The 288,358-nt window shown below is 42.8% G+C and overlaps 2 protein-coding genes and 2 long non-coding RNA genes across 5 annotated transcripts in view; 2 read left to right on the top strand and 2 right to left on the bottom strand.

Moving 5' to 3' along the window:
* LOC116948136 (uncharacterized) overlaps positions 1-2,020 on the bottom strand; it is a 10,691-nt gene extending 8,671 nt beyond the window's left edge. Inside the window, exon 1 of the long non-coding RNA XR_004403755.2 lies at positions 1-2,020. This exon is cut by the window's left edge and continues 1,066 nt beyond it. This is a non-coding gene — a long non-coding RNA (uncharacterized LOC116948136).
* Positions 2,021-48,795: 46,775 nt separating this feature from the next.
* On the top strand, positions 48,796-224,147 carry LOC116948137 (cell adhesion molecule DSCAM-like). 2 transcript variants are annotated; one of them, XM_076071263.1, is made up of 34 exons: positions 48,797-49,297; positions 59,594-59,935; positions 64,870-65,016; positions 137,201-137,347; positions 139,934-140,215; positions 141,820-142,095; positions 145,254-145,664; positions 148,049-148,321; positions 149,029-149,307; positions 152,685-152,804; positions 154,758-154,934; positions 161,089-161,288; positions 163,868-163,964; positions 165,097-165,225; positions 166,130-166,297; positions 167,391-167,461; positions 171,241-171,487; positions 174,694-174,840; positions 183,289-183,444; positions 185,464-185,603; positions 189,286-189,439; positions 190,351-190,468; positions 191,641-191,804; positions 196,743-196,841; positions 199,473-199,661; positions 201,033-201,533; positions 204,141-204,320; positions 207,507-207,537; positions 209,823-209,941; positions 211,810-211,869; positions 212,477-212,701; positions 218,170-218,385; positions 220,388-220,714; positions 222,800-224,147. In XM_076071263.1, the coding sequence occupies exons 1-34, from the start codon at positions 48,838-48,840 to the stop codon at positions 223,183-223,185; spliced, it is 7,038 nt and encodes a 2,345-aa protein (XP_075927378.1). In that variant the 5' UTR covers positions 48,797-48,837; the 3' UTR covers positions 223,186-224,147. The 2 variants fall into 2 exon arrangements, with proteins under 2 accessions (XP_075927379.1, XP_075927378.1); XM_076071264.1 differs by lacking the exon at positions 211,810-211,869 and having other exon boundaries at positions 48,796-49,297.
* On the bottom strand, positions 145,225-161,809 carry LOC116948138 (uncharacterized). Its single transcript, XR_004403756.2, has 3 exons — positions 161,552-161,809; positions 160,004-160,067; positions 145,225-145,466 (listed from the first exon to the last, which is right to left on the bottom strand). It is a non-coding gene; the product is annotated as an uncharacterized LOC116948138 (long non-coding RNA).
* Positions 224,148-266,328: 42,181 nt separating the features above from the next.
* HTR3A (5-hydroxytryptamine receptor 3A) lies at positions 266,329-280,814 on the top strand. The gene is made up of 8 exons (XM_032964328.2): positions 266,329-266,463; positions 266,990-267,034; positions 268,365-268,474; positions 269,422-269,591; positions 270,189-270,346; positions 271,132-271,342; positions 275,716-275,937; positions 277,041-280,814. Exons 1-8 carry the CDS (start codon positions 266,440-266,442, stop codon positions 277,319-277,321), a joined length of 1,221 nt encoding a protein of 406 aa, XP_032820219.2. The 5' UTR covers positions 266,329-266,439; the 3' UTR covers positions 277,322-280,814.
* Positions 280,815-288,358: the final 7,544 nt, after the last annotated feature.

Below are 288,358 nucleotides of genomic sequence, written 5' to 3' on the forward strand. Positions count from 1 at the left end.
GTTTTACGCAAGCTCAAATATTTTTACCTAAAAATAACACTCATCACGAATTCAAAGTACCTGTAATAATCAACGCTTACATGGGTACAGAATTGTCATGCTGCGTGACTGGAGCAGAGATTGGATGGAGTGTCGCTTGACCCTTCACAATGCTGATTCTCTCCATCGCTGACACAAAATTATTTCAGATGGATGGATTATTTGGTTATTGACTGATATGCACTGGCTCTACATCTGACAGTTTGGGACAAGAGGAAAATATATCTTTAAGCTCATTGCTGGGCAACAATATTTCCCTCGGCCAAACTGAATAAACCTTTGCTCAACAACATTCGTGAATACTGTAAATACGTGCGTTAATGCAGCAAAAAAAACCACAACGATTTCAGTCGCTTGTCCAAACCTCAACCCGAGCCGCACCCATTTTCAATGTCCCATGCACCTTGTATTTCAACCTTCCTGCCCGTACCTTTCGCAGGGTATTTTGTCTCCCATCTTCCAGATGGCAAGTGGTAATGGCTGAATAACAAGATGCTGAAGGGGGGGGGGGGCGGTGTGGGGTGGGGTGGAGATCAGCCGGCAGAGATTCTCGGTGGATTTGTGGGGCCCCATCTGTATACATTTTATTAGCTCAGTTCAGCCTTTACAGTAGCTGTGTCTGTAAACACCTAGGGGATTGTAGCTAGGGCCTGAGGTGGAGGGGAAGGACGGCGACTGGGGTGTACACAAATGCACGCGTTTGTTCACATTTGACTCGTGTGCGCACACACACAGACGCTGTCCTTGTACAGTGAGGGAAAAAGTATTTGATCCCCTGCTGATTTTGTACGTTTGCCCACTGACAAAGAAATTATCAGTCTATAATTTAATGGTAGGTTTATTTGAACAGTGAGAGACAGAATAACAACAACAAAATCCATTTAAAACGCATGTCAAAATGTTTTAAATTGATTTGCATTTTAATGAGGGAAATAAGTATTTGACCCCCTCTCAATCAGAAAGATTTCTGGCTCCCAGGTGTCTTTTATACAGGTAACGGGCTGAGATTAGGAGCACACTCTTAAAGGGAGTGCTCCTAATCTCAGCTTGTTACCTGTATAAAAGACACCTGTCCACAGAAGCAATCAATCAATCAGATTCCAAACTCTCCGCCATGGCCAAGACCAAAGAGCTCTCCAAGGATGTCAGGGACAATATAGTAGACCTACACTAGGCTGGAATGGGCTACAAGACGATTGCCAAGCAGCTTGGTAAGAAGGTGACAACAGTTGGTGCGATTATTTGCAAATGGAAGAAACATAAAAAGAACTGTCAATCTCCCTCGGCCTGGGGCTCCATGCAAGATCTCACTTCGTGGAGTTGCAATGATCATGAGAACGGTGAGGAATCAGCCCAGAACTACACGGGAGGATCTTGTCAATAATCTCAAGGCAGCTGGGACCATAGTCACCAAGAAAACAATTGGTAACACACTACGCCGTGAAGGACTGAAATTCTGCAGCGCCCGCAAGGTCCCCCTGCTCAAGAAAGCACATATACATGCCCGTCTGAAGTTTGCCAATGAACATCTGAATGATTCAGAGGACAACTGGGTGAAAGTGTTGTGGTCAGATGAGACCAAAATGGAGCTCTTTGGCATAAACTCAACTCGCCGTGTTTGGATGAGGAGGAATGCTGCCTATGACCCCAAGAACACCATCCCCACCGTCAAACATGGAGGTGGAATCATTATGCTTTGGGGGTGTTTTTCTGCTAAGGGGACAGGACAACTTCACCGCATCAAAGGGACGATGGACGGGGCCATGTACCGTCAAATCTTGGGTGAGAACCTCCTTCCGTCAGCCAGGGCATTGAAAATGGGTCGTGGATGGATATTCCAGCATGACAATGACCCAAAACACACGGCCAAGGCAACAAAGGAGTGGCTCAAGAAGAAGCACATTAAGGTCCTGGAGTGGCCTAGCCAGTCTCCAGACCTTAATCCCATAGAAAATCTGTGGAGGGAGCTGAAGATTCGAGTTGCCAAAGGTCAGCCTCGAAACCTTTATGACTTGGAGAAGATCTGCAAAGAGGAGTGGGACAAAATCCCTCCTGAGATGTGTGCAAACCTGGTGGCCAACTATAAGAAACGTCTGACCTCTGTGATTGCCAACAAGGGTTTTGCCACCAAGTACTAAGTCATGTTTTGCAGAGGGGTCAAATACTTATTTCCCTCATTAAAATGCAAATAAATTTATAACACTTTTGACATGCGTTTTCTGGATTTTTGTTGTTGTTATTCTGTCTCTCACTGTTCAAATAAACCTAACATTAAAATTATAGCCTGATAATTTCTTTGTCAGTGGGCAAACGTACAAAACCAGCAGGGGATCAAATACTTTTTTTCCCTCACTGTATGTGTGCATGCATGCATGGAAGCGTGCCTGCGTGTGCGCAGCAGCTGTAATGGAAACGTTCGCAGCTTGCGTGCCATCGTGAGAGCTGCCTCTCGCATTGCCCCCATGTGTGGACCATGTCCTCTGTCAACTATGTACCCAGTGACACCGGTAGCTGTGCACTTTAAAATTGAAATCAAATACTCGTTTGTTTAGAATAGTTTTTTGTGTGTGTCTGTGTGTGTGTAGTTTGTTGTCCTTCCCCCGCACCTCCAATGAGCACGGTTGGCTACGTACGGTGCGAAAGAAGCTCTACGTACAAACGTAAATATTATAACGCAGTACGCTCGCACGCAATCCAGTGTGTATACGAGGGGTGGTTCAAGTCATTGCAGGACTTTTGCTGACAGAGAAGAAGTGGTTGTTACCCGCAGCAGCCTATCAAAAGGCTGCTTAACCCAGCCCTCCCACCCACCCACGGACCCTTACTGACTCCTCCCCCCTCCCTTAACCTGTATATAATCCCTGTTGTCTCTGAACTGTGCCCCTGACACAGATATTCTGCGTTGACTTTTCCACCTGAAGACGGAAGCTTGTGTTGCCTCTGAAACGTCGTGATTTAATTATTTTATTTTGTTTTATTTTATCTACGTGACTTTACCCAATAAAACCAAAGAGTATGAATCCTTGCAGTCACGAACGCTTCAAAATCTAGAATTAAGAGAAGAGAGTGTTCATTTCCAAGGTCACGGCAGCTCACCCACTCCCTTCCACATAGCCTCCATCCACAGTGCAACAACTTCTCCTAGCCACCACACTCACCACACCACGAGCACCTGAATGCTCACAGTACGGAAGGAAGTAGACCACACTGTGGATAAAAAGGAATTAAATGATCCAGCTTCAGAGGGCCAAAGAGATGGAGGTTGCTGGACTGCCTGGACCGCTCTTATTATTACAGTTTACCAGAATGTTGTTTTCGAGGACAAGAGGAGTCGCGTGGTAAATGCATCCTATTACCTGCCGGGTAACCGTGGGTCTGTGCACAGAAAAATTAATCATTACTCTGATTAGCTGCACATTTTTCATGGATAAGAGGAGTACATCCTAATATCCGCGATCATCCGTGATTTAATCCTACGGATAAGTGGGGCAAATTCGTGGAAATCACGTGGCATGATATGATACAGAATGTTCACCCCCCCCCCCCCCCCCATATGACTAGATAAAAGGAGTTCTACTGTGCACTGTTAATAATAATGATGGATTAAAGAACACGTTTACACATTGTTGAATTTGAAAACAGTGTTAGGTCTTGAGACCCTGCAGAGGGTAAATCAAAATTAGAACCACTTTCTTCTTGACCAGATGGTGGTATGTGGCAAGGCCACTATATTTTTTTTTAATAAATGTTTCACAGAATAGCGTTGACTTTGAAAAATAGCTGCTGCACTGCAGTTGTAACATGAAGCAAAGGGCTGATGTCCTTGAAATTCATATAGAGACATATAAATAGTTGTTATGTGTATGTCTCAATGTTTATTTACATTGCAAATAGCCACGCATGACCTGATAATTAATAATTCGGAATATTTGATTTGATTTTTTCCGGGCATGATGAGTATGTGCAGTATTGTCGCCTAGTATAGATTTATTAATTTTAAGTCAACATTTACATTTATTTCAACATGGAAATTTGGATAATGCACTGTACAGTATGCACCGGAAGGAACACAACAAAACTCAACACATTCGTCAATAACACTGCCTTGAAAGGAAATAATGTAAATAATAATCGACGTTCGGGTAATGGCCCTTCTTCATAGCACACAAATGGAACTACACAGGTTGGTCTGAAGAGACCTGATCATGTGGTTCAGATGAATATTCGAAATCAAATTCCAAACCAAATTGATCCAAGATTATGCAGATCTGATTCAGATCGGATGAGTCTATATAATTGATATTGGTTGGGATCAGATTTTACGTATTTCATAATCATGTTTTTATGCAGGCTTGCAGCAGTCAAATGGCAAAACAAGAGTGAGTTAGCGATTTAATGTTGTTATTTGAGAGAAAAAAAAAACACGTGATTGATTTATCCAGGAAGCCTCACAGACTCTCAAGACACCTTTTCAGGAGGACCATTCACTGACAGCTTTGCCTAATGCCATTAATGATTGTTTTGCATGTGGGAGTACCCAAGGAAAACCGATGCACATAAGGGAGTAACACTGAACGGCCAGGAAAGATATGATCACCTATCCGCGTGCTGCACTTCCATCTCCTCACCACCTTGCAGTCTGGCAGATTAAGGAGGTTCAAAGATCGCTGAGATCTATAAACCCTTTCTTGTGTGCACTGCTAGGTGATATCCATAAAATAACATGCAATCAAATCATGACCACTGCTATAATTCTAGATGCTATACGGTCCACAATGATAACACATACATAAAAATTGTAATATTATTGTGACTGCTACAGCCTCTATTGGTTCCATTGCTCGACAATGGTGACGTATAATAAATCAGGTAATCGAATAATGACATTGGAGCCTTCATATATCATGCACGGTCCACAATGATAAGCAAATTTATTTTTGAAACATATCATGACCTCTGCAGCCTTTATCAAATCTAATCCTCTGAAATGATATAAATAATCAATTCAGAATTAAATCATGAGTCTTGCAACCGTTGTCGATTCTACATGGATACAAGGGCAAAATAAAAATGTAAAAAAGTGTGATATTAATAATAATCATTTACACTTCCAAAGCGCCTTTCACCCGGAGGTCACAAGGCGCTGTAAAAAAAAAACACTCACACACGTGCAGCGAGGCTCACACCAATGAAATCAAACCTCCCAAAAAAGAGCGTTCAAGAAATATAAAACGCCCTTAAAAATAAGTGCGTTTTGAGGCGTGACTTGAATCAAACGAGTGGTGGAGTCAGCAGAGCAAACGTCCAGCGGCAGTGAATTCCAGAGCCTGGAGGCCCACACGATGAGAGGCCCGGTCACCCATCGTCGTCGTACAGAGACGTGACCTCGGCACACACAAACAACCTAGACTCGGAAGACCGAAGCACTCAGCTGCCAGCGGTGCACAAGAACTCATGAAATAATCTCAACACATGATTCAATTACATTGCCCTGGAAGTAAAAAAAAAGACCCACGTATATAATAGGGGACGTTTCAGGCAATGGCTCTTTTGCTGTGAAGAAAGGTTATTGTATCCTGTTATTGTACCACATTTCAGGAAATGGTCTTTATTCTGCTATGAAGAAGGACCATAGCTTGAAACGTCACCTATTATTTATTGTTCTTTCTAGGGCAGTGTTAGTGAATAATGTTTGGGGTACAAAAAAGATGTATAGAGTGATCTCATTTTGGCAGCAGTGAATGTCGGTTTACGTTTCAGAATAAATTACCTTGATCATATAACCACCACATCTATTGTCACCGTACAGTCCAGATACTATTATCCACTATCGTGGATATTATGCAATATTGCTGATACTATTATCCACTATGGTGGATACTATCATGCAATCTTGCTGATACTATTATCCAATATCGTGGATACTATTATATGAAGGGTTATCTGCCATTAGAATGTATTTAACCACGGGGAAATACTTGCAGATAATCATGGATAATTTTCAAAATAGGTGCTGCTGATAATATGATTTTATTTTGCACATCGATCGGCTGAGGCAAATCATAAGAATTGTGGGTAGTAGGGGGAAGGATAAGAGGAGTTATTCTGTGTACTCAGAATGTTGATGATCCAATGTGATTCATGAAAGAAGAATTCGACTTAATGTGCTGAGCACGCTATTACTGATACTCAGACACTTTATAAGCCATGGCCAGTGCTGACATTTTATTTATGGCAAATTGTAAAAAAAAAGTAAAGTTCTTCGCTGTCCCAATTACAGATTTTGAAAGCTACTTCTAGGTACTAAAATGTTAAGTTACCTGATCATAACTCACTTTAACCACTGTACACAAAAAAACTATTTGTGGGTTGACATGTCTTCCATAAGGGCAGCCATGGGTATTAATATAACAGTCATAAAAGTAAAACATCAGCCTTTGTCAATCCACTAGTGGATGAAGGCCTTCCCACATCACGTTGGTATTGAGGAGTTTGCTTGACCATACTTCACCATTATGGTCGGTGAGTAGGCGCTAATGAAGAGGGGGACGAGTACTGGGTTCAGATACATTGGGTCACTGATTTAAGCCGTGAGCAGCAATCAAACACAGGTCAACTGAGTTCACAGCATAGTGTGCCAACCACTGCACAATCATGTAAGTAGATAATTTAATATTCCCATCTAGCTATCCCGGTCAACGCCACTTCATACCAACGTACCAAGGGCAACAATGCTTCTCACTCTTTGGTTCTTTCGGTAAAGTCACGTAGGTAGAAAAATAAAATAAAAAATCAGTAGTATCCAATGCTCCTCACTCACCTTAAAAGTAGAACTGCCTCTGTAGATTTCCTCTTAAATTTAAATACCTCTTGTCACACACACCGCTATGCACATGAAATGATGAATGTGGGGTTGTATTTGTGTGGGAATGAGCTACGCTGAGACGAATCATTGGCACCCAAGACAACTTCCCTTTAAGTGACCACCGTATAAAATGGCATTGTTTACAAGGCACAGTTCCACCGTACAGGATACATGTGTAGCCTCAGTCCCTCCCCCAAATGCACACACGTGACAGAGTAGTGGCTTTGCAAAACTATTTCCGATATCGTCCATTATAGCACTTTCTTGGAACCAACAAGTCCATTAAAAGCAGCCGACAAAGGCCCATGCATATGTAGATATTCCGTTTCAGACAGACATCATTATTGGATTCCATTTAAATTCATGCTATGTCTGGTTTTCTCGAACAAAAAATGTTCACGCGCAATTTTAAAGCCACGATAAGTCTCACATATGATGTATAAGAGCACAACATAACATAATAAAGCCAGGCCTTTGCGAGACATGGCAAAATACTTATTATTTGTTCTCTATTTTTAAACTAAGATTTAAAAAGTAAGAAAAAAATTGGCTTTGCTATGCCCTCATACATATCGCATTGGATTTCATTCGAAGAAGTTGTGTGCGTATAAGGGTGTCTTAACAACATTCCTTATTTTCCAGAATGTGCACTATTTACTTGTACAGTTGCACACAAAAGCTAAGAGCATATGATTTAATTCACATAGCTTATTTCTGAGATATAATTCCATATATTGTGTTTGTATTTCAATTTTGTAGGAAAATATATATTTAGCCACCAATAAATTAATATATAAATGAATTTGCAATTAATCGTATTGCTTATGTCATCATCTCTGCATATTTCCTTGTGTTTGTGTAATAGTTATCACAGATGCTCATTTGCATTATTATATAAAACCCTAAACTTCCACTTCATGATAATTTAGGCCGTTTGAGTTCATTCTATTTAAATTGTATTGCAAAATAGTTGAGTTTTGTTCGGATACAAAATAGTGATGAGGGTTACAACAACCTCTGTATGTATGTGTAATGACAGTAGAATCAACTTACGGTGTGAGTGGACTAGTAGCCACGGGAGGTAATGACAGGGGAGTCAGCCTGCTGTACTAATGGACTAGTGGTCTTGGGAGGTAATGACAGGGGAGTCAGCCTGCAGTACGAATGGACTAGTGGCCACGGGAGGTAATGACAGGGGATTCAGCCTGCAGTACGAATGTACTGGTGGTCACGGGAGGTAATGACAGGGGAGTCAGCCTGCAGTACGAATGGACAAGTAGCCACGGGAGGTAATGACAGGGGAGTCAGCCTGCTGTACGAATGGAATGGGTGGTTACGGGAATGATCGAGAATAGGAGCGTGGCCAGGTGATGTAAGAGGACGGTGGAGTCTGCCGGGAGAGCGAGCGGTCTAGAACCAGCAAGAAGGTTCGGGAATGGGGGCGTGGCCTCGGACCATATATAATGGAGATGCGCGGGAGACTCGGGGCTGTTGCAGTGGGGTCTCTGCCTGTTCGGGTGTGAGCACGTGGCTCCTTAATAAAGAAACCATCTCAAGACAAGTGCATCGAAGTCGTTATTACATATGTATGTATAACTCTTACGCAATTACTATTTCCATTCTCTGTCTCAATTTTCAAATCCGGACTAAAACTCCCACTTTCTGATACTACATGAGTACAATGCTGCTGAAATATTACTTCTATTTGACGATGTCAGATTAGACTATTTTATTAATTATAGATCGTAAACATGGACATTTACACACAATTTGTTTTTTTTAATATAGACTGAAAAGTGTGCAAAGAAGCATGAAGAGATGCATGCTTGGAATTACAATAAGAGGCAGAAAGGGGAACGGGTGGATCATAATCAAGAAACAAACACGGATGAGAGACATCATATTGACTGTTAAGGAAAGTTCATGGGCTTTGGCAGATCACATATATCAAATGCTATATGTGTTTTTTTTTCTCATGAGCATCATGTTATTTTGTATTCTAGGTTTTCATTGTACATTGTCCTAGTTGTTTATTAGTCGTACCTATAACATTCCCCTGCTTTTCTTCTATGCAAGCCCTCCAGACTCTCTCTTCCCTTCGACATTGGAAAAATAACTTCTCAGCTCAATGGGTATTGCCTGCAATGGACCGACTGTCTGGCCTGACTAGCATCGTCGTCCACATACAGTGTGGAAGAAGTTCAATATACATACGTACATACAAGGGTTGATGGCCTAAGGATGCACCCCATAGAACAACCAAAGCTGAGATGCAACTGTGAGATCAGCTCATGCCCAGGAGTGAGACAAATTGCGACATTTGCGGGACAATGAGGGATCGTGTTGGCTTTGGGAGCTTTTCATTCAATAGCGGATAGACAATGGTTCAGGATAATGTTTTTAGATCTCAGTACAGTATATAAATAAATGACCTCATTTTCAAAATATATTTTTTATCATAACGACACAGCATCTGTAGACGTATAGCTCCATACAATGATGATATACAAAATCAAATTGTGCTGGAACATACACCATTTATTACGAAGCTTTATGGAATTAAACTGCGCCTAATTGTTTCTGAATTGTATATCCTTTACCAGTATCACTACGTAAAAATAAATGGGAAACGTTCTGGGAATGTTATCTCTAAATTAGAAAATCTGATCACTGGCACTAATGTGAGTAAGGAATTCAATGTCTGCACTCTCGGTCTGTTCACAATGATGCTTGGTTTTCCACGGCCCAACACTGCTATTGCTCCTGGAGCAATTGGCTCAGAAAATGCTAATCGGTACCACCAAGGGTGGCAAATGCTAATCATATATTTTTAAAGCACGTTATATATAGATCACACATATACATGATAGCAATGTTACCGTGGTAGCTTGTTGTGAGAATAATGGCATCAAATAAGGAGACCTGAGTACATTTGAAAGAAATGAATTTTTGATTTGAAGCTTTCGTGACTGCAGGAATCCATACTCTCTGGTTCTTTCGGTAAAGTCACGTAGATAGAAAAAAGAATAAATAAATAAAACATCAGGTCTTCACCTGAAGACGGACGCTTGTGTTGTGACCGAAACGTCGTGTTATTTTTTTTATTTTTCTATCTACGTGACTTTACCAAAATAACCAGAGAGTATAGAATGTATTTTTGTAAATAAAAAAGTGATATGGAACTTCTATCCAATATGAAAATAATTGTTACGGTTGCCTATAAAACAGATGGTTTATATGATCAACTTTCTGCTGATGGTGGACACTATTAGCATGTGCCACTCCAGGTGGTGCCAACCCTTGGTTCATGGGCACTTAATAATCTGAGACAGTTTAAGTTTGCAGCAACGAATCCTACTGCTGCCACACGCCTCACCAATTAACCATAACGCTCTTAGCATCGCATCCATCCACGACTCTTGCTGAAGTCTATATGGGGTTGTGGTATGGTTAGGGCTGGACAATCCTGGCACGGCTCCGACGAGCGACTGAGAGCTCACGTTCCACAGTTAATGACCTTCATGGGACCACGCAGTCTCAACAATCCCGCCAGCTCACGGCACCATACGTTGGTAACAGGCTCACAGAAGAGCTGTGTGAGCTGGGACCATGGCACCAGGAGCATTGGTAAATGGTTCTGTCGTCTGAGCCTCTGTGTGCGACTGTGAGCCCCGTTATATATACACACACACACCTCCGGTTAGCATAGTTGGCTACGTACAGTGCGAAAGAGGTTCAACATACGTACATGCGCAGCTTGGCTCACCGTGGCTCCATTATGGGTGATATACCTGCTGCACGTATGAAACGGTTGGGGTTATGGTTTTAGATGAGTTAGGGGAACATTAGAGGGTAGTGGCTTTATATAATGTCTTTGGTTGTTTGCTACTTCACGAGTAATAAGTCATTGCCCAGAAATTCTCTAAAAGATCACAATCCAGGGTCATAATTCGACTCGGTTTTATTTTTTATATCGAATGTGATGAATGTTGATGCCTCTATTGGTTGGAGGGGTCATGTAAAACCATTATGTACAACATTTATCAACTGAAAAGACACGTATTCTTACCCATTACATTTCGGGTATATATAAAGACGTAGAAATACATATATTATTCAATATATGTTTGTGCACATCTTATAAGTAAACAGGATATCAGTTTAGCGTTCACATTTCAACAAATGCCCCAAAAACGTTGTACCGACTCGGAAATTGTGATTTATTTTTAAAGAATGAATACTCGAAGTCCTGGCTTTAAAATAACAGCATCAGTTGACTCATGCTGCTTTTAAAAAAAAAAATTAAGCCCGAATTTGGTTCAACACACGGCAGCACTGACTCATTTGGCATTTGCCAGAGCAAAAAATGGCAATGTAAACGTACCAGATTATTGTCAAGATGCTTTGTCCATCCTGCGCCTGGAGCTTCCATTTGGTGAACAAATTGAGAAATGTGACACCTAGATTGGTTTGTTTGCCGTCGAAGATCAAATTACTGACCCTCACGCTATACATCCTGGCCACACAGGACCTGCGTTAGTCATTCGACATCAGCCATAGCCTTTTGCAGCTCTTCCACCCAGAGGGCGAGGTCGACGTGAGGATGTTAAAAATAAAAAATATAGAAGACGCTGGCAATGTGGTTTATTTTGTTGCACTGCTGATGAGTGTTTTGTCTCCATGGACACATTTACCGGATTCCCCCCCCCCCCCCCTATGCTCCACCTCGTCAGCAAGGCACAGCCAGCGATTCAGAGACAGTGGAAATAGGCTCAGTGATGGCGTGTCAGGTATTGTTCTTGAGTATTTAGGCCATTATTAATTAAGAAGTGCATTTGGTGGCAGACGCCCATTCTTTTCCTGCCTTTGGAAAATGTGGCCTCATCATGAAATATGAATGAGCTTGCTGGGTGTGCCAAACAGGTGGTGGGCATCACGATACACGGTCCATTGGGTAAAGGTAAAATAAGAAGTTATCTTGGCGGACGAGGCTAGAGCAGCACCCTAGTGCTCTATTGAAGGTGATATGATGGCCTCAATTATGCTTAAAGTTAAGAGTTCAGCAAATTCATGTCTCTGGAATTGCTTTGGGGCTGCATATTTCAGTGTATCAAGTATGCCATCCTCATGAAACAAATGGTAAGCTCCTTGTATTAATCCAGGGATAGGTGACCTCAGCATTATCTCACAGGTTAATAGTTGTTAAATATTATGATAGCTTCTAAAGTATCTCTGAATTGTACATTGTAGTATTATGATGTCAATCAGTGGTTCCTGTTAAGACCCCACAAAAGCAGGGTTTCCTTCCCCTGGTTTCACTCACCTAGGGTTACTTTAAAAGTGTCAAACCCGCTTATCAAGAGTTGGCACTCATGTGTGCTAATGCCATGGTCAAACGAGCCACTTAAAGTGCAATTGGTCGGCTCCCACATCATGGGACATCTGCTCTCGATTGAAAATTCCAAATGGAATAAATAACGCACGCGGGCCTGCTCTAAACAACGTGTGGGGGGCTTTAAAATAACCCAGATCTTCCCCTAAAAAAGAGGCAGTGTTTCCCTATTTCAATGGGCCTGTATTTATTATGGTTTAAAAAGGATACCACTACGACTCCTAAACAGAGACTCTCATGCTTTTTTTTCTGCAAGGGCAGCACGCCAATGCAAAACAGTACTCCATCCTTTCCGTTATTCTACCCCACCTCATCACCATAACACCCGATTTCTCAGTCTGCTATTAACATTGTAAACGTCTCTTTTTTTTTTTACAAATTGTCGCGGTGTGGGTTAAACGGCGGTGGGCTGTTCCCCCCTCTAGGACTCGCGCATATCCCTAAGTAAAAACCAATATGCAGTTAATAAATAAATCAATTAAATAAATAAGTGTTGGCTCCCCGTGACTCGATGTTCTTGTCGCAGGCCATCTGCTGTTTGACAGCTGCGCGCAGCCGTGCTGAGAGGGGGATTGCTGCATTACACGCAGACACACCCAGTGTCGGCCACGCTTCGATAAGAAATGAAAAGGTCCGCACGTGTGCTCTGGAAATGTTCAAAATGTGAACATTGTGCTTGACTTGATATAACACCGGTTAATAATGAACTAAATAAAAAAATATATAAAGTAGAACCCATCTTAACGACCACCCCTGTTAAGGACTAATCGCTTAACGACGGGCATCTATAGAGTCCAATGTGTAGTGTATAATGTAGTGTATAGTGTAATGTATAGTAGTGTATAGTATGTATAGTAGAACCCCTCTTAACGACCACCCCTGTTAATGACTAATCGCTTCACGACGGGCATCTATAGAGCCCAATGTGTAGTGTATAATGTAGTGTAATGTATGGTAGTGTAGTGTATAGTAGTGTAGTGCCTCCATAGAGCCCAATGTGTAGTGTATAATGTAGTGTAATGTATAATAGTGTAGTGTATAATGTAGTGTAGTGTAATATATAGTAGTGTAGTGCGCCTCCATAGAGCCCAACGTGTTTGCTTAACCACCATCCCCCTGTTAACGACGGCCTGTTCGAGGTACAGTAAATATGAATGCATTTATTAACCATGTTTCTTTTAATGGAATGTGTTTACACTGTCATTCGTCTCTGTATTTATTAATATACATTGTTTAAAAATTATAAAGAACGTTTCTTGGGTAAAAAGGGTCATTTTCGATGCTATCGGGACGAATGAAGGCTTTACCATGTATTTCCTATACTCGCTTAAACACCAAATCACTTTACGACCGGTTTCGTGGAACCAATTAACCGTCGTTAAGAGAGATTCTACCGTAAACAACATTGTTATTTCATAAACACAATGTACCGTGATACGACATACTGTTAAAGATAAAGGCGCAGCCCTGCAATTGCTTGCTCATATCATTACTGGCGGAAGGGCGTCCAGTTGTGGGAGTTCTAGGGAGCTCCTCCCCCCCCCCCTCTCGAGAGGGCATTTGGCCTACTCTTCCACGCTAAACCAGACGTATTGGAAGAGGTGGGCGTTCCCACACTGAATCCAACCACACGTGACCTCCCCATGTTATACGGTACTGCTGAGCGACCAGAAGCAGAGATGTTTAAGAAACTTGCCCGTTGTGTCTCCTGCCACGCTGGGACATCAAATTTAACCGGCGACCTTGGCATTGCAAGTCTAGTGTGCGAGCCATTATACTACGACAAGCTTCCCCTCTCCGTTTGGAATATCCCAAAATCGCTATAATTTAGGAATAGGTTTTACCCTTTTAACTGGCACAAAAACTGACACCTTTATTCAAGGCATCGTGTTTGCAATGACCACAACACAAGCAGTCAAAATGCAAACAAAAGAGACAACTCTGATAATATTGGCACTGTCCTTGAATTTGATTGGTCCACACCCGAGACAGCTTTTCTTAGAGCCTAGTCTCCATTGGTGTTGGACCAGAAGACGCCAAAAGGCGTACAACTCAAAAACAGCGCACTATCAGAGTATTAAGGGCTCGGGGTGAGCATGTGTGTCAGTTTTTGTGCCAGTTAAAAGGGTGTCAGTTTTTGTGCCAGTTAAAAGGGTAAAACCTATTCCTAAATCTTGTTTCTGGCAAAGGAGGTCTCATAATGTTAATGCTCACCCCGAGCCCTCAATACTCTGATACGCCTTTTGGCGTCTTCTGGTCCAACACCAATGGAGACTAGGCTCTAAGAAAAGCTGTCTCGGGTGTGGACCAATCAAATTCAAGGACAGTGCATATTATTATCAGAGTTGTCTTTTTTGTTTGCATTTTGACTGCTTGTGTTGTGGTCATTGCAAACATGATGCCTTGAATAAAGGTGTCAGTTTTTGTGCCAGTTAAAAGGGTAAAACCTATTCCTAAATCTTGTTTCTGGCAAAGGAGGTCTCATAAAATCGCTATAATTGACAAGTTGGGAATAAAACGTATGTAAGTTATGTGTATATATATAAGCCACTGTGTGTGGGGTTTTTTTAACACGCACTATAAGTTGATTCTGCCTCAACATCCAACTCTCAAGGTCACATTCTTCCTGCCCTCCCAACCGCCTTCTACCGAGTCCAGGGGATAATCCTATTATAAGTGGCAATCACACCAGCCAAACGGCAGTCATGTGATCATCGGGGTGTGATGAGGGAAAGAAGAAAAACGTCCTTCGGGGAAGAGCCAGGACATGATCTCTGCGGTATGAGTTGTGTGTCACAATCAAGTGAAATGTTATGATCGGACATTGCGACGGACCGCTGAAATCCTTCCTCCTTCATGACTTCGCCCAAGAGTATGATGGAATGGTGACGGCCACGTGATCGCATTAACGTTACATTCGATCACGTTCACAGAGCGTGGGATTATAATGTATCAGGAGTACTGTAACTAACAATATGTAACGTCTTCTCTCGCATGCGTACTTCTGCTGCGAATAACCTGGCGACGTGTATAGTTGCTGTGCAGTGACTAATTCGGAACATTGTGAAGCAAAATAGCCTCAAAAAAGTACGGAGATGGGCGCGTCTGGACATACTGCGTGTGTCTCATTAAGCCTTTTTCAATGTACGCTTCAGCCTGAAAAAGGGGAGTACGTACATGCATCGTAGTGCCATGCCCCTTGAAGGGAGCTTGCAAACCACCCGACCGATCACTGAGCGTGAGCAGACCTGCAGCGCAATGTGTTTGTGCTCTATGGGCAGCCTTTGCCGAGCACTCTGCACCGTCTCACCGCATTCGGGCGCCTGGTTGATGCATCTGTGGTCCTAGATACACGTCTGTGAGACATAGAGCCACAGAGAGAGAGTACCAGCAGCCGGGCCCAGGGCAGGATGCAGAAGGCTCTTTCCCCTTGTTGGTGTTTCAGCACCAATCACCCATCATCACCACCCAACCGCCTTTGTGTGTAAACCGTGCTTGTCAATGCAACCCCCCCCCCCCCCCCCCAGGGAAGCTGTTACGACAACCACTCTCCCCTCTCGATCTGCGGCACTCGGTAGTGGGATGGGAGGCTTGCTATCTTTCGAAAAGCACGACGCGAGGTCTCCACCGTCCTCATGTTAACAAGCCCCTCGGTGTACACAGGAAGCAGAGAGCATTGAACCCCCTTATCTCATTAAGGGCCTCTTAATTTACGACGCAGAGGGTTGCCTTTAATAAACCGCACCTGCGGTGACTTTGTTCACTGCGCATGGCATCCTGCCTGCTTATCTCCGCTCGCATATTTGCCATGAACGTGAACGCATTTTCTCTATTTGCACACTTTATTTTGACCATTGGCAAACAGAATTCCGCAATGCAAGTTGGGCATCTTCCCAGCTGCATGGGAAACATCAGTTGACCTTGTTTTGCATTTTCACTTTGAAAAATCCATTTGTCAATCTCAAGAAAAAGATACCTCGGCAGTATTTGGTAGATTGTATTTGGCAGATTGTTTTATTTCATCGCATGGGGCCTGACTACAGCTTTCGTGACTGCTAACATTTGGAACGTATTCATTCATGGCTTAAAGCCCAATAGTTGTTAGACTGACATTACTAATTCTCGTCATAATTGTGTATCTACTGTGATGGTCAATATATGGTAATTCTACTTTGAAAGGCATTGTCAATAATTTTATTGGCATCCAGTTTGCTATTAGTATAATTGCATAAAATGTATGCAGTATAAAATTACTTTTTCCATCATATGCCAATATTAATCGCAATACCATGATTTTAAGTGCTGTAGTTACAGTATCAATACCCACACACATGTTTATATGTAGATAACTACATGGCGATGTTAATTATCCATACCTGATATTACACACTGGATATCAAGAGTACCCATCGAAACTACCCCATCATCGCAGCAAATTGGTATATAACTGTGAGTAATTGGCATTTTTACGTTCATTTATCTGGCTTTATTTTATTTTTTATTTTAGATTTATTTTATTATGTTTTATTTTTATTAGTATTTTTATTTCCCTTCTACGTGACTTTACCGAAAGAACCAAGAAGATTAATCCCTGCAGTCACGAAAGCTTTAAATCGAAATTTATCTGGCGTTTTTACTTTTTTTGTGAATGTTGGCCTGAATAACATTGAAAATAACCTCAACACAATTGCAAAACGTCACCTGTTACGTATATTTAGTTTTTCTTGTAAGCTCGTGATATTGACGATTTATCATTGTTGTTGTTATTAATCCTGCTCGTGCACCACTGCCAATGCAGGGATCATCACCAAATCGTCTGTTAAATAACACTGGGCCAGTTGACATTTATAGAAGAAGCAAAAATTCTACATCATTATCTTTATATATAGCATGTGTGCATGAGACTTGTTAATAGAATTATGCGTCATTAACGTTACAGGGCTTTAGTACTGGATTTGCATTTTGGTAGACTGGAAAAGGATGCAAACATACTTTGTTCATTTGACATGACGGTGGGTTCAAGTTTGCAGAATCAATTTTGCTGAAACATTTCAGATAAAATTAAATGACAACGCTCATTCCGAATGTGAAGTGAATGTACAGTTGAATAAATGTCAAAGAGTTTGGAATTAATTGTTAAAGTTTTTGGTGTGTTGCACAAGTGAAACTACGGTAAAGCATTCGTAAACGAACCTCATCCTGTACGTTTAAAGCGCATTTGTTCACAGAGTCCACAATTAAAATGCAAACGCTTAACCATTTCTGGATCCACCACTCTGACATTAAAATACACCCACGTTGAAATTAGTGGGAAAAAATATTCTTTTTTTTAAATCCTAACAAAGCTCCAAATAGCCAAACAGATGGTAACCAATCACTTCAATTAAGCACCTGGGTTGGAAACATCACCTGAGGAGTTGAACTCTTGGCTTTCTCAGCCAGGCCTGAGGTGTAGGCTGTTGTACAAGAGGCTTCAGGTCAACCCTACCAAGAATGTCGTCATTACGCTATTGAGATGCCAATGTCAAGAACCGCAAGCTGCATATCTGTCAGAGCGTTGATTTTTATAATAAGAGCACTTCGTTTAACATGCATCGTTGTGCTCGCAGTGGTATGAGCACTGTTCGTCATTTGGATGTTCGTCATTATCAACTACGATCTATCGACTGCTGGATGAATGCCTCTTCAGAGCATTGCATTTATTAACGGTCTTGAAATAGTGTAATTCATCTACGTCCTGCACATGAGCTAATTTAATTGCTCCATCTCCATGATAATCGTACTCTAAGCTGATTTTGGCTGCTATCCTGTCACCAGTCCCATCATTCTCTCCCACACCTCCGATAAGCACTGTTGGCTACGTACGGTGCGTAAGAAGTTCAAATTACATACATAAAGCAACGTATCCTGCTCGAGCCCACCCAAATTCATTTACAATTTGCATTCGTTTCATGATCCGTGTTTTAATTGTCACTGGTCACCTACGTGATTCATATGCCATAGCAGACAATATGCACCGAATGGAAACTTTCCACAATGGGTGCATTGGTATTTTGCTTTGCATTGACTACTTTAATTTTCCAAAAGCACCAAAATCTTGCCTTCATTCCCTTCTCTTGCATCCTCTTGATCCCAGTCTGCCTACAATAATATGTGTACACATTTTTTTTGAGGTTGCATCCCTCCAACAACTAACTCTTGTTCAGCAATTTTGTTGCAAGTTACCTTTGCTCACATCTATATTTAGTCCAACTTTGCGACCTCCATTGTAACATTCTTAAATAATTCCACGTAGTCAATTTCCTTTGCTTCTCATAATGACTCTCTCTAGTCTGCAAATCTGTTTCAATATTATCAACTAGCCTTTTGCCCGTCCAAGGACGGGTGTATTGCAGTAAATCTGAAACTTGCAAGCGAAAAGCAGACTGCGACGTGATATATTCATTGCATCAATTCGTGTGGAATTTGTAAGGCTGCGGTGACACAGACTTATTTCATTTTAAATTTATAGTCCCTTGATCATCATGACGTCCTTTTTACTTCGATGTCTCAACAGCGTTACGGAGATCACGTGACGTGAGGGTTCTGCCTTTGTAGTGAGGGTTGTCAGTTGACGCCGCGGAGGAGGGAGGAGGCGCCTCACTCCCCCCCCATGTGGAGTGACGTCAGACGCTAATTATGATGATGGGGGGAGGGGGGTGCCCATTTGGAGGACGTCACCTTATAATGATTATTCATGAGGGGGATGGTCGACGTGGAATGACGTCATGAGCGTTGCATATAGACATTATTGGCTCATTATAGTAGGTAATAATAATGGGGAGGGTGGGGTCCATTTGGAGGACGACATCACCTGCTCATGATTATTAATGATGGGGACTGTTCGATGTGGAGTGACGTCACTTGCGCATGATTATTAGTGAGGGGTGGGGGGGTGTCAATTTGGAGGACGTCACCTGCTCATGAATATTAATGAGGGGGCTGGTCTATGTGGAGTGACATCACGAGCGTTAAGGACAGACATTCCTGGGTTATTATAGTACGTAAATCTTGATTTGAAGCTTTCGTGACTGCAGGAATCCAGACTCTTTGGTTATTTTGTGTGGTGATCAAAATGTCGTGATCTATTATTTTTTCTACCTACATGGCTTTACCGAAAGAACCAAATAGTATAGTAGGTAATTTAAACCTTTGGATGTACAGTGAGGGAACAAAGTATTTGATCCCCTGCTGATTTTGTACGTTTGCCCACTGACAAAGAAATTATCAGTCTTTAATTTTAATGGTAGGTTTATTTGAACAGTGAGAGACAGAATAACAACAACTAAATCCAGAAAAACGCATGTCAAAAATGTTATAAATTGATTTGCATTTTAATGAGGGAAATAAGTATTTGACCCCCTCTCAATCAGAAACATTTCTGGCTCCCAGGTGTCTTTTATACAAGTAACGAGCTGAGATTAGGAGCACACTCTTAAAGGGAGTGCTCCTAATCTCAGCTTGTTACCTGTATAAAAGACACCTGTCCACAGAAGCAATCAATCAATCAGATTCCAAACTCTCCACCATGGCCAAGACCAAAGAGCTCTCCAAGGATGTCAGGGACAAGATTGTAGACCTACACAAGGCTGGAATGGGCTACAAAACCATTGCCAAGCAGCTTGGTGAGAAGGTGACAACAGTTGGTGCGATTATTCGCGAATGGAAGAAACACAAAAGAACTGTCAATCTCCCTCGGCCTGGGGCTCCATGCAAGATCTCATCTCGTGGAGTTGCAATGGTCATGAGAACGGTGAGAAATCAGCCCAGAACTACACGGGAGGATCTTGTCAATGATCTCAAGGGAGCTGGGACCATAGTCACCAAGAAAACAATTGGTAACACACTACGCCGTGAAGGACTGAATTCTTGCAGCGCCCGCAAGGTCCCCCTGCTCAAGAAAGCACATATACATGCCCATCTGAAGTTTGCCAATGAACATCTGAATGATTCAGAGGACAACTCGGTGAAAGTGTTGTGGTCAGATGAGATCAAAATGGAGCTCTTTGGCATCAACTCAACTCGCCGTATTTGGAGGAGGAGGAATGCTGCCTATGACCCCAAGAACACCATCCCCACCGTCAAACTTGGAGGTGGAAACATTATGCTTTGGGGGTGTTTTATTGCTAAGAGGACAGGACAACTTCACAGCATCAAAGGGACGATGGACGTGGCCATGTACCATCAAATCTTGGGTGAGAACCTTCCCTCAGCCAGGGCATTGAAAATGGGTCGTGGATGGGTATTCCAGCATGACAATGACCCAAAACACACGGCCAAGGCACGTTAAGATCCTGGAGTGGCCTAGCCAGTCTCCAGACCTTAATCCCATAGAAAATCTGTGGAGGGAGCTGAAGATTCGAGTTGCCAAACGTCAGCCTCGAAACCTTAATGACTCAGAGAAGATCTGCAAAAAGGAGTGGGACAAAATCCCACCTGAGATGTGTGCAAACCTGGTGGCCAACTACAGGAAACGTCTGACCTCTGTGATTGCCAACAAGGGTTTGCCACCAAGTACTAAGTCATGTTTTGCAGAGGAGTCAAATACTTATTTCCCTCATTAAAATGCAAATCAATTTATAACATTTTTGACATGCGTTTTTCTGGATTTTTGTTGTTGTTATTCTGTCTCTCACTGTTCAAATAAACCTACCATTAAAATTATAGCCTGATAATTTCTTTGTCAGTGGGCAAACGTACAAAATCAGCAGGGGATCAAATACTTTTTTTCCCTCACTGTATCTTCAATCCAGCGTTCAGAGTATATATTCTAATAATTTCAGCAGCTTTGATTTTTAGAATAACTTCTTGTTTCACTCCTCTTCTGATTTGTATTTTGTTACTTTCTCCATATAATGTTAGCCGTTCCACATTTGTAGTTTTGATCATTGAAATAAAGTTGTTACTAAGAGCTTGGTATGCCAGTGCTTGGATAATAGACTTAATAAGTTTTACACAATACATTTGAATATATATTACACTGTGCTTATATGTAATTGGGTTGAGTGGTTCGTGTACTGCTCCTTGAGTCTGGCCATCTGAGTTAGATTTCCAACCATGGCTAACATGAGGGGCGAGGGATACCTTTCACCATCCCGAACCGACCAGAGTGTTGAAGTTTGGTTATATAGCCCATACCACAGACAGCTTGGGGAGAACGTCATCCAGCAGTGAATTGTCAAATAGCTGTGCTTCAGTGTGCTGTATATCATTCGTAGTGTTGCTTAAGCCTCAACATCCACAATATATCGATATGTAAAATATAAATTTGATCATGTTGAGATGCTACAGCGCTTAAGCAGTTAATGCATCATACACGGATCAAATACCATCGGTGTATAACGCACGTGCCAGATTAAGCAGTAACCTGTGTACCTCTGGCGTTTAAAATAATTATGGTGTAGGGAGCGCATATCAGCAAAGAGAGAGAGAGAGAACGAGAGTGAGACAAAGAGTTACTGCTAACGCGAGCGAGTTTCACGGCACTGCAGAGGGGCCAGGAGGATGACTAATTAATGGGGACACCGAGAGATATCGGGCGGCGGCTGAGACAGGCTGCCTGGGAAATGCCCTCCGCTGCAGGTCAGGGGTTTGCAGTAACTGAAGAAATAAAAACGCGACGCCATTCTGTAATTTGGTATCCGTAGCACATTTGGTGGCGATGGTGAGGCATCCAATGGCAAAGAACACAAAAATATGTGTCACGAACGAGGGTTTTCAAGGGTTGGGTTCCTTTTTGCCGACGATTCGCCGATGAGGCTGCCAGCGTAGATGTTCTCCGCCTGCGCTTATCCTGCAGCCGAAAGTCGAAGGACGGATTTGTACCAAAAAAAAAAACCCATAATAATAACTTATCAGTTTGCCACTGCGACCGGCAGAGGAGAAAAAAAACCCACAGCGTGTCCCACACGCCAGCCAGCGCCGCAGAGCGCAGTGGGTTGACGCGCGGCCGTTTGATCGATGAACAGACCCGACACTGCGTGCCACAACGCAGAGCCACAGCACGGGACACGCGCCAACAACGGAGCCGTACAATCACAGAGGCGAGCCCACTTTGCCGACGAAGGCGTCTGCAGCCAGCCGCACGAATTGTACGGGTGCAGAATGTAAAATGGCCAAGCTCACTCTGCTGGACTCGCTGGAGAACACTCGCCTCTCTCTTAATTATCGTTTGATATTGCATGGCGTGTTGGTTTTAGAACTGCTGTGATGGGGCAGCTATAGCATGTTGAGATTATCAATTGACTACACCGCATGCTATAACAAAGCTTGCTGTTTACAGATGTTTATTTTAAGTGGCGTACACACACACCGTGATTCTTTAAATCGTAATAGATGAAAAAATGAAAGCACTTTGTCAATCTACTGTTGGATGACGGCGTTTCTCATGCTGTGTGGGTCATGGGAGTTTTGTAGCCATACTTCACCACTCTGGTCAGTGTAGTTTGGTGAAGGTGGGAATGGGGAGCGTGACTGGGACGTTGGCCAGCTGCGATAACTACTGTGCACAGCTACTTTCCCCTCTCTCTTGTAGGCACACGTCAAACAAAAGTTGACTATAATAACATTAAAAAAAATGTTTTTGTTACAAATGTAACTGGAATCTTATGAAGGTTGTATTTCTTTTTTTTACCAAAAGCAACCCATCTTATACACAGTATCTGTGGTGAGCACATGTTAATCATATTCCTGTATACTGTATTTTACAACTTTGTTGTATCTAAAAAGTGCCCAATGGATAAGGACTGGAAGTCACCATTATGAGCACTTCAAGAAAAGCAATAGCAATGCCCATTGAGTATGTTATCTCAACAGCAGCTTACATAACATACACAATACTGAACAAAAATCTAATCTTTTTTTGTTGAAGAAGGGAGTGGAATAGTGCAATGATGTCATGGTTTTTATCTACATTGTTATTTGTGATATTTATGTCAGCATATTCTTTGGTGCCATTATGTTATTCGTAAAGCTTTTGTCAGGGGTATGTTTAATGAATAATAAATGCTTATGAGTTGGATTAGAAAGCGGCTACTTAAATGTCGGTGGGCCGTCATACAACACAAATAATTTGTTTATTTTATAAGTACGCTAAGAACTCGTAATTGTCACAGCCAAAATATCTTATTCAGGAATGTTAAACCGTGCAGCTTAGACTGTGCATGCTGTTCAATCATGCTACCTCGACAGATATCCCTGAGAGTGTTATTCGCAAAAGTCATCACACGTATTGGCTGGAGTGTATCTCAGTGCAATGCGTGTTGATTTGATAACTACTCTGATGGGGCTGCTTAATCCAAAGACTTCACTAGATGTAACCATTACATAGTTTTAGATGCTCAATTCACTCGACAATGGGTTTGCTATGTTCTTGGTTATTTCGGTAAAGTCACGTAGAAGGGAAACAATAAAATAATAAAAAATATAAAACAATAAAATTCTCACGACGTTTCGACTGCAACACAAGCAATCATCATCAGGTGTGAAAACCACAGCAAGAAAATGTTCTTGTGAAAACCACAGCAAGAAAATGTTCTTGCTGTGGTTTTCACACCACAGCAAGAAAATTTTCACACCACAGCAAGAAAATTTTCACACCACAGCAAGAAAAAACCACAGCAAGAAATTTTTCTTGCTGTGGTTTTCACAAGAACATTTTCTTGCTGTGGTTTTCACACCTGATGATGATTGCTTGTGTTGCAGTCGAAACTTCGTGAGAGTTTTATTGTTTTATATTTTTATTATTTTATTGTTTCCCTTCTACGTGACTTTACCGAAAGAACCAAGAATATGAATCCCTGCAGTCACGAAAGCTTTAAATCAAAATTTTATGGGTTTGCTGTTTACAACTGTTTATTTTCAAGTGACCTACACACACTGCGATGCTTTAAATAATAATCACAATGATTGTCGTAAAAAAATGAGAGCCCCCTTTTGTCAATCCACTGTTGGACGAAGGTCTCCCCCACGTTTGGGATTAGTTGGATTGGTGCAAGGGGTGGGGGAGGCCAAGCACAAGTTCAAATATCGCCGACCTGCTGATGCAAGCCCTGGCTAAGAATTGACCTCCGCTCGCCTGGTTCACGGCACAAGGCGCGAGGCCCATTTGCGCCACTGCTTCACCCCTTTACATGCAGGTTGTGAATCGTAAAATATAACTAATTTGTGCGGCAGGGCTTTGGCGATAGCACATTCCGACAGTGAATCACCCTTGCGGATGCAAGACCATTCACACGATGACTTCCGACATTGAGCGTTGCCTCACACAAGCGCTGCTCCCTGCATGTACGGTTGTGATCAATGTTTATTGAACAACCCGACTGTGGCAGGGGTTAGTCATCTACTTATCTTAAGGAGAGATGAGAATTATTGTCGTTGGTGCAGGGAAGGCCTTAAGTTAACAAAAAATCTAAAGATCTAATCGGTGTACCCTAGACATTGCTTTTAGACCATTTTTGATAAAAAAATCATGTAGTGCGGAATTTATTTTTCCTCCATTATGATAGTTGGTAGAACCCCCCCCACCACCACCACATTAATTAAAAAATAATGACTCCTTAATTACTCCATTACTGGATGCGTTTCTCGAGCACAAAATAAATAGCTAACAAAAAAAACTAAAAATAGGTTGCTGTTGTTGCATTTCAGTCACCAGCTGCAGTTTGAGGACCTGCTGCTGTGTAACGGTGAGCACACTGGCCTTGCAAGCCAGAGCAGCACACCGGTTCCATTTCATCTTTCGATGTGCCAGTTGAAAACAACGCGGCAAGTTTTTTTTTTTTAAAATCCGTCCCCCGCTGTTGTCTACCTCGCAGTATAAATTGGTACCCCGCACATATTGTCGATCGTCGGTGGAAAAGTGTGAGCACGCCCACCTCTTCTGTCACGTCTGGTCAACGTGGACGAGTAGGCCGAAAACTCTCTTAAGAGTTCGCTCTAGAGTGGAGGCGTTGCTGTCAGCAGCGGCGTGACCAAGCAATTGCAGGGATTTCCCCTGTTACCTCTCTGTCGTTGACAGTAACATGGGAGGTCAAAATTCTGCTGGTATCTGAGTAAAACAAAAAAACCGCACTCAAATGAAATGCGGTGCAATTAAGTATGCCAGGACAAACACTGCATTGGATGTACAGTATGTGGAGGAATTTCCAACATTACAAATGAAAGGGCAGGGCCTTTTTGAGAATCTTTTTTTAAAGTAGAAGATGATGCACTCCATTAGTAATTATTTTAATGTTTAGTGTACAGTAATGTATTCAAGAAACTTGGTAATTTTCTGCACGTCTGAACTTTTGCTGGGAAAAAAAACCCATGAGCTATCATTTGTGGCCAGGTCGTTTCTGAAAAGAGCTATATAGCTCAGTGTGCCTTAACTGATCAAATAAAAAAGAAAATTGCGCAATGGTTGGGTAGTTGTTCCATCATCTCATCCCCCAGTTCCGAAAAAAATAGAGACGAAAGGGTAAACACCCCCCGATCAGCACCGGTTGGCTACGTACGGCACGAACGAAGTTCAACATACGTGCAATAAAACAATTAAGTGTAATTAAACGAGTGTCTCCCCCTCACCACCACCACCAACACCTCACCGGTCAAACGGCCTTGTTCGCATCGAAGTCCCCCGCCACCCCCCCCCCCCCCCGTTGGATCCCTGACGGAAACAGCTGGCGCGCGTCATCCTCGGCCGCGACTTCTTTGATTTGTTGGCTCGGTGGGACAGACACCTGCGCGCGTGACAGCTCCCTTGTGTGCGGTGGGCCCGGAGCGCGCAGATGGAGGGAGTTGCATTTAGATGCAGTGTGCGCGCGCGCGCGCGTGCACGCGCGGGTAGGTGGAATTCGGTGCTCACACAACGCATCGCACAACTAACCAATAATAACACGCCGACGCGCCCGTTGAAATTCACAATGGGACTCGAGGGAAATGAGAGTTTTGTTGAGTTTGAAGCAGAGTCATTTATCTCCGTGGTTCGTGCGGGGCGATGCTGAGATGAACGCCGTCGTCGGCATCAAGAAGGTGATCTGACTGATTGCGTGTTGACAAAACGCAGCCCAATGACACAATACACTTACAAAGTGCCGTCCGCTGTCAAGTCCGCTGCTGCTTGGAGGTTGTCCGTGCAGCAGTGCAGGTCACGGGGAGTTCTTTGACCATACTGCACCACGCCAATCAGTGCTGGTTTGACGAAGGTAGAGGGATGCATGGAAAAAGGTGAATAGAGAGTGCAGTCTAACAGTAGATTGTTCTGCCCCGTTCTTCTGCGTGCATGGCGGTCACCCTTCCAAGCACTATCCAGGTTCAACTGATTTGCTTCCGCTGTCTGATGAGGTCGCGTGGTGTGCAGCAATGTTCCAGTATCAGGGACAATGCAACACACGAGATTGCGATGTCTCCCATATTACAGAAAAGGTGAAATGCTTCTCAAGTTATGTAATCCATACTGCTCGACCTAGTATGTACAATTGTGGATAGGGGCACGATGTATAGATAAGGGCACGAGTATATGAAATAATAAACATACACGGCAGTAGTGCATACACATTCTCTTAAATTGCACATGAGCAGGCATGGTTTCAAATAATAGTTCCTGATCACACTTTTAATGACAGTGGTACATTACTTTGTACAAATGTGTACTCGATGCTTAACCATGATGGCATTGAAGAAAATCCTTGGATAAATTATTGCACAAAGCAAGCTCACGATTTTCACATTGCTTCGTCGATAAATTGACCTAGAACGATGCTGAGCATGGATTATTTACATTCATAATTCAGCGCTCAAGGGATCAGCTTTAGAGTTTCAATAACGGAAATTATGTTAATAAAACATTACACAGTAGATGTGTATGTGTGTTTGTGCGCGCGGGGAGATCTGTGGTGTCGTCTTCCGTCCACTGCTTTATCACCCCAGCAACCGGCGTTGATTTTTCGGCCATGCAGACCACTGGAACGAATATTTTGCATCTGGTCTGGGCCTCTCCTAGTTCTGCTCAACATCTTTGCGAACAATACAAAGATAGAGAATAATACATGGTCAGATATCATCATCAGCCATGGTCAGTCCACTGCTGGATGAAGGCTTTCCTCCTAAAGCTGTCAACAGCTCTTATGTCGTTGTAATGGAAAAATCACACCTTGTACCAACACAAAAACTGATTTTCAGCTTCTTTGGTTCTTTCGGTAAAGTCACGTAGAATGAGAATAAAATAATAAAATAAAATAACACAATAAAATTCTCACGACGTTGATTTTCAGGTTTACCTATCACCTAAACTAATAACTAAACTCTTTTATTTTACCAGGTAAGGCCCGCACTGAGCTCTATAGCTCTTTTTTCAGAAGCAGCCTGGCCAAAAATGATAGCTCAACGAAGTGGCTTATCACGTGTAAATTTACAGTAGCCAAATGCTCTAAACGCATGTTCATTCTAATTATGGAGGGAAAAACTGGAGAACTTGGAGAAAAATACACGCGACCACGGGGAGAACATGACAACTCCAAATATACAGGTGTCAGGGTCGGGAATCTAATCAGCTGCGCCCTGTCTACCAGGCGAGGTAGTTAACGTCTCACCACAACGACACCCCAACTGCAACTTGAGCCACTGCAAAAACGTGGGACATTCTGTCAGTCGCAAGCAGAAGAGAAGGTGGGAGGGTCTTGAGTTTGGGCTTGAATAGGAGCAGGAAGTAGACGGCATCAATGGGTGGGGGGAAGGGAGTTCCAGTTGATGGGTGGCAGTAGAGGAGGAGGAGGAACCGTCCATTGAGCGAAGGTTCATAAGGACTCCCAACTAAAGGACTTGGTTGATGGAGAGTTTAGGAGCTACACGCACATTTTGTCAACAGTTAGCAGGGGAAGGTTCGAACGAAACCCATCATGAGACTGCATTAAGGCAGGATGTTGCAAGTGGTGAGTAAGGTTGAATTAGTTTAATCATTATAAATGTAGAACTTTGTGTCATCTGTATAGAAGTAACGGTCTACATCAGGGACGGATTAAAGTTACGAGGGGCCTAAGGGAATAAGAGGGATGAGCATTTATTTTATTGTCCTTCCCCCGCACCTCTGATGAGCACGGTTGACTACCTACGGTGTTAAGTAATTTCCACATGCTTACATATTGCAACTAAAATTAAGTAATCAAACATATGTATCTATTTACCTATGTAAAATTAACACATTTTTTTCGATTCAAGGGTAAATTAATCAAGCACAAAGTACTCACTACACCAATTTCTTCAAATAAACATGTTTTCCCGAGCTTTCGCTGTAGCAAAGTCACGAATGATGTCTGCCTAATTCAAAGACAAACAATTTCCGATGGCCGTGCTACCGTCGTTCAGCTTTTACTAAATAAATGTCGACAAAGCATGAGGTCCTACGGCCTGTGGGTTAATCTGGCCCTGGTCAACATAGAAGTGATGGGTCAGCATATCAAGTGGTACAAAATATATGAGAAGTACAAAGGACAGGGATATAGCCTCAAGGGACATCATGGCACACGTGTTTCAGAGAGTCCCTGTATGGTAGAATGAAAGGAGGAGTTTCAGTGGTAGGAGTAGAAACAGGCGATAGATGTTTTTAAGGCATCTGAGTAGTTATGGGAACGTTCAATGAGGATGGAGTGGTCAATGTTGGAGGTTGTCTAAACAAATAAGGGCAATAATTAAACGTAGAATAGGAGTCTCCATATAATCGTCTTGCTGGAATCGAGATTGTATAGGGTAGTGGAAACAATGTAGGCAGGGATGCATGTAGAGGTGGAAGTAGGTGACCCTCTTCAAGACTTTCTAAGGAAAGAATAGTCTGGGATAGGATGGACATTTTCAGAAATGTTTGGGTCCAGATGGCTGGAAGTTACACTTGCCCCAACATCTCCCCATGCTATCATCATCATAAAACTGTAACTAAACCATGTGACTAAAGTTAATTTGCAAGGGAGACCTGAATCACACATGCATTGAATATACATGTAAAATAACAGACGAAATTACAGTTAAATACATTACCCATCACAATACTCATAACAAAATAAAACAAATAAAAATGACGTGATTAACTGATCTTATAAGGCAATCACTGAGAGTATAGCACCAACATAACTTTCAAGGTCAAATATCAACTTTTTGTGCATGTATGTTTGTTGCATTTAAAACACGTCACACACAAACTTTATTCTGAAGTAAAATCATGATTTGCCAAAAATGTGTGGAGCGAGAATTGAAGCTATAAACCAACATGACTGCATGTGTCACCTTGGTATGTGACATTAAACTCATCGCGATTTGAAAAATACAAAATTAAGTTCATACTTCTGATATGTACCCCAAAAACTGAGGCTATAAATGCAATGGGTATGAGCAAGGCTTTTCACCTGAGCCTGAAATGCATTTGATATACATTGTACCTTAATGTAAAGCCTTTAAATTCTGGAAGTGAACAATATTTTTTATTCTTCTGGCAAATACTGATATTTCAAGGTGCCTCTTTTGTCCTTATTCTACCCCACTTTAAAGACTTTATGCAACGGTGTTGACTGTGGGCATTTCAAAGGTGAAATTAAATCAGCTGGGTTTTTATTAATCATCTGACTACAGTCAGCAGTATTCCTTGAAGGGCTGCTTTTTTACTTTGGTGCATGATCTGTAATCTCCCAAAATAGGTTAATGCAAATACATGGCAATTATATAATTATAAATGAAACACCACTTTACTGCTACTCATATTTCATATTGCCCTCAGTGCATTCTTGGTCATTACCCTGTTGTCTAGTTGTTAGATGCACACATTTTGTTACAATAATGCACAAGTATCCAATTAACCTTTTTTTTAAGGCACAGCACACATGTAGTATCAGTTCTACAAAAGACCTGTAATGCTCGTTGTAGCCTTGCGTGCATTCTACACAATACGCGTTGTTAGACAAATAAAAGTGGTAAAAACGCAGCCCTGAAATTGCATGCCCATGCCACTGGTGGTGGAAACTAAAACATTTTTTTTATTTTACCAGGTAACGGCCGCTGAGCTATATAGCGATTTTTTTTTTTCAGAAGCGACCTGGCCACAAATGATAGCTCAGCGAAGTGGCTTATCATGTGGAAATGTATAGCAGCCAGATAATCTAACATACATGTTTCTAAACATGGAGGGAAAAAGCTAAGGGACCCGGAGAAAAAAAATCCACGTAACCACGGGAGAGCATGCAAACTCTCGAATATACAGCAGAGTTGGGATCGGAACCCACGACTTAGGGGCCTCCATGAGAGGGAGTTCTGTAAAGCCCCTCAGAAGAGCTAATATTGCCCTGCTCTTCCACAGCGATACAAGTACATTGTATATATAAAAAAAATATATAGACATGCCCCACGTGTACCCTTAAAAATGTTCTGCGCATTTGTTGATGTGGACAATCACATGCATGTCAGCTTGACACGCACTCAAGTGACAAGTCACCCACGTTCGTGTGGTGAGGAGCAGCAGTGGCAGCAGTTGTTTGTTGTGCGGGGCAGTTTCCAGCCTGTGCTCCGTGATGGAGTGTTGTGTGCCTTCACGGAAGACGGAGTTTGATGCATTGCGCGGAATACGTCGACATATGTAACGCTGCTGCAGAAATTGAACATGCAATGTAATTGGTTTAATTGGAAGCACTGTTTCTAAATCTGATTGAAATCCTGTGAGCTGCGCAGCGTATTAATTCTGAAATTCAGTTGTGTCTTTTTTTTTTCAGCAAAAGTTATTTATTGTTTTTCATGAAATCCCATATGCTTTCGAATGCCTTTATAACAATGACATACAAAATTGATGCCGAAAGAGAACAGTACATGTCTATTCTCGTTTATGCTTTTGCCTTTCGGCTAAACTATTGATGGGCTCATAATTAATCAGATTACTAACTGGCATTTGTATTCCCATTATCATTTCCAATCCCATTATCTTTGCAAGCCACTAAAAATATAATCTCGGGCAATTATGGCCTGTAGTAACCGGATTGTGAGCTCAGCAGGGAGATGTCATCTGTATATTAAGCTGCATTTTCACAAACACCACTTGGTATTTCCACACTAAATCCCACACAATGCAAACACAAAGAAGTTCACTTTAGTTTTTTTTATATATAAGAAACAGCCCAATTGTAACAGTTTAATTTCACCACAGTGAAATCATAAATGGAAAGGGTAATAATAAAGTTTTCAATTTGAATGTCCAATTCGTGGTTGAACCGTTTTTTTGTTTTCAAATCAAATGCAACAATTCCGATTCCTTTGTTTTATTGCCGCAGCGAAATTATTCCATCATGATTAGAAACTCATCGTGTATTTCGATATTTCTTCGTGGCGTCTAAAACGACGCATTATTATGGTGTTGTGCATTACTACAGTCATTTGTTATCTGCTGCACATTTTAAGTGGAACTTATGTACCGCTACCATCTTGCCAGAAGTGCCCGGGAAATGGGTCGTGCATTTTAAGGGTCTATCTTGGTCAAATAAAGATGAATAATACAGGTGGGTTGAAGCGGCGCAAGCCTGTAATACAGCGCTGTGGATGCAAGGGTTGGTGGATCATACAAATTATTGTGAAACTCCCTTTACCATGTGCATCGAGGAAGAGAAAACCCTGGCTCACCAGGAGAAGGTAGTACAGCAAGTGAACTAACCGCCACCAGTTTTCCATTTGTTCGGGGATAAAGCGTCGCCCCCCTACCGCACGTGGTGCTCCGGTTTCCTCCAACTTGTATAATAATAAACACTGCTTTTTGTCTTTTGTTTTGCTGTCCTTCCCCACACCTCCTATTAGCACGCTTGGCTACGTACGGTGCGAAGGCAGTTCAACATGCAAATGTACTCATTAATTGGCCGAAAGCATTGTAACATAACATTCTGATGCTGAACCGTTCCGAAAAAGAGTCCGCTGATGCAGTGTGGCTTACCTGGACAAATAAGAGTACACATTTTTATTTTATTTCTGATGGCGTATATTTTGCGTATCAAATACTGAACGGAGCTGTGCACAACTACGAAACACGTTTTTTTTTTTCTGGGGGAAATGGCAAGATATTAGGCACTGTATGTGAATTGCACTTGCAGTCACAGTGTTGGGTAATCGTGATTCAGCTCTACAATTGACCTCTGCCTAGCATGGAAGTCACCAATTGAAATGCCCCTCATCTCCACAGTAACATTTTAAGACTGTCAAGCATTGCGATTTAGAGTGGACCATTTTTTCCCTCCATGTAGATAACGAATAAAGTGCGATGAATTCACATACATGGGCCTGTTACCTCCATTCCACTTTGGTTGGCACCAGCTGTAACTTGTAATAGCAAAAATAATATAACACCCGAAACCACATTATGCTGATGATGTTTTGGTAAGACCATTGTGTGTTTGTTTTTCAAGTCTTGTAGCTGTTTCCTAACATTTTGGCTGGCATTTACAGTTTAGTTATTGCTCCCACTACGTTCTCACTCACTATTTGCACACATTACTAAACTGGACCAAACCAGCGCGCAACCAGTTTCATTTTGCCTAAGTCGATGGCGCATAGCCATCGCTATTTGTGACCTTGTTAAGCACGGTTAAAGTGCTCATTATTCAATGATTACTCTCAATTAAAAAAAAGAAACGGTTAGAAACAAGTAATTTAGATGTGGAAAGTTACTGTTCTACTGCGAAAGCATTTGTGCATACAATCGTTATCAAAACTCAGAAAAGATCATTACGGACGGAGCCGTGGCACAATGGTAGGCGCACTGCACTCTGTACCGGTGACCTGAATGCATTCCCAGCCATGGCTATCATCAGTGGCGAGTGACATCTCGATCGGTTCTGAAACACCGATACCCTCTTTGCCAAGGCGTACTGACGAGGCGAGTGAAGTATAATTAAACAACCCCCATATCCGACGTCAGAATCAGAATCTTGAACTATACTGGAGAAAATCTGATGAGCTATAAAGCTCTTTTTTCACAGATGTCCATTTTGTAGACATACCCAAGGGAGGCCTTAATTTTGCAGTGGTTTGATTTAGGGCTCTGAATTATTATTATTTAATAGTTATAACATTAACGGTGGCGAGATGTTAACTCCATTGCTTGATTTGCAGGAGGTCGTGAGTTCGATCCCGACCCTGACGCCTGTATATTTGTAGTTTTCAAGCCTCTCTCCCCGTGGTCACGTGGATTTTTCTCCGGGTCCTCCTTTTCCCCCCCCCCTTCACATTTAGAAACACGCGTTTAGAGTATTTACATGTAATAAATGTCCACACGACGATAAGCCACTTCGTTGAGGTATCATTTGTGGCCAGGTCGCTTCTGATAAAAAAAAAATATTCAGGAAATTCACAAGAGTGAATTGAATGTGGTGGCAAATATGTATTGTACTTAGATATGGCAAGCTTTTCTGACGGGGTGGTGGGGGGGGCTGCTATTAAACTGCACTGTATAACTGTGATAGAACTGGCTGGTGTGGCCAGCTGTGGAATCAATCATGCTTAACAAACTATACAGGGGAGAGACGTACTCGTTGGTGAAAATGCGTGACTACTACAATGTGTCTCTAGGAAGTAGAATTTCACGGAAATCAATTGAGAAACTACAGACTGCGTTAACTGCAACCAGACGCAGCAAACACAAAAAAGGTACAATTCCGTAAAAAATGTAGTTTGCACAGCGAAGGAAAACGTAGGCACAATATGTGCACTCACCTTTCGTACTCGCGTCATTTGAATAATAGCTTTAAGACAAACAAGAGTAGGTCCTTCAATCATTCGTATCCCAGCATAAGTATATTTTACATGAAGTGACTTTGTACTTGAATTTGTTGACTGCGGTTTACCAGTTTGGTATATATTGTGTCTTAGTGGTAAGCAGCCATTGTATGAATTCATTTTTTGCAAAACACTGAATTTAAAAACCGGAAACCCGTTTATGAATTAATATTACAGACAAAAAGTATTGAAGCAAAGCACTTTTAAACACACGCACTTAGTTTATTGTTTTTTTTTTGCTGAAGAACTTAGATGAAATAAGGGCAAACATAAATGAAGACCTTCTTCACGTTGTCCTCTGCCCTGTAACTGTATCGCTCTCTATCAACTATTTTATTTACATTTCTGTCCATTAGCCTCAAAGCCCTCCCCCTCACCTCCCCCCATCTGACAATACCCTTTACTAATCCCTATCCTCTCTTGATCCCAAGATAAACATTCCCTCTCCTAGGTTTTACAGCAGCACCTTGAGGTACAATCACGCTCAGATACCATGATCAAAATGTATTGTATTGTGTACATTCAACCCAGTTCCTAAGCTTGCCTGTACCTATGTTTCATAACATTAAGCCCTCTTTACCTATGGCCAGAAGAGAGACCGTGAAGGTTCATGGAGGGCTGCAGGGCCAGATTTTGGGTAGGGTAGTGGCACAAATATATTTTTTTTCAGGGCCCAAAACTCCAGAGGGGCCCATGAAAAAAAAAACAGATTGTTTACATGTATAGTTAAGTCAAGTAAGACTAGTTTTTCAAATTGTTGTTTTAATGTCAACAAAATAACCACTACAATTAAGAAATACTACCTCTATTAATGGCTGTTTTAAAACCTAATTTTAAATTGATCTGCCAGATTTCTCCATCTGATGTAAAAAAAGCCTCGTAATATTGCACTCACGCTGTACAAGCTCACTTTCTAGATAGAGCTTGCAGGCTTAGTAACACAACCAAGACAGCAGGTCGAACAAAACTCTGGTAAATGTTTATCTGTGTTTTTATGTGTGTGTGTGTCTGTAGGGGTTGCATAACGCTGTGTGGAAGCTACTTGGCCTGTTAGTCCGTACAAAGCTCCATTCAAGTCTTCTCAGCCGCACTTATGCCCTGTCTTCTTTGTGCTTCAGAAAGCTGGACCCTCTGAAGGAACATTTTCATGGGTTTAACACATTCAGGCCGGCCTGCCTACGATCCATCCTGGGTTGAACCAGGTTGAATTGTCTGAGGAGCTGGCGGATCCTTAAAATGTCTGAACACAGTCCAATCGGTGAGCTCCTCCAGGAGGCAAGGTTGTATTGGCTGGGTCATGTTGCCCAAATGCCCAGCCACCGCATGCCAAAGCAGCTTCTATTCTGCTGGATAGTGGAGGCTAAATCGGTGCGGCACGGGCTAGAGAAAAGATGAGCTTATGTGACACTGGAGGGTCTGAAGCTGAGTGGACTTGCCGAGGACTGGTACCAGCGGTGTTAAGATCGGCTGCTGGCAATTTGGAGGCAGTCGCCCTCCAGGAACAACGGAGGGCATAGGAGCGATGCTCAAAACACCGAGCTAAGCTGGATGCCTAAAATGCAGGAAGTTGGCGCAGTAGGGGGGCACAGGTGGTGCGTCTGCCAGTAATATAAGTCAGTCAACCCATGGCACCGGGTCTATCCCATGACCTCCTGCCAGCGTCAAAGTGCACCTAGCCTGACACAAGCACTGTAGTGATGTCACCGCCACTTAGTGGGAAATGGCGGCTGTTGTTTGTATCTCTGTGTAAGGCGAGGGGAAGCGGTGGCATAGTGATCAGCGTGCTGTGCTACAAACCTGGCATCCCGAGTTCAATTCCCGCTCACGGTCAACACCAGTGACGATTATTTATTCCGGTCTTGGGCCTCCCCTAGGTCGACTCAGCCTCAAATGAGTACCTGTCGCCACTCGGGAGAAAAGTTGCTTGACATGGTGATGGTCACCCAATCGCCTCGTGTACCATGTTGGCCTTCATAGGTGCTTTCTTACAGCACTTGCCCAACAGTTTGTTAAGGCTACACTGGGGGTCTTTGTCTTTGTTTGCAGAGGGGAAGAGAAGATGGGGTGGGGTCTCTTCTGCGATGGCGTGCTGGGGACAATTATACCTAAATCCAGCCTGGGAAAACGTCTGGCATTGTTTCAGTATGCATACACTTTGTGAAGCAGACTATTCTCAAAGCTGCGTTACATATTATTTACTATTAATGTAGGGCTTTTGTTTTTTATTCGAGCTATTTTCTTCCAAATATGAAAACCGTTTTTTAGTGTTTTTTGTTGTATCAACAGCATTATAAAGGTCTCAAACACAGCGTTATAAAGGTCTCAAACACAGCGTTATAAACGTCTCAACACACAGCGTTATAAGGGTCTCAACACAATAAAGTGGGAAGCATGGCGGATGTGTACATGTTCATAAACCTAAAAAAGCATCAAACATAAGTGCAGTTTCATGTTTGCGGTGAAAAAATATATTAATAAAAAACACCCACACACAACTACTGTATTATGCCAACATTCATTCTTGAAAATCCATGCTATAACCTTCAATGTCCTTATCCAACTCTAGTTGTTATTTTCCAGTAGTCACCACACGGCTTGAAGTCCCGGCTTGTAGATGCCAGATTTAATCACACTCATCCGGTTGGTTCAAGTATTCTGGGATGGTTTTCAGTGAGGCCTAAGCCTGACTATTTTTTGTTGTGGTCTTTTGACCTAATTTTGCCAGGCCTACATTTTTATGGAGTCCAGTCAAACTCAAATGATGAATATGTCCAGATCGTCTCATACTATTTTTCATAGCGGATGAGATATTGGGTTTCTTGTCATTTTCTTTGCTGAATACTTGAATTACCTACTCTGTGTATTATTTATCATTATATACTGACCTGTCTATACGGCCTATCGTTAGTTGTGAGCGTTTGCAGGTGGGGGAACAGTGGGCACAATGGTTATCGCACTACGCCATGATCCCTGTGACCTGAATTAAATGTGATCACAGCAAACACTAATTGGTAGTGATATCTTAACTGGCAACCCCGCCCCTGCCTGCCTCAGCTAACCACATGGATCAATGTGGTGAAGTATGCTTTAAACAAATCCTTACTAACACGCTTTTGGGAGACCTTCATCCAGCAGCAGATTGAAGAAAAAGCATCTAAATACTCTATTATCATTGTTTCACTTGCTTGCAGCATCAACAATGCACGCGGTGACTACCGGCGAGATATTTCATCAATTCGCACACAAAGTGGTGGAATGATATCTATTTTTTGGAGGGCATGGCTAAGGATTTACGGAAGCCGACGTGCAAAACGAGTTTTCTCAATGAGTCACTCAAGGTTGTGGAGCTATAAACAGAGGTGGCCCTCTTTGATTTCTGACCATTGTGCCTGGTGCTGTCTTGGAGCTCAATCGTTCTACATGCAATTCCCATTTGCTCTCATTATGCAAGGTGAATAAACATTCACCTTCAAACCAGAATATAGGGGTGGAAAGAGCAGAGCCTGAAGGAAGCGTTTGGATGATAACCCCTTGGTTGTAAAGTATTCTTATAATGTTTTGGACTTTTACTTTAAAGCCATATTTATACTTTTATATGACAAGGTGTTGATTCATTTGTTGCCAAGCCAATGTGAAAGCAGCATCTTCAAAAAAGTGCATTCAGTTCAGTTTTTACTCTTTCTTAACGGATGCTATAAAATACCCATATGCACATTGTATGTGTCCATATGTTTGAATCATGCCATGTGTATGAGAACATTATTAATCTTTTTGTAAGAAAGCTTGGATATTTGCTTCCCATGATCATATCCCATGTTGATAACCTCTGTGCTGTTCTGTATATTTAATCTTCAGTATAGTCCCTCTGTGCCTAATTTGGCTGCAACTGGAGTCCTACTATATTAGCATAACTCTTCGTATATGTGCCCATCATATACTGTGCTTGTGGCATGCCCTTAATTATTTTCTATCTGGATTTGTACCACACAGTGTATTCTTGGGACGGGTATTCCCTTGGATTCAGCTATGTAATATTTTGTGGTTTCTTTAATTTTGGCAACAGCATTTCATTGATGCCCCATACTTACATACATACAAACACACAAACAAAATAAATAACTCCCGCTTACATCAATGTAGACCTCTGAGGCGAGTGTTGTTAGCGAACACCTATTAAGGCCGGAATAGTGCATGAGGGGGGTGATGTGGCGAGCACTCCACCCCAAATGCCTTTGCATCTCCAGTGTCGATGTTTGTGCACCACATCAGGTCCTCCTGTGAGCCTCTGTCGACAGTAGGATAATCACTGAATCAGAATCTTTATTTATCGTGGAGAAATCCGATGAGCTATGAAGCTCTTTTTCACGGATACCCACTGTCCCCCCCCTCCCCCACCCTCGGCACGCACATATTCCCCATTTAGTAGTAGAGACTGATGGGGCAAGTATGGTCAGCGAGTATCTAAGACCATACTTTTATTTCCACCACAATCCCAGGTGATGTGAGTTAAATTATTGGCTGTGCAATTATGTGCAATATAGTTATCTGAACTCACTCTGGGTCTCTTGTAGGTTGACCCAGCCTAAAATTAGGATCAGGTACCATGCGTGAACATCAAGGAAGACAAAGGTGGTTGGATGTATGAGTACCAATATGTTCTTTCAACCCATTATAATTTGAGATTTATAGTTGTGTATAAATTATTACGTAACTTTTTTAGTCAGCAGCTATCTCCATGCACGGACAATCTGAATATAGCAAGGTAGGTATTACCTTTGATAACACATACAATTGGAATCAGTGGATTGACTACTCATATTGAAATAATAATAAAAACATGTTTATGCATGAAGTACATTTCAGCATTAATATACAAGCTCCAGGTGTGTCGTGCATGGTTTGCCACACTTAAATCAAAGCAGCTCTTTAAAACTAAGAGAGTTAAAAATGTGATGAACATTTGAAAGCTCGTAGCAACAAACACAGGCTACTGCATTTTCAGAAGTACACGGTGAACTTTTAAATATTAATATTTGTCTGAGGACACTTTGTTTGAATACAGTATCAGCATTACACTGCACACTCTATACCTACTGCATAAGTAAATTCACTTTGGAAAATGTTTTTTTTTCTCTGAGTGGCATTCAAGTGTGTGCTTACAAAATCGTATCTTATACTTTTGCTCTTTTGATCTCGCATATTTTTTGGAACGAATGTGTTTCGGGCTGCGTCGGGTCCTTGGGCTTAGCTTTGGGTGGGCAACGCCATGGTGGAAACTGCTGGAGAGTGGTGAGAGTGGGGATAAGGGAGGCATAGTTGGGGGTGAGGTTTGTATACAGTGCAGTATATAAGGCACCTTACAGTTCGTTGGGTTTATCGTTAATGCCTGAGTTACACAGAGACAAACTAAAACACCTGTAGAATTCATATTATTTGGGTCTTTCGGGTAAAGTCACATAGATAGGTTCAAAGAAAAGAACAAAAAAATTACATACAAAAAACTACGACGTTTCGATCACAACACAAACGAACGTCATCAGGAGGATAAAAGAGGGGTAAAGCTGCTGTTGCTGCTTTAAGTCAAGCTTTAACCTGTAGAATTAATTCTTAGAGTCCCGTGTTAATTTCCAACACTGAGAGAACAAGACTAAAACACCTTTAGGATATTTTTTTAGGATTCCGTGGTAAAGTCCAAAGTCCGAGAGCCAGATCAATGCATAATTATAATATACTATCATTTTGCCCGTCCAAGGACGGGTGTGTTTAAGTAAATCTGAAACTTGCAAGCGAAAAGCAGACCGCGACGTGATATATTCATTGCATCAAACCGTGTGGAATTTGTAAGGGCGCGGTGACAGACTTATTTCATTCAAAGGTTATAATCCCTTGTTCATCATGACGTCCTTTTTACTTTGATGTCTCAGTAGCGTTACAGAGATCACGTGACGTGAGGGTTCTGCCTTTGTAGTGAGGGTTGTCAGTTGACACCGAGGAGGGGGGAGGAGGCGCCTCGCCCCCCCCCCGTGGAGTGACGTCACCCGCTGATTATTATTAATGGCCGGGGAGTGTCCATTTGGAGGACGTCACCTGCTCATGATTATTAATTAGGGGCGCTGGTCGACGTGGTGTGACGTCATGCGCGTTACACACTCACATTCTTGGGTATGGTTTTATTGTTAATGCCCAAACTACGATGAGCTGGACGCAGGACGTTTTACAAATCTTAGGATGTCTTTAAATAACTTATTTGATGATACTTCACTGGCAGTGTTGCACAGGCACAAATAGCAAAACAAACTCAACACAATCATCACTAACACTGCCTTAACAAACGAGTATATAACAGGTGACCTTTCTAGCAATGTCCCTTCTCATGGCACGTAGAAAGCGAGGCGAGAGAGGTCAAGACACCTTTAGATTCTTAGGGGTCAGTTTCAACGCCTGAGGCTCATAGGCAATTCCTAGAGTGCCATAGCCATGGATAAAGGCGTAATATAGCATATGCTCTGTTTACGTTTCAGTAATGATGTACAAATAAAGGCATAGGTACCTATATTGAACTTCACAGACATAGTATGGTCGTTTCATTAGAAGACATTGATTTGATATTTTCTAAAATAGGATTGAGTTTGTTTTTTTTAAATGCCACATTGGGTTTATTTTTTTTGTTGTTTAAAGAAGGGATGGTGGAATTTATTTAAAGTGTTGATTGAAGTTTAGTCCTATAAACCATATTGGAAAAATAAGATCAGAATGTAAGTTGTGGATGGTATGCCATTTTTGCGCTTGGCTGCTGATTCGAGGCAATATCCAGTTTTGAAGAAAGACACCCTCATCATTATCATCATTACTACGACCGCTGGTTTATTGAAAGATCGTATCCAGACATCTCACTTAAAAAGTCTAGACAGAAAAAAGCAACACAGACCATGCGTAATCCATCCCAAAGCAGAAAAAAACAAAATCTCGTCTCCAAAATGCAAGTTCGTTTTTGAGAGAGGACGTGGCGTGGCGTGACCTGGAAAGCATAACAAATTATTTAATGAAGAGAGAGCAAGTTGATGGCCAGCGCTTAACAACCATCCGCAAGTCACAGAGCAAAATACATTGAGCAAACACCGAAGAGTGCATAACTGTGCACGTTTGGTTCAAAGCGAACAGAGAGAGAGAGCGTGAGAGAGCGAGAGACTGGGGGGGTGGGGGTGGGGATTGTACGCCATTAATCAGCCATCGATTGTAGTGAATGCATGAGCCTGGGGATGCGGCCGAGGTATCGAGATGTGCCAAACGGCACCGCTAAACCTGATATTTATAGTAGATTCCCCTGAACAAGTGTTGTCGCCGAATGACTCATGAATTTCAACCAAAATTAATGGTATACTGTAATGTATTACACAATATTGGTCATTTTTATGCTTTCCAACTACAGCTGACAGTTTCTGAGACATCTGTAACATGGGGTCATGACAACTGTCATTAAGATGCTCCCATATAAATAACATTTTGATATAAAGTAGTGTTCTTATTATGGACCTACGTTAAACAAAACTTAGTTAATCGATCAAAACAAAACTTTTTTGGTAACAAAAAAAAAGTGTGCTAATTGTTTCGAGCCTTCACCTCCTGGTGGTGACATCAAAATCCACGTGGGGGCACAACCTTATGACATCATGACACGTGACGTTATCTTGCGACGTGTGACGTCTACCCGATATTCGACTCAACATTCAAGATTATTCGTCATTATCATGAATAATCGATCCACTGTAGGGTGAATACACACACACAAGCTGCCACCATCTCTCACGTCCCAGCTATGTAACAACAGCAGCCGCCATTCACCACTAAAGCGGCAGTGACATCACCACGGCGCTTGTGCCAGGCTAGGTGCATGTTGAGGCCACGTTAAGTGTGGAAGGCTCGTCGGCAGGTCACGGGACAGACAGACGCAGGTGCCATGAGATGACTGGCAGATGCAACGCCTGCACTCCTCACTGTGCCAACTGCTATGTAACAAGACAGATATCCCCCGTATGGCCTTAACAGACCATTGGGACAAATACTGTTAGCGAGCACCTATGGAGGCCGGCACGGCACACGAGGCAATGGGTGGCCATCACCACGCCCGACCGCCTTTGTATCCCGAGTGGCAATGTTAACACACCGCACCAGGTACTCATTCGAGGCTGTCTCAATTCAGGGGAGGTCCAGGACTGGTTCAGATAATCGTCACTGGCGTTGACCGTGAGCTGGAAGCGAACTCGAACCGCCAGGTTTGTAGCGCAGCGCGCTAACCACTATTCCACCGCTCCCCCTCTGTTTACACGGACAAAACAAAGACAAAGATCCCCCGTATAGCCTTAACATACTGTTGGGGCAAGTGCTGTTAACGAATAGCGCCTATGAAGGCCGGAACGGCACACGAGGGGGTGGGTGGGCAGCACCACGCCCGGCCGCCTTTGTCTCCCCAGTGGCAATTTTTACACATCGCACCAGGTACTCATTTGAGGCTGAGTCGACCAGACGCACACATATAGACAACAACAACAACAGCTGCCATTCGCCACTAAGTGGCGGTGACATCACAGTGCTTGTGCCAGGCTATGTGCACTTTGAGGCCATGTGAAGTGGCTCGCTCGCAGGAGGTTGAGTCTACCTAGGGCAGACTCAGGACCGGTTCAGACAATCGTCACTGGAGTTGTCTGTGAGTGGGAATCTGGGCAAGTGCTGTTAGCGAGCACCGATGAAACCCAGAACGGCACGCGAGTGGATGGGCAGTCAGCACCACGCCCGACTGCCTTTGTCTCGCCGAGTGGCGATGTTGACACACCGCACCAGGTACCCATTTGAGGCTGAGTCGACCTAGGGGAGGCCCAGGACCAGTTCAGATAATCGTCACTGGGTGTTGGCCGTGAGCAGAAATCGAACTCGGGTCGCCGGATTTGTAGCGCTAACCGCCCCCTAACACTCCCCACGTAGCACACCTGCAGAAGGAGTTTTCATTGTTTTGTTTCACCTCCGAGATCGACGTTCTCTCGAGGGGATTCCCTCCTTTGGCTTGACAGTCATTGTTCTTACCCACCGGCTGTCATCCCTGCGGGCAATGTGTCCTGCCAAAGACCCTAACTTTTCCTGATGTGTTCAAATATGCATTCTGTAATCTGTTTATTCGCATCTGTAAATGATGACAAACACCCCATCACGACGCACATAATCGTCTCGTTCGCTTAGTTTACCGATTGGGATTTAAGACAGGCTGACCACAATATAGTTCTTCAGGAATTGGTGGTTTTGCATAACGCCGAAGGCTGAGAGAGCTGTGCACATTCCTGTGGCTTGTTGAAACAATCAATTTGTTCCTCATATTACATCTCTCAATACAACTGCAAGTGTACACATCTTCAGAGGAGTGTTTTTGCACATTTCAGTTTTTGTTCTGTATTTTTCATTCATGTTCATGTTTCCGATTGATACATCACTGCGGGTAGTGCAAATACATGAAGAAGAAAATAATGATTCCAAGGACAAATCAATGTTGGATAAGTTGTTTAAGAATCCATGCATATGCATGCTTTTTCTTGTTTATTAAACACGCGCGGGAAACGTTTCTCTTTGTGTTGTTGTTTTTGCCAAGCATACCGTCTGCTTCAATGTGGATGCGATGGTTCACATCTCTCTTCAAAATCCTGTCTCTAAACCTGGCCAAGTGTTGTTGCTGGGTCGTGTGCTGGTGGTGGATGGAAGTGCCTTCTAGAAGTGGCGGCGGTGGTGGTGGTGTAGGCGGTTGTAACGGCGCCCCGTGTCGTGGGAGGAGGGGGGTTCGGGGTATGAGAGAGAGAGGTGTTGAAGAAAGGTTGGGGAGGGATGCTGCTGCGCTTGACACTTTTTAGCATCCAAAATCCCAGGCACGTGCCTCGGTGTGGGCGTGGGGACGCTGTGCCCGCGCATGAGGCCACGCGTGTTACCACCGCAGCACCCAAACACCCCCCACCACCACACTACCCCGACACGACCCCCACACTACCCCGACACGACCCCCACACTACCCCGACACGACCCCCACACTACCCCGACACGTCCCCCACACTACCCCGACACGCCTCCCACACTACCCCGACACGACCCCTACACTACCCCGACACGTCTCCCACACTACTCCGACACGTGCCCCACACTACTCCGACACGACCCACACACTACCCCGACACGACCCCCACACTACCCAGACACGACCCACACACTACCCCAACACGTGCCCCACACTACCCCGACACGTCTCCCACACTTCCCCGACACGTGCCCCACACTACCCCGACACGTCTCCCACACTACCCAGACACGTCTCCCACACTACCCAGACACGTCTCCCACACTACCCAGACACGTCCCCCACACTACCCAGACACGTCTCCACACTACCCAGACACGTCTCCACACTACCCAGACACGTCTCCCACACTAGCCAGACACGTCTCCCACACTACCCAGACACGACCCCCACACTACCCAGACACGACCCCCACACTACCCAGACACGACCCCCACACTACCCAGACACGTCTCCCACACTACCCCGACACGTGCCCCACAAAACCCCGACACGTCTCCCACACTACCCAGACACGACCCCCACACTACCCAGACACGTCTCCCACACTACCCAGACACATCCCCCACACTACCCCGACACGTCTCCCACACTACCCAGACACGTCTCCCACACTACCCAGACACGTCTCCCACACTACCCAGACACGACCCCTACACTACCCCGACACGTCTCCCACACTACCCAGACACATCTCCCACACTACCCAGACACGTCTCCCACACTACCCAGACACGTCCCCCACACTACCCCGACACGTCTCCCACACTACCCAGACACGTCCCCCACACTACCCCGACACGTCTCCCACACTACCCAGACACGTCCCCCACTCTACCCAGACACGACCCCCACACTACCCAGACACGTCTCCCACACTACCCAGACACGTCTCCCACACTACCCAGACACGACCCCTACACTACCCAGACACGTCTCCCACACTACCCAGACACGTCTCCCACTCTACCCAGACACGTCCCCCACACTACCCCGACACGACCCCCACACTACCCCGACACGACCCCCACACTACCCAGACACGTCTCCCACACTACCCAGACACGTCTCCCACTCTACCCAGACACGTCTCCCACACTACCCAGACACGTCTCCCACACTACCCAGACACGTCTTCCACACTACCCAGACACGTCCCCCACACTACCCAGACACGTCTCCCACACTACCCAGACACGTCTCCCACACTACCCAGACACGTCCCCCACACTACCCAGACACGTCTCCCAAACTACCCAGACACGTCTCCCACACTACACAGACACGACCCACACACTACCCCGACACGTGCCCCACACTACCCCGACACGTCTCCCACACTTCCCCGACACGTGCCCCACACTACCCGACACGTCTCCCACACTACCCAGACACGTCTCCCACACTACCCAGACACGTCTCCCACACTACCCAGACACGTCCCCCACACTACCCAGACACGTCTCCACACTACCCAGACACGTCTCCACACTACCCAGACACGTCTCCCACACTACCCAGACACGTCTCCCACACTACCCAGACACGACCCCCACACTACCCAGACACGACCCCCACACTACCCCGACACGTGCCTCACACTACCCCGACACGTCTCCCACACTACCCAGACACGACCCCCACACTACCCAGACACGTCTCCCACACTACCCAGACACGTCCCCCACACTACCCCGACACGTCTCCCACACTACCCAGACACGTCTCCCACACTACCCAGACACGTCTCCCACACTACCCAGACACGACCCCTACACTACCCCGACACGTCTCCCACACTAACCAGACACATCTCCCACACTACCCAGACACGTCCCCCACACTACCCCGACACGTCTCCCACACTACCCAGACACGTCCCCCACACTACCCCGACACGTCTCCCACACTACCCAGACACGTCTCCCACACTACCCAGACACGTCCCCCACACTACCCCGACACGACCCCGACACTACCCCGACACGACCCCCACACTACCCAGACACGTCTCCCACACTACCCAGACACGTCTCCCACTCTACCCAGACACGTCTCCCACACTACCCAGACACGTCTCCCACTCTACCCAGACACGACCCACACACTACCCCGACACGTCTCCCACACTACCCAGACACGTCTCCCACTCTACCCAGACACGTCTCCCACACTACCCAGACACGTCTCCCACACTACCCCGACACGACCCCCGCACTACCCCGACACGTATCCCACACTACCCAGACACGACCCCCACACTACCCAGACACGTCTCCCACTCTACCCAGACACGTCTCCCACACTACCCAGACACGTCTCCCACACTACCCAGACACGTCCCCCACACTACCCAGACACGTCTCCCACACTACCCAGACACGACCCCTACACTACCCCGACACGTCTCCCACACTACCCAGACACGTCTCCCACACTACCCAGACACGTCCCCCACTCTACCCAGACACGACCTCCACTCTACCCAGACACGTCTCCCACACTACCCAGACACGTCTCCCACACTACCCCGACACGACCCCCGCACTACCCCGACACGTATCCCACACTACCCAGACACGACCCCCACACTACCCAGACACGTCTCCCACTCTACCCAGACACGTCTCCCACACTACCCAGACACGTCTCCCACACTACCCAGACACGTCCCCCACACTACCCAGACACGTCTCCCACACTACCCAGACACGACCGCTACACTACCCCGACACGTCTCCCACACTACCCAGACACGTCTCCCACACTACCCAGACACGTCCCCCACTCTACCCAGACACGACCCCCACACTACCCAGACACGTCTCCCACACTACCCAGACACGTCTCCCACACTACCCAGACACGTCTTCCACACTACCCAGACACGTCCCCCACACTACCCCGACACGTCTCCCACACTACCCAGACACGTCCCCCACACTACCCCGACACGTCTCCCACACTACCCAGACACGTCTCCCACACTACCCAGACACGTCCCCCACACTACCCCGACACGTCCCCCACTCTACCCAGACACGACCCCCACACTACCCAGACACGTCTCCCACACTACCCAGACACGTCTCCCACACTACCCAGACACGACCCCTACACTACCCAGACACGTCTCCCACACTACCCAAACACGTCTCCCACACTACCCAGACACGACCCCCACACTACCCCGACACGACCCCCACACTACCCAGACACGTCTCCCACACTACCCAGACACGACCCACACACTACCCCGACACGTCTCCCACACTACCCAGACACGTCTCCCACTCTACCCAGACACGTCTCCCACACTACCCAGACACGTCTCCCACACTACCCCGACACGACTCCCGCACTACCCCGACACGTATCCCACACTACCCAGACACGACCCCCACACTACCCAGACACGTCTCCCACTCTACCCAGACACGTCTCCCACACTACCCAGACACGTCTCCCACACTACCCAGACACGTCCCCCACACTACCCAGACACGTCCCCCACACTACCCAGACACGTCTCCCACACTACCCCGACACGTCTCCCACACTACCCAGACACGTCTTCCACACTACCCAGACACGTCCCCCACACTACCCAGACACGTCTCCCACACTACCCCGACACGTCTCCCACACTACCCAGACACGTCTCCCACACTATCCCGACACGTCTCCCACACTACCCAGACACGACCCCTAAACTACCCAGACACGTCTCCCACTCTACCCCGACACGTCTCCCACACTACCCCGACACGACCCCCGCACTACCCCGACACGTCTCCCACACTACCCAGACACGACCCCCACACTACCCAGACACGTCTCCCACTCTACCCAGACACGACCCCTACACTACCCAGACACGTCTCCCACTCTACCCCGACACGTCTCCCACACTACCCAGACACGTCTCCCACACTACCCAGACACGTCCCCCACACTACCCAGACACGTCCCCCACACTACCCAGACACGTCTCCCACATTACCCCGACACGTCTCCCACACTACCCAGACACGTCTCCCACACTACCCCGACACGTCTCCCACACTACCCAGACACGACCCCTACACTACCCAGACACGTCTCCCACACTACCCCGACACGTCTCCCACACTACCCAGACACGTCTCCCACACTACCCCGACACGTCTCCCACACTACCCAGACACGACCCCTACACACTACCCCGACAATTCCCGACAAATTCACCACACTACCCAGACACGACCCCTACACTACCCAGACACGTCTCCCGCACACTACCCCGACAATTCCCGACAAATTCACCACACTACCCCAAGACACGACCCCTACACACTACCCCGACAATTCCCGACAAATTCACCACACTACCCAGACACGACCCCTACACTACCCAGACACGTCTCCCGCACACTACCCCGACAATTCCCGACAAATTCACCACACTACCCCAAGACATCCATCACCTCCCAACACGGCTCATCTCCATTTCTTATACTGTGCTTCTTCCTCTTATACTCCAACCCCCCTCTCTCCCCTGTCCCATAAACACGAATCCCCCCACCCCCTCCTCGCACCTCCCACCCAACTAATCCTCGTAGCCGGCACAGGTCACTCCCCGAATACATGCTGGTTGTCATCAGCAGCAGCAACAGCAGCAGCAGCATCATCATCTTGACGCAGCGCTCGAGCAGAGGTGTACATGGTAGCAGTATAGACGCAACTCAGCGCACTCACGCACTTCTAGCACGCACGCACGCGGTTACTCACGAGCGCGTGAGAGTGTACGTATGTAGCGCGCTCTCAAATGTGTTATTATTACTACTAAACACGAGTGACGTAGTTGCCATTACCGTCGCCCCGTGGGGTCCTGCCTTGGCACACACAGTTACACACACACACGGAGGCGCGCTCTCACACACACACACACGCGCAGGAGTTCGCGCGCGCGTTCAGGCAGCGTACGCGAGCGCACCGCACGGAGGAGACCAGGAGCGGAGAGAGACATCAACACGCGCGCTCCCAGCCCGAGCAGCGTATGGCATGTGGCTCGTCAGCGTCCTCCTTCTCTGCCCAGTCCTAACCGGTGGGTTCGCATGCAAGCCACCACCACTCGTTGTTACTTTTTGTTGTTGTTTGTAGCTGCTGCTAATCCAACTGATGTAACAAAACAAAACAAAAACCTCGTGCGTAAACGGCGAAGATGGATCCGTGGGTTTCCTTGCGTGCGCAGCGCGTGAAGGGCGCTGTTTGTGAAGCGCTCCAGTCGGTTGGCACCACAGCTGGTCCGCAGTTTTAACGCACATGAACCAGTTGATTTTTGTTGTATACGTGAAGCGAGTACTTTACACAAAGGAGGTCATTCGACGTGGCAATTGGCGATACGCGCGTATCGTTCCAGTGCTTGCCACCGTGAGTACTTTTCTCTTATCAGAGTCTCGCCGAGTCTAACGAACGCACTTAAAGGTTGCACATTGCGAGCGAGCGAACGCGGGCGTCGAGGCAGTGAAATGTGTTTCGGTGATACTTTTGGAAGAGGGGCGGACGCGGTGGAAATCCCCAGCTGTGAAGCATGCACGTGTGCTCGTCACGTTGAATTCGCTGCTAAAGTTGATAGAGCGTTTGATGGGATTTAATTGCCTCCCATTACATCGTCTTGAACCGACCTTTGGAGCGTCTGAGTTGCAGTTTGTTTTAAATGGGGGGGGGGGGGGGGTGGGGGGGGGTGTTGCGGGGGTGTTTTTCTCTCTCTCTCCCCCAGTTCCGTTGTAAATAAGCGCACAACATCGCTAGTATTATTATTATTTTTATTGTCGAATTATTATCGAATATAATAGCCACGCTCCCGTTGGGTGTCCGGCCGGGCGCTTGAAACCACTGCACTCTGCAACCGCTCGCACCGCTTAATTACGTAGTGGCTCGCTCGCCACGCTGCCTGCAATGCATTTATTTTTATGCGCTATTCACACCGCCGTTATAATTGAAGCTGAACGTGCGAAAATTCAAGACACGCAACTCGAGGGAGACGCCGGTGCACGCGTAGAGCGAAAGTTTTTTTTTCGTGTGTGTTGCCGTTGCTTATTATTGGATCATTACAAGTATAATCTATGTTTCAGAACACATGCGCCCTATGATGTTATTTTTTTTTTTTAACAGCCCATTGCGCATAGGCGAGAGAGCGCCCCCCCCCACCCCCAACTCCACCCCCCGTCAAATCCGATGCGAGCACCGCTTCGCACTGGAAATGCGTACAAAGTGCGCACCGCATCTCATTACGCATATCGCTAAAGTTTGAAGCAACGCGCCGCTATTTGCACGCGCGCCGCTCGCCGCTCGCCGCCTTGTCCGTCTTCACAGCTGACGCCGATCCATCGTTCCTCGCAGTTCGTTTCCAATTATCGTGATACATGCGACAACACGGCGCTTTGTGTGGCTGTGCGCGCGCGTGCGTCTGATGTTCCGCCACCGGAATCCATAACGTTTAGGTCAGTAGGGACGTGCCATCAATTTTGTTTCTTGCCGAACAAATCATTTCCAATGAGCCGTGGGAAGGCCCCGATGCGCGCTTTTTAATATCGATTTTAGCGCAGTTTTTTTTTTTACCTCTGCCAGCGAAAGCTCTCCTCACATCATCTCTAGAAAGCCGGGGCTAGGGTGGGTCGTTCTCCATGTAATGTATTTGATCCCAGCTGCGCCGCCCCGCAGATCCTCAAGGAATGGTTGTGTGTGTGTGTGTGGCGGAGGCGGCGGCGGGACACAGCTGCGGTTTGCGTGCGCGCATCTATCTCAGGAACCACGAAACGCACACAATCTTTTTGACGCACACTTTGAGAACGTACAGCAGCGCGGTGGCCCTTTTTGCGTCAGAGAACTTTAAAGGCGCCTCAAGCCCCCCGAAGACCTAATTAATTTTGTTCTGTTTGCGTCTGCCTCTGTACTTGAAACATGCAACGTTTCACGCGTAAAATGTGGATATGATCAAAATTAAAAGCGGCAACACATTGTATTGCTATTGGGCGGGGGGCTCTGGCGGATACTGTTGTTGCTGCTGCTGCTGCTAATTGCTAGTTCTATTTTCATGTGCAGTGTGTAGCGTATGTTTCACCAAATGAGTTTTGCAGGAAATGTCTGCCTGAGCCATATTTATTGAGCGCACATTGCCGTGACTGCTACTCCACATGGCTGCGAATAAAGTGGTTCATTTGGCACGGACTTTCCAGCAATCTGAGATCAATAAAATTTAATCACTGATCCAGTTAAGGGACTTTACGTGGCTTTATTTATGGAACCCCACTGTTAAAGCGGAGCTTTATTTTATTACAGCAGATGGTCCCTTGGCCAGCCACCTTATTTTGAAACTGGCAGCAGTATTAGATTAACTGTTGGAAAATCCAAAATTTATAATTTCAGACCTCACACATATTTAAATAAATTACTACTCTGCATGAACAGTCAGCACAAGGACATAGCGCGCGTTCACATATCAGTAAACAACAACAACAACAACCGCCATTCGCCACTAAGTGGCGGTGACGTCACCACGACGCTTGTGCCAGGCCATGTGCACCTTGAGGCCACGTGAAGTGTCGAACGCCCGCTGGCAGGAGGTCACGGGGCAGACCCAAGTGCCACGCGGGTCGACTAACTAAGATGTGTGCTGGATAGCCGAGTGGTCAGTATACCTTCTGCGATGTGGCATTTTGCATAGGACTTTTGCAGGCAAATTCCACTCCCACTGCTCTGGGGACTATTGGCTTCTAGCACGTAGACATTGAAGCTCCTGTGACCTCATTTGCAAGAGTAAGTCGCAGATTTTTGGAAACATCCCCAAATTGAAACAAAAATCACGCACATTACTTTCAGATAAAACACGGCTAATTGCATGATATTTGATCACATGCTTATTTTGGGCAAAGAGGTCGTGTTCATTCGCGAATTGCACTTTACAAACTAGAATCTAGGACATGTTCCTGGCCACGAATACCTACAGCAAATGGGTATTTGAGTCTGGCATGCATCCCCTCCTTAGGTTTACTCAGCCTAAAACGAGTACACGGAATGGTGTGTCGAAGCCAGCCCTCGGGAGGAAAAACTAACTAATGAGTGTGCCTGTGATTGGCCCTACCACTCCAGTGTGCGTGATTGACATTATTAAGTCCTCCACCAAAACCATCTTCCGCGACGCTGTAATAATAAACATGATATCTTTGTCTCTTTCTATAGCGTACATGGTAATTAAATAAGATTATGGTTTAAGGTTGATGCATTGTGAAGGCTGGCTCAAATGTGAAAAGACTGTTGACATTATCAAGTGCTATTGAGGAAAGCCATGGTCATTTTATAACTTGAATATTACTATTCTTGGTTCTTTCGGTAAAGTCAAGTAGAAGGGAAACAATCAAATAGGAAAAATATAAAAACAATAAAATGTATTGTTTTAAACAATAAAATAATAAAAATATAAACCAATATATATTTTTAAAATATTTTTCTTATTTTATTGTTTCCCTTCTACGTGACTTTACCGAAAGAACCAAGAATATGAATCCCTGCAGTCACGAAAGCTTTAAATCAAAATTTGAATATTACTTTCAAATTGTGTTGGGTTTATTTGGCAATAAATCCTAACACCTACCCAGAGTACCATTGAATTCTTTACTGTTGCTGTGAGGATACCAGAGATTTCAGAAGTGCTTAGAGAGCTGTATTGTGTATTAAAAATATAATTTACGGCCCTTTGTCAATCCACTGGATTCATCTTGGGGGTTTGTTTGACCATACTTCGTTGCTCTTGTCCAGTTGAGGAAGACTGGGGCCTGTGCAGGTATCACTGCTGTTGTTATCCTTGGCTAGGAATTAAACGTAACTGGCTAAATCAACCACTGCACCCACCACTCCACCCCATGTAGAATATAGGCGAGCTTATATGCTATATTTGGCTCATTACATGTTTCAACCCATTTTAATACATAAAGTAAGGTATCGTTTGAGTTAGAATTTGTACATTTCAATTCATCCTTGAATACAGGAGGAACACATTTAAATCAGAATGTGACCGTTTGTCCGAACTACATCTGTTGAATGCACACTGCAGCATCGTAGATGCAACACATATATAACGGATATAAAAATGCCACTCGGAAAATTTCAAAAGAGTGTTTTTTTCTCTCGCATTGCTTCTGTTAGAATTCCTTTATCGCACCATCTGTGCTCTGATAGCAGGATTTATTCATAATCTGTGCATTATGGCAAACAACTATCTTTGCAAATGGGATTCCGTGGAGACTGGGGTAGCTGTTCCCATCGGCTGTGACTTGTATTGCCAGGGGCAGTATGCACCACAAATGCTTTGACACAATGCGAAGCCGTGCGTCTGCTTGTGCCCCGACATGTTAAAATGAATGTTTCACAGTTTATCATTGACGAGTTGTGACTGTGAGCGCGTGTGCGGTTTCGCCCGAGCTGGTTTAAGCGAATGTATTCTAGGGCCCTTTTGGTCAGGGTCATGTTGTTTAGGTCCTCGACTAATTAACGAACTAATGTTTTCAAGCCCCGAGGGGACCTCTTAGTTTGAGGTTGTGTCCGCTTGCAGAAAATGTAAAATGAACATATGGATTGATGTGAACACTTTCAAGAGGTCATTTTCTGAAGGTGGATGTGTAATGCTTGTGTTGGGTGACGTGTGGGCCAAAATCAAGTAGGTGTTTACATAACACATGGTTTTCACGAAATAGATCTGCTTGCTTTGGGTTGTAAACGTCCGGCAAATTACTTAATCCAATGGACAGTAATTTAGGACACGCTTGTGCGTCCAGCGTATTCTTTAAACAAAGCGCATGTTCACATTGTGCAATCGCATTTTAAGCGTTTGAAGCGTTTGGACATAACTACAGTACATTAAATGGGCTCCCAATTAATAACACATTTTAAGTAGAATAATGTGGGTTGTTTTCTTCCTACACTCAGCTCGAACCTGTGATATGCAATCGGTGGAGAACATCAATTTTGTTTCAAGCACATGCACATGCCTTCAAACTGATTGCACTCGTGAATACCGGAGAGCCTGTTAGGGTAAAGGTCTTTTTGCGTCGGGTACCAAACTGATGCCAAACTGATGTTAAATGCTACAACAGTGTCCAGTAATTGGTGCATTATCTGCATCCAAACTGATTGCAAATTGTATGTCTTCTCTGAGATGGGCCAAAGCAGCCGTTCTGTGTTCTGCATAATGTTTGGTAGACTTCAAGAAGAGATGGACACATCTGCTTAAATATTTAAGGGTTAACGTCAGTTTACGTATCATTTTTTCAATTTAGTTTTTGAAAATCAGGTTTAAATACAATTTTTTTTAATCAGAATCAAAATAAGGGCGCAAGATAGATTTGCATTATGTTAATTGGCATGCGGTGTCTTTTCTATTAATGCTTTTGCAAGCTGAATGACCCAGGCAACACAGAGTAATACATTTCACACATATAAGTCGTGACTACTTTATTATAACTGTATACTTGTGTGTTCATATGAAGTAGAAATACTATAGACAACTGTGTGTGTATATATTTATGTGTGTTCATGTGCGTGGATGGGGTGTCGTATGAGTTCAAATCCTAGCCACGGCTAAGATCAACAGAACTTTTGTGTCACTATTTGGCTGGGGCCTGCGAAAGGTGGAGTCAAGTTGAGTGTAGCATGTAAGCATCAGCATTGGGGGAGATGGACATTGCCTGGGCGTGGCACTAGCCACACCATCTCTGACAGGTCCTAATGGTCGAAAAGGCAATATGGGAGGGGGATCTTCGTTTTTGTGGAAGACAAGGTGTTGCCAGGCATGCCCACACCACACCACCTTGTGCCGTGTCGGCCTTATTTACGTCCTCATTAACAGCACTCGTGTATATTCTTGGTTCTTTCGGTAAAGTCACGTAGAAGGGAAACAATAAAAAAATAAAAAAATAAACAATACAATTTATATTTTTATTATTTTATTGTTTCCCTTCTACGTGACTTTACCGAAAGAACCAAGAATATGAATCCCTGCAGTCACGAAAGCTTTAAATCAAAAGCACTTGTGTATGTATATATATTTGCCTATGCCGGGAATTTTAGTTTTTTGTGATTACATGTATGAGTGTGTGTGCACGTGTGAACACAAATATATAGTAAGTAACCTTTACTCTGTCAAGTGAAAGGAGACATTTTAGCACAATTATCCCAAAATGGAGACCAGGAATTTAAGAGGCTTAAAAAAATGTAGACATTTTGAAGCAGTTTTTGGATGTTACATGAAATGATTGCGGTGGACATGATATGTCTTAATAGCTATGTACTACCTACACGATTATTAACGCAGTCAATGATTCCGAGGCATGTAATTTATTCCAATTCCACTCTTTTTAGAGCAGAAATTATCATACCACACTTCATTGTTGTAGATCTATATGTCTGAAATCGGCTCAAACCTCCCGTGAATCAAAGTGGCTTCTGTGTGGCCACCCCCGCCCCCACTCTCAATCCCTCCCCTCTCCCCGCCCCCTGCAAAAACGCACACCGCTCCCTGCAGCATCAAGGTCCCTTGTTTAGCCTCTTCTCCGTCCATATCCTCATCTTTCCTGATCCATGGCCAAATGTTGTCCTAATTACTTTTCCATCCTTGACTCTGATCCTCTCGACGTGGTGTGCCACGGGGCAATTTAATGTGTTTTTTTTATGCATATACACATTTACACCTATACTTACGTAAATGTACGTAGATGCTGTCGTGGTGTGTAATAACACTCCAGCCTTGCAATCCAGGGGTCGGTTTTACCGGTTCATATAACCCCGTGAGACATCTGAAACTGCGGGTGAGTATCTCACACCGCGTCGCCTCCCCCTACTCAGCAACAGTGAGAGATATATATGTATGGGTGCACACAATTGATTGGCTGGCCGCTTGTGGTGGGGTAAAGTGTGAGTACCACCACCTCTTTCGAGGTATCCGGCCGGCGTGTAGGCTTTTCCATCATATCCTCTGTCGATTTGGAGGTCCTTTCCACCTGCAGTGGCGTGAGCGAGACGTTGCAGGGCTGCAACCTTTTGCAATTTGAACACGCGTACAAACGTGAGCTCTGGGACACAAGGTGGACCGCATGCGCCGTCGAAAATGTGTTCCTTGCATCAGCATTTATTTAACCTGCGCGGCAAACAAAACAGATCGCTCAACCTTTGAAGAGCTTAAACTTTGGTGCATTTATTTAATATTAAATATATATATAATTTGAAGCCTGTTGCCTCGGCTCGTAGCGGGACTCGGGTGCCTTGGTGGTGGGTAGGGGGGTGACATGAAATAATGTTGAGCTGTGACTTCGCCGGCAGGTTTTGTTGCTGGAGCTTGGTGGGCTAATAAAAAATTAAACACCGCTCCCCCCACCCCCCATCTGAATGCATAATGAATGTCATCAATAGCAAACCAACGCATGCATAGCCAGCACTTTTTTGTTAATGTTAACTGAGGGTTGTTTCTTTCTTGTTATTTTTATTTTATTTCCCGCAACCGTTGTTCGTCCCTCCAGTGCTCTGCGGCATTTTGGGTTTTACACCAATGAAGCATAAACCCACTGGTAAACTAAAACACACTCTGGTTTTGTTGTTGTTGTTGTCGTCTCCCCCAATCACGAGCCACAACAGCGCCATTCCTCTCTGGAGGATATCGTTTGGAAAGCACGGCCCTTTTTTTATTAGAGCTATGCAAAATGCTAATATTGATGTGGCGTGTACAGTCTCCATTGTCAAGCCGCTGATGGTTGAGGGCCTCACCACGCCGTGTGGGTTCGTTGGGGTTATTTTTTATCATACTAGTCATTGTGGGTTGTTGAATGAGATGAGCGTATATGTGGGAGCATAGAAGTACGGCACAATAATGTATTTGACCGCACTTCCTTCGGAAGCCCCTTTGACAACTGGCTCTTGCATAGTGGTCACCCAAATTGCTTAGCTTCCAAGATCTTATGCGATTGAGTGCATTCCGGGTGATTCGGTCATCGGATGAAAATAATAATATTTTGGCTCGCAAAGCTTAACAATGATCTTTAAGTGCGTGTTCTTTATGTGGCAACGCCTTTTTTGGTGTTTTTGTTATTGAAATATATGACATGAGAAACTTCATTATAACACGAGTTCAACTGTTCTCGTTGCTAACTCAGTCGTTGACATTGCATTTCTTGACAGTGACCTCAGGCCAATACAAACTTCGGTATTATTAAGCGTGACATTTATATTTGTATTCCATTTCTGGTACACTCACATGATGAATACTTAGCCACTGCTATGTGACACACATGCAGCAGGCTATATATTATTTAATTGATTTCACATGCCCGTTTTTTATTGTTGTTATACGACCGATTATATTCCTATGAGCCCTCTGTTATGACACGTATGGTTACAAAATATAACATTTAAAAGCTCACTCTCTATTGGACTCACTATTCAGCACTCACCCCTCTCTCTCTCATGTATAATAATTAATAATATTATTTTACAGCCCTTTGTGAATCCATGGATGGAAGCCACCCCTTGCCATATCAGTCACAGTAGTTGTTTTACCCTACGCTGGTGAATAGTTTTGTTGTACCGGCTCAAAGGTTCTCGCCGTTGATTGTGGCCACGGCTGGGAAACTCATTCAGGTCGTCCAGGGTACACAACGCACCACCACCACCACCACAGTTCCCCCATCCCCCTCACCCCCACCCCCCCGTTAAGAACTGCGAATCCAAAATAACTTAACATTCTGGTTTGGCCAAATAACCCAGCACTAATTGAGCCAAAAATTTCGATCATCTTAGTGATGCACGGCACGCCACTGATGTGTGACGGCTGCCCGTAAATTTAGCCACGGCGGCGGCGGCGGTGGTGGTGGTGGGCTCCACGTTCATAAAGTGCCTCTGCTGTTCGGTGCCGTACTTGTGCCGTTACGTCGACGGGACCATGGGTGAGAATGTGGGCTTAATCTATTTATAAGGAACAATTAATGATACTTGCTTTGTAAATGTAAATACTCAACGCCTTGCTGAGCTGCTTCTCATAATTTCATAAATTAATATTAAACATCATACGCGTCATTATGCGTGTCCTCAGCACATACTAATTATCACACATTTGATCTCTCTTGACGGGATTGCAAAGGGAATGCAATGCTATAGTAATGGCCTTGACAATGTGCATGTGGTGATGTTCTTGGTTCTTTATATTTATTCTACAATCTCAATGTATGGTTATTTGATTAAGCAATTATGCCCTTAATTAAAACAACATTGCAGTTGACTGGCTTACAATATGTTTACATGTGTGCATTTAACTTTCATGCTTTGGTTTAAGGATTATGTTTATGAAAGAGAAAAAGTAGGTGTCGTCAATGGAAAATACAATTTTTGTGGCCACAATTATGCCATTTAATGTCATAAATATCGTGAACTAGTTCATATGGCATCGTCTCTGTATACTTCACCACATTGGTACCGTGACATTTGTAAAAAAAACATTCAGGAAGATATATGAATTTTAAGAATTAACAAACATTCCTTTCTTATTGAGCGGTCTTCACCTTGGTTATTTTTTATGATACAGCTTCTCTCTATAATGCTACCGATAGAGCAGTGAGATTCTTTGTGCTCAAATCATAAAAAACGGCCTGAAGGAAGCTAAAATATATGACCCTATTCTCACATTAACATGCCATTGGTGCATGTTTATTTAAAAAAGAGTTACAACTAGGTCTTCTGTGAGGACATCAAGCCTGCAGTAGAATTATCGGTATTATAGATTCTAAGGATAGCACAAAAGGGGTTTCCTATACCAAGGCATCTGTAAAATGTTATCATGGTCAAAAACAGACATTGGATAGATTAATCCATTAATCATGATATTAATTTCTGAAAACACGCGTTGCTTTTATATATATTGCATCGCTGGGATATTAAAAACTATATATTCACACGCGTAGTAAATTAAGTTAAAAGATACAGGTGCAGCCCTGGAATATCCTGCTCATGCCATTGCTGGTGGAAGGGTCTCCACTTGAGAGCGCTCTAGATATTGCCTCCAGAGGCGAGTTTGGCCTACGCTTCCACGCTGGTCAGATGTTCTGGAACAGGTGGGGGGAGCACCGACATTTTACCCCTCCATATGCGACTTGACGATCGATTGTGTGGACAGAGCTGGTGGGGGATTTGTGAAACCTGCACCGTAGTTTAAACCGCCGCGTCGGGGAATCCAATCAAATCCAGGGTGCTAACCTAACACACACGGCAGCGGTTAATGCACTGCGTATTAAATGTAAAATTAACCGAGAGCTTCCTCTGAGAGGGCCCTCTCCATGGCATGCTGTGTCCGTTTGTGTCACAGCACGGAGCAATGAGGTGGGCCCCAGCCTGCACTACGCGGCCGGCTTCCCCCAGCAGGTGACCTTTCTGGCACCGGCGGGCACGCTCCTGCCCTGCCCGGTGTCCGGAACGCCCAGCGCTCGCATCTCGTGGTACCGCGAGCTGGGGAGCCCCGCGAGCGACGAGTCCGAGGAGGTGCACGACTCGCTGGGCGTGCGGCAGCTGCATCCCAACGGCTCCCTGCAGCTGCTGCCCATGACGGGAGAGAAGAGCGCCGGCCCCAGCCTCCACGACGGCACCTATTACTGCACGGCGGAGAACGCCGCGGGCAGACTCCGCAGCCTGCCCATTCGGCTGACCGCCGGTGAGCCGCGTTGCCTCTTTGGTCACTGCGTGCACAAGCTCGCTCGCTCGCTCGCTCGCTCGCTGCCGCTGCTGTGTTGTGGCAGGTTTCGCTCCCAGAGGGTAAGGAGACTTCCACCGGGGCCGTCAGGGCCAGGTTGAATCGGTGCTCGGTTGAAATCACCATAGAGAAAGTCAGGTTGATTGGTGATCCAGCACGCACTGATTCACTCCGGTCACTCGCTCACCGATGGCCGGTCGCCGCCGTATCGCAATTCGAGCGCGACTGTTATGGCTGCTCCTCGCCCCATGGATCGCATTGGCTCCTCCGCCCCATGTTGAAGCCTCAGTCTAACAGATCGACCATTTCGTCTCATCCATGCTGTGTTCAACGATCGAACAGCAAGGTAAGATCTCGCATCTCCGTCTTACCTCACATTCCTTCACTTTAGAATTCATTCTGAGGTAAGATCTGACATCTCATTCTACCCTCACACTCCTTCACTTTATAATTCATTCCTAGGTAAGTTCTCGCATCTCCGTCTTACCTCACATTCCTTCACTTTAGAATTCATTCTGAGGTAAGATCTGACATCTCATTCTACCCTCACACTCCTTCACTTTATAATTCATTCCTAGGTAAGTTCTCGCATCTCCGTCTTACCTCACATTCCTCCACTGTATAATTCATTCCTAGGTAAGTTCTCGCATCTCATTCTTCCCTCACACTCTTTCACTTTATAATTCATTCCTAGGTAAGATCTCGCATCTCATTCTTGCCTCACACTCCTTCACTTTATAATTCATTCCTAGGTAAGATCTCGCATCTCATTCTACCCTCACACTCCTTCACTTTAGAATTCATTCCTAGGTAAGATCTCGCATCTCATTCTTGCCTCACACTCCTCCACTTTATAATTCATTCCTAGGTAAGATCTCGCATCTCATTCTACCCTCACACTCCTTCACTTTAGAATTCATTCCTAGGTAAGATCTCGCATCTCATTCTTGCCTCACACTCCTCCACTTTATAATTCATTCCTAGGTAAGATCTCGCATCTCATTCTTGCCTCACACTCCTCCACTTTATAATTCATTCCTAGGTAAGATCTCGCATCTCATTCTACCCTCACACTCCTTCACTTTAGAATTCATTCCTAGGTAAGATCTCGCATCTCATTCTTGCCTCACACTCCTCCACTTTATAATTCATTCCTAGGTAAGATCTCGCATCTCATTCTACCTCACACTCCTTCACTTTATAATTCATTCCTAGGTAAGATCTCGCATCTCATTCTACCCTCACACTCCTTCACTTTAGAATTCATTCCTAGGTAAGATCTCGCATCTCATTCTTGCCTCACACTCCTTCACTTTAGAATTCATTCCTAGGTAAGATCTCGCATCTCATTCTACCTCACACTCCTTCACTTTAGAATTAATTCCTAGGTAAGATCTCGCATCTCATTCTTGCCTCACACTCCTCCACTTTATAATTCATTCCTAGGTAAGATCTCGCATCTCATTCTTGCCTCACACTCCTTCACTTTATAATTCATTCCGAGGTAAGATCTCGCATCTCATTCTACCTCACACTCCTTCACTTTAGAATTCATTCCAAGGTAAGATCTCGCATCTCATTCTACCTCACACTCCTTCACTTTAGAATTCATTCCAAGGTAAGATCTCGCATCTCATTCTACCTCACACTCCTTCACTTTAGAATTCATTCCTAGGTAAGATCTCGCATCTCATTCTTGCCTCACACTCATCCACTTTATAATTCATTCCTAGGTAAGATCTCGCATCTCATTCTTGCCTCACACTCCTTCACTTTATAATTCATTCCGAGGTAAGATCTCGCATCTCATTCTACCTCACACTCCTTCACTTTAGAATTAATTCCTAGGTAAGATCTCACATCTCATTCTACCCTCACTCTCCTTCACTTTAGAATTCATTCCTAGGTAAGATCTCGCATCTCATTCTACCTCACACTCCTTCACTTTAGAATTCATTCCTAGGTAAGATCTCGCATCTCATTCTACCCTCACACTCCTTCACTTTAGAATTCATTCCAAGGTAAGATCTCACATCTTTTTTTCCTTTACTCCTCCACTTTAGAATTAATTCCCATATTCTGTTTCACCCCCCAAGTTAGTATGACCTTGCTCAATTCAAGAAGTGTGACGACTCTCATCCATTGCAACATTAACAGTGCTGTTCGTTGCTGGTCACTTGGCACTTTGGAAACGCTGGACCTCTGCTCAACAACTGCGATAAATATAAAATATAAATAATAATAATAATTCACCCTGGCACACTCGCTCGTGAGATACCAGACATGTGAGAGGACTCAAAGTTAATAACGTTCGCGTGTGGATATTGCGGGTGACACTGGTAATTTGATAGCGCCTCAGTTCCCCGTACCTAAGTAACATAAGTAAACCGTATCTGGTTTCAGTTTGTACAGGTGCAGAGCATGGTCTCATTTCATTTTGAATTGTAAAGCGGACGCTTAAATGTTGTTTTCAAGAAAATGGTGGCCACGGTAAATCTTCTTGCACTGTCGCCAGTAAGTGCTGATGAGAGTGTTTTGCATGTGGAATAATAATGATGTGCCCTATTTAAATCTGCAATACGAAACATAGGTGTAATTTAATCTCGTTGTATTGGTTTTTTTTTTCCGCAGTGTTGATGTTGGTTAGGGATTTTTGTTGTGGCAATGCAAGATGGTTGGCTTTATTTACACATCATTCCTCAATGTTTCGTTGCTTACAAGAAGCGACTTTTCATGGCGTGTTTTTTTTTAACATGTTGTTTCACCCGCAAAGTTTACGTGAATGTTACTTAATGCTTTGCCCAGAAAAAAAAAACGCACACGTTCACGCAAAGCCTTACGTCGCACCATATTGGGAACGCTTTTTTTCCCGACCTGAATCCTGCTTGGATTCCTGTCCGCCTACCCGGCGCGTGCCCAGGTGCGCGGAAGTGACGTCACCGCAAACACCTGCGCGTTGACGTCACCCGCATCCCACAGCGTTGAGCAACCCCAACGTCACGCCTCCCCCTCCCCACCTTGGCTGTGGATCCCCGAACGCAGGCAAAAGAGGAGAAAGATAGAGCGGGGTAATAGAAGAGGGAGCCCGAGGGGGGAGGAAGAGAAGTAAAGGAACGCGGTGGAGAGAGAGTGAATGGGTGTAAAATTGAGATATGAGAAAGAGAGAGAGAGAGCAAAACAGAAAGAGGAGAGCAAGCGAAAGCGACAAGTGGTAGGGAGGGAGGATTTGGGAGTGGCGAAGAGAGATTTAGATGGGTGAGGGATGAGAGAGGAACAGGGAGAGAAGGGGGAGGAAATTGGGTGAGATACCGTGGAGAGAGGAGAGGAACATAGAGGAAGGGAGAGATGGAAACGGGGGCAGAGGAGTAAAGAAACAGATGGAAACTGAGACACAGCGAGAAATCGATATAATTTGGGATATACAGTACGGAGGAGGTAAGAGGATGGTGGAGTGAAACAGGGCACTAAGATTAAAAGATTTGCTGGCTGGCTGGCTGGGAGAGATGGATGGACAGTCACGTCCAAAGGATAAAAATAACTTCAATTGAAGGCAGTTGCTTATGAACACGTTTGCATATGAATAATCCCCTGCTTTTACAGGCAAAATTGGTCCACTCTAATATTCCATATATCTATGTCAGGGTGCGGCAAATACCCATATCATTAGCAGCACTTCTTTATTAATTTAATTCAAGGAGTATTTAGCAAATGAGTGTGGACAATTTTAAAGATACAATTTTAAAGTTAAACTTCAACATTGTAATAATTTTGTGTCATAGGATAACGCTCATTTTGATACAAAAAATGGAAACTGGAAAAGCACTCTCCAATGACCGTCACAGACCCGTTGGTGAAGAGAAAATTCATTTGGCCAATTGAACTAAGGCAGATTTTTTTTGGATGGTTATAGAATGTCTTAGGAATATCCAGATAGGTTTGTAGCTGAATCGCATACCGTACAAACAATAATGCTAAAGGTTTTGTTGGCACAGTCATTAAGTGACTTTAAATCCAGAAGAAGCAGAATCGCTTCTCATCGGGGTGATTTGTCCTCGTTTGCCCATCGAGGTTAAAACGAAAGGTCTTGAGAGGTGCTTGCTCAGTACCTTGACAATAACAGGCATCGACATCAAAGCCATCTTGCCTGAAGTCACCAACCCCACTGAATGTGAGACGTTTCTTTTTGTACCAAGTGGAAAACATTAGTTATTGAAAGCCCGACACAGGCTCAAACCCCAAGATGCCGAGCAAGCTAGCATGATATCGTGTGACCTGGTTCATTAGTGTCTCAGCTTCCTTTCCATCACTGGGGGTGCCAATGGGTGTATTGTGAATTTCGGGACACTCAGCTTTCCATGGGAAATTGATTTATGGTTGGTTTGGGTCAATGATTTTGCTCTGATGCGGATTTACCAGTTACGATTTAACATCCATCCACGGAGGCCTAAAACAAAACGCTTTAATGCATTCTCAATCGTTTGTTAAGGGGTCATTTGGGGCAATAAGCGTTGTGTGTGACAGTACAAATGGCCTCGGCAGCATTTAATTTCCATAAATATGAAAGGTATTAATTATACACAGTAAATATTTCATTGTTGCAATACCCAAAACTCTGTAGGGGTTTGTATGACCATACATTCACTATGAATGTATAATCTCTCCAACTTTCTGGGTCTTTGTTTTTATTTTTTGGCTTAGGATTGGCAGGTTGGTGACTCAACCAACCTGCTTGTCTTAAGAAAATTCAGTTTTATATGATGGTGGTTTTATATCACAAATTCATCTTCCTTGCAAACTGAATTTCCATTTTCCAAACTGTTCAACGGCGACGAGGACTAATCGGCGCCAACGTTCCCGTGCGTGTGCTTTGCGTCGTTGTTGTCGTTCCCAAACAGTGTTTCGTGAACCGTACACGGTGCACGTGGAGGACCAGAGAGCCATGTTGGGCCAGACGGCCGTCTTCCGCTGTCTCGTGCCGCCCTCTCTGAGCGAACACATCTCCATCGTCTCATGGGAGAAGGACACTGAGCCCATAAGCTCCGGTCAGTCTCCACCAAGCCCTGCTGCTTTCTGCAGCGTAAACACCGCCAAACCCAAAACTCTAGAGTGCACCTGAGCAATCGTCAAGGCACATGTTTTTTTCATTCATGTGAATATTTTTTTTATATTGCATGTTGCCATTCTGCTGTCAGTCTGCATATGCCTAAAGAGATGCTGTATGCTCCCTACAGCCTACTTTATTTGGGTAAGCTGAAAACAAATATTCATTTGTACTTCTCAACACGCCAAAATGCCCTTTCTTTGTCCTAAAAGCAGTGATAAATAGCTTATAAATTCTTTTTGATAGTCAATGGAGGTTTTTTTTGCACCAAATTTTGACAGGGTTAAATATGGGTAGGGAAACTTGTCAGTTCATGATGCATACAATATCTCTTTGGGATAGTTAGGCAAGTTAAACACTGCATTCTTGCTGTGTGTACAAGTTTATGTGATGATGCTACACGTTTTATGAGGTTATTTTTTTAAAGCATCCACTTGATAGCGTGGTATGCAACCTTGTATGCATCGCGAACTGACATTTCTTAAAGAGTATTGAAATAAAATGAATGCGTTACGTTTTGTAAAATACATTGCCAAGAATTGCGAGCTGTGTTTGCAATATAAAGGGCCTTGATGCCAAGAGTGTTATTTTATCGTAATACAATGGGAAATATTTTATATATTCACTGTAATTTCTTTTAATATCTTGTTCTGTAATATATTCAAATTTGCACAGTAATAAAATGTGCATAAACTAATAGGTATTACCATATATTGATATTTACATGAAATAACACATAGTATGTGAAATGTAAATACAAATATGTACTTTTATATGTGTAATGTCCTTTTATTTAGTTATGCATCTTGGCATCTGCAGCATTTACCAAACCAAGTGTTTGCTAAGTTCATATTTTAATGGTTTTAATATCTGTAGTGTTTAAAGTATTTACAGATCATGAATAAAAAGTAAAAAATTAGACCATATCCCAGTGTTCAGTTTTTCACTGCAGTGCATAACATTTTAATTTTAATTGCCTTCCTGTAACAACAAGGTTCATATTTTTTAAACTATATTCATAACTCAAAATAATTACCATAATTAACAGTGGCGTATTGTAAGTGCAAAGCCAGCAAATGCGTAACCACATACATATTCATTATGGACTTACATGATTAATAAAGGTTGACTTTTTCATTTCACTTTAATAAGTGTCCTATGTTTTTAGACAAAGAAAGGGAAATGTTGCGTGCATTTTTTGACCTTTAATCTGAGTGTTGGTTGGACAAAGCATACAGCATCTCCTTACAAACCACATGCAAAATGCGGAATGGTATCCAGGCACAATTGACACACTACCTCAACATGCACACTGAAATCCAGTTTTTATGAAAATGCATTTTCAAGAAAATATGACTTCGTACGACTTTGCTTTATTGCACCTGTTTTCAGGTGAAAAAGTACACGTGCTCTTTCTGTGGCTACACACGCGCACACTAACAAGGCTTTCTGAGGATGTTTGATTCACTGTGGCGAAGCAGCAGGAGACGCACGTACACGATGTTGGTCACGATAAACAATTATCAAATAGTTGCTGTCTAACTGTGAAAACACCACCATTGAAAGCCCTGTAATTTTCCTGCTACAGCAAGGCTTAAGGACATTAAGTGCTCAAAACATTGCCTACTGAGCAGAAGGGCTTAATGACGGTAAGTCTGGACTGTGTTCGTATGTGATATTTTCAAATGTTCTGTTATAACACAATGATTTCTCACATTTAATTTCATGCTCTGTTGACTGGCCAAAATTGATGTAAAAAAAAGAAGATAAAAAACCACCACAGCATTCTGCTGTCCCAAGGCTACACAGATGAAATGAATTCATAAAAAAAATTGAGCTGTGCATACCAATGAAAGCTCAAAATGCAGTCGACATTATCAGCCGATAAGGAAATCTTGTGATATTCTAAGTCCCATCTGAAAGGAATTAAGCTGTTTTGTTTTGACCCCTTATAGAAACAACGCTTTAAAGATGGCCACTAATATAATAGGATATTTAAAGATGACCTTGCCTTGCATAGTGTGCATTGCGGTCACATAAACTTCTGGTAAGTTAATTTCTATAGCCGCTTATCGCATGGCCTCCAGCGCCTCTGATGAATGTTTTCCTATTCCATTTTCTGTGAAAAGAAGATATTTGAAGGGGAATGATTGTGGTGTTGTCACGTTAGGGACAATCGCCTCCATTCTAGGGTGGTTCGGAATGGCAGCGTTGCTATAATATGACTGATTAATCTTTGATGAAGCATTTTACACGGGGTTTTCCAGATTCTACCTGCTATTGTTGTCACAGGCACATTGCCTGCATAACAAATGGATTTTACTTATTATTTAATCCCTGGCTAACAAACAAACACATGGTAGATGGACCTAATCTGATTAGGCATATGATTTCAAAATAGTTCTGGAAATTGATAATATTAAAATTGTCCTTATGCTCAGCCTTTGATGTAAACAGATGTGACAGAAGTGCTCTTTTGTAGGAAACAAAATGAAAGAGTTGTTTAGTCGATTGATGGGGATAAGTAGAACAACAACCGCCTTACAGCAGAGTCCACCATCTTTGCCTAATCGAAATTCAGAACTCATCTTGCGATAAAAAAAAAAGTAATAAATTTTCGTTCGTACAAGTTTTTACATATATATACGGAGAATGAAAACAAAAACAGATTTCAAATTAGTCGTACACGTTGATGTGCGTGCCCAAGTGCCGGATGCGCCGCTTGCCGATACCGGCGCGTGGAATGGGTAATTAAATCAAAATAAAAAAAAAAAGATGCACGGGACAAAGACTGTGAGCTGAATTTAGAAAACTTAAAGATGACCAAGTTTCTTTCATTGGCTTGACGGCTGCCCTCCTTTCGAGGGACATAACTGTTAAGCGAAAAACACGGCGTGTGATGGCCATGGGTTGGGGGTACATGCGGAATCGGTGAAATCGGCAGAAGGTTGACGAACGGCTCTCTGCTTGCAGCTCGGAGGAGAGAATACGATCCCAGAGGTTTGAGAGTGAAAAGCGGATGGGAGGCATCGTCACCGGCAGTGATTTCTTTTTTATTTCCACTCACATATGGTCGATGTCAAAAAAGTGTTTTTGTATTACCAAACGTGATTCAATGTCTCAGTCACATCATTAAATCACTTTTGGTAACTGGAAAGGCAAAGAAAGAAAGTTAGAACTGCAAATGATTATGCAGTAAAGGTGGCATTTATTTATTTTAAACTGCTATTTATTATATTATTGGTTCTTTCGGTAAAGTCACGTAGAAGGGAAACAATAAAATAATAAAAATATAAAAAATACAATTCTCACGACGTTTCGACTGCAACACATGCAATCATCATCAGGTGTGAAAACCACAGCAAGAACATTTATGAATTAGACATTTAACAAAATGTTTATAAACTCACCTTGTCATGGTCTCATATATGTATGTTTTCTTAATCATCCGAATTGTTTTTTTATGTTAGCGCAATCACAACTCAAAAAAATATGCTGAGGTTTGCAAAATTATTATAATGTATATTTTAGACCCTTAGATCTAATCAAAACCCAACATCAAACCAGCCTCTATATAATTATTTTATAATTGCCATTTTATAGAATATACATATTGTTGGTATTTCCCAAATAATTGGTACTTATAAGTGCTACTCAGCATTACTTGTGATGTTCCAAAATGTATATACTTTAATTGTAGATAACGATAATAGTAGTAATACGTGCACAACGATGCATTTTTTTACGATGAATGCTAATACGTTCATCACCGATCGCGGTACGAGAAGTAACGCTTACACAGAGGTAATAAATATTCATGTGCACCAGCTTTGTTAAAAACATGAACATCTGTGAGCCTTGGGGGGCCAAAACAGTTCCTTCAATCGTATTCAACGCTTCCCAAGCCGATGAACACACTTCTTCCATGACACATGCCTTTTTAGTAGCCTGATGCCACCGATTCCTGGGAGTAGACTCAGCATGATTTTCGTTATTTCTTGTGGCCACAAGCCAAACCTTGATGTGGTATTTTTTACAAGAATATATATGACATCACCTGTCAGTATTAACAGAGATAAAGCAAAACAAACCATTCCTTTAAGTGCATTCTACATTTGTCATATCTGGTCAGGCATGTGATCAAGGTCACATGTATTTAGGCCATATCCTAAGCCAAAGCCTTAATTGTGAGGATAAGGTTAAGGCATAACCCGAAGCTTTTTGTAGTAAATTTTTTTAAGTTATGGCCTTACACTTGAGAAGTTATAAATTGGAACTTTAAAAAGTCCTGCTCAATTAAACCCAAATTAAAAACCAATGTTAGAATTAGTACTCAATCAACGTCTGTATTTAATGCTGCAAAAAACTGGAACATGTTAAATAGAACAGATTATTGTTACTTATTGCTCATAACCCGGCATGTGAACAATGCGTTACAATTTCGATTTTAAGCTTTCGTGACTGCAGAGATTCATCTTCTTGGTTCTTTCGGTAAGGTCACATGACTTTACCAAAAGAACCAAGGAAATTCGTTACAAGCGTGTGCTTTAATCATGATAGTTTTACAGAGCTTTGCAAATCCACGGGTGGCTTAACGCCTCCCGCACAGTGTTAGTCGCAGGGGTTGTTTGTACTTTACCACAGTGGTTGGTGTGGGTTGATGAGAGGAAAGGGATGGCCCAGAACAAGTTCCGATATCATCACTAACTCCTGTTAGCCATGGCTAGGAATCGAAATCAAGAGTCCAGTTAACAATGTGGTGCGCTAACCACCGTGACACTCCTGCATGGCGTTCGTGTTGTAATGTGACAATGGGTATCAAGCTTTAGAGAGGACAGGTATAACGTAGCCGTTTAACTTGGAGAAAGTGCCTTTGTTAGGGTTAGCTTCCACCAGAGACTTGTGGACAAAAAAAACCCCAACGTTCTTGTTGTTGTGATGATTCATTTTGTGTTCGTGTTTAACAGGTAATTTGTGTGTCCATGGGGAAATAAGCTATTAACATAGGGAAATAAGCCATAACATTGCACTCCTAGGAAATGTTGACACAATTTTGAGAGGAATATACACGGAAGAGGCCAAGCTGCCGATTACAGAAATACTGGGACAAAATAAAAAAAAACAAGCACATAGCTCGCATCCAAATGTCACCATTGTGTCCATGCAGAGAGAGAGAAAGATTAATTCAAGTGTATGATTCATAAGTGAGATTCAGTTTCAGGGACAGATATTCAAATTATCTCTGCCATGTAAAGCCTGTGCTTAACATGATTTAAAATATCGCATTGGCTTTCATATATATAGACCTAAAATGTGATTGTTGTCGAAAATGGATGATTTTATGGATTAAATTATCCTTGTCCCGTGTTGTCAGATGAAACGGGAGTGAGTAGTTTTGGTTGGATGGTTTGGGTTGGTTGGGAGGCCAAGAATCTACGCTTTGCAGTCTAAAGTTCATTCGTTTGGAGATTGACCTCAGGTCATTGACAGATTTCAAAGGAAATGTTAGTGAAATCACATCCTTGTCTGCTCGTGTGCGCGTGTGTGTGTGCATAGACAAAAGATAGTTCAAGCGGACGCTGGCATTATTTTGCGTGCCGGTGTCCTGACCACAATATTTTTTTTTGTTCCTCGTTTGGTGCATGCCTCCAAATGCCGATGTTCCGGAACGCTCTCCAACATTGGGAGATTTTTCACACGAATCAACTGGGAAGACCCAGTAAGAAGGCACTCATAAGTACAACGTGAAATAAGGTCTGGAAATGAATGAAACCGGAAAGAAAGAACTATTTACATTGCCTTATTGACGCGGCTTTATCATTTTATTTGATGAAAGTATTATTATCCTTTGGAACGCATGCATATAAGTAGAACCACGTGTAAATATTAATGAGCAGAGTACGATAACACTTGACGAGTATCCTTTGCCCTACAGGGCAGACGCGGTTTGTATATTCAAATGTGTGCTCAAACTCCACTTTCTTCAGTCGCCAGTTGAGTGGCATGATTTTTAAAGGAGCCCGGGGGTATTTACTTAATTCTAATTTTGTGCTTAATATTTAACACATGTGATGTTCTTTTGACCGCGCATAACTTGGTATCTTTGGATCAAGTCTTATATATAAAAGCACATCAATATGGAAATATATTTACAAAAGTATAATATTTGTAACTGCACAATGACCATGAAATTTCATAATGAATACTGCCCCCCCCCCCCCCCCCGCATGACTACATGCTTGTCCCTCATCTCCCACCAGCCCCCACCAAACCAACTTTTTGCGACTCTAAAATAATCATGATCCTATCTTAATGTGTCTCAAGGTTTCATCTACTCTGCATTGAACTCTTTTCCCAGTTCGGATTGACCCGAGACCATTCAAAATGGCAAAGGTACTGTAATGACGTCATTACACGTGTGTAATGACGTCATCACACACGTGTAATGACGTCATCACACACGTGTAATGGCGAATAAGGAGCGGACAGATTTTTCATTTTTAATCCACAGATGTCATTTCGGGAACATTCGTGCCCTTGGCGATGTGTTCCTTACAGTATAATAAGAACCACATCATCATCATTATCAGCCATGCTCTATCCGCTTCTTGGATGAAGGCATCGCCAACTTGTAATTCCTCACGGTCTCTTGATGCAACAATCCACATAGACAACCGTTTGTGAAATTCATCGTTCTGAAAATTGCAATTGGAAGTGTGGTCACAGTGATCAGAAGCACATTATCATCAGCTATGGTCTGTCCTCTTCCCGCGGTCCTATAATATAACAATCCTATAATGCAACAATCCGATTCCTTCCCCCATACCTCTGATTCCTTCCCCCGCACCTCCGATTAGCACGGTTGGCTACGTACAGTGCAAAAGAAGTTACAGCTTCACGATGGCTGTACTTTCGGCATATATCCCCCCATGGGTAGAAATGTCATCATCAGGCTCAACCATTGGCCACCTTCCCTTCTGGGAATGTGTCCGGCCTAAGGTCACTTATTGCTCCTAACAGCATGATGGACTCTAATTGGTATTTGTTGTCTGAAATATGTTATTCTTTTTTGTATCTCAGTGTAATTCCAAGCATGCACTTCTCCAATGCCTCGAATCATTTTCCAGGTTTTTATTCCATTTTTTTGTTGTTCATGTCCACGTTTCCGATCCATATCTCATAGCAGGTAATATGTATCGATTGAAAACTTGCTTCTTTAGGTATATTGGTATGTTGCTTTTCATTATCAAGTTCAATTTTCCAAAGCACTCTAACCTGCTCTAGCTCACCTCTTTATTTAATCATATTGATCCCGCTCCACCTTCAGCAATTGAAATTGATGCAGTAATCCGAGCCATGTCAAGCCGAGGCCTCAATAACAAATATTTAAGAGAACAAAATGTATGTTGTTACGAGGACGGATCGGCTCAACTACAATTACGTGAAGAACGTAACAAAATTACGAATCGGAAGAGGAGTTCGGACGAGGAGATGCGCGCTCTCACCGAAAATTATTCCCAGTGACTTCAAACAATGTCTTCTCAAAATTGGATTGCAGAACTAGAAGCATAAATATGAACAGTATAACGCCTTGAACCAATTGGGATTTGCGGATGGCATCGTCATTCGAGGCAACCAATGCAAGTGGATTGCAGGAAATTACTAAATAAACTTTGGTAGAGCAGGCTGCAAAGTTGGGATCAAGATGCAAAAAAAAATGAGTGAAGCAGAAGTCACGCGCACCAAGGTTGCTAAAAATATAAAGATATTTGTTTGAGGATGTAACTGTAAAGCACCTCAGATGATTTATACCAGAACCTCGTAATTGAATGGATGAATGAGCAGATATGTTATATACGTTGCTGAGTTATTTTCTCCACTATGTGCATCACACATGAAAAGTTAAATGCAGCAATAATTAAAATGCTTGCATGTTGCTCGTCAGCATGGTTACATTCATCTCCGTTACTTTGCTCATGTGCTTTGGAAGTTATTAAATTTTCGATTACTAACATGTGCACGATCGCAAAAAGTATGTTCAGCCAAAATGACATTTATTATAGAGATTCGTGTCACAAAAAAAAAAACTTGGAATCGAAAAACAATTTACTTCGTAATTTTTTTTCTTACTTTCCTTTTACCATTCCGGAGCATTAATTCAAAACTGTTCACGTGAAAGGGAAACGCAGCAGTTCCCTCACGGTGTGTTGTATGTTTCGATTTAATGTGGATGTTGTATGCAGGAGCTTTTCATTTCATGGCACCGTTCGCATATAGGCAGCCATAGGACAAAACATTCACTCGATACATCCGCATTTCATTTGTTTACGCTCCTAGATGGGTGATAACACTTAGATCCAATGCATCGTCGTCTTTTTTTTTATGCAAACAGAGAGAACTTTCGATAATGATATGCAATTCGGGTGCTATTGTAACCGTTTCTGCCGCCATTGTCTCCATTGCCTGCCATTTCATTCTTGAATATTATTCTGAAATGACAAGCTGTTGGGTGTTATTAACTCCAGAATATTAGTGTCATATCAGATTTTTGCCTGATGAAACACACGCATGTGCGTGCACTAATACCCACAAACAACATTTTCTATTGTTAACATTTCCTCGTATAAATGTCATGTAATGCATTAAAAAAAAAGTAATTTCAACAGAGTGCCATTAGTATGGAATGACTACTCCATTAAGACTAGTCATCTCTCCAGCCAGAGATGTAGGGAAGCATATGGTGGGTGACAAAGCCAAGATTTAATCATGGAGCTTTAGCCAGGCACACATGTTCACTTATACATGTGCACACATTCACATTAGTGCACACATTCTGCAGACACTGGCTGTTTGTACACGTGTGTGTGTGTGCTTGCGTTTCAATGGCGTGTGGAGCGGTGGTGTAGCGGTTAGCGCGCTACGCTCACAGCCAATCACCAGTGACGAATATCTGAATCCGTCTTGGGCCTCCCCTAGGTCAACTCCGCCTTATATGAGTACTTGGTGTGGTGTGTGCACATCGCCACTAGGGAGACAAAGGCAGTCGGGCGTGGTGCAGGCCACCCACCCCCTCGTGTACCGTTAACCGGCCTTCATAGGCGCTCGCTAATGGCACTTGCCCCAACAGTCTGTTAAAGGCTATATGGGGGTCTTTGTCTTTGTTTTTTTGTTTTGATGGCGCACACTGGACATTATATTTCACACTGTTATGCATTGAGTAATGGTAGGAGATGCCGTAACTTACTTAACAGTCAGATCCCTTGCCTCGCTGTAATGAATGACCACACACTGATAGTTCCGGAACACAAAGCAGACACCGTTATTCAAGACGCAGCAAACAACGCGAAGATGGCAAGCAACGTGCCAAGCTTCTGTCGCCGATATTTCAAACCGCTATAAACGCACATGCTGGATATTCTATACAGACCTAGTTGACCTGGGAAACCTTCTCAGTGGGAGAAGCTAATTTTAACTGGAGCCAATTTGAAACACAGTTTGTTCGATTCACACGCAGATCATAAGTAAAATTTTATACGTTCTATGTACCACCCACTGACGATATATCTCAATCTTCTTCATTCCAATGTAGAGTTACAAAAAAAACTCAACACATTACTGAGTTAACTAAAAATGAATATAAAATTGTATAATACGTGACGTTTTGGGAAATGACCCTTCTACGTGGACGAATGTGTCCCTGAGTTTTGTTTGTTGTTGTTTTTGCTTGTACATCCCCTGCCAATGCAACATGACTATATATACAGTGAGGGAAAAAAAAGTATTTGATCCCCTGCTGATTTTGCCCACTGACAAAGAAATGATCAGTCTATAATTTTAATGGTAGGTTTATTTGAACAGTGAGAGACAGAATAACAACAACAAAATCCAGGAAAACGCATGTCAAAAATGTTATAAATTGATTTGCATTTTAATGAGGGAAATAAGTATTTGACCCCTCTGCAAAACATGACTTAGTACTTGGTGGCAAAACCCTTGTTGGCAATTACAGAGGTCAGACGTTTCTTGTAGTTGGCCAAAAGGTTTGCACACATCTCAGGAGGGATTTTGTCCCACTCCTCTGTGCAGATCTTCTCCAAGTCATTAAGGTTTTGAGGCTGACGTTTGGCAACTCGAACCTTCAGTTCCCTCCACAGATTTTCTATGGGATTAAGGTCTGGAGACTGGCTAGGCCACTCCAGGACCTTAATGTTCTTCTTCTTGAGCCACTCCTTTGTTGCCTTGGCCGTGTGTTTTGGGTCATTGTCATGCTGGAATACCCATCCACAACCCATTTTCAATGCCTTGGCTGAGGGAAGGAGGTTCTCACCCAAGATTTGACGGTACATGGCCCAGTCCATCTTCCCTTTGATGCGGTGAAGTTGTCCTGTCCCCTTAGCAGAAGAACACCCCCAAAGCATAATATTTCCACCTCCATGTTTGACGGTGGGGATGGTGTTCTTGGGGTCAGAGGCAGCATTCCTTTTCCTCCAAACACGGCGAGTTGAGTTGATGCCAAAGAGCTCCATTTTGGTCTCATCTGACCACAACACTTTCACCCAGTTGTCCTCTGAATCATTCAGATGTTCATTGGCAAACTTCAGATGGGCATGTATATATGCTTTCTTGAGCAGGGGGACCTTGCGGGTGCTGCAGGATTTCAGTCCTTCACAGCGTAGTGTGTTACCAATTGTTTTTTTGGTGACAGTTTCCTTGATATTATTGACAAGATCCTCCCGTGTAGTTCTGGGCTGATTCCTCACCGTTCTCATGATCATTGCAACTCCACGAGGTGAGACCTTCCATGGAGCCCCAGACCGAGAGAGATTGACAGTTCTTTTGTGTTTCTTCCATTTGTGAATAATTGCACCAAATTTTGTCACCTTCTCACCAAGCTGCTTGGCAATGGTTTTGTAGCCCATTCCAGCCTTGTGTAGGTCTACAATCTTGTCCCTGACATCCTTGGAGAGCTCTTTGGTCTTGGCATGATGGAGAGTTTGGAATATGATTGATTGCTTCTGTGGACAGGTGTCTTTTATACAGGTAACAAGCTCAGATTAGGAGCACTCCCTTTAATAATGTGCTCCTAATCTCAGCTCGTTACCTGTATAAAAGACACCTGGGAGCCAGAAATCTTTCTGATTGAGAGTGGGTCAAATACTTATTTCCCTCATTAAAATGCCAATCAATTTATAACATTTTTGACATGCGTTTTCTGGATTTTCTTGTTGTTATTCTGTCTCTCACTGCTCAAATAAACCTACCATTAAAATTATAGACTTATCATTTCTTTGTCAGTGGGCAAACGTACAAAATCAGCAGGGGATCAAATACTTTTTTCTCTCACTGTATCATTATTAAAGATTCAGCTCTGAGTGATTTAGCCATTCACTTCGTGAATTTCATAGAGACAGCCTTTAAATGTATACTCGGGGCAGTGCGAAAGTTATAATGGTTCATATCCCAATTATGTTGCTAGACACCACCAGCAAAGCGTCACGTGATGTCAGGGAACAGCCCCAAGAAGATGCTCTCAAATAACTATCTTGTGGAGTCACTTCAATAAGATGATGCTCCCTTGTGCCCTTTAGTAATATATATATAGCGCTATCCTGCAGGAGCCGCGATGGATTGTATTTAGTGAAAATACGAATTTAATTTAACGGGGGACTTTTTTTTTCTTCTTCATGTGCGCAGTCTAATCATGACCGAGGTGAAACCGTTGCATCTGCGAACTTCCGAAAAACCTGACTAAATCTCTCGTGTCGACTCATGCTGGAACCCTGCAACTCAATAGTCCCGGCTCAGTGCTCTGAAAGCCGTTACCGTTCCCCAGGTGCACCATGCAGAGAAGCATTGTGAAAATCCTAAAATCCACCGGACTGCAGGATAGTCATAAGCTCGGCAAGTGGATTTGTGAACTCACCTGTGTAAACATTTGAATGTTATTCCCTCGTGTGGGGGGAGTTTGCTTGCTGTGTGTACGTTGGTGAACTTCTCTCGCACCGCACGTAGGCAACCGCGCTGAACGCAGGTGCGTGGAGGAAGGACGTGCAAACTAAACGTACTGAAAGCATTGTGGCCAGCAGCACACCCAGCCACATTTGTCTCCCCAGTGATGATATTTACACGAAGGAACAGGTACTCATATAAGGCTGAGTTGATCGAAGGGGGGGGGGGGGGAATCAGTTTTTTTTATTCTTCTCACCACTGATGTTAGCCATTTCCAGATATCGAGGCCAGGTCACAGGATTCATAGTGCAGTGCAATAAGCAACATGCCGCTGTTCTGTACTGATTGTTTAGCACACACTCGATTGCACGCATGCGCGGTGTATCATATGTTTGCAATACAAGTGTGAGTTTGTATACGTCATCGTTATATTGCACAACCTCAAATTGATCCCCCCAAAAATGCCCCTTCTCCAAATAACGATGCTGGCACAAAGGGCCATGTTAACGTGGGCGTGTGGGACTCTTTTCTGGCGTCAACTCCGCGTGAACCTGAGGACCGCATTGTTCCAACAGCCGCACTAGCCCCACGACACGAATTAATCAACATCATAGTTACATGCGGCGTGTTGGCATGCCACTTTTGCCCTTCGGCCAACATAAAACATTCAAAAGGTTGAGGTTTTAAAGTGTTTTATGGTTCTGAAGTGGAAAGTGGCCATCCCGTTTCGCCAGCAGTCGTACCAAATGTGCCCAGGATAGGCAAGCGTGCACACCGGGTCTATGCGCATTCATTCCGCGTTGTTTCTTTTACTCACTTAAACACAACTGGCCATGACTTGTGGCAAGATGGGTGTGTGTTTTTTTTTGGGTGTTCAGGTTTCGCAGATACATTCACGAATGCGGCGTGTGTACAACACGGTCTGAGACAAGAGATTGGTTGGTGCGCCCCTGTATAATCCAGCACTTTGGACGCAAAGGTTGCTGGATCTCCACCTTGCCGGCGGAGATCCGCCTTGCCGGCGGAGATCCACCATGCTACAGTATGTTTAGTAAGGAAGTACAAGATTCACTATTTTCTCATGGCTTTTACTTAAACGTTATTTCATTATATTTGCATTTTATTTTATTGTACAGTGTTTTGAGTGGAGGTGAAATGACATTTAAAATAAATAGGGTTTATACGGTTACGGAAGACACACGTATATGTTTATAAAACTCCCTAATCTTCCGGGCTCTGAAGAGGTCAGGATATGGCAGTGCAGTGAACGGGTTTGTGAACACTTATGTACGTGTGGACCTTTGGACGTTATGCCCCTGTGTTTTGCATGGGGTTTCTCTGTTTATCTCCAAGTTTGTCCCTTAAGGAGTGAAACATATCTTCAAAATGAATTGTCCAAATATTCCAATGCAATGCAGAATCGTCCAGAAACAAAGTCCTGATACTCACTGAGGCTTTTTTAAAAGTAATATATGGCACTGTTATTAGTGACATTAACCGTTGCATGGATGGTATTCTGGCCTGCAATCCCACCTCCAAACTCATCATGAAAGGACTTTGCATTGTGCATTTCTTCACACTGCAACTCAGTAGGAAGATATGAAAGCGTGCGAGAATATAAAAGACCACACTGTTCCAGCAGTGACTCTCAAGGTGTGTTGTCCGCGCACTAACGCACATTTCCTTTGACCAGCAACCGTATTCATAAAACAAGCAAATTGTGTCCAAACTCCACAGAGTATTACGTGTTGCAGGGGACAGTACGCCATGTTTTTTTTTAATTGATATTACCCATGTCAGCATCTGAGGGTGCATCCGTCACTGAATGCTGGCTGCAGAGACAAATGTACCAGCTCAAGCTTCACCACACCAGAAGTTCCTATCCGCAGAGAGCGCATGGAGGCCCCGTCCATTATGAAAGAATTATAATTAGATGGCAGCTTGAATTGCACGGCTTTAAATCTTATCAAACATTCCTCATCTGCTTACGTGTTTAAACTGAAGAGCCTGCAGGATCTCCTAACGAAAATTAACAGAAGCATTCTAAACAACCACACTCAGATGTCGAAGAACACCTGGGACTCTGTTAAATCTCCTTCATATATGATGCCCCGTCACCACCACAATGGCAGACATGCAGAGGTTGACAGGGATGTGACTCGCACAGTAACATCTACATATTAACATACGCGTGTATCGTTTTATCTACCGAACTCTGTTGTCTTGTTATCCTCGAACAATGGGTGATAATTTACAGACAACCTTTTTTTATAACAATAGGTTTTACCCTTTCTGGCAATAAAACAGGTGTCAAGATGTTAAAACACCAAACAGAATCCTTATTCAAGGAATCCTGTCTGCATTAACCACACGTACTTGTGGTGAACATGCAAACTAAATACATGCTCTGATAATATATGCATTGTCTTTGAAACTGATTGGTCCACACCAATATTTTGCTGAGCACATCCCTCACTCCACCCGACTTACCCACTAGCCCACTGGGGTTTATTAGTAATAAATCGGCATTTTGCGACCCCCACTGCCACTGTGTAGCATATTATTACGTGCCAGGGACTCTATGCGATGATAGGACAATAGTCTGAGTCTATAATTCGCAATAAATAACGGCAAAGCAGTTATAAGTGACTCACATAATTGTGCGCGGTTGCGTATACAGCACACGACTTCCCTGAAGGCATCAACACCTTCAGCGAGCGCGATGCCGATCACACAACGCGGTTCCAATTCGACCCTCGATCGATGGCTGCGCCATCACCGCACACGCGTAGAATAAAAAGCAAGGGACAAGTCCTTACTTACTAACAACTCCTTTTCATTGCTGGAGGGGTTGCCCCTCCTACCTGAAAATCCTGGCTCTGCCATTGCCACTACTTCACCAGAAGGGAATTAAACATATCTTCAGATTAACTGAAATTCGTGTAAAGCTTCGGTCAGCCAAGTGAATGAAGCCTAACGAGACAGATTCATCCGATATTTGTCGGGTGCCACAGCACCAAACCAAAGCTGTTCAGATCGTTACACAAACAACTTGGGGATGTATTTATTCGTGTTAAGTTGGTTTTCAACACTCTGCCATTCGGTTGTAGTTTTCTGACGTTCACGCTTTCTGAAAACGTAAAACGACGAGCGTCCGACGCTGCCTTTACTCCGGTAACCCATTGGTCGCGGGAGGCATTGAGCGGTTTTGTGCGAAATGACATCGGGAGACCCTGCGGCCATGTCCACACGCAAGCCGGGGACACAAACGGAGGGCGGTTCGCGACGTTCTCCAGCGCAGTTCCACATGCCGTCGCGTTGAGAAGATACATCGGTCGGAGGGTTTCTTTTAAATCAGGCCAGCCAGTGCGTTACGAGGCTTGCACCTTCTGTGCTGGCCAAAGTGCGCTCACCGGCTCGTCGTGCTTACCCAACTCGGTTCATCATAATTAGCATGATTGTGGATCAGCCACGGACTCACACGAATTGTTCCCATCCCTCCTCGTGGTCGCGCGACGCAGCAATCCATCTAGCTCGTGCAAACGAGCCGACCCCATTGCTCCATCTCCGCAAAGGTCGACTCCCCTCCGCTGGCTGCGGGCATGCCGGTGGAACTGACGACAGTGCAGTGGTGCCCTTGGATACAGATGGTTCATAGTGAGCATGCGGCGCAGCATCGGGTTGAGCAAGTAACTCGAGTTATGAACTCCTGGCCGTGGCTAACGTCACTGGTGATTGATATCTGAAACGGGTCTAATATCCTCCTCTTCACGAACCTACACCCCACTGAAGGAGACATCACGGCGATGACACTCGCTGCTGCTCCTGACGCGGCTGTCCGGCCTCGACCACCTTGAATGTGAAATTGCAGTGATTGCTATGCATCGACATCGGCAGCCACACGAGAGAAGGAAGAAGACGAAGCCACGCTGACCGGCGCAATGAAGCATGATGAGTAGTGGGCTGATAAAGGGCTGTACATGATTAATTATTTACAATACAACACTCACTTCAAGAGCGCCCAAAAAAAGAATGTTTTATAGATTTTTTTTCCCCCAAATCATCATTTTCTGATGGCTCATTACATCGCACGCGAAGTGTTGGCGCCTTCCCCTCCCCTGAAATAATCCACCCGTTAAAAAGATCGCGAACATTTTCACGATTGCGGGGTTAGTTACTCGTACGTTCAAACGTGCAGGATTTCAAAATCGTAAGAGGCACAAGCGGGGAGTGTTTAAAGCGTCTATTTTTATTGCAAGTTTCACCCCCCACCCCCCCCCCCCCCCCCGGCCGACTTATGGTTGAAGTTGCGCGGCAGTGGCATCGCGGGCTTGCGAGGAGGAAGAGGAGGAGGGGGGCGATGTTCACGCAACAGTCCGCGACTTAAGAACACCGCGGTGTGTTGCAAAGACGGCGCCACACGGCGTCAGCGAAAGGTGGACGAGCGTGCTGAGCACACGCATCTTGTACACTCGTGAGTTGCCATCCCCCCCCCCCACATCCCCCCCCCCACATCCCCCCACCTCGCACATCCACATCCCTCCCACATCCCCCCCCCCACATCCCCCCCCACACCCTCCCCACATTCCCCCCACATTCCCCCCCCCACATCCCCCCTCCCCACATCCCCCCCCCAATCCCCCCCCCCACATCCCCGGGCACTGCAGGGCGTCCCCTTAATTTCCTCGGTCCGATTACTCGCGCTAATCACGTTACACCTGCTCCAGACAGCTGCCTCTCTTAAAGCGTTGGGGATGAAACGGAGGAGGGGGGGGGTGTGGTGAGGGGGGGGGGGGGATATATCTATATCATTGCAAAAACGTGGAAAAAATAATGCAGCTGATAAGGGATTGAGATGGCGTTTGCCCACCATTGGTGTGTCTGTTGTTTTTTTGAAGGCTACTTTAATGAAAAGTCAACTTGCTTGTCTGCGGGAGTCACATTGCGTTGAGACTTCGGTTCAAATCTACCGAGCCCCTCATGGTCAAATTTAGCTGGTGAATTGACAAAGCACACAACCGTTCTGCAATGGATTTCGGAGACCCTGGGAAACCATACTTCCAGATTACTACCGAATCGTTCTTTTTGTTGTTGTGGTCGTCTTACGTACTGCTGCGAAGATAATGATATATTTATTTCCAAATATATACAGCGCCCCTTATGTCGCAGAGGCTTCATGAGGGGTTGTCTGAACGTACTTCTCGACGCTGGTCTGTGCACATCGATGAAGGTCAGAGCGAGTGCGGTGCCCAAGAAACGGTTCAGATATTTAACAACGCCACTGATGTTAGGTGGCGGCCAGGGCTCACTCAAGTCTGCCGGATTCATAGCACAGTGGTGCAAACCGCTCGCCTCCAACCTACTCATTATAAAAAAACAGGTCCCTGCAGGGTGGGCTGGTAGGAACATTGGAATTGTGCGCAATTTTATTTTTACACCCCAACAGCACGAGATTTCACTTCGTTAAAGTATTGAAAGGAGACGGACGGACGGACACATTAATCTATTGCAGGCTGGTACACTCAGTCTACAACTTCGTTCCTACCAGTAAAATAACTCCTGTTGTATTTGTAACAATTAATTGTCCCTGTGTAATTCTCGTAATTCTTGATTCATAAATCTAATGTTGTACGGGTCTTCATCTCAAAATAATTCCAAATGGGCAATTCAATTACATTGCCATTAATGATGTATACTTGTATGTCGGTGTGTGTATGTGTTATGGGGAGGATCGGTAGTGTGGCGGTTAGCGCTACGCTGCGCTACCATCTCAACGACCCGAGTTCGATTTCTACTCACGGCCACCAACACCAGTGACGATTATCTGAACCGGTCCTCGGGCTCCCCTAGGTCGACTCAGCCTCAAATGAGTACCAGGCGCAGTGTGTAAACGTCGCCACTTGGGAGGCAAAGGCGGTCGGGCGTGGTATTGGCTACCCACCCCCTCGTGTGCCATTCTCGCTTTCATAGGTGCTCGCTAACAGCACTTGCTCCAACAGTCTGTTAAAGGCTATACGGGGGATTTCGTTTTTGTTATATATGTTATGGGACATATGATATCTGTTTAGGTGCCTACCACCAAATCAGCCACAATGTAGATCTCGGAAGCTGAGCAGAGTTGAACCTATATAGTGCGTGGATGGGCGCCCACCATGCATAACAGGTGTTATAGGCTGTATGGTCATCACCAAAATCAATTTCTGTACTGTACGTCTAAACTCCTATATCTTCACTCCCTACGGTCACCAACCCGCACTGACCAGCATGGTGAGATGTGGTCAAACAACGGTACACAATGGCACAAAGAGCAAGGAACTGAAATTGGGACTGCACATTCGCTTGTTTTTTTTGTACACGCACAAAGGTATACTGAACAACGAGCGTTAAAAACAAATAAACTATCAATAGCTATCAGTCATAACACTTCTCTGCATCGTTCGTTTACCTAAAAGTACGTAAACATGAGAGAATATACTTTAAATTAACTTTCTTATTATAATCGTAAGTCGTACATTAACCCTGCACTTAGCTTATTGCAAATATATTACAAATAAAACCAATTTTCTACGGTAATATTTTAATGCTATGCTATTAAAATTAACTGCGGGCCTCAAAAAAATATTAAATAGAGGAAATGATGACAAAAAAAAATCGTCTTTATTTTAATCGGTTTTACCTTGCTGAGCTGGGCAGGGCAAAATGAGATAAGGGCCACAGGGTTGAGTGAGGATACAAAGACAATGGCTTCATCCAGCATAGTTGGGGTGGGGGGGGGGTCTTTATTCTTGGCTTGAACTCTGCAGCTCCAGGTCCTTCTGTCAAGCGCAAGTTGTCTCCTTTCTCCTGAAAAAAAAACTCCCCCAAGGCAAGTGTGCCGTATGTCACGTTTGGCAGGAAGGGGCCTTTTTTGTCTGAACGTCGCCATGCTGCCATAAGGATTATGTAGGTTCACATGTCACACACAAAGCGTTAAAAATAATGGAAACAAGAATCCACGGCACCTTTGACCTGACCCCCATAAACTTGGCTTTAATAAGCAGATTAAATTACAATCTGTAAAGCCACAACATCTCGTTTGTCAAATATTCATTTAATTTTTTTCAAATATATTATTAGAGAGTGCAATAGACGAAGCACAAGTAAAACATGAAAAAACTATATAAATTGAAGACCCCTCCCCCAGCAGTCACCCAGTATGAATGCATATTTAACGTAATTATTCAACTTCAGTGTCTCGCAGCGTGAGGTTAAGATAATTCTAAACCAGTCCAAGAATGGAGTTTTGAAACAACTGCCACTTGCAAGCAATGACCTGGCACACCCCTAGGCCAGCAATTATTTTCAGAGATTTAAATTGCCCTTGTTACTTTTAAATTATGTAAATGCTGTGAACGCAATACAAATGTCAACATTACATTTACTTTTTCGATTTAAAGCTTTCGTGACTGCAGGGATTCATGTTCTTGGTTCTTTCGGTAAAGTCACGTAGAAGGGAAAAAAATAAATAATAAAAAATAAAACATAATAAAATAGAATGCTCGCGACGTTTCGGCCACAACACAAGTAGCCTTCCTCAGGTGAAGAAACAGAACTGTCAGGAAGACAGCGTCTTAATGAACACTGCTAAGCTTGGCAGCATATTTTAAGCTGGGTGGGGGGAGCAGAGCGCCTTGACAAAGGAGTTTACATATCAACAGAATAATTTAGCATTGAAGTAGCTGTGTTAATGTGATAGATTAGCAGGATGTTAAAGTCAGAAATTAGCATGTAACTGGGAGATTAGCATGATGTTAGTGTGAGGGATTAGCATGTAACTGGTCGCAGAAGTAGCTATGTTAAAGTCAGAGTTTACATATCAATAGAGGTATTATTATATTGACACTAAATACAATAAACCGATGTGAAAGAACTAAATATAAACTACATCAATATAATCAATGTACTCAATATATTCTCCAATCAGCTGAGCTATTAACATAAAGTAACTGGGTATACACAGCACTATATAATGAATACCATATAGTAAACTTATAAAAAACTAAAATATAAACGACATCAATATTATCAATAAACTCAATATACTCTCCAATCAGCTGAGCTACTAACAATAAGTCATTATACATTACAATTCTATTTCGAAAAAAGGGGCGGTTTCTTTTTTCCTCAACGTTAGCACCACGGAAAGCGACGAGCTTTGTTCAGACGGATGAGTCCATCTATGCTCGGAACGGAGGATGGGGGAGAGAGAGAAATAGCCACGATGCGCTGCTCTGTCCTGTGTTGCGTTACAACTATGCTATAAACTAGACTACTATACATTACAATGTTATACCTTCCAATCTAAACTACATTGTATAATATCGTTTAAACAGCCCAATGTAAGCTCTAACATTATGCATTATATTGATATGCCTCCAACTAAACTTATTTCTACATTACACGACTATACACCGCGATATACACTGCCATAGACAAACTCCACCATTGAATTATACAATACGTTACTATACACTACCCTATACTTTAGACTATAAAAATATTATACTTGTAATATTACACTATGTATTATTCTACCAACCCTACTGTATACCACACTGCTGTATTTTCACTATACAATTACGATACTATATATTACCTTGTGAATTATGTTAAACATTACACTGTTATACTATTTATTATTATACAATATGCTATAAACCATACCATTGACCGTCGTGTGAAAGGTACTAAGAGGCAGTGCCAGCGAATGGACTGCGGTCTGAAAGTCACCGTAAAATACAATCAATCAAGAACCGAAATGGTTTATCACGTCTTTCCAATTATTACTAAGCCACAATCCATCTTCTCGGTTGAAATTGTCTCTGTGTTTGTATATGTGGATGGCCTCATGAACGAATCTCTCATGGTAGCCGGATGGCTTGCAGAGAACCTCTGTCTTGGAGAAGTCAATGTCATGTGAGCCCACTGAACTATAACAGTGATCTGCCACAGCTGAGGTGTTCGTCCTACCGTGTATCAAGTCTGCTTTATGTTCACGGATGCGGTCCGAGACATGTCGTTTGGTTTCTCCAATGTAACTGCTACCACAGAGGCAACTTAATTTGTAGACGCCCGGGTACTGTATGTCTGGAACCACATCTTTTACAGACGGAACCAGATCACGGATTGTATGTGCTGTGTTGAATCGGACCTGGATCTTGTGTTTATTCAGGATTTTGGAGATCTTTTTTGTGACCCCCGCAATGTAGGGTAAGGTGATGGTTTTTAATGGCTCCTCAAGAGGATGCTTCTTCATGGTTGGAGTGATGGCTTTGCGGATTGTGTTGTCGGAGTAACCATTAGCCTTGAGAGCTTGGTGTACGTGCTTGAGTTCACTAGCAATGTGTTCCTGGTCGGAGATGCATTGGGCTCTATGGTATAGAGTCTTGATGAGGCTGACGCCAATGTTTTCATGGAGAAATTTGAGTCTGACGCCAACGTTTTCATGGAGAAATTTGAGACTGACGCCAACGTTTTCATGGAGAAATTTGAGACTGACGCCAACGTTTTCATGGAGAAATTTGAGACTGATGCCAACGTTTTCATGGAGAAATTTGAGACGGACGCCATCCAGACTGCCACTCTACGCCTGACCTTATGGAGGAGGTACGTGGATGACACTTTTGTCATCTGGCCACATGGCCGCCTGCTCTAGACCAATTCCTCGACCACATCAATTCCATACCCCCAGCCATCAGATGGCAAGCTACCCTTTTTGATGTCCTAATTAAAAGGAGACCTGATGGTTCAATGAGCCACTCTGTCTACAAGAAAGCTACCCATACGGATGCTTACTTAAAACCGGATTCCCACCACCATCCATCCCAGAAGAATTCCCTCATCAAGACACTATACCATATAGCCGAATGCATCTCTGACCAGGAACACTTTGCCAGTGAACTCAAGCAGGTACACCAAGCTCTCAAGGCTAATGGTTACTCCGACTACACAATACGCAAAGCCATCACTCCAACCATTAAGAAGGATCCTCTTGAGGAGCCATTCAAAACCATCACCTTACCCTACATTGTGGGGGTCACAAAAAAGATCTCCAAAATCCTGAATAAACACAAGATCCAGGTCCGATTCAACACAGTACATAAAATCCGTGATCTGGTTCCGTCTGTAAAAGATGTGGTTCCAGACATACAGTACCCGGGCGTCTACAAATTAAGTTGCCTCTGTGGTAGCAGTTACATTGGAGAAACCAAACGACATGTCTCGGACCACATCCATGAACATTAAGCATACTTGAAACACAGTAGGACGAACACCTCAGCCGTGGCAGATCACTATTATAATTCAGTGGGCTCACATGACATTGACTTCTCCAAGACAGAGGTTCTCTGCAAGCCATCCGGCTATCATGAGAGATTTGTTCATGAGGCCATCCACATATACAAACACGGAGACAATTTCAACCGAGAATATGGATTCTGGCTTAGTAATCATTGGAAAGACGTGATAAACCATTTCGGTTCTTGATTGATTGTATTTTACGGTGACTTTCAGACCGCAGTCCATTCGCTGGCACTGCCTCTTAGTACCTTTCACATGACGGTCAATGGTATGGTTTATAGCATATTATATAATAATAATAAATAGTATAACAGTGTAATGTTTAACATAATTCACAAGGCAAAATATAGTATCGTAATTGTATAGTGAATATACAGCAGTGTGGTATACAGTGGGGTTGGTAGAATAATACATAGTGTAATATTACAAGTCTAATATTCTTATAGTCTAAAGTATAGGGTAGTGTATAGTAACGCATTGTATAATTCAATGGTGGAGTTTGTCTATGGCAGTTTATATCGCGGTGTATAGTCGTGTAATGTAGAAAAAAGTTTAGTTGGAGGCATATCAATATAATGCATAATGTTAGAGCTTACATTGGGCTGTGTATACGATATTATACAATGTAGTTTAGATTGGAAGGTATAACATTGTAATGTATAGTAGTCTAGTTTATAGCATAGTTGTAACGCAACACAGGACAGAGCAGCGCATCGTGGCTATTTCTCTCTCTCCCCCTCCTCTGTTCCGAGCATAGATGGACTCCTCCGTCTGAACAAAGCTCGTCGCTTTCCGTGGTGCTAACGTTGAGGAAAAAAGAAAAAAGAAACCGCCACTTTTTTCGACATTGAATTGTAATGTATAACGACTTATTGTTAGTAGCTCAGCTGATTGGAGAGTATATTGAGTTTATTGATAATATTGATGTCGTTTATATTTTAGTTTTTTATCAGTTTACTATATGGTATTCATTATATAGTGTAGTGTATACCCAGTTACTTTATATTAATAGCTCAGCTGATTGGAGATTATATTGAGTACATTGATTATATTGATGTAGTTTATATTTAGTTCTTTCACATCGGTTTATATGATAGGTCGTTAGTTGCAGTTATTTAGTGTCAATATATTAAATACCTCTGTTGATATGTAAACTCTGACTTTAACATAGCTACTTCCGTGACAAGTTACATGCTAATCCCTCACACTAACATCATGCTAATCTCCCAGTTACATGCTAATTTCTGACTTTAACATCCTATCACATTAACACAGCTACTTCAATGCTAAATTATTCTGTTGATATGTAAACTCCTTTGTGAAGGCGCTCTGCTCCTCCCACCCAGCTTAAAATATGCTGCCAAGCTTAGCAGTGTTCATTAAGACGCTGTCTTCCCGACAGTTATGTTTCTTCACCTGAGGAAGGACACTTGTGTTGTGGCCAAAAAGTCGTGAGCATTTTATTTTATTATGTTTTATTTTTATTATTTTATTATTTCCCTTCTACGTGACTTTACCGAAAGAACCAAGAAGATTACATTTGCTGTAATGAAATGTTATCTTACCGATGTAACTTATTGACTATAAAGTAAACACTGGACAAAATAATTAACACCTACCTATCCTCACACACACGGATGCACCACACCGAAACTATGAACCCAGCCGCCCGAGTTCAATTTCTGGCCACAGCTAAGCTAACATCACTGACAAGTGATGTCTGAACTGGTCCTGGATGCCCCAACTTTACCATTCCACACTGAGCGAAATGGTGAAGTATGCTCAAACAACCCAATTGACTGACAAGGGCTTTCATTCACCATCGTATTCACAAAAGGCTGTAAATCATCATTATTATCTTCATACCTTAAGGCCAATCAGCATGGGATCGATGAAGTTGGATCATCTTAGGTTGTTTCCTTTCTTTGGTGTGGTGCTTATGCACTGAGGCCACGTTTTCTGCACAGCTGATTTACGCCCACACAGAGACACAGGCAGAAGATGGTTTGGGTGGGAGAGGGGGACATGGAGTGGGGAGCAAGGGGATGCTATATCAGCGTGAAGATGTGGCAGAGGAAACGTGTGTACATTTTTTTGGTGAGGCACACTCCCCTTGATGTCCATGCTCAAAATATTTCAACCAGGATGGTCAGTATGTGGGTCAGTGTGTGGGTCGGTAAGGGGAGACCCAGGGCCAGTTCAGATATCATTCACCACTGGTGTTAGCCATGGCTGGGAATCGTGCGCAGGTTGACAATTTCGTAGTGCAGTGTGCTAACCACGACATCAACAGAAGGCGTGTACCGGATTAATTGCTCTCGTGGCAAATGCTGTGTTCGGCAGACAGGACGAATGTTCAGCGCGAAACTAAAAGAACACCAAAGGAATATCAAATACTCCGAAATACGACTGTCGGCAGTGGCAGAACACGCGTGCCAACAAGGACACTCAATTGATTTTGATAATGTCGAAGTTTTGTGCAGAACTAGTTGCTACTGGCCAAGACTGATTAGAGAATCTATCGAAATTGAGGGAAATGAAAAAATAAGTGTAACCGTTCGGATAGCTACAGACTTAGTACTGCTTGGAAGCGAATCATTAAAAAATAATCCACTGTTTAAATGCATGCCTATATAGGTCACCATACGTGAATGGGGATAACCTGTGAGCAGACAATAACAGGTACTAATATTTTAGTGCACAAACGACAGGAGGTACAAAAACAACGGGCATGCATAATGTACGTTGATTACCATATGAACAACCTGACCGACAATGGATACCCAACCCCACCACCCCCTTTGCACGTGAAAGGCTCCTCTGTCATCACATCTATCCCTCTGTTTAAGGAACGAAACGGGAGGATTTCTCCAAAAATGTAGCTGCCTCTTGATGATGCCAGTTGTAATTACTGGCGAAACGTCGGACTCAGATTGTCAATGTTGTGGATTTGCTCTCCAACACACCAGTGTGCTGAACTAGTAACGAATTGACACGTTCTGTTTACGTGACAAACCTTACTAATTGGCTGTGTCGGGTGGTGGCGGGTTTAACGACACATTTTTATTTATGCCATCTAACCCAAAAAAAACCTGTATTATGGATATTTACGAAATATTTACAGGTCTATATACTCTGTCCCAAATTATCTTAGAAAATGTGTAATATAAGAATATATTTCACCCTACTCAGAGATTTTAAAGATTGTTGGCTTGTGCTACAACATTGTTTTCATCTTTTTTTTTCTCGGGGAGAAGCTTTGAGAAGATTGAAGTCGAAGGTGAGGTGTGAGCATTTTATTACGGCATACATTTTAATAGTTAGCACGCAATACGTTAAGTTGAAAAATGTATATATGTGCAAATGCGATCTAAGAGCGAGGATTACTGTAACCCAGGTGACGGAACAAAACTATCCCATCGTGGGGGTTTTCCAAATCTTCCCTTCACCCATCTGTGTCCAATTTAACTAACCGATGATGGAATGGAAATCACTGTCCTCTCACAACCAAATTGGGCACACCTGGCATATTCAGTTGCACAAACACTGAGGCTTTGAACATCTCAGCTCCAATTGCAAGATTTTGACACTGGTCCTGTACGCAAACCAACACTAACGGAGACAGTTGTTCCTATACACCAGTGGCTCTTAACCTGGGGGTGCGAGATGCCATTTCTGGGGGTACGAGACATGGCCAGATTTATTTAGAAGTTAAATAATCGAAAGACAAATTTAGCACGGGCAGGTGAGTACTACTTTATTTCATCAGACCAATTGATTTATTAACATTTTACATTGTATTCTTGGTTCTTTCGATAAAGTCACGTAGAAGGGAAACAATAAAATAATAAAAATATAAAAAATAAAATTCTCACGACGTTTTGACTGCAACACAAGCAATCATCATCAGGTGTGAAACCCACAGCAAGAAAGTTTTTTCATCATCAGGTGTGAAAACCACAGCAAAAAAAATGTTCTTGCTGTCGTTTTCACACCTGATGATGATTGCTTGTGTTGCAATCGAAACGTCGTGAGAATTGTATTGTTTAATATTTTTATTATTTTATTGTTTCCCTTCTACGTGACTTTACCGAAAGAACCAAGAATATGAATCCCCGCAGTCACGAAAGCTTTAAATCTAAATTTTACATTGTTTTACGATCGAGAACCAAAGGGGTGCAAGACTCAATCTAGATTTGAAGCTTTCGTGACTGCTGGAATCCCAACTCTTTGGTTCTTTCGGTAAAGTCGCGTAGGTATAAAAAATAAATCACGACGTTTCGATTGCCACACCAGCAATCATCATCAGGTGGGAAACCCCCAGCAAGGCTGCAGTAAAGGTTAAGAACCACTGCTCTTATAGTTGAAATCCTAGAGAGGGCTTCAATTTGAAGGTAAAATATTCCAACTTATTTACGCCTCGAAATGCTGCCGATATTGATTATATTCGTCACTGCATCACAGTTATATTTGTCATTGAGCTGCGAGCGATAAATGCGTGAAATCTAACAGGTGTTCATGAACATAGCACACAATTTTAAGGAGTTATAATTAGGCAGCAGTTTGAGGGAGATCATTGAAAACTATAGATGCGCACGCTTGGTAGGATGAAAATTAGGAAGGTCACATCGCACAAGCCTCGTCCGTCTGAACCTCCACGTGTCCACGAAGGCGATGGCGACACGCAACCTAGCGAGATGTGAGGGAGTCCCAGGTGTTTGGCAACAAACTCGCATGTGATTGATTAAAATGCTTCTGGTTATTTGCTGGTGAAGATCGCTTGAGATGTCTTTGCATTTTGGCAAATAAATTATGTTTCTTCACATAGCGTCAACATTCACCGCGCGGTTCAGACTGCTGTCTGATTACGAGTGTGTTGAGTGTTTTTTTTTTGTCGAATTAGAATGCTTTCATAATACGTGATACCTTTGTGGACACCATGTAGTTTTCAATATTGAGTGCCACGGCTGTCGTCAGTTGTACTAATGAGTATAAGAGTATTTGGATGAACTATTTCCGAAATGGAAAGGTCCCTTTTAACAGTTCCACAAACAGGATTTGAGCTTTAAAAAAAAATGCAATGTATTGCGATCATTTAAAGCCGTTCATAGTTTAGATTATAAAATGGCGCCTTGGGATTGATGAAAATGTAGAAAATTTGACAAACCCACTTCAATGCACAGGTTGCAGTGAAGGTGTTAAAATGATGAGCCATTTCATTAAATATCCTTCATTGAAGTGAGTTTGGGTAAAATTCATTAAGGGTGCAAAATTGTGGCACGTAGCATGGACCGGAGTCAACTCGGTGTCGGAATTAATTCGCGAATTAATTTATCACTCGACTCGTCACGTACTGCATGGGGCCATTTAATCTCAAACTCACTTGTTACGTATTAAAGTCAGGTTAGAGGTCGTCAAGCTGATGTTGTATTATACGTGTATTAATTCAGGACAGGAATGTTCAGGGATTTAATTTGCATCTGAAAAAAAACAAATATGTATTTTCGTGATATATGGACACCATAGAGCCTTGATATTGTAGTGAAAGTAAATTTCAAATATATTTTAGCCACTTTCTATGAGGCCATGGAAGTTTGATGAAGGTAATATTTTTTTAACAAAAATACAATAAAATACTTTCCGCATAATGTTCTTTGTATAGTTTTATATCTGAGTTAATATCAGTTTGAGATGGAAGTTCCAGGGTATACCCCTCATACAAAGTTGCCTCATGTTGCATCGTGGTAAAATCCAGTTAAAAAAAACCTACGAAACATACAGCATGGAGAGAACTTCACCAAACAACGGATTGACAATTGTTTTGAAAGTTAGACGTTAACTTCATTGAAAAAAAATAAAAATAAAACGGAAGGGTATTACGCGTCCCAGTAAAACGTGCACTGTTGAGCGAATGTTGGCATAAGGTTGCAACCGTTGGACCAACGTTGGCCCAACGTTTGCCCAACTTTGATCCAACAGTGCATGTTTACTGGGAAATTTGCTAAAGATACGACAGAAATCTCGGTCAAGCCACGTTAGCTGATAAGCAGCAGGGATCTTCTATTACCGCAGGTCTCTTTTGTACTCAGTTAAAAGATGTGTCCACCGCTGAAAATCGTGGCCTCATGGGATTGAAAGAGGTATGTCCTGCACATGCAAATGTAGTTTTGAATATAAAGTGGACAGATCAGATGGATTAAACATAAACTGAGGTCGTATATCTAAGAGACTGTTATAACCATTGCTTAATAAGATACAGTATATGTTTTAATGCATGGGTGGGTCTTATCATTAGTTCAGTGTTTATCACTGCATTGGCTCTGTTATTGAAATGTTTGAAACCAAATGATGTATTAAATGGTCATGTGCGGTAACTGATGTGCATTATCATGCCTGCAATTTGATACATTATAATTGTGCATCAAATCAGCTAAATAATTCTGAATATTTTCAGTCCCCTTCTATACTGCACCTTTTGAAATAAACCCATACTTGGCTCACGGTAGTTTTATCATTATTGTTTTAGATGACTCTCCAAATGAATGCAGTACCTTTTACTACTGTATATGCATGTGTTGAGAAATAATTGACCGTAGCAATTATAATAATGAACATTTTGTTTTTAAAACGATCTATCTTCCAATTCGGCAACATGCCTTCTTGCTATCACCACATCCATTGAACACATGTTTGCGGTGCAAAATTCACTGAGAGAAAATATAAAATTTCTGAACAATTGTGATCTTTGCTAGATTTGAAGCTTTCGTGACTGCAAGGATCCATACTCTTTGGTTCTATTCGGTAAAGCCACGTAGGTAAAAAAATAAAACAACAAAAAAAATCACTATTTGTTGCCTACGTGACTTTACCGAATAGAACCATCTTGGCATTGCTCTATGGATACACTCAGTGGTTGAACTTGACATGGGGAGATGTGGTGAGAGGGAACAACAACAACAAAAGTCGATTGTTTATTAGCAACTGGCTAAATCTGTTTTGACAGGTCCCAGTGATGAAAGAGCACTCAAAGCATGTGGCTATGTGGCCTTTTAAGCGGAACACGCACACAGCTAAAGAGTAACAATGAAGCGTAGTGTCGTCTCATCACTGGTGTCGCGATCGGTGGCCAACGCAGATCGATATTGCGTCTCCCCGTGTGGCTCGCAACAGCTGCAGTAAGCGTCTTAGTCTGGCGGACAAGGATAAGCCACAGAAAAAGGGGCACGTTGCCACACCAGCGGAGCCTGCAGTGGCGGCGAAATCCGCTCGGAGAGAGAGAGAGATGGAATGGAAGCGGGGGAATTTTTTTTTTAACTCGCGGCAGCTGAGCATAACCAGAACAGGTGCTTCTGTCAGCTCTCGTTAGAGGCTCCCCCCCCCCCCCTGCTGAGAGGGCGGGGTTATCCCAGTGGCACGACTACATCCGTGTGAAGTGCGGTGCAGCTTTTTATTATTATTATCATGATGATGATGATGTGAAATTCGAGAAGCACGTGTGATCAGCTGCGCTTGGACCCAGCGCGTGCAAATGTCGCCCGTTTTCTGCTCGTAGAGGTGGAAAAGTTGAATGTGCCACGTCCAGCAGCAATCGAGTGAACACGACCGTAATTAATTTGCCACACAACAAGAAAAATATGACAGCCACTCTTTTGTGCTGTTATGGCCAGATGTTCAGCTGGATTATCCAATGAGTACGTTTAATAAAATTCACGGAAATGCGTTATAAAAGCACTTGGCCTTTGTGCATCATGCAAACACCATCAGCAGCTCCTGAAGAACTGCATTGTGATCATCTTGCCTGAGGTCACCGTCTAAATAAATTTGAGCCAATGTGACCGACTGATGGGCAGCAGTGAGACATACAATTGTTGACTGGTTTTGTCCTTCACATGACTCATCAGCATAGTATGCGTAGTCACCACTACTCTGTACTGCAAAGTTTCTCGCTGTGAACTGTGTATTTAGTCTCCATGTTTACTCTGTGGGGCCTATGAACTTGCCTAAATTCCAACAATAACCAATTTTGTAAAACGATTAGATTATTTATTTTTCTCGTCATTTACAAATTTGATTACTATTATTATTGGTGAGTAACAGCAGAGGCTTCGTTTTCGAGGTCGATGATTTCGAAGCAGTGGCCGTCAAGGAAGGAAAGTGTGGGCCTTATAGATGAAGTTAGTGATGATGGTGTCGGTGGCAGGAGAGGGGGGTGGTAGTAACATATGTTGGAAGGGTGGGAAAAACTCAAAGGCCATTAACAAACGCAATGAAAGTAGACTGGATCCATTCAATAAGCGTAATGTGTTAATTTCAGTTTGATTCGTGTTGCTATTGCAATGAATTGGCCAGTTTAAGTTATTATATCGGTCGATTACAACAGAACACAGAAGTGAACGGAATGACGTGAATGATGCAGATATAATTATGCTCATTTCCTTTCATTAAACAACCACGGAAAGAGGGCAAGGGACTCGGAAAGTGCAATTCCAATGAGGGCATTGGCATGAAGCGCATGCCCACGGTGGAGACGTTTGCAGAGGCTCCACAGTGAATCCTTTGTTCGTTGGGCCGATGCATTCACGTCAAGGCAGCAGGTGTTGTGGCTTGTTGCACAGCGTGTGCAATTGTGAAAGAAAAAAAAATGGGAAACTCAACGCGTCCGTCAATGACACTGCCTTCAAACGAAACAATATATTTATAGAATCGTCCACATTTTTGCTTGTTAATTGCGCTCGGGCCACTCACTGTGAAAGCAACATCGTCAAATAACGTGGCACTCGAGGCGTGCGAATGGTTAGCGCTGTTTCGTTGGGATATCTTTTTTTGATGGCCTTTTGGTCACACGCAGCACGACGACTGCTTGGCGCATGCCGTGTGGAATAGTCGCCATGCGCTGTTCTTCGACCGCGGTGGTGCATTTTGTTTCACTCGCTCGCAGCGAATGGAAGAAATCTCATCGTGCTCAAGATCACCCAAAATGAGCCTCATTACAATTTTTAGTTTTTAAAAAATTATGACCGCGAACCTCTTTACCGTAAAGTAGCCTCATGGCATTGAAGCGAATCACTTCGGTATGCTATTACCGTCATCGTGCCATGGTGGTGAGACGTTAACTACCTCGCCTGGCATGCAGGTAGGCCGTCGGTTCGATTCCGACTCTGATGCCTGTATCGTTGGAGTTTGCGTGTTCTCCCAGTGATCGCGTGGATTTTTCCCTCAGCTCCTCCGGTTTTTCCCTCCACATTTGGAATCGACGTGCATGTAGAGTATTTGTCTGCTATACATTTCCACATGATAAGCCACTGCGTTCAGCTATTATTTGTGACCAGGTCACTTCTGAAAACGAGATGTATAGCTCAGTGGGCCTTACGTGGTAAAAATAATAACAAAGGTTTATAGATTTAAAGCTTTTGTGACTGCAGTAATTCATATTCTTAGCTCTTTCGGTAAAGTCACGTTGAAGGGAAACAATAAAATTATAAAATATATATAAAACAATAAAAATTCTCACGACGTTTCGACCATAACACAAACGGTCATCATCAGGTGTGAAAAATCGCTGCCCGTGGTGCTAACGTTTTTTTTAAATAAATACACCATTTTAAAAATAATTAATTTGATACAGACCGCCACTTCTTTCAAATGTTTCTTGCCGTTGGTTTTTCACACCTGATGATGACCGTTTGTGTTATGGTCGAAACGTCGTGAGATTTTTTATTGTTTTATATATATTTTATTATTTTATTGTTTCCCTTCAACGTGACTTTACCGAAAGAGCTAAGAATATAAAGGTTTATAGGATTATCAGCAGCAGCAATGCTCAATCCACTGCTGGATGAAGGCCTCTCCGAGCCATCACCACCTCTCACAATCCTGCGAATGTAACGATCATTTAATGTTATATTTTAAAACAGGCGACAGTTTTGCTTGCGTGTTTGATGTTTGATATCTTCAATACTGTACTTTATGAGGTCTCAGCAAATACTCATTTGTAATAGGGTGTTCACGCAGTGTGTGAAATGGAGAGTAATGTAAACCGTGCTCTAGAGGCATGCACACCTTGTCCGAAGATGAGTGGAGGGGCTCTTGTGCAAAGGGGAATAGTTATGCTTAATGTGCGGTGGCTAACGGAGGGGAGAAAAGCCCACCGGTAGTTTTCAAGCAGTAGTAGTTGAATTCCTGGTTGTGTGACCAAACCCTGCGGGGCAATGCTCACTCTGCTCAAGACTCACTGACTGTGTAAGGCATTTCACTCTTAGTGAGGCAGGCATTTGCAAGCGACACAGTGCTAATCTAAGACAAATGGGTTGGATTATTGGGATGTAATTACAGAGTGACCTTCTTACGATGGAACCTTTGTAATCCAGTGTTAAATACAGTGCACAACGACTCATCTGGTGAGTAGTTTAGGAGATTTGGGGATGTTCTGAACGTTTTTTGGACGGCTTATTCCAGGCGAACACAAATCTTGTGGACATTACATTTTTCGAGTAGTTCATGACTTTGAAACATATATCAGCTTGTGTTATGATTTTATTATTATTTTCTCAATGTACTGAGGCTAATTCCAGACTTTCAATCACAAACACTTTTTTTATTTCACAACTTCATGGATTTAATTAGTGCTATGGGGGGGGGGGGGGCATTCTGTTCATGTACCATTACACAGAATGCTCCACTCGGAAACTCATTTCAGTTTCGTACGATATTGTTTTTGCCCTGAGAGCCATGGTGCAGAGAGAGGACACTTGCCAATAACGTCTGGCGAGCCAGCAGGATTCGTTTAGCGCTTCGGACTCTGCTGACGAGTCCCGTAATGGTGAAACTGGTCCAAACTTTGCATGCATAAACAAATGCTTGCTGGTTCTTATTTTTGTGCCCGTCCACTCAAGTCAAATGTCCTTCCAGAGCTTGCATGTTGCCTGCCGCAAGACCTAGCACAGTGCAGGGGCCTTCCTGGAGTAGTGAGCAAGAGGTGTCACATGGTCTGCCTCTCACCACAGTCGTCACAGCTCTCAGCTGTTGTGGAGTACTGCCATTTGGCCCGGTTGAATTTTGACCTGACGGCTTTGTTGATCATAGGTTACACCTGATGTCATGAGTCCTCAGGCATTAAGGAAGATTGAGCCTGGATATTACTTAGATGAGTTGTCGCTTTGTATGTATGTATGTATGTTGAGCTTCTTTCGCGCCGTACGTAGCCAGTCGTACTAATCGGAGGTGCACGTTAGGTTTGCTTTTTGTGTTTAGTTTGTTGTCATTCCCCCGCACCTCCGATTCGCATGCTTGGCTACGTACAGTGCGAAAGACGTTAAACATACACAGGTACATGCTACAGGCGGCTGTGGGGATATGCTACCATGACGGTCAGCAGAGCCTACCGTAGCAAAATCCATTGTTGCACTCATTGTCTATGATCCTCACCTTCACCAGCCCACACTGACCACCATGGTGATGTATGGTCAATGATTCCCATGACCCACATGGCATTGCATAGGCCTTAATCCAGCAGTAGATTGACAAACAGGGCTGTACATGTACACATACATCTACATGCACCACATACATCTGGAAGGCTGCTAGGTTGATAGGGCATATTTTATTTTTGTGGAGGTATAGAGCAGAAACAGTTTATTTGTTTGTTACACTTAACACTACGTGTGTCATCCCAGCAGTGAAATTGTGAACGTGTGCAGTGAGTTGTTCGACAGATCATTTGTAGTTGGATCGAGTCGGTGTGGTAAGCATTGCTGAAGCTCCTTCAAAAAGGGGGATAAATTAGATTTTTTTTCATTTCAGGTATTTTTTTTACACATTACAGCATGGCTATTCAACTACACTCCATTGAGGCCGCCACATGCAGCCAGCCACCCTCAACAATAATCCCCACGAGTCTCTGTCGCTATTTTCTCTTTAGAACGATGTGGCCACTGAACATTTAATGAAAGAGATGTAATAAAATAGACATTTAGAGTCAGAGCGACATGCGATACCATGGTAGGGAGATGTTAACTACCTCGCCTGGTATACAGGAGGTCGTGGGTTCAATACCGACCCTGCCAAATGTATAGATAGTGGTCGCATTGATTTTTTCTCCAGTTCTTCCGTTTTTTCCCTCCACATTTAGATTCAACATGCATTTAGGGTATTTGTCGACTTTAAATTTGCACATTAAAAGTCACTTCGTTGAGGTGTCATTTGTGGCCAAATCGCTTCTGAAAGAGAGCTATATGGCTCAGTGGGCCTTACCTGGAAAATAAAAAAATAGTTTAGTTTGTTGGTATCCTGTATTTTTTTAAAGTACACATCTCCACGCGTTTGTAGTGTCCTATTTTACTATTAGGATGCCCATGAATAAAGCCTAACAGATTATTGGGCCCTTCCTGCTGAAGTAAATTTCATCTAAAATCTATTTATATCTGAGAATAGGTTTTCCCATTTCTTCTGGCAACAAAACAGGTGTTGAGATGTTAAAACACCAAACTGAAAACCTTTTTCAAGGAAACATGTCTGCATTAACCACAATACTTGTGGTCAGAATGCAAACAAAAACATACTCTTCAAGAAAGTTGTCTCTGGTGTGGACCAATCAGTTTCAAAGACAATGCCATATATTATCAGCTCATGTTTTTTTGTTTGCATTCTGACCACAAGTATTGTGGTTAATGCAGACATGATTCCTTGTTAAAGGTTTCAGTTTGGGTGTTTTAACATCTCAACACCTGTTTTGTTGCCAGAAAAAAGGGGAAAACCTATTCTCATATTTTAGTATTGGCAAAGGAGGTCTCATGAAGTAGCTATCTACGTATATCTGTTAGATATACCAGTGTGTCGCAACCTTTATGTCTCTTCTAGATTGAAAACTCGTTTCTTTAGAACTGATTTTTGTGTTTATTTTGACGTCTTTCCCCGCACCTCCGATTACGATTGGCGGTGCGAAAGAAGTTCAACATACATCCATAACACTCCACGGCACTCGCTTTCGAGCTTGCTCGATCTTCGTGGCAGACTGTTTACCCCAGCTGCGACTGCAGGAGTTTAGAGGGCCGGGGGTGGTGGTTGACAGCTGTCTGCCGTACTGCGCCGCGGCCAATGGACAGGGGGAGGGCGAGAGGTGGGGGGGGGGGTGGCGATTGAATCGGCCATTGAACAACAAGGGGACGAGTTCGTCTGTCTGAGCTTGCGAACTGCGAGGTTCTCTTCGTTCCTATAATTAAAACAATATACCACAGCACACCGGGGATTTTACCACGGCACGAGTGTGCCCTGGCACATCGGTTGAGAGGAACTGAGTTATACAGTAATGGCACGATAAGATAATTGTGGTTTTAAGAATTTAAAATTGTCAAGTAGCAGTCATGCAGTACCGAGCGTAATGGGACTGCACAGGCACTTAATTACTGTGTGTGCGTTTTCCAAACTTGTAAAATGCAAAATTCAATTGGAGGGTGCCCTGCAAAATTGTGATAACCCACAAAAGCTTCATTGTCCAAAAAGTAGGGTTTTGTTTGAGAAGACGGGGAGGATTAAGGGAATTGCTAAGTTATTTCTGTGGCCCTATCTGGGGAGAAGTAACAATGAAAATCCATAACAGGTTATCTAATAATAATAATAAAAAACGTGAAATTGTGCCGTTATTAAGTTATTCTAAGACAAGTCATGCAGCTGTGCAACACTGCCTGTGTGTAAGCACATTTATTGTTCACGATTCCCTCTGGCTTTGGAAACTTTAATATAAAATGCAGAAACACAAACTATGAAATACGTGCATTAATATTAAACATGTATAGTAAGCCTTTTTACTTTGCAGGGGATCTGATGTGGATAGATTATCTTTTAGATCTAAAATCTCAAGTGCTTTGAACTGACTTGCAGCATATTTTTATCTGAATTATAAAGAAATGTATAGTTTTGAGGCTTCATATATAATTTCTGAAGACATGGATGAAGTAATTTGTCTGACAGTCCAATCCTTGAGTGATACTCGGTGAATTCCAGGTGCTCGTAATTGAATGTTAGTTTCCCCAAATATGAAAATGAAGTGTTTTGGTAAAATCGACTTTGGAGGACTTGTAAATCTTTATACTAGCATTTTGTTTCATGTGGTGAAGTGAAAGTTTAACTCAACATGTTTTTATTGTAATAATTGTTTTAGAACATCTCTTTTAATAATGTGTTCGGGGAGCCGTGCTATGAATGTTCTTGCCTGAAAGAATTCGACTTAAATGTATCACACATTTTACTATGGCACTGTCAGCCACAGCCGCATTCCCATGAAGAGGATTTTTTTTAATATTTGACTTTGCCACACCAGCTTGGCCATCAGATGAATACTATTATCTAAAGGACGGTATGTCTCTTATTACTTCCAATAAAAATCATGGGAATTTTATTTGAATTTGAGATTATTTAGCCAAAACACTTTACCTACCTTCCTACGCACTGAGTATGCTCTAAAGCTGAGACATAGAGTTTATTGAGTCGATAAAATTAACCAAAAAATGTAATGGACTACTTTTTTTCAAAATCAGAATATGTATTTATACTGGAGAAATCCGATGAGCTATGAAGCTCTTTTTCGCAGATATCCAGCAGATTTTTCGTGGTTGATTTACTCGGGCCCTTTAAAAAATTGGTGGCCACCAACGCATCCTGCCTCCTGAAGGTAGGGAACTCCCTACAAGCCACGTTGAGCGTGATGCGGTTCATGATGCCTATGAAGTCACCAAGCGCCATCCATCGCCTCCCATCCAGAGGCACGTGTGAGGAACCGAGGTGAGACTTATTTCCGTGTCAGAAACTAAACATTCGTTTCTGGTTATTAATTTTTTTTTCAAGAAATCAGAACCAACAATAAGTAATCGAATTGCCCAGCTGAAGTATGATGATCTACAACATGCAGACCAGTAATTGGCTTTGAGGTTGATCAGAATTGGAGGTGAGCTCACTGCAGTAGCACGTCTGCCTACCCAGCCACCCTGTCCAGAGAAACTCGGCCATGCAATATTAACAATTGCTTCAAAATCCTGACGTGACAATATAGCCCCTCAACGCTTCAAATTTTCTGCTTACTTATTGGGAAATTAAATAATAAGGTGACACGTGCTGGTCATGTCTTTGGATTCGTAGCAGGGGAAACATATATACAATGAAATAGAATTGCACATTTTCTGATATTTTCTGCCCCACCTTCGCTTTGATTACCCTAGCAATGATCACTCACTGAATTTCAGCTGAAACGAGAAGCCCAAAAATAAAGAAATAAATAGAACTGCAGTGCTCCCGCGGCATGAAGTGGAGCATGAAATATGGTCTAATTTCTTCTTTTCCAAATCACAGAAAATTTTCATCCATGTGGAACAACACAAAAGACACACGACCATGTGCCGTATGTGCAGATGGTTGTGTGACACATGCGCGCGCATGCACACACGCATGTGTGTGCATGCGCGCGCATACCGAAACGTGCACACACATGCGGAAAATTAATTCAATCAGCGGCCCCTATCTGCTGCAAATGGGCACTATGGCAGCTCCGCTGGAAGAAATTGGAAGTTCCGTAATTTATGTCAGGCTAATGAAACAATTACAACCTGGGTTCTTAGAACTGCTTGCTGCAGGTCTTTTTAGCCTTGTATCAGCATTTATTTTTTTCAAAAGCAAGCTTGAACAACTAGTCGAAAGAGTGAACATTCTTCTTTCCTTTAGTAGGGGATTGTTTTTGGTTGAATTTTGCATGATAATTGGTCCTTTGAGATAATTAATTTGGCGATCGGTTTTGAGTCTATAGTGCGTATACGCTTCTAATATGAATGTCATACGTTACTTTGTTTATTTTGTCGTAAAAACACATGGGTCTTACATGTGGACTTTTCCCCTGGCTTAGCAGGTCTTGTTGTACGATAATTACTTGCTTTCCCACCATCATAACCACAAAAAAACAAGATGAGTATAAAATAATGGAGATTATACTGTATATGCACGTGAATTTGTCATTGTAAATCAGGGTTAGTGCCAGAGGCAACAGTCACCTTGCCAAGGCTGGATAAATGTAATCGGCCACACGTAAATATGTAATCAATGCAATATGCATTCTGAAGTGTTGAAAAAAAGGCACTAAAAATCACCGTATTTAAAAATGAAATGTATTTGGCATACAACACAATGTGGAGCCATTGTGAGATGCGCACGCGTAAGAGACAGCAGTTATCAGGATAGTCACGTTTCTTTGGACATCTCACACGTATGTTGAGGCGTAAATGATGACTCGGAGGCAGATCTTCATGCAGGGGCTTGTGCCAGTTGTTTTATTAAAGACCTTTCTTCACACGCGACTCCGTGTACTGGGGATTTCCCGAGCACACCCGCAGGCTACCCTAGCCTGGTGCCAATTTTCCCCTACCCCGGGGTCCCATCGCTCCCCCAGGTGAAGGGTACTGGGAGGTCCCTAGCACACCCACAGGCTACCCTAGCCTGGTGCCAATTTCCCCCTACCCTGGGTATGCTGGCGTTCCTGGGAATTACTTAAAATCAGTGCGAGTACCACAACTGGGTTCATGATGATAATGTAAAAAAATATATATACCAACCCTGATGCTTTTGGGCAGACACAGCATCACGTCCAACACAAAGTGCACTTCATCCCGCGATACCAGTCCTGTGGAGTCAGACAGGTGGGCCAAAGTAAGTGTGTGTGTGTGTCACGGGGCAGCTTTTAGCGCGCTGCGCGTCAAACCCAGCGAGCCGGGTTCGATTCCCTCTCACGGCCAACACCAGTGACGATTATCTGAAGCGGTCCTGGGCCTCCCCTAGGTCGATTTGGCCTCAAATGAGTACCTGGCGCGGTGTGTAAACATCGCCACTGGGGAGACAGAGGTGGTCGGGCGTGGTGCTGGCCACCCACCCCCTCGTGTACCGTTCCGACCTTCGTAGGTGCTCGCTAACGGCACTTGCCCCAACAGTCTGTTACAGGCTACACGGGCGACGGCGGCGGGGGGAATCTTTGCCACTCGTGTCAAGGTTCTGTTGATTTGAGTGCTCACCTCGGCCTATTGTGCACAATGCTCCAGTAACGTCACCATCAAGCGTGGTGTCCTCAGGTGGGCGAAGTTAAGCCTGCTGGCATGCCTCTGCCTCCTTGCGAACGGTGTGTGTGTGTGTGTGTGCGTGCGTGCGCCGTTCCCACCTGGGGAAGGTTGTCGCCAGCTTTGCAGGATACTACGAGGGTCATAGGGCGCCGTGCATATTTTAGAGATTTAATTTTCCAATGCCAATTGTCGTCAGCCGAGGAACCTTTGCCATTGAGTGCTGGGTTCAGCGTGCGCCCGTGACAGTTCTGCTGTCACTCTCAGGTATTTGTGAGCACAATTAATACTGCGAGTACATTTTTTAATGTATATATATTTTTGTATTTACAACCAAGTTGCATGTATCTGAACACATCTTTTTAGTGATATTGTGTTGGCAGGGGTGCACAAAAACCCAACACTTTCCTAAAATGATAAAATATAACAGGTAATCTTTTTTTTAGCAATGGCCCTTCTTCACAGCGGAGATACGTGTCTATAAAGATGAAATCCCCGCTATCAAGACGGGGCACGATAAATAACTTTAGTGAGAGCATATCTCCTTGCCTGACTCTTCTTCTGATATGTTTCTTGCTACTTATTTTCAGGGAAGCTCGTTGTATTTGCGTTGGGGTTGTTTTTTTTGTTTTGTTTACATGTGTATTAATTACATTAAAAATATTAAACAGGAATTTTGATTTAAAGCTTTCGTGACTGCAGTAATTCATATTCTTAGCTCTTTCGGCAAAGTCACGTTGAAGGGAAAAGATGGCAAGCTACCTTTTTTGGATGTCCTAATTAAAAAGAGTCCTGATGGTTCAATGAGCCACTCTGTCTACAGGAAAGTTACCCATACGGATGCTTATCTGAAACCGGGTTCCCACCACCATCCATCACAGAAGAATTATCTCATCAAGACTCTGTATCATAGAGCCCAATGCATATCCGACCAGGAACACATAGGCAGTGAACTCAAGCACGTACAGCAAGCTCTTAAGGCTAATGGTTACTCCGACTATACAATCCGCAAAGCTATCACTCAAACCATGAAGAAGGACCCTCTTGAGGAGCCTTTCAAAACCATCACTTTACCCTACATTGCGGGGATCACAAAAAAGATCTCCAAAATCTTGAATAAACACAAGATCCAGGTCCGTTTCAACACATTACATAAAATCCGTGATCTGGTTCCATCTGTAAAAGATGTGATTCCGGACATACAGTACCCTGGTGTCTACAAACTAAGTTGCCTCTGTGGTAGTAGTTACATTGGAGAAACCAAACGCCATGTCTCGGACCGCATTTGTGAACACAAAGCAGACCTTAAACACGGTAGGACCAACACCTCGGCCGTGGCAGATTATTGTTATAATTCAGTAGGCTCACATGACATTGACTTTTCCAAGACAGAGGTTCTTTGTAAGCCATCTGGCTACCATGAGAGATTCGTTCATGAGGCTATCCACATATACAAGCACAGAGACAATTTCAACCGAGAAGATGGATTCTGGCTTAGCAATCATTGGAAAGATTTGATAAACCATTTCAGGTCTTAATTGATTGTTCAGGCTTACAGTGGCTTTCAGACAGCATACATTAATTTTTCGTCTCCCCCCTCCTCTTCTCAGAACATAGATGGACTAGTCCTTCTAAATAAACTGCCAAATCGCTGTGCGTGGCGCTGACGTTTTTTTATATAAATAAATACACCGTTTAAAAATAAATAAATTAATGCAAACTGACACACCTGATGACGACCGTTTGTGTTATGGTCGAAACGTCGTGAGAATTTTTATTGTTTTATATATATTTTATTATTTTATTGTTTCCCTTCAACGTGACTTTACCGAAAGAGCTAAGAATATAAACAGAAATTGTTTATTTTAAATTGCAATTTAAGCTTAATGCTCCTTTCTCCACCTCACTAGGAGAAGCAATGGTGCAGTGGTTAACCCCACCGTATTGTGAGTCTGTCAACCTGGATTTGATTCCTGGCCAGGGCTGACATCTGAATCGGTCCTCTTAACCCTCTTCATCAAGCCTCACTGGCCGGCATGGTGAAGTATGGTCAAGCAACTCTGATGACGGGCAGACATAGCATGGGTCGGCTTTCAACCAATGCAAACTGACAAAGGCCTGAACATTAGTAATATAATACCACAGCACCATTATATGTCCCCATTTACAATTTTCTACAATCTAACGGGCATGGATATTTCACCCAAAACGCTGTAACCAGGTGATCCCCCCCCCCACTCCCCCCTCCCCCCGTATAATTCACATAAGGTGACGTATATAACAGTAATTTCACTGCTTGTATGCTGGGATTCTTGTATCGATCTGAGACGGGTGAATTGAGCTTCACTGCTTTGTGCCTGGCTGCATCCTGAGTTACCGACTGCCCGTTTTGGGCACAGCGTGATAAACAGGCCCAGAAATGAAAGCGAGCAGGACAAAACGTACGTGTCCCTTCGCAAGCAACATTGGAGAATCCTGACTGGGCGCGTTTCTTCGTTTCATCGTTTGCCTGTTGGGATGGCCACTTTTTTTTTCCCCCACTTTCTTAGAGTTGGTGCCATCAATAATAATAATGATACGGCCACAGATTCAGTTCTCCTGAGCTGGTGGCTTAGACAAGACTGAGAATATGGTATATGCAATTTGGTGGGCATGTGACATGCTTGCAAGGCATGGCGGGAGTTGCGCCTCCCTGCTGTTTGTGAGCTGCCGACCACTATGCGTCATTAAGTCGAACACCCGGGGAGTTGAATCACAACTAGCCATACACTGGAGTACAAAACATCGATTCAGGCCTTACTTTGATCAAACATTTAGTTCAACTTCAATTATCCTGAGCTTTTGAAATGAAATGTGTTTGAGCATATATAATACGTTCTAACGCATATATCTGTCGCTACACATTTACTGCCAGATATCATTCACAAGGGCAGGTCCTGCATACGGTTGGTACATTTTGTCTGTGCACTACCGTAAATAATCATACATTGATGTTTTGACGGCATGGCTGTAATTGTCAGCAACATTGACTTTGGCTGACCACTGCTTAGATATTATTTGGACCTACATGCATCTGCATTTTACACAACTCAATATGCATGTTCTTTGATTTGTTTTAATTCACAAATGAATAGGTCGCTATGTGAACGTAGTATGTTATAATAGCAATTCACAGCCCTTTGTTAATCCACTGCTGGATGAAGGCTCTCTCACACAACGCCAGTGATAGAGTTATTCGAAAATACTTCACCATACAAGTCAGTGCCGGTTGGTGAAAGTGGGGGTTCGCTACGTATGTATGTTGAACTTCTTGTGCACCCTACACGACCGACCGGAGGTGCTATGGCTGGGTATCAAACTCAAGTCGCTGGGTTCGGAATGCGTTGTGCAAGCCCTTGCACCGCTGCTTCACCCCATGGATGCAAACATTTTCGCTTTACGGTCGGAAAACGATCGCCTGCTGTTTATTTAATGGTGCGGACGAGACCAGAACGTCTACCTACATTCAGAACCAAAGCTCGACATTTTGGTTGGCACCCGAGGCAAGGCCCCAACCTCCATGTCCACCATTACTCCTCACCCCCACCCCCCTTCACCTTCACACTGCGGTGCCACCCAACAAAAAATTTGAGCCGGCGCTGCTTCCTTACGTTACCAGAAATCTGTCAGCAATTCATGGGGCCCAGCCCGCTCTCGCCCTTGCTACAACACTGAGGACAACTCCAGTCGCAGCAATGATGCTGGAGAGCAACTGGGCGCATGCGGCAGTGAGATGGATTGCACCTGCACGGGACTGCAGGTACCTGACATCAATTGGAGGGAGCCTTCACTCAGTAGCTGAGTGAGAATAACTCACGGCGCCGACGGTGAGAAATGAACAGCTTTCAGTTGCGCACAGTTCCTTACGTGTTACGTATTATACGCTGAACTTCTTTCGCACCGTACGTAGCCAAACCGTGCTAATCGGAGGTGCATTGCTAATCGTACACGCAAGGAAGTTGACGCGCAAGGGAGTTATACTCATTGGGGAATGATCGTCGTTTAAGGCAAGGAAACAGCAACACACCATCATCTGCGTTGGACACTCTTTTCTGGTTGCCCTCATTATAAACATTGAATTCAGTTTAATTCTAGGTATGTCATTATACGGCTAAATTCAGCATGACAAAAAAATTACTGGTATGTTTATACTTGTAAACTATGCCATTCAATCATATGTTTATGTGTGCGGTATTGCACTGTCTACTTGCAGTCTTCTTGTTTTCATTTTATTTGAGGGGGTAAAGATAATCTTTGAGCTTTATAACACTCAATGCATGCTGGCATGCATGCACGCATTCCTAATTAGACTAATTTACTTGTGTCTCCAATTAGTTTACTTTTTTGTTCAATTTGAAATACAATAATGATTGTCCATGGGAGAGCCCTGGGTCCGCCCCTTGCGAAGAGTGAAATTGTACTGGCAATCCCCAAATAATGCAAAAGAAATGCATCATCAGCAGCAGCAGCGGCACCCATGATCTCTTCACGTTGTCATCACTCATGGCCCCATGACGCCACAATCCATCTCACTCCTGCACGTGAATTTGATCTCATAACTCCGCCTCCACATTGGCCATCATCTCCGGTGAGTTATTTCTGTTTGGCTGCCAATCTGTCACCAGTCTCAATCCGTCAGCCGTCATTGCTTCCGACGTCGTGGCCCACCCAAACCCACTTACTTACCTGAGCAATTAATGCGATATCTCCCATTTGTTTTTGCTCCCTGGTCTACGAGTTACGTGTTGGCATCTCGCGGTGTAATTCCAGGCGTGAATCTCTCTTTGCTCTCTTGTACCCCTTTCAGCTCTTGTGCCATTACCTTTGTTCGTGTTCCTGTTTCTGTTCCATATATATATTATTGTAGGTAATAGCTTTGATCAACAAAAACTCTCTTCTTCCCGCACACCGGTACGTTGCTTTTCACAATCAAATTTGGTTTTACAAAAGCATCCTTGCATGCATACTCAACTTTATTGAATACTTTGTATCATGCGCTGCATTCAGCAATTGCCGTTGGTATACATCTTTGGCTTTTGTTTTATATTATAATAATCATTTATCACTTGTAACACGCTCAGGTTTCATTCACTGTCTGAGAGAGAAAGAGAATGGTTCAAATGTTTTTTGAAATCACAGACGAGGAGGAAGGCGTTAAACCCACCACCACCCGAGACAGCCAATCAGTAAGGTTTGTCACGTCAACAAAACATGACAATTCGTTACTAGTTCTGTACACCGGCGTATTGGAAAGTAAACCCACAACATTTACAATTCGAGTCCAACGCTTTGTCGGTAATTGCAACCAGCCTCAACAGGCGACGGCCAGCGTTGTGGAGAAATCCTCCTTTTCGTGACAAACCTTACTAATTGGCTGTGTCGGGTGGTGGCGGGTTTAATGACACATTTATATTTTCGCGATCTAACCGAAAAAAACAACTCTAATGGATAACATTGGTCGTGAAAGCCTACGTGTTAAAGGAGGAAGGCCGACAAAACTGGCGCTGGAAATTTCCCAAACTCTCTGATCCCATATATGGATATTTGGCCGACTACAATTGTGTTTCTCCAACGCAATTATTTTTGGAAATAAAACAAAAATACTATCCAAACTATTCCAGAGTATCTACATCATTAGACCTCCTTTGCCAGTAGCAAAATGTAATAATATGGTTTTTCCCCCTTTTTTTCTGGCAACAAAACTGAAACCTTTTTACGAGGATTCATGTCTGCATTAACCACAATACCTGCAGTCAAAATGCAAACAAAAACCATACTGTGATAATATATGCATTGTCCTTGAAACTGATTGGTCCACACCAATCAGTTGGTGTGGACCAATCAGTTTGTGGTTAATGCAGACATGAATCCTTGTAAAAAGGTTTCAGTTTTGTTGCCAGAAAAAAGGGGAAAAACCCTATTATTATATTCCAGAGTAATTCCCACTTTGCCCTCTGTTGATGTAGTTATTTATTCACTCCTTAACACGCATTTGTTTACATCTTGAATCAGAGTAAGGTCATTAAAACTGCATACAGCTTCCTGTAGAGGTTCGTTGTAACTCGATGGATTGTGTCCGATTTGTTAAGCCTTCACACAGTTTTACGCTGGCACGTGGAGGCGACCCCCTCATGCAATTTTTACGGACAATGGTTAACATCTCCTTGCAAAGAGCATGCAACCCTCATGCTTGTGACAAACACAGCCAGAGCTAATAGTTTCTCACTCAGTATTTTCCAGAACACTGCTCAACTGGCTTGGAGTAGAGATTATTAGCATTAGGCACGACCATATAGTACAAGGTAGGCCTATCAGTAATAATAATAACAACACTATTTTTGTAATCCTGTCAACGGGTTTATGAACATTAGATACAATGACTGGCTGAGATGGATATGGGACGCTCAAATAATTCACTTAAAAGCATTCCGGACTGTTCTGGCTGAAATGAAGCACTTTACATAAAGCACATATGTAACAAATTGGGAAACAAATCAGAAGACTATTTTGGATGCACTTTATGTCCCCTGAGTCACCTAAACCTCACAAAACAAAGCCTAAAAAATAACTAAATACATTACCACTTTTACTTACCATCAATGCTTGTTCGGACCTTTATGACAACAACACGACTGCATATGTTCACGTCATTCTATAATTAATTGTGTTAAGTTGTACCTTGCATTATAATAATACTTATTATTATGAGTCAAGTAGCTAGCAGTGATACTAGAATACACTACAGTCTATCATTGCCACGAATCTGTGCCTTTGTATGGCTCTGCCCAAACTAATTGCTGCCCCATATGGCCTGCACACCGGGTTTCTTTGTGCTTTGATTGGGTCAATTGAAAAGGACACGGGAGTTTGATAAGAGCACAGTCTGCTGTCTTCACCGCAGTGAATGTCTGTGGGTGCAACACTGATGATGACCGTTTGCGTCATGGTCGAAACGTCGTGAGAATTTGTATTGTTTTATATATATTTTATTATTTTATTGTTTCCCTTCAACGTGACTTTACCGAAAGAGCTAAGAATATGAATTATCGCAGTCAAGAAAGCTTTAAATCAAAATTTAACTCCTATACCTTTCCTGAACACCAACCTTGCGAAATTCCTAGGCCTACTCCCTATAAAGTGGGGCTTAATTTTATCACGATTTTTTTCCCGAACACGTGATGTCACATTTGCCACGTGATTTTGGACATCGCAGACATTTGTTTACGTCCTTATTAAAGACGATTTATGTTAAGGACAAGGAAGCTTAATTATAGTGCTGTCCTAAAGGACATCCAGTAACTCTAAGCACTATTCATGCATGTATTTTGCCCACCACCACACACGACCACACAGACCACCTCATTGTCATGAGGACAAAATAAGATTAGATGGATGTGGCGTGCTAAAAATTATTCCCGGATACAACGTGATGGGAAGGTTGCACACAGCGTTGAAATACGGCGTTTTTTTCTGGAAGACTTTGCTGTTTTTTCCAAGATTTTTCTGTTGCGTGTAGTCACTTTAAGATGTTTCTTGTTCATGTTTTTGTTTTGTTGCGGTTGCACCCGACTCAAGAGTCGCAAGGCTCACAGGGTTATCTCCATATATAAAAAGCAAAGTTGTGAATATGTGTGTCTGTTCAAAATGTTTAGCGTACTTCCCGACATGCAACAAACTAGAAATTTGCCATGTGGGTACTCTCCAGACTGTACACCATGCAAAAATTAAAAAACACACTTTTTTGGGGGGGGATCTCAATAATGATTTTTTTTCTTTTGCACTGCAAGTGAGCTGTGACGCCAAATCTGTCACGTGACCCGCGCATGTGGAAGCGTAACGCATTGTAGTGTAGTGGTTAGCGCCCTGCGCTACGAACCCTGCGACCCGAGTTCGTATTCCCGCTCACGGCCACCACCGGTGACGATTATTTTTACCGGTCCTGGGCCTCCCCTAGGTCGACTCAGCATCAAACGAGTAACTGCTCTGCTGTGTGAACATCGCCACTGGGCAGACAAAGGCGGCAGGCGTGGTGAATCCAAGTCCCGGGCGACGCCGGGTAGTACAGCTAGTACCTAATAAATGAAACTGAAATGTTCCAACTGAAACTAAGCACCGGCTCGAAGAGACAATATGGAGCCTCGAATGAATGAGAAGTCAGGTGGTGAAATTAGCTGGACACGTTTTCTGTCCATGGCATTTGTGTAACCAGAGATAGTCTTGCCAACCATGCATAACAAATTGCTTTCCCTGTGTCGTGCTTGCTTTCTCCAATCCAAGTCAATTCCCAAAAATAAGTTGTGGTAATGAATGCGAGTTCAGCAATTACTGGTGACCCTGGTGCAGAAAATACTTACACTTCAGAATAAAACATTTGGTATAAGTATTATTAAGTCTGTATTTTTTTAGGTCAGTTTTCATCAAAGATATGAAACAATTTGAAATGTGTAATGTCGCATGATGTTCATTTATGCTAATTTATATAATGAGATAATTTTCAAAATTACTTACCATGCCTCATTAGTTTTAATCGGTGAAAAAATAGAAAGTATTATTTATGGCTTTGACTACAAAATGTGCATTTGACACAAACGTGTATCTACGTCCACGTATACTTTATGATCACCAGCTAATAAATGCACATGACATAGTTGCTGCTGGAAAACACTTTTATTTTTTTGTCACACGGAGCACACGGATGTAAGTTTTGTTTTTATGTTTTTGGACGTCAAGTCAATTTTCTTTTTTCTTTCACTTCTGACGCCTTCCTGACACAAATCTGCCAGCCAAATGGACGTGATAATTTGATGCCTTTTGGAAATCTACTGCTGGACTAAGGTATTCCCACACCATGCCAGTCATGGGGGGTTTGAGCATACTTCACCAAGCTGGTCAGTGCTAGCTGGTGAAGGACGGAGTCCAGGACTGGATTGAGATAACACTCATCACTGATCTTATATTCCGTAGGTCAGACTAGAAATTAGTACCACGTAATATGAAAAAAACTTTAGTCGTAATTATTTATTTACATGGTTAATAATAAGAGTTAGAAAAAATCCCCAACTCATTTCAAATGGTTATCACATAGTTCACTGTTATTGGCCACGTAAATAAATCAGTGCCACCAAAGTGTTGCCACCTCGCGTGGCACTGACAAGTGAAATATCTGGTCTGGGGTCATGGACTATTATACATGGCAGAGATTTCTAGCATTGTGCGCTAACCATAGTGCCACTGCTCTATCCGCTCTTGCTAAATATACCACGACAGTTTAATTTCATTTACCCTGCTCCAGACCCAAATATGTGTGACAACTGCGTATTCACATATACAAAGATTCCTATTTGAGCACGACTACAGTTTTACACGTGTATATAAGCTTTTTTTTTAATGCGGCCAATGGGTTTCATGGCTTTTTAAAATGTGTTCCAGAAATCCCCTGATCTTTGCTATCTTTAATACCTTGGGGGACATGACATTTGTATGGAACAGTGAGGTGTCGAGTGTAATGAATGTGCCATACCACAGCATTATATTCCACACAGGCACAACCACAGCATCGCAGGTTCTCCGTTATGGTTAATAGAAAACAACATGCCTCAATTACGGCCATGGTGGACACGAATTCACCCTCATGGAAAGCTGAAAATGCATCTGGTGAGCAATGCAATGGCATATTTTTCCTTTTGTGAAAGTTATATTCTTTGCAATAATTCCTTTAAATAGTGGGATTTGCTTCTTCATGGGTAAAACGCCTCTTGTCAAGATGACTCAGTGTAGCAAATAGAGGTTATGTCTGTTTCCAAGGGATCACTACAGTTTTAGCGGAGGATTTTTTTCCCTTCTACATTTGGGGTGGCACTTAAATGGACTGTGCACTGCACAACGGATTTGACTCTGGAACCAATTAGTGATTTTATTTTTTTTCCCAAACGTCACTTTCGTTATTTTAAACAGAGACGATAATTCAAGGAATTGCATAAAACGTGCAAGAAAAGTCAGATTATCTTATCAAACACAGATTTGTCGACACAAGTGCTGGATAGTACAGGACAGCTCGAGAATGAAAACATATATAACTACTCATATATAGCTTTCCCTCTCACTTTATAAATACAAAGACAAAGATCCTCCGTATAACCTTAACAGACTGTTTGGGCAAGTGCTGTTCTCGAGAACCCATGAAGCCTGGCATCGCACACAAGGTGGTGGGTGGAGAACACCACGCCCGGCCGCCTTTGCCCAGTGGTGATATTTACACACCGCACCAGGTACTCGTTTGAGGTTGAGTCGACCTAAGGTAAGCCCAGGACCGTTTCAGATATTCGTCACTGGTGTTGGCCGTGAGCGGGAATAGAACTCGGGTCGCCGGGTTTATCGTGCAGCGTGCTAACCACTACACTACCGCTTCCCACACGTTATAAATAAACACACACACACGTACTCTCCCCTTGAGCCCCCCGAGTCGGGAATTGCACTTTTAAAAAAATGTTCATTAAAGTGTTAATCCTGGTAAATTTCATCTTGCTTGCACCTTATCACAATATTGCATCGCAATCCCCCTTTGTGCAATAAGGCTGCCTTCACGTGGGGCTCTGCATCCTAGACATTCTCACTCAGAATCCTAGTGGACACCGAGAAGCCGGATTCACATCACTTCAGATGCATGTATCATCCCTGTAAGGAGATGAGGTTCTGCCTTTTTACGTCCGCACGGGCTTTCAGTGATTCATACAGGTATACTAAGTCATGTCCACCTCTTGCTTAGCTGTCCATATTTTGATCATTAAGAATGTTTGCAGCTCTATTAGCAAATACTGTATATATGTACCGTATATACAGTGAGGGAAAAAAGGATTTGATCCCCTGCTGATTTTGTACGTTTGCCCACTGACAAAGAAATGATCAGTCTATAATTTTAATGGTAGGTTTATTTGAACAGTGAGAGACAGAAAAACAACAAAAAAATCCGGAAAAACGCATGTCAAAAATGTTATAAATTGATTTGCATTTTAATGAGGGAAATAAGTATTTGACCCCCTCTCAATCAGAAAGATTTTTAGCTCCCAGGTGTCTTTTATACAGGTAACAAGCTGAGATTAGGAGCACTCTCTTTAAGAGTGTGCTCCTAATCTCAGCTCGTTACCTGTATAAAAGACACCTGTCCACAGAAGCAAACAATCAGATTCCAAACTCTCCACCATGGCCAAGACCAAAGAGCTCTCCAAGGATGTCAGGGACAAGATTGTAGACCTACACAAGGCTGGAATGGGCTACAAGACCATTGCCAAGCAGCTTGGTGAGAAGGTGACAGCAGTTGGTGCGATTATTCACAGATGGAAGAAACACAAAAGAACTGTCAATCTCCCTCGGCCTGGGGCTCCATGCAAGATCTCACCTCGTGGAGTTGCAATAATCATGAGAACGGTGAGGAATCAGCCCAGAACTACACGGGAGGATCTTGTCAATGATCTCAAGGCAGCTGGGACCATAGTCACCAAGAAAACAATTGGTAACACACTACGGCATGAAGGACTGAAATCCTGCAGCGCCCGCAAGGTCCCCCTGCTCAAGAAAGCACATATACATGCCCGTCTGAAATTTGCTAATGAACATCTGAATGATTCAGAGGACAACTGGGTGAAAGTGTTGTGGTCAGATGAGACCAAAATGGAGCTCATTGGCATCAACTCAACTCCCCGTGTTTTGAGGAGGAGGAATGCTGCCTATGACCCCAAGAACACCATCCCCACCGTCAAACATGGAGGTGGAAACATTATGCTTTGGGGGTGTTTTTCTGCTAAGGGGCCAGGACAATTTCACCCCATCAAAGGGACGATGGACGGGGCCATGTACCGTCAAATCTTGGGTGAGAACCTCCTTCCCTCAGCCAGGGCATTGAAAATTGTTCGTGGATGGGTATTCCAGCATGACAATGACCCAAAACACACGGCCAAGGCAACAAAGGACTGGCTCGAGAAGAAGCATATTAAGGTTCTGGAGTGGCCTAGCCAGTCTCCAGACCTTAATCCCATAGAAAATCTGTGGGGGGAGCTGAAGGTTCGAGTTGCCAAACGTCAGCCTCGAAACCTTAATAACTTGGAGAAGATCTGCAAAGAGGAATGGGACAAAATCCCTCCTGAGATGTGTGCAAACCTGGTGGCCAACTACAAGAAACGTCTGACCGCTGTGATTGCCGAGGGTTTTGCCACCAAGTACTAAGTCATGTTTTGCAGAGAAATCTTTCTGATTGAGAGGGGGTCAAATACTTATTTCCCTCATTAAAATGCAAATCAATTTATAACATTTTTGATATGCATTTATCTGGATTTTTTGTGGTTATTCTGTCTATCACTGTTCAAATAAACCTACCATTAAAATTATAGACTGATCATTTCTTTGTCAGTGGGCAAACGTACAAAATCAGCAGGGGATCAAATACTTTATTCCCCTCACTGTATATATATATTATTTTGCATGTTAGCACTCCACTAGGCTATGCCACTGATTATAAATCAACTTCTGGCTGATGGTTAGCAACAGTGGCGTAGGTGTCCCCCCCTGTTCAGCCTATTAAAGTTATCTTAGTAATGCATTTGTGTGCAATCTCCATGTCTAATATATTGAATGCTAATGAAGAGAGCACAGTCAGGGGTCAGATGCTCCAGAGCAGTCGAAGCACCATTACTGTCTCTGCGTAGCATGGGGCTCGCGAGTTCTTATAATTGAGTTGCTTTCTCTTTTATGTTCCTACTGGCTTCTACTCATTTCCTGTTTCTCAAATTCATTTTCAGAACAGTGGTTCATGACCACGGGCAGTGGCGATGGTGCGGGGGTAGCCGTGGTGTTGGTATAATAGGGTGACATTGAAAGCCTTCGGTCACACCCTGCGTGAAACATAAAATTCAAATTAAATATCCTAACACCTGCAAAGCCAGAGCCTTGGTTATTTTACAGTGCAACGTCGAGCAACTTTTTTCAAATGAGATACAGCAAAACTTTGCGTGCAAAAGTGTTCAGATTAAACTGATACTAAAACAAAAGATTCATCGCTTACAGGATTGGTATCCACTGTGTTTTGCTGTCACACAAAAGTGACTATGAACGTCTCTTTAAAATGAGCTGCGGGCAAATTTGAAATATGCAACTGATTCTAATTCATGTTGCTTTTATTAGTGAAGGTTATTGCCTGTAATAGACTATGGGACTGTGACATGACTAGCTACCATAATAGCATATTACAGTAATGATCAAAGCACCCAGAATTTTGATTGGTTCTCAGATTTCAATCATTGCTTCCTAGCACGAGAGCACATACGTTTTGAAATTCATGCATATGAAATCCATTTAAATGCGAAACCAGCTCGTGTAAGCATTTCAGGTTTCTCATTGAATGCAGAATATGTTTACGTCTACGCTATATGCTTGTCTTACAAATGCACACGAGAAGAGACACGCTGCGCTCTTGAATGAACACAAAGCCCCGTTCATTTTACACAAAATAATTAACATTTCGTGCAGAAGGTGCAGTAGGGTTGAACACAACAGTTATTTTGATTCTTTACACATTGCCACAATCAGCTTCTCACAACATGAGCACCAAACAACACCACAGCAATTAACCTATTTATTGATTACTTTAATCATCAGTTATTGGTTCAGGTGATCGATTATAATTTGTTACCACCAAAGGTTAAGGTGGGGGGTGGGGGGGTGTGCAATCAATGAATCGTGTCTTTCTGTCTTTTCCTCGGATATCACTTTGGCCGCTTTAATAAGTATTGACATTTATTTTTTACAGATAGCTCATGGCCATATTGTTACACACGTGGGAATGCCTCGTGGATAAAAAAAGGCCGAGCCTACGTTGTGCCTACATGCTCCGCCGTGTACATTATCCACGTGTGGATAACATAGGCGCCGTGGTGGCTAGGAAATGTTAACGTCATTGCCTGGTGTGCAGGAGGGCCGTGGGTTCTTTTATATATACTGTATGGAGATTATGTACAGGGTCGAGCAGTCGTTCAGTGGTTAGCGCACTTGCACTATGAACCTGACGAGTTAGATTCCCGGCAATGGCTAACAAAAAGTCGGGGTGATATCTGAGCTGGTTTCCTGGGTCCATCTATCACCAACCCACACTGACCAGCGTGGTGAAGAATGGTGCAGCCTTTCTCCGGCAGTGGTTTCATTAAAATAAAATGTCCTAAACGAGCATTATTGCTTATGGATATATTATAATTAATTGGTAGGTTATGTTCTAGCCCATTCAATTGATAATCAAAAGTATGGTTTAAAATCTACCTGTAGTCAGACATTTTGAAGGTTGCCTAATATAGCTCCAATGATCAGGCATGTAATTGATCAGCGCTCAAAAATTTGACACACTTTTTAACCCCAAATGTTATGATTCGGAGGCCACAATTCGATTCAAATATCGATTCTTATTTTTTGTTGCATTTACTTTCCATGATTTCGAAATGCGGCCAATTTGTCCTTCCATTCACAATGCAAAACATTTGTCATGACCATCACAAGCGAGATATTAAACGTTGAATCGATGCACTGCTACACGCTCATGATTTATCACGAACATAAGTGCATTGATGCTACGATAAACTTTACAAACACAATTAGAATGCATAAGACTGATTGCACATTTCCTACAGCAAAACACGTCGACTGCCATCTCATATGCTTCATGTGTAAGCATGCAAAGGTACATTTAACGATTTGATGACGGCCAGGATAACCGTGAATGGTGACGCACACCTGCGATCACACCTGTACATCTGCAATGCAGGTGTGCAAGTATTTTTTATTGGTGGATCGCGCAGCCATTGTGTGAGGTGACCACAGGGAAGGAGCATGAAGAAAATTGTCTTTCAATAGAGCGACCCATTACAGTGCATTGCGTTTATCTATCATCACGATGGACAGGAAGGAAGAAACCATGTCTCTGACTTTACTTGCATTGCTATCTGCACTCTCCAATATTAACAAGACACATACTTTTTTATTTAAAGCTTTCGTGACTGCAGGGATTCATATTCTTGGTTCTTTCGGTAAAGTCACGTAGAAGGGAAACCAAGAATAAGACGCACTATTTTTGCAGCCAACATCACGATTCATAATTGTTTTTTGGCATAGGCCACATAATGAGCTGGCCAATTTAATGTCCGTGAAGGCCCTCCACCACCCCAGCACGGTTGTAATTGCCACGTTAAACTCTTGTGCCCATAATACATTAATTTGTTTGGCTACGTCAGGTGGTGGAGGGTCTTACGACACAAATTTGGTTAGATATCTTACATGACCTAACCCAACAATCAATCAGGAATAATATTACGAAGTTTTGATTTATTCCGACAGTGCTTGTGCAAAGCCAAAATCACCAACCTATTCCTTATGGAAGGACAAAAACAATTAAGGTAATTTAACATGCATTGTTGAACCTGTGACCTGAACTCTTTGCCTCCTGACCTTGAATGCCCTCTGCAGATTCCATCTCTTGTCCCCACACGGAGATAAATCTTTGTGATTGCACGCGGGCGCAACGTTGTACCGTGAAAATCCAAGGGTCATTGTTGGCGTGTAAAAATGTTGTCGCGATAATTCACCGTGGCACCGTCACACCCATTCACGAAGCCTCAAAGATGCACGAATCTCGAGACGGTGCCTCGCTGCACCTCTCTGATTGAATGCATCCACGGTAAAATAATGTTTGTATACATTGTATCAATCAATATAATTCAGTTTTATACATAGGGCATTACCATAGACATATATATACATTCGTATTGATTGATGATGTGTTTTGTGTTTATTAACATGATAGACAAGAGAAAATAAATCGTCTTTCAAAATGTTCTTAAACAATATACTTTATGTCAGTGGATGTAAAAGTAAGGATTGCTGCGATCTAACATAACATATTAACAAATTCCGTTTCACTAATTTAAACCAGCCAGGTGACAGCCTGTAGAGTCGATGACTTTTGCAATCATAAGTCTGTGAGTTAAAATTCTGGTTTAGGGTTTACTCAACCTATCATACCTCTGGGGTCGTTAACATAAGTATCCTAAGTATCATATTATAAGTTAACATAAGTTAACAAGCATCATATTGTGTAGAAGTCTACAGTGGTTGTTTCTATAGACACTCATCCCACCATAGGAATGCTGAATTTCTACCAATGGCTCTAGGCTCTAAAGAGAAAATGTGCACTGCCTCAATTTCTAATTTGAGCAGAACATCGTTTTGACTGGACTAATATTATTATTATCTAATATTTATCGTTAAAAGCTGGTGGGCTGAAAAAAAAAGTTTCTGCTTTCCGTATTGGCCTGGAAGATGTGTTTAAACATTTAGTGTGAAGAAGTGAAAGCAAAAGGTGTTCTTGCCGACTTTTTACGGCTGATTTGTTGGCCGATTTGTTGGCAAGTGCCCTCAAGCGTATTGTCTTGGTTTTTTCTGTAAAGTCACGTAGATGTAAAAAATCAAAGTAAATAGAATAAAATCAATTAAAATTATAAAAAAAAACTACAACGATCGCTTGTGTTGTGATCCAAACGTCGTAGTTTTTTTATTTGTATTAATTTGATTTAGTTTTTTTTTCTATCTACGTGACTTTACCGAAAGAAACAAGAATGTTAATTCCTGCAGTCACGAAAGTTTTAAGTCGAAATTTACCCTCAAGCAGTTTTGCAGACAGATGCAGTGAATTGTGCATGTAGATTTTGCTGTGAGCCCACATCTGTATCCGCATGCGTATCGACGCACAAAGGGGGTTCGCGCAAGAATGAGGCAGGCGCAATTGAAGGAAGGAACAATTCAATTGGACGCGTGTTGATTTTGAATCGGAGCTCCTTTTGTGTCAGGTGAAAATACCTGCTGGGCACCAGCTTTGAAAATGAATACCTCCGAAGTCGTGAGCACCACGCACGGGATTCTACACCTGGCCATTATTAATGATAGTTCCTCACTTTGTAACTCTGCCAAACCTCTGCCGAATATGATAAATAATTGATGGGCGCAGTGTGGCATGCCTGCTGGAAGCCCCTTCAAGGCACAGCACTAATTGCGATTTCCCAGGGTTATACATTATTGTATCTACTATGTGCAAAGCCCCAGATTTTAATCTTGCCGACATTTTTAATAATTTACGACTATATATATTTTCCCCCTTACAATAGTTTATTTACTTATTTCATTGAATAATTGATTTTTTGTGGGCAGCAGAATATATCTATTCTGACTACAACATTTTGCATAACTCTTCCAACATTCATTAAGCTTCATTTTATTTGGACGGCAACATGTCAGGTCTCTGTTGTAAAAAAAAAAATCTTGCCTCAAGTGGCGATAACCAGAATATAAATTCTCTAAATGCAAAGTTGCAGCTTTGCATTTTTTTATGTTTCGTGGTTGAACTGCACGGCTGTCGAACGAGTATTCAGATTGTACCGCTCGTTGTTCGGCACGATGTTCGATGATGTGTTGCTTCACGAGTTGGGAGCACGTGGAGTGAAGCATCAGACATCGTGCCACACGACACACGGGTAAAACGGAAATACAGGGTGGCCCAAAAGTCCCCGGCACATAGGGTATTTAAATTATTTTAAAATCGGCATCGAAAAAAATGCCTATATTATTTGCTTATTATTTTATCCATAATAGAGGGTTTTTTGGGGGTTAGATCGCATTTAAATATAAATGTGTCGTTTAATCCGTCACCGCCCGATACAACCAATCAGTAAGGTTTGTCACCGAATACAAAACATGCCAATTCGTTACTAGTACAGCACACCGGTGTGTTGGAAAATAAACCCATAACATTTACAATTTGAGTACGATGTTTCGCCAGTAATTACAACTAGCATCATCAGAGGACAGCCAGATTTGTGTAATTCTGTAATCATTATTAATATATTTTCGTCTTATTCATGTGGGATCACCTCAAATTGGTTGTTTACAGAACTCGACATGCATTATTGTTCGTGGAAGTCAGTTAAAATATTTGTTAAAATAAATTCAACAACTCTGTGTGATCTCACCATTGGAACCTCCTTTGCCAGTAGAAAAAATATGAGAATTGATTTTTTACTCTTTTATCTGGCAACAAAACTAACACCTTTTTTTACAAGCAGTCATGTTTGCATTGACCACAATACCTGCGGTCGGAATGCAAACAAAAAACAACAACTCTGATAATGTATGCACTGTCCTTGAAATGTATTGGTCCACACCCGAGACAGCTTTTCTCAGAGCCTAGTCTCACATGGTGTTGGACCAGATGACGCCAAAAGGCGCCAAAAGGCGTAATCTGGTCCAACACCCTGTGAGACTAGGCTCTGAGAAAAGCTGTCTCGGGTGTGGACCAATCAATTTCAAGGACAGTGCCAATACATGATCAGAGTTGTGTTGTTTGTTTGCATTCCGACCGCAGGTATTGTGGTCAATGCACACATGACTCCTTGTAAAAAAAATGTGTCAGTTTTGTTGACAGATAAAAGGGTAAAAAAAACAATTATCTGCGTGATCTGTTCAAATATAGCAACCTATACGTCCTGACTTTTGGGACGCTATATATAAGAGTTCATTGCATTGCTGCTGATACAGAACTCGTGCACTGTAAATGTTCAATATGTCCATGGCTTTGTTTTACATCACTTGGAGAAAATAACGATAGCAAGTTTTTTTAAGCTATACTAATCTTTTGATTTAAAGCTTTCGTGACTGCAGTAATTCATATTCTTAGCTCTTTCGGTAAAGTCACGTTGAAGGGAAAAAATAATATATATAGAACAATAAAAATTCTCACGACGTTTCGACCATAACACAAACGGTCGTCATCAGGTGTGTCGGTTTGCATTGTTTTATATATATTTTATTATTTTATTGTTTCCCTTCAACGTGACTTTACCGAAAGAACTAAGGATATACTAATCTTATAACCTCAATGACAGAAACAAACAAAAACACGTTTCGACTTGAAACTTTCGTGACTGCGGGAATTCATATTCTTTGGTAAAGTCACGTAGATAGAAACATAATAATAAAAATAAAATGAATTAAAAAATAATAGAAATCAAAATAAAACCAAAACACTAATGTAGACTGTAGCCTGGTTCTTAATCAGAGTGAGTGTACTGGCAGTCTAGAATGTAGACTGTAGCAATGGTTATTAAGCTGAGTGAGTGTACTGACAGTCTATAATGTAGACTGTAGCCTGGTTATTAACCTGAGTGAGTGTACTGGCAGTCTATAATGTAGACTGTAGCAATGGTTATTAAGCCGAGTGAGTGTACTGACAGTCTATAATGTAGACTGTAGCCTGGTTATTAAGCTGGGTGAGTGTACTGGCAGTCTATAATGTAGACTGCAGCCTGGTTATTAAGTATGGTGAGTGTACTGACAGTCTATAATGTAGACTGTAGCAATGGTTATTAAGCTGAGTGAGTGTACTGACAGTCTATAATGTAGACTATAGCCTGGTTTTTAAGCTGGTTAGCGTACTGGTAGTCTATAATGTAGACTGTAGCCTGGTTTTTAAGCTGGTGATCGTTTTGGCAGTCTATGATGTAGACTGTAGCAATGGTTATTAAATTGCGTGAGCATACTGGCAGTCTATAATGTAGACTTATTTTTTGTTCTTTCAGTAATAAAAATAAAATAATAATAAAACATGTATTTATATTTTTATTCACTTTATTTTTATTATTATTTTTATATCTACGTGACTACCGAAAGAACCAAAGAATAAAAATACGTTTTACTTTGCAGTGAATAACTATATACTAGGACCGATTACATATTGAATCGTCGATTCAAAGCAACATCGAATCGATTCATTTATTCATATTAATTCTTCAGGCTCGTGATACACGCATAAAATGCGCGTGCAAGAATGAATCCATGTCAATTTTGTGCACATGATGCGCTCATGTCACATTCGGGCAAATGGAGTGAACAACACTCTCCAAGCGAACGATGATACATCAAGTCGCAGCTGATCAATGTATACATCCTAATCTGAGGATTGTTGCCACAGTGGTGTAATGGGAAGGGCACTAGACTAACTTACCTTATACACAGGAGTCCATGGGTTCGACCCCGACCCTGATGTCTGTATAGTTGGCGTGTCTTTCTCCACGTGGTCGTTTGAATTTTTCTCCGGGTCCTCCAGTTTTTCCCTCCACATTTAGAATCAACGTGTGCTGAGAGTATTTGGCTGCTATACATTTCAATGTGATAATCCGCGTCGTTGGGCTATCATTTGTGTCCAGGTCACTTGTGAAAAAGAGCTATATAGCTCAGTGGACCTTACCTGGTAAAATTAAAAAAATGTTTGAATAGTTTACATCCCCACCCCCACCTCTGTCCACCCAGCAGTCTAAATGGGTTCAACAGAATGAGACAATTGGAAGATTGCTTGCGGTGAGGCACTGCGTGGATAAATCCCACCTCTTCCCATACATTTGACAAGCGTGGAAGAGTCGGCCAAAAATATTATTGTGATATTTCCCTCTAGTGTAGGGCCTTCCGCTAGCGGTTGCACGAGCAGGTTTTTTTATTATTTAGGTTATGTTGGCTATTTGTGTCCAGGCCACCTTTGAAAAAGAAGATAATAGTTCCGTGCACTTCAATTAGTAGAAAAAATCGTTTAGGTTTATTTGTATTTTTGTTATGATTTGCTTACCTTTACTATACTTTTCACTCCTATGGTATTATGTATTGTTTGTTATTGTAGCGTTCTGACCCACCGTAACTGAACATCCGTGAAAAATACCTTTGTAGCTCATCGAATTCCTCCAGTATAAATACAAATTATGATTTTGATTAAGTAATTGCAAGGTGCTTCATCTTAACCTCGTTTTTTTTACTGCACGAAATGCAGAGGGGATTTCAAATCTTCCCGCGTTAAATCTTGATTTAAAGCTTTCGTGACTGCAGCAATTCATATTCTTAGCTCTTTCGGTAAAGTCACGTTGAAGGGAAACAATAAAATAATATTGGGGTTTCATAAGAGGCGTTTTGCCGTGTGCACAGGTGGTAGCAATAACCACAGGGCAGCGCGCAGTGATATAAAGGGTGAGGCCGTTTCGATTTAAAGCTTTCGTGACTGCAAGGATTCATCTTCTTTGGTTCTTTCGGTAAAGTCACGTAGAATGAGAATAAAATAATAAGAATATTATTGCGTTATTTTATTTTATCAATTTATTATTTTATTCTCATTCTACGTGACTTTACCGAAAGAACCAAAGAGGGTGAGGCCGTTGTTGGACCTGTTGCCTGATATTTTGCAGCACTGGCAATGCATAGGCGAGCGTCAGACAAGTCACGACAGTCCCATCATAGAAACCAAAAATCGCAGCGTGCCTTCAAATAAAACGGTTTGATCGTGAGCTGCACGTGTTGTATTTCACCACACCTTGTATAATGATCGTGAGTTTCACGTGTTGTATTTCACCACACCTTGTATAATGATCGTGAGTTTCACGTGTTGTATTTCACCACACCTTGTATAATGATCGTGAGTTTCACGTGTTGTATTTCACCACACCTTGTAAAATGATCGTGAGTTTCACGTGTTGTATTTCACCACACCTTGTAAAATGATCGTGAGTTTCACGTGTTGTATTTCACCACACCTTGTATAATGATCGTGAGTTTCACGTGTTGTATTTCACCACACCTTGTATAATGATCGTGAGTTTCACGTGTTGTATTTGACCACACCTTGTATAATGATCGTGAGTTTCACGTGTTGTATTTCACCACACCTTGTGAAATGATCGTGAGTTTCACGTGTTGTATTTCACCACACCTTGTGAAATGATCGTGAGTTTCACGTGTTGTATTTCACCACACCTTGTAAAATGATCGTGAGTTTCACGTGTTGTATTTCACCACACCTTGTATAATGATCGTGAGCTGCACGTGTTGTATTTCACCACACCTTGTGAAATGATCGTGAGTTTCACGTGTTGTATTTCACCACACCTTGTGAAATGATCGTGAGTTTCACGTGTTGTATTTCACCACACTGTATAATGATCGTGAGTTTCACGTGTTGTATTTCACCACACCTTGTAAAATGATCGTGAGTTTCACGTGTTGTATTTCACCACATCTTGTATAATGATCGTGAGTTTCACGTGTTGTATTTCACCACACCTTGTAAAATGATCGTGAGTTTCACGTGTTGTATTTCACCACACCTTGTAAAATGATCGTGAGTTTCACGTGTTGCATTTGACCACGCCTTGTATAATGATCGTGAGTTTCACGTGTTGTATTTCACCACACCTTGTTAGGATCGTGAGTTTCACGTGTTGTATTTCACCACACCTTGTAAAATGATCGTGAGTTTCACGTGTTGTATTTCACCACACCTTGTAAAATGATCGTGAGTTTCACGTGTTGTATTTCACCACACCTTGTAAAATGATCGTGAGTTTCACGTGTTGTATTTGACCACACCTTGTATAATGATCGTGAGTTTCACGTGTTGTATTTCACCACACCTTGTTAGGATCGTGAGCTGCACGTGTTGTATTTCACCACACCTTGTAAAATGATCGTGAGTTTCACGTGTTGCATTTGACCACGCCTTGTATAATGATCGTGAGTTTCACGTGTTGTATTTCACCACACCTTGTTAGGATCGTGAGTTTCACGTGTTGTATTTCACCACACCTTGTGAAATGATCGTGAGTTTCACGTGTTGTATTTCACCACACCTTGTAAAATGATCGTGAGTTTCACGTGTTGTATTTCACCACACCTTGTAAAATGATCGTGAGTTTCACGTGTTGTATTTCACCACACCTTGTAAAATGATCGTGAGTTTCACGTGTTGTATTTGACCACACCTTGTATAATGATCGTGAGTTTCACGTGTTGTATTTCACCACACCTTGTTAGGATCGTGAGCTGCACGTGTTGTATTTCACCACACCTTGTAAAATGATCGTGAGTTTCACGTGTTGTATTTCACCACACCTTGTATAATGATCGTGAGTTTCACGCGTTGTATTTCACCACAACTTGTATAATGATCGTGAGTTTCACGTGTTGTATTTCACCACACCTTGTAAAATGATCGTGAGTTTCACGTGTTGTATTTCACCACACCTTGTATAATGATCGTGAGTTTCACGCGTTGTATTTCACCACACCTTGTAAAATGATCGTGAGTTTCACGTGTTGTATTTCACCACACCTTGTAAAATGATCGTGAGTTTCACGTGTTGTATTTCACCACACCTTGTATAATGATCGTGAGTTTCACGTGTTGTATTTGACCACACCTTGTATAATGATCGTGAGTTTCACGTGTTGTATTTCACCACACCTTGTTAGGATCGTGAGCTGCACGTGTTGTATTTCACCACACCTTGTAAAATGATCGTGAGTTTCACGTGTTGTATTTCACCACACCTTGTATAATGATCGTGAGTTTCACGTGTTGTATTTCACCACACCTTGTATAATGATCGTGAGTTTCACGTGTTGTATTTCACCACACCTTGTAAAATGATCGTGAGTTTCACGTGTTGTATTTCACCACACCTTGTGAAATGATCGTGAGTTTCACGTGTTGTATTTCACCACACCTTGTAATGGCCAACAAATGCTGTCGCCGTTGGTGGCAAAATATTGTTGTCAAATAATAATAATGATGATGATGATTAGCTGCAGTCATTTTTGTTTATTTTCTTTTCTGCAAGAATATCGAGGATTGTTTCGTCGTGTGATGGCAAACTCACGTGTAAATGTTTAGGGTGAAACTGCTGCTCTGAATATTTAGTTTATGCATTTCGTTTATTTTAGTTTTCATTTCCTAATTTGTTTGTGTGGTTTTTTTTATTCATCATTTCATTTGTTTTTATTTGATTTATTATTATCGCATTAATTTGACATTATGATTGCATTCAACAGTCAGACGATACGGCTGGATACGTTCCAAGGCTGGTAATTATCCAACAACATACGTTCGTAATTAACAGTGAGCCATTTAAAAAAATATATCTTTAAACGGACTCCATGATTGACAAATGCTTTTGACAAAAAAACACAGTACCTTGAACGCTCGGCAGTAATTAATGTTGAGGAGGAATGTCATTTATTTGATATATTATTGCAGAATGTGTGTGCAGACCGTAACTTGGAAGTCGAAATTTTCATCTGGTTCCGCATCATTCAAGTAAACCTTTTGAGACAACCGGTAATGCGTTACAATTCAGAAAATAAAACAAGATCATATTACGGAAGTGTTTTACGAACCCCTTAATTTATAATGAAATGCTACTGTCGTTTTTTTGAGAAAGGCGTTTCTTAAAAAGGGAATTTAAATTTAATCACGGGAGGCTTTGAGGTAACAAACACATCCGGTGTGTGTGTGCATGTGGGTAGTAACTCCGATTCCCCTGTGTGGTTCAGCTCTCTGTGTTATATGGCATTCCCATTTCTCTTCAAACCCAAGTCCTCGACATCGACGGTGGATGTGCATTAGGTTAAATTATATTACTTTACATTCTGAGTTCATGGACTATTAACCTCGGTTTTCATCATAGTTCACAAAGGGTTTATGATACGGCGGCCATTGATTTAGTAATATAATCCACTGTTATTGTACTTTCTACAAGCCATTGCATTCAAGTCAATAATTTACCTCATTACCTACTCCAAGCACTAGCGCACTCACATACACGCGCACGTGTACACACCGTAGCCCCTACACACACTCACGTAATGTATTAAATATACATGTACAAGCGTTCTTAAGACAGGTCAGATTATAATGGCATGCTTCAACCCGCAGTAGCTACATTCAACTGCACCTATATTCCCCTGATGTCCATCTATTGTTGCAAATTAATCAGTGGGAAGTATGCAATAGCTTTTTAATAGGCAAAAACAATGAAATATTTTTTTGTCTGGGTGTAAATATTATAGTGTTGTGTGAGAATATTTTTGGTTCGTGATATGTGTTTCAGCACAGAGGTTAGGATTCAATGAGTTGGTATTGTCTATCATGATAGAGTTATGAATTATAAAATGAAACCTGCCTCTCCACAAAGCAGGCACCTGCATCACCAAGGACAGGGACTTGTATCATTACAGCTATGACCATGAACAAAATAAAAAAAATAGAAACCCATTCACATCTAATGTAAATCAGTCTCAATCACAAAATGGCCATATAGCAGTGATCTCAGCATGGTCTGCGGATCACACACGCTTGTCACTCTGCATCAGTATAACCATTGGGATAGTGCGCCTTAACCATTACTGCAGCCTTGCGTCCGTGTTTGTCTCAATCGTCATTATTTTAATAATATTAATCAATACATAGCTTTGATGAAACAAAGTAGTTGTACTTACGTGCCCGTGCTTAATTAGTGTTTCGATTATTTTACCTTCTATAAAATCTGGCCATGTCTCCTCGCCCTCCCAGAAAGGGCACCTCGCACATACAGGGAGTGCAGCGTGCACCCCAGGTTAAGAATCACTGCGTTTAGGACAACCCTGTTTTCAAATCACCACCGACATTTCACTAAACCGTGTGACTTAAAATAAGCATTTTACACCATGGTGCCATTCTGGTTGTTCGTTGTCTCCCAGAATGCTTAGCTCTATAGGAAATACAAGATGGTTCCAGTGCGTAGTTTTGCATTGCCTTCTCTGCTAGACATGTATCTGGCTCTTGTAAAAAAATAACAATCCACAATGGGTCAACTCACACTGGGTAAGGATTAATGACCTTTACATTGAGCAAAAGAAGGGCAGGTAAAGCCCTCACTTGAATTGGTTCGGGTATAATGAAATATCGAGGCAAGTCTTGCCTCAAAGTTCTTGTCTCTTTCCTTTCGTAAATGCAATCGCATATGCCTTATGTATAGAATTTCAGCAACTGTATTTTCAAGCATACTCTAGTTATTGTTGATGATTGAACATGCTTTCTACATAATAACACACATCTTTCCATAGTCAAGGGTTATCAATTATGGTTTCTTTATATATTAATTTACCACTACAGCAAATTACAATTCTACACCTTCTTTCAACCTTTGTAGATCATAAAGGGCAATTTTATTTTAAACACATAAAAATAGATGTTATCAGCACGCATTTTAGATTTTATTTCGTTGAATGTTACTAAAGTGAAATGGTTTTTCAGAAAATATATATATTTTTAATAATTTATTTCCAGAATGGTTTCACAGGAAGAAAAAAAATCCCTAGAATCCAATTAAAAAAAGGCTTCATAAATGTTAAATGTGTGAAAGTATTTGTTTCCGAATTGTACACGTTAAGAACCCGTGATTTATGTTCTTTTTCAAGAAATTCAGAATATCTTTGATGAAAAATACAAGAAAAACGAGCAGTAAAAGTGTTGCAATAAAATTGCTGAAAAATCCTTTCCCGTGCCTGGCATTTTGAAAATTGCCTTTGACTTCTTCCTCTTTGGTTAAAGACAAGAATCATGAATCAAAGTAATGAATCTCCCCAAAGGTGGCGGAGGAGAGGAAAGTAGGCAGCCATTAAAGCTAGCTATAGCCCTGAGCCAGATGCATATTTCATAAGACTCTCACACTCCTCTCCTGATCTGTACAGCCATGTCAGCTGCACTACGAGTTATACGAACATTGTAGGTGCCAAATGCACGCCATTCCTCTGCCACTCAGGCTTCTGAGTGGGAGGAGTGGTGGGGAAAGTGATTTTTTAAGGCCACAGTATGCTGTACGTGTTGGGAGAATCAAACGCAATTCTGCCTTATTTTGTTTTTTGCATTCCTGCGCTCATCCACAATTGGATACTTTCTTTGGAATTGCTGCGAGCATCGTTTGATGCTCGCAGCAGGTCCTGTCCTGTTTCCCCTCTTGCTATCTGTAAGTTTAGACGATGCTTGCTCTGAACACGAGCCTATTCCACACGACGTACTAACCCAGTCCTCTACTGTACAGTATTTGCTCTGCTTCACTCCGTTTCTGGTATGCATGTATGTTAAACTTCTGTCACACTGTACGTAGCCAACCGTGTCAATTTGGATGTGGTGTTACCATCGCATTTCATTGTAATGTACATTGCTTTTTATGCCTTTATGTTGGTGATGTCGAAAACGTTTTTTTGGTTTGGCCATGTTTGTTTGTTGTAGTACGGAGCTAGACTGATGACCTTAATCTAAGTTGTCTTGTGGTTGTTGTTGTTGATTGACTTGCATCCCACTGGGATTTTTGCACACAGCGTTGGTGTATGGTGCTTTTTCAGGAATATTTTGCTGTTTTTTCTTGGATTTTTCTGTTTGCACAGTCACATAGTCACTTTAAGATGGTTTCTTGTTCATGTTTTTTGTTTGTTGTGGTTGCACCCGATTCAAGCGCCGAATGGCTCACAGGGCTATACCAAATAAATGAAACTGAAAACTGTTTTATTTGGGTCGTCAGTCACACATCAACGACGTTACTCACACACTTGGGAAGCTGCCATCGTGTAACAGTCGGCATGCTGGACCAAGCTTTCCAGAGGTCGCCAGTGTTTAAAGTTGATCTCCTGGTGTGGCAATTTAAACAACGGTACAAGTTTATTAAAACCCCTAAATCTCTGCCCACCCAGAAGTATAAATGGGTACAATCACAGCTAGTCGTTTGGCATGTTTGCGTGTGGCGGGATACGTACGAGCACCCCCATCTCTTGCAAGGCGGCTGGCCAGCATGGAAGAGCAGGCCTAAAACCCTCTCGAGCCCTTCTGTAAAGCCTCCCTCTTGTAGAGTCCCTTCTGCCAGCAGTGGCCTGAGCACGCAATTACAGGACTGCACCTTTACCAACTTTGACGAACGTGCTAATGGTAATTATTTGTCTAGGCCACACATTTAGTGATGGGAGGTATCGCTGACAGCCATAATATTTTCTATTGAATTCCAAATGTCATAACTTTGTGTGAAGCCCGTGATTGGTCAGTTAATTTAATGTGGTATGTAAAGGCATTCAAACTTGGAGAAATTATACAGTTTTAATGCATGGCATGCTAAATTGACTCCGTCAAAATCCAACGTTTTGTGTTATCTGCTAGTTCATGACCCGTAGGCTAGGAATAACCCTGAAAAGACTAATATGCTATTAGCAGTTTGAAAAAAAAATATGAATTACTCATTTCGAAATCATTTTGGGGGAAATGTTTCCTCCTTAAGCATTGGATAATTTATTGAATGACGATTAGTCGTTCCTTAACTTTTAAACCTGTTAAGGCAGAGCAAGAGAAAACTGAGGGGAAATATAAATGATGCTGTCTCTATTGCTGAAACAATAAAATAAAAAAAGCTATGTTTACATGTGGTCAATCTGCTCTTCAACACCTTTGGTCTCTTTTCTTAATATGACCCAGTCTCTTCATAATACATTACTCATCGAGGTCTGCTTGCGAATGGCACATTCTTGGGCAGTTTTGCTATCTTGGGGCGCCACAGTGGCGAGATGTTAACTTTCTCGCCTTGTATACAGGAGATCGTGGGTGGTTTGATCACAACCCTGACGCTTGTATATTTGCTTACACGTTCTCCCCATGGTCTCATGGATTTTTCTTCCGGGTCCTCCGGATTTTCCCTCCACATTTATAATCAACATGTTTTTTTTATATAATATTTAGCTGCTATAAAAAAAATCCACTTGATAAGCCACTTCGTTGAGCTATCATTTGTGGCCAGGTCGGTTTTTTTTTTAAAATAGCTCAGTGGGCCTTACCTGGTCAAATATATAAATAATTAAGTATGCAGTTAGTATTCAAATAGTTCTGCACCTGCAGTTTCATTGGTAGTGGTACTGCTGATGTTTGCTCCGTGGTCTAACACATAGAATCAATGGCGTAGCCAGGATTTTCAGGTGGGGGGGGGGGGGCAACCCCTCCAGCAATGAAAAATAATAGTTGTTGGTAAGGACTCGTCCCTTGCTTTTTATTAGACGCGTGTGCTGCGATGACGCAGCCATCGATCAAGGATCGAATTCGAACCGTGTGTGATCGGCATCGCGCTCGCTGAAGGTATGCATTCAGGGAAGTCGTGGACTCTGTATAGGCAACTGCGCACAATTATGTGGGTCACTTATAACTGCCATTTATGGACTTAGACTATTGTCCTATCATCTCATAGAGTCCCTGGCACGTCATAATATGCTACACAGTGGCAGTGGGGGTCGCAAAATACCGAATTACTACTAATAAACCCCAATGATCCGATCGAAATTAGGGATTTCGATCGGATCATTGGGGGGGCACGTGCCCCCCCCCTCCACTGGCTCCACCAGTGCATAGAATTAATACATACAGGTCAGCTTATATTAAGCCTAGTGTTCTTGACATTGTCCTCATGTTAATGAAATATACATTTTAATTTTTATAGTGATTTTTGGAATTTCATCATTTGTACTCAGCACTAAAAAAAAAATCTGGTATATATTAATATTCCAGCTATTGTAAAAATGTGTATGCTGTTAATTGATGTGAATGATTTTCACACACTTCACGTTGCAAGCGTACAATTTGTCTAACCTTCATGAGTACAATAATTATATTTCCTTACACGTGACAACTGTGCAAGCGCATTGAGGGACTAACTTCACTGTAACCGATGAGTTACATCATACAACATGGTCGAAATGCGTTGATTAATTTGGAATTGAACCACAGTTCTCGTCTTTTGTGCTCATAGCACAGCGAAGATAAATTAATTAGAATTGTGAAAATGTAGAGACGACTGAGAATCGTTTGGAAATTGTTTCTGTGGTGACAGCACTGTTCTGTAAAAAAAAAGTGTATCCAATGTGTTACTGGAAATATATATCCTGTTCCATAATTGAAATGTTCTGCCCATTTCTGTCTGGTTTTATGTTCATAACTGCAGTTATTTTGCGCTTATGCAGCCGTCTGGAATGCACTTCCTTCCGATATTGGGAAGCCATTGTAGCTCTGGACTGTTAAATCACCTAGATTGAAAACTAATTTCTTTTTAAATGCTTTTTGTGTTTAGTTTGCCTATCTCTCGTGCCTCCAATTAGCACGGTTAGCTACGTATGGTGCAAACGGTCACCTGATGATGACCGTTTGCGTTATGGTCGAAACGTCGTGAGAATTTTTATTGTTTTATATATTTTATTATTTCATTGTTTCCCTTCAACGTGACTTTACGGAAAGAGCTAATAATATATACACAACAGATTATTTTATTAAATTTGCACAACTCTAATTTACAATTTTGTGATTCACATTTCAAATGTGAAGCAATATAAAATTGCTAAGAAAGTTCACGTGAAATTATCGTTTCTCCAGTCACATTTTAAACACACCGTGGATATTCAATTCATTATTTCGTACATGAAATAGTGCAATTAATTTTACTTGTATTTTATTTTTCTTGTTACAACCAAATATTAATTACACTTTTGAGAAATCACAGCCTGAAGGACAGGAAAGTTATGTTATGAATGCATGCATACATACCAGTGTTAATTAAACAGCAAGATATGATTTGAAATAATGAGTTTTTATTTGTTGCTGAAACAATTTTTGTAAATGTGCCTTTAAGGTATGTGCTAATTTACAATGTAATTGACCCGTTTGTGTTTTAATTAAAACATTCTCTTGAGTATGCACAACATTAATTTTGCAAGCACAAGATACCCAAATGTAAATGTACGAAAGCTGAATTAATATTGTGAGCACACGATAACATTAGCAACATAAAATCTGAGTGATTGGAACAGCTAAGCCACTCATCGTACAACTTTTTTTGGTCAATGGGTTTAAAAAAAAATATACCAATTTGAGTTTGTGTGCATGGGGAGCGGTGGTGTAGCGGTTAGCTCGCTGCACTACAAACCCGGCTACACGAGTTCTATTCCCGCTCACGGCCAACACCAGTGACGATTATCTGAACCAGTCCTGGGCCTTCCCTAGGTCGACTCAGTGAGCAACTTACATACATAAGACAGGAGGGTAATGGATCTGTATTTCTTAAACTTAGCTTGTCTCTCTTTTATACTTTTTTACAATATCATATTGATTCTTGAAGAAAATACTGTACTTTAGTTTAATCAAACTGGATATAAAAAAAGATACAATTCTAAAATATTATACAATAGCCTTTTGCCCGTCCAAGGACGAGTGTATTGCAGTAAATCTGAAACTCGCAAGCGAAAAGCAGACCGCGAGGTGATATTCATTGCATGAATTCGTGTGCAGTTTGTAAGGGCGCGGTGACACAGACTTATTTCATTTTAAGGTTATGATCCCTTGTTCATCACGACGTCCTTTTTACATTTATGTCTCAACAGCGTTACGAAGATCGTGTGACGTGAGGGTTCTGCCTTCGTAGTGAGGGTTGTAAGTTGACGCTGAGAAGGGGGGAGGAGGCGCCTGCCCCCCCCCCACGTGGAGTGACGTCACCCGCTAATTATGATGAATGGAGGGGGTGGTGTCCATTTTGAAGACTTCACCTCTTCATGATTATTAATGTGGGTGGCTGTTGGATGTGGAGTGGAGGACGTCACCTGTTCATGAGTATTAATGCGGAGGGCTGGCCGACGTGGAGTGACATTACGCGCGGGACATACAGACATTATTGGCTCATCATAGTAGTAAATGGAGATTCATATTGACATGCGTCCGCTTATATAAGAGGTATAGTCTAATAAAAAAAACATACGCGCTTACACATTTCACTTGTCTCCTATATATCCCGGCAAACATCGATTTCCCGTATCTTTTCTCAAAGATGTCAGCGATCATGGCCTCCCAACGTAGCTCTGTCCATGATTGAAATGACCCTCCTCATGCGTGGGCATAAACACCTGACAGTGTAGTGTGCTATGAAAGTTTATATATTTACAAAACAAATCTTCCCCCTTATCAGGTCTGTCTAACATGCACACGTTACACGCTTCTTATTTTGACTGGGTTCAACGGGGAGATGCGGGACACAAATGGCGGGGCTCGACCATTGCCGCATTCGTGTCTGGAAATGGCCGCGCAATGCATGACGCACGTGGCACGCGCTTCAGTACATGAAACGATCACGAAGTCTTCACTGAAAGAGACACAGCGATGTTGAAGTGCACGTGCCGCCAGGTTGCTAGTAAGTGGAAGTGTCCTGCTCTGAAGGTGCTGCAGGTTGCTGACGACTTTTACGCAGCTATTTCTTCTGGGGATGCGGTCTTGCAGAGGTGGGGCGAGTGCGCTAACCCTTTCGTATGTCATCGGAATGGGAAAGGGCTAAACAAGCGTATGCATGTACTGTATGCATGTCGCACCGTATGTGACCAACTGCGCTAATCGGAGGTGTGGGGGAAGAACGACAAACTCAACACAAAAAGCAGTTCTAGAGAAATTAGTTTTTAATCTATATTTCAAAGTGCATAGCTCCAGTGGCTTCCCAATTTCGGAAGGAAGCGAGTCCCAGGCGGCCACAGAAGCCCATCTGAAAGCGCGCGATGCGGTGACCGCCTTTGTTCGGTGGCCAGCCAAAAAGTCGCTGCTGCGAGGATGACCGGAAAAGGTACTAGTTGGTGGAAGTGTCCCCCTCTTGAAGGTGCTGCAGGCTACTCGAGACATTCAGGCCGGTATTTCTTCTGGGAGTATGTGGTCTTTGCGGAGGTGGTGGTGGGGAGAGTGCAACTCAAAGGGCGCGCGCCGTGTGTCCACGCTGTCTGCCGCCCCCGCAGGAGACCGCTACCGCATCTCGTCCACGGGAGCGCTCTACGTGTCGGACGTGCAGACGGAGGATGGCCTCTCTAGCTATCGCTGCTCCACCCGCCACCGCTACACGAGCGAGACACGGCAGAGCAACAGCGGCAGGCTGACCGTCACTGGTACCAGAAGCCGGCTCGTGCCACCCCTATGGCAACCTGCGGCATCCATCCACGCGTGCACATCATCTGTTTAATCTCTCCGTTCCCGTCCATCCCATCCGCAGGCATTCTCTCTGTTTTGTCTGTTCAGCTAAAGCAGCTAACGATGCATACATTCATCTGTCTGTGTGAAGTTAACCAGATTTCAGATATGTCGTGGTTACTTTGCTCATCACTCCATTAATCCATCCACATGCTCACATCATATTTTGAATCTCTCCATTCTCATCCATCCCATCCGTAGGCATTCTCTCTGTTTTGTCCATTCAGCTAAAAGATCTAATGACCCCACCCATTCATCTGTCTGTGTAAAGTTAACCAGATATGTCGTGGTTTGCATTGCTCATTGCTCCGCTTATTATATAAATAATACTCTCTAAAGTCTACTACAAGAAAATATCTTTCATGTTGATTGTGTATTCGTGCTGTGGGTATATTTCAAACTCCTTTGCATGTATTAATGCATGCTGTTATAAAAGTGTTATCACTTGACTGGAAGTGAATCTGAGGTGGATAATTATCTCGGTAGAAACACTAATTTATGAAATACTGTGTAGTCTCAGAATTACCAAATATGAATATGTGCATTGCTCACAGTGTAAGCACTTTAATTATCCTCGCATTTAATTACTGAGATGTAAGATTAATATTTTTTTAATTAAAATACACTTCAAATTATGGAGTAATTATGATTTACTAGGTAATAATTGGAACATTTGATCATTTATTTCTATATTCTTAGGTTAAAATGATTATGTTATTACATCTCACAGTACGTTTTTTTTATTCACTAGAAACAAGATTCAAAATGAAAAAAACAAACGGGCACCTGAGAATTCAAACGTTCAAGGCAAAAAAAACCCACCACAGAATTATATGTTCGTGGAGTAGTTTTAGTCGTTAGAATTATGCATTTCTAATACATATGTAAACGTGTACCCCCTATTTATCCTGCGTTGAAGGTCATTATGTCACGGTATTTTATTGGCCTGTTACGGCACCGTTCTTACTAATTACCTCTAGGCAACACAAAAAAAACCGCATGCATGTGGATATTACATTATCCTCGCGAGTGATGATGTACTCCTCAGGTGAATCTCAGTTTGCCAACATTCATATTTGAACATTTCCCTATTTATAACTGTGATTAGCCGTTCATGGTGGGGGTCACGGACGTGTGGGGGATACACGCTGCCATCGTGGAGAATTGCATGGCCTTGGAAGGCTTGATTAACGTGAGCTCTTCATCAGCACTTCCTTGAACAATCGTGTAGAGGTGGCGGAGGGGGGGGGGGTGTGATGTGAAAGGTGATAGATTAAATGAGGCTATCCATGAGAGTGGAGATGAATGAAAATTGACAAAACTTGAGAAGTTGCGAGCGTTTAGAATGAGAGGGCAGATGGTGAATAAGATGGGTCGTGGAGATCGTCTACAGAGACGTTATGTCTAAAGAAAAATGGACATCACATTTATCCCTCTATTTAAGACCGAAACAGGAGGAGGATTTCTCCGCAACACTGGCTGTCGCCTGATGATACTGGTTGTAATTAACGGCAGAACGTCTTACACGAATTGTAAATGTTGTGGTTTTACTCAACACACTGGTGTGCTGTACTAGTAACGAATTGGCATATTTTGTTTACATGACAAACCTTACTAGTTGGCTGTGTCGGGTGGTAGTGGTTTTAACGACACATTTATATATTTACGCGATCTAACCCAAAAACCTCTATTATGGATGATATTGGTCTCTGAAGAAAGGACATTTTAATCAACATCATATTATACTTATTCTGTTATAAGGCGGTGTTAATGATTCATGCATTTTTGTTTAATTTTGCACACATTTGTACTTAACTGTACATCCACAATTTCACCTACACGTGCAAAACATTTTTCAACAATTTGAGATATCTAATTGTTCACTGTGGGCCTATGACGTCAGCAGAGGGCAGTGGAGCAACATTCATTGTTGGACTATACTGTACTCCATTGTCTATGCTCCCTACCTTCAACCAACCCACACTGACCACTTTTAAGAAGTATGGTGAAATAACCCCCATAATGAGGGCATCCATAGGGACGTATGCCCTCATCCAACAGTGCATTGACAACAGTGGCTGGGCGCCACGGTGGTGAGATGTTAACTACCTCGCCTGATATACAGGAGTTCGTGAGTTTGATCCCGACCCTGGCGCCTGTATATGTGGAGTTTATACGTTCTCCCCGTGGTGGCATGGATGTTTCTCTGGGTCCTCTGGTTTTCCCCCTACATATTTAGAATCAACGTGCGTTTAAATTATTTTGCTGCTATAAATTTGCGCGTGATAACCCATTTCGTTGACCTATCAATTGTGGCCAGGTTGCTTCTGAAAAAAGAGCTACATAGCTCAGTGGACCTTACCTGTTCAGATAAATATTGTTTAGCTTCAGATCGTAGTTTGTCCAAAGGACAGCCCATCGTCGCTGCGGCCGGCGTCGTTTTACCGGCAACGCGACGCCGGGCCAAAAACCTGCCCGCTCGCCGTTCCCCTCTTCGCCGCCAGAGTTGGTGAACTCCGCGCCGTCGATTCTGGACGGCTTCTCGTCGCACGTGGTGGCGGCGTCGGGTTCGCGCTCCGAACTGGCGTGCACGGCCGCGGGCCACCCGGCGCCACGCTCCCGCTGGCTCCGCGACGGCGTGCCGCTGCCTCCCGACCGGCGGCGGGGCGCGGGTGGCTCGGGCCTCGTCATCACCGACACGACGGTGGAGGACTCGGGGGCCTACGTCTGCGAGGTGTGGAACAGCTTCGGGGTGGCGGCCGTCAGCGGGAGGCTCACCATCAAAGGTGAAGGGTTCCCCCACCCCCACCACCCACCCCCCCACCCGCTCGCCGGATTAAGTGCGGATGAGTGAGATCGTTGCCGTGTAGCGCCGTCGGCGTCATCGGCAGAATCGTTATCAGCGTCGTCATAATCATCAGCGGCAGCATCGTCAGCATCATTGGCAGAATCATCAACAGCAGGATCTTTCGGTAAAGTCACGTTGAAGGGAAACAATAAAATAATAAAATATATAAAACAATAAAAATTCTCACGACGTTTCGACCATAACACAAACGGTCGTCATCAGGTGTGTCGGTTTGCATTAATTTATTTATTTTTAAACGGTGTATTTAAAAATAAATAAATTATTGCGCACCGACACAGCAGGATCTTTATCATCAGTGGCAGCATGATCATCGTCCTTAGCAGCATCGTTATCAGCATCTTCATCCTCAGTGGCAGTAGCATCACCATCATTAGCCACATCGTTATCAGCAGCAGCAGCAGCAGCATCATCAGCAGGATCATCAGCAGCAGTGACATTATCTCCAGCATTGGCATTATCATCAGCACCGGAATCATCATCATCATTATAAACCGTCATGGATGGCCACGGTATGCATGCCCACGCCCAAACCCACCCTAAATTGCATTATTTTGACATGTGGTCTCAAATCCAAATTGTGTTATATTGTATTGTATCGTCAATCATAACAATTATTGTGAATTATTAATCATACAATATAAAACCATCATGCTTTTTTATTGTCCGTATCATTGCCAACATAAACCATTCATATGGTGAGCAATCTAATGACATACCGATTGTATTATGAACCACTTTTATTCAATGAGTGAAGATACTGGCTCATAATTGCCTCCTGTTGGAATTGCTGTAGAAATTATTAATAATTTCATTATTTTGATGGTATCTAATGCCATTCAAAGATTGGGGTTTGAGTCACATCACTGCTAAACCACAGGGCGCCACGGTGGTGGGATGTTAACTACCTCGCCTGGTATACAGGACTGCGTTGGTTCGATCGCGATCCTCATGCCTGTATATTTGGAGTTTGCATGTTCTCCCCGTGGTCATGTGGATTTTTCTCCAGGGCCTCCGGTTTTGTTCCTCCGTGTTCATAAACACGCGTTTAAGAGTATTTGGCTGCTTTACATGTCCACGTGATAAGCCACTTCATTGAAATATCATTTGTGGCCAGGTCGCTTTTGAAAAATAGTTATATAGCTCAGTTGGCCTTATCTGCTAAAATAAAAATAGTTAAATAAAAAATATTAAAAAGTTAAAGGATTAGTTAATACCACTCGGCTATCTAAGTGATCACAAAAGTATTTTTTCTTTAACCCAGAATTTGACCATCACAGAGCTCCCTCCATAACAATATAACAGCAAAATATAGTAAATAAAAAAGGCAATTTGTTGTTGTCGTCTAGGCTCATGGGACTTCATCAACATGAGTTGAAGGCTTTTCGTAAACTGCGCGCGAATTTATCATTCGTCAAACATTCGTTTTGGATGATATTCAAAGAGTTTTTTTTTTACGTTCACGTTACGGGCCACCGACCTTTGCACCTCCCGTTTTTTTTTTTTGCACGTTCGCCGCTTTAGCCCCCGTGGTGGTGAGGGTGGATCCACACCGCCTCAAGACCACGCTGAGCGGCACGGCGGAGTTCTCCTGCGAGGTGTCCGGAGCGGCGGGCGACGGCATGGTCACGTGGTTCCACAACGGCGACCCGCCGACCCCTACGGCGAGCGTCTCGGGGGCCCAGGGCGAGCGGCTGTCAGTGCACGCGGCCGGCAGGAGTGACGGTGGGACGTACCAGTGTGTGGCGCGGGGCGAGGGGGGAGACACAGCCCAGGACTTCTCCATCCTCATGCTGGAGGGTGCGTTGCCACACGCAGCCGATTTGCTTCATCGATACTCGGTGCATTTATTGATTTGAATGTTAAGCCACAGGTAATCAATTGAACCCCCCCCTCCCCCCTTTCTAAAGGAGAAGGGGTGGTGGAGTGTGTCGGGGGGGGGGGGACTTTTACTGCAGTGTGTCTTCTTCAATGGTTCTGGTAAACACTGGAGCAGATAAAAAGAATGATTCAAACTTGCCATTTGAGAAACTGGTCAAACATCCAATGCAGGAACATCCTTGAAAGGAAAGAGTAAAAGAATTGCCAAAGTGGTTTCTTTCTCAAATGAAAATTGAGCTGGTGTCCACTATTGGCCCTGAGCCAATGGTGGACAGGTAGGAAGGAGTCTCTCTCAAGCACAACTGCTCTTCACCACTAAGTGGTTGCTTATTTTAACGACCCCGCAGTGATGATGGGCTGAGTCAACAGCCATACCAAGAAGTAGTTGTTTGAACTCGCATCCTTCCGATTGTGAGCCACTCTCTTTGCCAATGAGGAGCCACCTAGATGGTTTAAGAGAGGACTGACCCTGGTTGAGGCTTTTCTCGACAAGTAAGGAATGTTGCTGTCTCGTTTCATCGCTCTCACTTATTTCCAACGGTTCAAATTAAATGTCCGATGAAAGTTTTCCCAGCCTAAAAAATTCCACACGCACTCTGTGACCCCTTGATAATCAAGCGTCTATGCCTAATGGTTTAATTTATTTATTTTTTACTTTACCAGAGGGGTATACACTGCAAGATGAAGTCAGTTCTTATTAGTGGGTGGTGCGTACTGCGTCGCGATCTGCTTTAGGCTATGAAAATGCCTCCTGACAGATGCTGATTTGCATACAATGGGTAGCCACGCATTTCCAGTCGGCGTCCTATTTGCTCACTTAGCAAGGGGATATAAAAAAAACAATCCCCATGCCACCACAGCAGGTCACCACGGCTTGCTGATCGTGCTGGGTCAGTGCTGATGCAGAACACTGCAAATTGTTCATGGTATATTTATTCACCGAGTGAAGAAATTAATTACTCGAGTAACAAAAGGTCATGTTGTTTATTTATATATATAAAATTACTTTTATTACAATTTAAATGAATGTGACGTGCGGAGTTGGAGTCGCACACAAATGTGACACTTGCTGCTTTGTTAAGGTAAATTGGTTTTTCACTTCATGACAAGTTTGGCTCCCTCTGTCTACATGGTCATGGCCATCATCGTCCGGTCACCAATCATGGACCTCAAACACCTTTTCAAGAATGAGCACACTGTTGGACAGTCAACATCACCCAGCAGAGAGATTGGCCTCCACCAAGAGAATGTGTAATTTCCACGACTCGCTTCGATAAGCCATGCCCTACACTCACCGGAGCAGGACATGTTGACTTTCAGTTTGTGATCTAATCAGCAGTCATCATTACACCTCCAAATCAGTTAGAGCCTCCTGTAAATCACTCTACTTACATGTGGCCACCGCCTCTCTGCCCCCTCCCCCCCCCCTCCCACGAAAACACCCTGCTCGGTACAGCTCACTACAAATTGTTCCTTACTTTCTCACTCCTTCTCTTTCCTCCCCTCTCATCACCCATTCATCCCCAACATCTTGGCCTGGATTATTCCTTCTCCTCCCCGTCCTCCCCCTCCATCTTCTTGCCGCTCATCTTGAGCCCTTGCCCACTTTGCCCGCCTTGGGGACTTCTGTCGCAGCATCCCTCCCCTCTCACGGTCATCTGTGCCCTCCGCCCCCCTGTCTGACCATTTTGTGCAAATGAACCTTGTAGCGGGACCCGGGGTCCCATAAGCCCCCGGCTCTCGCATGAACTGCGTTGCGACATCGTTTTATGTCTGTTGAAGGCGAACGACACGGCAATCTATTCCCCTCGACGAGCTCTACGCGATGCGCTAATGAAAGTTTAAAAGTTTTGTGTCTTCTGCGCATTCGTCCTCGCTGCGCTTGTACGACACGGCAACGGAATGATCCCGGTGGGGGGGGGGGTCGCAGCATTTATATGCGCGGTGGGACGGAATCGCCAAAAATAAATGGGTTCATTACAATTTTGACTTCCGTTTATTCGGGACCCCGGGGTCCCACCATGGCTACTCCCCTTCCCGTGGTGTGCCATGTGTCTAGCACGATGTATACGTAGAATCTAGCGAATAGTACTGCCTATGACGTATGTATAATAAACATGTGCGTACTAACGGCGATGGAAAGTGTGCAAAGCATGGAGAGATGCGTGCTTGAAAAGACACACTGAGAGACATGAAGAGAAACACGTGGCTTGGAGAACATACGCTAGTTAGGAAGCATGTTGAATGTTAACAAATAATGGTACACTTGGACGGGATACATCAACAATAGAGGGGGCTTATTGAGACTCGTGGTGGAGTGGAAGCCAAAGGATGACAAACGCCCCAAAAGCACGTCAGCATGGGGATGGAGGATTGAAATCAGCTGGTGTGCAGACGCGAGATGGATTGTTATATTGAAAGACCCCGAGGGAAGGTGATGGGTTGGGGAGGTCTTCATGCATAGGCAATGGCCTCCCGTAGCTGATAATGTTGAAAGATAGATAATTTGGAGTTTGCATGTTCTCCCCGTAGTCGCGTGGATTGTTCTCCGTGTCCTCCAGTTTTTCCAATTAGAAACATGCGTTTAGAGTGTTTGTCTGCTGTCAAATTCCACACGATACGCCACTTAATTGGGTGATCACTTGTGGCCAGGTCGTCTCTAATAAAGCGGTATACAGCTCAGTGGGCCTTGCCTGGTAAAATATATTTTTTTTTTAGCACGGTTGGCTACGTACGGTGCGCAAGAAGTTCAAGACACACAAATAGACGAATCGATATTCACAAAATGCACGGCATGTACGTTCACAATCGCCGTTGTATTCTTGATTCTTTCGGTAAAGTCACCATGTAGAAGGCAAACAATAAAATAATAAAAATATAAAAAAATAAAATTATCACGACGTTTCGACTGCAACACAAGCCATCGTCGTCAGGTGTGAAAACCACAACAAGAAAATTTGACTTTACCGAAAGAACCGAGAATATGAATCCCTGCAGTCACGAAAGCTTTAAATAAAAAATCGCCGTTGTGTTTTAATTCCGCCCCCCCCCCCTCCCCCCCGCGAACCACGCCGCAGACGGTAGCCCGAAGATCGCCTCGTCGTTCAGCGAGCGCGTTGTAAGCCCCGGGGAGCCCTTCTCGCTGCAGTGCGTCGTGCGCGGCTCCCCGCCCCCCACCATCGCCTGGACCCTCGACGGCGAGCCGGCCCTCTCGCGCGACGCTCCCCACCGCCGCGGCAACCACATCGTCACCCCCGGTGACGGCGCGGGGCCTGCTGCTGCTGCTGCTGCTGCTGCGGCGGCGGCAGGGGCGGGGGCAGAAGCGAGAGGGGCAGAAGCGGGAGAAGGTGGAGGAGAAGGTGGAGGCGCCGTGGTGACCGGCTACCTGAACGTGACGGGCGCGCGCGTGACGGACGGCGGGGTGTACCGCTGCCAGGCCGGCAACGCCGCGGGCCAGGCCGAGTACCAGGCACGCATAAACGTAAGAGGTGCTTAACGGCTATTTCTGTTCTCACACACGCACGGGGGTGCGTGCACGCTCGCTGCAGTGAAACGTGCGCCCGGTGTGACCAATGACGAACCCCTTGCACTTCTCCCTCCCGCCGCCGACAACCCCAAATGGAGGCGCTTTAGGAGATTGAGAGAGGGGCCTAATCTGGCATTTGTTTAAGCGTTGGCAATTGACGAGAGCTGATTTTAAACGAGGCCACTAAATTGAGATATGAGCTCACACATTTTTTTGTACGGTTAACTTTTAAGATCGTGTGCTGACCTCAGTGTCATCGTGCAGTTTCCCCTGTATATATTATTTTAAAAAAATGTTTAGACATTTACCATCAATTTTCCAGGGGTTAACTAAAATTCCGAAAACAATGTGCCTCACTTTTAGCAATCGGTGATTAGTAGTGCAGCTGGTCACTATGCAATGTCGGGCCCTAACTCTGGTTTCACTGTACGCTTGGATGCACCCCAACCAGTCAAAAATCATATCCGTGGTCATTTGTGGACACAACTTTACCTATTGCTGCATGTAGCGGTCAAGAACCCCAGAGTTATGCATCAGTCTCACACACGTACATCGATAACACCAAGACGTACTGTAAAGCCACCAAGATTGTTGGTCACAGTGTTTTTGGTTGGCAACCCAATTAAAGCCGGCACGGTGCACGAGTGGGGTGGTGTGGCTCGACACAATGCTACACCACCTCCTTCTCCCCAGTGCTATGATGTGTGCAGATTGCACCAGATGCTGATTTTAATGCTGAGTTTATCTATATGAGGCCCAATCCAGTTTCTGCTATCACTTGTCACGCATGTTAGCTGCAGTCCGGAATCAAACTCGGTTTTGCCAGCTTCATAACAAACTATATATTTACCGCTGTTGCCTTAATTTCCTCCATATAAATGACAAAGACAAAGATCCCCCATACAATCTGTGTAAACTGTTGGGGCAAGCTTTGTTAACGTGCCTTCATAAATCCTGCACAGGGGTGGTGTGGCCAGAACCTTTGTCGCCGCAGTGCTGATGTGCACACAACGACAATAGGTACTCATTTCAGGATGAGTCAATCTAGGGGAGACCCAGGACCACTTCATAAATCACTTGCCAATGATGTTTACCATGACCAGGAACAAAATACAAGGATGCTGACCACTGTGCCATCACTCCCTATATCAATAACTTCTACAAATCAGACATTAGAATCCTATGCATTTTTTCGAAATTTCTTGTCGAAAATGATTAAGATTCCATGTGAATTTGGCTCATTGTTACGAAACATTAATACACCATGTAAAAATATGTTATATGCAGCTTGGTTAAGCTTGTCGCCTTTTGCTGTGAGATGTTTAAAGTTGTATGCAAACAAATGTTAAGCCACATAAATTAATCAATACTCATTGATAATGCTTTTCAAAAACAAGGCCACATTTTCTTTATTGAGAAATGCCATTGCCCTTTTAATATATTTGACGGCAGTGACTTGGAGAGCCTAATGTGAGATTTTTTAGGCAGCATTTAATCAACTTGTAGACATGCTAAAACTGCTTCCTTCATGCTCTATTCTGGGAAGTTTAAAACAGAGAAGACACTAAACCAGAGGCCTCCGTGTGGGCCGTTATACATCCCTGTTATCGCCAAGTTAAGCACCAGCAATAAACAAGTAATATTACCCCAGTTGTAAACACGCTTTGTACGGTTTAATGGACCTGCACCGTATAAAGGGTTTTTTTTTCCTGTAAAATAAACCAACGTGAGCAAAGTGTCCGTAAAGAGATTTTGCAATTAGAGGTGCTTTTCTTTCAGGTCAAGGTGAATAAGGCTATAATCCATCGGATAGCATTACAATTGTGTAGGTCACGTTTGTTTGTGGACAGCGCACATCTACATTTTATTTCGATTGATAATTATGCAATTGTAATTACTTACCATGGAATGGGCCACTACATAACCTTGTAGTCAGCACAATGACGACTGGGCCTCTTTGCAGAGAGTCAATGATTTGTCTCCTGCCACTGCCTTGAAAATTACATCGGGAATTCCCATAGTTCACTGTCTGCTCTAAGGCAGATGTTAAATGCGCTGCAGCTTTTTCATTCCCACAAATAGCCCACCCTGCGTCATCATCACAGATAAAGTTCCCAATTAAAATAAAATTACCTTCAACTAAATTGGGCCCAACTAAATAATGGCTCGGATGCAAAATATGTCACCTTGGTCATTAATGGTGGCACGACAAAGATAATTAATTTCACTTGGTAAAAAAAAAATTCAGCCATTCAATTGAACGTTTCATTAAGATGCGTCGCATTGATTGCTTGATTAACCATGGCACAAATTCCTGAGCGCTCGTGCAATTCTACCCCGCTGTAGGATCTCCGAGCATCCGCCCGATGCGCAACGTGACGGCTATTGCCGGCAGAGAAGCCTACCTCCACTGCCGCGTCATCGGCTACCCCTACTATTCCATCCGTTGGTTGCGGGAGGGCACTCCGCTACCCTATAACCACAGGCAAACGGTGTTCGCCAATGGAACATTACGCCTGGCAGACGTGCAGAAGGGCATGGATGAGGGGGCATACATCTGCAGCGTGCTGGTGCAGCCCGGAGCCAGCCCAAGCCGGAGTCTTATTGTCACTGTGAAAGGTACGAACTTTTTGGCCATATTGTACAGTTGGTAATTGGATCTCACACTTGGGTAGGCGATGCGGTGTCTCTGTGACTCTGCCATTGCCTGGTTATTACACACACGCTGTAACGTGGCACACAACTGATGGTTTGTGGTGCTGGGGAAACTTGACTCTTAATTTTGATCTCAGAAATTGGCAGAACGATGAGACTGTCAAAAAGATTTACCATCCCTGAGAAATTGGTCATTCTTATTTTATGGGGACCAGCTATACAGGTTACGGCACAGTTATTTAGCCCATCTTAGCAAGAAGAATGTGTTTTTTTTTTCCACAGAAGAATATCATGTAGATTTTGAGATTTCCATATACTCATGGACATTTAAATATAAGACATTTTAAATGCATATCTAATAACATAATAGGATTCAAATAAAATGAAACAATAATACACATAATCAATACAAATATTCCTACCATAACAGTATCTATATTATAGTGAGTTACAGCCTCTCGGGGTGGCCAACGTGAGCTTTAGTCAATAAATCTAAACATTAAATACGAATCATTCAATTATTTTCAAAGATGCCTGGCTAACAATGAGGTTGGTCACGTGACACAAATGCCACCTATCTGCACCGCTTTACCCGTGGCCGCACAACGAGGGCTAAAATTAACTCGGGGTGGGGGGGTCCATTCCTGCGTCCGTCCGTTCGAATGCGGCAGAGCCGCCACTCATCCAGCCATTCGAGATGCCGGCGGTAACGCAGGGCCAGCGCGTCTACGTGCCCTGCGTGATCGTGTCCGGCGACTCGCCCATCCGCATCACGTGGCACAAGGACGGGCAGCCGCTGCCGCCTCGCCTGGGCGCCCAGGTGGAGACAACGGAATTCATCAGCTCGCTGCTCATCCCCAACGTCACGCAGCTCCACAACGGCAACTACACGTGCCTGGCGAGGAACGAGGCTGCCACCGTCAGCCACGGGAGTCAGCTGATCGTCAGAGGTAGCTCCCGCGTTGTCCTCCCCGCTTGTCGGCCGGTGACAGTTACGAGAGGCGCGGCAGATTCGCCCGCCTCGACTTGTTGGTGCAAAATCGTCGCGATTATTTTAATGAGTCTGATTTGTTGGGTTTTTTTGCTGTTTTGTTTTTGTAGCAAATGTAGCGGTCCGCAAGTGATGGCACGGGTTCCATGTTGTTGTATTGTTTGTTGTCGTAACTTTATGACCCGCCCCGACTGGATATCTGTGAAAAAGCTGTATATCTCATTGGATTCCTCCGGTAGGAATACATTTTCGGATTCTAATCTGATTCTGAACTCATTACATGCAAAGTATATGAATTGGGGGGGGGGAAAAATCAGTTCTTACATACATTATTTCATGCATGCATCGTGAACCGATGTTAATATCAATAAATTAATTGACGTACAGTAAAACCTTGGATTGCGAGTAACTTGGTCTGCGAGTGTTTTGCAAGATGAGCAAAACATTTAATTAAATATTAATTTGATAAACGAGCGAGGTCTTGCAATACGAGTAGCATGTATACGCTTTGTCTGCCGAGCGTCACGTGATCACAACTGATATACGAGTGCTTTGATATACGAGTGCTTTGAACGAATTATGCTCGCAATCCAAGGTTTTACTCTTGATACCTCTAGTAGTAACTGTCTCCATGAAGCTGATAGTGCTTTGTTGCATTATGCATTCATCATACCCCTGTCTGTGCAAGATGGTCTCCTGTGTAGCAATAAAAATTTCTCTCGAACCGTTAAAAGTACAACTCGTTTCAGGATATAATGAGCATTGGGCAGGGGTGATCTCCATTTGCAGTCCAAAGCCAGTGATGCGAATATAAATTCAGCATGACTATTGTGGCTCCTGTTCCCACACAGGACAAACGTTTAGAAAGTGGCGATGGACAGATTTTGCATATTTTACAACCCTGGAGGCAGGAGAATAATTATGATGATGAGCCAAATTGATCTAATATTTGAAAACCACCACCTTAAAAGGTTGATCTCACTGCTCTCGTGACTGAGTTATCCCCATCCGTTGCATATGCACACCATGAACTCTTCCGGTTTTATTTGCATTTGTTTTGTTGCAGGCTTACGAAGATACATTCTAATTACCCCTGTGCACCCAGAGCTAATTATGATGATATGGATAGGAAATTCTCATTTTGTTCTTCCGTTATTTATTTATTGTAGCACATATCAGTTCAGTGGGGACCCCATGTGCACAACCCGCACTCAAGATTCCTTGTCAGACAGTGTTCGATTTTCACTTCTCCGCCCAAAGGCTTGAACCCGCGATCACAGAGGCGCTCACGCAGTATTCTCACATAGACGTGGGCCTCAGGAGGTGTCCAGCCCCAGGGCTTTAACTCGTTGTATCAGAGGTACTGACTCGGTTGCCCCTGACATGGATAGAAGACCCTTGCATGACACAGCCTGAGGGCTTAAACTTGATGTCTCAGCAGTGCAAGCCGGTTTTTCTGACCCCCAGTGTAAATGAGTACCCTTCCTATTAATAAGATCAAAGGACTTGTCCTAAATATTGAATAAATTGTAATATGGATTACGATGATATCCTCTGTGTGTGTAACCATATGAGAACCCATTGAGATGAAGCGCATCTTTTTCAATGGGAGACAAAGTAAAAGCACATATATAAGCTCATCTAGCATTGTTAAAACGCTACAAAATAACCATGTAATTAAAAGCCTGATACACACAATAGAAAGGGACGATGTCAAACATAACAACACAACCATCATCATCATCAGTCAGGATCTATACACCGCTGGTTGAAGGCCTCTCTTTAAGCTGTATGTTTGTCGAAATTCTTTTGCACTGTATGTAGCCAAACATACTATTCGGAGGGGCGACATCATGAAGCTGTTGATGATCTTTCACAATCTCGCAATCCAACAGTTCCCTTGGCTCCTGGACGCGAGCTCCAAAGCAATCAGAATGGCAACATCTATTTATACTGGAGGAATCCGGTGAGCTATAAAGCTCTTTTCACAGATGTCCGGTAGGGGCGGGTCAGAAGGTTACAACAACACACCAAAAACGCGATAGGAGTGCAACGTATAGGAAAGGTAAACAATTTACTTGAAAAAAACATCGCAAATAAAACGAATACATTTTTTTCTAGCCAGTAAATTGTGTCCCTTCCATTGGCTGCCACTCCATTGTCAGCCTCAACCACAGGCCACCGTCATTACTCCGAGCGACACGTCCCGGCCCAATACCACTTGCCATTCCTAAAAGTCACGATGTGATATCTTTAACTTGCACATGTTCTGTAATCAATGTGTTCCTCTATCTCTCAGTGTAATTCAGAATCTTTATTTGTCCTGAAGGAATCCGATGAGCTATTAATCTCTTTTTCACAGATGTGAAAATAAATTACGAGCGTTAACCCCTCCACGTTGCTTTACAAACCTTTTAGCTTGAGTTCCATTTACCATGTCAATATCCACATGTGTCATATTAATATAATAACAAGTATGAATTTGCAATTAAGCAATTAATGTAATTAAAACATGTATACGATATATGTTTTCTAATTGGGCTAAATACATTATTGCACATTACGTGCCATGTAGCATGGAGGGCAAAACGCCGAAGATCATATAATGGTTTGGACATTGCAGCAATTTCCGCATTATACCATCAATATACGAGGATTGTGTTGATATAATTAACGATGGATGAGAAGGAAAGAAACGTGATCAGTTGGATGGCCATTGGGGCATGATGAAATGAAGGTGTGTGCAGCAGCGAGATGGATTACACCTACACAGGATGGGATGCGGTCTTAACGTTTGATCCACCAGTATATAGACTGGCAGATGAAACGAGTGCGCAGTACAAATGAGCACTCCCAATGTAACAAATCGTGCCGAAACACTTTGAAAGATGGAATTTTTTACTTGCCTTTTGCACACTTTTCTATTTGTGGCGTGAAATTGGGGTGGGTGGTGGTGGGGGGGATTGGGAACGTTTTATTTTTCTAATAATTTCATAAATATCGATATACAGTGTCAGTGGTTTCAGGTGTGCCTTCAACCCTCACTGGCAAGAATAAAACCCCTCTAAATATCGCAAACCTGTTATTTAGTTGACGCTGCTCCTTACAAAGAGCCATTATGGGAATCTTTCATCACCGTCGGGGGTGCGAAAAGGTTTTTACCCTTTCGATGCATCTCGCTCCATTTGCCAAAAATAACCTGCGCATAATAGCTGATATTTTCACCCGCGGGGGCTAAAGCGCAACGCAAAGTGAAATCGCGGTGCTGGGGCGGTGCATGGGGTTGTCGCTCCAAGGTCTGAATTTCATTGCCGCGCGTGTGGCTTCTCCTGACAGTGCCACCACGTTTCGTGGTTCAACCCAAGGACCAAGATGGGATTTTCGGGAAGCCTGTGGTTTTGAACTGCTCAGCCGATGGCTACCCAATACCCAAGATTATCTGGAAGTACTCAAAAGGTACACGGTTATGGTTGCAAACGACTGCAGTGAAATGCGCGAGAGGATGGGCGGGGGGGGGTTGTTACAACTTGTTTATTCTAAACTGCACATTAACACTAATAGCACAAAACCCTAAAGTGCATTTTTTTTCTATCAACATCGCAAGCAACCATTATGAGGATATTGCAATATCGTTTTATTTTTTTTGTTGCAAACGACTTTAATGCTCATACATTCTCCTGTGTTTCTCCGTGTGAAAATGTTGTCTCTTTTTCTTTTTTTTCAGGAAACAATTATGAGACTCGAGCTAAAATTGCATTATCGTAAAATATATGCTTGGCGGGGGTGGGAACATATTTATAGTTCAATTCATTTTGAGCTTCCATAGTTTGTATTACACTTGAAGAGTGCCATTTCCACCGACACCATTACTCGTGAGCAGTGCGAAAGTATGCGTAGACCGATGATATGACAGCTCATTTTTCTTCTAGCAGCAGGTAATGGAACCCCCCACTTCTCAATCCATGCTGGGGTGAAAAAGAGTTTGAGTCCAGCTGCGCAGTAATGCCCAGGAGAATGCGTGATATGATGGTTTATGAGCCTTTTCTCCATAGGAAGTCGGGTGCCCCAAATTACGTATGGAATGAGGGTGGTTCCAGTAGTTATCTCACACCCAAGGATGGCTTGCGATATCCCAGTGTCGGACTTTAATTTGCAGGATGGGAGAATATTTCTCGCGTCACCAAAATGTCCTCCGAGGGCCGCGATTTAACGGCTCATATGCTTTCCTTTAATATGTGATAACATTTTTACACTGGGTTTTAATATTCCAAAATGACACAGAGGACAATTCAAGAGACCGGCCAACCCCCATGAGGATGTGTTATTGTACCGATATTTTTTCTTTGTTTTCTGCTGACTGAAAAAAAAAAACTATTCCGTGAACAAAAATCGTTCACTATTGGTGTAATGTTGGTAAAACTTTCGTTTATTATTCATCGGGGTGTGGACATTCAGGTGTCCGAGTATGTTCCACGTGCCCTACATATTCTCACTACATGTACCGTAATGAGAGAAAATAATCGTTACTCACCATTAAGAGAGGTTTCCGTATCAATATTTACGAAACACAATGCGCCAAAAAAATCTATGTGTTGACGACAAAACCTGTTATAGCACCTCGAATTATAGCGAGAACGAAATAGTGAATTGTTACGGAATTGAAAAGGTATAAGTCTGAAGCCATGCGAATGAAAAAAGGGCATGTGATATTAAAATAAGAGGTATTATTATCGCTTTCAATTTGCAAACAGATAGAATTTCACTGTTTGGCCACTATTTTGCATAATAAGAAATGAAAGTCGGTTATAGAGTCATTTTTATCCAAAGCCCTCCGGTCTTTGGAGTGAGTGAGTGAGAGAAGCCAGCTGCATTGTCACCAATTGGGGTTTCCACTCGGGACTTGTGTGCTTCAATTTTTTGCTGTTGTGCTCCCTAGGTTACAAGTATAACTTTGTTAGAGAGTACACCAGGGGTTGTCTCAGGGATTCCTGCTTCCTTGTGCCCATGTTGTGTGGAATGACAACAACGTAGTGGTTAATGCACTCGGCTAAGTTCTCAACGACTCCTGGCCTCGCTCAGCAATGGCAGTTGATATCTGAAAATAGTGGGCCCAAGCCTCACCTAGGTAAACTCAGTCTAAAATGCGTTGCAACGTCCACATGGGCAAAAACAAAAGGTGGATAGGTGTGATGCTGACCACACCGCTATCTTGTGTACCATGCAAGTTTTAATGGATGCTAGTTACCTGCAGATGCCCAAATAGAACACATGGCCAAAGAGGTTCTTTATATTTAGTATTGTGTTTTTTTTTTTCTTTCAGCATGTCAATGCATCGCCCTGGTTGTGTATGCCACTGACGGACTGCTTAATTGTATCCACCCGCCCCATCCATGCACGTGTCATTGACAGGCAACGGGAACCCACAGTTCCAGCCAGTGCTGAGTGGGGGTGGCCGCTTCCAGCCGCTCGGCAACGGATCCCTGCTCCTCCGCCAGGTGCAGGAGGAGGATGGAGGCTTCTATCTGTGCCAAGTCAGCAATGGAGTGGGCACCGACATCAGCAAATCGATGCTGCTCAACGTGAAGAGTACGATGCTCACATACACTGTTGCGCCGGTCGCGTTCACGCTGACAGATTTTGACTGTGCAATGAATGGCACGGTGCCATGGGCTGAGACACAGGTCACTTTACCGACACTCGTGAATGGGCCAATGGGGTCTTTTTTTTTTGTGTGAAACCGAAGTGGGTTTGTGCATTCTCCTGTTGTTGTGCTTTTAACCGCTCAGATATCAGCACCGTGGATCTTCAAGGATATTGATAACTAACCCAAAAAGAAAACAAGGTTTTTACTCACTCAGCCTTTAGTGTGATTAGTCCTTATCTGGTTGAACCGCAAATGCAGAACATGTCCCCCCTGTAGATGCACAGCACATGCGGCGTCCCTTAAGGCCTGTGGCAAACACCACGTAATGAGTTTAACTTTGTGTGCTTAATTGGTTCCTTTCTGCACGAGAAGCTTGATCAGAAAAACAACGGATGTACCGTAAAAAAAAATTGTTTACAAACTTGCTTCGACGTTAAGTTTGAAAGTACGTTTATCTAGAATTTAGTTGGTTTCTTGTGAGATAGGGTTTGTGATAATAAAAACTATCTAAATTGCATTGAATTAAGTTTGATCTGTGATGGAATTCTCACCGGGGGGAACGCGTTTGAGCTTGTGCCATGAATTGCAACGTTAATAAATACTCGTCGTGTTACGGTGGTAAGCCGTTGTCGTTGGACTTTTACTTTGCGAGCAAAGCATTGTTGTGCAAAAGAGTTAATCTTGGGAGCCACGTCAGTACTGTGGGCTCAACGATGACGATCTTTCACACGGGGTTTTAGAGACATTATTGATTTGTTGCATAAATAATGTGTTGCCCAAGGGAATGTATTCACCCTTGGTGCAATCAATCGGAGTTTATGATTTATAATGTGTGATTTGGATAATATTTTATTTTCAATTTAAAGCAAAGATAATAATATTTTTACATCATTAATGCTGGTTTGAGCATATTTGGCGGAGACGGACTAAAGCAAGTTAAAATATGTGCATTTATTTGGCGTTGCACAACATTCCGTATACACTTTCTATTTTAATTACAACTACTAATACATGCTAAATATTCAAGTACCGTTGCACCAAGAAAATACAATTGAAAATTCTGAATACATTTCAATATATATGTAATTATTGCATATTTATATCATTTACTTGCCCTTTCAAAACATTCTTATTTACAGCGCTGTATCATGATCAAAGTGGTTATGGTTCAAGTAATTAATCAGCCTTTGATCTTAAAAAAAAAACCTATCAGCATGTGCCTGTAATTAAGGTTTTGGGCAGTGTTGCTACACTTATCCTGCTATTTTAATACTGAAAAAAAATCTAAATTAGGTAAAGGACATGGTACATTTGTAAAAAGAAAATGACACACAAAACACCTAATGACTGCAAACCGGACTGGTCATATTAATCCTTCCTAATAGATCATTACAGCCATCCACTTGATTTGGAGGGTAAACCAGGGGCTTGTTCCAGTCCCGGACAAAACAATGGGTCGTTTATCGCCAGAGGAGAGAGACTACCAAAGCCCCAAGCTCAATCTACTTACTCATGACTTAGCATTCAGGACAACTCATTAAAAGGATTGCATTATTTTTATCACTGCGCGGGATTTGACCTTTTGCACGTGGAACATTTGCACCTCGCAAGCCCGAAAGTTGTTTGGGAAAAGAAAAAAAAGCACAGTTTGTATTTAGCAATACATTAAAATTGCCAAATGGTCATGTCTGTTTTCACGTATTGGAATTAAATAACGCTCTGGCACTTTCCTATCGATTTATGATAACACTTGTCACCACTTTGTGGGGGGGAGTGATTCATAAAGTTTCTATTTGGCAAGCCAACCATCTGTTCAACATGCACCATGGATATATTCCAATGGAATACAAAAACTGTTTATGCCAACATATTAAAAAAAACACACACTTGGTCCAACTGTTGGACCTAAGCTAATAGAATAATTTTTCACGTGTATGCAGACATCCAGTTGATAAATATATATTATGTGGGACATTCATGGTAATTGTCAGTGCTAATGATAATAAAACAAAGATGTACCACCGTGCTTATACGGTATATATGAATAATAAAAACATTTGTGGGAAGCTATGAACCTGCCAATACTTTAACCAGTGTTCCATCAGCAATTGCACCTGATTGAAGCCGTTTTGTAGAACCTTAAAACTGAAACGTATATTTTTTTAGAACATTTTAATGTTCTCTTTACAAAAAAGTGTCACGCTGCACATTTCACATAATATACGTGCCAATAGTATAGTCGCTTTATTTTGTGACAGGGATGGTGTTGACCGATGTGGCCGTTGTCATGATAGTAGTGTTGGCAAACAAGCCTTTAACACGCTACCAATTTTATCCGTAATAGAAGTGTTTTGGCTTGATCGGGTGGTGGCGGTTTTAACGACACATTTATATTTCTCTTCTTTGGTTCTTTCATTTATATTTATTTGATCTAAACCCAAAAACCTCTTATGGATACTCTTTGGTTCTTTCGGTAAAGTCACGTTGGTATAAAATTAAATAAATCACGACGTTTCGGGCGCCCGAAATGTCGTGATTTATTTTATATTATGCCTACGTGACTTTACCGAAAGAACCAAAGAGTATGGATTCCTGCAGTCACGAAAGCTTCAAATCAAGACTCTTATGGATAATTAAGCCTTTGTTTTTCATTGTTGTTGGCACCTGCGTTGGTCCCAATAATTATTGTGAGCATATATTCCACATAGTATCAGTTTCCAACTGCGGGCTGCCGTGATGTTACTGGTCAGCAGGGGCGGAGCCAGGGGGGGTGACAGGGGTGACATTCTGCGTATAAGTGTACGACACTCGGTCTGGCGGACTCCGTGCAACTGCATTGTCAGAGTGTGTCGCCAACCGATGGCGTCTAGTTCAACAGCCTGACTTTCTAATCATTCTTGAAATTAACATTTGTTGAATGTCACCCCGGCCTGAAATCCTGGCTCCGCCCCTGCTGGTCAGTACACTGCTCTTGCGATGTAGTAATTTTTCCAGTTCGATTCCATCTTCTGGGACAGCTGTTGTTACAATGGTGCAAGTAATTATTTTTCAATCCCACCAGCCCTTGTCCACCCTCCAGTATGAGTGGATACACCACGCTTAGTCGGTCACGTGTGACACCCGGGATTTCGCGACCAATGATATCCAGAATAGAGGTTTTTGGGTTAGATCGTGTAAATATTTACATGAATATTTATGCAATCTAACCCAAAAACTTGGATATATTTCCGTAAATATTTACGCAAACATTTACACAATCTAACCCAAAAACCTCTATTATGCATATCACGTGTGGTTGGGTAATGTATGGGGTACTCTAACCTTTTCCCAGATGTCTTACCAGTGTGGAAAAGTAAAACACCCTTTAGAGGGTGCCGGCTGGAGCTTCCTGTGCTGGAGAACATTCCAAAAGCATTGACATGAGCAAGTAATTAAAGGGCTGCACCTTTAAAGGCCCTTTTTCTCCACTGCACTGGTACACATTAGGAGCAGAAGGGCAGAGTTCAATCGAGAGAGTGGAGTTTAGTTTATTTTTTAGTTATCCGTTTACTTGGTTGTTCTTGTTGCAGGGCCGTACATTCGCTCTGCATCGTTTGGCGCCGAATGTAATGGCCATCGCGCGTTCTATTAATATAATTGTGTGCTTGTCTCTATAACATGTATGGATAGGGCTTGTGGTAGTGGATAATGTGGTCGTAGTGCTGAGAGTACTTTTGGTACTCAAGTCTTAATTTCATGCCTTAGGTAGCAATGTGAATGCCTGTGGCCGTGTTAACCATTCGCTATTAATTTGTACGCAGAGTATGCCAATTAAATGCACGGAAAAACGAAAGTATAATATTTGCACTGGGAATTGTCTACACACATCCACCTATAAATAGACAATTTTGCTGTGGGCCTCACTCTCAATGCCCTCTTTACCATGCTAAGGCTCTTTCTAAGTAGATGTCTCTGTAATCCTTGGCTGGATCACACGTGTGATCAGCACAAGTAGAGACTTTGTAAACTTGGACAGCTGTTAACAATTAGCTGTAGGATATTTAGTCTCCATAGGAATTCACAGCATTGGGCCTCACCTCCAATGAAGGCACTAATAGGAGCCTTGGGCCCTGATATCCGATTTGACTTTTAACTCCTTAATGTCAGAAATATAGACTATTTTCACTTAATTGGTTTGGTTCGCGATGTGCGTGGTTAATAATGTTTTATTTCACCACAAACATTATGCCAGTGCTGTGAAAGCTTAAGGATATCTTGCTACAAAAGCCCATATGGGAGAAAGAGTTTTAGGAAAATATTAAATAAAAGTTATGCATCCGCTAAGTTTAGAAATTAAATTTGCATTGTGCCATTTATTCCTTCACGGAAGGCTGACCAAGGAGGTTGCTTATTAACCTTCTGTGTTGTTTTAGGAATGCAGTACATTTGTACCATAGCCAGTTTCATGAGCATTAGCAGTGAGGGCTCTATTTGTCCAAAAATGTTATATATCACTTGCTCAACCAAATCAGTTGGTTGGGCGAATCATTGTGCATCGTCATCCGCCATTGTCTATCCACTGCTGGCTTAAGGCCTCATGCCATCGTCATTTTATCTTGGGCCATCATAATCATCATCGTCATCAATCATTCCAATAGGGAGACCACAGAACTTGAGCAATTGTTGGCAGCAGTAGCTCTGGTAGCCTTTCCAACTTGCCTGAGGTTCACCCGTGCCTCTGTGTGCCAAATCTATGCGCGCTACAAATTCTACAGCATTTTGAGTGAATGATGGACGCAAAATAAATAAATCAATATTTATTATCTCATTCATATATTTACACAAAGACGGTCACTGCATCGCACACTTTTAGATGCGCTTCTGCTGCCATCTGGAACGCTCTTCCTTCCGATAATAGGAAGCCACTGGAGCTATGCACTTTTAAATCTAGTTTGTTGTCCTTCCGCGGCGCACCTCCGATTAGCACGGTTTGCTACGTACGGTGCAAAATAAGTTTGACATACATACTTACATGCATACAAGGAGCATGAGGGTAGCCAGTGAATGGTGTCAGCTTCAGTGGAAACGTCATGAAGCTGGGGCAGAGGCAGTGGGAAGGGGAATTGAGTGGAGATGAAGAGGCATGGTGACAGCGTGATAGGACACATGCAACGTGCGGGAATCGGTTTGAACCTCCGCGAGAGTGTGAAACGTTAATCTCAAAGCACAGATTGATGTTCAATTTACAAACGTATAACTTGCATGAAAGCATCAGCGATGTAATGAGACGCATATATGTATGCAAATGTGAGCTAGAGATGCATGTGACCAAAATAAAATAATTGTTGGAGGGACACCTGGATAACGCAACACGGTATATATATCGCTATTATTGGAAAACTAGGGTCAAAAAATGAAACAGATTTTTCGAGTAGAAGCAGTTTGGCATGTTTGTTGGCACACTAATAGTGTTGGTTAATAACAAAATGTAAATGTTTTAAAAGGTAATTTTTGATAGTGTATTATCAACTCGTCTTAAACAATACTGGGCTGGACATTGGTAAGCTCCGTGTTCTGGTTCAAAGTGATTGGTTTTATGCTTTGGGAAGTTTTCCTAAATCAACTTTAAGCGTACTCAGATACATGGAGGCACACAATCTATCCCAGCCATAGCAGTAAAACGCGTATCTGGCTTCTTATATATATGAAAAAAAATCACTTAAAAATTGCCACCACAGTTTGATAGCCGAAAAACAATTTGTATTTTGGGTGAGCAAATCCAATCGCACGTAACTAATTTTCCGTTCTTGGTTCTTTCGGTAAAGTCACGTTGGAGGGAAACAATAAAATAATAATATATATATAAAACAATAAAATTCTTCAACGTGACTTTACCGAAAGAACCAAGAATATGAATCACTGCAGTCACGAAAGCTTTAAATCAAAATTAAATTTTCCGTTGTTGAACCGACACAACCTTTCCAAATGGCAACACAGCACCAAGATGGACGCCGCCTTGTTATTTAGCACAGTCGTTGCCGGCGTTGGGGCGCGAGGCTTTTGTCGACCGACTCGGCTGCGGGGGCGCTTATTAAGTGGCTCGTGTGCCCCGCACAGTCCCGGCCCTCGTGACCTCGCAGGCCAACGTGACGCTGGCGACCCGAGGCCAGCACAGCAACCTGCAGTGCTCGGCGCGCGGGGAGAGACCCATCATCATCCGCTGGGAGAAGGAGGAGACGCTCATTGATCCCGAGCGCATGTTCCGCTACGTCGTGTACACGCAGGACACGGGAGATGAGCTGCTCTCCACCCTGCAGGTGAGCCCAGCGCTCGTTTCACGTGCTGCGTGTGACGTTGCCACGGTGGTGTTATGGTTGGTGCACTGCATGTGCAATCCAGAGGTCGTCGGTTCGGTAATGTCTTTCTGGCGCAGCTGTTACAACACTGCCCAAGTTTCGATAAAGCTTCCCACCTCTATCCACCCAGCAGTGTAAAAGGGTATATCACAGTTCGTCGAGTATGGTGGGGTAAAATGTGTCTTCCATGATGTCCTGCCAGCGTGGAAGAGTAGTCCAAATACCTTTATCTATTTGTAATGACGACTTGACACACTTCTCTTGAGATGGCACTTTATTGAAGACGCGTTCACTTGACATCAGGCGGAGACCCCCACCGCAACAACCCCGAGTCTCCCGCGCATTTCCCTTTTTTTACCAACACGAGGCCACGCCCCCCCTTCTCGATTATTCTCGCCGACTCTGGATGCTCGCTCCACCGGCAGACTCCACCGTCCTCTTCCGTCATCTGACCACGCTCTCTTCTCGATCATTCCCGTTCATTCCCGTAGCCACCAGTCCCTTCGCACTCACAACTGATACCCCTGTCATTACCCCCCGTGGTTACTAGTCCACTCACAGCGCATGCAGGCTCTGCTGACATTACATCTTTATATGCAGACCTCCATGCCAGACATAAACAAGTGGTCAACAGTCGCCGGTCCCAATACAAACTCCTGGCCATTGTTTATATTGAGGTGGTTCCACCGACTGAGCTGCATCATGGCCACATTGGTATATCTATATTTTCCCAGGAAAGCTTCACGAAGTGGCAAGATGTTAACTACCTCGCCTGGTAGACAGGAGGTCGTGTGTTCGATTCCAACCCTGCCGCGTGTACATTTGAGTTTTCGTGTCTTTCTATCCTCCGGTTTTCCCTCCACATTTAGAATCAACATGTGTTTAGAGTATTTGGCTGACATAAATTTGCACATGATAAGCCACTTCGTTGAGCTATCATTTGTGGCCAGGTCGCTTCCGAAAAAAGGCTAAATACCTCAGTGGGCCTTACCTGGTAAAATAAAAGGATCTTTTATAGTTTTAAGTCCCATGGTCTTTTTCAGGAGGTTCCCTTTGGGATATTTGGGCATTCCTGTTCACGAATTTTCGTGGGAGGAAACTGCAGTAAGCGGAAAATCTTATTTATTTTCTGAGGAACAATTTAAACCAGACGGCAAACATTAGACTGAATAGTCATGCATTTTTTTACATAACCATGAGTGTCAAATCATGACAATTAATCACATTACTTAGGGGGTGAACCATTACACGCCTACATGATACAAACTGCACAGCATAGCAATTGCATGTATTTCTCCCTTTCCTCATAACAGACACCAACTCTAGCCCCATATGAGTCTGCATTAAAGTAAATGGGATAAATATGAGTCGGTTTGAAAGTCGGTGGGGATAGATGCCTCTGATACAGAATGAGAGTAATACACCCCCAAACTGTGCCTCACTTCTGAAGCTTCTGAAAAGCTGTGCAAGCATTTACGGATACACAGGGAATGGATTTACCTTTGTTTGAAAAAAAAAATGTGATGCGCTATTACTCATCAACTTTTTAAGTAATGGAAAAAAATGTGGTCACCTTTTCCTCACGTTTGTATTCAAACTATAAATGTAAGGGACGTTTAATTTGTATTACATTTTATCCACGGCTGTTTTAATGTTTTAAAAAGCAATGAAAAGCGATACACGACAGCAACTGTGGTTGCCAAATCTATGATTTGTCCAAGTGTCCACATAATGTAATTCAAATGTAACATTCTTTTAAGTTAGCGAGTCACAATTAGCATTCATGCAAAATTAATTTTCCAACAACATATGGAATGAAAAAAAATTCAAAACCCTTATTCATAACTTGTTATTCTGATTATAGTTCACTCAAATGATGGAACCTCCTTCCAGGGACCACCTGTAAGGAGATGGAGCAACGAGATTCCTGTACTATTTATGCTACAATTTTTTTTTATTTTACCAGGTGAGGGCCCACTGAGCTATACAGCTCTATTTCAGAAGCGGCCTGGTCACAAGTGATAGCCCAATGAGTGGCTTGTCAAATGCTCTCAACGATTAGTTAATGTGCAGGAGCTGCATGGATGTTGCATATTGAGATCATGAGGGATGTTAATGGCTTGGGAGGCTTTCATCCAGCAGTGTATAGATCATAGTTGATCCTGATGGTAATAGTCAATCCAACCGATCATCCCTTCCTCTTGCAAGCACCATTGGTATAAAGATAACAGTGCAAACCTTTTTAAAGATGCCTAACGGCACCATAGCAATGTAGAATTTTCACAACTGGTGCAGAACCAACACTAATGTTGAGCACTGCATAGCATTGTAATGAGATGCTTTGGTGTTAATAAATAACACATATATGTGGGCAATGCATTGCAATATATATTTTTTTATAGCTCTCACTCAAATTATTAGCAACGGTAGCATCTATATTTAAGCAGGGGATGAAAATGCAGGCCCACTGAGACAAATGATGCAGTGCCTCTTTAGCAATGGCGACCTGGGGTTGTTGCCTCGTCGCTCCTGCGTTGTAGATCCTGCCCACGGTACGCGGAGATTCTGGCTTCTTCACGTGCCACGCCATCAACTCTTACGGCGAGGACAGAGGGCTCATCCAGCTCACCGTGCAAGGTGAGTTAATGTAGCATCCCCCCCCCCCCCAACGTGCTGTTGTGCAGATTTACTCATGCGCGCCGGGAGTGTGGTTATCCCTCACGCGTGCACGGCACGTATATTCTGTGGCACCCTGTAACGATTGACCATGCGTCGCCGGATAATAGAATTTGCCTAGGGTATTTTACGTTGCGTTTCTGACTTGCTTATGCCGATGTGTGTCTTTCAAGCGCAACGTTTTGTTTAACACATTGCGCTTCCCAATGAAAACGAATGTTGAAATCACGTGGTGTGAATGGATGTATTTCACTTCTAAATGCTTGCTACTCCGTAGTGAATCACCATGACTCTTGTGGATGCCAGGTTCTATAGCTGCTTCCAATCATATTCACACTGAATTCACCCAATATCTTTAGAACTCAGAGATAAGCAGGCTTGAGCCATAAATTCATACCAGGTGTTATAAGCAAAGGGCTGCAAGGTGGCCATGATAAGGGAGTAGAGCAATGGGTTGAACCCAGAGATGGTTCAATATATTGGATCTATCCGTGGATTTTATCTTTGATTGCAGAGCTTCAAGTGCTGTCTCCTCACTTTGTTGGTTTTCTCCAAGGTTCCCTGGCATCCTTTCCACATGCCAAACACTCATAAGTGACGTAGGACCCACCTAAAAAAAGGTCTTGAGGAATGTTATTGCATTAAGGTCGGAATTCTCATCTCTAATTCCGATTTCTGATGCCACATTTACTCACCATCCTCTTGTCTCTTGCCTACTGATGCACTGACATCTCCCAGTCCTATGGCAGAATGCTTTCTTTGCAGTGGAACAAAATATACACTCAGAGCAGTGAAAGCATTGCACTTGCATCTCACATTCAATAACAGAGCGTGGTTTATTAATGCAATGCAGATACCACACTGTGATTAACCATCAAAGGCCACATTTGTAAGGCTGCAGAAATGTGAATACAATCTAAGGTGTTTTAAAAATATATTTTCCCTACCTTCCCCAACCTTCCGCACCCGCCACCCACCCCACCGCACTCCCCCCCCCACCTGCCGTCCCCCAAGCAATGGGACGCCGCTTGATGTTGGGAAATGAGGCCACCGTGTGTAACAGCTGTTCATGTTGTGATTTCATGTTCATCAGAGCCCCCGGACCCCCCAGAGGTGGAGGTGAGGGAGGTGAATGCTCGCACCATCACCTTGCGATGGACCAGCGGTTTTGACGGCAACAGTCCAATCACCGCCTTTGACATTGAGTACAAGAACAGATCAGGTGAATGCCTGCTGGGTGTTTCATAAGTGGCATTTTGCACTGATTTAAGGCAGGTCGGTGACAGCTGTAGCGGAAAGGTGGAGGCCCAGAGTTGGAGCGGGCAGGTTGAAGTCATTCATCACCCCCATGTAACGCGCAATTCTCCAAAATAAATGCTCTTAAAACCATTGCTGGCACACTGGCCTTAACAAAAAAACATGGAGGAGTCCATTACATATACATTTCCCCCTATGTCATCACTGTTAAAATTGATAGTTTTCTTCTTTGTTAGGATCTGCTCGTGTGTCACATCCGGCACGACATATAATTTTGACCTTAAATAATTAATTTGATGCTATTGAGCACAATGGAAATCACAAACTGATTTTGCGAGCTCTTTAAGAAATAATGAATCACATAGATTCCTTGTGCCCTTAACCCGTGGTTTAAAATGTACGAACACACTTAATATACACCATTCCACTGACAAGGCATGCCTGTGACATAATCAGCTTACTCTAAGGCCTGCATTGTGGATAACTTGGCCATATGAATGAATCACTATTGTAATTAATGCAATGGTGTTTGGGAATTTCTAATATATGAAATATACAGAATATAAATAGGCCAAATGAATTGCTCCACGGCAAGACAGAGCTCAATGTAAGAGGAACTTTGCATACATTTAGATAAATACATGATATAGATAGATATATAGATAATGAAATGCACCCATCCTTATACATTTTGTATTATTTATAAAACAGTGATGTAATTGAAATTAATATAAGAACGCAATTATATATGCAAGTGTTCATACAATACGCTCGTTTCAACACTGTCATGACCTCAGGAAAACTTATGAGCATGACGCCAATAAAGACGACGACAATGATGATGATGGTGATATCGTGCTTATGACCAGATACTTGGGAACAGAAGCAGAGAACCAAGGACATTTCGTCCACCATCAACCAAGCGACCATCATTGACCTCCATCCCGCCACACACTACGTGTTCCGCGTGTATGCCAAGAACCGCATCGGCGCGAGTGAGCCCAGCAAGGATCTGCCCATCACCACACAAGAAGCTGGTACTTATTATCTGCTTGCAGCAGTCACAGCGGGTCCGGGATGTGCTCCAGATTTGGAGATTAATGAATAAAAAAAATCTGATATAGATACGACATTTTGGACTCTCCGGATATTTTTTTCCGAAGTGCCATCAACAACATGACGTATATGGTGCCAAAAAATGCTGCCATATATGGCCTTGGACGACATCACTGATGTTAGCAGACGGACATTTGACGAGAGTGCATAACATAATTGATCCTTAAATCTGAAGAAATAAAATCTAAATTTGCCCTAGAAAATCTGGAAATATTCAATATTATTTAATTCAAATCCATCTTTAATGGTGACTGCCTAGACTGGACGCCACGGCATGCATTGCCTGGCACTTGCAAAACCCACGTGTACCAATATTAGTATGCAGTTGAATCCCCTTATGTCCCATTGAGACACTGGCCCAAAAAAACACTTTGGTGGATATGATGGGAATGACATGCTTATCAAGTACATACAATTGCACTAGCCCAGTGCTCCAATTTAGATGGCACAATTTAACAATCTGTGAAAGGCAGACATCATTTTTTTCCCCTGTATGTTGTCAATCATAAAACAAAATGCGCGCTAGTCTCAGGTGCACAAGTACTGTTGTAAAATGAAAAAAACATTCCAATTTATATCCTAATGGTTGTTGCTAACAGAATGACATGTACACTAATAGCCAAATGTATATTTACGTTACTTGAACATATTTTTTTAAACCTAGTTGGGCAGCATGTTCATCACTTTAGTGCGTTTGCATGTAGGTATTTATGTGTATGTGCATGAATGATCTTGTGTGTATGTCTGATGTGTGGGAAGCGCCCAATTTGTTCATCTCTCCACGCTAATGTAGAGCTCAAAAGACTAATTTGTAGCTCTGAGTCAGTGTACGGAACATTAACTCATCATTCATGGGGCACTACTGAATATTCTTCACAGCCATATCGGACTCCTTACCCTCGTTCAGAAAATAACCTCCCGGTTGACTAGCGAGCATGTTATGTATATCTTTTCTGCAAGCTTCATTGGTCTGGCCTATAACATGTTTATTTACTTTTCATATCACCGCCACAGCTCCAGATGGACCTCCTTTAGAAGTCATATTGGAGCCTCAATCTTCGCAGAGCATTCGTGTCACATGGAAGGTAATGTTTTGTGTTTCACCTCATTAGCTATGTTCGACGATTGTGAAGTCTGAATAGTATGTGAATCCATAATGTTACATCTACAAATGGCGCTGACAAATATCAACAAATGCCAATAAATCTGAGGTAGTATTTGCAGCCGATGTGTAATGTCATGTCACAACAGTTCCACGATGTTTCCACATCTAATTTATCATGTTCATTTGATGTGTGTACGTGTCTATATTTATAAAAGCTTGTTTGTTTTGTTGGTGGGTATAATCGTTGTTAAATCATTATGAAAGCCATTGCTTTTTTTAAATTAAATGTAGAAGGTTAATTTGTGTACTTTTTAATTGATATCTGATGATTTTATAAATATAACTCTAAATTAATTTCCCGTCTTGCTCCATATCATTTATGCAACTTATATTGGATACGTTACGGCACTTCAATCCATCTTCAATTTCCATCGATCTTTGTAATTGATATAACATATTCGTGCTCTGCTTATGTAAAGGAAGTGAAAGGGGTTTGACACCAGCACAAACACATCACGGATTACAGTGCAATGTAAACTTGTTAAAAGCGCACGTTTAAATAAACCGTTTCAATAAACTGTACAACCATGGTGTCTTCCAAAGCTCTGGTACCCCTGCAGGAGAAGTAAAACATAGTGGGGGGGCGGGGGAAGTTCCTGAATGCTTATTCTTGGTTCTTTCGGTAAAGTCACGTAGAAGGGAAACAGTAAAATAAAAAAAATATCAAACAATAAAATTCTCACGACGTTTCGACTGCAACACAAGCAATCATCATCAGGTGTGAAAAGCACAGCAAGAACATTTTTAAAAAGTGGCGTTTTTTTTCTTCAAATTTTCTTGCTGTGGTTTTCACACCTGATGATGATTGCTTGTGTTGCAGTCGAAACGTCGTGAGAATTTTATTGTTTTATTATTTTATTGTTTCCCTTCTACGTGACTTTACCGAAAGAACCAAGAATATGAATTCCTACAGTCACGAAAGCTTTAAATCAAAATACCTAAATGCTGTCATGAATTCTCTAAAGAATCAATGCCCACTGGAAGAAGAGAGGGAGTTGAACGGGTTCCATATTTGGTGGCAAGCTTCCTCCCTGCCCCTTAGTTATGCACTTCGATGCTCTAGAGCGGTATTTTTTTACAATGTATTGGCCCATTTCCGCAGTTACAGCCATTGTTTGAATTCATGCAGCTGTAATAAATATGGCACTGTATGAATCTGTACGATGAACAGCTCTAAGTTTGACTGTGATGGGTTACATTTATGATGCTCGATCCTTCCACCATGCAACTACCGTCAGGACACCGAGTCTGTGAACGTGAGAAACACGTGAAGATATTTTTATTCAGGTATAATGCAGGCAATGCCACTCATATTGCTGGCTTTCTGAGTTTCTGTTGTGATCATTTTATGTCAGCAATCCTAACAGTCTCTTAGTTTGAGCAAAGGGGAGATAACGCTCAACCATGAGAATATGTAGTGTCGGTGACTCATGTCTTCTTACATTTATGTATGTAATCTAAATATGAAACAGCATTTCAAATCAATCGCGTAAATCTATCTGCCAGATGTTGGGACGTTACGCAAGCTGTGACGTCACCACACCCTGCTTGTCGTTGACTTTTTGGTGACACGCACAACTGATTAATAGAGATATGAAGCAATTGGTGGGACCCCGGGGTCCCATCACTGCCCCGGGGTGGGAAAAACCGCGTAGCGACACGAGTCTTGCCTTACCGACAACAAACTAGCGGTCAATCGATTGGCCTCGTCGAGAGCTACTCGGGGCACTAAGTTTCGTAAAAAGTTGAAACATTACATAAACACGTTAAATTCACTGCCTTGGGGGCGGGGCTCGCCTTGGCAAAGAAGCTGAGGATCGACGGCTGACCGGACGGCGACTGCGGCGGACGCCCCCCGGGGCTTGCGATTGGCCGGTGGGGTGGCGCCCATCGTGTTGATCGCCGCCTGCTGCTGCTGCTGGCGCTTGTTGGCACGAGTCTGGGCGGGCGGCGCGTTGCTGTCGGGATCACGTAGTGGGGCAGACTGAAGAAAAATAATAATTATTGACCTGATTTTTGCGGGACCCCGGGGTTCCGCCAAATGATTCATATGAATAAACACCGTTAATATTACACACACAAAACAAGAACTGTGTTATTCCGAACACTGACTACAATGAAGATGGCATGCATTTAATAATACTATAGCTAATTTTAATTCATATTGCTATATGGAGTAAGTTAATGAGGTAAATTATGCCTTCCCTTGGTAGAGAATTAAAAACACGTCAGGGAACAGCTCCGGTGGATGACATCGCATACCCTCATTAAGTCACTTAATTAATATGGACCTCTGTGCACTTTTTTAAATAATCTCGTTCTGCTTCTCCGCATATTCGTGTATTTTAGCCATTAAAATGTGGCTAAAGGAAGTTCAGCGCGAGAGAAAAACAAAAACCTAAAAACGTTATTATTAGTCGTGCATTTATTCAAGACTGGCAGTGGCCAGAGGTGGCTGTGTGGCTCAGAAGTCAGAGGACTGAGCTAACGCCACTGTTATCCGAGGGCCGGGGTTAGGAAGCCACTTGTGATGAAGCAGGGTTCTCAAATATATTTAGTTTATGGTCTCAGCCAAATGACTGTACTAACAAACAAACAAAAAAACTAACACCTTCAATTTTGTATCTGTGTTTATTAATTTGGCTGTATTCTGGCTCTGAGAATAAAGCATATATATCGATTTTACTGTCAGGGACTAATATTGCTTTCATGTGGCATGGTCTGCGGGAAAGCGCTTCCCCTTAGTGTATGGATCAAAGGTCACTTGAAGGGATTTCAGAGGTAGCTCTATCATATTTACTTCTGTGGGCCGTTCTCTAACACAGAGGGTTGCAGTGCTCTACTCTGCAAACGCTGCAAATGGATACTTGGTCTCTACTCTACTGCAGGCACAGTCGGGAAAAACCTGGGGAAACGTGACAAAAAACAATAAAAAAGATTGGCTGAGACCATCAACTGCCTACGCTTGATAACCTGGTGTAATAATCACAGATAGGTTGCCCACATTCAAGCTCAGAATTTCAGCAATGCTAAAACGGTTCAATGATCTGAGAAAATACGAGAGCTAGTCTGAGTATGCGTTACCATAGAGATCCACATCCATGCGAGTGATTATTTAGATTGTTTGGCTGCTATAAATTTCCACATGATAAGCCATTTTGTTGAACTATCATTTGTGGCCAGGTTGCTTCTGAAAAATAAACTAATAGCTCGGTGAGCTTTGCCTCGTAAAATTAAATAAATAAAAAATGTGTGTGAATTGCTGACCTTTCCTATGCGTTGCACTCCTATTGTGTTTGTATTGTTTGTTGTTGTATCTTTCTGATCTGCTCGGTCATCCTCGCAGCGGATTTTGGCTGGCCATCGAACATTGACAGCCACTGCATCGCTCGCTTTTAGATGCGCTTCTGCGGCCATCTGAAACGCAATTCCTTCCAATATTAGGAAGCCATTGGAGCTTTGCACTTTACAATCTCGATTGAAAATTAATTTCTGTAGATCAATTTTTTTGTGTTTAGTTTGTTGTCCTTCCCCCGCACCTCCGATCAGCGCAGTTGGCTTCGTACGGCGTGAAAAAAAGTTCAACATGCATAAATATAGCTCATCGGATTTCTCCAGTATAAATTAATGTTCTGATTCTGATTGAGTATTCTCACTGCGCATATCTCTGCCTCTGCCCCGCCTGCCGTCTTCGCTCAGGTACCGCATGGGCACCTACGCAACGGTGTCATCCGGGGCTACCAGATCGGCTACCGCGAGGCTGAGCCGGGCAGTGGGGCCTTGTCGCAGTTCAACATCGTGCGGCTGGAGAGCACGGGCGAGCGCGAGTCTTGCCTGCTGCATCACCTCAAGAAGTTCACGCGCTACGCCGTGATGGTGCAGGCCTTCAACCTGGCCGGCAGCGGCCCGTCCTCCTCCGAGGCCTACGCCGCCACGCTGGAGGACGGTGAGAATCTCGCCTGCGCGGATCATCAACTTTTAAATTAAACGATTTTTTTTGTAATTTTCTTTTTTTACCAGGTAAGGTCCACTGAGCTACAGAGTTCTTGTTCAGAAACGACCTGGCCACAAAGGATAGCTCAACTTCGTTATCCTGTATGTGGAAATGTATAGCAGCCAAATACTCTAAACGCATGTTGGTTTTAAATTTGGAGGAAATCAGAGGACCCGGAGTAAAATCTACAAGACTACAGGGAGAACATGCAAACTCCAAATATCAAGGCATCAGGGTCGAGATCGAACCCACGACCTTCTGCATACTAGGTGAGGTAGTTAAAATCTCGACACCGTGGGGCGAGATGTTTTCAGGACCGAATGGAACTTCAAAGTAAACCTTTGTGGGCAACCTCACACGAACACACGCCTCTGGCACTTCTGACAATACAAAACGGGGCCTCTGCAGGTAACCCAGGTAACCCCTTTTGTGTGCATGGTTAATAGAGTGAATCTTTGTGTAGATAATAGTATTTTCCACGTATCAATTTGGGAGGGTGGGATGGGGTGATGGTGGATTATCGGAAGAGCAGATAATTGGAGGGTAGATTTGCAGAATGTCCATCTACCTGCTAACTTCATCATGGACACACTGTCTGTTTTTGGCTTTGTAACAAAGGACAACAGCTAATGGGGTCGAGTTAACATTGGTAGCAACCACAGATCTCCGAATCACCGTTGGTGCTTGATTGTGAGAGTATTGCTAGCAACGGGTTTATTTGTTATTCATTGCATTGTACATCATTTACATTTGGTGTCGGCTATTTAATCGACGCCACAAAGGCGCATCCATCAACGCAAATGAGTTGCCGGTCGTGTTGATGGGTTTCTGATCATTTATTCACGGGAGAATCGGGGAGTTGGGTCGACATAGCAATTGAAATCCTTGGCCGAATTATTGATATACGTTTTCCAAGAGGGACCCCGATTTCACTCACATTCATATTCACTACGTGTGGGAATTTGCACGAGGCCACTAAGTACCGCGACACTGTGTGTGGCAAGAATATTGGAAGATTGGACTGAAAACCACTACTTCAAGATCAAGTGCATTGAGGTTCCGCCTCTGGCAGCCTGGGCCGCTACAGCTTTCAGCTGTGATCTCAGCTTAAGGCACAGCCTGTGATCATGTCGATTACACAGGTTCGAGAAAAGTAGTGTCTACATGATGGCAAATTCTGGCTCTCGTTGAAACTAATACGTAACTATGGATTAGACATCGTTCATATCACTGCTCTATACCTACAAAGGCACATAATGGGATATAATTGGAAAAGCTTAAAAAGGCAATGCTAAACATCACCCAACATCTTACAACTGAATGTTATGAAGTGTAAGAAGGAGTTTTGTAGTCATAGGGTGTAGTTTCTTGTTTTTCAAAATATGTTTTGCTTTGCCAAATGATTCAGAAGCTGGCAGTCACAGTCGGTATTCACTAGGCATGGCAGCATCCCTTCCCTCTCTCCACCCAGCGCCCTTTTGGTTTCGATGAACTATTACAATTCTTCATCGCGATTCGATCAAAAATATCTATTGTCTAATTTTTACCATCCCATTCGCAGTGTTTCACCTTTTTTAATTTCGCGAGTACATTCTAATTCATGACAATGGCCTCGATCAATGGAAAGTGAGAATATAAGCAGCATACAGTTTGCATAAATTATCATGACGACGGCACGCACGGGCAATTCCGTGCGTGGATTGCAAGGCTAAGAATGCAATTTTCACTGCTGAATCGATGCACCGTTTGACACGCCTGTGCGCGCCGCGCAACTAACAACTTCAGCGTTTAAACATTTGCTTTGCGAATGCAGAGGGATGTTATTGATGTCGGGTCACAGCTCGAGGGGTATTGGCCAGAACCATTTGCTGGGGGACTGTGGCTGAGAGAGGCTCACGTTATCTGGTGCTCCCCTTCACGTGCAAGGGAGGGCAGCTCCTCCTTGCCCATCCCCCCTCCCCCTCTGCCCCCATTCCATTCCCTCTCCCTTCAGCAAAATTCGCTCGCAAAATTAGATTGAAAAATGCGTGCAGCTTCTTCGCAGACAAAATGCAAAACAGTGCATCTTGAGTTTTTGTTGTTACATGAATGTGTAACGGGGGAGAGTCAAAGGAGACGGATATTCACAGCAGGAAGCAATTCAAGGAGGGTAAAATGATGATTATTTTCACACTCGTTGCCTCGTAAATGAATGTAAGCCCGTCGAATGGAATAGTCCCAAATTGTGGGAAGATGCTTAGGTTGTTATTCCATTGTTGAAGGGTCAATATTTTTTTATTTGTATGATAAAATAAGGTTGTTCGAGCCCAATTTAAAAACGTGTACAATAATAGATGCATTATGAGAAGGCAAAATATAGTCTCTTTGGCGAAACATTTCTTATGAAATGACGAAGCTGAATTCTTCCGTGTATTATTGCAACACATTTTTTTCTACGTGTTTTTTCTGTCCATATTGCCTTTACCGATAATTATTAACTAAAGTGCTGCATATAATTTCCGAGCTCATTTCCTATTATAGGCATCATGCTTGATGCTCTAATGAACATCCCTCACGTGACCTGATTTGTTAGTGTTTATGGATGAATACAACTCCTATCGCTTGTCCACCTACTTTCAGTTTGTCCACCTCATTTATTGTCACACATTTGTGGATGTTCTCCATATTTTCTGAACTAATATTTTCTATTCTGTAAATGTGGCCGATCGTGGAGATAACTCCTTGTTTAAGTAAATATACAGTGGCACGCATTAGTCATTCTCACTGGGACTCTACTCCTTTTTCCTATTCTTTTGCCATTGATTGATTCAAAGTTAGGTTTTTTAAATATGATTATTTAGTTTTTACATACGGCACATTTCCACTCGCTTTTAAGTTATAACACCAAAGGTTACGTGCAAATCGGAATTAAAGAGTAACATCTGTCCTCAGTTTGGCACGTGAAATAGTTCCATTAAAAAAGATGAATCGGTCGAACCGCAGAAAATGTACGTGATCGCTTTTTTTGCATGTAGGGCCTGTGATGTGCGTTTGTACAATTAAACCTTTGATTTCACACGTAGCGCACGCGGTTCGCTCGTCGCGACACCTGACTGATCAAACGGTAGGTGTGGGAGGTGGGGGGGGGGCCCGCTGGTAACTGACTTTTGTTGTTGCAGTGCCAAGCAAACCTCCCGCAAACATTCAAGCCGCCTCCATATCGGCTGACGCCATCACCCTGTCGTGGTCGCCTCCGCCCCGCGACGCGCACAACGGCCTCCTGCAGGGATACCGAGTCATTTACTACCCTGTTCTTCCCGACGGAGGTAAGTCGTGACATCGTGCGGCGTACAAATAATACAAAAAACAACCCGCGAATGATGGCAAAACAGAGCGAGTTAACCGAGCTGTTCGTCCCATCAAATGTGCCGCCAGTTGGGATGAAATTACCCAGTGTGTATCTTCGACATTCTAACTGCATGCATCTTGATAATAGCGTTGCTATGCCCCAGAACATTACCCCGATAGTGTTTTACTTCTCATAAACATATTTTTTTTTGTCGTACGGAAGCACACTCCTTTATTCACTTCATTATAATTTAAGGTAATGGGATACTGAATGTAAGCAGCTGTTTTCAACTAAGCTCAATTGGCAAGAATACGTTTACATGAAAGCATGATAAAGCTGTCTCGGCGCGAGAGAGGGTCCCATTGTTTTGAGGGAGTGTTTTTGCCAATTGCAGTTGGCGCTTCAGCAGCCTGAATTTGCTGATGAGATGCAAAAGGTTAAAACTGGATTCAATGTTATTATTTGTTTTACGTTAGATAATTCAATGGGTCAATTTTGGAAGATGTGCTACAAAAATAAGTATTAATTTTGATCTGGAAAAAACAGACAAATTGAAGAATGTTATTGATATATCACACTATGTAACACGATTTGTGTCCCTGGGTAGTGTTATTTTTTAATTGCTTATGCCTAAAAAGTATAGAAAATGACTATTATTCCCTACAAAATTTGCTTTTGTGACCAGGACTTTACGTGAAAGAATGACACAAATGCACACCACGTGTTCTCATTGAAAATAGGTACATTTAAAAATATCAATGTCCTGGTCACAAAATCAAAGTTTGTGGGGGATAATAGCATTTCCTGCACTTTTGAGGCATGAGCAATTTGGAAATAATACTTACTATCCAGGAACAATTTTTTTGTTACACAGTGAAATGGTTACCTTATACCAGGGACACCCAACAAGAGCCTGCAGGTCTGATCCACCCACTGACTCGTCTTATCTAACTTCCAGCATCCGCTCTCAAACTTACTATTTAATACAATTACAATTCTTCATCGCGATTCGATCAAAAATATCTATTGTCTAATTTTTACCATCCCATTCGCAGTGTTTCACCTTTTTAATTTCGCGAGTACAGCCTAATTCATGACAATAGCCTCAATCAATGGAAAGTGAGAATATAAGTAGCATACAGTTTGCATAAATTATCATGACGACGGCACGCACGGGCAATTCGGTGCTTGGATTGCAAGGCTAAGAATGCAATTTTCACTGCTGAATCGATGCACCGTTTGACACGCCTGTGCGCGCCGCGCAACTTACAACTTCAGCGTTTAAACATTTGCTTTGCGAATGCAGAGGGATGTTATTGATGTCGGGTCACAGCTCGAGGGGTATTGGCCAGAACCATTTGCTGGGGGACTATGGCTGAGAGAGGCTCACGTTATCTGGTGCTCCCCTTCACGTGCATGAATTAGGGTGTACTCGTGAAATTAAAAAGGTGAAACACTGCGAATGGGATGGTAAAAATTAGACAATAGATATTTTTGATCGAATCGCGATGAAGAATTGTAATAGTATTAATAGTAAGTTTGAGAGCGATGCTGGAAGTTAGATAAGACGAGTCAGTGGGTGGATCAGACCTGCAGGCTCTTGTTGGGTGTCCCTGGTATAAGGCAACCATTTCACTGTGTAACAAAAAAAAATTGTTCCTGGGTAGTAAGTGTTATTTCCAAATTGCTTATGCCTTAAAAGTGCAGAAAATGCTATTATTCCCCACAAACTTTGCTTTTGTGACCATTGCTCTCAACTTACTATTAATACAGCCCACCACAACGTAAACATTAACTGAATGGAGTTAATTATTTCACGCAAGTGTGAAACTGTGAAGTAAACGATCTTAGACTGAACGGCTATTCAGATGATGTGAGATGGGTGGCAGTTAGACGTCAGCGCGTGTAAGTGCTGTACCTTCATGTTTTACATATCTCTCTGTCAATTCAATTTGTCATATCTCTTCTGAATATATCTCCTAGCTGTTATATTTTCTTTCCCCAACGTTACCTCTCCTATATCTCTTTTATAGCTTTATTTTGACTCTCTCTGCATATCTCTCTTTTTATAGATGTTCTAAATACATTTTACTTCTATGTCCGTTTTTATTTGTTTATGAGATATTTACTCTTGATTTGAAGCTTTATTTACTATGTGTCTGTGGCCCAAGGTTCTCCGAGTGTAGTCAATTTGGCATTCTATGCCAAAAGGTTCGGTACCCCCGTGCCTTACGCTGTATGCAAGTGAAACAGATTTGGCTGTTGGTACTTCTTAATGAAATATGAGTGTGCGAAAAAGAGTTTGCGCAGATGGAAGTGGTGAAAACGTGTCTCCGTGCCGATGTGCATAGTTCACGCCTCCTTTCCAAAAAGAACCGAATGTTTTCACTTCTTGAATGGGACAACCTTTATCTGTGATGGCAATTGGTGTGCTCACGCCGTGAATTGCGCCATACCGCCCGCTTGTCAGGAAGAACATTGTGTTAGGTACCAAGAAGGAAAATTAAAATGAGTGTGAACCCATTTTTAGATGTAAAAAGATTACAAATATTACACTGATCATAGTGTTATTCGTAGTAGTAGTAGTAATAATACCTTAATGCCAATGAATTACTCAAGGAAACCTCACTGAATGTCAAGATACTTTAGCGAGATAGTCCTGAATTGGGATGTTTGACAAACGCTATAGATGCATGTTTGGCATGCGAGAGGAAACTGGCATTCCCATTAAAATCCTATGAATATTAGGGGAGAGGGTGACTCTCAGCACTGCCATCTCTTGGCCATATCACAGCCCCACATCTACAACACCTGGCAAGCCCCAGTGATGATCTATCCAGGCTCTAATCAACCCAACGTACATCTAGAGATAGATATGACAAGATCAGATATATTGAGGGTGATCTCGTCGTAGACAATCAAAGTAATGATAACGAAGTAACCTTGTGAATAATATTTTTTTATTCTTGGTTCTTTCGGTAAAGTCACGTAGAAGGGAAATAATAAAATCATAAAAATAAAACATGATAGAATAGAATTCTCACGACGTTTCGGCCACAACGCAAGCAGCCGTCCTCAGGTGAAGAAACAGAGCTGTCGGAAAGACAGCGCTCCAATGAACACTGTGAATAATACTCAGATAAAAAAAACTATTTTCACAAAGTGATTAGGATGTGTGTTGACAAAGGTTATTTATTATGCTAATTCTGATTTAAAGCTTTCGTGACTGCAGGGATTCATATTCTTGGTTCTTTCGGTAAAGTCACGTAGAAGGGAAACAAAATAACAAAAATATAAAACAATAATTCTCACGACGTTTCGTGAGAATATAACCATAAAATTCTCACGACGTTTCGTGAGAATTTTATTGTTTTATATTTTTATTATTTTATTTGTTCCCTTCTACGTGACTTTACCGAAAGAACCAAGAATATGATGCTAATGTTTATGTAATTGATCTAATAATTTAATTATTTAGCTTCCCGTGCTTGTTTTAATTACATGACACGATACATTGTACAGAATATTTTATGAAGCGACGGTGAAGGTTGTTGGTATTTAGACGATGAATGTTGTTGGATTTAAATAAACCTTTAAGAGATTAACATAAACACTGCAGTTAGATGTTCTTTTTTTTAATTTGCTACACAGTAGAGCAAGCTTCTACATTCAAAGAGACTGCTATTCTTACGGATAATACGTGTTAGTTTGTTCATGTGCTCCTTTTAAAATGTATATGGGAAGCGCATAGCCTCACACGTGACATGTCCAATAACAACGCAAACATTCGTCCCCAGACTCTGTTCAGATGTTACCAGCTTGAAATCAGTGCGTAATTAATTTGGACGCTAAAATGCCGTGTGCTCAAAGGTCATGAGTGTTACAGTTTGCTTTATCTTTTCAAGGTAACAAGAAATGGAAGCCAGATGGGAGGGGGAAGAGACCACTAATAACAATAGTAATAAATTACTCGGCATTTCTACTACCGCCCAGGGAAAATAACCCATTGTGACACATAATGCTTTTGAAAAAGCTATTTCTCACTTTATACACAATGTTTTTTTTTCTCTCCCCCTCTGCCTCTTTAAAAAGAATTCCAAAACACCGTAACATTTATGTGATACAGTAAGGGTAATTTACCGCCTATTGTTTGTACTGCGGCGAATTATTAATTCTCGTCCTTCCTCCATGTGCAACACTAAAAATAAACCCGGGGTCTGTACGTGCAGTGAATTGGATAAAGATTGAATAATTCAGTTAATTTCGGACGACTGGATATGCCTTGCTGTGGTGCATCCATTTTTATCAGGCAAATGTATCGAGGCAGCGTAATGGCATAGAGATAATTAAATATTGATGGCCACGCAAAGCAGCGAACACAGAGCTGTACATTCAAATGGATATTCTTGGCAGAAAAAGTTCACGGGCAGTGGCTTTGTATAATGAAGAGCTTCAGTTTGTGATAGATGAGCAGTGTAAGGGGGCCACGCACTAATTTTGCATTATTAACATAACCACAACCAATTTCTGAACAGGATTATAAACTTGAAAGGTGAAAAAGAGACCCGTGTCACATCCATTAATTATCCTAAATGTATGTATATTTAAATAGCGGTGGAATGTTTCACATATTAACGTAGTGGACCATGCTGGATTTAAATTAGTATGTATTATGTATGAAAAAATATATGGTTTTATATATTATTAATGTGTGCATATGAAATTGTGTATTTATGTTTGGATGTTGCTTCTTTCTCTCTGCACCTTCCTCTGCGTATTTGTGGTGTTGTTTATTTATTAAGTCATCCTACTTTGCCAGGGGAATTTTCACGCTTGCTCACACTTTTTATGAGCAAATATGTTTGTATTTACGTATTCATTTTTCTGTTTAATAATTGATTGAAGCTGATTTTTTTATTTGTACAACAAAGCGATGTGGACTGCCCTTTACTTGTGTAGTGACTGACTTGGAGATGTAACTTATTGGAGGCAAATCTTTAATTAAACACCGAGCACACTTTGTACACTTTGTACAATACACACCGTACACTGTTACACACTCTCTGTCTCTCGCTTATACGCAACTCTACACTGGTTGCTAGCATACAACACAACGCTAGCCGTCTGACACTGACAGCGCTGAACTAAGACAGCCAACTACGTCTAGCAGCACAATTATCAAGTGGAGACGACAGCGATGAAGGTGACGTGGTTGTGTCCACCAAGGTGTGGCTGTGTGTTTCCTTCCCACAACACCCCTACAAAGTCGACGATCTTCAACAGCAACGACGACAACGGGGATCCCACTCCAAACGACAGCCCCGAGCTCCCGCTCGGTTCCCCTTTTATCCTGTTATCGTGGCCTCGCTCCGGCTCGGCCACGCCCCCCTTCTGGAACCTACTAGTGGGCTCTCGACGTGTCCCTTCCATAACCTTTCCCATAGATCCCTCTCGGGTCTATCACGTGGCCTGCTGTCAGTCAGGGCTGCTACAAGCTGCAGATCCCCTTCCCTGCCAGCAGCCAGCGCTATGCTACGTAGTGACAAATTCTATGTCACTACACTTGTGAAACTGGGGCAGCGTGTACGCCCTGCGTAACATTTGTGAAATTAAATGAGAATCTGCCCCCAACATATAACCTGCAACCCCACTCGGAGTGATGTGGATTATCGTTGTCATAGTGGCCACAATCATTATTGTTATCATCATTGTCATTTTGGTCATAATAACTTTCGTCTCTATCATCATCATTAATAACCATCATATGATGTAGGAAATAATCGTTTTTGAATTTATATGGCGTGAAAATTCCTCAGTAATTGAAAGCGCTCTACATCACATCTTATCTTCTTTGGTTCTTTCGGTAAAGTCACGTAGAATGAGAATAAAATAATAAATTGATAAATAAAATAACACAATAATATTCTCACGACGTTTCGGCCACAACACAAGCAGCCTTCATCAGGTGAAGGGACGAGACTGTCTGGTAGGACAGCGCTGGAGTGAACTGGTAGGACAGCGCTGGAGTGAACTCCAGCGCTGTCCTACCAGACAGTCTCGTCCCTTCACCTGATGAAGGCCGCTTGTGTTGTGGCCGAAACGTCGTGAGAATATTATTGTGTAATTTTATTTTATCAATTTATTACTTTATTCTCATTCTACGTGACTTTACCGAAAGAACCAAAGAAGATGAATCATTGCAGTCACGAAAGCTTTAAATCGAAATCACATCTTATCTCAAGCATCCAAAGGGCACCCCTAATGGCAGATATCCCTGCGCAGCACATGGCGATTCGGCAGCAGTGGCCTGTAAATGGCCATTATTCTGACATTTGGGTGGGCGATGATTAATCTGTGTGTAATTCCAATGAGTAAAATATAGGTACTTTTTTAGAATTTTGGCAAATTTGGACCATGACACCGGCACACTGTGCAGCTGACTGGATTTTTATGTTTTTACAATGCACATTGTCATCTCGATCATCAACATGCTATTCACAATCATCGACCCCAAAAGGGTTTTTGTGCTTAGTTTGTTGTCCTTCCCCCCACACCTCCGATTACCACAGTATGGTGTGAACGAAGTTAAACATACATACAAACCAATAAACCGATAAATAATTATGCATACAGCTGTGAACATCATAGTCATCGTCGCTAAGCTATGATCTATCAGCGGCTGGATGAAGGCATCCACAAATCATCACTATCCCTCATGGTCCACAATGCGACATTCCATCTGGCTCCTGCGCACAAAGCTGATCACATCGCTCCATCTCTGTGGTGGACGTTCCGTAGTGGCGTGTACGTCACGACAACCAGCCATCATCCCTTTGTGCAATGTGCCCTGTCCAAGTCCCACTATTAGACCAAAACACAGAGATTACTCGCACATGTACCCAACCTTTTTCTGTCACCTATTACCGGCATATTGTGTTTGTACTTGTATTTTTGATTTGTATGTGTTTTGTTTACGCACGGATCTCCCATGTAAAACTGGCTTAACGGGACCATCCGTGTAACAAATTAAACAAATTCGAACCTACTTTTCATAATGACAAATATGATGCCTCTAATTTGTATAGGTACCTCTCTACCATGCTTCGTTGATGACCTTTCAGCTTTTAATCAATTTTCTTCATCAAGTGCTTGTAAAATCAATGTCATATAAAATCACTATGTTACTGTTATATCAATAACATAGCGATGTCATAAAAGAATACGTGCAATTGGAATGTAGTCCTCTTTCGTTCTGACTTGTCCTGAAAAATGATGACCACAACTTAATTGTGTGGGTTTGCATGTGTGTATATATACTTTCTGGTTCTGATACACGACGATCCTATTATAGATACTCCCCACTAAAATAGTTATCATCACGATCCGTGGGCAGCTAGCCCTCAAGTGTCCGCTGCAAAGTTTGTCATTTGTTTCCACTTTCCTCCGTCTCGTGCCGATATGATCAAGCAGTGCCACAACTTTCTGCCACCAATTTCTTCCTATGTCGTCAAGCCATTCTCTGTCAGGTCTTCCTCTCTTTACAGTTCCTTCCATTTTTCTGAACAAAACACTTTTAATTTAACCTTTTGTTACCTATCGTACATCTACTACATATGTGTCGCACTTTGGTTTAGCACGGGCAGCCAGGTACGGTGCTAAAGTTGTTCAACACACATAAATAGTGCCAGTTTCCTCTAAAATAATAGCAAGATATTATAGAGAAGTCAAAGCCTGTATTTATCTCCTATCAAACTTTTGAAATATTTAATAATTCTCCTTGGAAAGATATGGAGCCATCGCTTTCACGACATTCAATCACCTGTTGAAAAGGAAGTAAAAGGCTCGTTATAAATCAGTGGGGTATCTATAAATAGATAACTCGGTATTTCTACTTTAGAAAGGTAATACAGGACTGTGACTACATGTTCCATGTAATACTTATCTTTGCCTTTCACTGTTGATATTCAATGGGTTTTGATTCAGTACTCCGATTAGCAGACACCTCCGATTAGCTTAGTTGGCTACTTACGGTGAAAAAGAAGTTCAACGTATATACATACTAATTTGTTCAAAAACTCAACACATTTGTCTATAGCACTGCCCTAAATAATAATAAAAATGGATATAATTAAGTAACGTTTAAGGCAAGGGGCTCTTCTTCTTATTTTGAAGAGCTATGAATAAGGGCCATTACCTAAAATATTACCTATTATATCTATTTTTGTTATTTTAATGCGATTGACAAATGAATTTACTTTTTGTATTAATTGTGCTTTTGTGCCACTGCTAAATGCGGTATCACTCAAAAAAACTGAACGGTTTTATTCAGCATCTGTGTCACTTTGTGTCTTGTTTTTTTTTTACATTATGATCATTACTATTATTATTATCGGGGACTGATCGTGGTCCACCATTGTTCGATCAGAGCTTGGAGATGTGAGAAACTTGACCACGAGCCAGCTGAGAGCCGACCTCAGGGACCTGGAGAAGTTCACCAACTACAGCCTTCAGGTGCTGGCGTTCACTCGCGCCGGAGACGGAGTCCGGAGCGTGGCCACCTTCGTCTGCACGCAGGAGGACGGTACGTACGGTGCTCCAACCAAAGACAAAGATTCCCCCATATGGCCAAAACAGACTGTTGGGGCAAGCGCCCTTCGCGAGTGGCACCTGTGAGCGTGAGCATGGCGCACGAGGCGGTGGGTGGCCAGCACCACGCCCGGCCGCCTTGCACTTGCTTGCTCACTCCACTGCTGGTGGAATGGCCTCCACTAACTTAAATATAGTATGGAGAGCCCCTTTCAAATATGTTTTTGGCCTGCTCTTCAACGCTGGTCAGACGTTTTGGGAGAGGTGGGAGTAACCCACACTTTACCCCACGGACTTGGCTTGCCAATCGACTAACTCTGGTTGGGGATTTAGGAAACTTGTTTCATCCCCCGCGGGGGGGGAGGGGGGGAGGCGGGGAGGCGGGGGGAGATGTCATGGAACACGCAACCCCTGAATCGCTCGTCCAGTGTGCTGACCATTACACCACAGCAACATCCCTCATGCAAGTACAATCTTTTACTGGACATCTGTGGAAAGGAGCTTTATATCTCATCGGATTCCTCCGGCGTAAATGCAGATTCTGAAAGGAATCATATGAATTCGTGAGAGAGGTGTATATATTTAATTCATTGAAAGCTTTAACCTGGAGAAGCCCTTCACGTAACACATCTCGTTGGCAAGTTGGTCCAGGGTGTCAGGTGACTCGTACGTCGAAGACACGTGACGAAACGTATACAAAGAGATTGGGTGGACATACTATATTTATATATATGAAGAGATAGTCAAATGTTTTTTTAAGAAAGGTATATAAAAACGTAATTAAAATTCACAATATGTTCGTTTTTGATGGTCACCACTAAGATGAATGCATTTTACCTATTACATGTTAAATTATAACATGAGGTAAGACCTTTAAATGTTGCCTGACATTGTGTTCATTTTACTATTCTAATTCCTCCAAATTGTATTTACCACTACTGTGCTTGTGTGTGTGCACATCTCCTTTATATCTTTGTTTTAAAAGGTAATATATTTGTCGTCTGGGTAACACTTAACTTTATCATTATCTATTGCTACCCAAATGGGTATCGATACTAATTAGGGCGCTATCGATCAAGGTCATCAGTATGTGTGTGTGGGTGGGTGGGGGGGGGGGAACGGTTCAATTCTAAACGTCCCTCGGGAGCTGCGGCACTCCAGTAACTAATTGCTAACATCTGCCCTGCCCCGTGAAGCCCCGTTGCTGCTCGCGCACAGGTGCACGTTACCAGCGATTGCCGAGCACATTGGGAACAGCAGCAGCAGCAGCAGTCGTAGTTTTCGCAGGGCGCGCTTTTAGCGCACTTAAAGGGGCGGAGGCGAACACCAACCTGGGACGATAGCCGACTCATCGGGCACCGCCCGTGATGGGCACGAGCCTTCCGAAACGATTGCCGATTCGAAACCCGGATTTTCACTTTGCCCTGCATCCCGATGATCGGTGAAGGAATGCAACAAATCCTGTGTGAAGCACAGAGCCTTGGGGGAAGGCCTACCCGTGGTGTGGGATCGGAGTGGCGTTTATTTAGTTTCGTTTGGGGGGAGTGGGTCTGCATGGAAGCACTTCATGCCGCGTCATGCAAAGTGAGCGCGCACAATGCAATTTAATCAGCGATATTTGCCATTTAAGAGTTATTCAATCAACGTTATTGCTCGCAAATGAAGCCTTTGCAGCCAATCGATAGGGGTTAGCTGTGCCGCGGCACGACGGCGCGTCTCGGATGTGTAAATCTGGGCACGGTCCGCTGAGCTCCAAAAGCCCGCAATCATAACCGAATTGCGTGAAAGTGCGAAGCGTAATTGGCACTGCGCGGGCTTGATGAGGCGTCTTCTGACCGAAGAGCCACCTGATTCCCGTAATCACAGTGACTGTGAAAAGACTGCCAAACAAAAATTATCCCTGTCTGAAACGCAGAGGGTTTTTTTTTTACTTTACTTAATTTGTGGCAGTGTTACAAGCCGGAAAAAAAAAGTCTAATCGCACTCATTAATTAACAATGTTTTGTTGTTTTAGTCCCCTGCCCACCTGCGGCTGTTAAGGCTGCGCCTGCTTCAGCCAGCAGCGTCGTGGTGTCCTGGCTTCCACCCGCCAAGCCCAACGGGATCATCCGCAAGTACATCGTGGTGTGCGCCTTCCCCTACGTGCCCCACCCCGTAAGTCCTGCAACCCCTCGAGCACGCTGGTGCACTTTCGTGAAAAAAAAAACCGCGGCATCACAAGTTTATACATCTTGCCCATGCCGAAACCTCAGGGGTCAGCAACAGTGATGAAGTGGCATTGACATTGAAGCACCATTAAATCCGCACCGGCGGTTTGAGCATGTCACATTTTTGTCCACGCAGGCTGAAATTCGTTTTGAGTTTGGCACGGAGGTTTTTCGCGACCAGTATTGTCAATAATAGAGGTTTTTGGGTTAGATCGCGTGCATAGAAATGTGTCGTTAAACCCGCCAGCACCCGACACAGCCAAATAGTAAGGTTTCTCACGTACTAGTTCAGCACACCGGTGTGTTGGAAAGTAAACCCACAACATTTACTCTCCAACAGACCGGTGTGCTGAACGAGTAACGAATTGGGATGTTTTGTTTACGTGACAAACCTTAATAATTGGCTGTGTCGGGTGGTGGCGGATGTAACAACACATTTATTTTTAAGTGATCTAACCCAAAAACTTATGTTATGGAATGATTTTTAAGCGGGGTTCCACTCTACGTGTCAAGGTTTTCCGCAAAACCAAACCTTTATCTGAACTGGGATATTCTCTCTATCAAAAAAATTATCAGTGAGAAACCTGGCAAAATGTGTGCGCTTAAGACTCAGTTCTGTCACACTCTCCTAGTTTATTACGTAGAAACGAACAGCTGTGTGACCATGCGTAAAGGATTGTGCTGCTCATTGCACCTATAACATTTCCTCCTGTAATGCTGGATAATTACCCTTATACATAAAGACAAAAATCCCCCTGTATATCCTGTAACTGAATTTTGGGGCTGTTAGCGAGCACCTATGAAGGTCGGCACAGCACACGTGGGAGTGGGTGGCCAGCACCAAACCCAGCCGCCTTTATCTCCCCAGCGGCGAAGTTTACACACTGCACCAGGTGATCATTTGAGGCTGAGTCGACCTAAATGAGGCCCAGGACCGGTTCAGACAATCGCCACTGGTGTTTGTCGTGAAGCGATAATCGAACTCAGGTGGCGGGGTTCGTAGCGCAGCGCGCTAACCGCTGCACCACCGCCCCCCCCAACACCCAACACAGTGCATAGACGAATGCAACGTTTGATATGTGAGACCCGATGCTTGATTTTGAATGCCACACTAGTGGCTTTGCTTCGATGCCACAAACACACCTGGACGTCCGTAAAAAAAAAAAAGCGTTTCGTAGCCCATCGGATTTCCTCCAGGATAAACAATTGTTGTGACAAATAAAGATTCCGATTATAGTTCTCTGAGCGATACGCAGTCACTTTGATGCAGGCAATCAATGCCCTTGTGAAATTTGCATGTAAAACAAAACACCTGCAGGTTGTTTTTCATTTGCCAAAATCGTGGCACTTATTTTAATTGGACTCTTTTACATGCCGCACGTCAAACAAGGCTGCTCAGTGACGACAGGTTGCCTTTTGTTGCCCATTCGCAAGTGAGTTGGTTGCATGAACATTTTTCTCTTGTATTTCCTACATCTTCATATTGCACACCCATCAATTATTTAAAAAGGGCACATTTTAAAATGGATGCTGTAGGTTTCTCTGTGCGAGTAATTTGCAAAAAAAGGAAAATAATGAAGAGCCTGACCGTCTGTGTGGACACAATGGTGGGATGAAGGCAGCCCCTGAATATTGTGTTGAGATGCAGCAGTTAGGCACGTTATATTATAAACTGTTTTCTGTCTAATAATGTAAATGTGCTCATTTTGAGATGAAAACCACAGTAGTTTGCTGCTCGTGAGGCATTAATTGGTTTCCTTTTATTTTCCTTGAAATTAGTTTGGCATTCTGGGCGAGGGGTGAAGCCGTTTTCTTATAGATTACAAAAAATTCAACCGCAAGCTGATGTCATAATAGCGTACACGGTGAATAATTACGCGAGGCAGTCATTTGGGTTACTTAACGAAAGCACACACTGTAATTTGGAAATAATTTTTTGCCTCTGGTTCTAATGAAATACGTCGCAGATTTGTCAAGGTCAACAATAGGCCTCGTGTAATTGTTGGTGTATAAATGTAATCACCGTTGAATATGAGCGTGTATACCTCTCTTTCACGTCGTGATAGAAAAATAATATGTATCTTAAAACATCTAAAGAAAACTCGCGCCTACTTTCTCCGAGTGCTGACGAAGCAGTTAAATTTACCACGATCCCTGACAGCCACCACGTAAGATGAACTTCATCTCAGTGTGGCGTGGTAACCCTATAAGAGTGTTTCCCATATAACTCATACGATGTTCAACAGCTGCAGTTTTGAATACCTCTCGCCATGAAAACAAAATGACCTTGAGAATGAAGGGCTTTGAATTCACGCAATTATAATTGTCCTAATTTATTTTTTGTGCAGGTGAGATATATATGTGAAAAAACGGTGTTCTATAGTCGAAAAGGTTAACTGGCGCGATTCCAATGTGGTTCAGGCTTGGAAGGAATTGATTTGAAAGCTGTCCGTGTCGAGTGGGATTAAATCGCATTACTGGCCACTACTGGGTGACCTTGTATTCATTAAATGGGGCTTAGGGGAAACGGGGAGTAATATTTCTACAACGTAGTGACATTAAGACATGAAAATCCTTGGGGTTATCTTGGACGTGGTTGCAGAGGTTTCCGTCTTCGAAATGACTTTAACTTGAAATATGCCGAACTCATTTGTTATAAGACAAATATTTTTAATAATGTCCACATGCATTATTTAAAACAACATATTTCATAAGTTGAATATAACCGGTCTAATATATTCATACCATTATTTAATATTGTACTGTGTACGTGTTAACGTTTTAAATGTACTGTTTTGCACGCTGCTTTATTTTAAGTGGTGTGACAATGAGCAACGATGAACTCTGGTGGGTTTGTCACAACCTCGTCTTGGTCACGTTAAAGTCCAGCCAAATGCAATTTGAAACAAGGACAGTGCGATACTAACGGCGTGGCATTGTGCACACATTAAAATGCCAGAGGACGTATTCTTTCATGTATAATTGATTCATTAGAGTGGTTTTGCAATAGCATATTGTCAACATAGCCCATCAGTTACAAGTCGACAAAACAAAGCTTTTTCGCATAATTTTCTGTAACTATGATTTGCAATTTGGGCCCCGTGATTTTACCCATTCATTATTAATTTTCACTTACTGAATCGTGGTTAAACAGTAATGTGATGGTTTATCTTTGAATAAAAAATGTTATTTAACTAAACTGTGAACTAAGAGAAATGTAAAAAAACTTTTATTAATCCACGAAAGCATCACTGAGTCTGCAGATGTTTATTTTCAGGAGGGTTATGCATTGAGGTGTTTTTGAAAGTGTTTGCATTCTAGCAAATATCAATACATCTGTCAAACACTTGTGATACCAAAGAGCGTTATATATAGCTACTATATATACCTGTTGGGATGAGTGGAAAAATGGTTAGCGTGCTGCAGACTGAATCTCGCAACCTGAGTTTAAGACCTGGCCACAGATAATATTAGTGGCAAGTGATGTCTGAACTGGTCATGGCGTGTTCCCATTCACCAACCCGCAATCCCAGGGTGGTTAAATATGGTCAAAAACCCTCAGAACTGAGAGTGCAGATAGATGGGCCTCTGAATTATCCTGAGTCTTATTATTATTATTATTTCTACAGCTAATCAGCGAGTACGAGGTGAGCCCGGAGAGCACCCACCACTCCATCAGCAACCTCAGCCGGCACCGCCAGTACAGCGTGTGCGTGGCGGCGGTCACATCGGCAGGGCGAGGGAACAATACGGAGAGTGTCAGCGTGGAGCCGTCTCCGAATGGTATAGCACAACGACACTTCCGTTCGACGAAATCGCCCGCGCATTATTTACTCATCTATTTGCTTTCCTTATCTCTCAGCTGGTCGGTTCATCGAGCCGAGCCACATTGCGCGTCGCGTGGGTAATCGTCAGCGCGATTCCGCCCGTGTTCCGTTACTGTGCTTTGTTTAGATGGGCGACCCCTTTGCGTTGCGAGAAATGTAACGCGTAGAATCGGGGCATGCGGTGACATCGCCACGCTTTTTCTCGTCCGCCCGTGCGCATTCCATTCTATTGAATTCATTATGCTGCACGTAAAAGTCTATACACACATTTATGAACGCTTATGAAATGTCACGATGAAAATAATTAGATACACAAGGGAATCCATATATATAATTTTTCATTGCATATTTATAAAAGTATCCCCTTGAATTTAAACTAATCATTTCATTTTGATTACAGATAAGGCATTCATTTTAATCAAAGTGATGCCACTTGCTATTGATGTCTGAGCATTCGGTTACCCATCAAAACATGAACAATAGATGTAGTGGTGCTCTGCATGCAAAAAAAAGAGGATCCTCTCAGATGGAAATAAGGCGGCACAGTTGGAAATTATTTGTTCATTCATTGAACGAGCGTGTCGCTGCGGTAGCGGCGGCAACAAAACGATGTGTTCTCAATCCCCGTAGCCTGGGCTCATTTTCAGTCGCCATATCTTGTGAATTTCTCCCCCAGTCAGTTCCTCTGCCTGAAATGAACGTCTATTTATATATACTGGGTTTATTTTTTTTTTTGGTGAGCCAGCATTGACTCTTTTTGGATACTCAAATTCTGACCAATTTTTTCGGTTTTACTCTAGGAGAGCATATGGCCATCCTTCGGTCTTGACTCGCTCTTCAACTATGCGCCCTTAACTCTTTTGTCAGCTCCTGCTCGCATCTTGTCCTTTGGTGGCCCCATCTCCTCGCCGTGGATGCGTGACGTGGAGCTCCCATGCCGCTCTGTGGGGGAGCCCACACCTGTTGTCCGATGGACGAAGGAAAGGTGGGCCTCATGAATTTGATGTGTATCTATGCGCGTGTGTGTGCTTTACCAGTGTAAGAGCGGTAGTGCAACGGTTACCTCGCTTCACTACAAACCCGGCGACCTGAGTTTGATTCCCGCTAACGGCCAACACCGGTGACAATTATCTGAATCGGTCCTGGGCCTTCCCTAGGTCGACTCGGCATAAAATGAGTACCTGATGCGGTGCGTAAACATCGCTACTGGGGAGATAACAGAGGCCGGGCGTGGTGCCGACCACCCACTACTTCGTGTGCCATACCGGCCTTTATAGGTGCTCGCTAACAGCACTTGCTCCAACAGTTTGTTAACACTATAATAGGGGGATCTTTGTCTCTTGTGCTTAACCATCAAAGTTTCAGAGGCGGGCTATATGCTAAGCTGTGTGTGTGTTCACACGTATGTTCTATATTATTTTTATTGATTATCTGCAATAAGAATTCCAAAGCTTTTAAGAATGAGACATTAAAAATCTTCACTTTAAATGTCTTACTCATATACGATATCAAACTCGTCCAATTATGTATTTTATACTGTATACATTTCTGTGTATCGCTATTTTCAAAATATCCAACAGAGATGACTGGCTCAGAGGTTAAAGTGTTGAGGCTAGGTACCACTGAGATCCTGGATTCATATTCGTGCAGCTGCCAGAGATTAAACAAGGGTTCTGAAACAAAATGTGCCCGATCACCAGCAGCTGCACAACAACAAAAAACACCATATACAATTTAGCTTTGCACGTAATTTGACAATTACAGCTCTGAGAATTAAAAATATAAATTTTGACTGTCATCTGATGATCATAACTATGTTGCATTGCCAATAGGAAAGTAGAGTAATGGCCCCCACTCGAGTGTAGTTTTGTGATATCCGCTTTTACTGACCATTCTAGAACACAGGGGCATTACCTTGTCTTGTGGCGTGACATCGATAGCAACAACTGGGATAAAAATGGGCGAGGAGGTAGTATTCAAGAAATAAATACGTATGTATGTTGAGCTTCTTTCGCACTGTATGTAGCCAACCCTGCTCGTCGGAGGTGTCGGGGAAGTACAACAAACTAAGCACAAAAAGCACTTCTAAAGAAATGAGTTTTCAATCCAGATGTAATAAGGAGGCGCACCATTTCACCCACTGCCCACCCCACAAAGTGACACGTCGCAAGTGGCAGTGCCTGCTGACGAACACGGCTCCTTCCTGCCAAACGGCAGCCTACTTCTACGCTCCGTTCGAGCAGAAGATTCGGGAGACTACAGCTGTACAGCCTCCAACGCGTGGGGCTCTGACGCACTGCTAATAACCCTCCTGGTCCAAGGTATTACGTGTGTGTGTGCGTGCGTGCGTGCGTGTGCCGATTACTATTTGGCTTTGTGCGAATTCGCAACTCCAAGCGCAAGGCGGTCGCACGCCAATTACGTTTCGTCGTCGCAAAATGTCCCCGTCGGTGTGAAATTGCTGGCTTGCTTGAACTTACCTGCTGGAATACAAAAAAGCCTGTGATATTCAATTAGGGAAACGGAAAACCTGCCACAGACACAATCCTTGTTAAAAAGTGAAATGTCTTATTTCCTTTTTTGTTTATTATCCGGGAAGTATTATTTTTAGTTACGTGCACGGTCTAACGGTGTTATAGTGTGAATTAAAAACACGTTTTACAAATTAAACTACAAACTGCCACACATGCTCACCAAACATATACCCGTACATATCATGACGTCTCGCACGGGAGAATATAGATAGAGCCTCTCAACTATTCAGATGAAATTTGTTTTGTTTTACCCAGCAGATTATGTGTCGTCATACCCATTAGAAAAACATCTTGTTTCTGGAGATTACTTTTGGCCGATGGATATCGTTGAGTAATGTGTAGACATAGATTTACAATTGAATGGTCGATTTGATCGTATGTCAGTGGCTAGACTTGGTGAAAAAGACAAAAAAATAGATATGTGCAGCAGTTATAACGGGTCTTATCAGTTCACCCCCGCTGGAAATCTCTGTAACCCTCTTTTGAGGTGCAGTGCTCTTGATTACAGATTGACCAACGAAACAACATTTCAATTATCCCATAGACCGATACGTCAGCGGTGCTAAAGTCTAGTCCTGGTCTTTGTGACCCAATGGGAAAATCATTTCGATTAACATCTATGCCAAGCATCGTTTGATGTTTGAATTATTATAAGCCCATCGTGAGCACTCCAATAAGCAAGTATAGGAAATGTGCCTAAAAGGCTTGATTTGTTCCGATAGCATCTACAGTTACTCTTTTTCAGTAAAAAAAAAATCTTACTTTATAATATTTAAACAATCGATATTAATACATAAAGATACTCACAACATTATAGACATGAAAAGAAACATGGTTAATCAATGGATTCATTCATATTTACTGTACCTACAACAGGCCGTTGTTAACAGGGGAATGGTCGGTAAGCAAACACGTTGGGCTCTATCGAGGCGCACTACACTACATTATACACTACACATTGGGCTCTATGGAGGCACTACACTACTATACATTACACTACTATACATTACACTACACTACATTATACACTACACATTGGGCTCTTTGGAGGCCCGTCGTCAAGCGATTAGTCGTTAACAGGGGTGGTTGTTAAGAAGGGTTCTACTATACATACTATACACTACACTACTATACACTACACTACTATACACTACACTACTATACATTACACTACACTACACATTGGGCTCTATGGAGGCCCGACGTTAAGCGGTTAGTCCTCAGTCCTTAACATGGGTGGTCGTTAAGAGGGATTCTTCTGTATATGAAAATAACTCGTGTAGAAATCCAATATTGAATCCAAAATTATACTTAATATGTAAAATTACAACCAAATAATAATACATTTCAACCCTTTTTCAACTGCTGCGTGAAGGATTTCTTTCCGATTTGGATCAGTCATGAGGTTGTTTTGACCATACTTCACCACGCCGGTCAGCGTGGGTCGGTATAGGCAGGGGTCCCAGGAATGGTTCAGATATACGTTGCCAGAGGCGATATCCATGCATGACTGGGAAATTTAACCTAGGTGTCATGAGGTAAAAAGCCACAGTCCGCTAACCCCTGTGCTGCCACTCCTGCACCCTATTAGGCAATAACATTAAAAGGGAACGTCAATCATGGGAATTTGCATATGCATGTTGCTTATCAGGTATTATTGCATATGTTTGTAAAACATTTTTTTATTTAGACCAAAACTGTCCACAAAGACAAAGATCCCCCGTATAGCCTTAACAGACTGTAGGGGCAAGTGCTGTTAGCGAGCACCTATCAAGGCCGGCACGGCACACGGGGGGGTGGGTGGCCGGCACTACGCCCGGCCGCTTTTGTCTCCCTCAGTGCCAATGTTTACACACCGCACCAAGGTACTCATGTCAGGCTGAGTTCACCTAGGGGAGGCCCAGAACCGGTTCAGATAATCATCACCGGTGTCGGTGGCCGTGAAGTGGGAATGGAACTCGGGTTGCCGAGTTTTGTAGTGCAGTGCGCTAACCACTACACTACCGCTCTCCATTACAAATCTGTCCACACGTGCACACGCACAACAAAGGCCAATGGCCTGTTGTGTTTCTGTTTGGTTGAGGCTGTCTCGGGACAGTACAAACGGCAACGTATTCATGCACGCACCAAAAAACTGGCGGGTATCACAAATGTCCTCCCTTCTTTTTGGAAATGGGTTTTCAAAAAAAGATGCTGAACACGAATTAATTAATAATTAGTGAACACTTCAGTTCATCCACTCTAATCTAGATTTCGCTCGCATGCGTGACCCATTTGGTAAATTTCCGCGCGCAACTTTACTTTTACATTTTCGCAAAATCACCGCGAGCGCATTAGCATTTGCAAATTAGTTGAAAACATTTCCCAATATGAGACTAGATTCAATTTAATGATTGCACAATTTCATTTGTAAGGGGGTAACTTGAAAAATATCTTTGTATATCAATTTCAGCTTGCTTAATTGGGTGCATATTTTTTTCCGCCTTTTTTATGTTGTTGAATTTTCAAACATTAAAGATGTTAAACCAGATATACAAACACAATAGTATCAGGAGCCATATTTTATCCATGCAAGGCCATTGGCTAAGGGCTGTGAGCAAGCATTTCCAAGGTTGGCACGGTAACAAAACGGCGGTTTATCTGCAACTCATCCATAGACTTTTTCATCCATTACTGATGTTTAAATTAAAATTAAATGTTACACTAGGCGCTCGTTTCAGGCTGAGTATACCTAGGGGAGGGTCTGGGTATGTTTACACTCTAATTAACACTTGCATGTGTGCATGCCCAGGAATAGAATGCAAATCACCAGGTTTCTGGTGTTCGTATTCATGTGAGAACCTGAGCCTCCATTCCCCAAACACACCCCAAGCCAAACAGATCCCTATAAAGCCCTGTATACTGTTGGGAGCCAGCGTTGTTAGTGAACACTGGTATGTATGTAAATATGTTGAACTTCTTTCACACCATATGTAACCAACCGTGCTAATCGGAGGTGGTGTGGGGGAAGGACAACAAACTAAAAACAAAAAGCAGTCCTAAGGAAATGAGTTTTCAATATATATTTAAAAGCACATAGCTCCAGTGGCTTCCTAATATCAGAAGAAAGAGCGTTCCAGACGGCTACAGAAGGGCATCTGAACACGTGCGATGCAACGACCGTCTTTGTTTGATGGCTAGCCAAAAGACACGTGATGGTTTATGTTCCTTGATGAGATCAGCCAAGGTAGTATGGTTCATTTGTAGAAAGCACTTGTGTATAATTAGTGGGCACCTGAGTGGCGAGATGTTTACTACCTCATTTGGTATGTAGGAGATCGTGGGTTCGATCCCAAACCTGACACCTGTATATTTGGAGTCTGCATGTTCTCCCCGTTGTCGCGTGGAATTTTATCCGGGTCCTCCCGTTTTTCCCTCCGCATTTAGAAACATGTGTTTTAGAGTATTTGGCTGCTATAAATTTCGACGTGATTTAGCCACTTGCGTTGAGCTATTATTTGTGGCCAAGTCGCTTCTGAAAAAGAGCTAGATAGCTTAGTGGGCTTTACCTGATAGTTTATAGTTTTATATTGAAGTGAAAATCTTTTAAAACTTGTGCAGCACAAGTGCTTAATTTTATCCAGAACAGTCCAACAAAGCTCGTGCTATATCCATCTCGCCATTATTTTGTACTCGTAAATTTTAAGAAAACTGTGCATGAGATCATAGAAGTATAAGGTGCAATAATGTAGGATTATTATGAATAGGTGTAACTTATACTCCAATGGCTTTCCAGAAAATATTGAGTGATAGAAAAAATTACGCCCTTGCATGGCGCAAAGAGCCAGCGCCATGCCCAGCCACTTTTGTCCTCCGATTGCTAACCTTTACGTGTCACACCAGGTGCTCATTGAATCCTGATTCAACCTAGGGGAGATACCACCTGCCACCGATGTTATTCCTGCTCATGAATCAAATCCAGGTCACTATAATCATCGTGCAGTGTGCTAACTGCTGCATCGCCACCACTCCCCATAACACACATACACTCGCTCATGCACGCCCGAATGCTTTCACACACGGCAAAAATATGACCACACGATGAGACTACTCAGCCCTTGTGTTGCAGTCATGAACAAATTCCCTGGCAACGGTCAATCCGCGCAAAGTTGCCCTTTAATTGACGCATGCGCGTGTCTCACTCTGTCAGGTCCATTGATCAGATTACAGTGACCACAAGGGCTGAAGAAATAAAGTAAACCGTTGTTTTTTTAGCATTCAGATTTATAATGTTGCATCAGGCTATTCCAATAAATACTTAGAATTCAGTTTTTTTCCCGTGTGAACAAAAAAAAAACACGCTCAGTGTGAAATGGTCTTCAACTTGTATGCAGATTAACAACACGTCCCTTAATAGTTTCAAAGTTTGTACGAGAGACGTTTGTGTGTGTGTGTATGTGCTCGTGTTTACGCGCGTATCTGGAGCGACGCTCGCATCAACGAGGAGAGTGTTTGACGGGTAGCTCAAACACAGGCAATGCATCTGACAGTCATATCAGTCCGGTTAACCCCACCACCCCTGGGCCTGTCCCGTGACCATCTACCAGCGGCACCTTTGACATTTCAAATGCCCTCATAGTGCCCAAGCATCGTGGCGACATCACCACCACTTGATGGAAAATGGCAGTGGTTGTTCGTTGTTGTTGTTGTTCTAAGTGTGTATGTGTGTGTGCGCGACCCCCACAGTGCCTCCTGACCAGCCCAGGCTGAGTGTTTCTAAAACGAGTGCCTCTTCTATCACTCTATCCTGGATCCCAGGAAACAATGGAGGAAGTCCTTTACGTGGTACGTATTGCTAACAGGCAGCATTCATTACAGAAGTGCTCCACCTTATCCCTGGTTTTTGGTTTAATTCGACTTGACTGACATTTCCAAAAGCTACTTTCATATATTTGTGTGTCTGTCTGTGTGTGTGTAAAAAAAACATGGCCACAGGCTGTGGACTTGAACGCCGATAAGAACTTGTTCATGCTGCCAGCTTACATATCTTCACGCGTGTTCTCGCCGGCAAAGTGGGCGAACAGACGTAAAGGGATGAACAAAGGCAGTGAAATGAAGGATTGTTACAGGAGTGAGCTGCACAGAAGCCGTTCAGGATCATGAGTGATGCTGTGGGCATGGTGAGATCATGAATACACATGGAAGAGCAAAGATGTCAGTGTTGTAAAAGTGTGTATATATATATAAGATGTGCAGCTGTGGCTGCTCATACAAAACGGACTGGCTGATCGCTTCATGTTGCAAATAGGTTCGTTTTTTGTGATGTAACGTGTGCTCTGAACTGAACGGCGTTTTACATGCCGATATGATGATCCATTGAGCCACATGTGTTTCCGCACAGTAATAATGACTTTTACTTTGCATAGCATCGTTATCGTGCATTGTCGCCTCAAAAGTTGCAATCACGGATTCACTCAGGCTTTTAATGGGAACATATGCAACAAGGTGTTTGGTCAATTTGATTTGCCATTAAGGCATATTCTAAGACGATCACTTGGGATGAATCTCACAATCGTAACAATCACAATAATTTGCGTTTATATAGCCTCATTCATTCAAATGGCATCTCTAAAAAAACGCAGCATTTTGAAGCTGCCACATAAACATCTTAAAACCCTCCGAAAAAAATGTTCGTCATAAAAGGTGTACGATGTCACCACAGACAATTAAGACTCCTCGCAGCCAAGAGCACGGAGGTGTGGGGAGTACAGCCGGAGCACAGTGGGCCACCATCACTCACTCGAGGACCCAAGCTCCCGACAGCCAAACAAGTCCAGGGAACAACGATAGCAATAATTCCATATCATATGAATCATTCCATGTAGGCTTAACATTTAAAATTATTGTCAATTTGTGATCATTTCAGTATTTTGTCTAGCGCCTGAAGGCAAAGCCTTAGAATGAGGCGATAGACCGTGAGCTCAAGAGTTTGCGTAGAGCGTATTTGTTTGCTGACCCCTCCCAGTGCTAAATAAAGGTTCTGGTAAATATTCTTCTTATATTGCTATATTATATACAATGCAATGAAATTCAGTGTAATCGATTTCAGTGTCGGTAGCTTTAACCATGCCATCCCCACCCCGACAGTTCTCATTGTATATATATAGTTCTCATTGTATTACATTCGCTTCGTTACTTAGTACCGACGTCTTCCCGTCCATGCACTCTCTCCTCTAAACCTAGATAACTGTCCTGAGCCCATTAAATCGTCCAGCATCCATCCCGTCCGTGCTGTCTACGAAAGCGCTAGGCTTCCTTGCTTCACAGCTTCCGAGTCTTTACGCTTGACCTGGGGATACATTGGAGATTCACTATCGCACTGTTGAAAAGATGTCCCCTGATGGAACTGATGGAAAGATGTGATTGTAACAAAAATCAAATGGCTAAAATATTTTATTTATTTTCGATGCTACTTTAATTTATATGGCGCTTTTATGTATCAGTCAATAAACGTTGCATATGTGTTGCAGTGCTAGCGTACAGTAGCTTTTGGTTGTATATTCTTAAAGATGCAATATTTGATTGTCATTTAAAAAATAAAATAGCACATCTTCATCACAGTAACATTTGTGCTTCCTCCAAATGATAAAGAAATAAGATTTCCAATCGTTTTTAAAATAATCATTTTAAATGCATTTCCGTGGTGATTCAGCTGTCTGCCTTTTACTATTCACCTATCCACCTATGGACATGCGTACCATGCTCACCGGGTCATGTAAAAAGGTGTCGTCATCACCATCAGCCATGGTCAATCCACTGCTAGATTAAATATTTTACCACCTCTCGCCATCCTGGGATGTAATAATCTACCTAGCGCCTTGCACTCGAGCTCACTCCATCGCTCCATCCCCTCGGTCGACGTCGCTCTCCGACACGTTTCATGTCTTGGTTGCCGTTCCATCTTTATTCTTGACCACCGTCCACCATCCCTTCTGGCCAGGATGTGTCCCAGCCAAGGGCTGCTTCATGCTCTTCACAGTTTGGTTTAATGACATTTGTTTACCTGCACACATTCTGTAAAACCCTGCGTTGCGATTTCTGTCTCCGAATGTGATTTGAAGCACGGATCTTACCCCATGCCTTTATTTACCCACTCTTTTCACTTTTTGTTCTAATTATTTTCATGTTTTTTTGTTTATTCTATTCACGATCATATTTCCGAACCATGTGTAACAGCAGGTAGTATGCACTGATATAAAATATTTGTTTTTTTTAAACAGCTTAGACAAGCAAAGAGTGCTGACTACAGTAACACAATGCACAGTCCATCGCTCAACACCAACATATATTCGCGTCCCCCCCACCTCGCTACTTGCGAACCGACAAACAAGCCCTCCGCCCGTCCATTTCTCATCGTCCAACGCCACGGCACCCCTAATGCGATGCGCAACCCCCCCCAACGTTTCTGTCCGCCAGGCTACCTGTTGCAGTACTCGGTTGACCGCAGCGAGCAGTGGGAGGAGATGGTCATCTCCCCGCACCAGAAGCGCTTCGCCCTGGAGCGGCTTCGCTGTGGCACGTGGTACAAGTTCACGCTGGCCGCGCGCAACGTCGTGGGCACTGGCCGCATCAGCGAGATCATCGAGGCCAAGACGCACGGCAGAGGTAGCGGGGGTTGTTGCGAGCGAGCGCGCGCCCGAAACTTTTGGGAGCGCAGCATTTCGACGCTCGGGAAGGGCTCTCGATCGATCGCGAAGCCGTGTCGGCCGGAGGGGACACGCAAAGCGAGGTGCTGCTCCGAGCCATCCGTTCTCCAGATGTCTCGCCTACCTGCATCTGCTTCATCTTTTGTAGTCTGTTGAACCTTCCACCTCTTTAAACCCGGTTCAGTCCTTTGTCTTAGTCGCCCAGCTTGTCTATAGCTGGATGACCAACATAATATATGCCTCTCAGTCTATATCGGTGCCTCTTAGACTAAAGCAATCTAGTTTGAACTCAGACATATGAATAGATTGCTTGAGTTCTTCCAGTTTTCATTGTTCTTTTGACATTTAAAAAATATATTCCTTTGTCCCGTAGGTGTCATCTCATAAGGTCAACTGTCCATTTGGAGCTCTCACAGAGCAGTGGCAACCCCACGTGATTGAGAATTGCCCATGGAAGGAGATAACGCAGAACTACTTCTGAGATCCACAACCTTTTATTGCCCAAATACTTGGATGTAAACTTTCCCACGTGCTACGCTGTAGATTAATGCGTATTGCATGGTAGTCAGTATTGGTGTTTTTAATCATAAAAGCTGGAATGTAGCTAAATTGTGTACACAAATCAACACATTTAAATATTTATTTGCATAGCATCCGAATGCAGGTACATCTCAAGATGCAGAACAAAGTTAAATATATATAAAGCCGAAACTAATTAATATTTTCCATTCACAACGATAATTATTGCTTTCAGTTACATTTATATTCAATAAATAAAAATATAATTAATTGGAATTGCCTAAAAAAATGTGAGCTACGGTCAGGCAACTAAATTGCGCGCAACCTCATTCACATCTTTGCTGAAAAAGCACGTGTGGATGCCTTATTTACGTACCATAATTAGAATTAAGCATTGCAGGAAGTCTCTTCTCTGCGAGTGTTCATTAGCGAGAGAATGTAGCTTGTATATTTTAAGGTTAACTGCGAGGACAAGCAGCCACGACGTACGCCCACACACTTAATTACTTAACATTTCCCCCGCAACTCCAAATTGAGAGCGATTTTTTTTTTTAACAAGCGGGACAGAAAACCCTCGCGCGCTGTCAGGTTAACTTCGCGGGGTTTTATTTTCGTACCGGCAAACTCGACGCCCACGTAAGCTAATCACCCGAATTCATCCGAATAGTTTGCTTCTTTGATTTCATCGTCGAGCAAAGCTGTGCACGCCGCGTTGCTCCGGGGGGCAACCCGGCGTGTCAAAATCCCACCCCCCCTTTTTTTTGTGTCACCCCCCGCCACCTCCCTCTCCCCTCTCTCTCCCCTCTCTCAGAACCGCACTTCGTCAAGGACGCCGAGTTGGTGCTGCCCATGAACGCGAGCGTGGTGCGCGTGAACCTGCGAGGCTGGGATGACGGCGGCTGCCCCATATCATCCCTGGCCCTCGAGTACCAGCCCAGCGGCGCCGGCGTCAACGCACCAGCCGGTCCAGGCGGCGGAGGAGGCGGCGGAGGCGGCGGAGGCGGCGGAGGCGGCGGAGGCGGAAACGGCGGCGGCATTGTCGGCGCCGGGGGCGCGAACCCGGGCGCCACGGGAACGGCCGCGGGGGCCGCCCTGCCGCCCGGCGGGGGCCCCGGCGCGGCCGCGGCCGGGGGCGCGGCGGGAGCGTCGAGCGCGACCTGGAGCCCGGTGCTGGAGACGTCGGACGCGGCCGCCCCCATCATGCTGGCCGGCCTGCTGGAGGCCACGTGGTATCGGCTGCGCATGCGCGCGTGCAACGCCGCCGGCTGCGCCGAGCACAGCGCCGACTTTGCGACGCTCAACTACGACGGGAGTAAGTTGTGGGAATCCACCGCCGTTGCGGTTGTCCACGAAGACAAAGACCCCCCCCCCCCGGATAGCCTTCACGGACCGTTGGGGCAAGTGCGGTTAGTGAGTAGCACTTATGAAGCCCAGCACGGCACACGGTTGTCCACATGCACAGTGCCCAGTCTTGCTGCTTTACAGCTCGATGTATTGTATCAGTTCCTGCATCTCTGCTCAAAATGAGCAGTCCTGAGCCAGTGTTGGCAAATCCCCATTCCGATTAGTACGGTTGACTACGTCCGGTGCTAAATAAGTTCAACATACATACATACAGGTCTACACATAGGACAAGCAATGTTGACCTCTCGACAGAGTGGTTCTCATGTTATCGACCGTAAAGGAATGATGGGCTGAGTCAACCCCTTTCATTTGCCAGCCGCTCGTTCTACCATTGCGCCATCTGGCCAGTTAGGATACAGGAAGGACAAATCTGGTAATTTATCCATATTTGGAAAACTTGTTTGTCATTGCACCGGAGGACATGACCTAGAGATTTAAAAAAAACTGGCAATGCCGTTTTTGCTTGGCATTAACCTACACTCACAAGCAATGTCGCTAGAACATTCAATGCTACACAAATTAATGGCACAGCACATTTAATGAGTAATGTTTTTATTGGACAAGGTCATGAATTAAGACATTGTTTACTTTCTGAAGAAAACAACTAAATAATAATAACATGAGCCAATAATGCTTCGACTGTATTTTTAGTTGGATGTTTTTATATATATAAGTACATTTAAGATACCGTAATGAGTAAAATTGTTTTTAATAAATGCTATTTGGTTAACAGCAGACAGGGCAATTATACTGATGCACGACACTGGAAAAGATGGTACACATCATCTAATCATCTAATTTTTCGTGAAATTACCATGATTAAATATAATGTTGTCATTCTTGTGTTATAGAAATAAATTAATTCTTTAAATTAATGAATACAAAAACTTGTGGCGAGATTTTTTTTTCCATTACAAATATTCTCTGGTGAATACAACTCTATGATTATTACTGATAATAGGGGTTTTCCCCTTTTTTCTGGCAACAAAACTGAAACCTTTTACAAGGAATCATGTGTGCACTAACCACAATACTTGTGGTCAAAATGCAAACAAAAAACAAACTATGATAATATATGTGTTGTCCTTGAAACTGATTGGTCCACACTGACTATGAACAGATAATAGACATTTTGTTTTATTTGATGTACCTTTTCTGTTTCCTTAACAATGGAATACATATTCAGCATTATAATTGTTTCATGAGTAGTGTTATTATTAATATTTTGCAACACTTTAATATATTTTTGACTCCTTTTACTTACCATTAATAAAAATAAACGACAAAGTTTATTTTGTTTAACCAGAGACCAGGATCATTTTTATTCGCAAGAGTGATTTAGGTAACCAAAATAACAAAATACATTACAAATAAAATAATAATGTGCACCAATGAAGCAAATTTAAATCACTGTACTGGTCAGAATTGGTTGGTAAACCGGGCAGGGGTACGGTTAGCAATCGAACTCAGGTCACCTAGTTCATAGCTTGGTATGTGAATCACTTGGGCCACTGCTCTACCCCCATGCTGCTCATCTTCATGATTTTGTGGTCATTGTTAAGTTTACTCTCTCAGAGATTTTTGCAATGGATAGATGAGTGCCACCACAAGGATTTAACTTTTCATTGTGATATTAGAAAGGAAAAAAACATTTTAAAACGAGCGATTCAACTATTGCCATCAAATTAGTAACTAATATTTTGTATACATACGTGCTTGCATCTTCATTGTGATTAATACAACTAGATGTCCTGTTTTGGCAGACTGCATAGCAGTGGCCAATAGTCGATTGGATAATTATTTGCAACCAAATTTAATTCAAAGCCATAACTAATGACTCATAGAATACAAAAAAAATCAGAGGCTGCCTCATTATGCTTGCCTAAAATTGGCTATGATTTGTCATTGAGTTTAATTTGTCATATCTGCTGCAGCATTTTTTTTTGTTCAACCCACCCCACCCCACGACACACGGGGAATACGTAGCTAGGTTTAAAATTTACAACAGTGACTGCGTTGGGAAGAAGGCCATCTCCGCTGTGATGATTTATAATGCGTCATCTCCAGCATGGGATGTTGCAAGCCAGGCTGTGCAGGGAATGGAACGGCTGGCGGGGGTATGCTTGTTCGGCGGGCGACTATGGACAGCTGTAAGTGAAGGAATTTGCATCGAAGAGGTGGCGGTTGATGGTGCTTGCCACTTAGAAAAAAAAATTGCTCTATGTTCTTTATACGGTTTACAATGGAACTTGCTCCCCTTATCAACAAAAACACCACCCACCCATATACTCACAATTTTGCGTTTTTTTTACTATGTTTACACGAACACAAAACTGTTCGCACGTACGTTTTTGCATTCGTTTGCCTCTCTCTCCGCGATCGTGCCCTCGCCAACGCGCGTTGTACATTTACACGTTTAACAAAACCCGTTGTCTTTGTGAAAGAGGAAGAAAATAACATAACACGAGCCACTGCAACTGGCCATGACGACGCCAACCCGTTTCTCCACCCCAAGGCACCATCCCGCCGCTCCTGAAGGCGACGGTGAAGGTGAACAATGAGAACCTGTCACCGAGCCAGGAGCTGCGGCTGCTGCTCATCGTGTCTTGCCTGCTGGGCCTCGGTCTGCTCACGCTGGCTCTGCTCGTCTACGTCCGCCGCCGCCGCCGGCAGCAGAGGCTCAAGCGTCTGCGAGGCAAGCGCCGCCCCCGGTTCTCCCATCGTGGGCACGTGGCAGTGGCTCGCTGACCCCCACCCCCCCCCCCCGCAGCCCCGCACAAACCACACAGTGGGTAAATAGCCAAGGAAAAGGGGTAGCCCTGCAGAGGCACAACGGCCTCCACTATCGATGGAGCTCTAGGGTGGAACTCCTCTAATTGGATTTTTGGTCTACTCTTCCACGTTGGCCAGATGTCTCGGGTGGGAGTACCCACACTTCACGACCTTCCGATCAACGAACGGCGGTGTACACGTTTATACTTTTGGGTGAAGAGAAGTGGAGGGGGATTTAAGAAACTTGCACCATTTTCGTGAGAATTTTATTGTGTTATTTTATTTTATCAATTTATTATTTTATTCTCGTTCTACGTGACTTTACCGAAAGAACCAAAGAAGTTGCACCATTGTTTAAACTTCCTGGCCCTGGAGATTGAATCGAACCAGCGATCGTTGCATTGCAGTGTGCCAACCGTTACACTGGGGCAGCATCCCACCATAGTGAGTAACAAGTGCAATAATGATATAATTACAATGCTACGGCATTGACTTCACCATGGCCGCTATGTTCCAGATGGCTGCATGAAAGAAAAAATGGTGAACTTTCCAAGAGAATCGTTTTTGGTTTAGATTTCCACACTGATGCATTATTTTTCTTATTATTATCAAGCATTGCCCCCGAATTCCATTTATCAATTGATCACTTTCATGTATTACCAGCTGCTGGAAAATGTGATTTCGCATATTCTTGTTTTCTTATGCTGGAGCCATGAGTTCCCATTGTGCCACTAATGTAAAATCTTCAGCAGATGAATTACACTATAGCACTGAACTGTTTTCCTCGTTACCCCAGAGATTGATCGATATAGCAAGCTGCCATAACTTCCATATTTACTTTGCATATTTATTTAACACAACCTTCATTCGCTCAGTCGTAATTGTTTTGTGCATCTCGGAAACCTGCCCCATTGTTTCAACTGCCTTGTACGGGAAAGATGATATGATACTGGCGACTTCTGGAACGCAAGTGCAATGTACTAACCATTCCATCGAGGCTGCCCCCTGTATACATATATACACACACATTACACAATGATGCCAGCAGCACAAGTGCTTCACTGGGAAGGGAACTATGAAGCAGTTAGAAATCTTTTTGCTTATTATTGAATCAAAGGCAGTTTGATGGCAGCAATTTACGGATGCAAGAACGATGCATGAACGCACGCCAGTTACTCATTGGCCACGCTATTATAGACTTTTTTTGATTGAGAATAGAACCTGTAATTGGAATGTGCATCTGACAGGTGGAATTTGCCCAGTAATTCCATAAGAAGTAACGTGCTCGGAATTAATATAAGCCATGCAAATCAGACGCTGCCGTGGATGTGATTACATATTCACGACAATCTTGATCACTGCCAGAATGGAGGCTGTTGTTGTGCATGCACCAACGTTTATTGTTTCCAATTGTGTCCATAGGATGAATCATATTTTTTTCACGTTCCAAACAAATACTTTGCATAACCTAAAATAACAAAACACGATGACAATAAAGAATAACCTTGCAGTGACATGAAAAGAGTAAGATTACTCTACACACTGTTTGAAAATATGTTTGCAATTCTAATGAGTATGTGCAGGCTGGGTATAATAATGCATCGACTCGTCAATTAATATTCATTCATCTTACAATACATGGAGTAGAATTTCTCTTGTAAGAATCAACGTTTTTAGCATTGGGTTTAAGTAACCCTGCATTGGGTTCAAACAACAAACAAAAGCTCTAATTGATTCTAAAATTACATCATCACCCTGATTCGCAGCGATGTATTGAATCACCCGGATTGGTATGCAATGTAAGTCCCACAATATCTTGAGGGGACGTGTTAGTGCAACGGTTGCCAGCAACCGTCATCAGCAACAAGTTAACCACGAGCAACTGTGGCAACTTGGCGAGCAACCCATATAGCAGGGTGTCTGCTTAACAAACGCACCACATCACACACACACAGCATCACATCCAGATCCCACTCAGGCATTGCCACAACACTGCCATGTTGTTGATGAAAATAACTCTCTGCAATCTGATTGGAAGTCACCAACCCAGTTGCCCACGAAGGGGAACTGCAATCAGATGTTTTCGTTCGCTTTTTTGGGCAACAAGATTTTCACAATTTTGAAATGCCACGGGCAAACGTTGGCAGTGGTAACTGCCAGCGATGATTGTGGCCTAAAATTGACCCAGTAGATGATGGCCTTGATAGGCAGCACAGGGCACTATATATATGAGTGTTCATGGTAAACACTACAATAGATTGTACTATTATGTAGTTGCTCTTTATGCAGTGTTTACAACAACAACAACAAAACTCAGACGATAATAAAGATCATTAGGCAATCAAGCTAGCTCAAGGATAAACAAATAGGGTTTATAATTTGCCTTAAGAGATGTGACCGTACGTGCATTTGTTGATTTGATTTGGGGCAGAGTTTTTAAAAGCAGGGCGCAAACTAACAAACTAAAGGCCCTTGCCCGTTATGATTTGAAATACCTTCTCAGAACCACTGAATTTGAACGACTTCCAGGAAATACAGAACTGTGGTATACACAACAATTATTGCAATATGCATGACTACAAAGTGTACATTTACAACTATTGCTATTTATCTTTTACGTCTTTCGTGACTGCAGGAATCCATACGCTTTGGTTCTTTCGGTAAAGTCACGTAGGTATAATATATATATAGGTATATATACCTACGCGACTTTGCCGAAAGAACCAAAGAGTATATTTTACGTGTTTCCGTCATGCCTTCGTTGCACGCACATAATTCGAAAGTGATTCCGAGGTGGCGTCATGCTGTCGGCGAATTATAATTCTTTTCACGTGTTTTCTGTCTCAGGAGTCCTCGTGTTTTTTTTTTTAGCTTCCTCGTAACATTGATTCGGTTCAGTTCAGCCACTTCCCAATGCAAATGCACGTAAGAGTCATTTCCAATGCACAAATAATAATTTACAGTGACATGGCGGCTTCGTAACAAATTCAATACTCGATTTAATTACGAGCTACATGTTTTTTTTTGGAATCGCTTTCCTTGCTGTTGTTCTTTTTTTTTAATGAAATGTCATTTTAACTTTGCTCTGCTTTATTTTATGTTTGAACAGACGCGAAAAGTCTTGCGGAGATGCTGATAAGGTAACTGCTCAGGAATATTTCCCGTTTGATCACGAAGTCCTCTGTAACCAGATCCACTAAGGATATTTTCCTTGTTCTCTTGATGGTGATTCATGTTGCTTTGATGTCACTTACCCCTTCGACGGAAAGAAAGACATCGGGGTCTGCATGTCGTCCTCATTACCACAATTTCTCTCAATAGACTCGGAACTGCTTCATGATTTTCCCCGGGCATTCACCCCAGAAGCTTTATATATTTTTTTTGCGTGTGGCAGATAACTCATTTGGTGCGCGATCATAAAAAAAGCGAATTGTTATGAAAACACCAATTAAGTTATTGCCACATTCAAAACGTAATTCCTTCCTCATTTCACACTTACATCCCTTTTTTATTCTTGCTCTGAATGTCACTCCAGGAGATTTGGGTAAACCGATTTTCCAGCATGATTCATTTCTATTAAATGCCGCGCCACGCAGCTTATCTGGAAATCTGGCAAGCAGTTCAAAACATAATGTAATGACTACTCCATAACTTGATTTGGTGCTTTCGTGACTGCAGGAATTACTCGTTGGTTTTTTCGGTAAAGTCACGTAGAAATAATAAATAATAATAAATAAAATTATATAATAGTATACATTTCGATTGCAACGCAAGCAATCATCATCAGGTATAGAAGAGCTAAATTTAAGAGAGAGAGAAGAAGCACAGAGAGATGGAGAAGCACATCAAATTGTTTCCAAATTTTACTTAATCTTGTTCAAGTTGATGTGCTTCTCCATCTCTCTGTGTTTCCCCTCTCTCTCTTAAATTTAGCTCTTCTATACCTGATGATGATTGCTTGCGTTGCAATCGAAACGTCGTATGTATACTATTATGTAATTTTATTCTATTATTATTTCTCATTTATACGTGGCTTTACCGAAAAAAACAATGAGTGACTACTCCATAATACAGATTAGTAATTTATATTTAGGTTTTTTTAAGCATTCATTGTTATTTTTTCTCTCTCCATAAAAAAAATCTTAGTTACTACAGCACATTTCTTTGCGGGGAGAAAAATACACTCTGCCGTTGTACAATATACAATATAACCTGAAAGTTATTTCGAGAATGGCTCAAAAAAAGTGTTCATTCTTGTAACAAAAGTGTACTGCCTGGAGGACAGTGAAGCGCCTGTATGTTGCAGCACAGTAAGTAGGTTGCCAATCTATGCGAGTGTTCCTCCCAATCAGAAATTACCAATACATCCATAGGCGGCAGGCTGCTAGCGCTGACAGGGCTTAGCGCGCTAAAACATTCGCCAGCTTACATTTAAACACAGCTTACAGAGGTAAAACCTCTCAAAGCTGGACCCGGCGAGAGAGCACAAGGTCTCCACTAGCCGAGCACGTGGTGGACTGACGCAGTCCGTGAACCCGTGCAATTACATTTTTGTTAGATGATTGATATCCAAAAACAGGGGTCCACGAGGTCACCACCAGCAGAGCACGTGGTGGACTGACGCAGTCCGTGAACCCTTGCCCTCGGCCATGTCAGTCAACTGCCAACTGTGCTCGTGGAAACCTTTGGCTCCCTTGCTTTCTGAGTATGAATTAAAAAAAATATATATTTACATTAAATGTTTTCAAAAAGCAATTCATTTATTACAAATATATATATTCAGCTCCTCCAAAAGCATTTATTTTGGCCTCTCTCAAAGAATACATCCCAAAAGTAGGACCCTCCTAAAAAAAAGTGATATTCAGTGTAACAGTCTCGTGTAAAAAAAATATATATATACACCTGACTACATCATTAGACCTCCTTTGCCAGTACCAAAATATAATAATAGGGGTTTTCCCCTTTTTTCTGGCAACAAAACTGAAACCTTTTTACAAGGATTCATGTCTGCATTAACCACAATACCTGCAAAAGGCCTTTTGGCGTCATCTGGTCGAGCACCAATTGGGTCGAGGCTCAAAAGAAAGCCGTCCATTGGTGTGGACCAATCAGTTTCAAGGACAATGCATATATTATCATAGTATGTTTTTTGTTTGCATTTTGACTGCAGGTATTGTGGTTGATGCAGACATGAATCCTTGTAAAAAAAAGGTTTCAGTTTTGTTGCCAGAAAAAAAGGGGAAAAACCCTATTCTAATACACCTGACTGTTCAGATCAGGAGTAAAGATGCATTACTCTGTTTACGCTCTTCCGCTTTCGTATTGTTGCTTCATCCTTCCTTCCCCGATGCAATGCTGTCACCTGCTCCTGGCGAGAAAAATCCATCTTTGCACAACTGAATTGGCGCGTGCCTCTCGTTTGCAGCAAAAACTCGCGCCCCGTGGACACGCCGGTGAAGAGGGAGCAGCAGACTCCACGAATCCACATCGACGTCCCCCGGGGGCAGCTTCTGATTGAGAACAAGGACAGCACGGAGCAGCTCGGTCAGTGGAAAGCCGAAACACGCGGCGGCGCAGCAAATGGCAGCGCAGGCCAAACGACAACGGCGCGTTTTATTTCTATTTTTTTCAAAGGGGACTTTGTCGACCCAGCGAGTGCGTCATCTGTAGCCATCGCGCACAGCTCTGGGTCCCCACGCTGCCCGTTAGTTTTTGCGACGCATGCGGACCCTACCGCGTTGTAAATGTCAGGCATCCGATCGGACCTTAATTTGCAATGTTTTCGAATAGATTATTGAAGTGCTGCACACTTGTGGGAATATCTCACGTCAATTAGGGCAAGGTAGAGATGACAGATTTTTAGAGTTATATTCTTGGTTCTTTCGGTAAAGTCACTTTACCGAAAGAATATGAATCCCTGCAGTCACGAAAGCTTTAAATCAAGATTTAAGAGTTGTAAATAGTAGATGTTGCCTCATCTGTGGAAGCTATTCATAGCTTCATATATATATGTGAAGGACTTACATTCACAGTTATGTGGACATTTATTCCTATTTGCTTATAGAATGTTGTTGAATTTATGTAAATATTGTAGCAAGTGGTTTTCACTTGAGGTAACTATTTACAGGATATTGTTAGCATATTTCAGAATAGGGGGAAAGCTCACAACAAAATGTTTACATTATTTAACATTGTGGGAAAATAAATGTTTGCCTTGTTTTCCTATTTTTAATATTTGTGTTGCCAAGTGATTTACTAAACAGTGATGACCATCATTTGTGAGTTGGTGATTATATGCTTAATATCATGTTATTGGCTAGAAGTGGATAATCAGATGAGAATGTGTTTTTTATATATTATGGTAATATGTTCATGCAATTGTGAAACATATCGTGTCTTGTGTCATAATCTGTTTTATTTATTTATCTTTTTGGTGTTCATTATAACGTACTAATTTGGCAGTAATAACTTTGTAAATATTTGTAATGATCTTTTTTTTCTTGGGGGGATGCTAGAATCCTGTCTAAAGCCAAGAACTAGATAATTTATGGGTCAACATGTTACCTCATCTTCTTGAATACTAACTTAGTATTTCAACATAATCACAACTTTCTAAAGAACAGAAATTTGCACACAACCCACTTGGTTATACTTAACAGCTGAGCAGGTGGTCCAAACAACTGTGGTCTTTATTCAAATTAACATTCTTGTAATGATGTGGAACAGTTGGTGCTCAATTACTTTAATGATCTGGGCTTGTACCAACTGTTCATCAGCCCACGTTGTAACCTTGATCACATATCAGACCTGTTCCCACCTGGCCAATGGGCTTGGCATTTTGGCATTTTCGTGCAACATTGTTTATTTAATGCATGTCCTGCCCCCAGGTGTGTCTTCTTGGCATATGTGTTGTTATTTGTTCCTGATGCCAACTACCCTAATTTAACACCAAGCAATTGCACTGACTTGTGCCAACTAACACGCTGCCTTGGGGGTATAAGATTTAATCATTGTAATTTTGGTCCCCAAAAAAAACCCGCATTAGAAAGCCAAAAGAACATTTCCCAAAGTGCCCGAATTAACATGATGAAGACCACACACAGTTTGTGTATATCACAGTTTAATGGGGTTTTTTTTTACAAATCCAGAAGGATGGGCCTGAAGGAAAGCCTGTGTCCGATGGAGGCAATCATATTTTCATTCATTTAAAAAAAGTCTTTTACTTTTACATTATTTACTCTGTTTTAACCTAGTCGTGTAAATGTGTCAAAGATTGTGTCGGTGAAACAAACGAGAGGCGATTATGCAACAGGAGAATGGTGTGAAAATGTTTACATTTTTTTTCCGCCAAAAAAGTACTTAATGTTGGCATTGATTTATTTCTCATTTTTAATCACTGTCGCCGATCACAGGCCCAGAGGCCCAAAACATCAATCGGCCAGCAACAAACAGCACTATCAAAGATGTAATAGGTAAGAGTTAACACGTTTCATGAAATTGAGCAGGCCTGTAACAGCTTGGGAGAATACACAATGGTAGTGGGGGGAGAGGATTTCAAAGTTGAACAGTGCGAGGGAAAAATCAGAAGCAGAAGTGCTGTTCCAACATAGTTACAACATAGTAACAACATAGTTTCGACATTGAAACAACATAGTAACATTGTAAAAACATAGTAACATTGTAACAACATAGTAACAACAACGAAATCGTATGAACGACGCAATAATCTAATGGGGTTTTTATTTTAAGACTTCTTGGGCCTCATACTTATATTTGCCGGTGCTACTCCTGTCTGGTGAGGGAATTGTGCTGTGTCGAACGTATCTTCGTGGGGCAACAGAGAGTATTGATAATTTAGCCATTTATTGAATATTTACAATAGATCTCTTTACTCGGGGAATAGCTGCTGTCTGAATGTCCTATATTTACAGGGGGCCTACGTTTGGTTCTGCATGGGAATATATTACCTCCCTATCGCTAGCCACCGAGGGTGAATTTAGCGATGACAACCATCGCTGTGGTCCCGCCGTTGTCGACGCAACGTCCCCCCCCCCCCCACGTGTGTGTGCTGTGCCACAGAGGGGGACGACAAGTCGACCATTCTCCTCACGGACTCCGATTACAGTCAGGCTGGGAAGTCACGGACGTACAGCGGGGGGCACACCTTGCCTCACCCCCATCCTCACCCCCATCCTCACCCCCATCCTCACCCGCACCCTCACCCCCATCCTCACCCTCACCCAGCTCCAGCTGCAGGACCCGTCGACACGCTCATCGATACCTCCAACACACGACCGGGCACAAGTACGTGCGTGTGTGTGCGTGTGTTTGTTCGTGTGTATGTGTGCGGGGAGCGGTAGTGTAGCGGTTAGTGTGCTCGGCTATGAACCCAATCACCCGAGTTCGATCACCGCTCACGGCCAACACCAGTGACGATTATTTGAACCGGTCCTGGGCCTCCCCTAGATCGACTCGGCTCAAATGAGCACATGGTGTGGTGTGTAAACATCGCCACTGGGGAGACAAAAGCGGCCGAGCGTGGTGTTGGCCACCCACCTCGTCATGTGCCGTTCCATCCTTCATAGGTGCTTGTTAAGGCTATACGGGGGATCTTTGTCTTTATTAATGTGTGTGGGCAGTGGTGATTCAGTAGTTAGCGCACCGCATTACGAACCCCAGCGACCTGAGATTGATTCCTGCTCTCAGCCAATATTAGTGAAAAATATATGAACTGGTCCTGAGCCTCCTCTAGGTCCACTCAGCATTAAATGAGTATCCGGTGCCGTGTGTAGCACTGGGGATACAAAAGCGGCTGGGTGTGGTGCTGGCCACCTACCCCATATGCCATTCTAGCCTTCATAGGTGCTCGCTAACAGCACTTGCCCCAACGGTCTGTTATAGGCTACACGGGTAATCTTTGTCTTTTGTTGCGTGTGTGCACGCATGTTTATGTATGTGCGCGGCAAGCGGTGACACTGTTTTTCGCCCTACGCCACAAACACGGTGACCCAGGGTTTAATCTCCAACCACAGCTAACATCACTGGCTAGTGGCATTGCACATTTTCCAGGCCTCCCCTAGGTTGAGTCAACCTCAAATGAGTACCAGGTCAAGTGTGTAAACATCAGAAATGGTTAGATATTGGTCTTCACGTGTGCTCACTAACACTATTTTCCCCCACCACTCTGCATGAATATACAGAGGATCTTTGTCTCTTTGTGTATCTGTGGGAAGGAGTGAAAGTAGAGTTGTTAGCATGGCCAGGAATAAACCTGCATTCTATTTCTGACCATGGAACTGGCTTGCACCTCCCATGATTTGGTCTTTCATGAGCAGTGAGCACTGATGATGAACATCAGCATGGGGAGGCACAAAGTGGCCGGGCATAGTGCTGACTACTGTATACATTTGGTATCAGCCTTAATAGGCACTGCCTCACATCAAATTGACTTGATATTCCCCATAATTACATTTGGAATATATTTTGTGTGTCGTAAATATGTTGTAATTCAATATTGGCTGCTTTAGCGAATGTGCATACATATACAATATATATGGGAAAGTGATATTTTTTTAAGAAATCCAAAAACCTTCTGTTAAATTAATTGAAACGTTTCTTTATTTTGCTGAAGAAACAAATGTGACTTTTTGGGCCATCAAATTAGCATTGCCATTCTAATGCTTCTCAATCGGTGGACTATTTTGACCCGCTCACATTCACGACTGTGTCTGCTTCCAATCACAGTTTACAACAGCAACACAAATAATAAAGTAAGGGGTTTTTTTTTAGACACCAAAAACATATGTTTGGGGCAGGGATAAGCAACAAATGAATGACAGAACCAGTACTTAACTATCTCAGGTATAATTATACCTACTGGGGGAGAATAATAATAACAAAAATAACCCTATGGCAGGTTTCTGACACTGTTGCTTTTAATGAGGTCCCACTAACCTGATTTGAAATGAAATATTGTACATTGACATGCGTGTATCTGTGGTGGGAGCTGCTGTGCCTATTCTTGGATTTATATAGTCAACTTTGAGCGGTAGTGCAGCGGTTAGCGTGCTGTGCTACTTAACCCAGCGACCCGAGTTCGAGTCCCACTCACGACCAACACCAGTGACGATTATTTGAACCGTTCCTGGACCTCCTCTAGGTCGACTCAGCCTCACATGATTACCTGGTGCGGTGTGTAAACATTGCCACTAGGGAGACAAAGGCAACCAGGCGTGGTCTTGGCCGTGCGGCCTTCATAGGTGCTCGCTAACAGCCAAAAAGTCTGTCACAAGCGATACAGGGGGGGGAGTATTTGTGCCTTTCCTCGGATTGATATTGTCAACTCTGATTAATTGTGTGCGATGTCTGTATGCTGCGCGTGTTTATCACACCGTGGAATTCAAATATCGGATTTGTTTGCGTGTCGCCATATACTTTCAACAGCACCAGCAAGTGGAGAGATGAATAATTAAAATGTAAAATTACAGAATTAATGAATGTCTGGGAAAATCCGAAATGCGTGACGTTCGGCGGTGTCTGTTGGTTATTTTACGTGACGTTAGACAGATGTCAGTGCGGCTTCATCTTTGCATCGCTGTAGACGGATTTCGATAATTTTTTGTACTTGGTTTTTCTTCAATGCAGGCCTACAGTAAGCTCAATGAGACTTTTTTTTTAAATCGGTTTGCTGTCATGTAAATACAGTAGTTTAGGCCTCGTAAGCGAAATTAACTATTTTAGATTTCTCAAAGCCATCCTTAGCTTTTTTTTCACCCCTCTAGGGTGGTCGTTTCAATTAAGCAGAGAGTTACTAAATTTAATTAAACATTTAATGGCTTTTCCAGAGCCGAGCTCGCTTGTTTTCTCTTCCTGCTCTCCGACCACTTTTCCATCAGCGCCGTGCTTTAATAGGTGGCAATTATCTAAGTTGAACACATTTCTGTCAAATTAGTGTCGGTTAAATGCTGCAGGTGCTGCTTTTTATTTAGCTCCGCCCCCCCCCCCCCCTGAATGATATTGCTAAGGGGCCATCCATTTAGTACGGAAGCAAAAATCTGTCAAAACTTGACCCCTCCCCCCCTCACTTTTACACCCCCAGAATCCTTATTATCGAGGTTTCACCCCCCCCCCCCGTTCCCTATGCGTACGTACATTGTCAGTAGACCCCCCATACGCAAGCGTACGCATTTGGGTTAACCCCCCCTCCCCCCTCCATGCGTACGTACTAAATGGATGGCCCCTAATTGTGTCACATTAGTGCCTAAAATTTAGATTGTCTCCGGACATCACCGAGTGCTTTTTCTGCTGGCAGAGCCAATGGATTTGTTAATCATAGTTTGTAAATGTAATAGCAGATTAATATAGCATTCAACCAAGCTGAATATGTAGAGTATTACTGGCCAATTTAAGGCACATATTGTTAATTACGTGTATATAAATGCCACATTGTATCATCTAATATGGTATCCAGAAAGAGGCACTTAACTTGGTAATCTAAATAAATATATATTTTGAACAAACACATCAATAGATGTGTCATTTAAATAAATGAGCACTTACTTGTATTAATTTATGAGCGTGTTCAATTGATGTGCTTCGTTACTTTTAATCAAGTCGAGATCCATTGGAAAGCAATGTTCATTCTCTGAGTGGCATCCTGATTATTAAAAACAAGTTATTTCGAATGTAACTTTCCTACAATTGGCAAAGGAGTGGCATTTACAGCAAACAGCACTGCAAGTGATTAAGGTGAAAAACGCAGCTTGTCCAGAATGGTATCATTCACTTTTATCGAACACATAATTAGACAACAGTTTGAGCTAGGGCAATAAAACTGATAAAAGAACAAAGGCACAGATTACCCGTATAGTCTTGACAGACTGTTGGGGCAAGTGATGTAAGCGAGCACCTATGAAGGCCGGCACAGCACACAAGGGGGGTGGTTGGCCAACACCATTGCCCGGCCACGCCGCACCAGGTACTCATTTGAGGCTGAGTCGACCCAGGGGAGGCCCAGCACCTGTTCAGAAATTCGTCACAGGTGTTGGCTGCGAGCACGAGTCGAACCCGGGTCACAGCCGGGTTCGTAGCACAGCGTAGCGCTAAGCGCTGCATCACCGCTCACCGTGATTCTCGAGGCTCCCAGGTGCTCACCAGAATCTCAGGTGCGGTTGTTTTGAAAACGCCTTTAAAAATGCGCCCCTCAAAACTCTTCGAGCGTTTCGCTTGAGCGAATGTAAAACACGCACACACATATAAGGAATATGTTCACAACGTTTCAACAAACAGCTCTTTAAACCGAGTCTAATTATAATTAATGATGTATGGAATATGATGATTTATGGACATCCTCTAAGACAAACGGGTCAGAATTTATTTTGATTTATTTTAATTTAATTCACAGGCGTTAATGTGAAGAGAGCATATTATGGTGTTTGTCTTCCACTAATATTGACGGTCTTTTTTATCACGTTACTAAGCAAAGGCTCAAAATCCCACATTTTTATTAGCTGATTTTTAATTAATGCTCATCCTTTTTCCCACGTTTGGTTCTTGAGTTACCCACGCAATGAAAAACATCTATCAATACATTAATAGGAGTATGATGATGCTAATTCATTGGCTTTTGCATTTGTGCAGTCTCGCCATGTGTTGTTCGGTAAGCCGCGTTGTTCGTGCTAAGCACACGTGGTACAACCAGAACGTATATCAAGAGAGCAACAGTCGGGTAAGAATTTGTGAAAATACAGCACTAAGAGGAAAAAAAAATTATAGAAAAAATTGGTGACATTTTCGGCAATGGGAGAGTTTGAGTTTTTGTAATTTGTATCTGTACAGTGCCAGCGCAGTGTCAGAAAAAATAATAAAGTAGAATGATCGTGACTCAGTAAAACAAACCCAGACAGGCTTTTAGATATTTATCTTTTGAAATAATATTTGATATGTTTGGTTTTAACAATTGTACAAGATGAACGATTTCAGTGAAAATAATCGTAAAGGTTCACAGTTCTGATGTGACGTTCCAATCTCACTGGAAAAGCAAAAGTGCTTCCTCTCATTCATTCCAGATTTTTGGGTTGGGTCACGGTAATAATCTGGCCAGAGTTTTGTCAGAAAGACCCTCAACCATCCGAAAAATCTGAATGTACTAAATTGCCACGTTTAGAAGCATTCAGCTTGTAGCCAAATGTAACAATGGGACGTGACGTTTCGCTTGAAAGCGCATCAAGCATCTTCAGGAAAATCCAGGAATTCAGAAAAAAAAACACATTTGGTCAGATCGCGTAATGATGATCTGGAAGTGCCCGGAGGTTCTCTCTCTTCTTACGACGGCTCTGGAGCTCGCTAAACCGCGCTCGGACGCAGCACGGGAGGACGTGCAGCATCGTGCGCGTTGTTCCATACATGGAAAAATCAAAGAGTCGCCAGCCTGCGACTGTGTGCGGTAGAGCCCGAAACCGTCAAATGCATCGCCGACGAGTCGCACCATCATCCAGGCGCGGCACACCCTGACGGTGTCCCTACAATCCGTACAGCGTCTACTGCAGCCTTGGATTGCTTGAAGGACCCCTGAACATTCAACTTTGACATCATCTATAAAAACTGTTGCTCCCCTCCCCGCCCTGCGCATTCCATACAAAAGAAGAAAACCCCCAAAATCGCTTGAGAATAATAATAACAATAACTAACAATAAAACATTGCCTGCGATAGCACCCCCCGTCCCGCGTCAACCTAAGCCTCTTTTCCCCGGTTGACGCTCGGCCACTTGCAGACCCAGTGTCGCGCAAGCACGTGCGCCACCCGCCCCCGCCACCCCGGAGCCGCTACGCCAGCCAGTGGACCCTGAGCCGCCTGCAGGGATCCGCCTGCGCCCGCACGCTGCCGCCGGACTGCCGCGTGATCACGCCCCGGGCGGCCGACTGCCGCGTCATCACGCCACGCACAGGCGAGAGCGACAGCTACAGCATCAGTCCCTCTCAGGACACAGGTAGCTTGCACGCCAGGCGGGCACTCTTGTTCACTCGTGGCCAAGGGGAGGCAAAGGGGGGGTGGGGTGGGGGGAGGTTAGGGGGCTGCTGCTGTGTGGCTGCGTTGTGTCTCGTGTGCAGTCGAATGGCAACGCAAAGCAAATGCCGGGTGGATTCGTGATTACGTGGACCTGGCAGCCTCGAGTGGACTCACCGCCCTGATAAAATGTCATTGCAAAGTACTAAAAAACCTCTTCGTTTTCATGTTAAATGTTAAGCATACAGTTATGTGCCTTAAATCTGGGCACTCGGCTGTAATGTATTATTTGTTTTACTTATTATTTTGATTTTAAGCCCTTTTAACGCTTCACTGCTTTTATTGCAAGCCTGCCTACGCTGTGTTGATCGTGTGGGTTTGTTGCTTTACCATACTTCACCATTGTTGGTCAGTGTGGCTTTTGTGAAGGGGTGGGTGGGACTGGTTCAGATATCACTCATCCCTGACGTTAGCTGTGACCAAAAAATCGAACTCTGGGTCGCTGGGTTTATAGCTCAGTGCTCTATAACCACTGTGCCACCTCACACCCCGCTATGTATGTACGTGTAGGAATTACTTTGAAAGAAATTACAACATCGGTTTGTCTAGATTACATTGCTGCAGTGTGTGCTGATCTCATCACTCCATCTCTGCCTTGATCATTTTCTCGGGAACAACAATCTCCCTCCCCTGCTTTGCCAAGCCAACACTATTTTCATCTTTTGGCCATCATCCCTGACAACAATGTATCCGGCCCAAGGATACTTGTCCTTCTTAACAGTCAACATGATGTCGCTAAATTGGATTTGTTTTTGTGCCATGTGTTCCTTTTTCTGTCGGTGAGCGTAATTCCCAGGATGCATTTCTGCATTGCTTTTTTGTGGCACTTTTTAATATCTGTTTTATTTTCAGTTGTCAGTGTCAATGTTTCTGATCCATATATCCATAGCAGGCAATAAACACCTTATAGGCATATTGGTATGTTGCTTTTCGTTATCAATTTCAGTTTGTTTTTTTTACAAAATACGTCATCTCTTTATTTTATCATTTTGATCCCAGTCTACTTCCAATAATTTTCTAGATAGTTCTCGTTTTTTTATGATTGTGTTCCTCCACCATTTGTTTTCCTCTTGTTCAGTGAACTTTAGTTTTCCTCACATGAAAAAAATTTTCCACAACCTATCAGCCTTCTGTGTTAAGTTATGTAATTATTACCTCCAGTTGATTTCTATTTGTTGTTATGATAACGAAATCGTCAGCAAATCTGAGATTGTTGATACTAACTTAATTTATGCTCATGCCTTTATATCTCAAGTCTACTTTTCAGAAATATCTTCAAATGTCGCCTTTTAATAACTTTGGCGAAAGTGTGTCACCTTTCCTGACTCTGCTTCTGATTTGTATTTAATTCTTTTTTTGTGAAATCAGAGTGTAACTGTTCTATTTTTAGAAAAGAAAATCCATAAATTTTCTGCATTTAATTACTGAGACCTTGTTTTGTGATAATATATATATCACCATGCCTGATTAAAGTCAGATATGGTGATTATTTTATATTCATTTCCAGAAATGGATTGATACTTTGTATGTATGTGGTCAATGGTAGAAAAATCTTTCCAAAGTCTGGCTTTCTCACACGGTTGGGTTGACCTCTACATTTCCCATTATTCTCTACGCAGTGGTCTTTTTGAACAATGTATAAATGAGACAATCTGGTAGCTTATATGTAGGCAGGTCTAGCATTTATTTTTTATCGTCATGCAACCAAACAAATTATGATATAATGCCGCATATCACGTTTAAATTGTACCACAGTTACGTTTCCAAGAATCCGTTTTTTTTTCTTCTTCTCAGAAGCACATTTTCAGCCAGTGCCACCACCATTTCGCAAATGTACCAAAATTGTACATTTTGGTACAGGGGGGCAAGCCGCATATAGCCTCTTAAATTATATGGCATTACCCGCTGTTCGATGCTGCGCGCAGACAAGGGCCGGAACAGCATGGTGTCGACGGAGAGCGCGTCGTCCACTTACGAGGAGCTGGCTCGAGCGTACGAGCACGCGCGCATGGAGGAGCAGCTGAAGAACGCCACCTTCGAGATCACCGAGTGCTTCGTCTCCGACACCTCCTCGGAGCAGCGGCTGACGGGCGGCACGGCGGGCACGGGCGGCGAGCCCGGCGGAGACAGCCTCACGTCTGGCAGCACGCCCAGCGAGTCGGGCATCTGTCGCTTCACCGCCTCTCCGCCCAAACCGCAGGTGGCGAGCACGAACCAGGGAAGCATGGCCATGCCCATTGCGCACCGTGCAGGTAACATTGCAAATGTGAGCCCCGCGTCACGTGATCCCCCCCCCCCCCCCCCCCCCGCGTCACCTTGCGCCCCTTGTGTTGTGACTGACGGAGACTCCTTCATCCGTGGCTTCGGCACAGCCCCCACGAGAGGTCGGGGCATTTGGGCCACCACTGCTCGCTTAGTTTCCGATAAATTCGGCTTCCCGTTTGGCCACCCCCACTGCCTTGCCCTTGCTACAATGGCGCTGTGCTGTAAATCTATTCGGCGGGCGTCTGGAATGCTTCTTCCCAAGGCCGTAGCCATGGAGTCAACATTGGGGGGGACCAAATATTCCAGGGGGTCTGGGGGTCCCCCCACCCCAGAAAAAAATATTAATTTTAAAACTAATTTCCTGCCTAAAATCCTTTAAAAATTCACGAACACATAGTATGGACTTTTTATTGATGTATTTTTTTACAATAATGTCTAATAGTGTATTGTATTACATTTCTATGTGTTTTTTTCTTTTTTACCATTTAATGTTTCATTGTATGTAATGGCAGAGATTAGGGATTAATAAAGTACAACCATAACCACAATCATATAAACAGAAATCTATTTTATAGCGATATATTGGGGGGGGGGACATTTTGAGCTTATTTATAATTTCGGCCTTGCTTCTTCCTATATTAGGAAGGCACTGGGCGCTGTGCACTTTTACATCCAGATTAAAAACTAATTTCCTTCAGTGCTTTTTGTGTTTAGTTTATTGTCCCCCTCCCCGGCACTTCTGACTACGTATGGTACGAAAGGAGTTCAACATACATACGTTGTACATATTTAACAACGTAAAAATAACAACACGAAGATCTTTTGTCAATACACTGCTGGGTGAAGGCTCCCATATTCTGTGTTGATGTTTGGGGGTTGTTTGACCATATTTCACCACGCTGGTCAGTGCAGGGTTGGTAAAGGCAGAGCCGCATGATCAATGTTAGCTGTGGCCAGGTTCTTAGTGCAGTGCCCTAATCACTGCACCACCGCTCCACCTACTCCATTATTTAAGCGACTCACAACATGATTTTTGGATCGGGATATCAAAGAGTACAATACATTGTACATGTTACTTCATCGTTCAGCTTAGTACTGTCATCTTTATTGACATTGTATTTAATCAAGCGTGCGGTTGGCACTATGATTGTACAGCATTATATTCTCAAAAATTTTGACCATTTTTTGATTTAAAGCTTTCGTGACTGCAGTGATTCATATTCTTGGTTCTTTAGGAAAAGTCACGTTGAAGGGAAACAATAAAATAATAAAATATATATGTTTCCCTTCAACGTGACTTTACCGAAAGAACCAAGAATATATTTTGACCATTCTTTATACACAGAGAGAGTATTGTGCCTTGCTATATAAAACTATGTTTGAAAATGTGACGTCAACATGATTTTGGCATTATTGTTTACATCAGCATCACATTTTATAACCACGTTCTGGCCACTGTTTGATGAGGACCTCCATATGCCTGCATTATTTACCTCTCAGCATTTTGTTAATACTTAATTCCTGTTTTGTGGATGCTGGCATGGTGTCATGGTTAACGCACTGGACTTTCAATCCAGAGGTTGTTGGTTGTATTCAATCTCCAAGCATGACGGTGTAAATGAAGGGGATGATGATTACAATCCCCCCCCCCCAACCCCTGTCCTCCCAGCAACATAAATGGGTTCACAAAAGTCGATCGACAGGTCGCGTTTGATGGGTTAAAGTGTGGGTACTCCCACCTCTTCCGAGACGTCTGTCCGGTGTGGATGAGCAACCAAACACCCTCTACGCGCTCGCTTGAGTTGTACGTGTGTATGTACGTTGAACGTCTTTTGCGCCATACGTAGCCAACCGTGCTAATCGGAGCGGAGGCCCTTTCTGCCAGTAGTGTCACGAGCGACAATTTGCAGGGATGCACCTTAACTTCCTTGATTATTATTATTATTGTGTTCCGAGGAACACACCTGCACGAACGTTGACAGAGTAATCACCTCGCACTGAATTGCCCACCGAACTGCGAATGTGATTGCTTTTGCGGACAGTGCACCAAAGTGACGCAGACTTGTTTGCAGGAGACTACTGTAACCTTCCAGTCTACGTGAAGAGGGAAGGGGCCGCCGGGAAGGTGGCGGCTCCGCGGGAGGTCGCCGTGCCCCAAGCGAGCGGAAGCAACATCCCCGAACCGCAGGCCAGCTTCCCCAAGCCACCGGCTTCAAGCGCTGGCAGAGAACAACCTGCACCGGTCCACACTGCCTTCCCTCCAGCCAACGCGCCACCGCCCTCCTCCGAAGGGCCTCCTCTACCGCCTCCTGCCAACGCGGCCCATCGTCATGGCTCCAACCCTTCCATCAGACCTTCAGGCTCTAGAGACTCGATAGATGAGCAAGGCTTAGCTGGACCCAGCAGGCCTCAGAAGCCTGGTGCTAATGTTTACTCAAAGTCTTACACACTGGTTTGATATTTCTCACGCAGTATAGTTTGTTTGATGCCGATGGATGACATTTCTATGGTCTTAACTAAGATATGAAATGTCTAAAAAGTAGATGACAATTTTTGGAACTTTAGAACTATATTGTGTTTGTGTGTGTCTTAAGGAACCAACAGGTTATAGACTACATTTGCAGTTTGCTTCAACGATTGTGGGCTGCTGAATTTTGAAAGAAAGGGTTTTAAAATGTATCCTTTTGAATGGACCCTCTGAAAGTCAGGCTAGAGTAAGTCAAGTCGCTGCTAAACAGTCTAGGTTTGGCCTTGAATACATATGGCTAATTTAACCAAAGCAAGCCATAGCATGAAAAAAAAACCATCCAAAAACATAGATTTAGGCTGGAAGTATCAGTAATCATCCTTGTGGTAACTAAACAAACCATTAAACATCAGTACATCAGTCAGCAAGTCAACCTTTTTTTATTATTTTTGCTGTAGTTTTGTTTTATTTTAATGAAAATGCGTACATTTTAATTAAATTCAATATAAGGGCACTTGCGATAAACTGAACATCTTGCTGGATACCTTTGATGATTAAAGGTGACCACTGCAACACAAGTAATATTGAATACTGACCCCTGGGGCATGAACCATATGGCTGGTGCTGCAGATATTGAAAGCAGGAATGAATCATGTTGAACTATTTGCAATTCATTGACAGTGTAAGAAGGGGATTAGCTGTTTAAATAAGGTATTTTGTAATATGGTACTTGGACTATTAATGTGCAGATAATGTATTTTGTACATAGTGAAATGGATTGAATGTCTAAGCCTATACTTTTTTATACGGGCAATGACGACCCTATGGTATTTGCTAAGTTAATATTTAAAAATCCTAAATTATGAACCGGTGATTATTTATTGGGGATAAGTGATGTTTAATTCTGTTCTATATATTTGTTTCTGGGTTATAATAAAACATGGCAGAGCTTGCTGCATGGTTTTGTATTTCAATTCAGAGTATGGTATTTCAAAACTTGCTGCTATGCCACGTACACATTAAGATATTCTTAACCCTACTTCATTTTAAGTATTTATGAACTGTGCAATAAACAGTTTTTTGTGACTGTGGATACAGGAGTATAGTATCTCCATCTCTTAGGCTCCCATGTATAATTACAGCATCATGGTTTTGCTGTGTAACAATCAGGGCATTCATAGATACCCTCCATGAAAATGAATTTTCATTTGGATAATTGCCACTTGAAATGTACTTCACATTATGTTTGTCCTAGCTACTATACGGCGCTTTTAAAACACAACTCAAAAACAGCTATAATTAATTTGTGTACATGCATGGAGAGTTTTTGTGACACTACATGTTTTGACCTGTTATTAAAAAGAAATGCAAATTGTGTTTACAATTGGACTAAGCCTAGGTGTTCAGTCATAAATTACAATTAGAAATTAGCTCATGCACTCGTTCAAAGCCAAGAGATTTCAGACAGATTATGATCGTTATTAGTGTTTTTTTGTCATCGTGTCAGCCGCAATGACACAAACTCTAAAAAGACCAACAGGAACCGTGCAGACAAAGGAGTAAAGTCCCATCAAGCTCACCATCTCCATCTCTCAGCTTCCCACTTCTTTGCCTCCATGGTCTTTTTTTATATGTGGTGATTTTTTTTTTGTTGAATGCTGCGATAAAATCCTGGTAATATTGCATCGAGCTGGCCTGGCTTATCAAGTCTGATGAATGGCGCAGGACGAGAACACGACAAATATCCCCGATGCGGAAATCCCTGCTCCACGTTTGTCTCGGCAAATCCCATTTGAAAGCCTTTAATAATGCAGAGGTCAGAAGGGATATGCGCATTTTATTTATTTATTATACATGTATTCTTTATTGTTATTGAATCCCGGTCTGCGTAGTGAAAATGTGGCAAATATCTGATAATTTTTAAAATGCTTGGCTCAGTGGGAATACAAACACTTGACTTAGTCAGGTTCTGGGTATAGTGAAGTGACGAGACGAGCAAAGGAAACGTTAAAATGGAATGAGATTTTGTCTCGAGGCCTTTGTTAAGCATACACGCAGGCAACACAACTGTGATGCCCCCGGACAAATTATAAGGAGGGACATGGCAATATTTAACTAAAAGTACACCTTCATTTAACTAGTTTTTTTTTACTAAAAGCGTTTGCATAAAAACAAAGGACAATCTTCGACAACAAAAAATACTCACATTACCCTAATGGAAATTTCCCAAGTGCCATTTTTTTACTATTTACACATAGCTTTAACATGCCGTAACCAACAATGCAGCTTGTACCAAAAAATTAAATTATATCGCATCGCCAGTCTGCTGCCGCCTTGGCAGTAAAATGTGACTGCGCATGGTTCAACCAGCAGCGAGGAAATGTGGGAGGGGTGGGGGGTGAAATGCAGCCACTGAGACACGGCCAACGAGCCGTGCAGGGAGATGGCGCTGATTACATTTCTCTCGCCAAGGCCTGGCACACCCAAAGTGGCCTCTCCTGTGGAATATGACACCGTTTTTACGGTCCTTCGAAGCTACACGGGGGGGAGGGGGGGGGTGCTTTTCTCTCTCTCCCGCCCCACAGCACCTCGAACATTGTGAGTTGTGCTTAATCCATATGTGCACCTACCACATGAATGGTCCGGGCTTCTCAAAGTCGTGGGGGTCAGAAAGCAGACAAGGCATACTGGAGGCTTTCTGCCAGGGTTTAGTATGCTCGGGGTTTAGCATTGTGTGGGAGATCCTGGCACACGAATCTTGGAGAACCCGAATCATCTCTCAGCACTGACTCGTCGTTTGCAAGTTGAATGTCACCGCACTTAAGCCACCTGAACTTTTGTCGCTTTACAATGTCACCGATTAATGATAATTGTGTTTGTCAACGTTTTTTATTAAATGTTCCCATTTATATTTAATGTTTCAAATGAGCTCAAGATGGGATATTTTTAATGCACCGTTTATTGACTATTTACATGAACAATAGCTAATATGTAGCCAATGTAGTGATAGCATAGCCGTATTCCGTAATTAACTTGTCACTCTGTTCTGTTGTGCTCGATGAACCCTTGGTGATGACCTTTAAGTAACTTCTCTTAAAATAGACTCCTTAGAGTGGCTTCAATGTCAAGATCACCTGAATTCAATTGGAAGAATGGAGTCAGTTTTCTTTGCCAGAAGCAAAGTCAATGGAAGGGATGGGATCGGCTTGGAGATGGCAGTGTAGGTCATCCTCCACGGAGGAAGCTGGAGGCTGGAGTCACAGGTCACATCATTTTCAGCCGTTCCTTGTCAGAAACAGACAGGGTAATACATGAGAGAACTGCATGAGACACTCAGCCGTCAATCCATAGTGAAGCAATTAATGGTTGCTTGGACTTTTGAATTATTGGGATCCCGAAAAAAAACTCTGGGAATTGCCTAAGGCTGAATCAAAAAGCCAAAGTAAAGAGCTCTTCAAAAGTGACAAGGGTACATGATAGAAAACTTTAGCAAGACACGGGCACTTTTAATTAGAATTTCATATGAATGTGCGTTTAACCATCTGAGATGTGCAGGACACTTTTCTTTTTTGATGGACACGATTATATTTTTTGGCCATTATTCACTCAGGTATTCGTATCGCCGCAGCATTATGTACAGTAGATCACTAAGAGGTGCCTCTGGATGTTGCAGTTTGTATCGGCCAACGAGAAGCTTCATCGTGAGAGCAGGGGTGAGCAGCACGGGGCACCACGGGAAGCCACCGCGAAACACGGCAGAAGACGTTCAAAGTTGGAGATGCAGCAAAGTGGCGGGCGCGGTCTTCCGCGGTGCCAGTGACCTGGCGTTTAAATCCATTCTCCCGCTCCAAATGTCAAACCGCTTAATTTGGCTTCTAATTGGCTCCTCTTCCCGCTGAAGGGTCCTGTGCATGTTGACACGAGCACATCGGCGAGCCCTAATTTAATCCAATACTTTCAGTTACCAGCTGGAAATCGCTAAACCTCACTTCACAAGACTGGCAGTGAATGAAACGTGCACCGCAAGAACATGTATTAGTAATGCTGGCGAGTTCATCATTCGAGATAATTGGAAACAAATAAGTAATTTACCTTGAATCTGAACATTATTAAACTCTAAACACTGCACCGTAATTTTCTACAGCTGTGGAATTGCTATCATAATTATTCTCTCCCAATAAATATTGGACCTTGTTTGATGGTAAAAAATAAATTGAAAAAGGATTTGCCCAAATGGCAAGGCTTGTTGCCTGTACAAAAGCTTGCCAATCTGAATTCAAATCACATGAAAATGGGAAAAAAATACCTATTTTAAGTGTACAATAATAAATCTGCTCTTTTCCCAAACAGTGGACACTGATGGCAGTAATTTATAAATTGCAATTATAATTAATTATAAGTAGCCTTAATTTCTAAACAACCTAGAAAGTGCAGGTGCACATAAAAGCAAACGTAATTTATTCTGCCATCTCATGAAACACTAAGATGCAGAGTTACGTGTGGAAAGTTTATGGGATTATAAAATTAACGGAAAGTATTATTTGACGGCACATGGGCCACGATTATTTAGCAAGGGTCTCTGTTGCGGATTCGTTTATTGGAAGGTGAGAAAAGTGCTAAGCACCCACTCATCAGCACTTGCATATGACACATTTTTGCTGACTAATTACTCGAGTTATCTACCTGCCTGTTTCCAGCATTGAGAATTCTAAGCAACACTTCAATTTGGGGAATGCGCAAACAGGCGTTCTTTCATGTAATCACAAAATGTAGCTTGACAGAGGTTCCCCATCCACTAAACCTTCGTTGATATAAGTACCACCACTGCAGGCTAGATGAAAATGGTTTTGTGGGCGATTGTATATTTGTGTAAGTGTAATATAAAAAATATATATGTACACCTGTCTCTCAATATATTTGAAACGAATTGTGAAATTATTATTTCTCTTTGAAGACCATCTCAAGGTGAGCATGCAACCTAAATAAATACAAGCCAATGTCAATCGACCAACGGTTGAAGGCTTCCCCGTGTCATGTCGGTCATGATGGTTATTATTTTTTTTGCCATACTTCACCAAGCTTGCGTCAGTGTGGGTTGGTAAATGGTGGGAGGGGGTAGGACTGATATTCACTCGCCACTGATGGTAGCCGTGGCCGGCAATCTAACTCAAGTCGCCGGACGCATCCTACAAGCATGCTAACCATTCTGCCACCGCTCCACCGAATTCGATGTCATTTATTTTATTTTCCTTACAAATTAATATTCATTAAAAAAATATCACAAAAAAACGAATATATGTATGTTGAACTTCTTTTGCATCGGAGGTGCGACTGAATATGTATAATATGAATCGAATACACCCCTGCCGTTACGTATAGGACAGTGCCGTTTAGCTGTTCCAGACAACGAACGTTGCGGGGCCATTTCTCTGCCTGGACCTGCTTTTATTTCCTGCTGATTCCCTTTTTCTTTGCGCTTGCCTCCTGGAAGCGCAGGTCGAAGAAGTGCGAGACCCAGGAACCACCCGCTACAATAGTTCTCGAGTTTAGGCCAACAAGATATTCACAAATATTGCGAAAGTTTGAGAGAGACACAAATCACATTACACATCCTTATATCCACACAAAAGCGGTATATTTTATTCAATTGGCTTTCCAGATTTACACGAGCCTGCAGCAATCGTTTAAATATGCAAACACTGAAGCCACATTAGTCTGGAGGTTTATAGACAAAATTATATTGAGTGTTCATGTGGCGATATTGAAGCAAAAAGTGATTTATTTAATGTTATCCAAAAAGCTTCACTGAAGCGCTTGGTGAGATATATGTGTATATTTGGGAAGGAGAGAGACTTAATTTCTACAACAATTGTATGCATGCGTTGCAAAGCATGGTATTTTGACATCATGTATATAGACTCACTTGTATAAAAGGGTACATTTAAATGCGTATTAATCATATATCTTAACAATTTCAGGAATTATTCAACAACTTTTATTGTAATTGTTAATATTTCTATGTTTATGCTTCGTAAAAATATATATTCATGTATGGTCATATCTGGGAAGCTGTAAGCATGGTCCAGGCTGAATCGTGGCTTTAAAAGGGTCACTGCCAATGCACGCAGGGTTGCCCACAGGTGGCTGGCGAGCTGTGCTAAGTGGTGGTCAGCAGAGGGCAGTGCAGAAAAATTCATTGTCGGACTTTTATTCAACCCCCATGTCTATGCTCCTCACCTTTACCAACGGGGCAAGGGACCAGCGCAGTGAAGTATGGTCAAATATTACCCGTGACCGGCATAGCATGGAAGAGACTCTAATGCAGCAGTGTATTGACAAAGGACTGCAAAGCGTGCATCATCATTATCATAATCCTCATTATTGTTTTGATGTATTTGGGCTTTTCGCTAAAATTCCGCACCTAAGCGGAGTCTAATGCGTTACATTGGCATGTGCGAGTGCGTTCACGTGCGAGCCGAACGGGCCAGGGTTGAGCAAAGCCCTCATCTCCGTTGGCCTCTCAGCCAGCCTCTGATTGGCTGCTGTGGGGTTTTTGTTGTTGTTGCACGATGGAGCTTCACCCATTTTGAAGAACTAAACCTGGCCTGAAATTGCTGATTTCATTCGGTGGAATCTTCAGCTGCGTTGGTGAATTAGGCCTCACGAATTTTAACAATCCCAATCCACCAGGTGTAGTTCCGGTTAAGCTTAAGAATGTAAGAATGCGTCCCACAAATTAAAATGTAGTTGCCATCCTCCGTGCGCTCCTTTTCTCTTTGTCAACCCCAGGTCACAGGGTGGTCAGAATAATTTCTTTATTACCATGAAAAATATGATATCGTGCCCGAGTCTACTATATCCTGGTTTCTTGAGTTCTCACCTGGTTAAACAAAATAACCGTACAATTTATTCGTGAAATTCGTCAGTCAATTGCAACTTTCATGTGAACGATTATTTGAGACTTGTTGAAGAAATGTTTTTTTTTAAATATTGAGCACATTTGAAACCCATGCAGTGTCTCTCCCCTGACCCATTTACCTTTACCCTTTTTCAGAAGGAATCTTTAGTGCAGTGGAAAATCTATGGCAATAGCCGAGTCACAGAAGACCACGGGTGATCAGATAGGGTTCTGGGACACTTATATCTGGCAGAACTCGTAGCTTGTGTTAAATCTTCCGGAACATATGGCTGGTAGATTAGAATAAGCTTTGGAAGATAACACTGGATAGCGCATTGAAATTAATTCTCACGGGAAACAGAATAAGAAACATTTTCAGGCCAAACATTAAAACTGACAGTGATACATGGCACCCAGAAATGTATGCTGTCGCTGGTCCACCATGCATAAGATTAAATTAATTTGTGCATTAACTTTTAACATTTGTGTCATCATCATCAGCCAGTGGACAATTCACTGCTGGATGAAAGCCGCCCCAAGCTGCCTGTACATCTCACAATCCTGCGGAGTAATTGTCCACCTGCACATGAACTGCTTTTATCGCTCCATCTCCTTCCGTGGACGTCCTTCTGGATGCGTTGCAACCCTTGACTGCCGCTCCGTTATTTTTTCTTGACCATTGGCCATCGTCCCTTCAAGTGGCGTGTCCTGCCCGAGTCCACTTGCTCGTCTTAACCGTGTGATTTTTTTTTTGCATCTAAGGTATTTTATTCGAATGTTGAATTGATATAAAAGGAATATATAAACGTTACATCAAATACATTTCATAAAAACGATTACGTTTGAGCCTTTGGAATAGCTGAAATTATTCAATTGCACTTGCTGGTACATGTTATAGGCGCATCTCGTGTTTGCGAGCAAAATTCGATATTTTATGAACAGCTGTCTTTTTTTTAGAAGATTCATTTAATTGGTTTCTTGCATGGGTAATACATGCAAGAACAGAATATCACATGCAACCTGCTTTAATTACCACTGGCATATCACAGATTGCAGAATAGTAAGAACTGTTTAATAATTGGTCTTTGCTAAGATTTCATACTAGTTTTGCGTGCTTATACATCTCTGTAGGTGTGTGTGTCACATATGGTGTACTGTATACAAGGGATTAACTTGTTGTTGTTTGATATTTTCTAAACTGTGGTGTAGCCTTGTCCAGTGGTATCTTTATGTACATGACAATCCGCATATGCTGGGACAATTGTATTTCTGTGTTCATATTTCATAGACTATGAAATGCAACTTGACATAATGGGGGACAGGCAAGATAGTGAAATGAAAATAGCCCAACATTACCCCCTGGCTTAGATTGTGAAATGTGATTGGGTGAACAGAGTCCAATCTAATATGAAACGCACACCCTTTGTACCAAAGGTGTGCTGTTGTACCTGACCTAACAAAACAACCTCAAATATATTTCACACACATTTCAAGATGACAATGTGACAAGCTCCCTTTTGAGTTTGATGACCATGGAAGGCACATTATAATATAAATGTGCAATTTTCTTCTGCAGTGTCTGTTCTTTGGAGTCTGATCATGTTTGTCTACATCTGGGGAAAAAATATATATATTTGAAGCACTTGAGGCTAGCATAATTCCAATATGCAGCAAGTCACTTTCTATTACATTATATGTGATTCAGAATATGGGACTGCCATGGCATTATTTAATATTACAGGGATGACAGGCACTGAAAATTCTAATCCTATAAGGATGAAATCCACTTCCCTGACATGTGGCAAATCCAATTTATCACACAGGTTTGGATTAAGGGCACATACAATTAAAGTCATTTTAAGCACTCCCTGGGTATTTTATCAAATTAATGTGTATATCCAGAGACTATTGGTAAATAGTTCCCTATCCGATAGATATTGAGTGGAAATAACAAAATTACAATTTAAATTTTTATTGCATTCACATGCGTGCATCAAATATACATGAATGCAATGCTAGTATATGGTGGGGTGTGTAAGCTTTATTGACTTTCGTGTCGTATACCACAGGAGGTGATTTCCTTGCTTCACCAATGATGGGGACCATACATGGTTGTGTTTAACATGAGACTTAAAGCGAAGTAGAACTTTAAGCAGACCCTGCCCTATTAAGTGAAATCAATCAACCAACTAGTCACAATATTAGGGACCCCCAAATTGGAAGGAATTTTTTTTTTTGATTTGTCTAATTCTAAGTGTAAAATCTTGATTTGAAGCTTTCGTGACTGCAGGAATCCATGCTCTTTGGTTCTATCGGATCGAAAGAACCAAAGAGTATGTCTAAGTGTAAATGTGATGGTTTATCGTAAAATTCAGTTCACTTCACTCGCTTGCTTTCCATATTAATGTCCATCCGTTTTTTATGTTTACAGCTGGTTATATAGATTTTTGTTTCTGCATATAATTTATGATTATGAGTGGAGCAGTGGTATAGTGGTTAGTGTGCTGCACTACAAATCCATTCGGCTGGAGTTTGATTCCTAACCACAGCTAAAATCAGTGGTGAGTGAATATTTCTCCCCCCCCCTGCCCCTTACTAACCAGCATTTTCCAGGATGGTAAAGTATGGTAAAACAACCCCCACGAACGATACAGCATGTGGAAGCCTTCATCCAAAAATGTGATTAACAATCGACTGTAAAGTATTCTTATTATTAACATTGTATGTAGCTGTCTCCAGGGGTAGAGTGAGAAACTAACAACCATAAAGTTCTAGATTTTAAGCTTTCGTGACTGCAAGGATCCATACTCTTTGGTTCTATTCGGTAAAGTCACGTAGGTAAAAAAATAAAACAACAAAAATCACGATCTTTCGGCCACAACACAAGCGGCCTTCATCAGGTGAAGGGATCAGGCTTTCTCGAGGACAGCGCTGGAGTGAAACACAGCCACGCTCAGACCGCGACCTTTAAGGGTTAAAATCCTGTGCTGGGACTGTTGACTCAGACCGTCGTCTTTCCGGGGTCAATAAAATAGAAGTAGCACTCGGTGGGGAAGTCCACAGTGATTGTCTTATGGATAGACTTACTCCTTGCATAGGAATGAAGAATTTATACCACGACTCGAGGGCTCTAAACAAAATGAGCAACCACCTCAAAGCTCATTTGAGCAAACAACAGTCACTTTTCATTTTTTTGTATCAAATTAGCAGGGATATGCTCTAACCAAAACCCTCCTACAAAAAAAATACATCACAGTACAACGAAAATAATGCATTACGTAGTCTAAATAGAAAGACAGGCTCATTAAAATGAAGTTTTGAAATGTTTTTGTTTTACAATTTTATCCCAATTACTTAAAAGGCATCGCGTCATGAAATGAAGGATACATTTGTACATTTGTCACGGTGCAACTCTGCGTCAGGGAACAGCTGTGGAAGATATTTTTCACAGGCCTTCAAGCAGCCTTGTTATTTACCACTTGCACCGTATGGGTGACGCTTTCCCATACACTGTGCTGTAAGATCACCTGTTTCTCGACAGTCTAAACAATATCTCTATTTCTCATAGATGGAATTTAGCAAATAAAATGTTATATGATGGGGGGGTATTTTTCAGTTCTGCGCAGGTATTGGTTTCTGGGTTTGGACCATCATCTCAACCCACCTGAGGATCCAATTTAAATACGCGCGGCTGCAACCAAAGATTAAAACTCAGGATCTTAATGGTGCCGGCGTTATAATTTACTACAGTAAATGTGTATTTCAATGACTATCTTATATATTTAAAGTATTTATATATGTATCCCATCAGGGGCATCAGCAATGATTGAGTTTAATTTCATATTTGCGTATATTTTACGTTGTATTATCATAGGTATTATATATATCGTTTTAGCATCCAGCATGCATTCAGCATCAGTATGGAACTAACCATAGATTAATTGAAAGCAACACGTGTGTCAATAACACTGCCCTAAAAAGAAAACATATATAATAGATTATGTTTCAGATACTGGCACTTCTTCAGAGCAGAGAGAGAGAGAGAGAGATCTGTGTTATTGAATGTGGTGTGCTCTGCCAATATGTTTCTTCACTACTGCCAACACAGTTTTACAAAACAATTAATTACTTGAATCGCTTACATTGATTTCTGATACTGGCAAACAAGACTTTCGTGTTCACATGTCGAGGTGACCAGAACGAAGGCATTATGACATTTTCCTCCGATCTAAATGCTATACATATATCTACGACATCGCTTGGCTCCTTTGCAATGAGGATGAGGTCAGACGTCTATGGGATCGAATACAAAGGAGAAATGTTGTTTTATCGTGCTTACTATACAATGGGCATTGGTGTCCAATGTTGCCACGGGTACACAATTTTCAGACTCGTACCACCGACGGCAGAAGGGGCCCTCACTTAGACGGAGCTCTAGAAGGCATTTGGTCTCCTCCTCCACGTTGCCAGGACATGTCCGAAGAGGTGGAAGTAGCCACACTTTTACCCCCCCCCCGCTACCCACCACCACACGCTACCTGCTAAAGACCTAAGAGTGGTGCACCCATTTATACTGTTGGGTGCACAGAGGCAGGGGCATTTTAAGAAGCTTGCACCGTTTTTCAACTGCCCACGCCGGAAGATGGGGATGGAACCTGGCGACCTCTACATTGAAGGTCCCAGTGGGCAAGTCGCTCCTCCATGGCAGCCCCTTGGTTTCACATTCAAACGACAAGATGGTAATCGCATTACATCCGAAGTACGCTATTGTCCATCTGCCATACGTTTTGCATTGTTAAGATGTTTAACTTTTTATCGCAACCATAGCTGCAAAGTAGTCTCTTCAAGAGCAAAAATGCAAAGGCAGAGAGCAACGTGGCATGATACTGTTTACCATAGAAATGAGAGAAAAAAATTACAATATGCTTCCAAAGTTGCAGTGATTTTCAATATTAAAGTTTACTACTCGGCAGAAGGAATACATTTTAGCAGTCTTTGTCAAATTTATTTAATCAAAATCACACCAAAAATAGAATAAGAAAATCCTTTGTAATGGAAATGCTTATTAATGGAAAATAGGAATGTGGTTCCACTAGTTTAACTTTCAATTTTTAGGTTGAATTAATACCTTGGTTTGAAAGAATGGGGGAGTCCAAAACTCATTCTGACCTTTACACGTGACTGGGTGTGAAAAATGGAGTCGGACAGAAAAGCCTCACTTCAAATTTTCTGGTGAGAATTTTGCAATGTTCTGACCTTGAAACATGAATTGCTAGGCAAGATTTATAATCTACATGACTGGACATAACATTTCCAAGAAAATGATTTGTTTCCTATTATATCCCCGACACTTTTCCCATGGAATGCAACACAATGCCTTCTGTAGCAGTTGATCATTGCAACCAATCGTTAACCATTTCACCTATATTCCGTGCTGTTAACGTATTCTCAACCGCATTCCTATCTTACAATCGCTTTGTTTAATGTCATTTTTAAAGTGCATTTCTTTTCCATTGGTATGTCCCTTCCCAAATAGAATATGCACTGCTCTTGACTCTACAACTGCTAAAGGAAAACAAGTACATATCTATGAGGTTATAAATTGTCATCTGTGTGCACAGTAAATTTAAGAGGCATGGTTACACATTTTCACCCTGTTAGACTCCCGAAATTAAATCCTTTACAAATGGGTTTACTTGTAAGGGAATTAATCATAACCCCAGCCAATGGTCACTATACAAAGACCTCCCGTGTAGCCTTTAGCAGACGTTGGGGCAAGTGCTGTTAGCAAGCACCTTTGAGGGCCGGCACCATGCCTGGCCACCGTTGTCTCCCTCTTGGCGAAGTTTACACTAGGTACTCAATTGAGGCTGAGTCGACCTAGGGGATTCCCAAAACCAGTTCAGATAATTGTCCCTGGTGTTGACCTTGAGCATGAATCAAACCCTTTTTGCCGGGTTCTTAGCACAGTGCGTTAACCACTACCCTACCGCCACTAAATGGTGTCGACGTCACCACAGCGCTTGTGCCAGGCTACGTGCACGTTAAGGCCACGTGAAGTATCGAACGCCCGCTGGCAGGAGGTCACGGGGCAGACCAAGGTGCCATGACTCGACTGACTGAGATGACTGGCCGATGCACCACCTGTGCCCCCTACTGTGGCAACTTGCTGTGTTTTAGCCGCCCGGCACAACGCACTTTGTTGTGAGCGTCGCTCCTCTGCCCTCATTTGCTGCTGGAAGGCGACTGCCTCCAACTGCCCAGTAGCATCCTTCACGAGCCTCTTCCACAGAGGCCGATCTTGACACCACTGGTACCTGTCATCAGCAAGTCCACTCAGCTCCACATCCTCTTGTACCACATCACTCCATCTATTCTCTAGCCCATGCCGCGCCTGTTTAGCCCCTTCTATCCGGCCCAACAAAAGCTGTTTAGGCATGCGGTGGCTGGGCATGCGGGTTAGATGACCCAGCCAACGCAGCCTTGCCCGCCGTAGGAGCTCACTGATGGGACTTTGTCCAGATCTTTCAAGGAGTTGTGAGCTCCTCACACAATCCAGCCTGGTTAAACCCAGGATGGATCGTAGGTAGGCCAGCATAAATGTTTCTAACCGGCAAAGATGTTCCATTAGAGGGGTCCACGTTTCGCAAGCGTAGAGAAGGGATGACATGACAGTGGCCGAGAAGACCCGAAGGTTTGTGTGGAGCAACAGACCAGGCAGCTTCCACACAGTGTTACGCAGCCAATGAATAGATAATGCCACTCGATTGATTCAGAGTGAGACCTCTGCAGTCAAAGTGGAGCTAGTCATGAGCACACTGCCCAGGTATGGAAAACTCTCCACTCTCTTCACAACTGCGCCATCACCAATTTGGAGTTGTGGGGCTGATGGTAAGGCCCCACCTCTTAGTGGCACGCTCCAGATTGAGCAGCAGCGTCTCCAACTTTTCATCTGAGTGAGCAGGAATCACTAGATCATCAGCATACGTAACATTGTTGACCAATATGGAGCCATCCCTTGACCGCATCCGGGCATAGATCAGCCTCCCATTGTATCTTTACTAGATGGAAATTTCTCCAGTACAACCATCGAAAACTTCACGAACTACGTGGTCGAAATAGATGTTAAATAATGTGGGAGCCAGAGGACATCCCTGTCGCACCCCAAGGCGAACAGGGAATGGCTCTGACTCTCGGCCACGTAGTTTTACCCAGGCCTGCTCACCGTCATGAAGGTCTTTAATGATTGTGAGCAGAGAGTCAGGAACTCTGAAAACACAAAGAACAACCCAGAGCTCAGGGCTACTGATGGTATCATAGGCCTTGACCAGGTCAATAAAGCAGAGATGTAGGTCTTGTTGGAATTCCCTACACCTCTGCTGTAGCAGACAGACATAAAATATGGCATCTGTGCAGGACCACCCTTTCCTGAAACCACATTGGGGCTCCGCAAGCATCTCATAAGCATCCCTGGCAAGGTGATGTTTAATAATCCTTGCCAGAACCTTTCCCGGAACACTGATGAGGGAGATGCCACTGTAGTTGTTACAGTCTGTGCGTTCCCCCTTATTAAAGAGGGAGACCACCAGGGCATCCTACTAATCGTGGAACCTGTCCAGTGATCCAGACTGTTATTATGATGTCATATAGGGCAGTCTGCACACAAACGCCACCCTCCCTCAGCATTTCGCTAGGGAAATCAACTCTGCCCGGTGCTTTTCTTCGTCTCAGACTCTGGATTGCCTTCTGTACTTCCTCAACAGATGGCACCTTAGCCAGCCACTCACAGGGAGTGACAACTTCTTCCAATATTTGAGGCATTGCAGCCTCAGCAGGGTCATTTCCACTTTTCCGCATTATGTTTTCCAGGATGAGGGTTTTTTCTTCCCCCAAGACCTCACAGAAATGCTCAGCAAATCTGCAAGCCTGTTCCTGGGAGGTCAGAGATTGGATAACCTTTCTTTCCCCTAATCATGGTGATAGGTGTGGTGCTGCAAGTTACTTTTTTGATGGAGAGTGATTTGTGATCACGGGCCACTGAGGCAGACTCCATCTCCTCAGCAACCCATCCTTGCAGCGCCTCATGGCTATCCGAACCTCCGAGCGAAGACTGCGGTAAGCCTCCTCATTTTCTGACGTATAATGCTATAGACGATGTGAGTGGGCCTGTCGCTTTTTCTCAGGCAGCCTGAACACCTCTTCTGTCACCCAGGGTATCTGGGTAGGTTTGGACTGTGTACCCAAAGCAGCCATTGCAGCTGCATGAGCCATAGTCCTAAACGTCGCCCATTTCCCCTAGGCATCAGGAGGAGTAGGAGACAATGCCAACCCCAGCTGCAAGTGATAATTAAATTCTTGCTTGCAACTTGTATCAGCTAGCTGATACCAGGCCACTATGGGTTTGAATGGGGTCCTGGGTGTACACCCACCACAGGAGTGGAATAATGGCAGGCGCATCTTACAGATGACAAGCCGATGGTCAGTGGGCAGATCAGTTCCACAGTAGGTCCTGGTATCAAGGACATGGGCCCACATCCACTGTTCCGCCACTATATAGTCCAGCAGATGTCCTTGTTTGGACCCGGCATGCATCCATGATGTTGTGTGGATGCACTGATGCTGGAATTGATCAAGAACTTGGAACCAAGAGCGAGAAAATAGCAAGCCACATTCTTCACTGACATCTATTCCACAGGTATCCTTCTGAAGGAGTGGAAAGAGGCAAGGATAATAGCCATACTGAAACCAGGCAAGGATGCATCGGACGCTCAAAACTACCGCCCTATCTCCCTACTCAGCATCTGCTACCAACTAATGGAGCGGCTTCTCCTCAAAAGGTTGACGTCCATGCTTAGTTCCCTTCCATGGAAATAGTTCCCCAGGAACAAGTGGGAATTAGAACCGGTCGAAATTGTTGCGACCAGGTGCTTGTTTTAACAAGTCACATCGAAGCTGGTTTCAAATGCCAGCTCTAAACTGCAACAGCTTTCATCGACCTCTCTTCACCTTATGATACTGTATGGTGGAAAGGACTCCTGCTGAAGCTTGCGAAAAACATGCCTTGCCGGCCGACAAATAGATTAATTACCGAAATACTGAGCAACCAATGGTTCACCGTCTACCTTGGTGAAGCTGCCAGAAGCCCACAAAGATTGAACAATGGATTCCAACAGGGACCAGTTCTGGCACAAGCACTGTTCAATCTCGATACTAGCGACATTCCAGTGACACCTTGCCATAAGTTCACATATGCGGATGATATCGCACTCACAACTAAAGCACGGAAAATGGAGGACACTGAAGCAGTCCTCGAAAAAGATCTGAACACTCTGGAAGAATACTTCAAGAATCAGCGCCTAAAGCCTAACCCATCGAAGAGCGTTGTCTCCGCCTTCCATATGAACAACAGACAAGCTTCGAAAACGTCGAACGTTAACTTCTGCGGGGCGAAGCTAAGGCATGATGAACACCCTCAGTATCTAGGAGTTACCCTGGATCGGACACTTAATGACCATCACCACCTAAAACAGGCTAAAGGTAAAACGAATACACGAGTGAATATTATTCAGAAACTTGCTGGAACAACCTGGGGAAGCGATGCCAGCATGTTGAAGATATCGATGCAGGCTCTTGTTCACTCCACTGCAGAGTACTGTGCCCCAGTGTGGGGTGCAAGTCTTCACACGAACCTTGTTGACGCCAAAATTAACAACGTGCTTCATATCATCAGCAGTTCCCTAAACTCTACTCCACTCCCGTGACTTACTGTGCTGCTCCGGCCAACATCCTACGTGATGATGCGACGACACGGGAGTACAACAAGATAATGAAGAACGTCACTCTGCCATTCCATCAAGATCTAAAGGAACCCCCACGCCCAAAGCTAAAATCCAGGAAACTGTTCTGGATACACGTCTCTGCTCGAGCAGCCGAAAATAAAGACCCCGCCACTCGGTGGTCTAAATCATGGGCGGCTATGGACGTGGCAAACAAAAACAACATTCATGATCCGACGGTGGAAGTACCGGGATTCTTTCTTCCACGATGACTATGGACCACGCTGAATCACGCTCGAACACAACAAGGCAGATGCGTGTACATGTTCCATAAATGGAAGATCAAAGAATCGCCCAACTGCTACTGTGGAGAAGTCCAAACCACCAAGCACATCACCGATGAATGCTCCATCCATGCACATCCTGGCGATATCACTAAAATCCACACTGCGTGAACCACATCTTTGGACTGGATGAGGAACCTTTGCGTTAATGTATGATGATCATTAAGAAAAAATATAAACTGTTGCTTTTCACAATGCCATACGAAAGAAGATGCCGGAACAGCGTGTTGGTAATTACAAGTCCATGGGCAGCACAAACAGTCTAGCAGCCTCCTACCTTTGTTATTGAACTGATCTGGCCCATGCCCTCCAATCACTCCAGACCAGGTGCCAGCATCATGACCAACTTGGGCATTGAAGTCACCCAACAGGATGACTGTATCCTGACGGGCCACTTTAGCTAGCACCTGTGACAGGAGGTCATAGAAGGCATCTGACTCATCGGCCTTGCCTGTATCCCTCCACTGATGTTCATATTCGGTGAGGGCATAAGTAACCACAACCACCATTCCTCGCCTCTGGTTGATGGGAAGGCGAGCCTATAGTAGCCTGGGGCTCACAGCGTCCCACACCTCACTGCCACACTCCCTTCTTTGGCCACTGTGGTGGCTACACACACCATGAGGTGAATGGCCAATAAAATATTTGGCCCTCCGCCTATGGCACTGCTCACCACAGCATTACCGTCCAGCACCAACAATGAGGTAGGGGGTTGTTTTGCCGTACGCTCCCTTATACTATACACTATACACACACACTTCCCACTGCATTCCTCAACATTTGTTTTATGTTTATCTTAACAAATCATTTGTGCCGGGAGATTGAACAGGCGACCTCTGAACGGCAAGTTCGGTGTGCTAACTCATTCCACCATCATGGCAGCATCCCTCTGCAGACTATATCGTTAGTATATAAATATGGGTGCCACTGTGGCGAGATGTTAACTATCTCGCCTTGTGTACAGGAGGTCGTGGGTTCGATCCCGACCCTGACATCCATATATATGGATTTTTCTCAATATATCCTCTGGTTTTTCCCTTCACAGTTAAAAATATGCGTTCAGAGTATTTAGCTGCTATATATTTAAAAAAATGAACACGATAAGCCACTTTGTTAAGCTACCATTTGTGGCCAGGTCGCTTCTGAAAAATAGCTCAATAGCTCAGTGGGCCTTACCTTGTATAATAAACAATAGTTTTGCTCTGCCCCACGGCAGATGTGGGGGGGTGTTTACACAGGAACTTCCTGATATGATGGTGTTGAGTTTGGTCACATGGCCAGGAAGTTACAAGTTAAAGGTCTCTAAGTCCCACGAGGCCAGGCAGGGGTGTCAGCCATTACATAGAGTACAAAATGGAGGCAACAATTAGCGTCTCAGTGAAGATGGGTGCATCTGTTCATTGCGGAACTTTAAGAAACATTGTATGTAAGTTTGTTTATGTTCTTACAATACTGGGAATGCTGTTATAATGTTAGGATTGCCGTTATAATGTTGTAAATGCCTTTATAATGCTGTTAAATTGTTATAATGAATGAGGCCTAGTTAACAACGAAGCCTGCCACTTGCATTATTGTGAATGTTATTTGTAGTTGGATAAGACTAGCCAGACTTGTGCCCATGTAACTTTAATGGGTTCTTGAGAGCAAGGATGAAGAAGTATCTCATCCACAGTTCAGTGTTATATGCAGCACTGTACATTTAGGCTGCAGTATGGTGATTACACAAAGTTACCTTATTTAACACTTTAGCTTATTCTCTTGTTGTATAGCTATTCAGTGCTAATGTAGGTGCCTGGTCCATCCAGGACCTATTGTTGAGTTTCATGTTATGATGCTGCAGTGTTCATTCATTATATTGATATTGCAAGTACTGTATTAACAGATCCTGTATTTTGTGCTGTGTTTTTCCATGAGTTTTACCTCGTTCTATTAACTAAATACGTTGGAGTCGGATGTTCACCCTGGCTCTGAAGGTTTATTGAATGCGAGGTTAACTACTCGGATAGTGGTGCAACGCAGCTCACAGCGAGGCCGAGACAAGTTAATAGTTTTGTATGTTTGTAATGGCTAGATAATACAGTACATAGCCTTATCAAAAATGCCTTTCAAACTAAGATCTGCAAGATTTTTTCTTCTTTTATTTTTCAGTAACACCAACCAATGATAATAATAAAGACCCATTCGCCAAAATGTTGTTTAATTTATGCAATATTTTATTATCGCCAATTTTATACAGTTTTCTACTTGCTACCAATTATCAACAGAAATAGTTCTTATGCAGTATTATTAAATTGTAATACAAGCACAATTCTATCGGATACGTTTGTTTTTTTTCTTGCCTAATACAGACAACATCTCCCGAGGTTAATATTGCTGGTTCATGTAAAATCTATTGATGGAAATGAACCAAATACGGATGTTTAATTTTAGCTGCACCGTTCAGCATAGGAGCTGGCATGTAATTGTAATCAGATTATCAATCAAGCTTGACCCTGGTAGCATACAGTGAGCACATATTTCTCCAGTGACTTAAACCCTGAAGCTATCTATTGATCAAGCTATCAAGCGGTGAATAGTACGCTCGTATAATGAAATCCAGAGCAGGTTATCATCCCTTTGAACAATGGGCAATTGATCTCACGTGTTGCTGAGATTTTCTGAAATACCTTAAACAATGCAAATCCTTAGCATTCAGTCGGATACCTTGATGCCATGCTCTAAACAACTATGATCATTATGTTGTGCCCACACATCCCCCCGCCACAAGTAATTCAGTAAATGTAGTCACACGGTAGGAACGCTGTTGTTGGCTCATCGTCGCGCCTTTTGGATATGGGTTATGTGAACAATGAAGTGATTATGCAAATGTAAATTATGATGATGTTATGCTCACAGTTTCAGATAAATGCTTTTAAATTACGCACTGCCTTCGAATGTTTACGAAGCCTGCCCTAACTTGCACTGAACTCCCAGTGTGTGTCACTCTTTTGAAAACATGCTTTATTGAACACGTTTTAGATTTGTTAAGCCATCCATTGGCCTCTATATTGCCACAATGGATTTTTTCGTGACGCTTCTATATTTTCTATAGTTGTGACTTCCGCTGTCTTTTGCTAATGAAACTTGAGCTATGCTTGATTAATGTTTCCAGAAATAAAAGTTGTTAATTCATGGCTGTCGACACAGTTTTATTGAAAGGGACGATACTTTCTTTAGCTTATAGCATACCAAAAGTAATTCATGCACATTCTTCGTTGTGAGATGCCTCGTTAGGGCTTCATTTTCACGAGTTGGCTCAAAACCAGTCAGAGGGGGGAAAAAAAGTGTAATTCCAATAGCACTACAGCTTGTTTGACTGTCATCCACAATGCAGCACTCTTTATATTCGTTTTTTTGTAATTAATTTACATCACTATTATATGACTAATGTAAATGAGTTAGTGTTTTTTTAATTGTTAAAAGATATTTAATGTAAGCTTTCACTGGATGGAAATGTATTTAATCACGACTGGTCAGGATTTTTCTTGTTGTTCGTATGTTCATCCCACTTTACTGCAGGCTTCCTGTTGTTTTGATTCCTGCCCCCTAATAGCTTTCCACTAATGACAAATTGTATTTTAAATAAATTATGTAAATGTACTTTGGCAGGACGAACATTTTCTATTCCTACAAGGCTATATTAGGCATTGGAAATGAACGGTGATGTTCTAGATTTTTGATTGATAAGATGCATTAAATCCAGGCTACCCAAAGGTCATTAGAAACAACGAGGTTGCATATGCTATAATGAAACTGCTGCCAGCATGTAACAACATTACTAACAAACAATTCCAAATGTGTATTGAATTACAGCAACGAAAAAGAAAACATGATTTAATATATGAATACTAATGCGTGGTTTACTTTAACATGCATTACTATATTTTACGTGGTAAGTATCGCATTGCAATGCATTTCACAGTACGTATTTGGCCACACAAAACAACATCTTAATGGCCTCATTCTGAGCGTAATGTTTTGAAACCAAAATATATATTCCTGCCGTTTTGTATGAACACAGCAGAGCATCAATACATAATACATTCTTTTTTTCAATAACGACGAAGAATTGCCTTAAATCAAAAAGTACTACCAAAATTGTGAAGCAACGCATCACATGGGAGGCGCTTTGCTTCATTCGAAATTCCGATGCGAATGCCATCTTCTGTTGACATCCGTACCGCTCTGCTCTTCAGCCAGTGTCAATGTCACATGCTGTGACCGCACAGAACTCTAGGAAGTCATTCACCCACACGGGACTGAACTTAAAGCACACTGTCCCTGGTTGTGGAAGGTGTCAGAAAAGCTCAACCAATTTGTATGTGCACGGGGGAATTGAGCATTGAGCACATTCGTACAAATATGCATACGTGTAAATCTGCATGCATGCCACGCGAAAATGAATGATAACGTGAGATCTGCAGCATCACTGCATAGATAATGTATTATGCATTTACAGGGATTCCTGGACACATTCAGCCAATGTATTGTTCATATTTGTAGTGCATATTTTTTAATGATGTTTTTGAGGTTTCCGTTGATACACTTGAGTTCTATATTTTAATCCGGTCAGGTGGCTCAGTAGGAGAGTGAGCAGATCGCCAATTTGGAAAGTTCAGATCATCCCTCTGGGATCAATATAATAAGGACCACTTTGTGGGGAAGTCGAAAGTGGTTGTCCTATGGATAAACTCGCCCCCACCATAGGAACGTGGAACTTGCACCACTGTCTCTGCAGGGCTGTAAAGAGAAGATGAGCACACCTCAATGCTCATTTGAGCAAGAAATCACTTCGTTTTACTTGATTTACGTTGATTTAAGAAATGCAGAAACATTATCTGTATTTAAAGTGGACGAATCTTGTGATCTATGAAGCTCTATTTCACAGATGACACGTTTAAATATTTTCATGTGTTACATTATTTTAGCTACCATATAACTATCAGAAGGACATTCAATCTCTATACAATATTAGATTGTCTCTTGGAGTGTGTTTTACGTTTCACAATCACACGCAATAAGTTGCGGTGAAGTAGCAAAAAATAAATACAATTAAACGTGCAGTATTGGAATTTTCTTTGGCAATATCATTGCAGTACAACCAGTGCTGCAGTACACCAGTCCTGACTAGCACACTTGATGTACACCAGCACACATGGGCACATTAGTGCTGTTGTACTGCAGTGTTGGTGCACTTCATTTGTGGTGTACCGTAGTGCTGGTGTTCTGCGGCCTAGTAGCAGGGTGACATAACTTATGTAGCATACTATTCATTTAGAGCAGGTACCGTACTTGCCACTTAAGAGGAGTGGTACTTCACATCTCTCTGGCCAGGATCGCGTGTCTGTGCAGGCATCTGCGTGGCTGTGTCTTTCTTGAGGCAGCTCTGGGAGTCTGATCCCCATTCACTTGTGGACATTTGTTTAAAGCACAGCGCTGCCTCCCTCATTTGCACATTTTAGAAATTGGTTTAGTTTGGCAAATGTCAAGTGCTCTTTGCATGAGCTCATTTCTCTTTCGCGTGCTGTTGAGGGGGTTTCTTACCTGAAGAGAGTCAAAAACGATGCTCTTGGCCTTCACAATGTTTGCATATGTAAACACATGCTTGTTGTAAGCATGGCTAAGCATGCGGCCAGGCCTTTATTACTCGACACGGTCAGATTTTGGAAGCCAAGTAGGATTGAGCGTGTGCTGTAGTTGGGTGGGTGACCATCAGGACTTGCCAAGACCCGTCCATGCTGGACGTGTGAAAAAGAGCTTCTTAGCTCATCGGATTCCTCCAGTCTAAATCAAGATTTTGTTGTAGTGGTGGGTCTGTGGGGCAGCCAGGAGTTGACAGGGCTCAGTGTTAGCTTCTCGTATGAGTGATTTAAAAACATTATTTACCCTTTCTGGCATAAATACAGGAGGTGTTAAAATGTTCAAACACCAAAAAACATTAGAAGGTATGAAGTCTGCTTTAACCACACGTACGTTTGGTTAAAAAAATGCATATATGCAAACAACTACTTGGTTAGTGCAGACTTGACGGAAAGCCAACTTTGTTCACAGATTTTTTTAAACGTCTTTAACTTGCGTATGTAATTTTGTGTGTAATGCCATTCTTGCATCTCTCCAACTTTTCAGTAATTTCGCACTTACCATTTCACACTTGCCATTCGTTGCAGACTTTAAATTTTCTTCACTAAAGTCCATGTTTTTTTAAATCCATGTCACAGCATGTACAGTAAGAGCACACGTAACAAAAAAAATCTAAACCTTCTGAAGCCATATATCGGCGAGTGTGCATTTGTATCCTTGTTATTGTAAATGGAATTCACATTCTTCATAAAATATAATTACAGAATATGCAGTATACAGGGTGTTTTAAAAAGATGGACCCGATTTCAAAGCAGTATATTTCACGATGGCAACATGTTACAATTACACAAAAAGTTGCAAACGGTTTAATGAGTTATCAAGTTTTACTAACCATTTTATAAATGCTCGATGTGCCCACCTGCTGTACGGACAACATCGAGACGATAGTTTAATTCGTCACAAACGCCTCTCAAAGTGTCTTCTTCCACTAAAGTCACCGCTGCCGTGATTCTGTTTTTGAGGTCATCCAGATTAGTCGCTAATGGTGGCACAAAAATACCACGGTCTTTGACGTATCCCCACAAGAAAAAGTCGCAGGGTGTGGTGATGTCTGGGGATCTTGGGGGCCAAGAGTGTAGCGCCAAGTTTCGGGGTCCTGTGCGACCTAGCCAACGTTGAGGCAGTGCGTCATTGAGAAAACGTCGAACCTGCAGATGCCAATGTGGCGTGCTCCCGTCTTGCTGAAAAATGAAGTCATCGGAATCTTCATCAAGTTGTGGAAAGAGCCATTTCTGCAGCATTCCGAGATACGCTAACCCCGTAATTTGTGTTTCCCTCGAAAAAGAAAGGGCCATTGTCCTTTCTTTGAGAAACAGCACAAAACACGTTCACTTTCGGGGAATTAATGCTCGCGCTCTGCAATTTCGTGTGGATTCTCTAATCCCCATATGCGCACATTGTGACGGTTAACTTTACCGCTCAGATGAAACGTTGCTTCATCACTAAAAATCAAAGGCGGTAAGTAGCTGTCGCCCTCCATGTTCTGTAACATCGCATCACAAAATTCTACACGTTTGCATTTGTCGCCTGCACGAAGAGCCTGTCCCATTTGCAACCGGTACGGCCTCGTGATTAAACGTCGCACTTAACACACGCCAGACAAATTTTGATTTAAAGCTTTCGTGACTGCAGTAATTCATATTCTTAGTTTTTTCGGTACCGAAAAAACTAAGAATACACGCCAGACAGTCGTATGAGGGATCGCAAGTTCTCGGCTGGCACGACGGGTGGACTTGTGCGGGCTACGCAGAAAACCCTCTTGAATTATTCTCACGTTTTCCTCTTGAGGTGCGTGGTCGCCCTGTGCTCTTCCCCTTACATCAACAGCAGCCCGTTTCCTCAAATTGTCGCTACCAACGACGAACGCTCTTTGACATCGGCGGATTAATGCCAAAACGCCGTTGAAACGCAATTACGGATTCAGTCTTGCTGAACTGCAGAACGCAAAACGCCCCTTGTGTTGCAGAGTCACCGTCTTGCCAATGACTGAAGCTGGGGGCTGTTTGTGCGCTGGGGTCACCATCTAGAGAATGACTGAGGCTAGGAGCTGTTTGTGCGCTGGGGTCACCATCTAGAGAGTGACTGAGGCTAGGGGCTGTTTGTGCGCTGGGGTCACCATCTAGAGAATGACTGAGGCTAGGGGCTGTTTGTGCGCTGGGAGAGGCATCTCGCGGTAGTAATTTGAAGCTCTATGCCCCGCCCTCTCCATGCTCCGCCCTCTCCATGCCCCGCCCTCTCTATGCCCCGCCCTTTCAAGTGGTAAGAGTTTCATTCATGGGCGGTTCGTGGTTGCAGAGATATAGCGATTTCAAATCGGGTCCATCTCTTTTAAACACCCTGTATATTAATTGTTCGGCAAATATGTTTTTATATGTGGACCCATACATCTATTCTGAGTGTCATGTTGTCACATCCGTGGATAGAGAACATCAGTGGTATATGAATTACACATTTTCCTCGGGCAGCCTTGCAATGTGCTGGGATTAACTGGAGATGTGAAGATGAAATGCTCCTTAATTAGGCTGCCACTTGCCAACTGCAAGACATGAGTTCAGACGAGCGTAGTTGTCTGTGCACGCGCCATCATATGCAAGAATGGAGGTGGCACCTTGTGTTCATAATATATTCTGAAGGTTCGTACAACCGATAAAACTGTGCAAGGCATATTGCACCATCGCGTTTGAAATGTCTGATCCTTGGTAACTACAGTCTTTGACTGTACGGTATTTATATATTTTTGTAAAAAAAAAGGGCAATAACTTCATTCAGATCGTTGTGTGCTGTAATCATAGTTCATAGTTAGTTCATTTATTTGGTATAGCCCTGTGAGCCATTCGGCTCTTGAATCGGGTGCAACCGCAACAAACAAAAAACATGAACAAGAAAACATCTTAAAGTGATAATGTGACTGTGCAAACAGAAAATACAGGAAAAAAATATCAAAATATTCCTGAAATAGCACCGTACACCAACGCTGTGTGCAAAAATCCCAGTGGGATGCAAGTCAAACAACAACAACCACAAGACAACTAAGATTAAGGCCATCAGTCTAACTCCGTACTACAATAAACAAAAACATGGCCAAAACAAAAAAAACTTTTCGAAATCACCAAAATAAAAGCCATAAATCCAATGTAACAATGATCATAGGGACTGTGACCGAATTTTTAACAATAAACTACATAAATAAATTATAACACCAAAATCTAGAGCCATATTTTAGGCCACTGAATCAAACACGAATTCACCTATTGATGCGAAAAAAATGTTAATTAGCACACAACTTTGGAGGAAAATGGCCAAAACCGTAAAAGTCTATTATATTAGTGCTTTTTCACGTAAAATTAAATTACAATTGCAGCCCTTTCTTAATCCGCTGAAGGATAAAGGCTTCCTCACATTGCCCATTAATGGGAGGGGTTGACCATACTTCACCACTCTGGCTGGTGAAGAGGGGGTGCCTAGGACCAGTTCAGATACCACTGATATTAACCACAGCCAGGAATCAAACCCAGCCTACCGGGTTCACAGCGCAGGCGGAGGAACCACTAAACCCCAAACTCCTCTGGTGATAAAGTTAACATAATTTGCACACTCACTGCCATCTGCTGAACAGCATTAGTCATTACACTGTACGACTTAGCCTGAAGGGCGCTACTTTGCCGTGTCACCTTGTATCACGGCAAGAAGCCCTTGTGAGATAAAGCGACTCAGCATGCGAAAGCTAGTAGACGCTGTGTGGCCAGGTCGAAAAATATTCCCGTCTGTTACCCGATTAGTGCCACGAGGATGCTTGCGGTGGCAGATAAACATCCTTCGGAGGCCGTTTTGTAAAGTGGTAGCCTCCACGTAGAGCCGCAGGCCGTCTAAGGGGCCATCGCCCCTCCAAAACCATATTGCCATTTTGAAAATAAAACATGCTTCAAATCGCTTTAAGCTATTGTTGTCATTGTAGTGCGTATTTAATGTAGCGCTGCACTCTGATGTTGTAGGAGAAAACATTTATTAAAAAGGAGGCGTTGGAAAGCTTAAATTTAGCATAAAATTCACTTGAAAATATTCAACGTCTAACTAAAACTGCAGATGTTCAGAATGTTACATTTAAATTATCTTCTAATTATAAAATATTAAAAGTAATTATAACTATAAAAAAAATACTTGAAACTTTGTAGTAGAACGAAGCAAAATGGAGAGTACAATTATAACAATCACACATTCATTCCTCAGAATGAAAAGCCCTGGTAGAATCATTAGAATCAAAATGTTTAATAACAATCATTAAAAAATGTTCAAAATGTATGCTTCACCATTCTCCCATGGAGAAGCAAAATGCTCCTTCACGGAATAATTAGAAGGTGACTTTAGTAAATTGAAATAATCAAATAGTTAATAATGAAAATTGATCAAAATTAGTATTGTTATAACAATTCTATATTTATTGAAAGTTGCGCATTTTGATGTGACGTAACATTTCTCAAACACCCCCCCCCCCCTCGTCACACATCGTCATAAATGTCTGACCCACCCCACCCCCCCCCCAGGTGCGTGACGTCATTTATGGACGGCCCCTAAAATGAAGTCGCGGTTCAGTCGCCTGCCCACGGCCCATAGGTATCCCACCGATCGTCGGTACAAATAGCATAAGGTAAAAAAATGTGCACATGTAATAATAGGCGCAAGTTAAAAAGTGTGTCGTCTATTATGTGGCCAGAAGATGGCAGTACAGCAGTGCATTTGGAATGCATCTGTGCAGAGGTTGCTTTGTGAGCCCCGTGGTGGCTGGCTTTATGATGAAATCCAAAAATAGGATCCTCCTAAATTTAGTCTTCAGGCTTGTCAAAGCGTTTGTGGCAAAATAAAGTGCATTTCAGTATTGTCAAATTCTAGATAATATATCCGCCATGCAAAGCAACCCAGTGGGTGTTTATATCATGAAGGCTAACAACTCCCTGAAAATAATCTCATTCATACATTTTGACCATCACTGCAATGTGATAGTTTATATGAAACGAAATAAGACCAATACAAATAGGAAGCCATTGGCAGATTTATTTAATTTCTCCGATGATGGACTGACCAACAATTCTCAATGTGCCATGAAGATATGATTGGCTCCTCATTAACATTGAACATTAGAATGTATCATAGATGTTTTACAAACAAGACAAGGATCCCAATAGTCTCATGCAGGTGGTTTATGAGCTACGGAGCGATACTTCTTTTCGATCCGGTACACAATGTATTAATATTCTTGGTTCTTTCGGTAAAGTCACGTAGAAGGGAAACAATAAAATAAAAAAATAAAAACTTTTTTTATTATTTTGTACTGCCATCTTCTGGCCACATAATAGACGACACACTTTGTAACTTGCGTCTATTATTACATGTGCACATTTTTTTACCTTATGCTATTTGTACCGACGATCGGTGGGATACCTATGGGCCGTGGGCAGGCGACTGAACCGCGACTTCATTTTAGGGGCCGTCCATAAATGACGTCACGCACCTGGGGGGGGTGGGGGGGGTCAGACGTTTATGACGATGTGTGACGAGGGGGCGGTGTTTGAGAAATGTTACGTCACATCAAAATGCGCAACTTTCAATAAATATAGAATTGTTATAACAACACTAATTTTGATCAATTTTCATTGTTAACTATTTGATTATTTTAATCTACTAAAGTCACCTTTTATTTATTCCATGAAGGAGCATTTTGCTTCTCCATAAGGAGAATGGAGAAGCAAACATTTTGAACATCTTTTTAATTATTGTTATTAAACATTTTTATTCTAATGATTCTACCAGGGCTTTTCATTCTGTGGAATGAATGTGTGATTGTTATAATTGTACTCTCCATTTTGCTTCGTTCTACTACTAAGTTTCAAGTATTTTTTATAGTTCTAATTACTTTTAATATTTTATAATTATAAGATAATTTCAATATAACATTCTGAACATCTGCAGTTTTAGTTAGACATTGAATATTTTCAAGTGAATTTTATGCTAAATCTAAGCTTTCCAACGCCTCCTTTTTAATACGTGTTTTCTCCTACAACATCAGAGTGCAGCGCCACATTAAATACGCACTACAATGACAATAGTTTAAAGCGATTTGAAGCATGTTTTATTTTCAAAATGGCAATATGTTTTTTTGGAGGGGGGGGGCAGAGCTTTGTGACGTCATATTTTAATAAAAAATAAAAAAACATTATTTTATTGTCTCCCTTCTACGTGACTTTACCGAAAGAATCAATAATATGAATCCCTGCAGTCACGAAAGCTTTCAATCAAAATTTAATTTAATGTAATCTAAAAATATATAACGCCTCCTAAATGACGGAGTGCATCTTATTAGCAAACTGGACCGGTTTCGGAAAACATGCTCCCAGAAGGCTGTGTGTATAGCCAATGAAATCTGTCAAAATACTTTAATTTATTTGGTTTATGTGGAGAGACACGAAATGGGAAGGAGGCGTTATATTGTGTTACTTATCATTCTCGGCATCAACGTTCAGTGATGATTTTGTGTGACAGTATCACAATAAGTACGCGCGTTTCTATTTCAACACGAAGGTCACGTGTCAATTTAAAAAAATCGATACTCGTAAACGATATATGCATGTATACAATGTCCATACAGGTATCATTCGTAAATTTAAAACAATATAATTAGACAAGGGTGAAATGAGCTCGGCCGATAGAACTATGTACATCCACAGGTGGTAGTGTGAAGTTTTCATCTTGTGAGTAAATAAACATCTACGACGGCATTAGCTATCGACTTAACTTAACTGCACTTTACCCTACATTGCGGGGATCACAAAAAATATCTCCAAAATCTTGAATAAACCTAAGATCTAGGTCCGATTCAACACATTACATAAAATCCGTGATCTGGTTCCGTCTGTAAAAGATGTGATTCCGGACATACAGTACCCTGGCGTCTACAAACTAAGTTGCCTCTGTGGTAGTAGTTACATTGGAGAAACCAAACGACATGTCTCGGACCACATCCGTGAACACAAAGCAGACCTAAAACACGGTAGGACCAACACCTCGGCCGTGGCAGATCACTGTTATAATTCAGTAGGCTCACATGACATTGACTTCTCCAAGACAGAGGTTCTCTGCAAGCCATCTGGCTACCATGAGAGATTCGTTCATGAGGCTATCCACATATGCAAACACAGAGACAATTTCAACCAAGATGATGGATTCTGGCTTAGCAATCATTGGAGGGATTTGATAAACCATTTGAGTCTTAATTGATTGTTCACGCTTACGGTGGCTTTCAGACCACATCCATTATTTTCGTCTCCCCCCTCCTCTTTTCCGAACATAGATGGACTCGTCCATTTGAATAACTGCCAAATCGCTCTCCGTGGTGCTAACGTTAAAAAAATGCCACTTTTTCAAATTTTCTTGCTGTGGTTTTTACACCTGATGATGATTGCTTGTGTTGCGGTCGAAACGTCGTGAGAATTTTATTGTTTTATATTTTTTTTATTTTATTGTTTCCCTTCTACGTGACTTTACCGAAAGAACCAAGAATATTTAACTACACCCCTTATGGACATCCCGCATAATGAATACATGCATATTAACAACGCTCACGTAACAATCTCTTCGAAATATTATCGTCCAGGTATTTTCATCGTCGTGATATTCTGACACGACGTGTGACTGTGGTTTGGCAAAGATCCATGGATGTGGCTGCCAAAGCCTCACAGAAGCGTGAAGTTTCACGGGAGATGCCCAATTATTGTGGTGCGATGCATCCAGCATCGTCCGTTGTTGTTGGTAGGGCGTAGAAAACGACATTGCCGCGATGCATTCACTCTCTCCGCTTTGTAAACCAAATTCGTCATATTTGACCTCACGTGGTCTTTAGCTCCATTTGTGTCTCGTGAAACTCACTCGGCATGGCAAATCCTGTAACATTAATAACACAATTAAACTAACGTGTCACTGTCTGTTCAAATTAAGCTTATTGTGAATCGTTTTTTACTGCACATAATCGTTTGCCATTGAGCAAAAGTACACAACCTTATTGGAACTAAATTTTGATTTAAAGCTTTCGTGACTGCAGATATTCATATTCTTGGTTCTTTCGGTAAAGTCACGTAGAAGGGAAACAATAAAATGATAAAAATATCAAACAATAAAATTCTCACGACGTTTCGACTGCAACACAAGCAATGATCATCAGGTGTGAAAACCACAACAATAAATTTTTCAAATTTTCTCAAATTTTCTTGTTGAAGGTTTTCACACCTGATGATGATTGCTTGCATTGCAGTCGAAACGTCATGAGAATTTTATTGTTTTATATTTTTATTATTTTATTGTTTCCCTTCTACGTGACTTTACCGAAAGAATATTATTGGAACTAATTCAGTGGTGTCTGCAGTAGTTAAATATAAATGGAATTAAAGCTGGACGCCATCATATACTTCCGTTGCAATGTAAGGAACAAAACATGTTCCATAAATAATTCACTATGTTACACAATTTTTTGTCCATGGGTAGTGTTATTTTTTCATTGTTTATACCTAAAAAGTATAGAAGATGGCTATTATTCCACACAAACTTTACTTTTGTGACCAGGACTTTATGTGAAGGAATGACACAAATGCACACCACGTTTTCTCATTGGAAATAGGTACATTTCAAAATATCACTGACCTGGTCACAAAAGCAAAGTTTTCGGGGAATGATAGCCATTGTCTGTACTTTTGATGCATAAGCAATTAAAAAATAACACTTACTACCCAGGGACAGAAATGTTTTTTGTTACACAGTGTAATGTGACATCGCGTGCAAGACGTGTATATATAATACATACGTGTAGAGAGAGAGAGAGCGGTATTGTGTTGTGGCGTGTTTGAACATTCAAGCCGGTTAGACCAGGATCAGGAATCGCTGTGACCTTAACCAAAGCAAAGTTTAGCCTCATATTGGGCGACTAAGGAAATTTAATATTTTTCATCAAATAAGACTCTAGAATGAAGAAGAAAATGCCACCTCAAGGCATTTCCTCTCTGCCTCATTCCAAACTGAGATGGATGGGATACCTGCTGTCCAAATAAAATTATATTCTCTCTTTTTTTGCAGCACTTTGGAAAGATATGGTGTTGTGCAGCATCGCACACGGAGGATTCATTTCGTTCCTTGGAATAAAATCACGCAGTTGCTGTATTGGAAATTTTTACTTTTTCTTCGAGCAAACTATTGCACGTGTTTCTTTTGGAAATATTTTTGTTGTGAGCAATCTTTGATATGAGCATTATAATCTGCGGATGTACTGAAACAAGTCAATTTTATTTATTAAGACAATATATTATATGGTTAAGTATGATCAGCCGATGTAAATCACAAAACACTTAATCATTCCTTTATAACTGCCTTTTGTGTTTCGTTTGTTGCCCTTCCCCCGCACCTCCGATTAACACGGCTACATGGGGTGAGAAAGAAGTTCAACATACACAAAACATATATAAGACCGTTCACGTAACATTAATACACGCGCGATGAACATGTTATTGTGCTTGCAAGTTTGCAACTAGATAAGTTTCTATATTATTAATCGCTGATAAAAAAGAGTGATCAACACATTTGGCTTCAAGATAAACGTGCTGCTAAATTAAGATGTTGCACCATGGGACACACATTGGAAGGGTTTCTGTTTGAAGCCAGTGAAAATCATTGCACTAAGCTAGAACAGGATTTCCACTTCTGATTCAAAGTTGCCGAATGCATATTACATCCTCTAATGCTTCAATACAAATGATTCTGTAATGGTTATATTTGCCCACATGATCTGTTTGTAATGCATACTATTAAATGTCATAAATGTGCACATTATATTCATGTGTATGGCAATATGTTCAGGATCGAAATGGCAATGTTGAGGTCTGCTAGGCACGAGATGGCTTGAGAGTGTTTGTGTGGTTTTGCTATTCCTCCATTATAGGAGCGCAGATTACAGTGGTTTACTATATGGTCTGTCGTTTAAAATGCATTGCTGTTTATACAATACTGGATGCAGGTGATTCACACTGCCATTTAGTTTGATACGTAGCATATCCTTCAGATTATAGTAAGAGGGTTTTCCCCCTTTTTTCTGGCAACAAAACTGAAACCTTTTTTTACAAGGATTCATGTCTGCATTAACCACAATACTTGCAGTCCAAATGCAAACAAAAACACACTGATAATATATGCTTTGTCCTTGAAACTGATTGGTCCACACCAGAGACAGCTTTCTTTAGAGCCTAGTCTCAATTGGTGCTAGATCAGATTATGCCAAAAGGCGTACTTTCAGATTATAAGACACTCTGGAAAGTAAGACGCAGCTTTAAATGTCGCCTTAAAGTACAGGGGGGGGAGGGTAAGTGCATCTTAGAAAATTCAGCGAATATTGTAATAATTTCAGCATTAAAAGCATGTACAGGTACACATTATCTGTTTGGCAGGGGCCCTCTTGCGATTAAAAGAATATATGTTTGGGAATTTTTTAGTCAAAAAATGTGTTGTGTAATTCAGCAAAGCACATTTGCATGCACATAGGAGTATTTGTAAAAAGAGAACGACGTCTATTATATTACTGAACGTCCCATTACGGTATGATATGTTATAACCAGGGGAAACATTTACTGTACTCAATGTTATTTAAATCAATGTCTTATATCTGTATACTTCTACAAAAAAAATATTGTATAGCAGAAAAAAAAATTGCAAATTACCCAGCCTGTTAAATGTTTATGTATGAATGGATGGGATTTTAGGATAAGAATTTCCCCAATAAGTTCTGAGACTGAATGTGTGTTAAAAATATCTGCTGTTCAAGCGTGAAGAATAATTAAAACTTCAATACGGCAACTCATTTGACATATATTAATCATTATAAATAAATCCTTATTTAATTTTTCTAATGGGTCTGTTTATCTGGTATAACACTGCAGTTAATTAAATTGAACATTTTCTAGCTTATTGATGACAACGTTAAATTAATATTCGCGTCAGGGGCTTCACTATTATGGCATAGTCCGTTAACACATTTCCAAATTCATAATAATGGTGTTAAATGCTGTACAGCATTATACTTGTCTAAATTTGCTGGCAATGTGCTCAAGTTAAACATGCTTACAAATGTCACTTCCTACTCATATCAATGAGTGTCTGCTTCTCAGACACTCATTGATATGAAGCAATTGGCGGGACCCCGGGGTCCCATCACTGCCCCGGGGTGGGAAAAACCACGTAACGACACGAGTCTTGCCTTACCGACAACAACAAAACTAGTGTCAATCGATTGGCCTCGTCGAGAGCTACTCGGGGCACTAAGTTTCGTAAAAAGTTGAAAAATTACATAAGCACGTTAAATTCACTGCCTGGGGGGCAGGGCTCGCCTTGGCAAAGAAGCTGAGGATCGACGGCTGACCGGAGGGCGTCGTCGCCGCGCGCGACTGCGGCGGACGCCCCCCGGGGCTCGCGTTTGGCTGGTGGGGTGGCGCCCATCGTGTCGATCGCCGCCTGCTGCTGGCGCTTGTTGGCACGGCGAGTCTGGGCGGGCGGCGCGTTGCTGTCGGGATCACGAGTGGGGCGGACTAAAGAAAAATAATAATTATTGACCTGATTTTTGCGGGACCCCCGGGTCCCGCCAAATGATTCATATGTGCTTTTGTCTTTAGATTTGATTTACTTTGAACGTAACACAGAAGGCCAGAATTAGTGATTTAACACAAACTTCAGTCGAACAATACTACATTGCATTTTCTCCAGCGTGGCAGGTAATTGGTGTCACAGGAGGATGATTTGAACGTTATTTAGATCCAGTAACATTGTTCAAAAGTCTGCTCATCCAGTACCGGATTATCCTAGTCGCAAAAGTAGCTACATGTGCTACGGGCCCCCCACTTTCAAGGGCCCCGCGCTAAACGCTTTCAAGCTATCAATTCCGGTACAGTGATTCTGCACTTGCTCTTACTATAGTACTATACCGCCTTTAACTTTTATGAACGACTGTGTGTTTAAGTTTCGATTTAAAGCTTTCGTGACTGCAAGGATTCATCTTCTTTGGTTCTTTCGATAAAGTCACGTAGAATGAGAATAAAATAATAAATTGATAAAATAAAATAACACAATAATATTCTCATGACGTTTCGGCCACAACACAAGCGGCCTTCATCAGGTGAAGGGACGAGACTGTCTGGTAGGACAGCGCTGGAGTGAAAAAAGCCACGTTCAGATCACGACCTTTAAGCTGTGTCAGAAGAAACAAAGCGCCTTGACAAAGGAATTAGCATATAATTTAGCATTGAAATGGCCGAGTGATTAGCTTGTGACTGGTCACAGAAATAGCCATTTCTGGCTAATTTCTTTGCCATTTCTGGCTAATTTCTTTGACCAGTCACAAGCTAATCACTCGGCCATTTCAATGCTAAATTATATGCTAATTCCTTTGTCAAGGCGCTTTGTTTCTTCTGACACAGCTTAAAGGTCGTGATCTGAACGTGGCTTTTTTCACTCCAGCGCTGTCCTACCAGACAGTCTCGTCCCTTCACCTGATGAAGGCCGCTTGTGTTGTGGCTGAAACGTCGTGAGAATATTATTGTGTTATTTTATTTTATCAATTTATTATTTTATTCTCATTCTACGTGACTTTACCGAAAGAACCAAAGAAGATGTGTGTTTAAGGTTAGCGATTTGTCGTATTATCTGGCTGTATAGCAAATAAAACAATGCAATTACTTTACCATGCAAGTTAAACATGTATGTGTTTTATTATTTATGTTTTTTTTATATTTAGGGCCCATTTATAACACATGCTACAGGCCCCGCACTAGCTTAATCCGGCACTGGGGTTCTGTGATATTCCAGGGGCGAACATTGGTCACTGATTTTCAGCAGGGGAGCAGTGCCCCCCACTGGATACCGATGTGACTACTGGGCTTGTGCATCTGACCATCCGGCTCTTCGCGTTGGTCGCCAACATGTGTGCCAGTTCAATGCCTCTTCCACGGTAACTTATCCTCCTCTACACGTGTCCATGCATATTGAGGGGGGGGGAGGACAATAGGAGGGACGGTGCAAATAGAGTACATTAGACAAAGGGACCGGTTAGAATGCATGATTGTTAAATGGGGGTCAAGAAAAGGGAATAGCTTTGAGTTCTCACAAGTAAATAATTGCTGTTCCCACCATTCTACCATTCTCCCGAGGATGCTGATACAAAGTATACAAAGTAATGGTCTAAAAATATGCACAATTGCTGCCCATAGCTTTAACTCTTAACCTCTACGCCCATAATAAATCAGTGATGAGATGTACTGAAGTAGTCTTCCTTGAGCCCACATTATAACGCGTGTATCGTATCACATTCGTAGTGTCACACTTTCAGTGGAACTGTCGCACACTAACGCGAAGGCTCGCGTTGATGCACTACGAACCGGGGCAACCTGAGTTCGATTCCCTGCAACGGCCTACATCAGTGGCGAGTGGTATCTGATGCGGTCCTATTTTGATGACCTTAACGGTCTATTTTGATGACCTTAAGGGTCATCGAAGCTAAACGGGCATCAAAATGGATGAGCAATGCCTCTTTCATATATCTGTCGGCGCAAAAAAAATCTTACACAACCCATCAGGCCCATGGCCTTCTGTTATCATTATTTTTAATTTATTATAGGAGCTGTTGCTATTTGGCGATGAATAGGTGGTTAACGTGCTTGTAGAGCATTCCCAAACAAATCGTAATATCACACAAGTACCGGTAGCAGATTCGTTTCCACGAATATCGTGTTGGCAATCACAATATGGCGAAAACGATCAATGTAGTCGCGTATACATTGACATTCTCGTCACATGTCCACCATCTCCCACCGCTTATGGCGTTAGTGCTCAGTTTGATCCGGCGTTTAAAATCTACCAGTTGTTAGCGATGACTCAGACGCAACAGCAGAGGGCGCTGTTTAAGCCGCAGGCAGCTTTATTGAAAAATGCGTAGAAATAATTCCCGGTTTTTTTTCTGTTTGAGGTTTGTTCCTTCTTGGATTCTACACCTGCCGTCTGGAGTACTCTTACTTCCACTTGAACTTTGTGCAGTTGAGACCCTGCCCCGTGTTCAATTGGAAGACTCAAGACCCATTTGTTTTCATGTGCGTGAAGCTAACATTTTTTTGTTTTAAAACCCCCGTTGTATTTGTATGTTGTTAAACTTTTTTTTCACATCGTGCGGGGGGAGGACAACTGACTAAACACAGAAAGCGGTTCTAAAGAAATTAGTTTTAAATATCGAAATGAGCTGTTGAAGCTTCTGGAGATGTGATTGCAATTTAGGCGCGATTTAAATGTAAATTGTGTCGTATATCCAAAATATTTTTGTTTATTTAATGTACTGCGGTGTAAGGGGCCGTCCATAAATGACGTCACGCGATTTTGGACGATTTATAAACCCCCCCCCCTTCGTCACACGGCGTCACAAAAAGTCAGACCCCCCCCCCTCAAATATGACGTCACAAAGCTCTGCCCCCCCCCCAAAAAATATATATATAACACATGCTTCAAATCGCTTTAAACTATTGTAATTGTAGTGCGTATTTAATGTGGCGCTGCACTCTGATGTTGTAGGAGAAAACATTTATTAAAAAGTCTATTTAATCAAGTAGAAGGTGTTGTATATATTTATTTAAAGTTGCGCATTTTGATGTGACGTCACATTTCTCACCCCCCCCCCCCCTTCGTCACACATCGTCACAAATGTATGACCCTCCCTAGGTGCGTGACGTCATTTATGGACGGCCCCTAATTGTAATGCCCAAAATAAGGATTCAAGATAATTCTGCAGCATACTGAACTTACATCAGTGAAACATTTGGCAATGATTTCATCATTTTATAAATCAATACAATTTATGTTTTTTTTACCTCTTTAAAGTGAATAATTCGTTTTCAGTTACCCTTGATGTAATGTCTTCTCAGCAAAGTTACACTTTAGCTGCAACTTCCTCTGTCTAATAGTATTTAAAAGCACTTGCAGGAGGTAAGTATGGATTGAATATTCAATAGTAATCAGATAATCGGTCCTCATTGCTCACAAAAATCCATTCGTCGTTTGGTCCGCATCCTGTCTTGTCATATAAAATTACTTAGATTGAGCCGACGTGAACGTCTATTTTTATGTAATTCTATTACTTGAGCGTGGCAATTATTTACATTTGCGTGAAGTGTACTTCGTTTCATTAATTTGGTTCTATCAACTTCAATTTTATGTTTAGATTTTATCCACAATTCTTTCCCCCCCCCCACATTTTTGGTGCGTAGCTGTGGTCAAGTCTATTCAAGCCTACGGAAGTCGACACAAGTACAGAGCTACCGTGTTTTACCAAGTCCTAACGTACTCAAACTTAAGATCAGTTTGTCTACACGCCCAACGCTTGTTTACAAGTCCACCGTCAGCCCTATATTTCCTAAAAGTTGACCACATCCTTTATAAACGTGTTCCTTACATGTCCGGCCCGTTTTATAAATCCACTGCAAGATGATGGCAGCCCATGTGATGCAGGCAGTGAAGGGTTTTTTTGTTTGTTTGTTATAATCATACTTCACCACGCTGGTCAGTGAGGATTGGTCAAGTTGCGTGGTGGTGGGCAAGCGGTAAGGAGGAGGGCATTACAGAACAATGCATGTTGCTGCAGTGCCGACTGCTGGCCAGGAGGCCTACCGCACCAGGCTCTATGCTAGTGTTGTAGGTGTGCTATAGAAATACAATACATACGGTGGCGTGATGTTACCTTCCTCGTCGGGTATGCAGAATGTCTGGGGGTTTATTCCGACCCTGAAGCCTGCTGTATGTAGGAATTTGCGTGTCTCTCTCCCCGTGGATTTTTTTTTATCTGTGTCCTCCGGTTTCTTTTACCCTCCACATTTCGAAACACGCGTTTAGAGTATTTGCCTGCGATACATTTACGCATGATGATAAGCCACTTCGTTGAGCTATCGTTTGTGGCCAGGTCGCTTCTCAAAAAGAGTTATGTAGCTCAGCGGGCCTTGCCTGGTGAAATAAAAAATTGTAGTCTTTAAAGAAATGCTTCTGAGGTCTAATGCCGGGTGATTTGGTCATAGGCTTCAATTCTATACTCGTCCATTATTGTTGGTCAAGTTTCTGGAACGTTTGTTAATCTCATCGGAGTTTGGTGAAATAAGGATTGCTGGAGGAATTGTGAAAGAAATATCCTTCCTAAATGACGTACAATTTGCCAGAATGTTCACAGTAAAATGAACATGTGGGGGCACACGTGGTTTCAATTGCTGTTATATGTAAAATTTTAATTGTGTGTTTTTTAATCCATATGCATTAATAGTAGTACTAACCAGTTTTAAGAGTACATACCATACAGACTATGGTATATTAGTTTATTACAAACAGATATCGCAACAAAAAGTGGCAATTGTGGATGGGAATTGCAGTCTGGCTTAGCGATTATTCAGCTATTGTATTGTTTATTCATCTTGCTAAACCACTGTAATATGAGATCACAAAACTTAAAAACAATCAAGAGTAGGGAGGTATTCAGTTGCATCTAATTTTAGGTTATTGACTTGGTGATAATTGAGTGCAAAGTGAGTCATTTAATGTTCTACGTTTTAGGGAATAACACATTTTCGAATGATTGCATAATGAGGAAGATTGATCCGGGCCAACGTATAAGTGCATTTTTGGATTTTAAGTCATTTAATGTTTTGGCCAAATTAAATGATACAAAGAAGCCTTTTTTTAATACTCTCATGAACTGTAATGTAATAATTTTTAACAACCAACAAAATTGTGACTGAAGCCTTACTGTCCATCAAGATGTTTGTCCAGGCGTCTTCAAATGTTTGGTCATACAGTTGCTGTATTTTATCACGTGGGAAGACACTGGAATGCCCATAGACTCAGAACGATCAGGAAAATAATAATGCAACAAAGTATGAAAGAATACGTTTTTTTCTTGAAAATATTGCTGTACTACAGGGTTTACCAGTTACGAAAGATGAAAAAACATTATTTGGTGGCGGAAGTGGGTATGAATACCTGACCATTTTTTTTCTCTAGCGACCAAATTCTCCGAAGTGTGCGACAGGAGAATGCTGAAAATTTGGTGTTTTTAGATGGAAAGAAGGCACGCGTTTGGGATTTTGTGAGCACGGATTTGAGGTACCAAAGCACGCCTGTGCCTCAAGGCCCATTTCATCAGGCTCTACCTCAGCGCCATCTCTACAATCATCCAACAAGCCCACTTCCAAGTTGCTGTATGATGTGTACTATGCCACGCGTGCTAGTGGACAATTTATCAGCTTGCATTTTAGTTTGTGCTTATTGCTAATGTTCATCGGTGATGTATCATCGTCTGGTATGCAGGAGTTCGTAGGTTCGATCCCGACCCTGACGTCCTGTATATATGGAGTTTGCGTGTCTCCCCGCGGTCGCGTGGATTTTTCTCCAGGTCCTCCGGTTTTTCCCTCCACATTCAGGATCATGCGTTTAGAGCAGGGGTCCCCAATCCCCGAGCCACGGACCAGTACCGGTCCGTGGCCCGTTATGAACCGAGCCGCACAGCAGGAGGTGAGAGCGGTGAGTCCGCGCGTTGCCCGCCCCCATTATTTTATTATTCGCCACTTCCGTCCGCGCCTCTTTCCCGCACTGCGCACTCGTCTCAGTCACAGTTTTGGTAAGCCCACAAGCTCTAACCCCTAGTAGCCAAAATTAGTAAAACACAAACGTCGCTGGAGAGGTTCTTTGCGAAGGGGGTTGACCCAATGATGAACCCACCCCCCCCGGTCCTTGAAAAAATTGTCTTCCACGAAACCGGTCCCTGGTGCCGAAAAGGTTGGGGACCGCTGGTTTAGAGTATTTGGCTGCTATAAATCTGCACGTAATAAGCCACTTCGCTGAGCTATAATTGGTTGCCAAGTCGCTTCTGAAAAATATCTATATAGCTCAGTGGGCCTTACCTGGTAACATTAAAAAAAAATAGTTTGAATGGGTATATTACAGCCCCTGCAGTGTTAACATTGAGCAAGTCTATGAGCTCATTGCAATATATTGGCAATATTGATCAAAAGTTTCCGAATATATACCTGTCCATTATTGATGCGCTTTGAACAATGTAATTTTCCTTCCATCATTAGGTGTAAGTGACTGAGTGCTCGCATTTCTAAATAATCTTATTACATTTAATTAGATTTGCACAGTCATGCATTACTAAAGTTTCTTTTTTGAGACTTTTAGTTTTATGCAAGGACACTCAACACGGATAGAGATATGTACGGTAATAATTACATTTGGCTCGGTTTGACGAGTACCCAGGTCATGTACACATGACGGCTATAATGGTATACTTTGAACTGCTTTTAGCCCTCAGGTTAAAAGATTAATAACACATATTTTCCAAAACTTCAATGGTGGTATTTCATCTTTTGAAACGATACTTGTTTATTCTTATTCCAATGTTTAAGTAAATGCATACACACATTGTATTTATTTCCCACTGCACAATATACATTTCTGACATCAGTGAACATACTGTTTTCTAATTAACACTTTAAAATGGGCTTCAAATTTAAATCACGACATGAAAACAAAATTAACAATCCATGCTGCATAAAGTGCTGTTCTTGGATCTCAATAAACACGTGTATTTTAAAATGTAAATACAGATCGTGGTAATTTACATCCATTCCTAAATGCACTGCTGGATGAAGGCCTTGACAATGCTTCGCTGTTCATTGGATGGAATGGTCATACTTCACCACGCCGGTCAGTGTGGATTGGTAAAGAAGGGGAGCCAACCAGTGGTACAGGTTCAAATATCGCACTATATGGCATGGCAGGGAGTCAAACTCAGAATGTTGGGTTAATAGCACAACACAGTGCGCTAACGCCTGCGCTCACCAGCATTTATTTATTAATGCCACGTTAATTTAAGTCGCTCCACTTAATATTGTGATGATTACATTCTGTTAATGCCTTCTTATTTTTTTCTCCTGCTTAATTTAGAAATGCAGTAAACAAAGCCCGAGGCCCCGAGTTACTTGTGATTGTGTTATTTGAGAAGAAGTCAATATTGGACTCGGATTACACCACCGATATAAGCTGCTTAGATGTCCCAAAAAACAGAGGAGTCGATGAACCTTCATATATGCCATGCAAAGTTACCCATTGTGTACCACAACGTTTTCAAAAATATATACCTAAAATAGTGTTTTGATTTTTTTTTAAATTGCAATCAACATTTGTTTTACTTTAAAGTTGCTGTATGGTCTTCAGTAAAGATTTCTTTCACCAAAATGAGGATACATAGGTTGTTGACATTGTCAGCGGTGGTCTTGGGTGGACTGATGTTTTTAAAGCACGGAGGTAAGGTGAATGTTTCCAAACGTAATTACTTAACCGCTGATGTTATATGCCTAAAATTACCTTACTCTATACTAGACTTTGCCTATATAAATGTTGACTATAATTAATTGAAATTACAGTCAAATAGTTATTGTTTAAATGAGAATTGAACTGGTGTAATTTCCCTGGCGAGTCTCTTCATTTGACAACTCCTGTTGATTTCCCCACAATATAGTACTGCACTTAATTTATCAACCGCGGAATTATGGGCTGGGTCAACCACCAACCAGGATTTGAGAGCTTCTGGGCTCACAGGGTACTCCAAAATAAATGATGGCACAATCATCTAGAAATGAGCTGCTCACTCTAGCCCAGAGCCACCTGGCTGTTTTTTTAATATATATTTCAGAGGTGTGTGTTTAAAGTTAATTCATTTAGGAGGGTTTCCATTTTTGGTGGAATATAATTTTCCTTTAAAAAAAATATATATATACAAATAAGTTAGCAGGATGGAGGATCGGGAGACAGTGACCAAGGGAGGATCAGGAGGAGCGTTACTCCTGCAGGTTAGACGGGATCCGGACTCAGAGGAGTGTAAAAATAAAAATGCTCGCTAAGTCCGACTCTTGAGTTTTCATTTGATTTATGTCCGGTGTGTTTTGGTTATCCCTTCCCTCTTACTTAAAAAAAGGTTACCATTTCTCCCTTCGGTGGGATCCTGTTTGGTATGGGGCAGCGAGTCCGTTCTCCATCTTTCCATATCCGCTGCTTTTCATAACCGTTTTGGCTTCATGTTCACGGCGGTGTGTACGTGCGTCATAACGTGATGTATGGTGCCCGCACATTGCCTTAAACAAATTTTTTCGTATGTATATGCGTTAATTACAATGCAGTGCTCTGAAATAGATTTTGAACATGCCAAGTCGGGTGACGCGAGCGCGAGGTGTTTCATTTAAAACTTCACCTCTTCCTGCTTTTAAAAGAGCGCGCAGCGCAACGCGCTCTAAGGAACCTCGCCCGAAACCCGTCTTGTTTTGCAGCGCACTCGACGAACGCGCACAAAAAGACGCCGCTGAGGAACTTGTCTTCACGCTTGTCCTCTGGATACGACAAAGGCGTGCGGCCGGTTAAAAACTGGCGACAACCTATCATTGTTGCGATCGATGTGATGCTGTACGCGATACTCAATGTGGTAAGTACCGGCTGGACCTCTTCAGTGCAAACGGAACAAATATCGTGTTTGAACATAGATGCCGCTTCAGGGCAAACGGTGTCAAACTTGCACGCAACGTGGTGCTGCTTGTAACCGCATCGCAGGACGAATCAGTGCTCATCTGTACACACATTATAGTGCGGAAAAATGCGTATTCTCTACAAACACTGTGGCACAGTAGTGACCACTAATCATCGTAATGCCCTATGCTTCTGCAACCACACAAGTGCTTAAATATTCGTGCCCGTATTCGCAGTTAATTTAGTGCATTGGCAGCATATGCCAGGGGTACACAAGAGTGGCACCACCAGTGTAAAACCACCCAGCATAATGATCCGCAACATTTTGTATGCGTAATTAAAGCATTGCATTTCTACAGGGCACCTGCAGTTTGTTTTGTGTCGGCAGTTCGGTATTTTTTCATACTAAATCTTGCTTCGAGTACAGCGTGTGGTCTGTAATAATACTTGCCAAAGTGACAGTTGTTTTTTTTTTTCCCCATCAGGATGAGAAAAACCAAGTGCTTACAGCGTATATCTGGTATCGACAGGTACATTCGACTATTGAGTGGTGTTTTCTTTATTTGGTATTCATAATCATCAACCGTGATCTAGCCCATGTCGAATACCTCCCAAAATCGTTGCAGTCGTTGATGGTTCCGCATTTCACAATCCATCTTACTGTCATGCATCAGCTGATCCTGTAGCTTCATCCGCGTGAGTAGTCATCGTCCCTGTTGGATGTGTTCCCTCCTTCAGTTGCCATTCCGTCACCAGTCTTGTCCACTGGTCCTTATCTGTACTCGCGAAGTGTCCCTCATCAAATTCTTTGGATCTTTCGGTAAAGTCATGTAAATAGGTTAAGAAATAATCATAAAATATTAATAAAAACGACGACGTTTCGATCGCAACACAAGCGACAGTCATCAGGTGTAAAAAGGTGGGAGGAGCCTAACCAAGTCTACATTTCTAACCAAGTCTACATTTATTGACGGTCAAGATGCCGTCTTTAATTGGAATGTGTTCACGTGTTTCCCTCTCTGTTCCTGAATGTAACTCCCAGCAAGTATCTGTCTATGCTTAGTTGCATGTTTATAAAAAATATATATCCATATTCTTGGTTCTTTCGGTAAAGTCACGTAGAAGGGAATTTTATTGTTTTATAATTTTATTTTTCTTATTATTTTATTGTTTCCCTTCTACATGACTTTACCAAAACAACCAAGAATATGAATCCCTGCAGTCACGAAAGCTTTAAATCAAAAATTATCCATGTTCTTTGCCAGAGTCCATGGTTCCAATCCATGTCATGACAGGTTACATATATAAATGTTGGGAGTAGATTTTGTCCTCGTAACATAATAATGCATATTTGAAGCTCCTGAAATCTGATATATATTCAAACTTGAATACAAAACTATATACGTAAGCTTGTACGGCACTTGAGTTACAGTTCAGATTTGTGCCGATGCATGGAAAGGCTGTAGGGTATTAAGAGTGCTATCCTCTTAAAAAATACATGAATGACCCTTGCGTGCCGTTCCGGCCTTCATAGGTGACCGCTAACAGCACTTGCCCCAACAGTCTGTTCAGGCTATACGGGGGAATTTTTGTCTATGAATTCACCTGTGGTATTGCTTAGCAATGATCACTATTACTAGGCATTTGCATGGGAAAACTTAAGAGCAGATGGTGGGATGCTGTGAGGGCAGATCTTGGAGGTCACCACGTGTCTACTGTGCAGCAGCAGCAGCAGCTGCCGGATCTGGCAGAGGGTAAAACCGAGTTGGTAGCGAGGTGCGGTGGCACCAGCGGCTTAGGCCACGATGGCGTCTCGTCCTGGATCTATTGTTTGACTCCTATATTTGTTATCCATTGCAGCGGTGGACTGATGAGTTCCTACAATGGGACCCTGTTCAGTATGACGGCATTGAGCAAATATCAATTCCCACGAACAACATCTGGGTTCCTGATATTATGATAAGCGAGTTGTAAGTAGAATTATATACACACATTCCACATGGTGAAATCGTGGTACATCCTAAGAGCACTGATTTCATTTCGCGCATTCCAAGAAAATGTTTTAATAAAATTGTGCACAGTAGTCTCTCGATTATCCACGTGCTGTTTATGCGATTTGCGGATTAATCGTGCATCTGACATTTTGACATCTATTGATAACTCATAAATTTTCCCTGAAGCCCAAATTAATAATCTAAAAACAGTTATACATTGTTATTATTGGAAATGTGTATTACAAGTCACGTGCTTAAACTGAATAAATATGTTGCTCCAGTTCATCCGAAATCCACGTGATCACCTCTACAGTACAGTAGTTGCATATCTTTACAACAGTGGGCGGAGTTTGATTTTTCTTGGCGTGGCTCTCTTTCCACTTAGGAGGCCGAGTCTTCTGCGTGGGAGTGGGAAAGTGTTATCACTGGGCACACGTTTTTGGCAAAGAGATCCGCGGAAAATTTATATTTTTGGATTATCCTCGATTTTGAATTATCCACGGCCGTCCTCCCGTCAACTGTAGTAACTTTCACCGGTACTTTGTTCAAATGGAAACCGCGTGTTTTTTTCGGGTTGGGCTAAGTGTTAATGGCTGAAAAATCTAAACATATATATAGGACTGCAGAGCCTGGGCAATGGTTGGCACCAGCTCCCTGCCTTCAAGCCGTGTCTCTGTTTCCTAAAAAAATGTGCATGAACAATAACGCTATATAACACTAAACTAGACATTGAGCCGTTTGCATTCCATTCTCTATTCCCAAGGATGCCCGCAGTAGTGCGTGCTAAAATCTCAAGGAAATATATGCTCAACCGGCTGTCTAACCTGTAACATTAAAGCGGCTATAAAATGTACGTGTTTCCGTATACCGTGACCGTTTTTTTTAACGTTGTCTGTGTGTGTGTGTATGATGTTTCAATACAGCGTGGATGTGGGGAAGTCGCCTGATATCGGATATGTCTATCTAAGTTATAATGGAACGGTAATGAATTACAAACCACTGCAGGTGGTGTCCGCGTGCAGCCTGGATATCTACAGCTTCCCTTTTGATGTGCAGAATTGCACTCTGACCTTTACCAGCTGGCTTCACACGTGTAAGCGCTGCTCACCGGTTTGAAAAAAAAGTTCCGTGCACCCATTGACTCGCAGATTTGTTAACAAGCCACTCCACCGGCGCAACTCAACATGACTTCATTCATTTATCCCATTGATTTTGCAGTGTGTATCGAGCAGAAACAAATGACAGGGTGTTATTACATTTTTTTTTCTCATGCACTGATGGGCAATTGCTGCCGAGTCCATTATTCGTTGGTAAAAAAAAATGAACAAACTGCACTAAGATTCGATCAGTGAAATCATTTGATGAGGGGTAAAATGTGGAGTTTTTATCCTATTTGACTCGGCTCATCATGCCTCCGTGGTTGATAAAAACGAGTACCACTTTGTGGGGAAGTCAACAGCGGTTGTAAACTAGGGATGAGCACTGTTCTCAAATCACTTTGACTTTTTGAGAAGAACATGTTTTGTTGGAGTACACTATGCACGACCACTTTGACTTCAACACTTAACATTATGTTTGTATGTACGCACGCTGAACTTATTTTTCGCACTGTGCATAACCAATCGCGCTAATCGGAGGTGTGGATGATTTGTATGATTTCATTTCAACTGCTACTTTTTTTTTCACCTAGCCAATGACATTAACTTAACCCTGTGGAGGACCACTGAGGAAATTAAAGAAGACAAGTCCATCTTTTTAAACTTTGGAGAATGGGAGTTAATATCTGTTCCCAATGAGTTACTCCACCCTCTGTATGGTGAAAACCGCTTCTCCGAGTTGAAAATTTACGTGAGTCTTCCCCTTTTGCTTTGTTCCTAGAAATTAAGCATCATTTTGGGGGTAGGGGGGGGGGGGTGCTCCTGTGGTGGTGCAATGGTCAGCACGCTGAATATGCAATCCAGAGGGTCACCGTTGTTCGATTTGGTGCAAGTTTACTAAACTACCTCACCCCCGCCACACCGCCTCTGTCCACCCGGCAGTAGAAATGTGTGCACCACAGTTCGTAGCCCAGCAAGGTCGAGTGTGGTGGGGTAAAGTGTGAGTATTTCCCACCTCTTCCAAGACTTCCGGCCAGCGTGGGAAAGTAGGCCAGCCACCGTCTACAGCGTCCTCTAGTGGAGGCCCCTAAGCGAGCAATTACAATGCCTCTGGCACCTCTTACTCATCTGAGCTTCAGCAGGACCAGTCCATACTTAAGTAAATAAAGATCGCCTGGCTATTTAATCTTGACTTAAAGCTTTCGTGACTGCAGGAATTCATATCCTTTGGGGTTTTTCGGTAAAGTCACGTAGATAGGTTTCAAAGAAAATAACAAAAAAAAACTTTGATGTTTCAATCGCAACACAGGCGTCCTTCAACTTCCAGATCTTACTATTGAGGACCGCTTGTGTTGCGATTGAAACGTCGTAGTTTTTTTTGTTATTTTCTTTGAACCTATCTACGTGACTTTACCAAAAGACCCAAAGAATAGCTATTTAATATTACCTTTGTAACTCTCATTTCTTTGTCGATATTGACAACGACAATAACAAAACCCTCTTTATTATCCTCCAATTTTTTTTGCACTGTTGCAGGTGGTTATACGCAGACGGCCTCTGTTTTATGTGGTCAACCTGATCATGCCGAGTGCTTTCCTGATGGTGATGGACATCGCTGGCTTCTACCTGCCGCCAGACAGCGGAGAGAGGGTCTCCTTTAAGATTACACTCCTTCTGGGCTACTCAGTGTTTCTTATCGTAGTCCAAGACACGCTGCCGGCCACTCCGATTGGGACGCCACTCATAGGTACCCGCGTGTGTATTATTATCGACGTGTCATCACTTTTGTTGTTCACCGAGAGCAGGGTTTCTTCAACCAACACAAGGGGAGGCATTTCTTTTTTTAGAATTCTGTAAAGAAATTATACAATGTTGCACGTGGTGAATGCGAGACAGCAGTCCTTCGTAAAAAAAAAGTCACAAAGCGGTCCTTCAAGAGCTGCATGCGGCTCTGAAGCCACAGGTTACCGCCCTCTGCAGATAATAAACTGGACTTCCATGGTGAACTGGACTGCCATAGTGAACTGGACTTCCATGGTGAACCGGACTTCCATGGTGAACTGGACTTCCATGGTGAACCGGATTGCAATGGTGAACTGGACTTCCATGGTGCTTAGAACTGGACTGCAATGGTGAACTGGACTTCCATGGTGAACCGGACTTCCATGGTAAACCGGACTTCCATGGTGAACTGGACTTCCATGGTGAACTGGACTTCCATGGTGAGACTTCCATGGTGAACTGGACTGCCATGGTGAACTGGACTTCCATGGTGAACTGGACTGCAATGGTGAACTGGACTTCCATTGTGAACCGGACTTCCATGGTAAACTGGACTTCCATGGTGAACCGGACTTCCATGGTGAACTGGACTTCCATGGTAAACCGGACTTCCATGGTGAACCGGACTTCCATGGTAAACTGGACTTCCATGGTGAACTAGACTTCCATGGTGAACTGGACTGCAATGGTGAACTGGGTTGCCATGATAAACCGGACTTCCTTGATGAACCGGACTTCCATGGTGAACCGGACTTCCATGGTGAACCGGACTTCCATGGTGAACTGGACTTCCATGGTGAACTGGACTTCCATGGTGAACTGGACTGCCATGGTGAACTGGACTTCCATGGTGAACTGGACTTCCATGGTGAACTGGACTTCCATGGTGAACTGGACTTCCATGGTGAACTGGACTGCCATGGTGAACTGGACTTCCATGGTGAACTGGACTGCCATGGTGAACTGGACTGCCATGGTGAACCGGACTTCCATGGTAAACCGGACTTCCATGGTGAACTGGACTTCCATGGTGAACTGGACTTCCATGGTGAGACTTCCATGGTGAACTGGACTTCCATGGTGAACTGGACTTCCATGGTGAACTGGACTGCCATGGTGAACTGGACTTCCATGGTGAACTGGACTTCCATGGTGAACTGGACTGCCATGGTGAACTGGACTGCCATGGTGAACTGGACTGCCATGGTGAACTGGACTTCAATGGTCAGGGATCGGCAACCAAAATAACACCAAGAGCCGTTTTTTTCGATTTTTAAGAGCCGCACTGCAGCGCTTAAAGAGCCACATGCGGCTCCGGGAGCCGCAGGTTGCTGACCCCTGACCTAGACAATCAACGGTTGCTTTGCCCCCAATGAGACCTGTATTCTGAATGTGTCCAACATGTAACCACTCTACTCATTACAACAGGTGGCCAGGGCTGTTATCACGCTTTTTTTACATTTTGAATGTTCCTCTCCCCGTTTACATCACGCCATTAGGCACCCTGCTTGTGTGTTGTTTTAGGTACCATTTGGCATCCAGTTCGCGTAGTGTTTGCAGGCCTCCATCATTCTGTTTGTGACAGAATAATCCCCCATTTGTTTATTGTACAACAAAAAAAAACAGGTTGCAGTTGCAACCAGTACCGTTGCTCTACTCAGATAGCACATTCCACCGTGCCTCAGTCTGCGTGGTGGAATGAACCAAGGTGCGAAGGGCCGTGACGCAGCTAGGGCAGAACTCATCAATTACACTATTTCCCCCACAATTCGAAAACCTGAAATTTATACACACAGGCTGTGGAATTCGGCACCTTTGGGCATGGCCGTAAGCGCGACTGTGCTTAGACACAGATTCCTTCCACGTGTGCCTGAAACACTCCACCACCCCATCGAGCCTTCTTAGATCTTCCAGCTGGGGATGGCGTTGCTGGTTTCACGCCTGGCAGCATTTGTCTCCACGAGTGCTGATGTTTACACAACGCGGTACTCGTTTATGGCCAAGTCGACTTAGGGGAGGCCCAGAACCGATTAGCACCTCCGATTTGCACGGTTGGCTGCGTATGGTGCGAAAGAAGTTCAATTTGTTTCGCGACATGGGTCGTTAAGTGCTGTGGTCATTAAACGAGTATAGGAAACTAGCTTGTTAGCCCATCCTAGGACGGAAGCCGTAATATGGCAGTGGTTGTTGCACGCAACTATGTCATAAAACACCTGACGTAATGTCACAGTAGAACCACTGTATTTGTAGTGGGTTCTATTGAGGCGCACACTCGAACTGGAGGCAACACGTTTATTAACTAACACAACAGGTAACTCTGAACGTTAGCAGGATAACGGCATAGGGTGGTAACCACCGCTCCTAACTTATTCAAACACACGGGGGACACTATATTACCGGACCAGGACAGCTCAACACGCTGCCTGGCCCACTAGCGGAGACCCGATATCGAGGATCGTAGATGGTGGCTTCCTTCCCAGAGTTGACCCAGCAGAACAGCCACACTCCCTCCCGGGACTTGGTCAAGTTTTGACAGATATTTACTCAATGGATGGCCTCTAATAATACAGGCCCCAAGTGGCTTTTCTAAGCATATATTTCCCTTAAGGCAGGCACCGTACACGTGGTAGGGTGAGTGGTAGTGCCATCATAACACGTGTCCAGACGCCTCCGTCTTGAACCTGGCTGATGTCCATGACCGCACCCACCACGACGCCAAATTCACATGGAGTCCGCACCCCAGAGGAGGGCCTGACTCGAAGCCATGAACTCGGTGTTTAAAGCCTGGCCAATCGCCGACTGTGCAACGCTTATCGTTCGTGTACAAGTGTCGTGGATGTTCGCAGTCGCGTAAACACTGCAACGCTATCAGCCCACCACTTCATTGCAGTGTCTCTCAGGGGCAGCCGCTGTCGCCAATTGTTGAGGTCTTATGTAAGCGGTCGGCTTGAAAGGGTTTTTTTCGCTTTTACTTACAGCCTTTCTAACGAGGTGAATAATGAATAATCAAGGTTATTGTTATTTCAGAGTACTGTGCGGGTGTTCACGCAGTAAGTGGTCGTTGAATATAAATTTCGAATGTTGTTTTATCAGCTCGTGTCAGAATTTTAGAGGCGTCTACTGTACTGTGCTTTGATAGAAAAAAAAAGATGCTGCAGAAGTTCCCCTTTTGATGATCAGGGGTGTTTTTTTTGTGTTTCTCCACGGTTTTTAAGCAGGGGGTCTCTTGTATCGTTTCAACCCTTTGGTGTTGACACGCGTGCTTTCTGGAACTAGGAGAGGGAAGCAGAGACCATGACAAGGCATGCTAGCATTCATGCCGAGGACCTTGACGCATTCTTGACACTTTTGCAATTTCATGACTGAAGCTCGGCAGATTGCTTCGTGTTGCTGCTGCTGTCTGGAACCCCTTCCACAAATTTTAGGGAAGGTGAAGCCACGTGTGAAGCCACGCGTCGCTTCTGCTGCAGGGTGGCTCCTTATATGTGGTTGTGGTGGGGGGGGGGGTCATCACAGCGTTCTTCTGCTACTTGTGTCCAGAAATTCACGATTGTGTCTCGAGTGCGTGGCTGATGTAAATGATCACGATGTTTTGGAAAGGAACTTAGCATCAATGTAGTCAGGTCTGCTCATAATGCGACAAATCTGATAAACCGATATTTTAGATTTTGGACCCCCCAAAATTATTGGCCCGGACATTGATTGGTGTTTCTCATTGGGCAAGTCACCCAAAAGTTGTAAATTGCTTGAGGTGTTGTGTTGAATTCTTAACCTATGGCAAGTTGCATTTTTTATTGTGAAAATAACATAACAAAAGTGTTGAGAGCTCGCCTGCACTTTTCCCAGGGGGTACCCTGATGGCAGCTGTCTGCATGTAGGCATTCATCTACCAGTAAGGGGTCAATATATATACACAGATGTTTTCCTAGTTAAGTAAATTACGAGTAAGTTTTCAAGTTTAGCAAAAAGGATAAAGAGCACGGCCCTGTGTCTTCATCACGGGATCTTCAAAGTCCACTATGATTTAGATGGTGCGTATTGTACGATTAATAACCCAACAATTTTAATCGAAGCGGTCAATGGGTTGAACCACAAACCTCTGCAACCAGTAGCAAATGTATTACCGCTCAGCCATATCACCGCCCAAAAATATGCGATCATCAGTGAACAAAGTTATTCTGCTTCTGTGCAGCATGACACAAAATCCAACCTAATACCGGTAACTATTTTTACGTGTACTGTACATATATATTTCACTGGTTATGATGTTCAATCTATTATAATGTCTATGTCTCTCCCCCCCCCCCCCCCCTTCTCTCTCTCTCTCTCTCTGGACAGCGGTGTATTTTGTGGTGTGCATGGCTTTGCTTGTGATCAGTTTGATGGAGACCATCTTCATTGTGCGACTGGTCCATAAGCAGGATGTTCAGTCTCATGTGCCTCCCTGGCTTAAAAAGTGGCTTCTCTCCAGAGGTTCCGTCATTTTATGCAGAAAGCAAATTCCCTACCCACGCAGTGTCACCTTTCCCAACGATGGAGCCCAGAATGCCGCTGATAATGGTGAGGCCTTCCAAACGCACCCTGGCAATAACACGACACGTGATCATTATTACAGTACCAGTAGCAACTACAACAAATTAATGCATGAGGGCCTCCCCACGATGGATGACCGTGGGTTGCTTGACCATACTTCACCATGTTGGTCAGTGCAGGTTGGTGAAGGGGACATGCTTTGACGTGCCGAGGACCAGTTCAGATATCACTCCTCGCCACTCATGTCAACCATGGGCCTGGAATCAATAAATTAATGCATAAAATGGTGTTCTAAAAGTTATTAGACTGTGACCACATCATCCAGAATGCGCCCAATCCCTTCAGATCACTGAAGCTGAGCAGAGTTTGGGCTTCGATAGTGCTTGGGTACAGGTTGTTAGAGGCAGGCTGCATGGTAATCAGCTAGTGGGTAGTGCAGCAAAAATCTGTATTTTTATGCACTCAAGCCTATGCGCCCCACCTTCACCAATCAGAATTGACTAACATGGTGAAGTATGGTCAGGGAATAAAACATTTTTGTTTCTATATAAAAAAAAAATATTATTCTGGACAAATGGATGAGGTTATCGCCACAACATGCATGGTGTGGAAACCCTCATCCAGGAGTAGATGAAACAAGGCCTCTACAAGGGCAAGAATAAAACTCCAAACAAGACAAGTGTTTAATGTTTATTGTATTTAAACATGCTTGTTTACCCGGTGAAGTCTCACCGAGTCCTGCCGTGTTGTCGCAGTCGGGGGGGGGGGGGGGGGTAAATGTTCCAATGTGTCATTCCAATTGTGTAATTTGCAGATAATGTTTCAGCTTTGGGATATTTGAACAATACCAGTTACATCGTGTGTGTGTCTAGCTGTGGTAGGAAACCAGAGAACCTGGAGAAAATCCATGCAGGACAGGCGGAGAGACCACACAAACGCACTCCACACAGAAAGGCTCCCCTGAGTCAGGAATTTAACTGAGGCGCAAATATTTGTGCCTCAGTTGTCCAACTGGACGTCTGCGAGAAAAAAAGGCCTTAATTGTTCATCAGATGTCCCCAGGCAAAAATAAACATTCTGTTTCACGACTGTGCCATCCTGCCACCCGTTTGCCCCCTCGTGTCTGTCAGAGAACCCAAGTCCCTTTTTCCGCTGTGAGGAGAAGGTCTGCGAGCATGGAGGAGAGGGCCAAATGCCGACCAGCACCATACGTCGTGTCCTCAGGGAGATTTCGGGCCTCAGGAGGCATCTGGAGAAGCAGGAGGAGGAGAAGCAGGTGACTGGGGAGTGGCTGCAAGTAGGGCACGTCTTGGACAGCCTCCTCTTCCGGCTCTACCTGCTTGTGATCGTGATGTACACCCTCACCCTCGGAATTCTCTGGTCCATCTGGAGTTACTCCGAAACATTGTGAATGGTTTGAGTGACTGATGATTTAAGCTACACTGTTGGTCATGATATTACTTTGAAAGTCTCTTTTTCAACAGCGACAATAGCAAACACCCATAAGGTAACAAACATCTCAAAACGCAGTTCTTTAGCCTTGGGGGGACCCCTGATGGCAGCTGTCCCTGTGCAGCAGAATGTCAACACAGCACAAGCCTGAAAGTGGGCATGTCTGCCAGTATGGTGTAATGTTGGAAGCAATTTTACATATACAAGAAATCTAATGACATTTCTGGAAAGGAAACGAATTTATATTGTGTATTCTATAACATCAGTAATATTTCGGTAATATTTAAATTTTGACTAATTTGGACCTTGGTGCCAGCACAAAACATCAGAGGGATCTTCAACGTCCACCATGATGCAGATGGTGGACATTGTACAGTTTATGCTGTCACAGGTATTAACCTGGGGGTCCAGGTTTCTTGGACCACATATCTCTGCAATAGGCGGCAAACGCGCTACCGCGCAGCCTTGTAACAATTTACCTTCCATTGCGATCTATCAGGCTAAGCACTGGGCTGGTATGCACAGTAATTAAACATGATTAGCGATTTGTCACAGCGCCAGCTTGCATTTAGGAGCTGCAAAGTAAGGCTCGGGGATTCCATCACTGCTTGTAAGATGTGGTTGCCTGAGCTCATTCAGCAGGCTAACTAGATTTCATAGAACACAAAGGTGAAGCTGTGGCACGCATGACAGAAGAACAAATAAACATTATTGAATTACATTGGTTGCAAATGACCTTTGCAATCCACAAAACACGGTTAAAATTGGAGGCTTCTGGAGAGGAAAAACATTTTGAAGGTCGTCTCAAGATTGTCTTCATCATTAAGCATAAACAAGTGACCGTAATAATAGGAAGGAAAAAAAAACCGATCACATCACTGCGCTGTAACGGTAATACTCCACAAGTAGCGTAAACAACATGGTCGAGCAGTTGCACAGCGTTTGTCGAACTGCACTACGATACCAAGGATAAATATCAGGCCGTGACTCACATCAGTGGCGAGCTATATCTGAGCTGGTCCTGGGTACCACCTTATCGGTGCGAGATGTTAACTAAATCGCTTCGTATACAGGAGGTCGTGGGTTCGATCCCAACCCCGACGCCTGCTTTATATTTTGGAGTTTGCGTGCCTCTCTCCCCGTGGTCACGTGGATTTTTCTCCGGGTACTCCGGGTTTTCCCCTCCACATTAAACAAACAAAACCACGTCACGCGTTCCTAGTATTTGGCTGCGATAAACTTCCACGTTGAGAAACCACTTCGTTGAGCTATCATTTATGTCTAGGCCGCTTCTGGAAACGAGCTATATAGCTCAGTGGGCCTTTACCTGGTTTAAATAAAAAAAAATGTTTATCCCTTCACCAACCTGCGCTGGCCAGCGTGTTAAAGTATGGTCAAGCAATCCGCCACGACCGACCCGGCATGGGCAGGCGTTTAATCCAGAACGGTAGATTGACGAGAGGGCTGCAGATATTGCTTTTAAAGATAACAGACAGCATTGAGAATTTGAAAGTAGATTTTATGCATGCTAATTCTCCTAAGAAATGTGTGCTTTTGATCGGAATGCAGTGCCCTGTGAAAAAAAGTTATTTTTGTTGAACTTTAGCAAATACAATAAGACACCGTGATGTGAACATTGCTGAAGGGAAATTTCCCGTGATATTCGACATTGTATGACGAGACTAAGCAAACTGACTGGGCTGAGATTCAACAAGGAATGCATCAAAGTAAAATAAAGGTATGTATATTGTTATAATGTATGGGTGGTCGGAAAAAAACCGATGTTCTGCTTGAAATAAAAATAGCCGACTTAATACCTTTCTGCTGTTAGGCATTGTTAATGGTGATAATGATGTGTTTTTCAGCTTGCTCTACCACAAACTTGATTTTTTTTTATTGAAACTGGGCATTATATTTTCTGAAATAGTTTTATATTGTATATCATTAAATGAGATACATTCGTTGCAGTTAGACTCCCGAGTTTCATAAATTAAGAGTTTTGTGGGGATTAATGTAATTTTCAAATCACCATGCGTGCTATGGGAGATTTTTTTTGTTAGCAGACCCAAAAAATTGGTCGTGCTGTTACAACTATCCCATTGCAATAAAATAGTGTATCCTTAGCGAACATACATGTAAGTGTACATTTGCGCAGTGCCGAACGTAACGTTCACTCCCAGAGGGTCGAGTGGTAATATATGCTCATTTGATTTTACAAATAAAAAATAAAAACTCCCAGCTCATATTTTTTTCATCAGTGTTTACAGCCTCAAGCCATTCGTGGAGATTTCTGCAGTCTCCCCAAAGGACAACCACTGTTGACTTTCCCACAAAGTGGTACTCATGTTATCGATGCCAGAGAGATTATGGGCTGAATCAACCCCAGATCAGAATTTGAACTCGTAGCCTTTCCGATTGCTCACTGCTGGCTGTACCACCTGCTCAGATGATGTCCTTTAACTCAAATGTAATTGATTTGCATTTTAAGTGTGCTCTCTGACTAAGGGATTCTCTTTATTTACGTGTACAAATATGGAGGCAATGTCATACAATTGTTATAGCTTATCAAATATTGATGGATGGATAAATACTGTACACGATGTTGGATTGTGATTATGATTTTAAAAACCTTAATTTAAACGTATAGCTTCCCATCGAGGGAGTCCTTCTTTAGATGCGTTTATTGGAAATTCTATAAAGTTATCAAAGTAATTTCACTGTATCTTAGTTTAGCATGGTGCTTAATTAAATACAACTGCGTTGCTGGACAACATATCCCCATTTAAAATCTGGCATCTTGTAAAAATGACACCCAACCCTTAGATGTTACTGCCACCTATATGCAAGTTGTTGAATGGCAGCAGTTGCTGCCAGCCTGTCTTTGAATTCACAGTCTCTTAAAACTATTTTTTAAATGTTATTTTACCAGGTAAGGCTCACTGAGTTTCCAGCTTTTTTTTTCAGAAGCGACCTGGCCACAAATGTGGGAATTCATAGCGACTAAATACTCTAAACGCGTGTTATAAAATGTGGAGGGAAAACCCGGAGGCCCATGCGACCGCAGCGAGACAGACACGCAAACTCCAAATATAGAGCAGGCGTCACAGTTGGATTCAAACCCACGACCTCCTGCACACCAGGCGAGGTAGTTAACATCTCACCACCGTGGCGCCAATCCCCCCACTCCATCTGGCTTTTGTTACTAATTCCGTAGTCCTTTGTATTTCGTCATGTGACCTAATCCCCAACCATCTATTATTATTCATAATATTGGCTGTGAAAGCCCCTGTGTGTTCAGTTATAGTCCATGTAATCGTATTCGTATGTGTAATTAAAATAAATAGCATCAGCTTAATGAGTATTCACCGTGAGTAGTGCTGTTGAGTGCGAGTTTCTCGCCCATAGTTTATTTAATTCCTCAACGAGTTTCAATAAAAGTGAACATGACAGTTGTTTTTGTATGCATTATATTTTGAATGTTGCAGAGTGCTGTTTTGAATATAGTTGTTGTAATATCCCGGATGACCTTGCAACTTATATGTTTTCTTCTAACATGATTAGCAACGTGCCTCAAACTCTTGTCTTATTTTACAATATAAATAACACAACATGACATGACAAATAGGCCAAAGATAAGGGAACGCAGCCAACGTAATAGTACAAATGAACAAAAATATGACTGATTTTAATAATATATTACGGTAATATTATCGTTGCATTATTGAAGGATATACATATATAGTCTTCTCCATATTATAAACGACTTTTTTTTACCATGTATTTAAAACAAAGGTTAGAGAGCCATCTTAAAAATTAAGTAGGTGTGTGTGATCATATTTGTCCAATTTAATTGACAGGGAGCACAAGTTATGAGTGCATCTTATTTTCTGGACTTTCTTATAATCTGGGAATTATAGTAATTGTATAATGTGTACGTTCTTGCAGTGAGTGCTCAATATACAAATTTTTGCTTCCAGCTTGAAGTCATAAAACACATCATCCCCTTTGCAATATTTTTATGGGCAATTTAATATTTTGGATATTTAAACAGTCCATATGGTATATAATCTGTGATTAATTTAAAATTGATACTTGGGAAGGGTGAACAGATGGTGCCTCTGTACAGAGTGGCCCAAAAGTCAGGACACAGGGTTATTTCATTCATGTTAAATCACAGGGTTATTTAATTTATTTTAATACATTTTCAAACGGGCTTCCGTTAACATTAATGCATGCGTGAATTCTCTTTTCAAATTAATTCAAGAATTTTGTTTTTAAATATTGCAGCTGCCTTCTTTAGCGTACATAAGACTATTTGAACTCGTTCGTATTTCGTCACTTTTCTTTCCATTTTTAAATATCGTCTGAAAAGTAAGATGAAAACTAAATATAAATAATGATAATGGATAAAATATTAACTTAAATAATAAACAACATGTTTTAATGCTAATGTTCAAATACATTAAATAACCCTATGTGTCCTGACTTTTGGGATACCCTGTATACTGCACCGTGAATACTTAAATTGCTCATTGTCTTTTTCGGTAAAGTCACGTATGTAGAAATACAATAAAATTATATTGCAGTGAGTGCTCAATATACAAATTTTTGCTTCCAGCTTGAAGTCATAAAACACATTGTATTTCTACATACGTGACTTTACCGAAAAAGCCAATGAGTAATTTTATGCAGTCACGAAAGCTTTAATACTTAAATTGCTGTATTGACACACAGACACAAAACCCTTTGTGTCAGAAGCACTGACAATCCAGTGATATATTTAATGCACGATATTATCAGCCTCTATATTGTGTTATGTTGGTTTATTGATTTTCTGAAAAAGGTCAAATGTGAAGTGATATGATTTTTGCGAGACATTTTCGTGCAATGATGGGGATTTTGTTTTGGCTCCAGACTATAATCGCCTTAAAGATGTTCACAAATTATATTTGCAGCATTTTAAGGTTACCTCCGTTTTATGTATACACACGTGAATCCGTTTCAATGGCAACAGAGGCCTAATTCACAAGTATGCGATATCCAACTATTCATAATGTTGCATGTTGATATTTTTGCAAGAAAGTTAATCACACTGGAAAAAAAAAGCATTCCCCAGCTATGAATCTGTGCGATTACTTGTTGAATTGTCATAACAATGGTGCGTAGCCTGTAATAAAACTGAACACGTGTCGTGGTGGAAGCCACTGACCTGCCTGTGTACCATCTTACATGTGGCAAGATATCTGCTCCAGAATTCCAAATGGCTGTTCTCTTTTTTATTGTTTTATTTCATAGATCATTCATGTGACACTGATTGCAAATTCTCCTGCCGGTAATCACACGATTCAGATGCTGTACACTTGTTTAGCTCAGTCGTACCGTTAACTGGAATTCCAAGAAATGAGAGCAACAAAGGATGTCTCCATTAAATGAAAGAGGCATGTTAGAAAAGCCTTGAGAGATTGATTCTGGGAATTGCAACTGAGAGACAGAAAGGAGACCGCATGGATTTAAATATCAAGCAAAGATATGAGACGAATTGACTGCTAAGAAGAGTAAGTGGGCTTAGACAGGACACACTGCTCCTAGGGATGATGGCATATACTGTGGATGAGACGTTGGATGAAGATGCAGCCAAAGGAGGGAAACGAGTTAAAAATACACTGAAATCAGTTCTTGGGCAAGACTAAGATGGATTGAGGCATCACAGATCCATGAAAAATGGCATCCAAATATGAACACACAATTGCTGAAGATGGTTATTTGTTGGTTAGTCTATTGACTTCTGCTTCCTTGATTGGCAACGATTTACATTTGTTTGAGTACTGTACGCAGTGTACATATATACAGTGGTGCATATTTTGATTATAAATATTGAGAAGGTTTTCAGCGCTCTGAAATACAATTTCCATAAGGAGATTTAGCATCAGAGAATTTGAATAAGCGTATTAAAAATTAATCCCAAAATTAATACCAATGTTTTATTTTTATGTTAATTTACATGTACATGTAAATCATCGTACATGTGTAGTTTCCATGTATAATATGCATGTATAATTTACATGTATAATTTACATATGTAATTCCAGCAGGAATGTATATCTGAATGGCAACATCTGACATTATTGGCATTAATTGAATAGCCTTTAGGGAGCCATTGAGTATTATGATGAAAATTCAAATTTTATGCATTTACTGTACTTCAAATTTCTGGCAAGATGCTTTTACATTTTCTAATAAATTTACCTTTATTGGAGCAACCGATGCATGCAAATAATCTTGTACATTTATATTCTGAATACTCAAAATTAAATGCTCATTTCCCACTTGTTTATAAATACATATATAAATAAATAGGCTGCTCCTTGTCCACTTCCGGCTAGGTTCAGTACTTCCATGCCATTCGTTCATAGTGGCTGCTTGTCCATACTTCACCACGCTGGTCAGTGTAGTTTGGTGATGGTGAGGGACCAGGAATATTTCAAATGTTTATTCGTTTACCAAAGTGTCTCACTGTAACATTGCTTTGTATATATGTGATATCGCATAATCCTACAGTACATTTAACTTCACAATTCGATAGGGTAAAATAAATATAAAGTAAAAAACTTACATTGCATTACTTTTCAAAACTATTTAATTTTGTCAGTATAATAAGAGTGCACTCCTGCCTACGCTGTATGGTTCAGAAACACCGACATTCTAGATTTGAAGCTTTCGTGACTGCAAGGATCCATACTCTTTGGTTCTATTCGGTAAAGTCACGTAGGTAAAAAATTAAAACAACAAAAATCACGACGTTTCGGCCACAACACAAGCGGCCTTCATCAGGTGAAGGGACCAGCCTGTTTCGAAGACTGCACTGGAGTGAAACAGAGCCAAGCTCAGACTACGACCTTTAAGTTGTGTGAGAGGGATTAAGGTGCCTCGACAAAGGAATTAGCATAAAAATTAGCATTTGATTGGCGGACTTAGCATGATGAAAGGTGTAGCACACGGCAGGGCACCTTTAAGCTGTGTGAGAGGGATTAAGGTGCCTTGACAAAGGAATTAGCGAAAAAATTAGCATTTGATTGGCGGACTTATCATGATGAAAGGTGTAGCACAGTGATCGGCACCGGCAGTGCACCCGCCTGTGCTGCGAAAGTTTGAGGTACCACTACTTGAAAAAATATACTGTACCAATGAAAATCAGTTTAATGTTTGGTTTGATTTAGAAAATGACCCTACTAATAGCCTAACTATGAAAACCAACAAGATCATCACAAATTCGACCTCCCTAATTGAACCAACTAAACGTCCCTCCCTAAAACCTTCTGCCGCAAGATCCCCTAGATTCTATGGTCTTCCAAAGATTAATAAAGAAGGCACTCCACTACGACCCATCGTATCCACGATCAACTCCCCTACCTATAAGCTAGCACGTTTTCTGTTGGATACCTTGCTACCTTTCACTGGCAAGACCACCTCAGCAGTACTTAACTCAGCCCAATTGGTTTCTATGGTCAAAGACGTTGTACTGTCCCCTGACGATATCCTGTCAGCTTCGATGTCGTCTCCTTGCTCACCAAGGTCCCGGTACCTGATACCATTGAAATAATTGAAAATTTGGTACAACATGGACTAAACCCCGAGGTACCTACGCTGGTCAGGCACTGCCTCACCAACACCTACTTCACTTGGAATGGTTCCTTCTACAAGCAAAATGAGGGTACACCCATGGGTTCCCCCTTGTCACCAATGATAGCCAATGTTTTCATGGAGAAATTTGAATCGGACGCCATCCAGACTTCCACCCTCAGACCTTCCCTGTGGAAGAGATATGTGGATGACACTTTCGTCATTTGGCCACATGGCCTCCCAGCTCTGAACCTTTTCCTACACCACATCAATTCCAGACATCCCGCCATCAAATTCACAATGGAAGTGGAGAAAAATGGCAAGCTACCATTCTTGGATGTTCTGTTTGAGAGGAAACCTGATGGCTCATTGGAACATTCTGTCTACAGGAAACCCACCCACACAGATTCCTACTTGAAGCCTGATTCCCACCACCACCCAGCCCAAAATAATTATCTCATCAAAACTTTATACCATAGGGCTCATTGCATTTCGGACCAACACCACCTGACCAGTGAATTGAAACATGTACACCTGGCCCTCAAAAGGAATGGATACTCTGACCGTACCATCCGCCAAGCTGTTTCTCCCTCCATACAGAAACAACCACTTGATACTCCGGTCAAAACCATCACACTACAATATATAGCAGGCGTTACTAAAAAGATTTCCAAAATTCTAAACAAACACAAGATCCAGGTCCGGTTCAATACAGTACATAAAATTCGTGATCTGATCCCATCCGTGAAGGATGTCATTCCTGACTTACAGTACCCCGGGGTTTACAAATTGAGTTGTACCTGTGGTGATTGCTATATCGGGGAGACGAAACGACATGTCTGACCGAATTCGCGAGCACAAATCAGATTTGAAACACGGCAGAACGAATTCTTCTGCCGTGGCTGATCATTGTTACAACGCTGTGGGTGATCACGATATAATTTTCTCCGATACCAAGGTTCTTTGCAAATCCACGGGTTTTATCAGAGATTTGTTCACGAAGCAATTCAGATCTACAAACACAGACACAATTTCAACCATGAAGATGGTTTCAAATTAAGCAACCATTGGAAAGATGTTCTAAATCGAACCAAACATTAAACTAATTTTCATTGGTACAGTATATTTTTTCAAGTAGTGGTACCTCAAACTTTCGCAGCACAGGCGGGTGCACTGCCGGTGCCGATCACTGTGCTACACCTTTCATCATGATAAGTCCGCCAATCAAATGCTAATTTTTTCGCTAATTCCTTTGTCAAGGCACCTTAATCCCTCTCACACAGCTTAAAGGTGCCCTGCCGTGTGCTACACCTTTCATCATGCTAAGTCCGCCAATCAAATGCTAATTTTTATGCTAATTCCTTTGTCGAGGCACCTTAATCCCTCTCACACAACTTAAAGGTCGTAGTCTGAGCTTGGCTCTGTTTCACTCCAGCGCAGTCTTCGAAACAGGCTGGTCCCTTCACCTGATGAAGGCCGCTTGTGTTGTGGCCGAAACGTCGTGATTTTTGTTGTTTTAATTTTTTACCTACGTGACTTTACCGAATAGAACCAAAGAGTAAACACCGACATTAACAAAAAATGTATAGAATACCAGCTGATGGGTGGCTAAACAAATGTTTAGAGACACAGTTATAAGCGAACATACGCAGGTTAATGAAAGCGTTTGTGGTACCACGGCAGCGAAGCCGCTCCGTGGGAGCCGTGCCTGCAACGGGGGTGCTGCAGCAGAGAAGCCACCCGGCTGCCGTCACAGCGCTTCCTCCACCACCCTCCATGTGAACACACACACGCACTCACGTAGGGCCTCGTGGGGGGGTCACCTGCCTCTGAGTTTTCACCCGAGGGCCCCCGTCGTGGGGGTGCTCCACGGTTTCTCAGGGCCGGGGAATTGGCAGACCCCCCCCGCCCCCCCCCAGGCCGAATGACACTGCGGCGCCGTGGATGAACTTAAAATTGTATGGCCACGACAGGAAGGCAAAGGGGGGAGGCCCTCGTCTCCGCACCACGTGTGCAGGGACATCGCCGTAGCACAACATGTGTTGGGGCGGTAGCCAAGGAGGAGGACCTCTATGCCGGACACTCGGCTAAACAATAGGGGGGCGGGGCGTCGGAGAGGGGGGAAATCCGAGGCTCCTGATTGGATCAGGAGCCAGCGGATCGGCGGCACGTGGGCTTTGAAGTAGGAGCATAAAAAGGGATGAAATTGGGAAGCTCGTACTCTTTTGCCCGGGGCCTTCTGGAGAGAGTGACCGAGGAGTGATCGGCCCCTGCTACTCGGACGTCCGTGAGACGGGTCGCAGAGCAGCCCAGGTCCAGCCACAGCAAAAGCCACGTGCAGCCTCGCCTTCCAGCGACTTCCTACACCTCGAGATCGGATCGTAAGTACTCAGAGGAGAGGTAAGGCAAAGGGGGAAATTCTAATAGGGAGAGTAAGTAGAGAGAGGACAGGCTACTGGAGTATTAGACCGTAGAGAGATAGGTTAGATCTGCCCTGCTGGTCCACACTGACACAGATAGGGTGGCTGCATTAAACGAGAGAATAAACCACCAGTAGACATTAAACCGTGTCGTGTTGTCCCTGCGAATACGGAGAGGGGTGCGTGGTGTGGTGAGCCTGCGCGCCGTGGTGTCTTGTGTTTGCACGCGTGTGTGTAATTTAACCCTCGTGTGCGCGCTCGACGCGTACGTTAACTTGTGAGCCCGCGCGTTGTGGTGTCCCGTGTATTCTGGCTGCGTGGGTACTCTCGCCACTGCACAACTCGTGGTTGACGGGTACGAGAAGGGCACAGCGGTGTATTTGTAAAGTGGTTAGTATAGACATTTAAATCATGCCACGAGAGGCAGCCACGAGGGGGGGGGACAGTCGGAGAACGGGGGGTCACAGGAGAACGGGGAGGCGGGGGGCAGTCTCCCCAACACATTCAAACCATTAACAAAAAATGGCTTGGGCAGCATACATCGCAAGAAGGGATGAAGAACGTTGCTCAAAAATAACAAGAGTGGCAGCCGAGGAATGGAGCGTGTCCGAGAACACATGCACTCGTGAGATGTGGCGATGAAATCAGTTTGTGTACAGATGCCGGGTGCATTCATGCATCGCAGGATTGTGAGAGGTGGTGGCTTACTTGGGAAGCCCTTCATCTAGTAGTGGATTGACCATCGCTGATGGTGATGACTGTATATGCTTACTATTATCACCACACACACTGTGACCTGGGTAGGTATATAAACAATTACATGTTAAGCCTCTGTCCCATATAGCAGTGGACAGATTAATGAATGACATAGAAACTTGATTAATTTAATGGCATTGAGCAAATAATATCCATTCCCACCAATGGTATTTGGGTCCCCTATATCATGATCAATGAAT

The sequence above is a fragment of the Petromyzon marinus genome, chromosome 32 (genome assembly GCF_048934315.1).
Source record: "Petromyzon marinus isolate PM22_M1 ecotype Great Lakes invasive population chromosome 32, UKy_Petmar_22M1.pri1.0, whole genome shotgun sequence".
Classification (NCBI taxonomy): Eukaryota; Metazoa; Chordata; class Hyperoartia; order Petromyzontiformes; family Petromyzontidae; genus Petromyzon; species Petromyzon marinus.

Excerpts from the sequence above, each read along its gene's own strand:
- LOC116948137 (XM_076071263.1), top strand. The coding sequence starts at position 48,838 with ATGCTGGTTGTCATCAGCAGCAGCAACAGCAGCAGCAGCATCATCATC. Across the intron at positions 149,308-152,684 it reads GAGTCAGCTGATCGTCAGAG|TGCCACCACGTTTCGTGGTT; the intron begins GTAGCTCCCGCG and ends TTCTCCTGACAG. Across the intron at positions 209,942-211,809 it reads GGACAGCACGGAGCAGCTCG|GCCCAGAGGCCCAAAACATC; the intron begins GTCAGTGGAAAG and ends CGCCGATCACAG.
- HTR3A (XM_032964328.2), top strand. The coding sequence starts at position 266,440 with ATGCTGTACGCGATACTCAATGTG. Across the intron at positions 267,035-268,364 it reads CGTATATCTGGTATCGACAG|CGGTGGACTGATGAGTTCCT; the intron begins GTACATTCGACT and ends TATCCATTGCAG. Across the intron at positions 271,343-275,715 it reads GATTGGGACGCCACTCATAG|CGGTGTATTTTGTGGTGTGC; the intron begins GTACCCGCGTGT and ends CTCTCTGGACAG.